Source organism: Plutella xylostella, chromosome 16 (genome assembly GCF_932276165.1).
Source record: "Plutella xylostella chromosome 16, ilPluXylo3.1, whole genome shotgun sequence".
In the NCBI taxonomy this organism is placed as follows: Eukaryota; Metazoa; Arthropoda; class Insecta; order Lepidoptera; family Plutellidae; genus Plutella; species Plutella xylostella.
In genome coordinates, this window is record NC_063996.1 from 1,659,252 (window position 1) to 1,947,609 (window position 288,358).

At 38.5% G+C, this 288,358-nt stretch overlaps 13 protein-coding genes and 2 long non-coding RNA genes across 22 annotated transcripts; 9 read left to right on the plus strand and 6 right to left on the minus strand.

Moving 5' to 3' along the window:
- The first annotated feature begins 424 nt into the window (after positions 1–424).
- LOC119693848 (calcium/calmodulin-dependent protein kinase kinase 1) lies at positions 425–182,360 on the plus strand. Its single transcript, XM_038118667.2, has 12 exons — positions 425–652; positions 51,316–51,383; positions 157,481–157,546; positions 160,108–160,291; positions 165,732–165,785; positions 166,159–166,335; positions 168,318–168,465; positions 174,516–174,700; positions 176,381–176,593; positions 177,018–177,185; positions 178,773–178,939; positions 179,276–182,360. Exons 1-12 carry the CDS (start codon positions 626–628, stop codon positions 179,526–179,528), a joined length of 1,710 nt encoding a protein of 569 aa, XP_037974595.2. The 5' UTR covers positions 425–625; the 3' UTR covers positions 179,529–182,360.
- Positions 60,253–101,996, plus strand: LOC119693849. Its single transcript, XR_005254675.2, has 2 exons — positions 60,253–60,993; positions 101,870–101,996. It is a non-coding gene; the product is annotated as an uncharacterized LOC119693849 (long non-coding RNA).
- LOC105387676 lies at positions 117,233–120,465 on the plus strand. Its single transcript, XR_005254531.2, has 3 exons — positions 117,233–117,613; positions 117,698–117,839; positions 117,951–120,465. It is a non-coding gene; the product is annotated as an uncharacterized LOC105387676 (long non-coding RNA).
- LOC119693980 (tigger transposable element-derived protein 6-like) lies at positions 138,655–141,199 on the plus strand. Its single transcript, XM_038119156.2, has 2 exons — positions 138,655–138,882; positions 139,126–141,199. Exon 2 carries the CDS (start codon positions 139,126–139,128, stop codon positions 140,995–140,997), a length of 1,872 nt encoding a protein of 623 aa, XP_037975084.2. The 5' UTR covers positions 138,655–138,882; the 3' UTR covers positions 140,998–141,199.
- A 1,056-nt stretch (positions 182,361–183,416) lies between the features above and the next one.
- On the minus strand, positions 183,417–187,651 carry LOC119693866 (putative uncharacterized protein DDB_G0282133). 2 transcript variants are annotated; one of them, XM_048626322.1, is made up of 2 exons: positions 186,796–187,651; positions 183,417–186,278 (listed from the first exon to the last, which is right to left on the minus strand). In XM_048626322.1, exon 2 carries the CDS (start codon positions 185,053–185,055, stop codon positions 183,598–183,600), a length of 1,458 nt encoding a protein of 485 aa, XP_048482279.1. In that variant the 5' UTR covers positions 185,056–186,278; positions 186,796–187,651; the 3' UTR covers positions 183,417–183,597. The 2 variants fall into 2 exon arrangements, with proteins under 2 accessions (XP_048482279.1, XP_048482280.1); XM_048626323.1 differs by having other exon boundaries at positions 185,420–186,278.
- Positions 187,652–188,352: 701 nt separating this feature from the next.
- Positions 188,353–202,140, minus strand: LOC119693865 (phenoloxidase subunit 1). 2 transcript variants are annotated; one of them, XM_048626321.1, is made up of 15 exons: positions 201,988–202,140; positions 200,735–200,852; positions 196,670–196,862; positions 196,161–196,263; positions 195,650–195,770; positions 195,094–195,171; positions 193,765–193,892; positions 192,676–192,804; positions 192,200–192,323; positions 191,684–191,848; positions 191,032–191,160; positions 190,547–190,722; positions 190,074–190,219; positions 189,479–189,714; positions 188,918–189,202 (listed from the first exon to the last, which is right to left on the minus strand). In XM_048626321.1, the coding sequence occupies exons 2-15, from the start codon at positions 200,840–200,842 to the stop codon at positions 188,990–188,992; spliced, it is 2,049 nt and encodes a 682-aa protein (XP_048482278.1). In that variant the 5' UTR covers positions 200,843–200,852; positions 201,988–202,140; the 3' UTR covers positions 188,918–188,989. The 2 variants fall into 2 exon arrangements, with proteins under 2 accessions (XP_048482277.1, XP_048482278.1); XM_048626320.1 differs by lacking the exon at positions 193,765–193,892 and having other exon boundaries at positions 188,353–189,202; positions 194,966–195,171.
- A 1,703-nt stretch (positions 202,141–203,843) lies between these two features.
- Positions 203,844–205,902, minus strand: LOC119693867 (dynein light chain 2, cytoplasmic). Of its 2 annotated transcripts, none has more exons than XM_038118727.2 (3): positions 205,748–205,902; positions 204,802–204,922; positions 203,844–204,534 (listed from the first exon to the last, which is right to left on the minus strand). In XM_038118727.2, the coding sequence occupies exons 2-3, from the start codon at positions 204,907–204,909 to the stop codon at positions 204,373–204,375; spliced, it is 270 nt and encodes an 89-aa protein (XP_037974655.1). In that variant the 5' UTR covers positions 204,910–204,922; positions 205,748–205,902; the 3' UTR covers positions 203,844–204,372. The 2 variants fall into 2 exon arrangements, with proteins under 2 accessions (XP_037974655.1, XP_048482167.1); XM_048626210.1 differs by lacking the exon at positions 205,748–205,902 and adding an exon at positions 205,394–205,470.
- Positions 205,903–206,283: 381 nt separating this feature from the next.
- LOC105395166 (serine/arginine-rich splicing factor 1B) lies at positions 206,284–217,781 on the plus strand. 2 transcript variants are annotated; one of them, XM_048626209.1, is made up of 6 exons: positions 206,284–206,596; positions 209,176–209,398; positions 213,162–213,299; positions 213,696–213,787; positions 214,250–214,353; positions 216,188–217,781. In XM_048626209.1, the coding sequence occupies exons 1-5, from the start codon at positions 206,415–206,417 to the stop codon at positions 214,347–214,349; spliced, it is 735 nt and encodes a 244-aa protein (XP_048482166.1). In that variant the 5' UTR covers positions 206,284–206,414; the 3' UTR covers positions 214,350–214,353; positions 216,188–217,781. The 2 variants fall into 2 exon arrangements, with proteins under 2 accessions (XP_048482166.1, XP_048482165.1); XM_048626208.1 differs by having other exon boundaries at positions 206,285–206,596; positions 216,546–217,781.
- Positions 217,782–217,840: 59 nt separating this feature from the next.
- Positions 217,841–221,981, minus strand: LOC105395650 (2-methoxy-6-polyprenyl-1,4-benzoquinol methylase, mitochondrial). The gene is made up of 7 exons (XM_048626207.1): positions 221,759–221,981; positions 220,920–221,069; positions 220,400–220,529; positions 219,396–219,531; positions 219,104–219,192; positions 218,584–218,695; positions 217,841–218,073 (listed from the first exon to the last, which is right to left on the minus strand). The coding sequence occupies exons 1-7, from the start codon at positions 221,922–221,924 to the stop codon at positions 217,972–217,974; spliced, it is 885 nt and encodes a 294-aa protein (XP_048482164.1). The 5' UTR covers positions 221,925–221,981; the 3' UTR covers positions 217,841–217,971.
- Positions 221,982–223,253: 1,272 nt separating this feature from the next.
- LOC105395651 (poxin) lies at positions 223,254–233,273 on the plus strand. 4 transcript variants are annotated; one of them, XM_048626475.1, is made up of 5 exons: positions 223,254–223,331; positions 230,249–230,401; positions 230,744–230,857; positions 232,220–232,411; positions 232,734–233,273. In XM_048626475.1, the coding sequence occupies exons 2-5, from the start codon at positions 230,258–230,260 to the stop codon at positions 233,004–233,006; spliced, it is 723 nt and encodes a 240-aa protein (XP_048482432.1). In that variant the 5' UTR covers positions 223,254–223,331; positions 230,249–230,257; the 3' UTR covers positions 233,007–233,273. The 4 variants fall into 4 exon arrangements, with proteins under 4 accessions (XP_048482432.1, XP_048482429.1, XP_048482430.1 ...); XM_048626472.1 differs by lacking the exon at positions 223,254–223,331 and adding an exon at positions 225,204–225,276; XM_048626473.1 differs by lacking the exon at positions 223,254–223,331 and adding an exon at positions 229,595–229,673.
- Positions 233,274–233,736: 463 nt separating this feature from the next.
- On the minus strand, positions 233,737–239,543 carry LOC119693509. The gene is made up of 2 exons (XM_048626325.1): positions 234,492–239,543; positions 233,737–234,441 (listed from the first exon to the last, which is right to left on the minus strand). Exons 1-2 carry the CDS (start codon positions 239,375–239,377, stop codon positions 234,147–234,149), a joined length of 5,181 nt encoding a protein of 1,726 aa, XP_048482282.1. The 5' UTR covers positions 239,378–239,543; the 3' UTR covers positions 233,737–234,146.
- A 635-nt stretch (positions 239,544–240,178) lies between these two features.
- On the minus strand, positions 240,179–244,554 carry LOC105395161 (peroxisome assembly protein 12). The gene is made up of 8 exons (XM_048626350.1): positions 244,365–244,554; positions 243,937–244,045; positions 243,447–243,649; positions 243,048–243,154; positions 242,610–242,702; positions 241,796–241,940; positions 240,681–240,766; positions 240,179–240,363 (listed from the first exon to the last, which is right to left on the minus strand). The coding sequence occupies exons 1-8, from the start codon at positions 244,482–244,484 to the stop codon at positions 240,252–240,254; spliced, it is 975 nt and encodes a 324-aa protein (XP_048482307.1). The 5' UTR covers positions 244,485–244,554; the 3' UTR covers positions 240,179–240,251.
- A 3,105-nt stretch (positions 244,555–247,659) lies between these two features.
- On the plus strand, positions 247,660–257,629 carry LOC105395159. The gene is made up of 11 exons (XM_048626363.1): positions 247,660–247,987; positions 250,225–250,287; positions 250,786–250,952; positions 251,301–251,418; positions 252,162–252,283; positions 252,785–252,996; positions 253,786–253,918; positions 254,676–254,801; positions 255,924–256,095; positions 256,519–256,605; positions 256,891–257,629. The coding sequence occupies exons 1-11, from the start codon at positions 247,823–247,825 to the stop codon at positions 256,981–256,983; spliced, it is 1,458 nt and encodes a 485-aa protein (XP_048482320.1). The 5' UTR covers positions 247,660–247,822; the 3' UTR covers positions 256,984–257,629.
- Positions 257,630–264,822: 7,193 nt separating this feature from the next.
- LOC105395158 (O-acyltransferase like protein) lies at positions 264,823–273,800 on the plus strand. Its single transcript, XM_048626520.1, has 12 exons — positions 264,823–264,947; positions 267,928–268,067; positions 268,415–268,724; positions 268,887–268,998; positions 269,370–269,457; positions 269,538–269,713; positions 270,038–270,223; positions 270,673–270,852; positions 271,067–271,232; positions 272,066–272,243; positions 273,032–273,174; positions 273,499–273,800. Exons 1-12 carry the CDS (start codon positions 264,893–264,895, stop codon positions 273,604–273,606), a joined length of 1,842 nt encoding a protein of 613 aa, XP_048482477.1. The 5' UTR covers positions 264,823–264,892; the 3' UTR covers positions 273,607–273,800.
- A 1,956-nt stretch (positions 273,801–275,756) lies between these two features.
- Positions 275,757–282,220, plus strand: LOC105395163 (fructose-bisphosphate aldolase). Its single transcript, XM_048626507.1, has 7 exons — positions 275,757–275,875; positions 276,331–276,419; positions 280,117–280,291; positions 280,627–280,830; positions 281,338–281,453; positions 281,623–281,722; positions 281,999–282,220. The coding sequence occupies exons 1-7, from the start codon at positions 275,764–275,766 to the stop codon at positions 282,217–282,219; spliced, it is 1,017 nt and encodes a 338-aa protein (XP_048482464.1). The 5' UTR covers positions 275,757–275,763; the 3' UTR covers position 282,220.
- Positions 282,221–288,358: the final 6,138 nt, after the last annotated feature.

The following is a 288,358-nucleotide window of genomic DNA, read 5'->3' on the forward strand; positions in this document are numbered from 1 at the left end:
AATAGTACAATCGGCGGCCTTATTACTAAAAGTAATCTCTTCCAGACAACCACATAGATAGGAAGACAATATGAAAAAGGGTCAGTTTTATTATTACGACGAGCCAGCCACATGTTCCAGCTAGGATTCGTTGAGTGTTACTAAACATGAGCTACAATCACTTGTATTCTATCTTTTACCTATTACCTATACAAAGCACTATGGGAGCGACGATGCAATCACTCAATCTCACACATCTGCGTCACGTCTCACCATACACGTCACCGTTTTTTCAATATCGGCGTAAAGACGAAAGAAACGGAATCGCTTCCGATATCAAATTAAAAGTCTCACACTTTCAAGGTGACACATTTCCGTAGTCCGTAATAGAACCCTCCGTTGCCATGGCAACCGGCCGGCGCGCGCACTCAGTCTCCCACCAACCCCCGGAGGGACCGTCGCGTCTCGCGTTCGAAAACCAAACAGAGTTGTAAACATTCCATTTTCAAAATTGAAATTCTTGCCACGTGACTGGCCAGCTTTTACGCGCGCGGTTTTCGTTTTTCTTTCTTTTTCATAGCAAAGAGTTTGTGATTGTTCAGTTTGTTGGTTATGTTATGGTGACAGCTGCCAGCCAGTCCCACAGATGGCAGAGGACGGACGCGGCGGTACGGTACGTGGTTTTGTTATCAATTTACGGAATTATTTACTACATAAATGTGCCCATAGCTGTAGTATGGCTCCTTATTACTACTAAAAGTCCCTATTTACAACTTAAAGTTATTAAATTTACACAGATAGTGCCACTATAACGGTTGTGGTTGTATGTTAGCAAAAGTTATTATTTATTCACGATATAATCGGAATCTCTACTAACACGTTTTCAGCGAAACGTTTAGCGGTGCGGCTGTAATTTCAGTTATTAAATTACGATGCCTGTATTGAAACAAAATGTTTTGTGAAAAGCTCGGGTTCCTAACTAGGTCGTTTAGGGTTCCATATGTTGAATGCCGCTAATGTGATTTACTTTGTGCCGAAATTCTTTCTAGGGTGAAAACTTACTGGACCTATGGCCCTGAGTCGAAACAGAGCAAACAAAGTTATAGCGAAAATATATATATAAATAATTATTATATCCTTGGCGATCCTAATGCAACCAGTCGTGTCTGATAGTAAAAGCTTCATCAACACCTTTTCTAAAAATCCATTCTTGGCGGGAGACCATTAACACAATGTACATTATATTGGACAAGCAGCATTAGGTTTATCTTTCAAAACTGACATAATTCATATGGATCTGACAGATTTTTGACAGATAACCGATGCTATAGTGGTCACTCTAGATTGTATATTTCCATAGCCGCACTATCCACAACTCAATGTCGTCGTATTACACACGCGTAGTTTGTAGTGCCAGATCCTCTAGTACGGGTTTTGCTATTTATAAAAACGAAAAACGACCGAATGGCGTAGTGGTTAGTGACCCTGACTACTGAGCCGATGGTCCCGGGTTCGATTCCCGGCTGGGGCAGATATTTGTTTAAACACAGATATTTGTTCTCGGGTCTTGGATGTGCCCGTAAAATAGCAATAGGCCCGCCCCCTATTACATGGGACTAACATAACACTCTGGCGAAAAGTGGGTGCAGCAATGCACCTCTGCCTACCCCGCAAGGGAGTACATTAGTACAAGGCGTGAGTGCGTGTGTTAAAAACGAAAAAAAAATACGTTTTCTCCTGTCATCTGAATTCATTATCTGTCAAAGTTTCATCATAGTTTCCTCTAGAAGCGCCACTTTGTTTGTGAGAAAACGTAAACTTTTATAGTTTTCGACAAACTATCAAATCTGACGAGCTGTAGTGGCGAGTTGGTGCCCCAGTATTTTTAGTCTGCGGAACCAGACACGACAAACGAAGTATTGACTTGATGGCAATGATAACAGTAAATATGGCTGCCAAAGTCCTTGATAAGGTTCAGTATCAGCTGTTATCGATACTCCCGTACGTTCCTTTTAACTGTATGTATGTATAACTAAGGAAAACGCTGAAATATGGTGGTCGTTTATATGAGCGGTGGTAGCTCAGTTCTTTGGAATTTAAGCACAATGTATGCTATCGCTTTTAGGGTGAAATAAAACATCGTTATCAAAGGTTGGCTGGTAGAAATTGCGTTTCATTAATAAGTCCGCAAATTATTAGCTATTTTTTTAAATGTTTCCATGTAAAAATTGTTTTTTGTCGGCAATATAAAGTGTAAGTAAATTAACGGACTCTAGCTACTTACACTAAGTTCTTTTAAACTTACGACGTCAGTGCATTCACTAGCTCAACTCGATACTCTCAGTATTCGAGAAAGCTTTCGAAAGCTTCGGGAGCTTTCTAAGATTTCTACTGAAGAAACAAAGCGTCAACTGTTTACGTACCATGATGTCATTTGAAATGAAAAAGTTCCACCTGCCTGTCAAATAAATGTTTCTTTCTTTCTTTCTTTCTTTCCATTGACGTTCCATATGTCACTGGAACTTTTTCAATGCCTGTGTGTGTATTTTTGTATCAGTCCCTTTATTTTGTAACTGCCAGCAAATTACAACATGGTACGTAAATAGTTGAAGCTTCGTGTCTTCAGCACAAATCTTAGAAAGCTCCCGAAGCTTTCGAAAGCTTTCTCGAATACTGAGAATATCGAGTTGAGCTATTGGTAGTTCAGTTTTGCGAATTTTGACATTCTTATTTCATATACATTCGGGCTTAGATAATATTACATGTTTCACAGTTCACACGTAGGTTTCGACTTAGTATACCCTTCTAGTAACACCCTGTATACATAGTTATGGAATCGATGGTATAATATTACAGTAGAGCGATCCGGAAAAAACGCAGCACATTCTATTCGATAGTCTATTCGAAAGTGCTGTCAACCTGTCAACAACAAAATGGCGGTGTATAGATTTGCGAAAGTTTGACAGCTATCATTCCATAGGTCATTGTCAGAATAATATTATGTACTCTGTGGTCATTCTTTTCGAAACTCATTCGAAAGGTAAAAAGTGTTCGAAAGTGCTGTCAAGTTGACAATAGTCGCACTCGCATTCGATTCTATTCGTTAGCTCGAATTTTCGTGATACGGGTACAGGAGTATTTCCAGAACGTTCGATTTAACTCGACCTGGTTCGTCTGGACAGTTCGCCCACAGTACTATATGTACTATCGGGGAAATCCATGCTGGCCCGATTTCAAAAGAATATCGCTTACGCACCCCGTCGTAACAGCCCCGCCCCTTCCATACGTGTGAACCAATGGCGTGTAAGGAACAGGTGTTTAGAGCCATGAAGTATAGAGCCATGCTGTTACCAACAGGACCTCGTAACAATAAAGGCCTCCTTTGTACATATATATTTCATCTTTTTAATCTGTCAATAAAGTGGTTTTTTGATTTTGTCTTTGTTACCTCATTGGTCATTGGTCGAGCAAGTGTATGTGTGGGTGCGGCTGGTAGCAGGCTGCAAGCGGTTCTAACCTTTCAGGTAGGCAACCGGGCGATTCCCCGATAGTACATACGTATTCATATACTCGGTCGTACATCGCTCGGTGAGTTCGTTGCTAATTGCTTTGTTTCCATGTGGACAGGTCTATCACAGACCACAGACCCACATGGATCTCATTGAGTTACTTCAACATCTATCACGATAGAAGTCGTTTAAAGAATTATAATACTACTAGCTGTTCCCCCGCGCTTTGCTTCGCCTTAAAAAGTTTTCCCGTGGGAATTCCGGGATAAAAAGTAGCCTATTTTTTTCCCAGGGTCAAGACCATATGTACACCAAATTTCATTCACATCCGTTCAGTAGTTTTGGCGTGAAAGAGTAACAGATAGACAGACAGACAGACACAGCTACCTTCGCATTTATAATATTAGTTCGGATTAGTAAGGATAAGCGGTTTCTATCAGTCAAACTACAAAATACGTTTTAAAAAGAGTTTCATCTCGTGAACTGGGCCGCCTGATGACCCATTTTAAATTTCCAGATACAATTATCTTCCAATTTTAACTTTTGCATACTAAAATGTATTTTTGCATGATGACCTAAAAGCTTTCGCTAAATAAAATCATGTATGTAAGTCAATGACAAAGGAATAAAGAGAGGACATTGGTGTTATCGTACGTAAAAAAGGACAACAGTAGTTTTGTCTATTGCCTAAAATTACAACATTGCGACCGGTCGCCATGTTGATTGACATCCAAACACAAGGAACTTCAGCTGTCAAACAATTTGTTTGTTTACATTTTTCAAGAAAAAAGCCGCCATTTTAATTGAAACCAAAGTTTAGGTAGGCGCATTTTTTTCGTGGTTATGCCATGTCCTCTCTTTATTCCTTTGTCAATGATGTAAGTACTCCTCTATTATGATTCACATTCTATTCTGTACGGGGATGATAAGCTCTCTATAGAACCTTTCGTGTATATCCACATAAGGTCTGAACACCTTCTGAAGCTTGGACCATGACCCAGCACGCTGGTCCACTGCGGGTTAGTGTTTTCACACAATTTATAGATGTGCAGGTTTCCTCACGATGTTCTCCTTCGCCGTAAGAGCACGTGGTATAAAACATAAATACCCTATTTCTAATATAAAAAGTGCTACATGGAATTTATTGGTACATGCCAGATTTTTATCCCACAAACTCTCGAATGATAAACAAGATCGTATACGTCACATTGGGGTCACTCTCACAATCGACGAACGAACGAACGAGAATTGTCACGCAATCGGCACTCTTATAGTCGTCTAAATATAAAAGGCCCGTTTGGACAGCTACACAATTTTTCTATTTACTCTTGATTTCTTTGATGAAATACATAAAAAGACACATAATCTGGCTTATTATTTATGGGCCGAACGAAAAAAGAACTTTTAAAGCCCCAAAAGTTACTTATTGTTTAGATTTTTTATGATTTACTTTTGACACCAGCTGTCATCCCAGACATTTTGGAGCTGTCCAAACGGGCCTATTATATTTCGACGACTATAGTCTTAGTACCTATAATGAGACAGAGCCGTGGTTCGCACAGCGCTCTGAAGCTTCTGAAAAAACAAAACTGCAGCCAATCAAGAGCTTATCTCGTTGTATAAAGCTGCGTACAGACCGGCCAAACGAACGCCAACGAACGGGTTTCGTTGCTGCAATCTGTCCTGTATTAGGTATGTATGATAAATATCCATCGTTGGGCGTTCGTTGGGCGTTCGTTGGGCTGGTTTGTACGCAGTTTTAAACGTGCCCATTGCACGACAGCTCTCGTTCGTTTGTTTTTCGCCAGTATAGAGTAACCCTCCAGCACCACTCTATCATGTAAAGGTCACAAGTCACTATGCCCCTGACTTACTCATAAACACTTCGGTTTAGATCCCAAGATATAACACGATCTTTATAGTACCACCTTGTTTGTTCTTCCACTCTCCTGCTCTTTACAATGTTCTAATGAGTAATTATTTTTCCAACCCTGAGAATAATAACTGGGCTGAGCGAAGCTGCGATGGTATGGTTAATCAAAATATACTGTAATAACAAATAAATAATCCTAACTAATATTATAAATAAAAAAAAAAGAAAGTAACTGTGTCTGTCTGTTACTCTTTCACGCCAAAACTACTGAAAATTGGTATACATACGGTCTAGACCCTGGGAAAGAACATAGGCTACTTTTTATCCCGGAATTCCCACGGGAAAACTTTTTAAGCGAAGCTCGCGGGAACACCTAGTGATTATAATAATCACAGGAGCAATGAAAAAGTTCCAACTGCCATTGCCATTGACATTCCATATGTCACTGAAACTTTTTCATTGCTCTTGGGTGTATCATGGAAGTAATAAGTACTAACGCTAACGTACAGTACTTATCACTTTCATGGGGTGTAGTAAGGCAGCGTTCCCACTACGCCGGACCGGCAGATCTGCCGCGCCGGTAAATCTGCCGGAAGAGCTAGTGGCTGTAAAATTTATATGAAGCTATTCACATTATCCCGGGTCCGGCATTTCTGCCGAGCCCGGCATTTCTACCGAACGTTTTGTCACTACGAATTGCCGGTAGAACGACCGGGCCCGGAGTAATGTGAACGAGTTTGTGCCGGTATCTGTCCCCCGCTCGCCCCGCTCGTGCTCCCCTCGCCCCTGGATGTAAAATGAAAAGAATGGAAAATCTTTCCCGTAAAATAGGGTGTACCCAATGTTTTCTTTTATTTTGCCTTCTATTAAGATACCACCACAACACAACAATTTCGTCGTCCATTGTGCGCGCAGGTCCAAATTCAACTGAGGACTGTCTGAATTTCTTCCGGGATCCGATGTAATGTGAACACTCTGTCCGGTGTCCGGTTTTCGGCAGATCTGCCGGTCCGGCGTAGTGGGAACGCTGCCTAAGTGAAATATGGTCAAATTTTACAGTGGTTTTATAAAAAGAAAATCTAGTGTGCTTTATTTTAAAAACGAGAATAAGGCAGCGTTCCCACTACGCCGGACCGGCAGATCTGCCGCGCCGGTAAATCTGCCGGAAGAGCTAGTGGCTGTACAATTTATATGAAGCTATTCACATTATCCCGGGTCCGGCATTTTTGCCGAGCCCGGCATTTCTACCGAACGTTTTGTCACTACGAATTGCCGGTAGAACGACCGGGCCCGGAGTAATGTGAACGAGTTTGTGCCGGTATCTGTCCCCCGCTCGCCCCGCTCGTGCTCCCCTCGCCCCTGGATGTAAAATGAAAAGAATGGAAAATCTTTCCCGTAAAATAGGGTGTACCCAATGTTTTCTTTTATTTTGCCTTCTATTAAGATACCACCACAACACAACAATTTCGTCGTCCATTATGCGCGCAGGTCCAAATTCAACTGAGGACTGTCTGAATTTCTTCCGGTATCCGATGTAATGTGAACACTCTGTCCGGTGTCCGGTTTTCGGCAGATCTGCCGGTCCGGCGTAGTGGGAACGCTGCCGGCAGCGTTCCCACTACGCCGGACCGGCAGATCAGCCGCGCCGGTAAATCTGCCGGAAGAGCTAGTGGCTGTACAATTTATATGAAGCTATTCACATTATCCCGGGTCCGGCATTTTTGCCGAGCCCGGCATTTCTACCGAACGTTTTGTCACTACGAATTGCCGGTAGAACGACCGGGCCCGGAGTAATGTGAACGAGTTTGACTCACTTTAGAACTTTGATTCGTCTCTTCTAAGTTCACCCATTAATGTTTCAAATGTTCCAAGTGAAAATCTTTCCCGCAAAATAGGGTGTACCCAATGTTTTCTTTTATTATGCCTTCTATTAAGATACCACCACAACAATTTCGTCGTCCATTGTGCGCGCAGGTCCAAATTCAACTGAGGACTGTCTGAATTTCTTCCGGGATCCGATGTAATGTGAACACTCTGTCCGGTGTCCGGTTTTCGGCAGATCTGCCGGTCCGGCGTAGTGGGAACGCTGCCTAACAGCAGGAGGCAAGGCCCAGCCTTGATATATCGCTTTTGAGTCTATAATTGATTACCCGGCGGCGGCTATGGGCAGGGTATGGGTAAACATATCCACTGGGAATATTAAAGCGGGTAATCTGATACTGAAAATCTAAATATAACTTTATATGCCTAAATGTTGAAATGGTTTTTAAGTGAAAATACGTACTAGAACGAGATTATTCAGTTTCAGTTTCAGTTTTCAATGTATTTATTAATAATAAAAAACACAGTACAATTATTAATGACAACAAAACCAGTTTATGGGTTTTTCTGTGAATTCAGACTTCTTTCTTAATAAACTAATTAATATTCTATTTAAAGAAACTTAGCAAGCACTAAGTTTCTTCATCAAGTTAAATTTATTGTTAAGCAACAATAAATTTAACTTGATACTTGTTTAAACATCAGACAATAGGTATCTAGATTTTACTTAACAAATGTTTTTTTATCAATCTTGAGAATTTAATCTTGCCTTATTTGTTTCATCCCTTATTTCAGTAGGTACATCATTTAATAATTTAGATATTGGCTACTTATAGATTTTTTATTAACTCTATAATACTTATCCGGCCACCAAACACAGAAATATTTCTAGTAAGAGGTTAAAAATATATTGACAATGGTAGCGTTAAAAAAAACAAACTTTAGATGCTTCATATCCGGTTATCCGGTTGTTTCGCGAACAGCTAGTAATCATTACTCGATAAACGGAAGCTTGCGTAATGATGCCATCTGCGATATTGAAGTACTTTTAACAGCGCATTAGAATATATAAACAACAAAAAAATAAAAAAACTATGTAATGTAAAAAAAGTTTAAAAATTGGTTTTGCTGTCGGCATGTTGTGGATGGACCTTTTTTATTGCTCGCAAGTGTATTAAGTGCCTGAGTTCAACCCTGAACACAACCTTGACTATGAAGCAACGATGAAAGTGAAAACAAATAGCGTGAAAACTGAACATTACTGAAGAAAATTCTATACAGTGAGCTGCACGAACACTAACTTTTACAGTACAAAATTGTAACGGCCTTCTAGGTCAATGAACATGAAATCGTTACCTTATGTACTATAGTATACTGTATGTTTTCGGTTACTCGTATGGACTGAATAACTGAATATTATTAATAGTACTTAGTACTTACTCAAATCACCCCAATTTTTTTTACCCAGTATCATAACTGAGATCAATGGCCACGTCGGCATCACAACCTTACACGTCCCCACTGCCGAGGCTCCTTCCAATGACCAGGTTTTAGGTTTAGTCCACCAAGCTGACCTAGTGCGGGTTGGTGGAGCAAGCTTATGCTGAGAGAGTTGTCGGGTAAGTGGGCCCACTTATGAAATTTCGCAAGTTGATTGAAGAATTAAATAAACGTTCTAAAAACTGTAATTAGCATGACGGACCTAGCAGTTACAGAAGAAACCTTTAGCATGATATGTACCTTTACCCATTTCTGCGAATAAGGGTAGTGAAACACGGACGTTGGACGTTGTTTGTAAAAAAATGTCGTTCATCAGAAAATCTTATATTTGGAAGATAAATAAAAAACGGTGGTGACACACGGACAGACGAATAGGAGCATAGGATTCGATACTATTTTCGAATCTACACGAAGGGTCGCTTTTACCAAACGCTAAACGTATTTAAATCAAATTTTAAATACATTTTGTACTAACTGACAGACGTATGACAGGCTACTAAATACCTACGTTTAGCGTTTGGTGAAATTCCACCTTACATGGAAAAAACAAATGCCACTTTTGGAACTAACAAATTTGCCTTACATTTTGACAGTGACATTTGACGATACGCAACGTAAACGGAGGTTTCGAATCCTGTGCTCGGATCTATAGTATAACGGTTCCTTTTTTCCCTTTGAGGTACAGAACCTAAAAATTCATTAAAATAAAAGTCAAATGAATTAATACAGATGTATACAGTTTGTTGTTTTTCGGACCCGACAATTTTTAAGGGTGGATTCTACGAGTAATTTCATCGAGAAAAAACCCCCATATGTGGGGTCAAATCTCAATATTCTAGAAATGGCGGCCATTTTAAAGTTGCTTTGAACTTTTTTTATTTAACTTTTAAGCAGTTGTGCATATTTTTATTGGATATTTTATTTCATGTTCGTAAGGCATTTAAATCTCGGGATATGATTTTCTATAAAGAAGAAGAAAATCTAATTTAACTTACTTAGACCCCCACATATGGGGTTTTTTCTCGATGTAATTACTCGTAGAATCCACCCTTAAAGTTTGTCGGGTCCGAAAAACAACACACTGTAGTGTCAGGTATAGTCCGCCCTCAGTTACACAGTGATTATGTATTCTGGTGTCCTACATTTCCTATATTTCCATTAATCGATGTTCACGCCAGTTTCAGATTTCATTTCACTGCATCCGGGCTAGTGGCGACACTATAAATAACTTTGGAAAGCTGTATAAACCGGTTTACATTATTCGACATAACAAGTAGGTACGTTTCTGGAAAGAAAATTATTAATATGTAGAATTCACTAACACATAAACTCTACCTAACTAGGTTATTTATCAACCGATTTTTAGGTAATCTTCATGTACCATGTAATTATTTATTTATTTATTTGATACTTTATTGCACAAATATGAAATATAAGTGTACAAAAGGTGGACTTAATGCTAAAAGCATTTTCTACCAGCCAACCTACAGGAGGTACAGAAAAACTAGTAGAAAGGTGCAACAAAAAAACATGTATGTATAATTTAAGAAAATTATTGGGATCCATTGTTGCAGCATATCAAATAGCAATATAAGTATATATTCGATTCAGCTACCCTCACTTCTAGACAATAACTTCGACAGGTGTCTTATGTATAGTTACTTCATTGTGGAAGTGAATAAATAACTATAAAATTTAATTTTAAAAAATATTAATAAAAATAATAAACAATATAATTTAATTATGGACTAAGCTCCACCGTGATTCCAACTGAAAATATCCAATTACATTGCCCTTTAGGTGTAGGCAGATTCGAAAGTTCATGAGCAACGGGTGAACGACCCTATCAATATGTATGAACAACTCTGTTTGATGCCATATTGAGTGTTACAGACATTATTGAAAATAGGTTCAATCGCTCACATTCTAGAACAGATTTCAATATCGTGAAAATAGATTTCTTATTTGAAAACAATATCGAGTTACACCTTCTGGAAATCTGGCCTTCGGGGGCGGGCTTAAAGTCAAAAGTCTTTTATCTATCGTACAAATATAAGGTTTTCTGATGAACGACAATTTTTTTAAAAACCCTTATTCGAACGGAGAGTCCGTTCGAATAAGGGTCTCTTTTTGTTTTTGGAGAAGAACGGAGACAAGAAACTCCTGAGCCATCTTTTCAAATGATATACAATAATTATAAGCATAATAATACTATAAAGTGTTTACAGCATAGCAGAGCTATACAGGGTGGCCCAAAGAGTGACGTCCAAAGGAAAATATTTTATTCCTTAGGTCAAGCGGTAGCCAAATCATCCCCATGTATGTTCAGCAATTTTTAGTAGTTTAGGAGTTATGATTTGTTTAACTAATTTTCTACGAAAATCGACCTCAGTGGATGAAACAAATCATAACTCCTAAACTACTAAAAATTGCTGAACATTCATGGGGGTGATTTGGCTACCCCTTGACCTAAGGAATCAAATATTTTCCTTTGGACGTCACTCTTTGGGCCACCCTGTATAACTGCCTATTAATAACAACCATGCAATAACTCTAAGTAATCGTCAATTTTATAATAGGCTCTTTTTATTTTTTTGTGCAAAAGAAACCTCTTGACAAATAACACCCCTTTACTACTGTGCTCTTATTTGGAATTAGTTCGGCTAGTACATTTGTGACTTTGTCCTTAGATTAAACTTAGGGCTTATTTTTCAATAGCCAGATTAAAGTTATCTGGGGAATAATTCTGATACTGTCGCGTCTGAATATTTGTATTAGACAGTGACAGCAACAATTTTATTCGACAGAATAACATTTATCTGACTATGGAAAAATCAGCTCTTAAAACATAAAATTTTAAACTGTTCAGCATATAAAAGTACATTTAACAGCGCATCAGAATATGACTTACTTGTAAGTATTTTATTAACCGACTTCAAAAGTAAAAAAAATATAGCATTTCGTATTTCATTCTGATGCGCTGTTAAATGTACTTTTATATGCTGAAAAGTTTGGCTGCACCCGACGTTATGTATTATACATATAACATATATACAATACAGGTTCAGAATGCCGAAGGCCATAACACATCGAATATTCACTGAATGCATTTCACAACCTGGACGGAAATTCAAATCATTTCGTAGATATATTGTGCCAGATCCGATAACAGGACCGGAATTCTGAATAACACTAGTACAGTCAGTAAAAGAGAATTCAGTTTTAAATTCTCGTTAATAAGTAAAAGTCATTAAATTCACAGTGACAAACTGTCATTTTCCTTTTAGACTACAAACATACACTACGAGAGGTTTTTGAGGGTCCGTTAAAAACAAATTTCACTAGAACTAACTAAAGTGTTCACAAGTTGATCGGAAGTCAATGCTTTGATTACCGCTTTTTACTAAGTTTTGTTTAAAAAAATGTCCATGTTGACAATTTATAAAATCAGGTTCAAATCAGAGTAAAAATCGCGTTTAAATGAACGTTTCTTATAATTTTGTGGGAAATACCTAACGTCTAAAACTTCCACGTTTCATCATCGGCCAATTTTGTAAGAATAAAAGTTCAGAATGATTACTTGACTAGTTAAGGAAATAGGTCACTGCGGCTTGAAGTTGATTAAAGGAACACCCTGTTTAATCCTCCGTCTGCGCCGATACGATATCTATAATAATATGACTTAAGTAATTGAATATAACTAGGTACCTACCTAACCATCATACTGGTGGCGTGCCTTATCTATGTTATTGAGCCAACTCTGCACCAAACATTAGCTTAGCGTGAGAGAATATATTATCTATACTAATACAATTGCGATCAATGAAAACGTACGGTCATGTGCAGAAAAACCTGACCCCCCTCTCATAGTAACAATGTTTCTGAGAGGGGTCAGGTTTTTCTGCCCTGTACCACACAAAAAATGCCGACATAAAATGGCCCCAATTTTTTCAAACATTTCATTTAAATGTTTTCACATTTTTTTTTGATTGGGTAATATTCTGATGAAAAATGTACTTCACTTTTGCAGATTGATGCATTTAGCTTTTGGTGCTATGTGACTGGTTTTTTTTTCATTGCTCGTGAGTGTATACTTAATATTATAGAAGAAAAAGATTTTTATTTTGGGTATGTGTATGTTGTATAATAAATATAGTATTTTTACACGGTGGTTTCATTCATGTCTTTCTTATGATTAAATGATTTTGTAGCATTGACCATGAGTAGGTATGAACATAATTATTTAACAAATATTCGATATTACGTTAAATATAACCAAAACAGAAAAAATAATCTGCAAAGAAACCCATAAAATTTTCGTCACGTTCGCCATAAATCTCTTATAACTAATCTCATACGTAAACAGTCATAAAATCTGGGTGTCATGCCTGAAAAGAAATTACGACAAAATGGTGCGTCGTAAAAATACAAAAGCTCTGAAATCATACTTTGGGATCTATTATAATAATAATAATAATAATATGTGGGGACATCTCACACACGGCCATCTGACCCCAAGCTAGGCAGAACCTGTGTTATGGGTATCGGACAGCTGATATATCTACACAAATACATAGATAGATAGATATTAAATATAAATATCAACACCCAAGACCCGAGTACAAATATTTGTCTTTTTAAACAAATATCTGCCCCAGCCGGGAATCGAACCCGGGACCTTCGGCATAGCAGTCAGGGTCACTGACCACTACGCCATTCGACCGTCTTTATTATCTTTTTACCGTGCCCGGGACAAGCACTAGAACTAGGCTAGGTAGAGATTGTCACCGTGGTGAAGAGATTGACTAGTCAGATCAGTGTCAGTCGCCGACTAGAGTTCGCGGCAGTATTGGAGTCTCATAGACGCAGCAACAAAATTTACCCACTACTAGGTGGGCATGTTATACGCACAAATCTGCCCGACAGATCTGGGCGGGTAGAACTGCTCGTGTATGTATGTTAAAGACACATCTGATACGCAAATATTGGCCTTTTTGTAGGCTGTTTGGCTAGCTATTGCTTTTATCTATTAATTATAATTGAAATTTCCTTTTGTGCTAACTATTTTGATCCAACATAACGTGACCGAGTTACAAATGGTCATTTTATTTTCGTTCATTTAATACGCAGAGGGTACAGTAGAAACGTTTATTTGTTCATTAGAAATAGGGTAAATAGACGTATTAAAGACGTTAAAGTACACAGAAAATTGAACTTCAGTAGCGCGGATAATGACGGTAAATGGAATCCCCAACATTGCATGGATAGAAACTAAAAGGATTTTGTTGCTTCTGGAAAAGTATATACGATTTTACCTCACAAAACTACTTTTTGGTAATTTTTGGTTTTTGGTAATAAATAAAAGTGATAGAACTCTTAAAATTGTATAATAATTAAAATTGTTTGAATAATGTACATAATTATGTACATTATTCAAAAAATTTTAAGAGTTCTATCACTTTTATTTATTTATTAAAATACTTTATTGCACAATAATATGTAAATAAGCGAACTTATTGCTAACAGTATTCTCTTCCAGCTAACCTTGGGTGTTGTGGAGAAAGTTATAGGTAGTGCGATAGACTGAGAGGATAAAGATCATTTGTTAAAATACCTATAAACACTTGAATATACTTACTTGTATATAATACATGTATAATAAATTTAATATGTGATGTTTTTCAGTGTAAAAATAAACTTTACTTATATTATTATTTTTACACTCATATTTTTCGTTAGGTTCAACATTGTTATACGTTAAACCGACGCCGCCCTGTCGACTTCGTTATTTTATTATTGCGCTGCCGCTGGGAACCCAGACTAACAATCAAAGTTGACGCCAATCCTAAAAGTAGTCTCAGATCCTATATTTATTTAAGTTTTATTCATTGCATCAAGTGTTGCGGACGACAGAGGGCGCTCTGAACATAGACGTTGGCTCCGTGTAATTGATTGTTTTTAAATACATAAACGGAAAAAAGTCACAGCAACAGCGTTCCACGACAGACAATACATTGTGAAATATCCGTGCTACTGTTATCCAGACCGAAGATTGTGCAGAAGTTGCTTTTATCGTCAAATTGTCACGGCAGCTGGCCGGAGGACGAAGACAGGTGGAATCGGGAATCGGTGGAAGTGGCTTGTATTGGTTTTTTGTTGCGCCTACATCAGGAATACACAGAATCTCCGCATCTCAGTGTTATACCAGTGAAATAGTGTGATAAAAGTGGATAATATAATCAACTCATTATCATTACATATTGTGGGTTGGATAACTATCTTCAAGTATCGCCTACCTCCAACCACTGATTAAGTATCGACGCAATCCAGTTCGGTTAAGAACCTTATTTTCGTTGTTTCGAGAGAAGCTCCTGTGGTGTAACGGCTAAGACCTCTCCTCCGTAACCAACTGTACATTATTTACAGTGATCAAATCACGCCGCGGACAAAACTTTTTTATTTTTTATTTTTATTTTTTTACTATTTTATTTTATGTGTTGACGAAACCAGCTGTGGTGAATTAGTATTTGTATCGAAGATTAAATTGTTTATAGTTTGTAAAAATGTTTGCAATTTAAACTAGGCACAATCTTTTAATCTTTCTTTTGACGACAATATTTTATAGATAGTAGATAGAAAGATAGACATTTTAATATACAATATATTTTTAATTTTACTGTTTTTGACATAATAATATAAGCAATTAACATTTTGATTTGTTTTACGACTCTTGACATGTAATTTTTTTTATTTTTATTATTATTTTTATTTTTATTTTATATACTTAAGTTGAATAATGTGATGATGATGCATTAATGGGATGACTGAATCTCGGGCCGTTTGCCCGCATTGCCCCGGTTCCTCAAGGCAGTTTGTTGTCCCACGGGGTTTAAATGTCCACATTAGTCGGGTACATAGGGGCGCGCTCCCCCACCGGTCTCAGGCGACTGCGCAAGATGGGATCGACGATGGCCCGCCACAAAGTCCACAATCAGCGCTGGGCAATCTTTCTCAATTACGTAGAAATGTTCGCGTGTTGAAACATGTCCCGAAAGGTGCGAGAAGTTTGGCGGCGAGTAAATTATCTCAATTAATTGAGAGATGTGTGCAGTCGAATGATACCGGTGATTGGTACGCCCTGCTTAGTTTTTCTTATACCTGCTTGAGAGTCCCATGCCCTGGCGATAAAAGTCGATCCCTGACCTCAAAAGTAAAGGCCAATATTTTGGCTAGCGATTTGGGCGACTCGCTTTTACAAAATGTGGCACCGTCGAATGTAGTGGTTGGCCGCCGCGCACTTTACAGAGCTGTGGAAACCAAGGTCCATGATGGGGATCTAAGCGGTGCGGTAAGAATCCTCTTGTCTGACTGCTCCATTGCGGAGAACAACGAGGAGACTTTAGAGGCTTTACGCCTCAAGCACCCGGCGCCTGGACGTCCTTTGAATTTCCCGCCTGAGCCTGCCTCGTCTGATGAATACCTGGTGGTGGAGGTGGGTGATGTTGCGCGTGCTATTGGCTCATTTAATAATGGCTCTGCGGCGGGGCTAGACGGTATTCGGCCCGAACTGCTGAAGGAGTTGACGTCGTCAGGCGCTGGAGACAACGGTGCCACTCTGCTGCAATCTATTTGCAATCTGTCAAATTTCCTGCTCAGAGGTTTGGTCAACAGGGAAGTTTGCCCGTTTTTATATGGCGCTTCCCTGTGTGCTTTAAAAAAGAAGGACGGCGGCATCCGACCCATCGCGGTGGGCAGTGTACTCCGGCGTTTAGTCGCCAAGCTGGGGTGTGCCGCAGTGAGAGACGTTATGTCCCAGCGTTTGCAGCCTCATCAGTTGGGTTTTGGCGTACCCTTGGGCTGTGAGGCTGCTATACACGCGACGCGGTCTTTCGCGTTTTCCCGCGATGGTTCGGATGACGTGATCATCAAGGTTGACCTCAGGAACGCCTTTAACACGGTTGAGAGGGACATAATTTTGGCGCGGGTTAGAGATCATACCCCAGCGCTGTACCCTTTTCTCCATCAGTGCTATTCGAAACCAAGTAATTTATTCTATGGTGATAGCCTGGTGGAGTCAAGGGTGGGTGTTCAACAGGGCGATCCTTTAGGCCCTTTGATCTTTAGCCTGGCCACCCAAGATGTTGTGGCTCACTTGCGCTCTCCTCTCAACGTGTGGTATCTAGATGATGGTACCTTGGGGGGCAGCCCAGAGGTAGTTTTGGCTGACATTGAGACCCTGAAACAGGGTCTCAGTAACTTGGGACTGTGCTTAAACACACAGAAATGCGAGCTGTTTCCATGTTCGGGGCAGCTGCCTAGCGATACCCGCATGCGAGTGGAAGCCGCGGTCCCGGGGGTGAATTTGTTAGTCAAATCGGACTTCACTCTTCTGGGTGCTCCCATCTTTGCTGAGGGTGTTCCTGGGGCCATCCTTTCCAAACTCAGGAATTTGACAGACACTAAGCCCCACCTCAAGCAGCTCTCTGCGCATGTGGCTCTAACCATTTTGCGCAGCTGTTTGTCCATCCCAAGGCTGACATATACTCTTCGTACTGCGCCGGTCTGGCTGTGCGGAGAGGAGTCCTTGAGGTATGACAACATGCTCAGAGAGTTGCTTGAGAGTGTTCTCAACGTGGGGATGTCAGACCTCCAGTGGTCTCAGGCGGCACTACCTATCAGACATGGGGGTTTGGGCATTCGTCGCCTTCAGGACATCGAGCTGCCGGCTTTTCTGGCCTCGGCGAGCGGGGTGTTGGAGTTAGTCACTCGTATCTTACAAGTCAATGGTGATGACTTTAGCATTCCGTTCGCTGAAGAGGCCTTGAGTCTCTGGCGTGCTCGTTGTCCTGGCTGTGATGATCCCGACTTTCCCGAGCGACAGCGCGCTTGGGATGAGGAGATCTGCCGAGTATCCCTCGATGGCCTCCTAGGGCATAGCTCGGGGGCTGAGCGTGCGCGTCTGCTGGCTGTATCCCGCCCTGAGTCCGGGCTGTGGCTTCACGCTTTGCCATCGCCGCACTTAGGGACTTTGTTAGATGACAATTCCTTGCGTGTGGCGGTGGCACTTCGTCTGGGCTGTGACGTATGTCAGCCGCATCGCTGTGTTTGTGGTGCAAACGTTGACGTGCAGGGGCGCCATGGGCTTCATTGTGTCCGAAGTGCAGGCAGAATCTCACGGCATCACGCAATAAATGATATCGTTCGGAGGGCTCTCATTTCTGCTGACATTCCGGCGGTTCTTGAGCCGCCGGGGTTGAGTCGCAGTGATGGGAGGCGTCCGGACGGTCTCACCTTGATACCGTGGGAGAAAGGTCGGTGCCTGCTCTGGGACGCCACATGCGTCTGCACTTTTGCCCCGTCCCACGTGGGGCACACTGCTGGCACGGTGGGTGCGGCTGCCGAGGCGGCTGCACGACAGAAGTGCGTCAAATACGGCCAGTTGATTGCGGGTGGCTATATTTTTGTGCCTCTTGCCATTGAGACCACTGGGGTTTGGGGGGAACAGGGGAGGCAGTTCGTCAGGGAGATTGGGCGACGCTTGAGGAGCCGCGGTTTTGACTACCGCTCTGGGGCGTACCTGGCACAGAGGATCTCCCTTGCCGTGCAGCGCGGCAACGCAGCTAGCATTATGGGGACTTTTGGGTCAGGTGCGTCCTGGGGTGGTTTATTTAGCTAAGTAAGTTGTGTTTTGTTTGTTTGTTTGTTTTATTTTTTTTTTTTTGTATTTTATTTTTGACGAAGCTAGATTTTATGGATTTTATGTTTAATGAATTTTGTATTTTATTTAATAAATGATTTGAGTGTACGTGAGTTTTATTCATAATAATTAAAAGACATAGAAAAACATAATTAGATATTATACAAATAGCCCGCCCCAGGACGCACCCGACCCAAAGGTTCCCATCACGCTGGCAGCATTACCGCGCTGCACTGCGAGGGAGATCCTCTGCATCAAGTACGCCCCAGAGCGCTTGTCATGTCCTTTAAGTTTTATATGTCTATAGTTTTAATAAACCACAGTCAACTTAACAATTTTATATATTAAAAGTACATATGAGCAATTATAAGGGAGTAATAGTAAAGTTGGTTTTTGTTAGAATCTTTACATTTTACAACGAAATAAAAAAGTAGTTTTTATATAATAAACGAAGCTATTTTGAATTTTGTACATGTCAAAGAGTTAATTAGTTAAGTATGAGAGCTTTGTTAAACATATAACAAAGCTCTCGTATACACGCATGAAAGAAACTACAAAATACCATACGTTTTCTACGTAGCGGTAAGAAATTTTACACCATTTGTTTACGATATTTATACTTTACAAAGAAAATTCTTTTTCTTCGTCATTCTCAAAGAGACTGTGCGCCACACCACAAAGCAGGGCCAGATAACATTGACCTTCAACCTCTCTACAACACAATCAATGATAAACCTTCTCCGTTTGTGATAGCAATCGTTTTGTGTGAGCAACAAAGGCCAAGTTTAAGTGGTTGTGTACCGTTTGAGTAGCCGAGATATGACTTGGCTGATTGTCTGTCTAATTTGAACGTTTGTGAAATATAAATTAAGTTCACAATTCAGGAGCGACGAATTGTTTATGCAATTTGCTCGTCTTTGTCAATAGAAATGATGTTTTCTTTGAAATCCTTTGCACAGTTTAATATGTCATGTTGTGTGGTTTTCGACAGCAAATTATGGGTCGTATATTAATATTCCTTGGATTGAGATGCCTGATTCAATATTGACGTATCACTTATATTCAGTACCAATAAGGGCTCAATTTCTATACGGTACTTGTGATAGTTGCATGCCGTATCGCCTTGAAATGAGTCATTGCATACAGGAAATTTTCTAGATGTGCAGGTTTACTCACGATGTTTTCCTTAGCTGTACACTTTTCTTTCTGTAGATACGTTGTTAAACGCTCATATATATAAATAATTACTTATGATACACACATATAAATACAAGTATTACCTTTGTAATAATACCTACATAGTGAGAACATGAATTGTATAGTAGGTATTAAAGCTTTAAATTAAAGCTCTCGTCATTAAAATACAAACATAATAACGGTGGTAGCAAGTGCACAAAGTGCTACGCTGCGTAGCGCTACGCCGTAGTACATTGCTACGGAAATTGTAGCGCTACGATCTTATTAGAATTCAACGCGTCATCTTACAAAGAAAGCGTTCGTTTGAATGGTTTTATCAGTTCGGAATCGCTTATTAGACAATATTGTTCCATATACTACTACTAGGTACACAAAACTATATTTTTTCATATTATGAACTTAATAATATTGCACCCCAACCCAACCCAACCGATTCACAGTTTTTTGGTTGTAGTTACTTTGTCTTCAAAATATGTATTCTTTCTTTCTATTAACCTTATTTCTATTACCTATCTTATCTATTTTATGATTTCTTTGCATTTCCGTCACCATCAATAGCATGACTGCGGCAGAGTTGAAAAGGTACTATCCGTCTGACCCTTTTCAAAACAAAAGCCGTTGTACCGTTGTAGGTAATATAAGTGCAAAGTCCTCGCCCCTTCTTCTTTCTCTTTCTTTCTCTAACCAATCAGAGATAAAAGATTTTTTTATTATTTTGGAGTTGCTTTTTGGTATTTTTGAAACAATTGAAACTCGCACCGCATTAAACAAACCTCGCTTGGTGCAGTAAGACGCAATTTGTGTTAAAATGGTGTTTACAGTACGAACAAAACTAGATACGAATAGCCGGAGTCGCATTGTGGCTTTACATGAAGAAGGATTAAATTTTAGTGAAATAAGTCGACTAACAGGAATCTCGGTAAGCATGTTTTTGTTTATTTTAATAACTTAATAAGAATCATGTATTCTAGACTGCGTTTTTAAGTACTATACTACCAATGTAAATGGTTAGTGCGCTATTCCGACTGGCAATTGGCTGTTATTTTTATTTAATCAATAGTCAAATCCACGTTATTTTAATTATTTAATTTTATTGTTTATATTTATTCCGCAATCGAAATTCTCACGAAATAATATTTGAAGAAGAGCAAAGCATGTAAACTTGTTTAATAGTCACTTTAACTTATTCATAAATACATTATACATAAACAATTAAAAACATAAAACAATTTAATAGCCTATAATAAATTAAATCGTACACACATATTATTATGCTCCTGAAAGTCTAAAATCTTTACAACAATGATCAACTTTGACCCTAGTGTCAACAAAAGCTTAAAACTTGACACGTAACATAAATTAACATCACATTTCCAGAGAAAATCAGTGCGTCTGTGGGTGAAACGCCACAAAACCGACGGTGACCTGAACGACCGGCCGCGGCCGGGGAAGCCCCGACTCATCACAGCTGACCAACTACAACGCATGCGGGAGGCTTACCACCAGCAGCCCTACACCCCCACCAGGACTTTCGCCGAGGAATACCAGTGCACCACGGCGACCATACGCAACGCCCTACACCGCGGTCGAGTCCACCACGTGAAGCTAGCTAAAACACCCACACTGAGCAAAAAAGACAAAACACAACGAGTTTCCTTCGCCCGCGCGTACCGAGATTTCGACTTTTCGCACGCAATATTTTCGGACGAGAAAGCGTTCACGAGTAACCTGCAAGGCTACAACCACTTATGGCGTGTGGAGAAGACTCGTAATGATCCACATGACGTGTCACCGGCGGGTACAGTCGTCGTCAGCATGTGGGCGTGGATGAGCGCGGCTGGGCCTGGGGAGCTGGTGATGATACCCCGTAGGACCACCTCACAGACGTATGCGGAGTTGCTGGAAGAGGTTATGGTGCCCACTGTACGTGTGGTCTACCCGGAGAGGGATGTAAGTGAAATCGTTTTCATTCAGACCAATACGAGGGTGCACAGATCGCAGACAGTCAGCAATTGGATCGCTAAACAGCCAGGACTAAAAACCCTGCCCTGGCCATCCCGGTCCCCAGACCTAAACCCCATGGAGAACTTATGGGGTTCAATGGTGCAGGAATGGGATCATACAGTCGGGAAGACCGCGGCGGCGCTAGTCTCGCATGTGAATGGGGTGTGGGAGTCGTTCCGTGGGACGCCCCTTTGTGAAAACTTGGTCAGTTCGATGCGCAGGCGCTGCGACACTGTCATTGACGCTGGTGGAGCCATGATAGCGTACTGAATAAAGTGACAGTGAGATAAGTTGAATTTAAGACGCATACTTCATAGTTAGTTTTTAAGTATAAAACTGTAATATTTTTTAGTATAAAACTAAACAATAAAATTATATTAATTAATAAATAAATATGCGATTTATACAAACTTCTTCTTCTTATCGTGTCGACGACAAACCAACAAAGTCGCTAAATAATACATGCCCAGAACTGGGCCACTGATACTGCACCGCTGGTAGCGGTCATGAGCTCTTCCCGCGTACAGGTGTAGGGACACGCGGGGCATGAAGTGAGGTGCACCATAGTTTGTGGCGCTTCACACAAGCAGTTCAGATTTTGTGCATCCGTGAATCCCCACCTAGCCATATTGTCCTTACTACGACCGACCTGTGTTCGAAGTCGGTTTAAAGACTTCCAGGTCTCCCAAGGCAATTTATGTCCAGGTGGGAGGTTCTCTGACGGCTATACAAACTATGTCAAAAAGACCTCCTCTTATTTTACCTGGCTCAAGGGTTCTGTTGGCAACACCAACACAAAGTTTATATTTTTAATATGTTATTTTGCTGTCTGGCACACTCACTCTTTCTCTACCCACCTACCGACGGTCCGACGTGTGTGTATATTGTTATCATCTAATAATTAATAAAGTGCAGTTTATATTTAATCAGCGTATTCAGTCCCATACAGGTTCCCATAATGCTGGCTGCATTTACCTCTCTGTATAACCAGAGAGACTCTTTGAGCCAGATACGATCCCGAGCGTCGGTCTTGGCCTCGCTCTCTGAGGCGTCGGCTGAGGCTCGACAAAAACTGTTTTGCCTCAAAATAATTATCTTGAATTGAAACATTAGTGCCGGGAACAATTACCAGAAGTGGACAAAGTCGACCAGATGTGACTTTCTTTAAACTAATGGAACAAAGCATTACGTTCGTCTAATTGTACATTATTACTATTGTAAAATGTGCTATAAAGTTTAAATAAACAAAAGACTGTTGAACTATCCGTCCGGTAAATGCTTCTAGAGTATTTTTTTTCTTCTAGGGTAAATCTTCAAATCTCGTTCCCTAACTTTACTATTAAAAAGTTACATTTCAACTCATTAAAAGAAGTTTTATTAACCTTTGCAGATACTCACTTTGGATCGTTATTATGATCATTACAAGTTGAACAATAATTGATGAGCAAAAATACAAAAAACAGTGACTATTGGTACTTACCCATTTCTTCATATTTTTTCAACTTTCGACAAAAACACTGCAATGGTTGCATTTGTTTTTATGCCGGTAAATAGATTGACCATTTTGAATTATTTGTGTATAAAATTTATAGACGTGAGATATTTTTTTGATATTGCAGCAGATACACGGAATTATAACACATATTTTTCAGTAGAGGGTAAAAAAAACAAGGTTACAATACATACCAAAATCCAAATGAGTGACCAGGAATTGACCAAAGCACATACCTAAATGAAATTTAGTTAAATAAGACAAGGGCTTTTGTGCTTACAAAAAACATATTTGAAAAGGGTCACACGCAACGTAAATCCATACTTACTACAAAAATAATCCTTAAAATATAACGGCCGCTTAAATAAAAGCAACACATGTTTGTGATTCTAAGAAATGTTTTAACGAGTGACCGTTAAAACAATTATTGTTAAAACTACCTGGTTTTCAAAAAAATTACTCACCATTTTTCGAATACAAAAGCTTTCTAGATAGTGCAAAGGGCAATCAGTGAGTACCCAAGTTTTTGTTTCGATCGTCGATCGAAATCGAAAGGTTTTAAAATAATACAAAATAAAAATATATGTGTACGAATTTATGTAGCTTCAATAGTAGATCGGGGTTAAACCGCCTTTCTGAACGGGCGTAAAATTTTACACATTTAAAAAATGCGATGTAGGAATGTTTGATCAAACATTGACAAAAGCCCATATACAGGGTGTCACACTGTATGTAGGTATTAATAAAATAACGGAAGAACAAATATTCACAAAGGACAGGGTTGGTGAAAAAGAGGATTTTGTTTTGAAATAGTCAGCTCTAGCATTGCCCAACAATACATAATTCCAATGCAATAATTTTGAACCAAAATTGTTAACCCCCTTTTAGCTTAAGGCCTAGTTTCACCATAGTATGTTAGATAATTAAACCCCTGTTACACTATAACAAGGGATTTGTTGTTGACTTTTGATACATCTGTCGAGAATTTATTACGGATGGCTTAGAATTTTATTTTAGATGACACTTACAATGTATTAGGGCTATTAATGATCTAACAGAGTATGATGAAACTAGGCCTAAAGCCCATAACAACTACACGCCACTTCGCAGTCACTATTCTAAAGATATGAAGAACAAAACACAATACTCCCGTCACATAATGAGGAAGCGAGCAACTGGGACATCACGTCCCTGATGAGAGAACGAGATAGCAGGTGACAATGACATGCGAGTGAATGAGACAGACGTCTGTTTGATAATGATAAGTTTTTGTTCATTATGGGAGTGAAAAATTATTGTGATTAAGGCTGTGCGCTCATTGTGGTTTTATTGGAGCACGAAAATTATATTTGACGCAGAAATAATATTTTTTTCTAAATTTATATTATATTCATGCGCATTGTTTTTGAATAGTCATGGGCAAATTAGGTATATGAATAACTGACTTAAGGTGAACGCAGCGATCACCTCCACCCAAAAAATTGCAGGTGTCATTGTCGCAGGCAAATTGTATGATCTCGCCGTTTACATACGGCGTCGTCATTTTACAAACGCTCGCTGTTTTGTAATATGCCGAAGGCAAAATGTATATTGCCGTGTCATTTTATAATATGCCACAACATTCAATTGATAATTCATACGCCGTTTACAAAATGCCGCGGCAAATTGAAGAATTTAGTTCTGGTTCTTACCACACGCGGCGCTGTTGATCACAACAACAGAAATGGCGTCAAGTTGTGGTTCTGTGACTCAAAACAATATTGAAAACAGTGCAAATATTACGTGTGTAGAGAAAATTTCACCAAATAATTGTGACTTTAAAGATATTTATTACACTGAATTAAAAAAGTTTTACGATTCTCTAACGTGAGCAGTAAAAAAGCCGTGGACAAATGACGAAATTTTTGAGGTTATCCAGCACCTAAAAACTGCTAGGGTAGCCTAGATTCCGGTGCACGGAGGACTCCTGCAGAATATTATTGGTCAAAAAAATTGCAGTGTTATAAATCTTATTGTTCTGTATAAAGTTACTATGTTGGTTATTTAAATGGTGTTTTTATTACTTAAATATTTAATTTACTTACTTAGGAACCTACTTTAAGAAAACCAAAGTATAAGGTCTTACTTGAAATCTTGCAATAAAGTCTGATTTTGTTTTTTTTTCTAAACTGTGTTTTATTTATTGATTTATTCAGGTAATCAACAGCATATTACAGTAAATTGAAACCTAATACATGTTTTAAATTGTATAGCCAATAATAGACTACCCCATTTATTATATAAACAAAAGATAAGTACTGAGTACTGAGTCTGAGACTTATCATCGGAGAAAATCGGAAGGAGCGGCGCATATACAGATAAACAGTGAAGAGGATTTACTTAAGTTAAAAAGACAAGACTGACTAGCTCTCGATCACCTGCGCTATATATTTTGTGCTTTAGTTATTACGAGTATTATTATTATAAGTGTATTAATGCATGTTTCATGTTATATTAAGCGAATGTTTCTCTCCACTCATCTCACTACTACACTACAAACAATAGTACACACACAATACACATTAACCCCTACCTCAAAACTCGACTCATACAACACACTTTTTCACGTAACTCTGCCGGAAATTTGCCAAAAATCATTACATAATTCGATTTGTAATCCATTATTGAAATGTTTGCCTTGTAGGACAGCCACAAACACGTCCCTGAACATAACAAACATGTGGCGTCATTCTAAAAGTTCATCTTTTTGTCTATAAATTAAAATTCAATAATCAAGATTTAATAAAAGACATTGATCAGATATCTTTATCTAATGCCCATGAGACAGAGGCAGATAATTGCCATAAGTTGGTTATGTCTTCAAGTCTGAAAATTATCACCCAAAATATTAGAAGCATAGGACACGTTACAAACTTCTCTGATTTTCTGGTCCTCCTTGAACGGTTAAAAGTAGATTGTGACATCCTCATCTTAACAGAATGTTGGTTATCATGCTGCCCTAATATACCACAGTTGGAAAATTATTCTACAATGTCAACAAGCGCAAATCATTACCAAAATGATGGCGTTGTGGTCTATTTTAAAAATGGTATGAATTTGGTTGTCGAAGAGGCCATTAGCTCAACATGTAACTGTTTAATTTTGATATCTAATGAAGTGGTTTTTATTGCGATTTATCGACATCACGCGTTTGATAAAAATATAGGTACTAAACAAGATAATTTACAGACGTTTCTAGATTTTCTCGACAACCTCTTGCAAAAATACAGTCACTATAAGAATGTGGTCCTCATCGGTGACATAAATATAAATATCCTACCCGGGTGTGATGATCAAAATAGTCAGAAATACCAGAACCTACTAGCTTTCTATGGCCTCCATTCGTGTCATACTTTTGTCACACGTGAAGAAAGTAACTCTTGTCTTGATCATGTTTTTCTAAAATCTAAGATTTCCTCTTCTACTATCGTTATCAAAAGTACTGTTACTGACCATAGATCAGTCCTCCTTGATTTAAATCTTAAAAAACAATTTAACCCAATATCTAAATCAACTCTTAAAGTGGATTATGATGCTGTTAGAGAGTCTCTCGAATCATATAATTTTAAGTCAATCTTAGAAATTGAGGACCCCAATGAAGGATTAAATAAACTAGTTGATTTGCTTCAAAATGTAATCAAAGATAATTCTACCATAGTAAAGATCCCGTCCCGTAAAAGAATTGGAAAAGCCTGGATGACTGAAGGATTATTAAGATGCCAAAAAAACAAGGACAATTTACATGCAAAATTTAAAATGAATCCAAACAATAATATAATAAAAACAACCTATCTTAGATACAAATCCTATTATTTTAACTTAGTCAAGCAAAAGAAAAGACAGTACGAAAAGGAACAAATAGAATCAGCGGGAGGAAATCCAAAGCTATTATGGAAGGCAATTAAATCTATAACATCTTCAGGCAAAAAAGACAATCACAGTACACAGCTGATTGACAGTGAGAATGCAGATCGATCAATTAACCACATCAACGAGCACTTTGTAGATGTTGGTAAAAATCTCGCGGAAAAAGTCCTGTCAAACTCTTCTGTAGCCAACAACCAGGATGAAATAGCATTGGCCAGCTGTGACCTTTCCCAACCTGTATTGCCCTTAGATAACACATCTAATACATTCGTTTTGCTAGACACTGACGAAGATGAGATACGGACTCTAATTAATGGTCTTAAGACTGAGTGTTCAACTGGATGGGACTCTATATCTACCAAGTTCCTGAAGAAGTTCAAACACATCCTTATACCTGTCTTAGTCCATCTATTTAACCAGTGTTTTAGATTAGGTGTTTTTCCCACTGTGCTGAAAAAAGGTGTCGTTGTGCCAATCTACAAGGGTGGTAACAGAGACAGTGTCAACAATTATAGACCAATATCAATTCTGACAGCTTTATCAAAAGTCTTAGAAAAGGCATTGAATAACAGGCTAACTGGTTTCCTTGAAAAGTATCATAAACTATCCGAAAATCAATACGGTTTTAGACGCGGAAAATCAACGTCAAAAGCAGTACTTGAACTGACTTCGTATATCTCAGGGAAACTAGATGATCATAAAAAACCGATTGCAATCTTCCTGGATCTTGCCAAGGCATTTGACACTGTCTCTGTGCCACTACTTGTGGATAAGCTAAACAACTCTGGTATACGAGGGATTCCTCTGAAACTTTTCTCTGATTATCTCTCATGTAGAACCCAGTGTGTCAAGATCGGTCAGCATGTAAGTAGAGATTTACCGATTTGTTATGGAGTACCACAGGGAAGTATTCTTGGTCCGACGTTGTTTCTCGTCTATTTAAACGAATTATGTTCTCTGGAAATGGGTGGTAGACTAATTGCTTACGCAGATGATACCGCATTATTATTTGCAGGGGATACATGGCAAGACACTTTTGAATCTGCACAGTTAGGGTTAAATAAGGTTTCGCACTGGCTATCTAAAAATGTCCTTACCGTAAATGCCAGCAAAACTAAATATATTACCTTTTCAATAAGAAACTCTACACAACCGGAGTTACTGCATCAACTAATTATCCATGCTCCAAATTGTTCCACTAATGGTACATGTCCCTGTGCTAGTTTGGAAAGATGTTCTATAATCAAATATCTGGGAGTCATTATAGATCACAATCTCTCTTACAGGTCACACATTGAACACCTATGCGGAAGAATTAGGAAGCTGATTTATATTATTAAAAACTTGAGGCAAATTATGAATATTGACTCACTGATAAAAGTATATTATGCCCTCGGGGAGAGTGTGCTTACTTATTGCATAACGTCCTGGGGTGGAACTCATAAGACTCTCTTCCTCAATTTGGAAATTTCACAAAGGGCGTTATTGAAAGTCATAGATCATAAACCTTATCGTTTTCCTACCGCACTCCTTTATGATTCCCTCAAAGTTTTGACAGTAAGAAAACTATTTCTTTTGGAAACAATTCGGCTTCAACATGAAATCACACCTTTTGACAAAAATATAACGCTGAAACGTAGATCTGATATTGTATGTGATCAAAAAAAGTTTAATACTAAATTCAGTGAGTGTTTCTTCCCCTTTCTCGGTCCTTTTATATATAATCATGTAAACAAGCATCTCAAAATGTATGAATTAAACAATTTTGAGTGCAAACATAAGGTTAAGATATGGCTACTAACGAAGGATTACGACTTCATTGAGTCGTCTTTAAAACCAGTGTGCTAAGAATATAAAATATTTCATTGTATATTTTCAATACTCTATGCAGGTGCAGGCATCATTATACACACACACACACACACACACTCACACACACACTCACATACACCACACACACACACACACACACACACACACCACACACACACACACACACACACACTCACACACGCACACACACACATTCATATAGTCTGTTTTTCTTTTTCTTTTTCTGTATGATTTACTTTTTAAATCTACGTTAAATTTAAATTTAAGTAACTTATTAAACTAGGTAATTTGTTTTAGCTACCTAAGTCACCAGTTAAGGGTTGAGAAATCACTACTTATCCTAAAACTACAGGGCTATGCCCTTTATTAGGGAGTAGGGTCTCATCATTGTTTTGTGTGCAATAACGTGTAGCTACTAAATTAAGTAACATAATTAGAAAACTGTATGTACACACTGATTTGAAAATAAATTTTATTTATTTATTTATTTATTTATTTATTTATTTATTTATTTATTTATTTATTTATTTATTTATTTATTTATTTATTTATTTATTTATTTATTTATTTATTTATTTATTTATTTATTTATTTATTTATCATGGTCACCCTAAAACTGCAACTAACGTCGAAATCAGAACGATTGAACGAGTTATCAATATGCCTTCGGCATATTACAAAACAGCGAGCGTTTGTAAAATGACGACGCCGTATGTAAACGGCGAGATCATACAATTTGCCTGCGACATCATCACCACTTCAATACTCGTGAATTATCAATGCTGAAATATATTTTTTTTTGTTTTGGTTTTTTTTTTCAAGAAATTTCAATTTACTGAGAGCACGAGTCGTGGCGTACCACAATCGACCACCCGTCCTTTTTTGTTTATATTTGCCTATATATCATTGTGTTTTCATATTATATTTTACATACATTTTGACAAATATACATTCCATACTTACAAGGAAAAAATCGAATGTCGTTAATTTTAATCCGAAACCCTTCTTTTCGATCTTCAAAGTCAAAAAGAAGTAATAGCTGCGTTTACGTTAAATATTGTATCACAAGTCACGTGACCAAAAAAAAAGCGCACAGGCCCTAAAGTTCGGTGTTATAAAATATATATAATACATACGTTATAAACCTGTGCTACGAAAGTAAATATGAAATAGTCGTACATAATATAGTAAATATGAAAAGCAAATCCTTTCAGCTTATTATTATTCCGACTGCCAGCCAGTTAAAATTGGTATGCGAAGAGGTTCTCAGGCTTGTAAAGGGAAAATGTGCCATCAAATTCAATTCTCTTTTATCCATAAGAATTCATGAGAAAACTATTTAAATGCATTAGTATTCTGCGGTTATTGATTTCACTTAATTTTTTATCATGATTCAGGTATAATAATTATTTTTCTATTAATATTACTGTAAACTGATAATAATACAAAATATTTTACCATTGTAAAAAGAGACAATGTGAGAAAAAAATATACCTACAGAGAAACAATCGAAAATTGCTAAGAAAAAATAGGTATATATTATTATGATAATTAAGAAACCATTTTGGTAGACTAGCATTTAGTAACTACATTACCATTAGTTGAGCACGACTTAACTAAATTGGATAGAACTTAATTGCATTACAATCAGCGTTGAGTACATTTTCGGTTTCAGTTAGCGGAGGTACGTCGATTAAGTTGTTTGTTCCTTGCTGTGTGTTCCTTTTCGCAACATCCTGTATAGGTATAAAGTATAGCATGAAATTGATAAATTATATTTGACTCACTGTGGAATATTTAGGCTCTGTGTCGCATGCTGGCATGACGCCTAGGTTTTATACGCAGAAAAGGTATTCATGGGTTTTGAATCGTAAAATCTTTCTTTCTATAATAAGTCTATCCTGATTAGAATAAACCAGCAAATAATAATTTATTTATAATATTAATATATGTATTATTATATATTATAGGTATATATTTATTAATAACTATGTAGGTTTGAAGTATTATTATATTATAATATGCAGTTTATAAATATCTCTTGTGTTCACACGTTACCCATTTTCTTATTGTTTATTTCCTATCTATGTGGATGTCTGGAAGAGATTACTTTTAGTAATAAGGCCGCCGATTGTACTATTTTTTTTCTATGTTTGTGAAACTGTTTGTGTTTGGTTTTTTGAAGTCGGTTTTTTTTTTATTATTATTATTTTATTTTATAGTTTTTAGTTTATTTGCAATAATTTTCAATCAAAAGTAAGGTGCAAATTATACCAAAAAACCTACTAATCAATACGAATCATTCAAGTCTAAACACGAAGTACTTGCTATATACCGTTGAGGAGTTCCCCTGACTGCCTTCCGTTTCCATCATCAGATCAGCTTATTTTTTTGTTATAAGAACTATATTTACGTTCTTAATTTCATTAGAATCGGTTAATATGTGCCCAAAATGAAAATTCAGACCCTGTTTTTACCCCTTTACCCATCCTTGGGGGTGAGATAAAATTCTGAAAAAAAATGGGATTACCTGGGAGCTCAACCCAAAACAACAAAAACAGAATTTTTTAAAATCGGTTCATAAACGGCGGAGTAATCGGTGAACATACATAAAAAAAAGATCCCGACGAATTGAGAACCTCCTCCTTTTTTTGAAGTCGGTTAAAGAGTACGTAGGTGGTCTGAAAAGTTTCCGACCTCAACGTGAAGATGGTAGCACACATCAATTAAAGTCAGGGAATGTAATTGTGCATCTTTTCACAGCAACACTTCAAAGTTTCAGCCATTTTTGACGCGCGGTTTTTATTTTATAGTCGTTTGAGTGAGCCAATGTGAGCATTTCTGTGAAAATTTAAAAAATCGAGTATCGAGCTGTCTTAAAATATTTGTTTTTTGAAAGGGAATGCCCCTACGCAAATCAAAGATGAGTTAGATTCTGTGTACGGGGACTCCTCACCGTCATTTACCACAGTAAAATTTTGGGCAGCCGAATTTAAAGGTGGCCGTAAGAGCTTCGGAGATGATGAACGTTCGGGACGTCCAAAAACTGCAACTACTGACGATAACATCGCTAAAGTTCACCAAATGGTGTTAGACGACCGCCGAATTAAAGTGAGAGAGATAGCAGAGGCAATGAAAATGTCCAGAGAACGTGTTTGTCACATATTAAATCAAGATTTAGGCATGAGAAGGCTGTCCGCGCGTTGGCTGCCGCGTTTGCTAACGTCAGACCAACGACGTGTTCGAATGAACATTTCCAATGCTCTGTTGTCGCAGTTTAGGCGCAATAAATCCTAGTTTTGGCGCCGCCTAATTACTATATGAGAGACTATGTAGAAGAATAAAAATAAATTTTAAGAAAAAAAATCTTGTATCTATGTTAGGTCGGAAACTTTTCAGACCACCCACGTATTATTTCTTATTTTATCTTATATTAAGATTACTTTATAATCTTCATTTTCTAAGCTCTGAAGCACATTTCTTTGTGAGATGGTCTTGCCGGACCGGAAGTACAGTATTTATTCTCTTTTCTCATTAAGATCAACTTCCCCTGTGAAAAGACTTTTTTATATAGCATGTGATTGTTTTGCTCCTCCCCCTCCCTAACCCCTGCGTTGTTATCTCGCCCCTCTGATGGTGCATTCTGGAACTCTGCCTGAAACTGTTACTTTTATTCTAAACCCACTAATGAAAGACGAGTGTTGTAAGTTTGGCGAGAGTGCCTTTATCATATTTTTTGGAGCGATTCTACACAAAATGGAGTGGAACCAAAGCTTAGTAGATCGTCCAAAACTAGGCATTGATAGGTATAAACATCTTACAAAAAGCGTCACAACACTCTTTCGCGAATTTCTAAAAATCGTCGGCTTAGTGTATAACTTTTGCAACACTCTGTATATTAAAACAAATGAAACTAAAATTCTAACCATATAATGTCCTCCTAGCCGGATTTCGACCACGGCGGCCAATCTCATGTGAGATCAGCCATCTACGCAGGAGTAGATTATAGTGCCCAAGTGTGTGCGCAGTACACAGGAGCACTCTCTGTTCCATCACTCTCATAGCCCAATGGGACGGATTGACCGACACGACTGGAGAGAGCTAGGCGCAGGACAGACTGCTTTACATGCCCATCCGACAGCATGGATCGTTTCACTATTTCGGACATCAGGTGATCAGCCTTCTATGTCCTAACCAAACTTAGAACCACAATTTAGAAATACAAATTGATGGACCCACCCGGGAATCGAACCCGGGACCTCTGGGTCATGAAGCGAAGCTTCTACCACTAGAACCATATAAAACACAAATAGCACATTGCTTTACATATAGGAGAGTTGATAAATGGGAAACACATGGCGTGAGCCGTGTCCAATTCCGAATGTATCCTAACATGATACTTGGCAATATCCCAGTCCACTACAGCCGCTTTCAAGCACTCGCCTTTCAACACTACACTAACAGTGCGACAAACTTATCTGTTCCGGTGAGAGCGAACTAAATTGATCCATATCTCATTATTTACTAATGAATTATATATATATTGATATGATTACATGGGCTTATTGAAACCACAAGAGCGAATTACCACTACTGGCAAACTTAAAATCTTATAGAATGAAGAAATATTACACATTTACGTGAGCTGTCACCGGAACAGATAAGTTTGTGGCACTGTACTGGGGTCCGCGCCACCACTGATGTCTTGCGGCAAAATTGGGAACTAACCTGCCCTATCATACTGTCTGATATCTAGTTCTATGAGTGGGGTTAATATAAAGTCGAGAGCAAGAAAGCTATTTGTTATGAAGATGAATATTAAATAAATTATACCCCAATTTTTTGGGGGTGATTAATGATTTTATCCTTTTAAATGTTATTAGGTATATACCTATTATACCTATGCAGGCCTCCCTCCCGGTCAGATTCGGTGGTCTTGGGGTAAGGAGCCTGGAGGGCACGGCTCTCACGGCATTTCTGGCCTGTTCGCACGGGGTTAAGACTCTCGTCACTCAAATTCTCTCCCAACATGGTGACGGGTTTCACATCCCTTTTGCGACAGAGGCCCTACAGTCCTGGTGTTCGTTTTGCTCACCTCCAAACCATCCAGACAGACCGGATTCACAAAGGAGCTGGGACGACATCAACTGTAAGAGAGTCCTGGAGACGCTCGAAAGCAGCGTCACCGGTGCGGACCTGGCACGGGTGAAAGCCGCCGCTAAGCCAGAATCTGGGGCATGGCTGCACGCCCTCCCGTCCCCGGCGCTAGGTACCCTGCTAGATAACGACACCCTGCGAATAGCGGTGGCTTTAAGGCTGGGATGCCATGTTGGCGAACCGCACAAATGCATTTGTGGAGCATGGGTCGAAGCAAACGGCCACCACGGCCTGAGTTGCGGTAGATGTGCCGGCAGATTCCCCCGACACCACGCTCTCAATGACCTGATCCGAAGGGCGCTGATTTCCGCAAACATCCCGTGCGTGCTGGAGCCGCCGGGTCTGAGCCGCACGGACGGCAAGCGCCCAGTCGGCTTAACGTTGGTGCCCTGGGAGCGTGGTAAATGTCTTCTATGGGACGCGACTTGCGTCAGCACATTTGCCGCATCTCATGTTGGTGGCACTCAACGCATTGCTGCGTCTGCTGCCGAAAGTGCTGCGACCGCTAAGCACTCAAAATATAGCTTGCTAGCGAAAAACTACAAATTTGTTCCATTTGCCGTTGAAACATCAGGAGTATGGGGCTTTGAGGCAAAACAGTTTTTGTTAAGCCTCAGCCGACGCCTCAGAGAGCGAGGCCAAGACCGACGCTCGGGATCGTACCTGGCTCAAAGAGTATCTCTGGCTATACAGCGAGGTAATGCAGCCAGCATTATGGGAACCTTTGAGCCAGGTACGATAAGAGGAGGTCTCTTTGATTAAATGTAGGTTAAGCAGTAGTCTAATAGTCTTATTTAGGTACTTTCATAATAACAAATGAATTGTATTAGGTATTATGGTTTATTTGTAATTAGAATAATATTATAAATAGTATATACCTATTTATTTTATTTTATTTAACTCTTTATTGTACAAATATTACAAATAAAAGTACATTAGTAAATACTAAATATTTTTATACATTAAAAAAAAATATTTTTCTTGTGATTTACTAAAACAATTGAGCAAGGATCGCAGTAGATCAGAAACGAAACGACAAAAGTTCTTAAGTTTGCAATAAATTGAGGTAAGAATTTAAACTCCTTTTGGCAGAGATCCAACGCCCGATGTTTTCAGCAGCTCATGAAAAACTGCTGTGAAAACGATCCACGTGCCTCTTGAAGTTTGTATTTACATATTTGCAAGTTGGAAGTCTATATGAATGGACGATCAACTCTGTCTATTCTACTCCATAAAAGACAGTCGCAAATACATTCATCGACCTTAATTCAAGAGAGGCGGATGCAGGTACTCGTAATTACACCCCCATAGAGAATAGAATAGAATACCGATTGTATAATCTACTTTGCCGCATGTCTTAGACACTAAAGATAACCGATGATCGTCGAGATGCTATCAATAACTAGACGATTCGCAAAGGCAGAATAATGTCATCTAATTATGCGAATCGATTCAATTGAACGCTCCAATAAGCTGTGTTATGATAATAATAGTACAGGCTATTAAGCACTCTAGTCTAGCCACTCAGTGAAACTGAAACTTGCTAACATTTATTACCATGTTTAAAGAACGTTTGCAAAAAGTTTGCAATGCGACGACACATCTTTTTTTGAGTCATTCGTCAAGTCGCGCGCCTTAGACTCGTAACTTTAAAACGACGTCACTAAAACAATGACGTTTTAACCCTTTAAACCGGTGTTTGCAACAAAAACTTTAAGGACATAGCTATGACAGGTAAAATTCGCACGGGATGAGAGAGATTGCAAACTTGGGTATCATGCGTCATAGGTCACATCCCCTTTTGCCTCATTCCGCACTTCCAATTAACATAGGCTTTATTGTATCTTTATCCCGATATTAAAGCATCTTCTTTAATGGCGACTCTCTAGTCGGTACCTTCTTATGCTAATCAGCCAGGGAGACAATATTTAACTATATTTTTTAGTTTCAATTCGTTTGCATCTGACCGTACTTTACATGGGCTCGCGAGTTGACGATGTAAAAAAACAGAAGATGCCAACTCGCGTGGCGCGCGACTCTAAGGCGCGCGACTTGACGAAAGACTCTTTTTTTTTTTAATTTTTGACAGACCAGTCGAAACCAGTTTTACTTGGAGTACTTCTGTTAAAGGTAAACCTCCACCTACAATGATTTCAAAAGGAAGGATACGCCCGTGAGAACGTTTTGTCAAAAGAAAATGGCACCCGCGCGCTGGCCCTAATTTCATACAAATTATGACAGATTTATGAGGTTTTAGGGCCAACGCGAGGGTGTCATTTTCTAGAGTGGTTGGGCCTGTCCTTACGCTAGTAATATAATTATAAGTCAATGTCCACCTATCGGTATCGTAGGTACGCAACGGACGCATCGCATTCACTATACCTTGTATGAACATTTACACAAGTTTGTCAACTTCATCGGCATTTCCAACACCGTTTCTTCATACATGTATAACAATCCTTTTGGGCCGATACACATTATGTCGATAGGTGGACGATTACCTTTAAGCACCTTTTAAGTACAAATCTGAATATTTAAACCACCTTTTCAGAATAAAATTAAGTTACAGTAGGTTTACAAAGCGACGACCGAATGGCGTAGTGGTTAGTGACCCTGACTACTGAGTCAATGGTCCCGGGTTCGATTCCCGGCTGGGGCAGATATTTGTTTAAACACAGATATTTGTTCTCGGGTCTTGGATGTGCCCGTAAAATGGCAATAGGCCCGCCCCCTATTACATTGGGACTAACATAACACTCTGGCGAAAAGTGGGTGCAGCAATGCACCTCTGCCTACCCCGCAAGGGAGTACATTAGTACAAGGCGTGGGTGCGTATTTTTTATTATTTTTACAAAGCGACAAAATGATAACTACTCGAATAAGAAGTGGCGGCCAAAGATCATGTCAACTCAGCGGCTGGTCTAGGAGAGACGAATTGCCTTATTTGGACTTCTGCCAGCTGACGGTTTGCATGTTGTCGATATTGTGTATGAAAACAAAGGGTTGTTTTAAGACCTCTGTACAGTGGGTGCCAGCTAGTGGCATTTTAGCTCTCAAAAACTGTAACTTGGTTCTTATAGGGTAGAATTTCTTTAAGTAAATAGTTTATATATAGTTTGCGGCCAAACAGTGGGGCTACCACCACACAACATTAGCGATTAACAATCTAGCATCATCTCTCACTTGTTGTTATAACGAACAACTTTTACTCTAAATATTGTATTTAGTAATAAAAATTAATACTTTACAGATTCGTATCATTATTACAATATAGAGGTACAACTAAATTAAAACCAGATATTAATCTCTTTGAAATGCGCATTGCTCGTCACGAGATATCGCATGCTTTGTGATTATAAATTACATTATAAAATATGTTTTGGGGAAAATGTGTTGCGTTAAGTACCTATAAATATTAAGACGTCAATTGGAGTGTAATATTTATTATAGCTGTTCCCGCGAGTTTTCCCGTGGGAATTCCGGGATAAAAAGTAGCCTATGTTCTTTCTCAGGGTCTAGAGTCTAGACCATATGTATACCATATTTCGTTCAAATCCGTTCAGTAGTTTTGGCGTGAAAGAGTAACAGACAGACAGACAGACAGACAGACACAGTTACTTTCGCATTTATAATATTAGTTAGGAAGTTAGGATATAATTAAATGTGACTTGCAACTTTACCACCATGAATTTTGAAATTTCGTTTGTACTTCATTGCAATAGCCTGTATAAAGTTGCTCTAAATAATACTACAAGAGTTTTTACAAAATTAATTTGACCTAGTTTCGGGTTAGTGTTACACTTAGATTGCAATATTCTATTCTATTCTAAAACAAATTTAATACATTCATGTTCAATGAAAAAGTTCCACCTACTATTGACGTTCCATACGTCACTAGCACGTGTTCATTGCTCATGAGTGTATCACTAACACCTACATACAAAGTCAAAGTATTCATCGTATACATTGACAAAAGAATAAAGAGGACTTGGCATAAAAATCGGTACTTAAAAATATATCGTCGTCTCTTTTTAACTTATTGGTGTTATCGTACGTAAAAAAGGACAACAGTAGTTTTGTCTTTGCCTAAAATTACAACATTGCGATCGGTCGCCATGTTGATTGACCAAGATTGACATCCAAACACAAGGTACTTCAGCTGTCAAACAATTTGTTTGTTAACATTTTTCAAGAAAAAAGCCGCCATTTTAATTGACACCAAAGTTTAGGTAAGCGCATTTTTTTCGTTGATATGGCATGTCCTCTCTTTATTCTTTTGTCAATGATCGTATAAATATATTTTTTTCTGATAAACGTCAATTTTTACATACTAATCTACTACTATTACATACTTACAAGCTTCCTAACCAGCGTTGCCAGAATGTTACAAAAGTAACATTTTACGTTACTTTTGACCCTCTTGTGTTACCTCCATGTTACACGACTCAATATGTTATATTTGTGTTACTTTTTAGATTTTCCAGGAAAAAAAATTATGAATGAAACGCCTCCAAGAATGATACATTTTTTTGTTCGTTACGTTGGCTTGTACTTGATTTTGTGAATTGACTAACGGTGTGAAAATCTTTCAACTTCGTCGTGCCGCATATTCACCCGCTCGCGTGAGTCGAGTGTATTTCGCAATCTTCCATCCCGGTTTCTTGGCGTGCGAACAAGTGAGTCGAGTGAGGTACACTCTAAGTTCTGTCTGACTAGCAGCGAATCGATCATTCGGTACTTTTTTCAAAGTACCTATGTATCTTGACTGTATTTGGCAACACTGTTCCTAACATTCCTGCACTAGATGTTAATCAGTGTAAGGTTGATGTAGTGGAGGCCGTGACCGTGCCCTTGGCTCCAAATTTAGACCCCCTGCCCCCGCCAGGGTCAGTGTTGATCGACCTCCCTAAGGTCAGTTTGCTCTCAACACACTCACGAGCAATGAAAAAGTTCCACTTTCAAAATGTCGTCTCTAAATGAACCCATTTTTTAAAACATTAAGGGCCTTACCACAAAAAATTAGGCAGTATTTAACGGGTGTTTAGTGCTGTCAAACGCCTACAAAATCTGTCAAATTTCGTTTTAAACACATGTTTAATGAGGCGTTTGTTAAAAAGAAAAAAAAGTTCCTTTTTGGAGAAATAGATGGCATTGTCTAGGGTTGTTCCAACTGTCAAACCCTCAGAACACACTCAGATCACATGTTATTCTGTGATGCTAACGAAATGTGAAAGTGACGTACAGTGTGACAAATTTATCTTTTCCGGTGAGAGCGAACTAAATTGATCCATATCTCATTACTTACTAATGAATTATATGTTTTAAAAGATTAAATGGGTTTATTAACACCGCAAGAGCGAATTAACAATACGAGCAAACTTAAAATCTTATAGAATTAAGAAATATTAGACATTTACGTGAGCTGTCACCGGAACAGATAAGTTTGTGGCACTCTAGGTAGGTAGTATTGTAGTATTATTTTCTCTATGATGATAATATATCATGTTATGTAACAATGGTTAATTCACATTACCGCGAATGATTTAACTTACTTACGTGAATGAAAATCACTTGGTATGAAATGATCCGAACACAACCATGATTCTTTTCGCAGTTTCCAATCAATTTTTCGCACATTTATCCGAGTCGCCTTAATCCATTGTTGCGCCTGGCTTCCATCATTTGGAAATTTATGATGTCCTTTATTTTTACAAGTTGCGACGGCACACATTCTCATCTTGTCTTGTAAGTATTTCTTTGGGATCTTATTTAGGATCATACAATAAATAAAAATAGAAAATCAGTTCTCGCACGCAGCACCCGTTCAAACGGCGCGGGTAGAACTATTCACAGAATACTTAGCACTATCCCAAGCCACATGCAGTCTGAGCCTCGGAAGGATGGCTCGCGCTACCATACCACCCGACATTTAATCACAACTAGTGAGTTCTTATTCTGAGTTTAGTACTCTTTGCTCTCTATGTAATTTTTGACAGTTGGTACACTGCGTTTTCACGCCATCTATCGGCATACCCAAAAGCTCAACTGACAGCTGTCAAGGAAAACGGCTCATAGTGTTTGTAGTTTTTTGTGGTAGTGCAGTAAATATTTTGATCAAAATATTAACGTTTTTATGGCACGTGAGTGTATTAATGCCTATTCAGACTAGCGCGTTATTTTTGTACCGCTGTTGGTTGACCTGATGGCGTAGCGGTTAAAAGCTCTGCCTCTTGCGCCGATGGATCCGGATTTGAGATCTGGCCGGGGCCAATGTTTGTTTGTTCCCGGCCCCATGATGTAAAATTGGTTATATACCCTATCCCTCGCATGCCCAGCGAGGAGATATGCTGGAAACCTTCGCCGAGCCTTCCTCCAAGGCTCTGTAGGTCCTGTAATGGCCATTTACCCGTCAGTGCATCATAAAATTAAAGGTTATCCGTTGAGGTGGTACCAGGGCTGGGGTATTATATGTATATATTTTGCTGGGGATTTTAGTGTGGAATGACCTCCGGCTAGGTAGGTGACGTTGACGACTAAACTTGCGAAAGGTGGCTGGTTATGATTGGATGCGGAAAGCTAAAGATCGCATCTAGTGGCGTGCTTTGGGAGAGGCCTACGTTCAGCAGTGGACTGCTATAGCCAGACGATGATGATCATATTTTGCTGACTGTACCATACTAAAGGGACGTACCATACGTAGCTTTTTAAAGCGTCGTTCGTACTTCCGAGCTTTGAAAAGCTACGTTAAAGCAATCGAAACTCATGAATAACGAACAAAGGCGTATATTTATGGCCATTGGCCAAGGCCGGGTAGAACCTTGCACTTACGATAAGATTGCACAACTAGGTATTATCGCTTTTCCTCCGTGCAGTAAAAAAGTTGCAATGGGTAAAATATGGAACCTTTATTTTCTTTAAGGGTGAGGCCGCATCGTCTCAACGGAAGGTATATACAAAATATAATATGTAATATGGAAACGACGACGCTGCTACGACGACGAACTCATTCAAAATAAGAGCATCATCATAAAGTTTTTTGAAGGCACTTGTTCCTCGTGCAAAGATAGCATTGTCGTAGTCTATTACTTTTTATACACTACACAGTTTCTTTATTCGTGACGAAATCAACTAGTCTCTCAGCAGTTATTTGTTTATACCGTCGTCGACTTAGAAGGTTACTCCAGCTAAAGTAAAACAGAGTTTCTTTGAAGGGTGAATGGTGTAGTGGTAAGTGACCCTGACTGCTATGCCGAAGGTCCCGGGTTCGATTCCCGGCTGGGGCAGATATTTATTTAAAGACAGATATTTGTACTCGGGTCTTGGGTGTTGATATTTATATTTAGTATGTATCTATCTATGTATTTGTGTAAATATATCAGCTGTCTGACACCCATAACACAGGTTCTGCGTAGCTTGGGGTCGGATGGCCGTGTGTGAGATGTCCCCACATATTTATTTATCTGGGGGCACGGCAGTGCCCCCACCAAGTCAAGCAAAAAAGCGGCACGGCCGTACCGTCCTTTTCTCGAAGCAATTCAGGCCATTTTCTACCCCTGTAACTTCGTTGTGGATAAAACTAGAAGACTGAATTTTCACTAAACATGCAGGCATGATTGACTTGGTCATCGCACTAAATAATTTAATTAACACGTGTTTCTATGCGATGGCCGAGTCAATATATTTATATAAAACATTAAAGATTTTTAAGATTGAGATGCGTGCGTGGATAAGACTTGGTATTACATGGATCTCACAACTTTTTACCGTAGAACAACTGAGTTACGAGACTTGGTTTTTTTGACAAGTATTGTTTTTGATGGGATTTATTTTATTTCTCTTGGTATTAACAAAGTCTATTCTCCTCCTGAAAAGACTGTCGCAAACTAATTGCATCTGTCATTTTCCAATTAGACCTCAAACTGCTACGATTTTCGAGGGTAACCAAAGGTAATTTAAGTAACTAAGAACCTCATATTATTATAAGCCTAAATGGCTCGTAGTACCCGTGTTGGGATCCATTGTCGCATTACAAATTTATATTATAAGTCCATATATAAGTCGATATTTGTACCAATTATGTTATTTATGTAAATAGCGATTCAACTACCACTAGTTCCCTGAGCCCTTAGAATAAATTTTCATCGTGACCGTGAAGTAAAATTCATCGAGTAATTTGGTATGAAAATATGAACAGCGCCCCTGGCGGTTGGTAGCAGAACGAAATTTTTCCTACAAAATTCATCGAGTAATTTTGCTTCACGTTCACGATGAAATTTTATGCTACGGGCTCTGTACAAACATCATGGTTTTCGAGGAGTATCTTATAAATTTAATGAATGTATTTTTTCTTATGGAAATGAAAAATAACTGTTTCATTTATTGGCAAGCAAGAGTGACCCCCGGGGGCGGGCGGCCCTTGCCCGACTCTTTCAGTTTATAGTTCTGTTTGCTGTCTCGTGTTTATTTAGCTAATTTCCTTTATTGTTCTTGGTTTGTGGAGTTTGTTAAAACGTATAACACTTTATTCTATGTTTTTGAATGTGTACAGAAAGGAATTTCACTTTTAATGCTACCAAGTTACTGTTATAAATTATACATATTATTATACAGGTTGTGGAAAAGTGGTATAAGTAGTAAGCTGAAATTCAGAACGAAGTTAGTTCTACGACTTTTTAAAACAACTCAGTTTTAAATATATTTTATTTCACTACTCCCTATAGTAAAAAGTTACGCGAATGTATATTTATATGATAGGTAAAAAATAATATAATATGAAGAATCTAAAGAAAATTTATAAATAAAACAGTACATTTTAACTACTATTTTTAATCTGTGCTTCCGGTCACTGAAAAGTGAATCCCTCGACATACAATAGCCCTCATAGATCATGGGAAGTGGCTGTTTCATTGTCCAGTCTATTCCGTGCTATGGCCCTCGCGCCCGCTAATAGGATTCATTTATCATTTGCTTGCAGACAGCTTTAGACCGTTCCAGATGTAGATCTACGAAGCGGTAAGAACTTCCATTCTTTAGGATTTATTTTCTACTGTTATAAATTTAATGTATGTAAGTGCGTCTAAATACGTTTATATTATTACAAAGTATTTTGGACTTTTAACTTAAACCTCGGAAAATCCTAGCCTAAATATAGTGAACACAAAATATGTGAATACTGTTTTCAGCATAACGTGGGATGCCTAATGCCTGGAAAACTAAAGACAAAATAAATATATAAACTAACGTGGGATGCCCTCCTGTCGGCTGAACCAACGACCCTAGCCAGTATGTACATTAGGAAAACCGAGGACAGAGTGTTGTGTCGTTCGTTGGATGTGGCCTTTATCCAGCACGTCTAGAAAAGGTTTGATAGTTTGTCGAAAAAAAAATGATTTTACGTTTGCCTGCATACAACGTGGCGAATACTACTAGTGGAAATTATAATGAAAATTTGATTGAAAATGATGGATAGTGTAGAAGAAAAGCTAAACTTTTAGGTTTTTGTAAATTTGGAAGCCCGTAGAGGCTCTGTAGTGGATACTTACAGGCTGGTGATGATGATCATCTTCTATAGGTCCAATCTCAATCATTCGTCAGTCTATGGTATAATATTAACGTCCGATGCATACTACATAGGTTTACAAATTGATCTGCATTCTGAGCTTATACCTTGTTGAAGCATTGGTCTATTCACTGACTAATAGAGTGGTACTATCCGCCATTGAATAATTGCACTTCACTAATGTACTAACTGCATCTAGTGTCGTGCTATGGGAAAGGCCTACGTCCAGCTGTAGACTGGTATTTATAGGCCGAAGAAGAAGAAGAAGTGTACTTACCAATCCTATTCCTAACTAGCCTAACAAATATTATAAATGCGAAAGTAACTGTGTCTGTCTGTCTGTCTGTCTGTCTGTTACTCTTTCACGCTAAAACTACTGAACGGATTTGAATGAAAATTGGTATAGGTACATACGGTCCAGACCCTGGGAAAGAACATAGGTTACTGTTTATCCCGGAATTCCCACGGGAAAACTTTTGAAGGCGAAGCGAAGCGCGCGGGAACAGCTAGTGTTCCATATACACTCGCAAGCAATGAAAATGTTCAACTGATAATAGCACCAAATGAAAATGCGGATAAAAGATAAAGTGTACAGGATTCACTTACAACATAATAATAAATAATCGGCGGCCTTACTACTAGAAGTAATCTCTTCCAGACAACCACACCGATAGGAAAGTATAGTACCTACTACTACTGATATATATATAAAAAAATGTAATCGCTATTTTCCAAATTAAATACCTATTCACTAAGTATATTAAATTTTTCCCAGCAGCGGGATACATAATAAAAAAAACTATATGAGAATTTTAGAGCAATTCCCACCGGCATTAGTCACATGACCCTTAAACATATCGATACGTACCCAACTTTCTACTGGAACGCACAAGTGGTTTGTAACTACTAGCCCAACTATATGTCTTATAAAGTTTCACTTAGGCCCGGGTCTCCTATTTACTCCGTAGGTCGCGTCCAGCGTCACGCCGTAGGCCGCGTCACGATACTCACTACGTCTACGCGCCAACGTCGGCGTGTGAGGGAGACCGCATCAGTACATTTCTATAGTGAGCATCGTGACGCGGCCTACGGCGCGGCGTGACGCTGGACGCGATCTACGGCGTAAATAGGAGACCCGGGCCTTATGCCTTTGTTCGTCCTCCACCCTACGGGCTTCAAAGTAGGTATAGATAAATTACATGCATAGATGCCCTAACATTATATCGAAAATTTTAAGTGGCAGCTACTAACTTTTACCCTTGACGCAAAAAGAGGGGTGCGGGTAGGGGAGTGGTATTAGTTTAACGTTAAGTTAAGTTAATGTTAAGTTTTCTTTGTAAAATGTTTTAATGAATAAAGATTTTTAATATATATATTTTTTTAACGTTCTTCCAGTGTGTTTGTGTATCTGTGTGTGGTAGATTTTCGTTTAGTTTCTTTTCGCATTTACTATTTTATTAAATTTGTTTAAGCCGTTCAAAAGCTATGCGACTTTTAGTGAATGTCGGGAGTTTTTAAACTTGGGTAGGTTATTGAGAGAAAAATAACCAAACAAAGTAAAGCCAAAGTAAACTTGATCTAAAGTTATTTACCTACTTAGGAGTTTGCTAGTTGTAAGAGCAAAAGTCAGTATTAAGAAGGCACAAAATGTAATAAAATGCGTGTTTTTATTTTTTGCGTTTCATTGAAAAAAAAACGACAAGGGATGTCTTTTCAACCCTAAATCTACCTAAGCCTAAACCCTAAGTAACTACCTTCTTTTTTCTATTCTTATTGTACTTATATCTTTTTTATTTAGGATTCCAATTAATTGATGTCAGTCTCTCGTTGGCAAGGGTATGTTGGTAGATGAGAATGAGAATTGGGACACGAAAGAATTGTACATGAAAAATTATTAACCTCCTTCATAAACAAATTCAAAACTCATCTCTCTGTATCGTCGCCCGAATTGTCTCTTAAAACGGCAATCCGGCGACGGCAAACAACGAATTGAAAACTGCTGCACTTTGACTTTCTTTTCGTACGATTTTGACCTTTAAAATGCACGTGGCAGCTGAATTCCAGTCGAGTTTCGCTTGCAGTGTATGTGCTAATGGAATGTATGTTGGGTCGGCCTTTGTGTTGGCCACGGTGTTTGCTATTTCGACGATTTATAGCTCAATTGAAGTGATTTCTGTGTACCGTAGCGCGGTGTGATTCTTTCATTTAAAACTGAAACAAAAATAGCGTTAAAGCTGCAAGTTAAATGTCATCATCATCAGCCTATATCAGTCCACTGCTGGACGTAGGCCGCTCCAAAAGCACGCCACTGGATGCGATCTTTAGCTTTCCGCATCCAATCATAACCAGCCACCTTTCGCAAGTCGTCATCCCATCTAGCCGGAGGGCGTCCCACACTACGTTTGCCTAGTCACGGCCTCCACTCCTGAACACGTTTACCCCATCGGTCATCGGTTCTTCGACAGATTTTATTCATAACTATTTGTCCCAGTAAGCTTCGCTTCGCATTGAAGGAAATTCTTCCGGCCTAAACATTCAGTCCCGTCTCCGTTTTTAAGGGTTTTCCCGGAAATTATTCCATTCATTCTTGCCGTAAAGCTATCTATAGCTATATAGTAAAAGAACGGTTGCTGCAATCAACAATCCAACAACCCGATAGAAGTTTATATAAATTAGGAAATATAATACATACATACCTACATGCCAATGAACTACAGCGTAGTTTGTTGTTGCATTTGTGGATTGCAGAAACCGGTTCTGTTCTATCCTATTATAAGTGTAGGTACTTATAATAGGATAGAATAGAACTTAGTTTATTAAGTAGTTTATTAGTTAAGTTATATTATGAGTGAGAGCTTATAACTGCCAATAAACTGCTTTGCAGTTTGGCGGTGTATTGTCATTAAATTTTTTTGTGTTTTCTTATGAATAAATAAACTTATCTATCTATCTATCTATCTATAAAAATGATAAGCGTTCACCAAAAAAAAAAAAAAAAAGCGTTCACCATCTTCGGACTTGACACCAACATTCTCTGACGGACTGACATGACCGGCTCCTAAATAACTTGTGTTCTACGACTTATGGAAATTCGTGAAAAAAGTAATACTTTTACCCATTTCTGAGAAAAAGGGTGGTAAGAGACACACGGACGGACAAGGACAACAGAGTGATCCTATAAGGGTTCCTTTTTTTCCTTTTGAGGCACGGATCCCTAAAAAACAGCTTCCCGCGCAAAAGTCACGTTACTACCAAAACCCTAATATCTACCTATACAGGATGTTGCAAAAAGGGTATACTAAGCCGAAAGGGGGTGACTCACGGAGTCATTCTGAACAACTTTTGTTCTACGAGTTTTGGAAATACGCGAAAAAAATATACGTTCTCCATAGTAAAAGGTCACGTGACCAACAAAGTTTCTATGGAAAAGGAATTTTTATTTTCGTGAATTTACAAAACTTGTAGAACAAAAGTTGTTCAGAATGATCATTTCGGCTTAGTATACCCTTTTTGCAACACCCTGTAGATAGCGTACAGCTGACAAAACTGAGCAACCCTTTGCCCCCATTTACCCAATTTACAAGTTTGGTTGTAGTACGGAAGTAACGTTAATATAATATTATATTAAGTTAGGAAACTGCTTAGCATAGGAAAAAGTTAAGTGAAAATGGAAAATAATGTACAGAAAATTTGTAACCTTTATAAATTATTATTTTGATCATATATTTTTTATTTATCGCTCGATAAAAACTTTGGTAAGTCAGTATGAAATAGTATGTATAAATACTTCCAGATAAGCATATTTATTAAAAACACGTTAAAAATACGTATTTAATTAATTTAAAATTACAAAGTTTATAAGATCCACAAAAATTACTTCCAGATAGTTAAAATAATAAGATTGAATTTAAAACTGGTCTCATTTACTGAGGGTCTCATTATAAAGAATATTTAACTAGCAAGAAACAGTTTTTATTTTATTTCTTTACTCAAAATGTCACAGAAACACAGAAACTCTAACACTAGCAAAAAGCCAAGAAGCTGAGCGCTCTGTTTTTCCTCAACTTGAGCTGAGGATGCTCACTTTAATCTCACAAGTTGCTGGTTTTGCGTCAACGCTCGTCTGCAACTTTGTGTGTGTGTGAGTACACAGAATCCAACATATTCTGTGTACTCTGTGTCTAAGGTTCTGTACGTGTTGATGCTGAGTCTCTGAATGATCGTATCCGGAACGTAGTAATCCGGCAGAGAACTAAAGTCACCGACATAGCTCACCGAGTTAGTAAGCTTAAGTGGCAGTGGGCTGGTCACATCTGTCGAAGAACCGATGACCGATGGGGTAAACGTGTTCTGGAGAGGAGGCCGCGACTAGGCAATGATCGTAGTGTGCGACGCCCTCCGGCTAGATGGGGTGACGACTTGCGAAAGGTGGCTGGTTATGATAGGATGCGGAAAGCTAAAGATCGCATCCAGTGCAGGCTTGCTTTGGGAGAGCCCTACGAGATGCCAGCAGTGGACTGCTATATGCTGATGATGATGCTGAGTATCAAAATCTTAACGTTTTGTTAATAGAGACAGAACAAATACGATCGCGAGCAATGAAAAAGTTACACCCACAGAATACCGACACCTAATGGGCCCAATGTTTTACACATTTTAATTTAAAAACTGACTCCTTTATTCATAAAAAAGTTACAGAACGTTTTAGCTAATGAACTGTTTTGTCCCTCTCTGTCAAAGAACAATTTACATTTTCGTTTGTTCGTAACATTCTGATGCGCTGTTAATAAATGTACTGCAATATTGCAAACGGCGTCATTAAGCTAGCCTTTACAGTTTAGGAGTAGTATAGTAAAAATTGCGGTCTTATCACTAAAAGTGTTTTTTTAAAGACAATCTTACTTTGTATTATTATACAAGGTGTTGCAAAAAGGGTATACTAAGCCGAAAGGGGGTGACTCAGGGGGCTATTCTGAACAACTTTTGCTCTACAAGTTTTGGAAAATCACGAAAATAAAAAATCCTTTTCCATAGAAACTTTATCGGTAACGTGACTTTTTTCTATGGACGAATATTTTTTTTCGCAACCTGTAGATATTTATTTTCTTATTCCACCAAGGAACCCTAAGCTGCATCTGCAGTGTTTCAGGACACACGTAGTGAAAGCAACACCTTGTGAAACTGTATCGTGTTACATCTACCATCCTATCCTAATCCTAACTAATATTATAAATGCGAAAGTAACTGTGTCTGTCTGTCTTTCTGACTGTCTGTCTGTCTGTTACTCTTTCACGCCAAAACTACTGAACGGATTTAAATGAAATTTGGTACATATAGGGTTTAGACCCTGAGAAAGAACATAGGCTACTTTTTATCCCGGAATTGCCACGGGTTTTTTTTTTAAGGCGAAGTGAAGCTCGCGGGAACAGCTAGTAATTTTATAAAGAAGAAAGATTTTATTGTTTAATATTTTTTTAAGTATTGAATTGGTTCTGAACCTATTGACCCGATTACAAACAAATACCTTTATGAGAACTGTAATGAGTTAAATATATCAGATTGTAGAGATTTAGATAGAATTCAAATATACCTATCTAATTTAAAAAAAAAAGCTCGATATTGCACGATATCGATAGTACGGGTCGGATTATCAACAAGATGAGGAACTCAAGGAACCTTCCAGAGGTCGCTCGAAGGAGGAAGCTAAATAGTTAAAAATCAGTTAAATACATTACGTCATAAGTACATATATATAAAAAAAAACATTTATCCGCAATCTTTTTAAAAATGTAAAAAAATTCCTAGTTGTATTTCTTCATCATAGTAAAACAAGAGTCCAAATCGAAAACAAGACAATCTTTCCTCTCAGTACATAATATACTTCGGTCTTACTTTCGTTGTAGCCAGACCAAGCCAATAACTCCCAAAGGACATTCTCTGTGATTTTATTCGACTGCGTAAGTACAATGCTACAAAATGTTTCAATAGCCGTGGCGAAAAACAGAACTGATGCCGCCACCTTATACAAATACTCTACTAGATAACCTAGTATTATATACTTACTATGGTAGATATTAGTATAAGAAATAAGGCCGCCTCTTTGTACAGTTTTTTATTTTTCTAAGTTGTTTTATTTTAGTATTTTTTCTGTTTTCATAAAAATAAAGAGGATTGTATTGTAATACTATAAGTTCAGTCTTTGTAGAATTCAAACAAGTGCGTTCATTTCTTCGGCATTGTCGAAGCCTCCATACATATATTATGACAATCCGTTTGGCCCGGTACGTACGGTACCGATAGGTGAACGCTAACCTTAACTGTCAAACATAGACAGACTGCCGTCTGACTGAAGGTAGATAGGTATAGTGCCTGTAGTTTATGCCCAAGTCGTCGGGAATTACAGGTCACTATAATTATATTAAGTAGTTTAGAAAACGGGTTACGTGTCAAACATAGACACTAGCGCCTCTCAAACGTTCGTGTAAAACAGCGTCGCTCTGTATTTACTAGAATTCACTACGTAATGTCTTTGTGGAGGAATCTGCTGACAATATGGCTGGAAATTCAGTTAACGAACGTTGAACATGATGAATAAATCGCTCTCGTGACGTCGATATGAAATTTACAAAGGATTCGTTAAATTTTCGTGTTTTTGGTAAAGTGACCCAATTTTTTTGAAACATTTAATTTAAACTAGCTGTTCCCGCGCGCTTCGCTTCGCCTTAAAAAGGTTTTTCCCGTGAGAATTCCGGGATAAAAAGTAGCCTATGTTCTTTCCCAGGGTCTAGACCGTATGTATACCAAATTTCATCCAAATCCGTTCAGTAGTTTTGGCGTGAAAGAGTAACAGACAGACAGACAGACAGACAGACACAGTTACTTTCGCATTTATAATATTAGTTAGGATTAGGATTAGGATTAGGATTTTAAGACAGTATTTACATACATACCTATTAGGTTAATAATATTCTGATGCGCTATTTGTACTTCTATATATTATTACAGACAGAGTCATTTAGCTAGTTTCTTTTTCCGTATAGAAGTTTGGTGCATGGAAGTATTAAGTACTACTACTTATTACTTCCATGGTTTGGTGCTATTACATACTATTATATTAGCAGTTGTTTGAAAGTGGCTTCGTATAAGTACCGATATATGTATTTTTACACCGCCGTTATTAATTATTCCTTGTTTCCGTTATTTTATAAGGTTACCTTAATCCTACTAGACAATCGAAAGAAAGTGTATTAATCAAACCGAAGATAAACAATTTTTATGGCAAACATACTAAAGAATACCTAACACCGACTATATTTAATAACCTACCACCTAATTTATTAAAACTAAGGTGTTCTAAAAAAACTATAAAAAATAAAATAAAATATCATTTATTACAAGATTAAGCTACCTGCAATGAGTTTTATAAGTACATTAAATGCATATCTTCATTAAGTACATCTATGTAATCTTTAATAATAACTTGTAATAGCATAAGTTACTACTCGTAAATTTGCACTAGTAATAGATACCTATTAGTTGTGTAACTTACCTTATTTGCTTATATAAATGCGAGTCTTTGTCTCCCGCTAAACTGAACTGCAGTTTGGGTGTATTATGTCATTTTGTAAGTTATACTATAGTCAATAAATAAACGTTTAAAAAAAAACCTAAAAGAGGATATGGCCGCCTGCTGTGCATTGTATCTAGTCTATTAGTACCTACCTATGTTTTGTATCTGATTTAAATTATTGTTAAAAAAGTCATTAAATTAATGTTTTATTGTTCCAGGTGGGTGTGCTACCGGCTGGAGGCGCCATGCGGCGGGCGCGGCCCCCCAGGCTTGGAGAAATACCTAGGTATTATATTAATCATCCCAAAAACTCTTAAAAATAGCCTGGAAACCATTCATTATAATCATCATCAGCCTATAGCAGTCCACTGCTGGACGTAGGCCTCTCCCAAAGCACGCCACTGGATGCGATCTTTAGCTTTCACTGCTATAGGCTGATGATGTGAGCGTTGTTGTGGCGTTAAGGATAAGATCTAGTCTTTTCTTTCGAGATACCGTGGGTAAGATTCTAAGATTTGAATCTTAGAATGTACACCACAGAGAAAACATTAGAAAATATGCATTGCATTTTCTTTTTGATAAACATCACAATATTATTAGGTATATTTTATGTGAATAGATAAGTCTACGTTAGCATCATAGATCTACCACGTTAGCATAAATTGTCATCTGTTTATTTAGTCAATAAACTTGGCTGGATGAAACCTCGCAATCCTTTTGTTTACCTCCTCACAGTGTTTCAATATTTGTGATTACTCATCATCAGATAAATACAATAAAACAAGAGAAGGCAATAAATATTGCGATAGCGCACAGAATACTCTTTGAAAAATACTCATCTATTTATCAAATAAAAAAGTTGAAAAACGAGTTATTGCTTTGCTTGCTTGTTATTGTTTAGCTAAACACGTAAATCCTTCGGACCTTACCATCCAAAAACTGATTAAATGATGTTAAGAGGCAGTAAAACGTGTAATATTTTAAATTTAGTTCTTAACATCCGTTAATAAACGTGTATTTTAATGGTGTTAGAATATGAGTGCATATTTTTGATTCACTAAAAACGCAGATCAAGTTGCCAAAAAAGGTATGCACGGAAAAAGTTGCAAACTGCACTTACAGTAAAATTTAAATATTAGCTTCCCAGCTGAGCTGCAAAAACCACCAAATGAACTTTTAATTAGTTCTCCAGCTGTTCAACTGTTCAACTCGCACTATGAATGTACTCATGGGAGCATTTCTGAAGCGGAGACCATTTTGAAATTGCAAAACAGTATTCCGCTATAGTATACATATAGATCGGTGGTAGCTCAACCGGGTTAAGCGCTCGCCTCTCACGCCAGAGAGGCGGGTTCGAATCCCGGCGCTGACATGTAGGTAAGAATCAGTTCTTTGGAATTAAAGCACAATGCACACCACTGCTCCTACGACGAAAGAAAACATCATTTGGAAACCTCTTGATTATAAAGAGCGTTATTTGAAATGAATTTACACATCTGTTTTATTTGTACTCTGGTCTTGGGTGTTGATATTTATATCCTAACTAATATTATAAATGCGAAAGTAACTGTGTCTGTCTGTCTGTCTGTCTGTCTGTCTGTCTGTCTGTCTGTTACTCTTTCACGCCAAAACTACTGAACGGATTTGAATGAAATTTGGTATACATACGGTCCAGACCCTGGGAAAGAACATAGGCTACTTTTTATCCCGGAATTCCCACGGGAAAACTTTTTAAGGCGAAGCGAAGCGCGCGGGAACAACTAGTTTAATATGTATCTATCTATGTATTTGTCTAGATATATTAGCTGTCCGGTACCCATAACACAGGGTCTGCCTAGCTTGGGGTCGGATGGCCGTATGTTAAGATGTCCCCACATATTATTATTATTATTTTGATTCTGATTTTTATTATAGATAGATAGATATTCTTTATTAGTATACACAAAAAAAAAAATACATTTCTATACACAAAAACATTGACAAATAATAAAAATAAAAAAACGTAATCTAACACATTATTATTATTATTATTATTTTTATTTAATTGTTTGATTTCTGTTTTTGTTTTGACAAACCATTGACGAAGCACCGTGGTTATAGTAACTATGATTGTTTCATAATGTGAATGTATGTAAATAAGTGCCAATTTCTCCATAGTCGGTTATCAAACCGACAGGGATTGATTTATAATTTAAACGTCATCTCCATATAAAATTCATGACAGATGTGTCAAAAGTCAACCACTACTCCCTAATCGACTATGGAGAAATAAAATTGGAACTAAATATGTGTTTTATATAATTAACACTAACATTATGTACTGGAAAAAAATATTCTTGTTCCTATTTACTCTGCCATTCGTACTCGTATTTAGCCGGTCGTACGGGAAACGTTTAAATTTCCACGAAAATAACTTTGCTTTTCAGTAAGCACAAGTAACTCTTACACGTGGTAATATTAACGGCATAAACTCCAAGTATTCTAACAAATATGTATTAAACTTTTAACGGGTAAACTTTAGACATGCCTACAGTCCTACCTTGTATCAACTCGTTTCCGAAATGACTATTAAAGTTAAGGGGGTGACAAAGGATAAACCAATTTAAATATATTTTTGGTGGCGCTAGTTAGCCCTACTACAAGGACGGAAGGAAGGAGACCCGTGCCCCAACAGTGGGGATGTGATGGGTTGTGATGATGATGATGAGTTAGCCCTAGTGACACCCTTAATAGGTAGACCTAACTTTTTTAAATTTTCTTCTCAGGTCTTGATATTGCCCGAAAGATTAATAATGATAATGGGTAATAGCCTCGTCCTCTCTATTAACCCGTAACTTTAAAAAACATCGACGTCCAAAAATGAGTGTAGCAATGCATCTTTGCCTACCGCGCAAGGGTTTACAATAGTCGTACCCCTTAAGACTTAAAATAAACCCCTCTAAGTAACCATTGTCACCCTGAGTCTGCTTTGCCACATACAGGGTGTCCCAAAAGTCAACGTCATCCCTTAAAGGGTTGATAGGTCAGCTCATGAGAGGCCAGAATATCACAATATGACCTTAGTAAAAACTCGATAATTTTCGAGATATTGACACTTTTATAAATTTGCTGAAAATCGACACCTTGGATCAGTTTTTTGCGTGCCGCCGGTACAAAAATCAATATTGTTAGAATTTGTTTGGTGTTGCATCACCCTGTATAGCCCTGCTATTGATCGCAGTCAAAAAAAATATCGAGTAATGCTGTATGTTCAAAAAAAACACGGTTTTCAAAGTCATAAAAGGTAATCGTATTTTTTTATAAACAACTTTGACTCTACATACTGTAAAAAAAATATACCACGCAAACCTGGCACCTTATTTGAAAAGATTGCTTATTTAATGCAGTTTCCAAAATGGTATGAAACGTTGCTATAGTTTCAATTAAAAAAAAAGTTATTGCTATTTTAGTACGAAACGACCTCGATGTAAAATTGTTTGAAGGAAATTTATCTGACTGAATTTATTAAGGGTAAGTCATGTTGGAACGAGTAAAAGTAAAATAGGTGGTGAAACTATCTCGAAAATTATCGAGTTTTTACTAAGGTCATATTGTGATATTCTGGTCTCTCATGAGCTGACCTATCAGCCCTTTAAGGGATGACGTTGACTTTTGGGACACCCTGTATAGTAAGTGTTATGGGGTATTTTTCATTATCATCGGCTTTATGCAAATTCTTTATTAAAATCATCGATTAACTTTTAAAAGTCTTTCGTAAACCGGTGCTAAGTAATTTCCGAGTGGAAGTGAACACATTTGCTGCTAAATTGGATTTCCGCAAGTGTGTCGGAACGTATAGTCAGCGAAAGAGATACTTGTGCCACCCTAGCACAAACAGATTGATTCTGAGACTCACCGGTGGAAGATAGATGAATCAAATAATATTTTACCGATACAGACAAACAATCTCTACAGGTTGTTGCTAAAAGGGTATACTAAGCCAAAACCTATGTGTGCACTATGCAGCATGTTATTTATCTTAGCCCGAAAATGAAATAAGAATTTTAAAATTCGCGAAAAAAAAAAACTTCCATGGTAATTTTGTTGGTTGTGTTTGCGCTGGGGTGGCCAATGTAATTCTTTAGCCGACTGTACCTACCCTTTTGTGCCCTAAATAGAGACGCGATAAAATTCTTTATTAAGGAGCAAATCGAATTCAAGTAATTTTGCACCTTCGTTAGAATCACGGCTATTGAATCTCGCTGCTTTCTACAAATTGAAAATTTGCGAACTCGAAGAGTTTCAGGCACTTGAGTATATAATAATATTATGTATGTATTTGTCGAGCCTTAAATATGTGGATACTTTGTTGCTCTATGCAATGAAAAATATAAGAGCAGAAATAGTAAAATAATGTTCTATCATTTATATTTGCATTACATTTTTCAATATGAACAAAATATTAAATTTATACGTTTTTAGTTGGTAATAAACTCTCGTAGCCGTTTCTCCATACATTTATGACATTTCGTTTGGTGCGATAGGGTGCTTACATAGAGAATCGGGTTCTCTGTATCTACCTGTACCGGTAACCTGATTATGCAAAAGCGCTCACTCACGGAGCATTTCCCGGATTTTTAGGAGCGCTTTCGCATAATCAGGTTACCGGTACAGGTAGATACAGGGAACCCGATTCTCTATGTAAGCACCCTTACGTATTCGATACCGATAGTTGGACGCTTACCATAAAGGCTCTATTTCGTTGTATCGTGGCAACATTGGTAGGTCGTGAGAGTTACATTACCGATACCACTCTAACTGATTAAGATTAATCGTAAGAAGGCACGAAGAAACGATTCTTGGTTTAGTTTTGCAATTTATAAGGTAGGTATAATGCAATGAACTACATAATAAGTGTCTATACAGGATGTTCCAGACGCCTGCCGAGCGTGCTGATAATGTCGAGGATACCATGTTGCGTCTTTAGCAGGAATTCTGAAATACTGGATAAAAATATAGGCTACTAGCTGTTCCCGCGAGCTTCGCTTCGCCTTAAAAAGTTTTCCCGTGGGAATTCCAGGATAAAAAGTAGCCTATGTTCTTTCCCAGGGTCTAGACCGTATGTATACAAAATTTCATTCAAATCCGTTCAGTAGTTTTGGCGTGAAAGAGTAACAGACAGACAGACAGACAGACAGACAGACAGACAGACACAGTTACTTTCGCATTTATAATATTAGTAAGGAAGTAAGGATGTTAATAAAATTTGTCAATCATAATAAATTTAACATAATATTATTTATTAAAGAGAGCACACTATCAATTACAATAAGTTTAGTGTATTTATTAAAGGAGCACTTTTAAACAACTAGCGTCGTCAACTTAATTTAAACCAATCAGGATAAACGATGAATGATGGCACGACGAGTACTTGACGTGGGTACCATTTGGGAACCGGCCGGTGGCTTCCATAAGAGAAATTTCAGACCAAAGTCGTCAGTCCATCGGGCAGGAGGGCGTCCCACGCTGCGTTTGCCTGTTCGTGGTCTCCACTCGTCTACCCCAACGGTTATCGGTTCTTCGACAGATATGACCAGCCCACTGCGACTTCAGCTTGCATATTTTGACAGCTATGTCGGTAACCTTAGTCCTACGCTACATTACGCGCTTCAAAAAGCCGGATCTTAGAAGCTTAGAGCTTAGAAGCACGCCCTCTCGCACCAATTGACATACGCGCGAGTTTGAATGGGCTTTCACGCGCTTATAAATACGCTAATCTGAAACTGTTAGGAGCCTATCCAAGCAATTGTTTCATGAAAATCTATTCATCCGTAATCATTGAGGAACTCCCGAGATTGCGTTGTTCTATGTCCGTAGTGCGACAAATTTGTCACCATATTCCTTTTTTTACTTCGACTATTATAGTTAAGTATAATAAATTGAGAAGCCGTCTTACGTAATGTATTAGATGTAATTTTATTGTACATAAGGGCAGGACCCATATGGCGCTTGTGTGTGGGTGTCGCGTTTGTATCAATTTACTGGATTATTGCTCAACTTTGCACAATTTAACGCAACGTCGTCACGACGCCATCGCCGTTGCCACACTCTAGCTTGCGAAAAACTAAGTTTTGGAGCGAGTTACAACTCTATCTTGTCGCATTAAACGTAAACGTAGTTTTTTTTCTAAGCTAGAGTAATCCTATATGACTATACCATAATACACTAGCAACCGAAAATGCCGAAAAAGGTAAGTTTTCCCGCAAAATTACACGCTATAGGCGGGAACTAATAGACGTAACTTGTACGTTCACGAGACAGAAGGAAGTTTAATAAAAAAATCTGTGCTGGGGAAGTATTTTTTTCTCTCACGTACCTCATCTGTTGTGTTTCTGATGACTAGGCTTAACTTGGGTACAGGAAGGATATGTGGGCACTCCGAAGTGGACTTTATGGCTACCATAGATTAACAATATAAGAATAAGATGGTATTTCACATAGAAAAACAAAGCAAAACTGTTCACATTTTGTTTTCTGTCAAACCGCTTTAAGTTCAACCTACGATTACGACCATTGAATAAATGAATAAAGTTACAAATCTTCTAACCGTCTGTCTGTCTGTCTGTCTGTCTGTCTGTCTGTCTGTCTGTCTGTCTGTCTGTTACGCTTTCACGCCAAAACTACTGAACGGATTTGAATGAAATTTGGTATACATACGGTCTAGACCCTGAGAAAGAACATAGGCTACTTTTTATCCCGGAATTCCCACGGGAAAACTTTTTAAGGCGAAGCGAAGCGCGCGGGAACAGCTAGTTCTAAATAAGAACTAGCTAAGTGGTAGAAGTGGGGTATTATTTGTCGAGACATTTCTTTTACACCGAGACTCCATGTAGTTCGTAATAGAATATCGTTGATACCTACTTACATAAATATTTGTGATCAAAGTCAGATTATTGCTCAATAATGTCAGGTAGGTTCTACCTATTCTGGCCTAATCTCGTATTGCAAAGTAACGTTTGTATGGGTATATTGATATTGATCTCCCATCGAGTTCACTTATAAAATTCCATCCTGTATAGGATAGAAAAGTGTGAATCTGGAGTTTCCGCTTACAGCTAAAGTTTTCCAATACCTCAAGATCGGTGTAACTGCGAAGTTTTGCCGTTTTTATTTATTAGTAGTGGATCCCTAGCGATGTTTCAGCTGTAGTAATACCCTATAGTATATATAATATGTGGTTTATACCCTATTCTAAGGGGCGGTGGTAGCTCAGTCGGGTAAGCGCCCGCTTCTCACGCAAGAGATGCGGGTTCGATCCCGGCGCTGGCATGTACCAATGAGTTATTTTAACTTAAGTACAATGTATACCATCGCTCTTACGGTGAAGGAAAACATCGTGAGGAAACCTGCATATCTAGATTTAGCACATCTAGATATGTGAACCCACCAACCCGCAGTGGACCAGCGTGGTGGGAAATGGTCCAAGCTTAGGAAGGAAGTTTAGACCTTGGGGATATGCACAAAGGTTCCATTCGAGAGAGCCAGGTGCAGGTACTGACACCCCCACAGAGAATAGAATAGAATAGAATAGAATACCCTATTCTGACTTACTAGAAGGTTCCTAAGGTAATCGTGAGATTAGGAATTCTTACATAAATGATTATTGTATGGCTATTTCATATTTGCAAAGTTCGCGTGGTCTAAGTCTACCTACCTACGCAAAGATAGTAAGTATGTCGATAAAAGGTGGATACCATCTGAATCTGACCTTTCTAGAAAGTTCCTGAAACACTTATTTTATCTTTGTCAAATATTACCACACCAATATAACTAAGTAGTTAACCGACTTCGAAAAATGGAGGAGAATCTCAATCTGCCTGTATTTTGTTTTTTTTTTTTATGACGAGATTCATATCTTCATCATCAGTCTTGTTGTCGACAAGAACCCAAAATAAGCGCACACTGCCCTAGGGCCCTATCGCGATGTCAAAACGAAGTTATTTGTGTCAAATTCAACACATTTTGAATCCGAAAATGATTGTCAAAACAAGTTCGCGATAGGTCCACTGACTCCACCTACTATCTCAAATATTCAGGTCATTGATTTAATAGACATAACTTATTTATACCCGTCGCGCATATGAAATTACTGAGGTTATCAGCTGCTGGCCAGGTTATCGCGAAGTCAATTGGTATATTTCGCATATACAGGGTGTTGCAAAAATGACTATACTAAGCCGAAAAGGAGTCCTGAAAAACTTTTGTTTGACGGTCGAATGGCGTAGTGGTTAGTGGCCCTGACTGCTATGCCGAAGGTCCCGGGTTCGATTCCCGGCTGGGGCAGATATTTGTTTAAAGTCAGATATTTGTACTCGGGTCTTGGGTGTTGATATTTATATTTAGTATCTATCTATCTATGTATTTGTGTATATATTATATATCAGCTGTCCGACACCCATAACACAGGTTCTGCCTAGCTTAGGGTCGGATGGCCGTGTGTGAGATGTCCCCACATATTTATTTATTATTATTATTATTTATTTATTTTGTCCTTTGAAACCTCTCATTGAACCTTTGAAAATTCTCATTTTTTTCTTTTTCAAAAAGAAATTTTGTTGGTCACGTACTTTTTAATATGGAGAATGAATGATTTTTCTCGAGAATTTGAAAACTGGAACAACAAAATTTGCTTAGAATTACCCCCTGAGCAACCTCTTTCGGCTTAGTATACCACTTATGCAACACCATGTGTATGGCAATACTGTTGATAAAGTTAATTAAAAAGTAGATTATTTGGTATGTTTATAAATTCGTTTCGTCGTAAAGTCATGCGCGCGCAGCACCGCTCGAAACAACTGTTTATAGTGGCAAAGAGTATCGGAGAGTTAGTGCTGCAGATGTGACACACCATCTGTGCCAAAATCAGACGATATCTGCTGATTCTGTTGAACTTCGAACGTTTGTGAACTAGTTTTAACAGTCACAAAGTAACGTTTTTTTATACGAGAACCACGTTAAATCTGTACATAGCAATAGCCTTCAGTCAAACCAAAAAAATATATTGTACAACATACGAGAACATATAATAGGTAGGTATTTTGTAACGGTTTTACCTCATTTACATTATTTTTTAAATGTTGTTTAGTGTGTTGAATAGTGTAGTAAAATAATTATACAGCCAATGGCTATAAAAATAAATTGGTTAACCTACGAAATATACCTACATTCATAATATGGAATTGAATTAATCACCCAATTAAAATGCAATTATAATGTTCTGGAATGTCCATTTTATCACTTATCCTAAACTCCATTGTTTAGCTAAACGACATTATTAGAATGATGTTAATAATACGTAGTTTCAAATGGTGTGTGTTTTTGATACTTGGTAATTACTAAGCACCTAAGTATTTATCAAAAAAACACTTGAAAGGAATGTCTCACCCGCGTTAAGATAATACGTTCAAAAACAAGTTATTCTTTGGCGGCCCATTCACGCTAGCTGACCCGGCACCCGGCAGCCAGCTCTGTGTACGGTAGAAACGCATGGCGTCTTAACCGGGACAGACGCTTACCTCATTTTCATTTAATTTACTTTTTATTTCGTCCGCAACTTTTCAAACACGCCCAAGAAAAAACGCGGCAATAAAACTTTAAATTTCCGAACGTTTCTCCTGGCTCTACAGAGGGGAATCCTTGTCATATCAATTTAAAAAATAACTTTAAGGTGCTTCTTTGTCCGCCTTCTTACGTGTTTACTAAATTTAAACTTTTCTAGTTAATCCTAATTAGTGGATTACGATATAATTGTGGTTTCAAGTGATATTTTTGGTAGTGTGTCAGTAGTTTTTGTACAAAATGAATGGTGTTGTGGTGGATTCTGAACGTGTGAAGGAAACGGCGGGAACTCTTGAGAGGTGAGTGGTCTTCTGTGTAGTTTCGTATAGCAAACAGGTTGTTTAAATATTTATTAACTAATTTAGAAATGAATGAATATTGAAATAGCCTTTAAATTTTATGCAATTTCTATGATTAAACTTTTAAAGTTGAGTAGGCAGGTAGTTTATTTTTACTTTATTTAATTATTATTATAAATTATTCTTTATTGCACATAAAACATAAATACAAATGCAAATTTAAGGCTAGTAGCATTCTCTACCAGTTAACCTTTGGTGATGTGAGAAAGTGATTGTTAGTTCGATAGGCTGAGACAATAAACGTATAATCAAAATCGAGACACATAGATATACCTCCATATCCATAATAACTATAAATCATTAAAATTTGGTGAAATGGTGCTGAGGTCTGGGGCCCTATCGCGTAGAGAAGTTACATTTACGAAGTAGGTAATTATTCGATACAATTTGAATAGGTAAATCGTTGTCATAACACGTTTGCGATAGGTTAACTGGTAGAGAATGCTATTAGCATTAAGTCCACCTGAATGTACGGTGGCCTGCGCCTAAAAGTATACAGGCGGAGTTTTTAAAATAGCTCCCTGATGAGGAAGGGACCAGCTACATCTGTTATAAATCCGGGGACGTGTTGCGAGTGATGTGTGTAGCAGTGGTGTTTATGTGGATGTGCTTGAGCAGCACGTGAGCTTGAGATCGCTATTTTAAAAACTCCGCCTGTATACTTTTAGGCTCAGGCCACCGTACATATACTTTTGTAATTTTTGCAATAAAAGTATAAATAAATAGGAAGCCTCCGTAACAACATATCATCCCAGCAGTGCTCCCTGAATAGGAGGTATATGGCAAAGAAAATATCACAGTACTCAAACTGACGAAATTAAACGATTAGTAGAGACGTTTAATCCCTCTAACTAAGCTGGAACAAGGAATGTCATAAAGTTTATTTTACAGTTAAGTTAAAAGAGGAGTTAAAAGAAGTATAAATTAAAGGGGCCATTCTGAACAAGCTTTTTTCTACTACTTTTAGGATTAAATAAGTTCGTAAGTATAAACAAAGTTGACATTGAAATATATCCATGGACCGCTCGATACTAAGTCGAAACTTTCACCGAAACACGAATACTATTTATGTACTTATTGACACGCAACCGCGCCGATTATATCTTAATATCATTTTAATGGTACATGTTTATCGATTAGAATTCTTGTTCAAAACATACAGAAGCATACTTTCGCATATTAAGTAACAGTTTTTCACTAGAGGAATTGACCTAACCTAACCATGAACTTGAGTCATACTCAAAGACAATCCAGCCTATCATACAGAGCTACGTCCTAGTACCTACTGCTTAACTCAATGTTCTCGGGTGTGAAACTTACAGTAATAGTTAGTTTTACACCCGAGAAGTTAACTGCTAGGTTAAGCATAACTTAAGGATGGTATGCAGCGGAATTGTCGCTTAGCAACTGGGCCTAACTCATAGTAACCAAACTTAATATAATAATAATAATAATATGTGGGGACATCTCACACACGGCCATCCAACCCCAAGCTAGGCCGAACCTGTGTTATGGGTGTCGGACAGCTGATATATTTACACAAATATATAGATAGATAGATACTAATTATAAATATCAACAGCCAAGACCCGAGAACAAATATCTGTGTTTAAACAAATATCTGCCCCAGCCGGGAATCGAACCCGGGACCTTCGGCTCAGCAGTCAGGGTCACTAACCACTACGCCATTCGGCCGTCTGGAAATCAAGTTATCGTTACGTTAAAACTTTAACGTATAGTTCTGTTTCGTGTTAGTGCATTAATATCACACACCTACCTATATTTACTTCTACCTACATAAAGTAACTTTAACACGTTACATTAATTACCGAGGTTCAAATAGGTATGAACCTCGGTAATTAAAGAAAAAAATCCTTATTTTAAAAAGTTTTTAAACGTGAACCTATGAAGTAAGTTTTTCAATCAATTTACAAACTTTGAATGAACAAAAGAGTTCCACAGCTTTCTCTGTAAAAGTCTTGCTTTCAAACTTCAAGTAAAAGAGAATATTATTATTTCAAGAAAGGCGAAGACCACTCAAACCCCGCAAGTGAAAGTGAAAAAAGTCAATTATGAAAGCTTCGTTGACACGCACGTGTCAAGTAAAAGCTCGGAAAGCTCTCTCCAGTGTCGCGTAAAAAGCTTACAGATCTAATTGTAGCTGACATTTTCTGGTTTAAATTATTACTTAGTTTACGTTTTTTTATACAGGATGTTGCAATAAGGGTATGAATTTTTGAAACTCGTAAAACAAAAGTTTTTTAGAATAACCCCTTTTCGGCTTAGTATACCCTTTTTGCTACGTATTGGATTCATGAGCTACACCACATGTCAGAATTTTTTATTAACCTACATACAAGGTGTTAAATAAAAAAGATTATAAGAAGCAGAAACTGGTCAAGTGGTCATTCCGAATAAAAAACGGAAATCTGACACAGATTTGACCTTCAAAAGTTACCACATGAGTCTCTAGTTACAAAGCTTATTTATACTTTTCATTACAGAATTCCCATGAAAAATCCCTTTTAGCCGAAGCTTATTGGGAAAAGCTGTTATTTTGAATAATATTTTCATTTGCCCAGGATTTATTTATGTTGCGTTTTATGCGTATTACAAAAATAATACGCATAAATATTATTACATAACATATATAACAACGTTGCGGCTTGACAGTGTATTCAATTTATTATGATAAGGAATGGGGATATGTACTAACTTTTTGAAACGTATATATTATTATTTTGCTTGTACTTACTTTAGGGCACTGGCGACTCATTAAAAACAAAATGTTTGGCTTTTTCCTTGTTTTTTATACAACTTGAACTTTTACCCGACTGCCGAAGGAGGAGGGTAATGTTTGTCGATTGTATGTTTGTATGTATGTATGTATGTATGTATGTACCTATGTATGTTTGTCTGTTTCTTTGTTTCCTCCTGTAGCCTAAACGGCTTGATAGATTTTAATGTATGAGGTATCGTTAGAAGCGTATTGATTGCGCGATGGTTATAGGCTATGTGACGTTACATTAAAATGTACATAGCGCCCTCTAGAGGACATAAAGTGATGATCGAATAAATAGGTAATATTTTTCCAACTATGCCGTGTGGGGTATCAAATGAAAGGAATCTTGATTAGCACATTACAAAAATATGGATATTGTAGGTAAATATTTAAATCACAACACCAAAATTATTGAAATAAAAAATGTTCATAAACTAAAACTACTGACATAAAATTTCATAAAATAAAAACAACTAAAAAGTTATTAATAAAAAAATATAATTATAAACAAACAAAAAACCCGACTGCACGCTAAAAAGATGAAAACAAGCCCCAATGTTAATGGAAAGTATCGCAGGCGGGGACCGGACGGTATATAAGTACAAAAGTTACGAATTTAAGGTTCAAATAGTTATACTTAAATTAAAGTTTAAATTATTGGTTTTAGTTTTACATAAGTACCTAGTTAAGTAAAATTTATTACTAACCAACAGTTTCCATATAAAGCTCAGGTTCATATAATTTTGGATAACTTGTTCTGAAAACGATTTTCTGATTCAAAATGTATTGAATTTGACACTAATAACTTTGTAAATGTAACTTCATTTTGACTTTGCGATAACGCCTCAGACTAATAACCTAATTTCTGATGGAATCCCTCAGAAACTGTACAGTTGCAATAATACTGCTGCTAGAATCAAAAAATGGCGCTATTTTAAAATTTATTTACCACATTTTTGTTGTTGTTTTGCATAATTTCTGCAATCAAGGTTAAATCAACTGAATGTGACCTCCTTTCAATTGTTTACAAATAATAGTAATGAGTAATGACGTTCGAATATTGTAAATAGCATAATCTGTCTTTTATTTGCTTAACTGTGCGAAGTATGGGTATTTTTATTGTATATGTCGCAGGCAACTGGTTTAATCTCCTGTTTGATTGAACCACTAGCCCGTTCATTGGATGGCGCTATTCAGTTGTATGACTAAAGGACAACTCGTCAAGTCGTTGATTGTAACGTTCGACGTCTTGACTGAACGTCATTCAGCGAAGTCGTTGAATGGGATATAGTATAGCAACTTTGTAATGTCTGGTTAGGGTGAACATCACCAGACAAGAGTCAACAAAAAGACTATGTTACAAAGCTCTTATCTCACAAATTAACTAAACAATAACAATAAACGTACCTTCATATTGTTGTTCATAATTATCCAGTTTCGCCACTTTTTTTCTTTGAAACTATCCACTATTTAATCACAAATAACGCACTTTAAAGCTAATTTATTTGCAAAAAACTAACAATATAGGTGCTTTTTGTGTCAGCTGTTAGCTGTTAGACGCCATATTTGTTTTATTCACCACCTGACTGATTTTAAGTCAGCTAACTAGTTGGACGTTTTGTGACGCTTGTACAATCAACGTTCGGCCTAGTCATACAACTGAACAGCGCCATCCAATGAACGGGCTAGTGGTTCAATCAAACAGGAGATTAAACCAGTTGCCTGCGACATATACATTGAACGATAATTGTCTGTTTGATACTTCGATACAGTCATTATTTAAATTTTAATTATTAACTGCCAGTTTCTATATCTCTATCTATCCATAACTGGTAGTTACTTTCATACGATTTTGACATAATCAAAAGTAACAATCTGTCAAAATCGTATGAAAGTAACTACCAGTTATAGATAGATAGAGTTATAGAAACTGGCAGTTAACAGTGTGAAAACTATAATATACTAACGATATTGGCGCGACTATTTTTCAAAATATCATAGTTGTGCCTCCTAAAATATTTGTACTCTACCAACTGCATTGCATGTTCGTATTGTACCTAATAATACATTCCCGGACACACACAATAAGATACAAAAAAAGGTTCTACTCACAATATGCTCACAAGAAACGACCCCAATTTTTTCAAAGATTTTAACATAAAATTGGAACAAAATATTATTGTTTTTAGTTGGTAATATCCAGATGCTCTGTTAAATGTACTTACTTAATTTTTTCAGAAGACGTCATTAAGCTAGCCTTTTCCGTTTAGAAGTAATTTGGTGCTTTTCTCGATGGAACCTTTTCGTGTAGTAATTTTATTTCCAAAATGCCGCAGAGCTCTGGAGGGTTACTCTATACTAATGAAAAACGAACGAACGAGAGCTGTGTCATATTGGGCAAGTTTAATACAACGAGATAGAGTCATGAAACTTAATTTTTCGTCATATAGAGTGACCCCCTCAGTTATTTAACGGCTGCGTTGCCGTTCCAGGACACACGTTTCAAAATACGCTTACATTTCCAGGAATATGAAAGCGTAAAATTGAAATTTTAGGCATTTTTGTTCTTCAACAGATTTTGGTTACGTGCATTTATTTTTCATCCTCCCGTAAATTGAAATCTGCATATAAAGTTACGAAGAATGCAAACAAGCTGAAAAGCGGTGACTGAAGTCATGTCGTTCTACAACTTAGGAAATTCTCAAAAAAAGATTGTCATTCTCGTTGCAAATTGGCCAGAATTATCTCCTCAGTTACATAAGTTTTTGCAACAGCCTATACTTCTCTCTCCCATCCTTCTATAGTCCACTCTAGTAGGCCTCTCCTAACGATCGCCACCCCAAACGGTCACCCGCCATCTGCATCCAGCGGCTTCCCGCTACCTTCCGCAGATCATCAGACCAACGGGTTGGGGGGCGATCGACACGCCGCCGTTTGCCGACACGGGGTCTCCACTCCAGAACATTTCTACTCTTATACCTACTAATTAATTATTTAACAATATTCCAATCCATTTTTTAACACAGACCTTTTCACGCTATGATACAATACAATAGAAGAGAACAAAGCAATTTTCTAGTATCGGTTTTCATTTTCGAATTGGAATGAAATCGTCCGGGACGTACACGGGTTTTAATTAATCCAACCGAGCTATGTCTATGTCGTTTTTGAACGAAATCTAATCTAGTTTCTGTCTTACAACTTGTAGTGGTATCATCATCATCATCAGCCTATAGCAGTCCACTGCTGGACGTAGGCCTCTCCCAAATCACGCCACTGGATGCGATCTTTAGCTTTCCGCAGTAATGGTATGTCAAGAGTATAACTACAGCCGGTACTAAAGGTAAGAGTCCATCTATTGGCATCGTACGCAGCGGACGCATCGCATTCAGTATTATTTGTATAGAGACTCAATGATTTATTTGGAATTTAAGTACAATGTATAGCATCGTTCTTACGGTGAAGGAAAGCATCGTGAGGAAACCTGCACATCTGGATTCTAGGATATTCCTACTCACTCAAAAACGGCGATACAGCTCGCGACCTATCACGTGAGTATAAAATATGTACAGCGAAAATCGGAAAAACTAGCAAGCGAGTCACCTCTGGCTACCCCTTAGAGTGCTTAGAGGATTACAGTCGTGCGCATATCTTGTATATCTTGTAAACAATGTTATTGAAGTATACTATACATGAAGAATAAGGTATTAATATAATGAAAATAGTTCTATAACAATTAGGTATTAATATAATGAAAATAATTATATACCTACATTTATCTATCTATAATGTCGATCCATTTACCGTAACACGTTAAATTAATTAAAGAAAATCTAACACCTACCTACTTTAGAAAACCTAAGAGCGCTAAAATGTCTGCATTGTAAAAGCTTCCTTCAAAACTTTCAAAAGGAACTTTATTGCAAAGTGCCACTTCTTTAGAGACTCTTAGTAGATGCAATTTTAACATTGTTGAAATGGATCTCAAAGTCTCTGATGTTAAAGCAATTTGGATGAGATTCTAAAGCTGTATTGTTGAAGACTGAATATAAAGCTGTGTCCACGGCATGGAGCTTTAATAAGGGTGAGACGGTCCACCAGAACGGAGCGGACTAGCGGAGCAATGAAAAAGTTCCACTGGTCACAAAGTTTTTTTTTTAATATTTAATTTTGTATTTGATCAAAATATTTACCTAAATACATTTGAATATTGCATATGGGGCGTCATTAAGCTAGTCTTTTCCATTCAGAAGTAATATGATGCTATTTTCCCTGGAACGTTTTCATTGCTCGTGAGAGTGTTTTTTTCATACAAAAATCGTACACTAGAGTGTTAATTTAGAGATTATAATATTATATTTTTAATACTTTTATAATTATACAGTATGATGCAAAAAAATAAACATAAATGTGTGCAAGGAGAAAGAAGCACTGTAAATTTTTCATACATTTAAATAAACAAACCAAGTGGAATAAATCTTGAAAGAATTTCTCACCAGCGGGAAAACACTGCATTATTTATCGAATTGTACCTATTTGTGAATAAATTCGTTCCGCAGACAAAAGGAGCGAAGGAAATTTCGAATAAATTAAATTTATGTTTTCTAATGTTTACTTCCCTCTGCTATTTGGAATATTTTACATTTCTAAATTATCTTCAAAGATGCACGATGCAATCCTAACTTAATATAATAAATGCGAAAGTAACTGTGTATGTCTGTCTGTCTGTTACACTTTCATGCCAAAACTACTGAACGAACTTGAATGAAATTTGGTATACATGTGATCTAGACCCGAAGTAAGAACATAGGCTACTTTTTATCCCGTAATTCCCACAAGAAAACTTTTTAAGGCGAAGCGAAGCTCGCGGGAACACCTAGTTCTACAAACTACTACTAACATTGCATAGGAACTAGCGGTTCCTATGCGGTGTATTATGATAATTCGATCAGTGATCAACACAAAAACGAGTCATTGTACCCAACATCTTTTATTAACATTGCCCACAGACCTGTATTTGAGTAGACAACGCAAGTGCATGTACTTCGCGTGTAAAAAGGGAGTGAAATTATCTTCCTTTAGCGAAGTGTCATTAGGGACGTTCCTAAACTATAGTGCCACAATCTTATCTGTTCCGGTGGTCAAAATGTGCAACTAACGAGACGTCATTGTCAAACATCATTTCATACTCTGTGCGTTATTTGAGTTGTCAATTTCTGCGAAGAGGCTGTCGCTACGTTATTTAATTTGTTTTGTGATTTTCTGGGTGAAATAATGCAATAAGCGCTGTAATGTGATGCAAGAAAAGTAGTACTATATATATTGGCTTTTATGCAGGAAGAATAACATATTCAGGCGCCTTTAATTCCGTTTGAAAAATTGGAAGAACGAGTTGCAGCGGCTACAGGTTAGTGTTGCCAAATATGACGAATAATTTTACCCATATACTCCATGTAATTTTATTAAATATTTTCCCGAGAACGGAGAGGCCCGTGCCCCAGCAGTGGGGACGGGATGGGTCGTGAATAGTCGTGATACTCGTGATGAAAAGTATATAATCTTTATTTTTCTTTGATTACAGGTGTGAGGACATGACATGATACTTTAAATCTTATGCAGTATACCAAGAATTTCTCGCACCTGCAGCGATTTTAGACGAAATAATGATGATTTATGACATGTCATTGTTTTCCCAACCTATCAAGACTTGGCTGAAAGAAATTGCTTTTTGGCAATTAGCCTTTGGAAGGAGACCCGTGCCCTAGCAGTGGGGACGTGATGCGTCGTGATGATGATGATGATGAATTAACCTTTGCACACTGTCTGAATTTCTTTTAATTGTATGCTCTTGTTTCTATTTACTTTAAAAATGTTAAATAAAGTGTTCAAAAATAATAATTAATAGTTTTTTTTAAGTCGTATCTCGTTATTCCCACGACCCACATATATTACCTATACCATTGTAATCTAGATTTAATCTCCTATATCAGAACATAATCAGAACTAATTTTATTTCTGTTCGCCGTGGACAAATTTTCTATACAACAAATGTCGTTTGATATATTATATCCTCTTTCATTTACTATCGACCCTATATTTTGTTTTATCTATACTTATGAATGTACCTAATTATAACAATAGGTAATAGCAGAAATGCATTGTCGTTTAAACCAGAAATAGGCAAAATTTAATCGATGGCATCACTGGATTCGATCACAGCGAAGTCGCCACCGGAACAGATAAGATTGTGGCACTATAAATCGTTCAAGTGACGTCACTGACGTGACAGTAGGTATAAAAATAATGGCACGCTTGGTTTCTATACAAGGAATGAGACAAGCGTTGTCTATTCAAATACAGGTCTGTGACATTGCCTAAAACGAATCATGAAAAAAGTTGGTATAAATAAATAATAATATTATCATTTAACTTTCATCAGTGTACTGAGACACTAATGAAAGTTAACCCTGAACACTTTATTAGAGATCACTTTAAAGCCTTATGCCGCAGCCCCTTTGCCTATTTCTTTTTTATTATCTCAACCCTTTTCATTGAAATAAAACTAAAAGCCTACCTTTAAAAATAACTTGGTACGGTTACAAGTCTTCAAAGCAAAGGCTACCTTCTTAAATCGGCCGGGTTATTCTGAAAGGTATTTCTGAAGAAGTGAAGTGTTCTTAATTTAGCGCCTAAATATAAACCTGTGTTTACAAATTCGATACCGCTTTGACCGTGACTGTTTTGTTTATTCCCATGTTGTTGGGTTTAAGATTGATGGCTTAGGATTTAAAATGTGTGCCTAGGTCAAGATTCTTCAATTACGTATATCTTGTGTGTAACTATTTTTTTTTATTGGACTACATAGGTACATACCTACTTCTCTTAATTTAACTTCTCTTAGCTTGGCGATCAATTTATTTTTCAGTTGCACGTAGGTAGGTTCGGTCTAAAATAGACATACCACTAAAAAAACAAGACAATAAACCTATTTTTTGTACCTTTTCAATCTAACAAACCGCCAATGTTTGAATTCATAAAAGGCAGTTTGTGAGTTTGACAAAGCACAAAAGTCCGAGCCACGAAGCCTATTACATACCTACATACTCTACCACATGTCTACAAAAACACCCAGAATGCCTTTCGCCTATAGACCACGTTGTTGTTAATGACGGCAATCGTAAAAACCAATTAGCAGTGTTGGGGAGGGGTAAGGGAGGGGTATGGGAGGGGTAAGGGGGGTAGGGGGGGGAAGCCATGCGGCGCCGGATCACGACCGTCGCTTGTTGGACAAATTGGTGAATTTCCGTACATGGTCAAGGTTGCTGGTGGTGCGGGGTACAGGAGTATAGCCTTAGATTTAATCATAGTAGAGGTATAAAAATATAAAGTGATAAAAATACGAACAATGATGTCGATTCTGTTCAATTCGTTGTTTACAGTTTGATTCTTTGAGTGTTTTCCGTATCGCATTTTTCACTGGCGTAAATTAAATTTTGTTTGTCTTTAGAATCAACATCAATATGGTTTGCCACATATAAAAACAAAGCAAAAAAATGTTGGCAAGCAGCAGTTTCAGCCACCGAAAAGCTGAAAGTTGTGACTTTTTTTGTCTATGGCTCTCAGGAGGTTAAGTTCAACTTAATGTAGCCGTTGAATAAAGTCACAAATCTTCTAACCAAACCGAATTATTTCCAAATAAGAGATCAGTGGTAGAAGTAGGGTGTTGTTTGCCGAAAAAACACACACACACACGCACTCACGCCTTGTACTAATGTACTCCCTTGCGGGGTAGGCAGAGGTGCATTGCTGCACCCACTTTTCGCCAGAGTGTTATGTTAGTCCCAATGTAATAGGGGGCGGGCCTATTGCCATTTTACGGGCACATCCAAGACCCGAGAACAAATATCTGTGTTTAAACAAATATCTGCCCCAGCCGGGAATCGAACCCGGGACCATCGGCTCAGTAGTCAGGGTCACTAACCACTACGCCATTCGGTCGTCCGAATTCGGTTTGCCGAGATGTTTCTTTTTCACTGACACTCCATCTTGTTCGTAATATAAGATAAAGATAAAGATAAAATACTCTTTATTGTACACAAACAGAAACAGTTTCTGAAAAGAGAAGGAATAGTACAATCGGCGGCCTTATTACCAAAAGTAATCTCTTCCAGACAACCACATAGATAGGAAATAGACAATATGAAGATGGGTAACTTGTGAATACAAGTAATGTATCGTTGTGTACAAGCTATACACAGTTGCGTACGATGGGATTTACCAGGCGTAGGGTTTTCCATGACCTTACGCCACATAAAATTATTAAACAACGTGTTCATAATTATTTGTAGGTATTGTGGAATTGTTATGGCATGTGACATTTTTTTAAATCTCAATCAGTTACAAAGTTTACTGTAGGTAAGGTATTTGTTATATTTTCACCGTACATAATCATTTTACATTATCCTAATCCTAACTAATATTATAAATGCGAAAGTAACTGTGTCTGTCTGTCTGTCTGCTACTCTTTCACGCCCAAACTACTGAACGGATTTGAATGAAATTTGGTATACATATGTTCTAGGCCCTGGGAAAGAACATAGGCTACTTTTTATCCCGGAATTTCCTCGGGAAAACTTTTCAATGTGAAGCGAACATCTAACACCAGTGTATAATATTTTTTTGTGATATCGGGAGTCATACTTCTTTACTTTGTTTTAGTGGGTGTCGAAAGGTACGCGTAGCTTTAATACATCTGTCACTGCTAAGCAGTTTAGTATCAAATTACTGACAATTATATGTTTTCCTCTGACCAATGAACGTAGAAATGTTCTTGTATATGTTACTGTAAAAGCCCGAACAACGGTAAATCCTAGGATTTACCAGTAAATCTTAGGATTTACCAACATGAGTTGGTAAGGATGTAAGGAATGTAAGGATTTGTGAAAATGGCTAATTTTTTTCGGGCTTTTACCATTAGAATTTGGTAAATGCTAGGTTTTACCACTGACACCTAGTAAAAGTTGGTTTTGGGAATAAAACAAGGATTAATTATTACCTATTCATTTATTTCAATCAAAAACTTAAATAATTTTTAGATTATTGGAAAATAACTTTATTTTCACTCATTCACTGAACGATATTTTAAACACGGAAACCGGAAGTAAAATAATTTTCTCGTATTATTATTGTTGACGTCGAGTAAAGTAGATTGCAATAATAAATATTTCTTAAGTTCGGTTAGTTATACTCGTAAGTTATCATCATCATCACGACTCATTACGTCCCCACTGCTGGGGCACGGGTCTCCTTCCAATGAAAGAAGGGTTTCGATCTAGTCCACCACGCTGGCCTAGTGCGGGTTGGTGGACCCCAACACAAGCAAGCTTGTGCTGAGCGAGTTGTCGGGTAAGTGGGCAACCCGACTGTCAGACGTTTTCAAGCCGCCCGAAGGCCTCTGACTAGGCTTAACGACTGCTGCCGAAGCAGCAACCGGGACCCACGGCTTAACGTGCCGTCCGAAGCACGAAAGCATCCAGAAAAGAACCACTTGAAATCGGTCACCCATCCAATGGCTGACCATGCTGGTTGTTGCTAAACCTTAGTGATCAGTTACGATCACTGAAGCCCGCTCGACTACGGACGCTTTGTTCGACTACGGAGGTTATAAGTTATAACCTGGCTTTTTCAACATTTACCGTGCCTTAATGTAAATCCTAAGATTTACCAAGTGAATAGTGGTAAAAGTGCGAATCGCAAAATCTTTCGGGCTTTTACCATTAAGAGTTGGTAAATCTTAGGTTTTACGCGTAAATCTTAGGATTTACCGTTGTTCGGGCTTTTACAGTAACATATACATAACTTCTACAACTAAGCTATTATTTTGAATTACACTCACGTGCAATGAAAAAGTTCCACGTTTTTTATTACTTGTGAGTGTAGTTCGGGTAGAAGATATGTGACTTTATTCATGGCTGTCATTAGGTTGCACTAAAACGCTTTGATAGTGAACAAAATGCGGGCAAAAGTGAACAAAAGACAAAACGTCTTTGTTTTTACCCGACTACGGCGAAGCGAAAAGGATGGTTATGATTTTGACCGGTATGTATGTATACATGTATGTATGTATACGATGTGACGCACCATATTGAGTATATATCGTTAATCTAAGTTATTAGGTCAGTCAGGACTGTCAGGAAAGCTCCTTTCCACGCAATAGTTTTTAAAAACACGCGGATACTCAATAATTATGCATACTTCTCCACAGAATTATTATTTATTTAATGCTCATGATAGTTTGTATTACATATAGTATAAATAAAGTTGTATCATTAATTACATTTGTCATTCCCTTAATTATTATGTAATAAAAACCGGTTGAACATAGGAAAATAACAACTTTTTGCGGTGCGATTAAGAATCAAACTTTTTTCTTTTTTCTTTAAACGTGATAGTTTTTTTTCTTTAACACGTGTAGGCTAAAATTATTGTTTTACATAATTCAAGTATGTAGGTTTAGCTTATCAAATAGGTTAAACTTACATAATTATATTGAACTAGCTGTTCCCGCGCGCTTCGCTTCGCCTTAAAAAGTTTTCCCGTGGGAATTCCGGGATAAAAAGTAGCCTATCTCCTTTCCGAGGGTCTAGACCGTATGTATACCAAATTTCATTCAAATCCGTTCAGTAGTTTTGGCGTGAAAGAGTAACAGACAGACACAGTTACTATCGCATTTATAATATTATATAATATATTATTATAATAGTTAGGATTGGATTAAGTTATATAGTATAATAAGCAGTCGTATTGTATTAAAAGCTTGAATGAATAAATGAATTCTATTACATTCTATAATGATAGTTGTAGCGACTATTCTTTTTTATTGTCCCTTACAAAGTCTAGCCCAAGAACACGGAGAGAAGAGGATTAGGTGTTTAGTTATTTACTTAGCATGTACGTTATAACCAGTCGGACGTGTTTCAGGGAACGTTCGCAGCAATTTACATAAACCATTCGCCCGGCTGAGCAAACAGGAGGGTTACACTACAGTGTGTTGTTTTCCGGACCCGACAAACTTTAAGGGTGGATTCTACGAGTAATTTCATCGAGAAAAAACCCCCATATGTGGGGGTCTAAGTAACTTAAATGAGATTAGCTTTAATCCGCAAAAAGTCAATAAAAATATCCACTAAACTATCCAATAAAAATAACCACAACTGCTTAAAAGTTACATAAAAAAAAGTTCTTTAGCAACTTTAAAATAGCCGCCATTTCTAGGATATTGAGATTTGACCCTACATAATGGGGTTTTTTTTTCTCGATGAAATTACTCGTAGAATCCACCCTTAAAGTTTGTCGGGTCCGAAAAACAACACACTCTATACTGACGAAAAACGAACGAACGAAAGCTGTCGTGCAATCGCCACAGCTGATAATAATAAATAATAATAATAATAATATGTGGGGACATCTCACACACGGCCATCCAACCCCAAGCTAGGTAGAACCTGTGTTATGGGTGTCGGACAGCTGATATATCTACACAAATACATAGATAGATAGATACTAAATATAAATATCAACACCCAAGACCCGAGAACAAATATCTGTGTTTAAACAAATATCTGCCCCAGCCGGGAATCGAACCCGGGACCTTCGGCTCAGTAGTCAGGGTCACTAACCACTACGCCATTCGGTTCGTCAAAATACATTGATAAATATGTTGATACAACGAGATAGAGTCTGCAGCTCTGAAACTTAGTTTTTCGTCATGTGGAGTGACCCCCAACGGCCGCGGTACCCCGAGGCTTGAGACACGGCACACATTATTATACATGGTACACATTATACATACGTAAAGGTACATACCAAAATGGAAAATACGTTTTGTTTTTCTTTGATTACCCTTGTTCCATTGCGTAAGTCAGCAAACTGTTGACCGACGACGCGACGTGGTTTTAATTATGAAATTCGTAATATTGTAGCTTAAATTTATCCTCTTGTTTGCTAGAATTTCTCATTTGAGACACAATTTAATAGTGCATTGTGAATGATGTGGTGCGGTCGGAACTGTGGTGTTTACAGTCGAGTAAGATAGAATAGATAGAATATTCTTTATTTGTACACACACACATAAAATAAACTTACAAAACTTAAATACTAACAAATATGTACAAAAATGGCGGTCTTATCGCTTAAAGCGATTTTTTCAAGACAACCTTAGGGTGGAAGGATATTTTGTTTATAGAGGGGTCAAGTGTACTAAAGAATTATAAAGGAAAAATTCAAATAATGATTTAGTTATTATATTATAAGTCCCTACAAACTAAATCTATAAACTTACATGTAATTATACTTATATACCTAAAATAAGGATATACATATATTTTATAATAGACTACATAGACCTACATAAATATAATAATCAGATTTAATAGGATATATACGTACCTAAGTCTGAAATAATATAATAAGAGCTCCAAAAACAAGACAACATATGCAGTTAAAGTAAGCATACGTAGTGGAGTGCAAAAGAAAGGTTACAATACTACACTCACGTGCAAAGAAACTTACAAAATGCAGATATACCAAATGGTCCCATTTTTTAAAAACATTTAATCGGAAATTGGATTTAAATATTTACGTTTTTAGTTGCTAATATTCTGATGCACCGTTGAAAAATGTACTTAAATATTTCAGAATGCGTCATTAAGTTAGTTTTTTTTCGTATAGAAGTACAGTGCCACAAACTTATCTGTTCCGGTGAGAGCTAACGTAAATGGCTAATATTTCTTCATTCTTTAAGATGTTAAGTTTTCCCGTAATGGTAATTTACTTTTGCGGTTTTAATAAACCCATCTAATCTATATCAATATATAATTTATTAGTAAATAATGAGATATGGACAAATTTAGTTAACTGTCACCGGAACAGATAAGTTTGTCGCACTCTAAAATGGTGATTTTCTCAATGGAACTTTTTCATTTCCCGTGAGTATATAATGATCATCTGCAATCTGAATATAACGACGATTTTATATACACTTTGCAAGTTGTTAAATATAATGTAAAAATAACTGCCCAATACACGGATTATAACCCAAATAAATGAATATATTTAACTAATGATGAACCTGCTGCAGCTTACTAAGGCTTAGCTTGGATTTTAGAATTAAAACGTTCTGTTTATTCTAAAGGGCTTATTGTATTTAAAGGGTGATACATTTTACTTTACACACTGGTTAGTGAAAAACTAGTCAACCTGATTAATCCTTACCGACGTAGCCGAATGCAGGAAATTTAGCTTGTAACGTAACATCATCATCAGCCCATAATCATCCACTGCTGGACATAGGCCTCTCCCAAGGAGCGCCACAACACTCGGTCCTCGGCCTTCCTCATCCAACCACTACCCGCCACCCGCCTAAGGTCGTCAGTCCAGCGGGCAGGAGGGCGTCCCACGCTGCGTTTGCCTGTTCGTGGTCTCCACTCGAGAACTCGTCTACCCCAACGGTTATCGGTTATTCGGCAGATATGACCAGCCCACTGCCACTTCAGCTTGCATATTTTGACAGCTATGTCGGTAACCTTAGTCCTCTGACGGATAACCTCACGTAACTGTAACGTAACATTCTGTTCTATTCTATTCTCTGTTAGGGGGTTAGTACCTGCACCTGGGTCTCTCGAATGGAACCGTTGTGCATATCCCCAAGGTCTAAACTGCCTTCCTAAGCTCGGACCATTTCCCACCACGCTGGTCCACTGCGGGTTGGTGGGTTCACATATCTAGATGTGCTAAATCTAGATATGCAGGTTTCTTCACGATGTTTTCCTTCACCGTAAGAGCGATGGTAGGCATAGAACCCATTGGTAAATGTCAGCGCCGGGATTCGAACCCGTATCTGACTGAGCTACCTCCGCTCCGTTGTAACGTAACATTAAAATGTATATTTTATTTATTTAAGTTAGTAAATACATATGTTTATACTCAAAGCCCTCGTCATATTGGCACCGTCCATATTTGCTCACGGATGGTACCTAGTATTTGATTAGCAAAGAGGCAACCCAGGCGTGCGTTTTACTAGGAATTCATAAAACTAACCGTACCATATAAATTTTAATGTTTTAATATAACGTTTATTTTGGTTGTACATTTTGCTTCATTAATAAATCTTAACTAAGTATATAATATATCCTTACTAATATTATAAATGCGAAAGTAACTGTGTCTGTCTGTCTGTCGGTCTGTTACTCTTTCACGCCAAAACTAATAAACGGATTTGAATGAAATTTGGTATACATACGGTCTAGACCGTGGGAAAGAACATAGGGCTACTTTTTATCCCGGAATTCCCACGGGGAAACTTTTTAAGGCAAAGCGAAGCGCGCGGGAACAGTTAGTGAAAAATAAATTGAGAGAAGACTATGAACAGGCAAACGTACAGTTCGGTCCAAACAACTTGATACTTCCTGAAATTGGCCGCGATTACACTTTTGTGCTTTGTCTAAATAATCAACTGTCAATCTTTGAAACAATTACAGTGCCACAAACTTATCTGTTCCGGTGACAGCTGACGTAAATGTGTAATATTTCTTCATTCTATAAGATTTTAAGTTTTCCAGCAGTGGTAATTTGCTCTTGTGGTTTCAGTAAACCCATCTAATCTATATCAATATGTAACTCATTAGTAAATAATGAGATTATGGATCAATTTAGTTCGCTCTCACTGGAACAGATAAGTTTGTCGCACTGTAATAGGCGGTTTTTTAGTTTGACACAGTACAAAAGTGCATTTGCCGCCAACTTCAGAACTATCAAGTTCTTTGAACCAAACCAGTTAGACCGACGACCTTAGACTAGCTGGTAGTATGAGGCTATATGAGGGAAGCAGATGAAAACTGGGAGAGTGCTACGTCCAGCAGTGAGCCATTACAGGCTTATGATCACGACCCATCACGTCACCACTGCTGGGGCACGGGTCTCCATCCAATGAAAACACACACACACGCACTTAACATAACATAAACATTTCTTTATTGCAACACAAATAGTACAATCTAATGTAGCCCTGGTTCCTAAACTAGGGTAACCTGTGTGTCAGGAACCAGTTCCTTCCATTTGGTGGATAATTCACATTGAGTTACAGTAGGTATAAACATTAAAAAATAAAATGACTTAACGTTATGTAGTTACTTATCAAAAATCTATAAACATATCACTTATTTATAAGAAATTCGAATGGCAGGTAGTAGTAAAATAAAATGGAACAGTTTCTTAAACAGTATGTGGTACAGTCAGGGCAAAAATTGCAATAGTTAAATATTCAACTGCTTATAGTGATAACTAGATAAACAAAATATATTAATTTGGTTAGTAAGAATAAAAGTGAATAGGTATACTTAACTAAGTGAAAAGTGCACTGAATATTTTAATTAGGTATAGATATAAATTTTGATTAAAATAAAAATACGAGCCATGTAGGTATTGTGTGTGAGATATGTGACGATCTGTTTAAACGATTTTAAACTTGTTAACTTTTTAAAGAATTGCAGCCAAATAATGCCTTTTGTTATTTATTTTATTACTTTTAAGAGATCTTCTGTAGTGTCGTAGTCGAACTTATTTAGCCACTCAATTATTTTGGTTTTAATTTGATAATTACTTAATTTCTTGGTTTTATATTTTAAATTTAGTTTATTATAGATGCGAGGTGAGGTGTAGGCATAGTGTCGTCTAGCAAAGACACTCTTGTAGTTTGGTACGGGGCAGTTATCTATTCGTTTAGTATTCAACGGTAGTGAAGGTACAGTTACGCGATGGTATCTCCTTAAACTCTGATATATAAATAGTTTACGCACACTGAGTACCTTGCACATGTCATATACCTTGGTAGTGGGATGCCTAAATGGTAAGAATAACATGACCTTCAGGACTACTCTTTGTGCTCTTTCCACTTCCAATAAATGAGTTTTGCACGCTCCACCCCAAGAACAAATACAATATGTAATAATGGACTGACCGAGAGCCTTATATGTCTCCAAGAGTAACTTGATTGACGCAACAAAGCGAAGTGTCTTAAAAACAAAAATAAGTTTTCGTAATCTTTTCGCAACGGCTTTTATATGTGGAACCCATTTTAGCCTGTCATCTATAATTACGCCCAGGTATTTGATCTCATTAACGCGGCTAAGCTTAGAGCATTGGCACTTATTTGGATCGCTTAGGTTAGTCGAGTTACAAGGGTAAGAGTGAATTGTTAAGCTGAAGTTATTAGGTGGCTTAGATGCGTTGGTTTTGCTGAAACATAAGTATTTTGTCTTCGAAGTGTTTAGAGAAAGAAGACTGTCTTCTAACCACGATGTTACCCTACGCAAACCATTTTCAGTGGTTTGTTGAAGACTTTCCCAGGATGGGCCATTAAATAACAGTACTGTATCATCCGCAAACATAGTAATTTCAGCACCTGAGATATCCAGTTCAGCTAGCTGATTTATATAAGCTAAAAAGAGAGTCGGTCCTAACGTGCTACCTTGTGGCACTCCGTAGGAACAAAATTCTTCATCACTCGAAGTGCCACCAAGGTGGACAAATTGTCTACGTTGATAGAGATAACTCCTGAACCAATCTTGTACTGGGCCTCTTAAACCAAGAGTTTCCAGACGTTTGAGCAGAATCGGTATTGATACAGTATCAAAAGCCTTTTGGAGATCTAGAAAGACACCGGTGCATTTCTTGCCTTTATCCAGGTGCTTTGTTATTTCAGTTGTTAATTTTAAGACTGCATCTTCAGTAGAACGACCTGATCTAAACCCATATTGGTTGGTTGATAGATATTTATTATCTTCTAAGTACAAAATTAGCCGTTTGTTTACTATCGTTTCTAAAATTTTAGATAAAGTTGATAGAAGTGATATGGGTCTATAGTTGCCAGGAGATAGTTTGTCACCAGCCTTAAAAATTGGAATAACTACGGCGAGTTTAAAATTTTCAGGGAATTTACCGTTGGCTAAGCTCAGATTACATAAATGTGCAATGGGACTCGCTAGTACATGGACGAGTGTTTTAATGAGCTGTGATGATATTTTATCCCATCCAGTGGAATTTTTAGATTTCATTGATGATATCACCCTTCGTACTTCATCTGGATCAGTAGGTGAGAAAAACATAGAGGTTTGAGGTGGATTAATTAAGGTAGTTTTATTGGCTAGTGAACTTTCATTTTTATTGATTTTATTAAGTGTTTCAGTCGCAAGGTCATGGCCGATTGAGGTAAAGTACTGATTTACGGTATTAAGAGAGTCTTTTTCTGTGGCTTTAATTGAAAGCAATTCAGTGGAGCAAGTTTTATCTTTGGCTAAATTACAAAGTTCTTTAACAATTTTCCAAGTTTCTTTTGAATTTCCGGTATTTTTTTCAAGTTCCTTTTGGTAGTATTTGCGCTTCAAGGTTTTTATTATTTTATTGCATGTATTCCTGTATATTAAATATTGTGTTTTAAGTTCTTCATTAGATTTGTTTTTCTTAATTTTTAAGTGTAATTTATCCCTTTTACGAATAGATTTTATTATCCCTATAGTTATCCATGGTTTTAAAGGTTTTTTTCTGTTAGCAATTTTTGTACAGGTGATATTTGAGTTTACGCTATTTTGAATGTTTGATATCAACGAATTCGCTACTTCATCAACAGAAGTATTATTATAGTAGTCAGTCCAGTTAATAGCTTTAAGTGATTCTTCAATATTTTTTATGTTCAATTTTATTTTTTCATGTCTAATGTCCGGTTTTTTATAGTTACTACTGTTTAAATGAAGAAGTACAGGACAATGATCTGTAATCTCATCAAAAACTACAGTTTTAGCTTGTTTGTTGGTTCGAAGCATAAAATGATCGAGACAGGCCTTGAGTCTGGTGGGCCTATTTATACCTTGTCTTAATCCATGGGAAGCCAACATAGTGACATAATCTTCGGCATGTCCTGACAAATTTTCCGGTAAAATATCGAAGTTGAGATCACCTGTTAAAATTATATTAGACGTTTTTATTTTATAAAGCATAGAATCTAGGGAATCAATGAATTGTGATTTACATGCTGAATTTTTAAACTGGGAAGGTCTGTATAAACCAACAATTGTTGTATCATTATTTAAGTTAAGTACTAAGCAGTTGCCATTAGAAACAACTGGCTCATGGATATTATAATTACTAATTCTATCATTTATATAGATAATGACACCATCATTTTGATTATAAGATTTGGTGGTACTGAACGATTTAAAATTATTTATATTAGGGATTACTGAATCTTGGTCGACCCAACATTCAGTTAAAACCACAACATCTAAAACTAAGTCCAGCTTTGACATAAAAACAAGAAGTGAATCAAGGTTTTGATTGATACTTCGTATATTGGCACATAGAACATGCATTGTGGAAGCCAAAGATGCAGAATCTGTAGAAAGTAGTGATTTGATTGAATATGGGTCATCACAACGAATACACTCTACGTTTCCAGCGCATTCAATCTCGGTAGAAATATTAATTGTCAGTGGATTGAATTTTAATAAATTTTAGAAACGGTGCTAAGCATTTGGAACCTTGAAAAACATGGACCGATACAGAAGCTGAGTGTCAATGAATATTTACGAAATCGATTTAAGAAAGAATTGAAAGGCATTAAGTTATAACTACATACATTACTCGTATTGTTTGGTTTGGTTTTGAGTTTGCAATCGTTAGTGATTAATGTTAGTGCGTAAGGGGGTAAGTGTGTGAAGAAATAGGTATCAAAATCTTGTAAAAGAAAATTTAACCTATGCGATAGACAACTACTATTTAATACTAGTCACTTTTCCTGTGTCCTTAAATTTTCAAGATCAGTCTCATTGTTCAGACGAACAGCAGCCTGGCCGTCAGTCTTACGGATATAGATATTCCCGTTGCTTGTCCAACAGTATTTGTATTCATTTGTTCGAGCAAACTCTCTAGCCAGGAAGTGTAACCGTTTCATCTTGAATGATAGATTTTCTGAGATGTGTATCGGTACTGCAGGTCCATCAACACTTATTTGTGTCGTTTTAATTAAGTCTCTTTTTTCTTGCTTATATTTCTTGACAGAGCTGATTATCTTTTCTTTTTTGAGAACTGTAGTTAGTTCAACAATAATCGGCGAGTTTTTTGAGTTTCTTTTCTTTGTGCGAAACAGTTCTTTGATTTCAGATTTATCAATTGGGGTATTTAAAACTGATCCAATATTTTGTACGATTTTGATTAAGTCATCTTTGTTTTCGGTTTCTTTCTGAGGTATGTTTCTCACTTCTAAGCTAGATGATCTTATTCCACGCTCAACATTGTCAAGTCGGTCCTCTAGCGCCTTTATATACAGTCGGTCCTTCCTTTGTTGCTGTTCACAATTTTCTAACTTCATCCTCATTTCCTCATACATATTGGAAATGAATTCAATTGACGTTTTAATATCTTTATTCTGGATACTTATTTCTTTTATACTATCCTTGAATGTTGTCTCTAAAGATTTAAGTTTCTTTTCCTGATTTGCCATCATACTTCTCATTTCTTCCATAAATGTTTTCATTTCCACTTCTTGCACATCGCCCCGTGTCCGTTTAATTGGTCCAGTATTGCCTGCACGAGATGATCCCTCACCAAGCAGTGACAGGTCGGGCGCTGAGTCGGACATAGCCGGTGGCGTGCGGTTTAGCGGCATGTTGAGTTGTTGCGCTGACTGTACTTTGGGTAATGTAAAAAAACACAGGTAGTGAGTAGATGAGACAGGTCACAATATTCTGGCAGCGATCGACGATTGGGAACAAATCCGCTTTCCGTCCACTGTATCGTGACCTCTGAGTCAGAAGACGGCTAGTTGGTAGTAATACAACTCACACTATACGTTCGATGTTGTAGGTGATTCTACTGGATCGCGCGCTTGTAGTGACTTCTTCTGGTTTTATGCACTCCTGGTAGTTTGACGATTTTAACTGATTTTAATTTAATTTGTTTATTTAATTTAAGTAAGTATTTAATATTATTTTGTAACCGAAAACACGTCTGTACTCCTCAGAGATCCGGGGGAAGGGGCACTCACGCCTTGTACTAATGTACTCCCTTGCGGGGTAGGCAGAGGTGCATTGCTGCACCCACTTTTCGCCAGAGTGTTATGTTAGTCCCAATGTAATAGGGGGCGGGCCTATTGCCATTTTACGGGCACATCCAAGACCCAAGAACAAATATCCAATGAAGGAAGGGTTTTATGCCTAGTCCACCACGCTGGCCTAGTGCGGGTTGGTGGACCCCAACACAAGCAAGCTTGTGGTGAGAGAGTTAATTGTCGGGTAAGTGGGCAACTCCCGACCAAACTCTGATAAGGCTAAAATACTGTATAAAATTGTCAACTTTGGTTTAAGTGCTAGATTAAATTCCAATAGATAAGCTTAATTAAGTGTGTGTAATAATGAGGGTGACATGGTCACTTGTGTACCAAGCCCATTTAAATTAATAAAAATAAAAAAAAGTGGGCAACCCGAGTGTCAAATGTTTTCAAGCTGCCCGAAGGCCTCTGACTAGGTCTAACGACTGCTGCCGAAGCAGCAACCGGGACCCACGGCTTAAGTGCCGGAAGCATCCAGAAAAGAACCACTTGAAATTGGTCGGTCACCCATCCAATGGCTGACCGTGAACGGGCTTATGATGATTACTATTAATGTCACACTATAATGAGTAAAGAGCTCAGAACTCCGTTCAAACGTAATTTGTCTCATACATATTCAGATCACAAACTCTGTTTTGTTCGCTTTTACGGCTGTTTTATGAGTTTTATGACAGTGATTGTAATTAAATACAAGTTAATACACATTTGTAGCTGTTCCCCGCGTAATGGCCGACGGATTGACGCCTTAGTCGGTTTTACCGTGGTTTTATCACTTGTTTTACAAGTAGGTACAATATGTTGGTATGTACTCTACAATATGTTGTATCTATTGGTTTATTTTAACCGTTTAGTACGGAATTCGCCAGGCCGTTTAGTTCCAAAAACTTAAAATCTTAAAATTAACATAATGCACTATTGAAAACAGTTAGACTATCTACAATATTTCCTAACAAACATAAACATTTCATCAAAATATGTTCAGCTATTCAATTGACAACATTTCAAATAAAATGCTCACTGATTTTATTTTATTTTCGACGAGATATCACAAATTTAGATGACCCGTATTTTTTTATTTTTTCATATTTCTATGTTTTAATATATTTTTTTAATTTCAAAGTTCAAAATATTTATAGTATGAGTGACGTCACGTCGAGGCTTTGGATAAAAATATTTTCGTTGCCTGCCTAACCTAAAAAAAAAAAGTTGGATGACATTAACTTGACATGAACAAGGACCAATCAACTTCAACTTCAACTTTATTTTGTGGCAAGGACCAATCACGAACTTCCGTCATTGACAAGGACACATAAAAGTGACAGACATTTGAGTGATGTTTGTCATTGTCATTGTCAAAGTGACATAAGGTGAAGTGCGGTAATTGCAACTAAAAATATTGAAGTCGTAACTTCATCATCTGATAATTCTTTATATATAAGGAAATAGTATTACTGTAAAATCATGCCAAAGACAAAATTTTATGTAGATTTTATTCTACTATCATTACAAAGAAAAACTCTGAAGAATAAAGAGGTATTGCCAAAAGTTCCGGCAAAGGCAGAAATAGTTGCAATTACCCCTCCTGGCGGGTAATTGCAACTAATCGTTTTATCTCCATATTTTTCTATGTGTGGTGTATATTGTGTATTTGAAACACAAAGACTAAGAGAATATTCATAGGATTGTGACACTTATCTCCTTGTAACTACGACCAATTTCGCATGAAACTACTGTTTAGCCGTGGGTCTGGTAATTGCAACTAATTTCTCAAAAATAGTGATGGGAACTTTATCGTAATTTTATCGACAGTCATGTAGTGTCTGCCATCGACAAGCCAAGAAGACCATGGTAGCAGAATAAAACTCGGGGATAAAAATTAATAGCTATATTTTTATAAATCAACATTAAATATTTTACTTATGTTTAATCAAACAGCCTTTTTACAATTTTTTTGGAAAGTTTTCGGAATTTACCGCAGGCAGGATGCCGGGTGGAATTTTGCAGGTTTTCTAAAAAAAATGTATGCTTAACAGATATGTTTAAAATTTGGAATTAAGCCTTTTATTCTTATTTGTGTGTTATATTATTAGTGATTGTATCGATATATTCATGTTCACTGCCCCATCACTGGCTTTTTCCAATTTCATACAAAAATTGGCAGCTAATTGTAACCATCCTAAAAACTGCAAAATAGTTGCATTTACCAGACTTTGCATTTTTTGTCTAACTACACAGAAAACTCGGAAAACAATCGTGTTAGAATAAAACAAATACATACAAAATGACTTACCGTTATTAGTTTTTACTTTTTTTTGGAAAAACCTTGCGAGGAACCACTAAAAACTATTTTATAAAATAAAAATGCACACCATGTCCATCCGACTCCAGCAGACTCAAAATGGCCGATGACAAAAAGCTTTATAACTCCCACAATTCTTGAGCTATCAGCGCCATCCACATTTTTGGGTAGAACTTTTATGATGTAAAATTGATTTTAGTCTGTCGTTTTACAATGAAGTAACTCTAGAGGGAGTTATTGAAGTTAGTTGCAATTACCGGATAGTTGCAATTACCGCACTTCACCTTAACATGTTTTTTTTTTTTGTTCATGTTTTAGAAGTAAAAGCGCGTTTAATTATTATGCCACATCGTGATGTCACGAATGATAATTTAGATTTTTATGTTTTTCTCTGAAATAAATCAATAGAAAAATTGGAAACATTTTTTTTTGTGAATATTAGAGCCATATCTCTAAATGGTTTTCGAATTTCAACTGTATAAAATTTTGAAATGTTGTCAATTGTCATTGAACTCTTTGTATTTGCATAACAAAAGTCAACATTCAACTCTCTATATTTCCCCAAAGTCAAAGTCGAATTCGAAACCTCAAGTCTTGGCATTGTCTCACGAGATTCACTGTTTCTGTATTCATGAGATCTTCCTCAGTGAATGCTCAAAACTAGTTTCGACAGATCGTATTACATCGCATTATCTTGTATCTTTCTTGTTATACTTATACATTCGCGGCAATAATAGAGGTCGAGTGACAATAGAACCAAAAAACTCCAAAACGCCGTCTACAATATTGAAATATATTTAACAGCGCATCTAAATATTACCTACCAAGTAAACACAAAAATTATGTGTCAATATTTCAAATTGATAAAAGTTAAAAAAAAATCAACAAGTACCTAAGTGGGACTTTTTCATTGCTCGCGAGTGTAGGTACCTATAGTTAAAGCAACTTATACAGAGTGTTGTAAAAAGGGTTTACTAAGCCGGAAATTACATATATCTAAGCCCGAAAATGAAATCCGAATTTCAAAATTCGCAAAAAAATTTCAAAACATTATGCATAGTAAAAAAGTCACGTGATCAACATACAACAACCGTATAGTGCCACAAACTTATCTGTTCCGGTGACAGCCCACGTAAATGTGTAATATTTCTTCATTCTATAAGATTTAAAGTTTGCCAGTAGTGGTAATTCGCTCTTGTGGTTTCTATAAACCCATCTAATCTTTTTAATAATATACAATTCATTAGTAAATAATGAGATATGGATCAATTTAGTTCGCTCTCACCGGAACAGATAAGTTTGTCACACGGTATATAGGGTTGACGTAAACGTGTAAAATTTAGTATCCTACTGACCCGCACTGATCCCGCGTGGTGTACAAGCCTACATAACATATTTTCCTTCATTGTAAGGAGACCCGGACATACATACGAGTACACACATGCTACATAAGCCACATCCGGGCACACCAACGAAGCCTAAATCTCCATTGGCAGTCGCCGTAGCCGAATCGGCTTGGAAGACATCATCATCAGCATAATCATCAAGGAGACCCGTGTTGCAGCGGTAGGGACGGAGACGTGATGGGTTGTGAATAGTCGTGATGATGATGAATTAAATTAGAAATATATTATTGTTACGACCATGCGCTCGTAAAAATAATAATAATATACGTTATGAACCTAGTTTTTTAACAAAGAAATAAATTGCAAAATCACATCAAGACGAGCATAATCATAAACTATAATTTAATGTGATGTCTGACAGCGCCGAGCGGAGAAGGGTAATCAAATGACAAATCATAGTGGCAAATGACATAGTCACACATGACTACTAATTCTATGAGATGCGGGTTGCGTAACTATCATTACTTAGTAATTTACTTTAATCCTGTTTACATTTCAGATGTATAATGTCATTGGTAGTCTTACGTTAGATAAATGTACGTATTACCTACTTATGAATGAATACAATGATTGGATGCGAATAGCTAAACATCGCATCCAGTGGCGTGCTTTGGGAGAGGCCTACGTCCAGCTGTGGACTGCTATAGGCTAATGATGTTGATGATGAATACAATAGTATCAAGACTTTATAATCATTTCATAAAACTATTGTTTTTGACAGCTTTTTGTCACTATAGGTAGGTACAAAATGATAAGCACAAAAGTATCGTAGTGACATGTCAAAAATACCTGAAAAAATATTCCAAGAAACCGATATTACTTGCCTTACAGTAAATTATGTAAATATTAAACATGGAATCTGTTACAGAACGAATTGATTCGAGTTGATTCAATAAAGTAGAAATGTTTACAAAATTCATACGAATGTTTTAAAAACATGTTTTAATAATTTAGCAGCCTATATATTATGTATAGAGATACCGCTATAGCATATTTAAATAATTGTAGTTTTTAATGACGTGTATAAATTCTTATTTTAATATTATTTTATGTAACCAGTAAAGCCATACGATAAATAAATAATAGCTTATATCTCATTGCCACAGGAAATACACTCACGGGCAATGAAAAAGTTCCATTCACAAAATCGCCAATTTACACCGAAACGGAAAAAACTAACTTAATGACGCCTTCTCAGAATATTACCAACTAACCACATAAATATTTTGTTAAAATTTAAAAGTAAAAAAAAATCACGCCATTTGGTGTCTGCATTTTGTAAGTGTAACTGTTTCTTTGCCCGTGAGTGTAAAGTAAATTGGAAGTTAGCTTAAGATTATCAAGTTCACATCACATATAACCACACATGTCGGAATGTGTGAATGCATTACGTAGTACGCAACACGTGTGTGGCGTGGAGATACCAATATTGGCCCAGATGCATGGCGTGAGAACATTAACACACTCACGAGCTATGAAATACGGTTGTCTGGAAGAGATAGCTTTTAGCTATAAGACCGCCATTTGTGCATCACTGTTATTTAAGTTAGTTTTAAGTTTTTTTTTATGGTGTGCAAATAAAGATTATTGTATTGTATTGTGTTGTATTGAAATAATTCCAGTGACATAGCACCAAATTTAAATATTTTTTTATTTTTTTTTTTTTAATTAAAATTTCTGCAATATTGAAGTACGTTTAACAGCGAATGGGATGTTTCTAAAAACATAAATATTCATTTATTTTAATTGTTCAATAAAATTGACGATTTTTGGGATATTTAGACCAAAAATAGTGAAACAAAGTTTGACGCTTTCTAGAAAGATATTTGATTATTCAGCGATTAATATTCTTATACATATTTTGTTTTAGGAGGTATACCTCCATATGCTCATTGTGTAGGTACTTCTTGTTACTACTTACTATATAGGCCGGCATTTTTTTCTTTCATTATTGACATTTGGTGTCGGCATTTTGTGAATGGAACTTATTAATTGCCCGCGACTGTGTTTTAAAAGCTTTTCTACTGACAACTAAACTTATCATAATTTTACGAGTATTATAATAATAATAATGTCCTCCTAGCCGAATTTCGACCACGGCGGCCAATCTCAATTGAGATCAGCCATCTACGCAGGAGTAGATTATAGTGCCCAAGTGTGTGCGCAGTACACAGGAGCACTCTCTGTTCCATCACTCTAATAGCCCAATGGGACGGATTGACCGACACGACTGGAGAGAGCTAGGCGCAGGACCGACTGCTTTACATGCCCATCCGACAGCATGGATCGTTTCACTGTTCACTTCAGACATCAGGTGATCAGCCTTCTATGTCCTAACCAAACTTAGAACCACAATTTAGAAACACAAATTGATGGTCCCACCCGGGAATCGAACCCGGGACCTCTGGGTCATGAAGCGAAGCTTCTACCACTAGACCACAGAGGCAGTTACAGTAGTGGAGCAGTACGAGTATTATGAATACATTAGCACAATAAGTTCTAATGAACATTATTATCCTAACCAGTTTCATTCCATTCGTAACTCGATCATAAAATAGGTTTAACTTGTTGGTGCGGTTTTACTGAGTTATCAGTTTATAGAGTCAATATTAATTATAGGTTAACCATAAAACCTACACATACATCTATATATAAGAGCGGTGATAGCTAAGTCGGTTAAGCGCCCGCTTATCACGCCAGAGATGCGGGTTCGATTCTCGGCGCTGACATGTATCAATGTTTTTATACCATCGCTTTTACGGTGAAGGAAAACGTTGTGAGGAAACCTGCACATCTACATAGATACTAGATGTGTGCCCTAAGTCCATTGTACTAATACAAAAACGGCGATACGGCTCGCGACCTATCACGTGAGTACAAATGTACAGCGAAAAGCGGGTGAACCCCTTCGGGGATTACAGTCGTGAGCATATGTATATGTCGCAGGCATCTGGTTTAATCTCCTGTTTGATTGAACCGCTAGCCCGTTCATTGGATGACGCTATTCAGTTGTATGACTAGGCCGAACGTTGATTGTACAAGCGTCACAAAACGTCCAACTAGGTAGCGGACTTAAAATCAGTCAGGTGGTGAATAAAACAAATATGGCGTCTAACAGCGAACAGCTGACACAAAAAGCACTTGTATTGTAATTTTTTGCAAATAAATTAGCTTTAAAGTGCGTTATTTATGTTAAAATAGTGTGACAACATGGATTTACCTATTATTTCACCGCCGGCGGATAGTTTCAAAGAAAAAAATGTGCTGAAACTGGATAATTATGAACAACAATATCAAGGTACGTTTATTGTTATTGTTTAGTTAATTTGTGAAATGAGAGCTTTGTAACATAGTCTTTTTGTTGACTCTTGTCTGGTCATGTTCATCCTAACCAGACATTACAAAGTTGCTATAATATATCCCATTTAACGACTTCGCTGAATAACGTTCAGTCAAGACGTTGGACGTTACAGTCAACCACTTGACGAGTTGTTCATTAGTCATTCAACTGAGTAGCGTTTTCTAATGAACGGGCTAGCGGTTCAATCAAACAGGAGATTAAACCAGATGACTGCGACATATATAAATTGATCACATGGGATTGGCGGCTGACGCTGAACGACTTGATTGTGTCGTCGTCAGAGACAACCTCATTTCGTAGTCGGCCAATTGGTACCTTTAGCTTACAGTAAGAAATTAAATGATAAATTGCAGGATATATTCACACAAATCACATCACACTAATATTTATACGTCTGTTCCCGTTATTCGACTCGAATGCTGCAAAAGCTCAACATGTCATTGACCTTTAAAGTTGCGTGTTGGTCAGTTCAACTCCCGTAATAGTTTCATGTTTGTTTGGCAAAGTTCTTTGACAAAATTACTGCGTGTTGAGGTAAACTTTAGCGATATAAAGAAAGTTAGTGTGCCAAATGGAGTATAGGTGTAGCACAGGGGGTAAGCACAGTAAACCTTAGAGTATGTCTTAATAAGTCAATGACCCCGGATCACCGTGTATTTCACCGCAGACATTTAGCTTTCTCTTTGAGAGCTTTGTGCCTGACATAACGGGATGCTACATCAATTGACTTTACTCATTAATAACATAATAACCCTCGCTTGATCTATACAATAAAACGGTTCTAAAGTTGATCATTTTAAACTTAAAGCTTTACCAAGTTTTTATTGTGTTTTGGATTGGTGGTCCGGCTAAACCTGCCCATTCCATTATAGCTTTTAAAACTAAGGTCTAAAGGCGCGAAATTCCGCGAATTGATTGTTATTTCTCGAGATGTATTTAAATTTCAGGGTGCCATCGTCTGTTTAGGCGCTCCGCTCGCTGCACGAGAGTCGAGGCGGCGTCTTTTTCTATATCGACGGTGGAAAGGCAGAATGTTTTATCCGCCACTTTTGGCGAATATGAGTTATATACACCGTTGGAATCGCCTGATTTTTCTCTTTCGAATGGTGCGGGTCTCGTTTCGATCTGAGCACTTTTTTGGCGCTTAAGACATCAGTGATTTTGGAAATCTTAATACTTTTTTCTTGTATTAAGAGCCACTTTTTTAGTCATTTGTATGTTCAAACATACATGATCAATAATAAAGTTATATAAAACATTTTACCCTTACTAAAACAGTAAAACACTGTGACTTAATTCATTTTAGATGAATGTGAATTTGTATCATTAGTTACTTAAGCGACCTACCTGATTGCGAAATAAAACATAATGGATATAAAACTAAATGCCTTCTTGTCAAAAATAACAAAAAAGCACTTAATATATTTTACGTAATTGTAATTTAAGCCTCACTGGCACTTAAACCATTTTATCGGCCAGTCTTACTCGCGGCCTTTGGCGGTTAATACAACTTTACCTAAATCTGGTTAATGGTACAATTGGCATTTAAGCGGTGTTTTGCGATTTGTAGATAATTGATATAAGTGATATAAAACAATTCAAAAGAATCGCAATGACGTGGTTTATGGTGTTTAAGCTGTTATATTATTATTATATTCAGAAGGATATTGCGTGAAAACGCCAATATATAAATAGGACCGGTTGGAAAGGTGTCGCTTCAGTACCCCGCCGGGACGTTCATTGTGAGAAGACGTGCGTCTATGCGACAGTTCAGATTCGTTCGCCAGTATAAAACTATAAATATTTTTTATTATATCACCAGATAACTACATTAAATTATAATATCTAGGTATTATATTACGGTTCTAAATAATAGTGTTGCTATAATTAATATTTATTGAGTTATTAATAAAAATATGCACTTGGATCCTTTCCTCTAAATTGCTGTATATATGCAAGTAGGGAATTTTAACGTTTCTCTAAAAGGATCAAACCAAATATTTATTTTTTATAAAATATTTTTTCTATGACAATATGGTTCTTAATGTAAAATATTTTTAATGTATTAACATGACATTACTTTTTATACAAAATAAAAATTATATATAAAAAATAAAATTATTCTTAAATAATTAAGCTACATCGAAATCTAGTCAGAAACAACATTTCTTATCTATATAAAAATCTAACCGAAAATGTGTTCCCAAGCGCAAAACTCTGGATGAACTTAACCGATTTTGATAATTGTTAGGTAATTATACTAATAGAAGGCCACGTTTTAAGTGAGTGACCAAGAGTACCACGACCTGTTTGTATCCCATACTTTTCAGAATAAAGTATTTTAACGAACTTTGCCACTCTTCAGCGATCGTATGGTCCGTATCAATTCGTCTTATTTGGGGGTTGGATATTTAAATTTCTGTCAAGATGCAGGATAGTCATAAATCTCATCATTAATCATCATCACGACCCATTACATCCCCACTGCTGGGGCACGGGTCTCCTTCCAATGAAGGAATGGTTTAGGCCTAGTCTACCACGCTGGCCTAGCGCGGGTTGGTGGGCTCGAACACAAGCAATCTTGTGCTGAGAGAGTTGTCGGGTAAGTGGGCAACCCAACTGTCAGACGTTTTCAAGCCGCCCGAAGGCCTCTGACTAGCCTTAGCGACCTGCCGATTTTATTAATCATAATGATTACGATTATGCATCAAGATACAAGATGATATTGGTATATTTGCATCTGCATCCAACTCCTCAGGTGGTGGTTAGGATCATTAAAAACTTCGGCAATGTGGCCATACCATCTTGAAAGTCAATCTTCCATAGTAACAAGGAGATATCCTGGGTTTTGTTGCAATATTCTTCAAGATGCTTTGTATAGATCCTTCATGTTTTCTATGGCAGCCGATGGTTGTGGTCTCATTTCTGGACATAGAGTCACCCCTAGCAGTGTTTGTCTTTTTAAATTTCGTTTGATATTAAGTTCACAAAGAAAATAATCGTACGCAAGTGCTTCTTAAGAATGGTCGTCTAGTTCGACGTTAAGTTTTCCTTGATGGTTGATCATATCCCATGTTTCTTTAGACATACCATTCATTCTTTAAGTGTTCCTTGTGCCTTATTATTTCTTCGCAAATTTTTAGTAACACGTCTTTGATGCCAGACCTTTGATCTTTGAATGAGACCTCGTCCAGACTTAGTAGATGGTATTTGTTGTCGATCTGGATACTAAGTTATCTTCTAACTTGTGGGTCCTGCAGCTTATTTACACGACACGACACCTTTGGCAGATCTTGTGGTCTGCTCCTAAACTCCCACTATCTTCAAGCAGATTTTTCCATCGACTAAGTGGTGATCACTATTGACATCACCAACCCTCTTATTCCTAACATGTAGAAGTGTCTCCATTTTCGACTAATCGTCGGTCGATTTGGTTCTCGGTCCGGCTGTCGGGTGAGACCTAACTCACATTGTGATAGTTCTTTGGGGTTACCACCACTAAACATTACCAATCCTAAAGCATCGTCGCTTGCTTATCAAATCTAGCGTATCTTGTATGAATCTGACAGATAGTTTAAAGCGAGCGACGCTGCTTATGAATTGATAATTGCTAATGTGTCTTGCCTACACTAACATAGGTGCCGATACATGGACGCTGACCAAGGAAACTGTGCACCGAATCAGAGTTGCACAGAGAGCTATGGAGCGATCCATGTTGAGCATTTTGCTTACAGACCGTATTCCCAGCGTGGTAATTTGCCAAAAGACAAAAGTCTTCGACGTCGGTATGCAGGTCACTGAACTGAAATGGGAGTCGGCAGGACACTTGGCTGGACGGAAGGTGGACAAAGGCGGTGACAGAATGGTGGCATAGAGACGGACGAAGAAATGTCGGTTGAATTATTATTATTAATTGATGAATAAGTAAACCTGATCACTTGGATCTCAATCTTAAAGTGATTTCGCGGTGAACAATATGTTAATAAAGTTTATAATAAAATAATGCTTCGAGAAAAGGATGGCACTGCCGTGCCCCCAGATATTATGAAATTTTAGTTTTCAATCTAGCTGACCCTTCTTACCTTATATACCTTCCCTGGACTTCCACAAATATTTCTAGACCAAAATCGGTTTAACCGTTCTCGAGTTCTGAGGTCCAAATTATAAGTTCATTTATTCTTTAAGTCATTCATCTTAGATATAAATTGCCTTAGTTTGGCGGTTAATTCATTCTTATGTAATGTTTAAAGTAACATAAATTATTATAAAACATTATGCTGGTGTGATGGTTAAATCTCCTTGGTCTTTAAATTGTTTTTACTTGTATTTTATTAAAATGTTAATGTCGTTTAAGCCAATTTTACCTGACTGAGATTTCAGATGCCTATGTCTTATGTCCCTTATTACAGTAAATAGAATATGTACATTCATTTTATATACAGAATTACATAGAAAACTATTTAAATTTAACGTATTTTAATTTTCAAAGCCATAGCTAGAATAATTACAGAGATATGATTTTTTTTCGAAAATTTTAAACTTTAAATCGCTCTGGTGAACATTTTATGTCATGGCGCTTCAAACATTCTGCCTTTCCACCGTCGATATTATGTCTTCGGACTTCATGTAGAGTTATAAAAACCTATTTAGTTCTATGTTCAGTTCTATGGGTCATAGAACCATCGACATTTTATCTTGTTTGATGTTGTTTCTGTGTAGCTGAATTAATATTAATTTATTTCGTCTTTCTTTTTATTACCAGACTGGCGTCTACGTCTCGCTAATCTGTTGACCAGTAGATGTGAGTGGGCGGACTTCATAGAGACAAATGATGGTGTTAGCCTTACATAAACACATAAATTTGGAATTCATTAACCTTTGTGCCGCCTACCATGTTGGCTCGAGTGGGGTTTTAAATAGGTACCAAACTTAGGAAAAAAATGTGTATTTAGCTTACTGACAGTTTCACAGGTGAGGTTATCTAATAAGGGCCCTAACCATAGAATAATGAGTACTATTACTACTGTACTTGTTATTCTATGCCCTAACTTAGCATAAATTCAAGTACCTATGTAAATATAAAGGATGCTAAGCACATTTATTAAAACGCGTTTGACAGCATCTTGATAATTATTGTGTCTTGTTGATAGTAGGTATTCGGGCTATTGTCCTGTGCAGCGGGCACCGGATTCGATACTATTTTCGAATCTACACGAAGGGTCACTTTTACCAAACGCTAAACGTATTTAAATCAAATTTTAAATACATTTTGTACTAACTGACAGACGTATGACAGGCTACTAAATACGTTTAGCGTTTGGTGCAATACGACCTAACAAATGGAAAAAAAACAAATGTGACCTTTGGAACTAACTTTGCCTTACATTTTGACAGTAACAGTTGACGATAGGCAACGTAAACGGAGGTTTCGAATCCTGTGCTCGCGACTCTGAAAACGATTGATAAACAGTTTACTCAAAATAGTTGCTCAGAAAGTGAGGGCGAACAAGATAAGTTCACATTACCCGCATTTCATCTCGGAATTTTCACTGGAAACGCGTGCTACGAGAATTTTTTTTCATGACATAGGGGCATGTTTATCTTTGTAACTATACATTACGTAGGTACTTGTGATTTTCATATTGTTTAGAGTGATTATACCTATTACACTCGCGAGCAATGAAAAAGTTACACCCACATAATACCAACACCAAAAGGCTAAAATTTTTTTAACCACTTAATTGAAAAATTTTACACAATATTTAAGCTTTTAATAATATGTATTTCTATCTGCTGTTGCATGCAATATTGCAGAGGGCGTCATTAAGCTAGCCTTTTCCGTTTAGTTTGGTGCTATTTGACTGGTACATTTTCATTGCCCGCGAGTGTAATTGATGTAACATACGACACGCCAAGACTTCACTCGTATGCAACAGGCTTTGATTAAATCAAAGGTGACAGGAACAGAATCTGATGGAAAGGTTCAGCTGCAAAAATGTTGAGATGGTGGAATAAACGGAAATAAATCTGCGATAAAATTTTACGATTTCACGCCGAGATGCGGCGGAGCGGGACCTAACGACGTCTTGATAGCCAGAATGTAAATACATACATAGTATGAAATATTGTTTATTGATTAGATAGGTAGCTGATGAAAAAGAGGTGTAATAAGTTTTGATTGAGATTTTGTGTTGTGTTGAAGTTAAACAACACATGGCACGGTGACCCATCCAATGGGATTTCAAGCGGTTGTTTTCTGGGTGTTTCTGTGTTTCGGACGGTATTATTAAGTGATTTTCTTATCTTATTTTAAAATTATATACAATCACAAGTTCAGTATTAATCTAATTATTAATTAAGTAAGTACTTACTTAAATTTATGTCTAAATTTACAAAACCTCTTGATATAGGCATCACGTAACCTACTAGACATTCCAGAAGTGAAAATATTTCGTAAAAGGTTCGCAAGATTAAATTTTTCGACGGAGGAATTTAATAGAGTAAATTTTTATATGTGACACAGTTTAAGGTAAGATTTAGGATTTTGCGATAAAAAAAAACAGATAAGTACCTAGTTTAGGTAACTTAGGTATATTATTACGAAAAGTAATGGGTAAAATGCCGTTGCAAAGTTACATTAAAATATATATATATTATATATATAAATTATATATTATATATATATATATATATTATAAAATATAAATATTCACAATTCATCACATCACAGCAATTCATCATTTAATTTCTTACTGTAAGCTAAAGGTACTAATTGGCCGCTGACGTCATAATATTGATTGCAGCAGGCTCCGAAACTACACGTGTCGTTGAGCGTCACGTAGCTAGCCGCCAACCGGATCCCATAGAAAGAAACCATTGGTAACGTTACGACAATTACGACCCGTGTCGTCGTCTGTGCAGCGATTATAAGATTCGAAACCTCCGTTTACGTTGCGTATCGTCAACTGTCACTGTAAAAATGTAAGGCAAATTTGTTAGTTCCAAAAGCGACATTTGTTTTTTCCATGTTAGGTGGAATTTCACCAAACGCTAAACGTATTTAGTAGCCTGTCATACGTCTGTCAGTTAGTACAAAATTTATTTAAAATTTGATTTAAATACTATTTTAAATATTATACGTTTAGTGTTTGGTAAAAGACCACCCTTAGTGTAGTTTTGAAAATAGTATCGAATCCTGTGATCGCACCTCTGATGGCAGTTGTCAACTTAATAACCGATACCCTGAACTAAAGGTGAAAACTTAAAAAAGCACGAGAAGTAGTCACCTACCAGCATGAATAATTCACGTAGGTTCGGTCCTGGCTCTGGCGAATATTCCCTGAATACTGATGGAGGCTCAGGGTCGAGGTTCGATATGATCCGCGTTGAGCCTGGGTAAGTTTTTTCTGCGAATTCTCCGTTAGAATGTGTTCCCTCATAGGTCTTGTACGTAAAAGTTTAAACTTTACTCTCGACTGTAATACAACAACAATACTGTGCAATATATTTATTGTGCAATAAGTTTTTAATCCAAATGACGTTTGCGTAATCTTCAATATTAACCAAGCACAATTGATAATATTGCGCAATATAATTGATCGCCTAGGGGCCGCCTAAATCGCTGTAAATAAATATCTAAATAGTAAATAAGTAACACAACCAGCTTTCTTGCATGTGACATCAAAAATATTTAAACAAAACATAGCAGTTACAGGTACAACATCTAGAAAGAAAGAAAGAAGAAAATTTATTTATTTCTAACACACACAGAAACAACAGAATACATCTGCATTATATAGGTTAATTAGGTATAATATTAAGTGACTTAGGTTTACTATTCTTTTCCTTTTTTTTAATTCTTTTTTTGTACACCTTATTACCTATTTTTCCTGTACCTCCTGCGGGTTGACTGGCAGAAAATGCTTTTAGCGTTAAGTCCACCCTTTGTACTTTTATTGTAATATTTGTACAATAAAGAGTTAAATAATAATAATAACATCTGTCCGATACCCATATTACATGCTCTGCCTAGCTGGGGGTGGGATGGCCGTATGTAAAATGTCCACACATAGGTATTTTTATTATTATTATAGGTATATTTCAACATACAACATATTAATACATGATTATACCTTTTACGTGCGTAACCAGAAATCTTTCCGGTGTTTTTTATGGCGGTGCTCGTACTCCATTAAAAAATAATTTATTTAAAAGCGTAGGTATATTCCCCAAAGAGGCTTTTCGCCCACACGCAAGCCTGATAATTCAATATACGATAGTCAAATAGAATTAACTGTGTAACTTCTGCGGGGAAGTAAATAATATTTTATGTTAATTCCTTAACCCCGATGGAAATGAGGAAATTGTACCAAATTACTCCTAAACGGAAAAGGTGACCCGTCTGCAATATGTAAGTACTTGATGTACTGCTTTAGATCCTTACTAATATTATAAATGCGAAAGTAACTGTGTATGTCTGTCTGTCTGTCTGTCTGTTACTCTTTCACGCCGAAACTACTGAACGGATTTGAATGAAATTTGGTATACATACAGTCTAGACCCTGGGAAAGAACATAGGCTACTTTTTATCCCGGAATTCCCACGGGAAAACTTTTTAAGGCGAAGCGAAGCGCGCGGGGACAGCTAGTTGTAAATAATTATGTTTTTGAACTCTCAATCTCTGTCTCGCATGGTGTGTGAACTGTGAACTCTCAAACTGGTTCGCCCCTCGGGTAAAACATAGCTTGGATCTAAACTACTTATATAAATTTAAAGATCTTTTATTTTAATTGCTTAAATAACCCTACTGTGCTTTTGATAAATACTTTTATATTGATTCGATTTGACTTACTGGCCCTGTAGCACAGGGCGCGGTTAAGACGTGACAAGAGTTCTCCGTCGCGCTCGGTCTTGAGGCTGCGCGATGTGAGTGAGCGCGATGCAAAACTCTTGTCACGTCTTAAATGCGACCCGTACTAGCCCTTCTGTACCACTTAATTTTGCCACACCCTGTATCTGCACCACTCAGCACCACTACTAGAACCGGGTAACTGTCTGAAGTTCCATGAAATAATAATTAAAGTGTGGCAAAGGCGGAGGATTAGACGTAGATTGGTGTAGCCGCAGGCTGCAGGGTTTGAGCTAGTAGGTACCACCCGAGCGACCCTGAGAAACATAATTATTTATTGCCATAACTAGCCGTTTCCGCGAGCTTTGTTTTGCCTTAAAAATATTTACCGTAGGAATTCTGCGATACCAAAAAAGCGATAAAAAGTAGCCTATGTGTTAATCCAGGGTTTCGGCTAACTAATTAACAAATTTCAATAAAATCGGTTCAGCCGTTTTGACGTGAAAAAGTAATAAACATACTCATACACATACTCACAAACTTTCGCCTTTATAATATTAGTAGGATACACGAACAAGCCATTAAAAATCTTCCACTTACAAAATGCTGACACCAAATATCCCCGTTTTTTTAAAACATTAAAGTAATAAAATTTGTTATTTTAACAAAATATTTAGTAATGGTGACATGCACCAAAGTGTTAAATCTTAATTAAATGTTAAGTCTAGATTTAAGAAACGTCAGTTCACATAAATTTATGGTATACATAGAGATTTAACACTAAATTAATTGCAAGTGGCCGTAAATGATAAAACTTGTATGCGTGTAGGTCTAATCCGATGGGCCGAGTGAAAATAAAACCATTCTTTAATATTAAGTCGGTTGTTTGAATCTCTTTGAAGTTAAAAATACTGATATTTACTTAAGAATTACGATTAGGCTGCAAAAAATATAAAAAAATACATGAACTTTTAATTTTAATGGAATAATCTTTATTGCCTTTAGAACTAAAAATATGTCCGAAATTGTTAATGTTTTTTGCTCGGTATGTAAGATAAAAGAAAGAGAGAAAGGTTCTGAATCTAGGCAATACATATCTTTATAATTTGTACCTATGTATCATCCTAGAAGTAAAAAAATGAGACCTTCAATTTATTCACAAGACAATTATAACTAATGACTGCTATAATATTTTGAACACATAATTAAGTAAGTAACGGTTTCTATAAGTAGGTAGGGTCCTATTTTTATCAAAAACATCAGTAGGTATGTAGGCACTTGTTTAAAAACCATGCAATTAAAAAAAACGTAATGTAGACAAATTGCGTTAAGCTGCGTACAGACCGGCCAAACGAACACCAACGAACGGGTTTCGTTGACTTTCGTTGCTGCAATCTGCCCTGTATTATGTATGATAAAATATCCATCGTCGGGCGTTCGTTGGGCCGGTCTGTACGCAGCTTTACTTTTACTTTGTAAAATGTCAGAAGAATAAAGTGGCACAGAATTAGTGACGTTAATTCGTTATTCCCGTCGCGGCTCGTCCAACCCTTCTCACGATCCGTGACGCCGTGTCTCTGCGGCCAGCACTGAACAGATTCCAAATTCAAATGTAAAAAAGATAAGATTTTCTTTTCTAAATTTGAATTTTTAACAGCTTTTTGGTGTGAGCAATTAGAATTCTAAATTTGGTTTATCGTTAAGTTATTTTTAATAACTGTATTGTGCTGTCAAGTTTGATATAAGTAGGTATGATTGCGTCATCAAGTATGGTTGTTTCTAGGATATGTGATGATAAAGTTCGGTTGATATAGGTACCTATTTTATACGATGATTCATTTTTCCAATTATTATAATCTCACAATATTTAAAGAAACTAAACCCAACCATATTTCCTTTATTTTTATACATAGTAGGTATATTAAAAAAATATGTAGGTAACATGACTTTTTTTTGTTTCAGGTAATAAACTATGAACAATCCATGTACAAGTTTCTATAAGTGGTCTCGCGAGAACACAAAACTAATGCCGACGCGGATAACAAAACCAGCAACCGTATTCTACAGAGTGTTGCAAAAATGGTATAGACGCTTACAGTCGTCGAAATATAAGCGGCTCGTTTGTACAGCTACAACATGTATTGGGTGACAGCTGTTGTCAAATCTAATTCATAAAAAATCTAAGCAATAAGTAACTTTTGGTGCTTGAAAAGTTCTTTTTTAACTTGGCCTTTGAATAATAAGCCAGATTATGTGTCTTTTTATGTATTTCATTAAGTAAATCAAGAGTAAATAGCAAATTTGTGTAGCTGTCCAAACGGGCATATTATGTTTCGACGATTGTAGAAGTAAACGCCTCATTGTGACCTATTAAATTAAAATGGCATCTCAATTCATAGACAATGAGGTCGATATCAACCGGGGAATACCCGTAACAGGAGACGAGCAATTAGTCATTGTTTGCAAACAGGTCCTTCCTGGTACATTGTTAGTGGATCATTGGAGAGTTCCCGCCAGAGGCACTGGGGGCTCTTTCTGACTTAAAGACAACATAAACCTTTTAAAAAAACGGCGCTATTAGTTGGCCTTACACTTCACCTTAAGTGCCAATTTCTCCATAGTCGGTTATCTAACCAACAGGGATTGATTTATTAATTATACGTCATGTCCATATAAAATTCATGACAGATGTGTCAAAAGTCAACCACTACTCCCTGGTTACGCTCTAACCGACTATGGAGAAATTGACACTAAGTCAGATTCATCTTAGGCCCTGACTGACTAATATGCACCTAACATATTGGTATACAAGGAACATTGATACGTCACTCGAAGATAATCTAGGCACGCCCCAGATGCCGCTGCACGGGTTCGTTATCGACGTAAATAAACGTCACTATAACGCGATGCGCGTGTGAATCGTGTGATTGATCGTAAGCTCATAAACCAAGTTAATAGACGTCGATAAAGAGCACGTGTAGCGGCAGCCGGATCCCCAACCCCGAATAGACAGAACCAGTCAAAAATCGTCCGAGATCATAATAAAATTAAACAAATATTTAAACTCAAATTTTCCATTGAATAACAATAAATAAAATATAGCTGAATAATCATGATACTGCTTACACAGTAAGGGAATTTAGCCTAGCTGACTTTACACTACGGAAAGATTTAATAAAGACAGTGATCCGTGAAATTTGACCTTTTAGGCATTGTTTACTTGCTATAAAGATCAACTTAGTACTGAACCTAAAATAACAAAGTTGTTAAAATAAAATGGTTTTATTGGTAAAATTGTGTTTGGAAAATACATTAACTTAGTTCAATATTATTTCTAGGCATAGGTATTGGGATCTATCTGTCGTGAATAGGTTGATGTAATATACTTACCTACAGTGTTTGAATAAAATGAAAAACTGTGTGACCTACAGAGACTTATACGATCATAAAAACCAATCCCAACCTACAAAAGGATTTAGTAATTAAGTTATTTCATAAGTACGTACCTATTTTTAAGAACTTTTATAAGTTTAAAAATCGCTGTAGTCAAATCAGACATCATCATAATTATTAGCTAGACATAATAATAATACAATAATACTTGTATCGTAGTATTTTGGGTACTTTCATCGACTTACCCAACTTTTATTAAGACTACAAGTGCACTAAAGCCGTGTGAAGGCGCCTAATGCCCAACTTCAAAGCCTACTTAATCCTATCATAAGATGAAGACAGAGTAGTAGTAATACAGTGGAAGAGGTTCTACATAAATACAGTGGGGTCACTACCACCACCGAACGTTAGCAATTATTAATAGGATTGTTAATTGCTAATCCATCGGAGGTAATATGGTAGCACTATGTTTAAAAAAAAAACGATTTTGTTTTTCAAAAAGTGAAAGGACAATAATCTGTGGCAATGTTTTTATTTACTTGACGGTCGAATGGCGTAGTGGTTATAGTGGCCCTGATTGCTACGCCGAAGGTCCCGGGTTCGATTCCCGGCTGGGGCAGATATTGGTTTAAAGACAGATATTTGCACTCGGGTCTTGGGTGTTGATATTTATATTTAATTTGTATCTATCTATGTATTTGTGTAGATATATCAGCTTTCCAATACCCATAACATAGGCTCTGCCTAGCTTGGGGTCGGATGGCCGTGTGTGAGATCTCCCCACATATTATTTAATTTTTGGCGCGTGTTAGCTTTAATCCATTCGAAGGAGAGCAGTCATACAATCACACGCACTCACGCACTCACGCCTTGTACTAATGTACTCCCTTGCGGGGTAGGCAGAGATGCATTGCTGCACCCACTTTTCGCCAGAGTGTTATGTTAGTCCCAATGTAATAGGGGGCGGGCCTATTGCCATTTTACGGGCACATCCAAGACCCGAGAACAAATATCTGTGTTTAAACAAATATCTGCCCCAGCCGGGAATCGAACTCGGGACCATCGGCTCAGTAGTCAGGGTCACTAACCACTACGCCATTCGGTCGTCATACAATCAATACGGTTAGATAGAGTCGTATCGTGTTGTATTAAACGTACCGGAACATCGATTATTAGTAAGCTAGAGTGACCACATGTAGTATACAGGATGTTTCGAAGGCTGCATACGAAGCTGAAAGGGGGTGACTGAGAAAGTAATACTAAACAAATTTAGTTCTACGACATTTGTAAAAAATTGTTCCCCATAGTTAAACAGTCACATGACCTACAAAGTTTCTATGGAAAAGAAACAGTTTTATTGCGAATTTCCAATACAGTGTAAACTCTATGTAACGTCACTCGATTTAACGACAAATTCTCTAAAACGTCGAAATCAATTGGTTTTGGTTTCACACACACTCTCAATAACGACAACAATTGAGTAATAATCAGTAGGTACCTTTTTTAGTTAAAACTGCGCAGCTGTGTACGTTTTTTTGTCGCTTTATTATCCTAGCCTTCAATAAACTCGACTGTGGGCATTCCGCATACCGAATTTTCTAAGAAATTCGTTCTTTTGTTTAAAAATTGGGATTGCTTGCACGTGTAGACTGATCTTGCTTGACCATGACTAATAAATAGAGATCATGGATTGTCTAACGTTATCATATTCTTAGTTGCTCACAATCTTTCAAACTGTAAACATGGCTAAGTAAAACAAAATCAATGTGTATTGACGAAAAAGTTTTACTGATATACGCGCAAACGGGAGAGAAGATTAGTGAGAAGATCAATGTGATAATTTTTTAAAGAGAGAAGATCAATGTGATAATTTTTAATTTGTTGTTATTTCATGTATGTAATATATAATTATTATTTTATTTTTTGACTGTGACATTGAAACTTAATTAATTTTCGTATTAATATTCTATTTTATTTTGACATTAATTGTGACTATTTCTGAATCTAATTATTTAATTTAAAGTTTGGTATACTTATGTATCACTTTTACTGTTATATTTAATATTGACATGTAATGAATAATTATCAATAAACAAATCTAAATTTAAATCTAGTGATGTCGGCAAACGCTTTGGATTTAGTCGTTCTACCGTGTCCACAATATGGAAAACCAGACTCTCTATTTAACGGCAACTCTCTATAACGCCATAAAATGCACAGTCCCTTCAGTGTCGTCATATAGAGTTTACACTGTATTTGTAAAAAAAATATTCAGAAAGACTTAGTCACGCTCTTTTGGCTAAGGGCCTGTTTCAAAATGTCTGGATTGGCTACCTCTGGGATAAATATATATGATATAGATAATAATATATGCTGTCACTGTCTATGATGATGATGAAATCCTCTTATCCCTCATCAGGGACATAGGGCTCGAAGAAAGGATTTCCACTTCTCCCGATCCTGCGCGGCCGCTTCCAGGTCGTCCCAGCCGAGACCAGTTGATGCAGCCTCCTTTTCAACTGACCGCCTCCAGGTGGTACGGGGGCGACCCGGCCTTCTCTTCCCCTTCGCTTGCCATTTCAACCCTTGTTTGGACAGGTGATTGTCTGGTCTCCGCAGCACATGCCCAATCCAGCGCCATTTCCTGAGTAGGATCTCCTTGTCAATGGGTGTCTGGTCAGTCATATCCCACAGTCTTGCGTTAGATATGGTTCGTGGCCAGTAGATCCCCAGTATGCGCCTCAGACATTTGTTCACGAACACCTGAAGTCTACTGGTTACTTCATTCTTAACGAGCCATGTCTCGCACCCGTACAGGAGGACCGACTTGACATTGGAGTTAAAAACTCTGATCTTGGTACGCCGAGTGATGATGCGAGACGTCCAAACAGGCTTCAGTTGCGCATATGCAGCTCGGGCTTTGTTGATGCGTGCTTCTACATCCGCCTCCGCTCCGCCCAGTGGGTCCACGACGCTCCCCAGGTAGGTAAAACGCTGCACTTGTTCGACAACGTCGCCGTTCACATATATGGGGGCTGAATCGGAGGTATTTAGGCGCATATCTTTGGTCTTGCTACAGTTGATGCGCAGGCCTTCCTCAGCAGCAACGTTTGCGAGGTCATCGGTCTTGGACTGAAGATCGTCACGAGATGTCGCGAGTAAGCAGAGATCGTCGGCGAAGTCTATGTCTTCGAGGGTCTTATCCTGCAACCATTGTAGTCCCCTCTCTTCTTTACTACTCACTCTGCGCATCACGTCATCCAAGACTACAAGAAAGAGAAGCGGGGACAGCAAACAGCCCTGTTTGACTCCGGCAGTGACTGTTATCGGTTCTGTTATTTGGCCTTTGTGCATCACTCGGCAAGAGGAACCCTCATAAAGGCATTTGATTATTTGTATAACCTTGGCCGGTTTACCTCTTCGCCTAAGGATTCGCCAAATGCTAGACCATTTCACCCGATCGAAAGCTTTTTCGAAGTCTACGAACAGAGTATAGAGTTCTTTCCGCATTTCATTGCACTGCTCCAGAATCACTCGCAGTACGTTGATCTGGTCGGTGCAAGATCGCCCCGCTCTGAATCCACTCTGTTCGTCCCTCAGCGTGTAGTCAACTGCGCTTCTCATTCTGTCTAGCAGGACTTTGCTCAGAATCTTGGAGCACACCGGCAACAGGTTGATTCCTCGCCAGTTGGAGCATTGGGACAGGTCCCCTTTCTTCGGTAGCTTAATTATAATGCCCTCCTTCCAGCTGTCAGGTATTTGGCCCGTTTCCCAGACCGCTGTCATCAGGGGCAACAATACATCAGCTGTTACGTCCGCGTTTGCCTTTAATGCTTCCACTGGGATGCCATCATTTCCAGGAGCTTTACCACACTTTAGGCCATTGATGGCACGTGCAATTTCAGCCTTATCCGGAGGATCAACTTTGATGTCTAGAACATTACATTCTAGGTCGACATCGCTGTCAGCCTCTGCTGCGGCTTCATTGTCCAGAGTGTGGAAGACCTCGTTGAAGTGCTCATGCCATCTGCGCAATTGTTCTTCCAGCGTAGTGAGCACCTTTCCTGCTTTGTCTACTACTGGCCGCGTTGTCGGTGGTTTATTGCAAAGCTCTCTTCCGGCACGGTACAGCTCTCTGGTGTGTCCTGCGTGCGCCGCCAGTTCCGCTCTTCGGGCTATCGATGCAGCTCTCACTCGATTGTCCCTCTTAGCACTGCGCTTTATGTCGCTTTCACATACAAAATATTCGTAGGCAAGGATCTCTTTGATGTTCTGGTCGTTTTCCGCATTAAGTTTCTCTTTGATGGATTTTCGGTGTAATATTTTATTCCATGTTTCAGCGGATATCCATTCCTTCTTCTGCGGGTTACTGTGGCCTAAGAACATTTCGCAGCAATTGAGCAGTACACCTTTAACAGCGCTCCACTGTTCCTCCACTGAAGCTTCTTCAACCCTCTGCGTGTGGTACTGGTTGTGTAATTCCACACTAAATTCATGCTTCCTGTCAGGATTCTGGAGTTTGGAAACATCGAAACGCCGAGATAATGTGGTTGTCTTACTCTGCACCTTTGCTATCTTCAGGCGGATTTTTGCCACTATGAGATGGTGGTCACTGTTCACGTCTGCTCCTCTTCGGTTACGGACATCTAATAAAGAGTGTCGCCATTTCCTACTTATCATGACGTGATCTATTTGATTTTCAGTACGTCTATCAGGAGAGACCCAGGATACCTTATGGCAGTCTTTATGTGGAAATATCGATCCTCCAATCACCAAATCAAATTCACAGCAGAAGTCTACGAGCATGTTGCCATTTTCCGTTCGTGTTCCTAACGCATGCTTCCCTACCCACGACTCTATGTTGTGATTGTCGTCCCCAATCTGCGCGTTATAGTCGCCCATGCAAATCACAATATCGCCTTTCGGAATAGTTCGCAATGCTTGCGAGAGTTGATCATAGAACGCTTCCTTCTTGTCCAGTTTCGCTGCGTTAGTAGGCGCGTAACATTGTACTACTGTGATATTTCTCACTTTGGACTTGAAGCGTGCTGTGATTATTCTGTCCGACACCGGTTTCCAGCCAAGCAGACTGTTTCGGGCATTTCTGGTGAGCAGGATACCAACACCGTATTCGTGTTTCTCTTCCTGTCCCGAGTATAGCAGGGTATAATCTTCAATTTTTTGTTCCCCAAAGTCTTTCCATCTCGTTTCAGAAATGCCAAGTATCTCTAACTGGTAGTCCCGCATATATTTGACAACTTGGTGTCCTCTACTTTCTTCGCGCATCGTGCGAACATTCCAACATCCAATCAGAGTCCTTAATTTCATGCCAAAAGTCGTTTGTTGAAAATCGGTCCGTGTATTCCTTCTTTGAGTTTCAATAATTTTAAATTTCAGATATACAGGTAATTAGCCCATAGTATCCTAGACGGCTAGCAGGGCTGCTGCTTCAAAGCGTGCCGTCACACTCGGTTTGTTCTCGAAGTACCTTCTTCTATCGTCCTTTCTGGAGGCATTTAGACCTCCAAGGCCGCCGAGAGCCTCTTCCAGCCGAAGCCAGGTGTATGGTTATACCGCCACTGCTCTGTCGTCAGAGCCTCGTCTGTTGTCCAGCAGGGAGCACCACGGCGCGGTGCCTGCCACGCCGCCGCCATCCGGCGCGTGCAGGTGAGGTTGACAGTTGGGTCGGATAAGATTTTGTATTCCGTTCTCCCCTTACTCCCCAAGGAAGTCACTGTCTATAATTATGTTTTACATCCCACAGTTATCCATTATCCAGGCATTGTGAAACAGGCCGTTAGTATAACACTTTTACAGCATGATGTATACAGAGACCACTATAACCAGGTTACGCATGGAACATAACTTGGTTATAGTCTGTGCTCTACACTCCAGGGAAAATACAGTTGTTATACAGCGTGTTTGTTGGAAAGGGAGTTACAGGATGTATGGCTGACGTCTGTATACAGAGTGATGTTTTATCAGTGACGATCAAGAAAACAATTGTGTACTTGGCATACGAAGCAACTTTCAGGTGGACTTTCACCAAATATTAAAAAATAGCTACGTCTGTCAGTACAATGTAGTTAGTACAAAATATATTTTAAATTTGATTTAAATCCCTAAAATTTTTAATACATTTAGCGTTTGGTAAAGGTTCCCTTAATTATGGAACCAAGTTAAACCTATGTTTAAGTCATTCATACCTACCACCTGACTTGGTAAGGACTCTGGTAGTGCCTATAGTAAAAAGTAAAACCGGTGACGTATCAGACAAGTCAAATTACAGGCCTATTTCCCTAGCTACCATAGTAGCTAAAGTGCTTGATAGTGTGCTGAATTCGTATTTGAATAAGAGTATAAAACTGCACGATGCCCAGTTCGGATTCCGGGCTGGGTTATCTACAGAATCTGCTATTCTCAGTGTGAAGCACACTATCAGGTACTACACTGACAGACGGACACCAGTATACGGATGTTTTATGGACCTTTCAAAGGCTTTTGACCTTGTCTCATACGACATCCTATGGCGGAAGCTGGAGGAAGTGGGTCTGCCACCGGAGTTGATATCTCTCTTTAGGTACTGGTACCTCAATCAAGAGAATCGAGTCAGGTGGTTAGGTAAATTTTCAGAGCCGTGTAGGCCTGAGTGTGGGGTGAGACAGGGGGGGTTGAGCTCTCCCATACTTTTTAGTTTATATATAAACGCGCTGATAGAGGGGCTCAGCAGCATGCATATTGGCTGCTATATCGATGGTGTGTGTATGAACAACTTCAGCTACGCTGATGATATGGTGCTGCTGGCCCCCTCTGTCAGTGCACTCAACGAGCTGCTTGCAGTGTGTGAGTCCTACGCAAAATCTCATGGACTTAACTACAATACCAAAAAGACGGAATTTATGGTTTTTAAGTCAGGTACCAAGGTCCCAACTTTTGTTCCGCCCATCAGGCTCAACGGTGTTGCTCTTAGAAGAGCTCATCAGTTTAAATATCTTGGGCACGTGTTGACCGAGGACCTGAATGATGACGCGGACATGGAGAGGGAACGCAGAGCATTATCAGTCAGGGCGAATATGCTGGCCCGCAGATTTTCCCGATGTACACCTGCAGTCAAAATTGCGCTTTTTAAAGCATACTGCACTTCTTTGTACTCGGGAAGTTTGTGGGTAAGATATACCCAAAAGGCGTATAATGCTCTGCGTATCCAATTCAATAATGCATTTAGGGCACTGTTGCGGCTACCCCGCTTCTGCAGTGCCTCAGCAATGTTCGCCGAGGCACGCACAGACGGCTTCAATGCAATCTGGCGCAAGAAGTCGGCCTCTCTTTTGGGCAGAGTGCGGGGGAGCGGTAACAGTATCCTAAGTGCTATAGCAGAAAGAAATGACAGTCCACTTGTCTGGCAACTAGTCATAAGAACAAAATCTGTTTTAGTTATTAAGTAGTGTTAAGTAGATATTAGAATTTAAGTTTTGTAAATGTGTGTTTTTATATGGACAAATTGTCTGAAATAAATAAATTATTATTATTATTATTATTATAAAGCAGATATTTCTAAAAAAAAACAAAAAAAACTGCTGGTAATAAAAAAACGGTATGGAATAATTTGTGATTTGAAAGTTGGCACCATAATTTTCTCCAGTATGTCCACTATACATACGTTATTACTATGACCTACGTATTATATTTTTCTCATTTAGATTAAAGAGGCGGATTCAATAGCCCCTGCGGAAATTTTTGGTGGGTTATGTGCGACGCGGCCCGCTACGGGCTGGTCCCAGCTGCGATCCAGGGCATTTAATGCCAAGAAATAAAATAAAATCGCAAAAACCATAGACTTTTTCGAAAGTTCATGAAAAATATTCTAGTATTCAATTATAACCTGGAACACACCAAAGTTTTTTTCTTTTTTATTTATATCGCGTTTGAAATTGACAATGGATAACAGAATCCCTTGTTTTCCAATCCAGTGTTTTGAATTCAGATGTTTCCATAATACCGCGCAAGAACGCTGCTCAGATAATTTCATCTATGTAAATACGATTGCTATTCAAATGAGTCGAATTTATTTCTATTTTCCTACCGAATTACAGACATTACGGGGAAATGAAACACACACACACACACACATTTGGAAAACTGTCGTAATACCTAATTGATTCATCGTTAGTGCAACCTAGTGATTTTACTACAAATTATGTTGCAGTAAATAATGTTATATTCACCCTAGTTGCTGCATTATCAATCGAAAATGTAATGTTCTTTTTTTTTGTCGCTCTATGCAAAAGTTATAATTATAATCTATAAACAGTGCTTAACAACGTTAGCTTTACAACAAGTTTAAATTTGCAACAAGTTTAATATTTTTATCAATCCACAAGCAGCGTCGCTTGCCTGTCAAACATCTGTCAGATCCATACAAAGTACAGTGCCACAAACTTATCTGTTCCGGTGAGAGCGAACTAAATTGATCCATATCTCATTATTTAGTAATGATTTATATATTGATATAGATTAGATGGGTTTATTGAAACCACAAGTGCGAATTACCACTACTGGCAAACTTAAAATCTTATAGAATGAAGAAATATTACACATTTACGTTAGCTGTCACCGGAACAGATAAGTTTGTGGCACTGTAAGTAATGAGATATGGATCATAATTGACATAATTGACAAGCGAGCGACGATACTTTAAGGATTGTTGCTGATGCTAATGTTCGGTGGTGCTAAACCCACTGTACACGAGAGACTAGCGTAGTTGCATACTTTATAACTAAAGTGCCGGTTACACGGTGCTCATTTGCAAGTCAACTGCAATCCTGTGTTACATAATTCACATCTGCAATGTATGCGCTCGTTCTACGTGAAAATCTGTCCGAGTAATTTGGATGCGTTGATGTAAAAGTTCGCCGTTTCGTGTTTGCTGAAATATAATTATTTTTGACAGTCTACCAATAATTAAAACATTAAGCTCCAAGTTCTCCATAGTCGGTTACATCGTTACCAGGACAATGTTGATCAATTATACGTCATCTCCATAATATTAAATTCTTGACAGATGTGTCCAAAGTCAAGCCATAATCCCTGGTTATGTTCTCTAACCCACTATGGCGAAATTGTTGTTGGCACTATCACCGGGTGCAATTTTCTTAAGAGTTTTGTCTGTTATCATGCTCAGTAATATAAAGGTGATATCATGAAGACACAAGTCCGTGGGTATCGGATCTTATAGACAAATATTTATCAAATTTGGCCCTGGACTAACGCATGGGCAACTTTTTTGGACCGGTATACCTGCGAGATTAGACGGTCGAATGGCGTAGTGGTTAGTGGCCCTGACTGCTATGCCGAAGGTCCCGGGTTCGATTCCCGGCTGGGGCAGATATTTGTTTAAAGACAGATATTTGTACTCGGGTCTTGGGTGTTGATATTTATATTTAATATCTATCTATCTATGTATTTGTGTAGATATATCAGCTGTCCGATACCCATAACACAGGCTCTGCCTAGCTTGGGGTCGGATGGCCGTGTGTGAGATGTCCCCACATATTATTATTATTATTGAATTTCTGATTTTATTCAGCTCGGTTGTTAGACGGTATTAATAATACACACGGGCCTAAGCCAAGTGCGCATCATGTTGGGAAGTTGTTGATGGTAAAGATGGATTGTTATGTTGGGTTGGGTCATTTTGTAAGAATTTCCGGACTATTCTGCATGTGTTTAATATGGCTGCTTTTTGTAATGTAATGTAGGTGTATGCGGGTAGTTGCAAAGATCTCAGAGATTGATGTAGCTGTTTTGGTATGACCCCTGTAGTTGATAATACAATCGGTATTATCGACGCCGATTCTAAGCGCCACATTCTAGTCACTTCATCCCTGAGATCCGTGTATTTTGCGAGTTTTTCTGAAATTGTGCTCTGTAGGTTGTGTGTATTTGGTATTGCTATATCTATGATCTGGGCAGTTTTTAGTTGTTTGTGTATAATTGTGATGTCGGGTCTATTGAAGTGAGTAGTGCGGTCTGTCAAGATTGCCCTATCGAAATACAGCTTGTGAGTGTTATTTTCGAGGACAACTTCTGGAGCATATTTGTAGTATGGTACAGGTGGTTGTGGTAGAAGACTGTATTTGATTGCTAATTTTTGGTGGATTATATTCGCAACTTGATCGTGGCGATGTTTGTAATCAGTTTGTACTATGGATTTGCATGCGCCTGTTATATGTTGAATGGTTTCGGGTGCAGAGTTACATTTACGGCATTTATCGTTCTGTGAGCCTGGTAATTTCATTATGTGCTTTTGATAATTCTTCGTTTCTATAACTTGATCCTGTATAGCTACCATGAACCCTTCGGTCTCCGGGAAGAGTTCCCCGCGACGGAGCCACTCGTGCGACGCTAGCTTGTCGACGTTGGGTTGGCTCAAGTCGTGGGGATGTCGTCCGTGCAGAGACTTTTGTGTCCACTCACTTATTTTCACTGCTTCTTCTGTCTGTTTTTCATTCGTTTGGGGGTTGTGGTCTTGTAGGTTTAGCGGAGTGAGTTTGTTATCTGTGTGTACTATTGCATTATGGATCTCAGATGTTTTAGCTTTTTCATGAAAGTAGTGTCTAAGCGTTTGAATTTGTTTATTATGGAGGTTTAAAATATCTATTAATCCTCGGCCCCCTTCACCACGGGGTAGGGTTTGGCGTTGAACGCATGCTCTTGGATGATGCTTCCTAGATTTGGTCATAGATGTATTAATGATCCGCTGGAGGTTTTTTAATTCAGTTTTGGACCAGTTTATGATACCGAAGGAGTACGTCAAGATAGGTATTGCATAGGTGTTGATGGCTTTGATGGTATTTGTGGCATTGAGTTGGGTTTTTAAAATTGAGTTTAATATGTGTTTGAATTGTGTGATGAGTCTTGTTTTTGTTTCCTTAGTCTGTATTTGCTTACTTTGGTTGTATCCTAAATATTTATAGCTCTCTCCTTCTTTCAGATGTTCAACATGGTTACCATCTATTGTTTCATATTCGTGCTCAAAAGTCTTACCTGCTTTAACTGAGTTAGTTCTGCATTTATCTATTCCAAAGTCCATTTTTATATCCTTTGACAGCCTATCCGTGGTTTTCGCTAGTAAATTGAGGTCGGTTTGGGTGTTTGCATAAAGTTTTATATCATCCATGTAGAGAAGGTGGTTTAGTTTGAAGTCAGAGTTGTCAGATTTTTGGATTCTAAAACCAGTGTTTGTGTTATTTAGCGTATTCGACAGTGGATTTAATGCTAAGCAAAACCATAGAGGACTTAGTGCGTCGCCTTGAAAAATGCCTCTTTGTATTTTAATTGTATCTGTTTCTTTGTCACTAAGTTTGAGCTTTGTTGACCATTGGTTCATAATGAAATTTAGAAATGTTATTATATGCGGATGAATTTTATACAATGTTAATACCTTTAGTAACCAACTGTGAGGGACGGAATCATACGCTTTTTTGTAATCTATATACATTGTGAACAGATCCTTTTTATTTTTTTGAACTAGTTTTAAAATTACTGCATCTATTGTGAGTTGTTCCTTGCATCCGTGACTGTATTTCCTGCATCCCTTTTGTTGTTCAGCTAGTATGTTATGGTTTTCAGAGTGTAAGTATATGATCCGTGTGAGACAAGATGTAAGTATTTTATAAATGGTTTGCAGACATGTTATTGGCCTATATTTTGCGGGGTTTTTCATATCTTCTGTATCTTTAGGTAACATATATGTTATTCCTTGGGTGATGTATTCTGGTAACAATAGCGGGTTCTTAATAAAATCGTTGATAAAATTAAATAGGAACGGGTGACTGTGCGTAAACTTTTTATACCAGTAGTTATGGATATGGTCAGATCCAGGGGCTTTCCAATTATGTAAACATTTTAATACATCTTGAAATATTTCTATAGATATATTTTCAAATTCCATCTGTGGGATTTCTGAAATTTTAATTTCTTCTTCCTTTATCCACTCAGCATCCTTGTTGTGCTCAACTGAGTTCTCCCATATTTTTGACCAAAAATTGTGTAATTCGTGTGTTGGAGGCATGTCTGGGTTAGAATTTGTGTTATTTGTGTTATTGTTTGTGGTAGAGTTTTGAAGATTGCGATAAAATTGTTTCTGATTATTTGTGAATTGAATGTTTTGTGTTTTACGTAGTGTGCATGAATTGTATCTTTTGAGACGGTTGGAAGCGACTGTTAATTTTTGTTTCAGTGTATCAAGGAAGTGTGCTAATTGTGTGTTCGGGTCTTCATGTACTGAGTGTGTTTGGTATTGCTTTAGTATTTCTTCTACTTTCAATACTAGTTTTCTGTTCCTATTTCCAGCAATATAATGTGTTAGTCTACTTATCTTAGCTCTTAAATCAGAAATTTTACGTTCAAGCCTAATTTGCCATTTGGGTTACCTTTTGCTGTTTTGAGTGTTTGATGAATCAAGGGATAGTGTTAGTTTACTACCATTAAGTTTAGCAGCTGTCCAGGCAGCACTATATAAAACAGCCTGAAATAAATTATATTGTGTATTTTGTTTAATGTTTTTGGGTAGGATTTGTTTGTCAATGTATTCTATTATTTTAGCTAGTTTTTTTGAAGGTTTTTGTCGTGGTATGTATGGTCGCTCTGTTGGGTCTGTGTTAAGAAAATAGATTATAGCTGATTGAAATGTTTCTTCAATTTCTCGATTAATTTCTGGAATAATATCTGGGGCAGATGGTGAGTTCGAGTTCGTTAAGCAGTCATGTTGGATGTCGTTAAGAAAATTTGTTTCATTTGTTTCTTCTGTTGTATTATGTGCGGTTGTGCTATTTATGGTAGAGAGTAATTCATCGTCAACTTCTTGTCTTATTTGATCAATCCTTTCTTGCGTGACGAGTTGGTTATTTATAATTACTCTTCTTTGGTCAGCTATTCTTTGCTCAGATAAATGATTTAGTTGTGGGAACCTATTAATGAAAGCTTGATGCAGTTGTGGCCGGTAGGCAGTTGAGTTAGTTTCGAGGTCGGTCATCCTGAAATATTCTCGGATGATAAATTCATTATATTCGGGAGTCCATCGTATACGTTGAGTTTGAGTTGGAGTTTGAGTGTTTGTCGGTTGAGAAGTATGTAATTGTGTACTAGCGTGATGTGGTGCTGCTTGTGTGGGAATGTTTCCTAGTTCTGTAGCGACCTCATTTCTAATTTGTTCTATGGTTTCTGCAGGAAGGAGTATGTTTCTTATAATAGCACGCCGTTGGTCACCTACTCTTTGCCTTGATACTTGCATGTTAGGGAATTTTTCAAGGAATTTTGTGTGAAGGGGTGGCAGATATACGCTCAGGTCCGTTTCTACAAAGGTTAGTTGGAAATAAGTGCGCAGAATGAATTCGTTCATTTCAGTGGTCCATTTTCTACGCTTAGATGGTTTGCCAGTGGTGGGCTCAGATTCACAGACTGGGGTAGTCTCCTGGGCAACATCCACTGGCAATATGCTAAAAGATGAAGATGTAGAGAGTGAAGGGGAAGCCCGGTATGATGGGTCCGAAGATGTCGACGAGAGTGTGTATGGCTCTAATTCCGGGTCAAATTGTTCGGCTGTAACATATTGTTCGGCGGGAGCCCGCCTGCTCAGCTCCGCGTCGCCAATGGTTCGCATGCTGTCACATCCAGCACTGGCTCCAGATGCACCCCGGCGACCCCCGGGAATTAATAATAATAATAATAATAATAATAAAAACGTTTATTCCGTGCCATCGCACACACACAGAAAAAAAAAAAGAAAACATAGTGAAAAACAGTAATAAATGAACACAAAGACCTTATGACTAAACAAAAGAAATAAATGAGAGGATATGTGTGCGTTGTCTGGCACCGAAACGGACGGCGGCTCAGCTAAGGCGGTAGAAGATAATATATTAGTATATTACCTACTACCGCGCTGATTTTCAGCCGCTTCCCTTTATGATGCCACTGACTATAAATAAAAACTAAAAACTAAAAACTAAAACTATGGCAAGTGCACGGCCGGCAGCTGTGAACCAAGGTCACCCGGGGTACTTCACACGCATAAGCGGTTCGTGTTTTCAGCGGCCCCGAGTGCCTCACGCGGCTGTAAAAGGCTTTCAGTGCCTACGCTGCCGCCGTGCTGCGCCCACACTGTGCCATAAACTGTAAATAAATATATGATTGTGATTTAAAACGTAATTAGAAATATCATGTAGTGAATCTGTAGGCGAGTGGTATATTTTTGTGTAATGAATAATTCAATTTTACGATGGATATTGGGAATGAAGTCATAGACTAAAGGTATGTAATTACTAAATAAATTCGTTACTTACATACATGGCATTGTGGTTTTACTTTGTTACCTTGATTTTATGTTTCTTTCAGAAGGTATTCATATTGAAGGTAGCTGTGAACATTAGCTGTGTTGCAAAAAATGGGATGATTTTGGAGATAAGAAAATATGTACAATAATGGAAGATTATATTATGCCGCGGGAGTCCATTTGTGTGTTGCGAAGAAAACTAGTGTAAGTACCTATTATTTATTTATTTATTTACTATACCCGTAGATGGGTCGACTGTTGTTTTGTTAGCAGAATTGTTTTTAACTTAGACTTAAACGATTTTACGGTTTTCAGGTCGCGCAATCCAGGATCCAATTTATTCCAACAGTGTGTGGAGTTAAAAGAGAAGCTTCCCGCAAACGATGCTGATTTATGCTGAGGGGTTAGAAGCAGGTAGGAGGATGCCCTGGTTCGGTGAGAGTTGAGGTCACGTGACCACCGTAGTTTATTAAACAGATATTCGGGCAGCCGTTTCTGTATAATTCCAAATAGAAGGCAGGCAAAGTGAAGGTGCCGACGGCTTGCCAATTTCAATAACTTTGATCTTATGAGGTACGGAGTAACGTGACTACGAGCAGGGATGGTGTAGCAGTATCGGGCACAAGCGTTTTGCACTCGCTGTAAAAGACGCTGTGTTTTACCATAGATGCAAGGACCGTATACTGTGTCAGCATAATTTAATTTAGATAAAACTAAACTTTCACATAACTGCTCACGAATCTCAGTTTTTATGTAGGGTCTTATACGATAAAGAATTTTTAATCTATAAAAGCAGTTTGACACTAAATTTAAAACATGTTTCTCGAAGCGCAGGTTAGAGTCAAAGTAAATGCCGAGGTTTTTAGCTTCACTTACCATTTGGATTGACTCGCCAGCTACCTTTATATCGGGGTTATTGGCTTTTATTTTTGAAACTTGTTGTTTTGATCCTATTATAAGAAACTGTGATTTGGTGGGATTCAGTAAGAGCGAATTACTTTTAGACCATGCTACTATTTGGTTTAAATCCTCATTTATTAATGTTACTTTATCTGCAGTGCCATCTGGGACACATGATAGGTATATCTGTAGGTCGTCTGCATAGATATGATATTTACAGTTTTTTATGCAGTCTACTATATCACAGGCGTACAGAATAAATAGAATAGGTCCAAGTATAGACCCTTGTGGGACTCCTCTGGTCACTTGACTAGCTGAGGAAATTTTCGTTTCGCCATTAATATTGGTAAGTTTTACAATTTGTGATCGTTGGCTGAGATAGCTATAGAACCACCTTACTGTATCGGCTTCAAATCCATAGTAGGTCAGTTTGGCCAGTAGGCGAGGGACGCTAATAGTATCGAAGGCACGCGAGAAGTCTAATAGCGTTAAAATAGTGCCCTGACCTTTATCTTGCGAACAGAGTATATCATCGACTACATCGAGGAGAGCCGTTGTTGTACTGCGAAACTTCCTAAACCCGGACTGGACAGTAGGGAGAATGTTATTGCATTCAATATATTGGCTCATCTGATCGCATACAACTTTTTCTAATATTTTAGACAGGCAAGCTAGTATACTTATCGGCCTTAATTCATTAACAGTAGAGGGACACGATGTCTTAGGTATAGGTTTTATGATGGCAGTTTTCCATAGTTGCGGGAATGTATAGTTCATTAGTGAGTAATTTATAATATACGTTATGACGTCCAGCGTTCGCGGAAGAGTGAGGCAAAGCATTTTAAGAGATATACGATCGATGCCTTGTGCGTTAGATTTTAATATATTAATGAATTTTTGTACTGTTTTGCTATCTACAGGTTTAATTTGGAATTTGGAATCACCAAATCTGTTACTTTCAAAATATGCTAAGTCAGCAAAATTTAGTTCCTCCTTCGAAGGCAAATTTAAAAAGTGTGTATTTATGGCGTCCGGATCATTAAATTGTGGTGGTAGGTCAGTCGACTTATGACTTCGCAGTACTGTTTTTTTTAAATTTTTCCACAGTGTCGCCGAGTTTTTACTATTATTATTAATGTAAAACTCATAGTAGGCGCGTTTTTCCTTGTCTAATGTAGAAATAACCAATTTTTTTAAGTCAAGGTAGTAATTTTTATTAACTTCAGACCTAGTTAATTTATATTTTTTGAAGGCTTCGTTTCGCAAATACATCATATATTTTATATTCTCGGTGATCCACGGGTATCCGGGATCCCTGATACATATATTTTTTTCTGGCGCATGAAGATCAAATAATTGTAGAATCAAGTTATTGAAAGCGTCCACCATACTATTTATGTCATCACATTGCATTATACTTTCCCAATCTAAGTTATTTAGGTCATTGTTGAAGTAGTTCCAAAGTATATCGCTTAGCGGTCGAATGGTCATAAATTTAGGAGTGAACTTTGGTTTCTTTATGTTTAACGTTGCTGTGATAAATGCATGTCTACCTAGTGCCGGTATATAATCTACGTTAGTGTGGCCAATTGTACTATCTGTGCAAACGACATCTATCAGCGTCTCACAGTGGTCGTTGGCAAAGTGAGTAGGTTGCTGAACTGTTTGAGTTAACCCAACGCTATGTAAGAAGTCCTTAAATAAAGCCGTTTTGTTATTGTTGGTCAATAAGTCTATATTAAAGTCCCCCATGAGTAACAGCTGGTCATATCCTGAGAATGACGTGACCGAGTCCGTCAACGCATCAAAGAACGTGTTAATGTCCAACCATTCTGGCCTGTATGCTGTACCGATAAGTAATTTGATGGAGTTGACAGTGCAGCTGAGCCACATCTGCTCCACGGTAGGCGATACGGGGTGCTTCCGGATACGCGTGTTAATACCATTTTTTATGTAGAAGCCTATGCCGCCGCCGCGGCCCCGCAGGGCGGGCGGGCGCGGCACGTGGCGCAGCTTGTACCCTGGCACCACCGGGGCACGCTCGTCCATATTCTGTTTAAGCCACGTCTCATTAATTCCGACTATGTCCGCTCCGTAACGTTGCATAGTTGTTATAAATTCGTCATGTCCAGTAGATAAGGATCCCGCGTTAAAAATTCCAACGGTAAATAATTTTTGTTTCTTCATTTTTCTACATATTTATTTAAAAGAATTTTTAATGATGTATGAATGCTTAGTACAATTATAGTGTAGTACTTGAGTGTATTAATCTTAGTGTATAGGTATAAGTAGGTGTGTGTAGTAGGGTATGTGTATATAGTAGTGTAGATAAATAAAACTGAGCGTATACAAGTGGGTATCAGAAGAGATGCCGCTATCAAACCACAGCCGGCAACCGAGCGGGTCGGTTCCAGACAACAACGTGCATTAAACATGTACTTATAACTATCATTATAAGATAACAGGTGGCGACCGCAACTGAAAGCCGATTCACAACAGAAATAAGAGCAAAGTAATATTAACTTGAACAAGACAACATGACTCTTATAGTTAGGACATGAGGCTTCAATATTGTGTAAATTATAACACGAAAAATTTAGCAATATAGTGCTCGACAGTAGACACATTAGAATAGCATATAATGTACAGATAATGCAACAATATGACACTTTGTATGCATAGGTATAGGTAGCAAGGCTTATAGTATTATCGTCAGGTTTACATTGGTGAGGTTGTCGTCGCGGCACTTGGTGCAATACCAAACACACGAGTAATGTCATTAGAGGTGCGTATCCACTGTCGTGGAGTGTCCTGGGCCTGTCGCGCGTAAATACGACCTTTTTTGGTCCATAGAAATCTCCACGACTGCCTGCGCCCGATTTCCCGAACCTGATAGAATAACTGGCGGTTGATTTTGGTCAGTCGTTCATTAACAAAGAAGGGGCGCGGCGCAGAGGACTGGCCGAGGTCGGCCGAAGTGGCTCCGCGGCGGACGCGCGCGGCGGTAATCAGGTCGTCCTTGAGCGCGCGGCGCGATAGCCGCACCACGAGCGGCCGCGGCCGGCCCGCCCCCGCGCCCGCGCCCTTCCCGTCCTCGCCCGGCGCCCGGCTCCATCCCTTCCTTGCACCGACCCTCTCCGCACTCACCACGTCTGACTCATTCAAATTGAGCCCCAGTTTGGCAGCCACAGACAGGATCAGGTGCGTAGGGTTTTCCCCGTTCTCTTCATTGAGATTAGTGATCTCAACATCATTTTCCAGTAGCTCCTGATCTTTCTCATTCAGTTCTACTCGTAAGTCCGCTATGATAGATTCGAGACGCGACCCCGTTCCGTCAGTGAGCCGCTGCTCCAGCAGGTCCACACGAGAGTCCAGAGCGTTCAGACGATTATTTGTCTCAGTGAAAGAGTTCTTAAGCTCTTTCACTTCAGTGCGGAACATCTGAATCTCCTCTCGAGCGGCAGTTAGTTCCTGACGAAATAGCCTTATCTCCAGTCCAAGCTCCACCTTAAATTCTTCGGTGGTGTCGTTTGCCGTGGAATTGAGCCGGTCCTCAGCCACGACCAGCTCGGGCAGCCCGGGGCTACTCACTCCTGTTTCTGAGACGGGGGCGACGGCAATGGTCTCCTCGACTACCTGGGCGCATGCAGGGCAAAGCCAAGTAGCAGGCCTAGCTTCCATATCACCCTTCAAACAGTACGGGTGATATATAATTGCACATTTGGCACATTTAGCGCACTTTGCTATATCGCCCCGCGGGACAATTTTTTTGCAGCCTCCGCATTTCGTCATTGTACGTACCTACAGAATAACTAGATGCGCGCACGGCAGACAGTTAGTTAGCTAGTACGAGCGTATCACGCAAGATGGCACCGCAGAATACTTATACAGAGCGTCACCAGATGGCACTGCAAAGGGTTTTTATGTGAGAATGTATGTATAATTTTGCACTGGTAGGGTAAACTCACTATAATTAGCAAATGTAATACCCGCAAATTGTATCTAATGGTAGATTCACTGAGCACTTTCAGGTCGATTTCTCACGTTAATACACCACTTTGCACAGAGATAACAATTAATGTATGTTATTATCACTTATTTTACTGTTTATTAAACTTTTTACTATTGAACTACTTGTTTTTATATATTTAATAGCACGAAGTTAATGATGTGCACCTTGTGTACAACATGTCAGTGACGTCTTATTATTATTAGGTATTTATTTGTTAAGCAGACTCCTTAGCATGAATTTTCATCGTGAACGTGACGTAAAATTACTCGATGAATTTTGTAGGGAATTTTTTGTTCTGCTACCGACTGCTTGGAGCGCAGTTCATATTTTCATACAAAATTACTCGATAAACTCTACTTCACGTTCACGATGAAAATTCATGCTAAGGGGTCTGAAGTAAAGCTTGCCCGAAACAGCTACTAAAATATTATATCTTACCTCTTGCATTTAAGCTTTTATAAAATGCTTCTTTGTAAATTATGCAACAAAGATTAACGACGTCGAAGTTAATAAGCTGATCTTATCAAGCTATCTAATTATTATTCATTCAGATAAAAGATCTAATTTCCACTTCTAAATTAAATTAGTTATGCATGGAATTTCTATATCTCACATTTTTCATTATAAAGATACCCTTAGCAAAGTTATGAAATCCCGAAAATTACTTCAAAATTTTGCGTAAGGGTGCTTTTCCACCAAATAATTATGTGGTATGATGGGATGATGTGAAAAAAAACAGTTCTCAGCATTGCTATGCTATAATTTACACTCACGAGCAATGAAAAAGTTCCAGTTACTAGGAAAAACTATGGCGCTGTTTTGTAGCGAATCGAATGTTGAACCGAATATGACGCTTTTTTTTATATCGAGGTTATGACAAATTGCCATGCAATAAGTCTTGCAATTTTCAATTTATATGTCAGGTTGACCGATGCAGCTTGCTTTTTTTTTATCAGTCAGTCAGCGATGTAGCCGGAAAAATAATTATTATAACGAATAGTTACTTTTCAGTTCCGCCAACCACATTTTTAGGGTTCCGTAGCCAAAATGGCAAAAACGGAACCCTTATAGTTTCGTCATGTCCGTCTGTCCGTCTGTCCGTCTGTCCGTCTGTCACAGCCGATTTACTCGGAAACTATAAGTACTACAGTGATGAAATTTGATGGGAATATGTGTTGTATGAACCGCTACAAAAATATGACACTAAATAGTAAAAAAAAGAATTGGGGGTGGGGCCCCCCATACATGTAACTGAGGGATGAAATTTTTTTTTTCGATGTACATACCCGTGTGGGGTATCAATAGAAAGGTCTTTTAAAATGATATAAAGTTTTCTAAAAAACATTTTTCTTAAAGTGAACGGTTTTTGAGATATCAGCTCTCAAAGTCGTAAAAAGTATGTCCCCCCCCCTCTATTTTTATAACTACGGGGTATAAAATTCTAAAAAAAATAGAGGTGATGCATGCTAATTAACTCTTTCAACGATTTTTAGTTTGATCAAAGTATCTCTTATAGTTTTTGAGATAGGTTGATTTAAGCTACGGAACCCTTTGTGCGCGAGCCCGACTCGCACTTGGCCGGTTTTTAATTAAAACTTTAGTAACTAGGTAGCTACTTTTAGTTTTGTACGGCAAAATAGAGGTAGCATAAAATTTGTCCCTGTAACCATAATTAAGTCAAACTGAATATGTCACTTTTACAGCTACAACTTTTCATCGTTATTAATTCAAATTTTTATATACAGAATGCAGCATGTGAGCTGATATTGAATGCCTACTTATTAAACATGATTTCATTTTTTGGCAAAAAAAAATTGATTTTTCACACTGTTGCTAAAGTAACTCTAACGAGCCTATCTATACGAATATGACCCGTAAAACCATGTTCGATGTAAAGTCACGTTCACACTAACCGCAAATTATGACAAGTGTGTAGTGAGCCTTACCCGATGAGGCGATTGTGGCCGCCTGTGTCAGCCGCTGTCAACCGCCCCGATGCGTGCCCCGCCACAACATTTACTACAAGTGACATGCACACACAAACACACATCACGTATATTTGTGTTTTGTGCACAAATAGAGATATCTATGTATCTCAATAGTGTCGCTATAAATAAAACGTTCTGGTCCGGGGCAGGGGTCAATCTACAGGGTGTTGTAAAAAGGGTATACTAAACCAAAAGGGGTGAAGAAATCGTTGAACAAAAGTTGTTCAGAATGATTCCTTGAATCTTCGGCCTAGTACTTTGGCTTAGTATACATTTTTTGCAAAACTCTGTAAGTACATGTCGAAAGACTAAGTTTCAGAGCTTCAGGCTCTGTCTCGTTGTATTAAACGTGCCGATTGCACGACAGCTCTCGTTCGTTTGTTTTCGTCAGCAAAGAGTAACCCGTACGCGTACACCAGTCAGCGATTTGGGATATGCTGAAATATTTTCACGTTCCGAATAAAATACCTACGAAACCTTATTAAGGAAGCCTACAATGGCTACACTTGCCAAGTAATCCACGAGGGGAAGCTGAGCGAACCAATAAGCCACAATATTGGCGTCAAGCAGGGCTGCATGTTATCCCCACTCTTCATCATGATTACCGAAGTAATTTTGGATATGATGGAGCAGAATGGCAAAGGAGGTTTGGATTGGTCCGATGGAACATCTCTGGAGTATCTCGCTTTTGCGGACGATCTTTGTCTTTTCTCCGAAAATAGCGCTGATATTCAAAGGAAACTCAATGACCTCGTCCATTTGGGTAACCGAGTGGGCATGCATGTCAACAGAGAAAAGACAAAGTCAATGCGAGTAATGACTGCGGACCGTACTCCATTTAAAATCAACGGCCAACCCATGTAAGATGTTGACACCTTCACCTACCTGGGAAGCAAAATCACACCAAATGGTGGAACTGACGAGGATATCGGCAACCGCATTAACAAAGCCCGTGGAGCTTTTGCCATGTTAAGCCCAGTGTGGAGGTCTTCCGCATTCCGTCTCCAAACCAAGATCCGCCTGTTCAACGCGTGCGTAAAGACCGTTCTCATCTACGGTTGCGAAACTTGGAAGAAAACGGTTCAAACCACGAACAAGCTACAGGTTTTCGTAAACAGATGCTTACGCAATATCCTTGGGATCCGTTGGTTCGACTTTGTCTCCAACGAGGAACTTTGGCGCAGAACACATCAAAAACCTGTAGCAGAAACCGTAAAAGAACGCAAATGGTGATGGATAGGACACGTTCTCAGGCGTACTGAAGACGTCCCAAAGGAAGCGCTGACATGGCACCCCGAGGGCGGTAAACAAAGACTCGGCAGACCGCGAGAGACATGGCAGCGCTCTGTGAAAAAGGAAATGGGCCAGGCGGGGATGTCTTGGGCGGATGTCTCTGAGCTGGCCCAAGATCGTAAAGAATGGCGGCGCTTCACTTCGGCCCTTTGCTCCCCAGCAGAGATTGGGAATAAGTCAAGTCAAGTCAAGAGTAACCCCCCAGGTGTCGCCAACTATTTACTAAATAAACAACCCTGGGGAGGTCAGCGCGACGCGTGACTGTCTCCGATAAAATATCAGGGGTTGCGAAACTTTGGTATAGTCAATAAAAGAGAAAATGACCCACTCCCTGCGCAATCTATTTAGGTATAGGTAACTCTAATTTGAAAAATCTCAATTGTGGAAATGATATTACTAATAATCCACATTATTCATTTCATCTATCATCGAGCAGTGAGTGGATCTTCACTGGGTGTGGGTTATCGTTTTTTTGACTGTACATTCTTAATTTAGGTGAAACTGCTGACTTTTTCTAAAAAGATATTTTTGGACGTGATTTTTTTATTTTTCGTGTATTTGAAGCTAGATTGAAACTAGCAATAAAACACAATAAGTAATTCACAATAGACACAGAATTTGCAATAGTACCTATTTATGCGAAATTTTGAAAAATATGAACTGGCACAGCGGTCATCTAAGCTCAAACGAGATATAGTTGAGACTATTTTTGATTGACCTAGGTCACTTAGATCATAAGACTGATATGTATGGCTTGCATGTGCAATAGCCTTAATTACATGTTACCCATAACAACTTACATAATACACCTACGCTACACAAGTTATAAAATTTAATAAGTACACTAAAGCAATATCTAGCTTGATATCAAGATAATAATTCAAGACATAATTATACATAATCGGTGTGCATAATCACAAAATACATAATTTGTCTTATAATATCAGTGCCTATAATTATTTTAAGCACCCTAGACCATTATTAATGTGGTTATACGTTTGGCCTTTGACGCACCTTGGCTTTGTGTGTAAACAATGAAGTTAAATAAATTAGATCATGAACGATATTAATGGGGAAGTCTTGGAATCATAGTAGGTATGTGTTTTAATATTAATCTTGTATCTATGAGTGCTATATAGTTGGTTTGACAGTCCCGTATTCGATCCCCAGCTTGGGGACACAAATCATACCTAACTAAAGATACACATTTATTTACAATGGGGATATACATACAATATAAACTTACGTTCGTCACTGAACTAAGATAGATAAATCGAATTTAAAAATATTTTCGAAACTTGAAACTGCAATGGAACTTGTACTAACTCCCTTGCGGGGTAAGCAGAGGTGCATTGCTGCACCCACTTTTCGCCAGTGTTATGTTAGTCCCAATGTAATAGGGGGCGGGCCTATTGCCATTTTTTACGGGCACATCCAAGACCCGAGAGCAAATATCTGTGTTTAAACCAATATCTGCCCCGGCCGGGAATCGAACCCGGGACCTTCGGCTCAGTAGTCAGCGTTGCTAACCGCTGCGCCATCCGGTCGTCGTGGAAATATAAAATTCAATAACTCACAGTCCTGAAATCTGTTTGAAGCGTAAAACAAAAAACAAGATAATCCCCAGAATTTTCAATTACTTTTACTAAATTCCAAATGGCTACATTGTTTCTCATCGTTCGTTTCGTGTCTCTTAAATTATTTCGTCAGCCGTAAAATATGTTTCTTTAAAGAACTTAAAGAACGGCACGTTAAGCCGTGGGTCCCGGTTGCTGTTTCGGCAGCAGTCGTAAAGCCTAGTCAGACGCCTTCTGGCAGCTTGAAAACATCTGGCAGTCGGTCAACCCTGTAAAAAATAAACTGATTTAATATTTATCGACTACGGGCGTAGCCAAAAAGTCGGTTATGATTTATGTGTTTGACCTGTATGGTTGGTTATACCTGGTTGGTTGTTCCCTCGTAACTTCAAAACTGAGTACAGTGCTCCAAAATTCATAGTGCGCATAGAAATCTTTGACAGATCGGTTGTTTTCGATTATGTGACACATGATATTGACTCCAATTTCTTTCGTACAAGGTGCAAAATGCAAGTGTTTTTTAAGGCTCTTACGATTTAATGATTCGGGTGTGAAGATCTGCATGTGCATTATTAATTTTGGACAAGTGTACTTACCTATAACAATTTGACAAAGTCAGTGTGAGAGACGCTTTTAGTATTTTTTACTTTCCACGTCCAGCTGTAGTCATGGGGTCACTCTATATGACGAAAAACTAAGTTTCAGAGCGCTGCTACGCGAGCCACGACTCTATCTTATAGTGTTAAAAGTGCCGATTGCATGATAGCTCTAGTTTGTTCGTTTTCCGCCATTATACAGTAACCTTCCAGGAAGGCACTCTACACGTAGTGTACGTATCATAAAAGAGAAAGGTTCCCAACAGGACAGGTGTCTATCAGATGCCAGCTTTATTGTAATGGCGGCAATTCTTCTCCCGACTGGTGATTTTATCAGTGAGCAACCAGAAGGCATGGTATCTAATATCCTGCTAGCCTAGCACGGGGCGCAAGACGTGACAAAAGTTCTCCGTCACGCTCGCTCTCGAGGCCGCGCGATGTGAGTGAGCGCATGATCGCATCCAGTGGCGTGCTTTGGGAGATGCCTACCTACGTCCAGCAGTGGACGGGTTTAGGCTGATGCTCATGATAAATTCTAGAATCTCGCTCGAAACACAACAAAGGGAAACAAGAAAAGGTCATCTATTAAGTTACAACGTTGAGAAACGTTTCATGCCTTCAGTTAGTTGTTGAACAAAACAACTGTTGTCCGAGTCTAATTGATGAAACCCGAGCCGTGGGTCTTATTCTGGGTATTTCAGCGATTGCAAATCGATACTCAATAGTTGCAACTTAAGGACACATAAATTTATGAGAAATAATATATTCATAGATCAGACTCTTATTTTCAGTGTATTGGCGACAAACGCTAGAGCTGGACAAGCGTTTATCGATCGCCATAGTGAAAGGATCAGCCGGTGAAATCATTTGTAAGTTGCCGACTGTTCAGAGCCTGTAACACGAATTTATAAATTTACAAAAACTAAAAAAATACTTTTTCTTTTGTCACCTGCATAGTGCATACGTTATCTATGAAAGTTTATTTTCTCATATAAGCCTACATTTTTTATGCCAGAAAACGTTTATAGTTTTCTACAAACTATCAAACCTATCAATCCCGTTTTTATCACCGTTTTATTGACACCATAACTTAGTTGAGTCTTTCAGTGAGTCTGCTCATAACGCCAGCGCATTTGCCAAACAATTATATAAATCGCTTTGGAATCGCTGTGATTTCCAGAATACGGTTTCAAGATTGAGTTTCCAACCTCACAACTAGATGACACTAACTTACTTCAGAAGTAAACATTTGCTCTTAATATTATACCAACTTCGTTTGTTTTAAGTTATAATAACCTAAAACATTCAAGGTGTAAGTTACTAGCTCCTTAAAAATAACCATTCGCAAACTGAGCATAATGTTCTTACTTTTCATCCAAAAATGATGCTACAAACATAGATATGTATGCTGCAAATTCACCATCTCAGAGGGCACGCCAAATAAAAATAAACAGAAAATGGGTCAATAAGTAGGTACTTTATCAATGGCCGACCAAATCACGTAGTGGTTAGTGACCCTGACTACTGAGTCGATGGTCCCGGGTTCGATTCCCGGCTGGGGCAGATATTTGTTTAAACACAGATATTTGTTCTCAGGTCTTGGATGTGCCCGTAAAATGGCAATAGGCCCGCCCCCTATTACATTGGGACTAACATAACACTCTGGCGAAAAGTGGGTGCAGCAATGCACCTCTGCCTACCCCGCAAGGGAGTACATTAGTACAAGGCGTGAGTGCGTGTTTTTTTTTTTTTGTATCAATGTGTTTATCATTCTTTTGATAACGGTCAAAGGATATTTTTGCTTTTGATGATTTCTAAAAGCTTACAAAAGTGATTTTCCTGTTTTGTGGTAGGTAAATATTTATTACAATAATACTAAAGTAGGTACTACCATATCAGCATTATTATAATAGCTTGTTAAAGTGTTTGGGCACCATTTTTCATTTAATTTCTTCCTTTTACATAATACCTATGTATTTATACAGGGTGTTGCAAAAAGGGTATACTAAGCCGAAAGGGAGTAACTCAGGGGGTCATTCTGAACATTTGTTCTACGAGTTTTGGAAATTCGCAAAAAAATACTCGTTCTCCATAGTTAAAAGTAGCAAACCCTTTTTGCAACACCCTGTATAATAGTTATAATATAATATCGAAAAGTGTGGTAACAAAATCCCAGCGGTGGCTTTCCAACTTGGTTCTAAACGATCTAAGTTTTGGACTCCTAACACATCCATTTTACAGTTTACTGAAGTAAATAAATCAATATTTTATTGTGCTAGTGCTTTACCTTAAATTTATAAGTACATATAAAGGTAATTAAAAACTAATACACAAATTGTTACAAGGAAGATTTTTATTTGTGTCGTGTCTCCATTGTAAATATCTTGTAATTCTTCCAAAGTATTCAAAGTAACTCTAAATAATAATCATATATTTATTTCACTAAAATCATATTACATCGAATTCTTATAGGTAGTTTACAATCATCAGTTATAAATTAATAATAGAAATTCGTTTGATACCTAAACTAGGCAAAGCCTGTAATATAGGCATCAACGCCACCAGACAAACTTGTGGGTGGATTTCAACAAGTCCTAAAAAATCTTCATTTCCGTGGACTTTTTTATCTTAAGGTTTTTTATATTAGAAAAACGCTTTTATTAAAGTTTTTGTTAATGTTAGTGTTCTTACTAAATGGGTAGCAGATAAGTTAAAAACTTAACGAGATACGGGTGATTAAAAATTTCGTGCCACGGCGATGAAACATGCGTTCACGGCAATGAAACAAGCGTCCACGGCAATGAAACAAAGGCCCACGGCAATGAAACAAACTTCCACGGCAATGAAAGAACTGTATACAATGTAAATGAAAGAATCAATCCACTGCAATTTTTTAAAAAGACTGTGAGGGAAACGCAAACTTAGACAGGTATGTATGGCAGAAATATTTTGATAGATATTGGAACGAAAGAAAGAACGACAGTATGTATAAAAAATAAGAATATAGTACCTATGGAATTCTCTAAGTAGCATTGTGGGGTCCGTATTGCGAAGTATAAAACAAAATGTTTCATTTCACACTAATAACGTTCACAAACCTTGATCATAAACCTTACCTATAACATCTATATTTTCATAAGGTATAATATCCAATTTGTATACTGTTCATTTTATGTAAAATTCATAAAATATACTATAATATGACATAATCTGTGCAGAATTACACAACACCGGCTAAACACCTAGCACCAAAATATAAAGATAGGTGCGGTTAGGTGCACATGTTGGTCAGCTAAGCGTCCCCCTACATAGCGCCAATAATAATAACGCAGTTAAAACTCCTTGCACCAAAACCTAAACATAGAGCGTCTCCCCATGTAGCCCCGCTTCGCTTTTGATGAACATGTGCACTTAACCGCTCCTCCTCGTTTTTCTCGTCATCGCACCTATCTTTAGGTTGTGGTGCTAGAGGTTTTGATGGTGTTGTGTAATTTAACACAGATTATGTGATATGATAGAATATTTTATCAACTTTATGCTAAATCATAGTATATTTTAATTGGTATAATAATATGAAATGTACATGTTATCATCATCAGCCTATAATCATCCAATGCTGGACATAGGCCTCTCCCAAGGAGCGCCACAACACTCGGTCCTCGGTCTTCCGAATCCAGCCACTACCGGCTACCTGCCTAAGCTTGCATATTTTGACAGCTATGTTGGTAACCTTAGTCCTCTGACGTATAACCTCTTTTCTGATAGGTACCATCCATTAGAGAAACCCCAAGCATAGCTCTCTCCATAGCACGCTGAGTGACTTTAAATCGGTGGACCAGTCCCACCATCATTGTCCACGTCTCTGCACCATATTTCATAACTGGCAGGGCGCAATGGTTGAAGACTGTTGGATGCGCCTTTCAGCCTCCTTGTCGAAGTTACTTCTGCCATAGAATAACAAATACCTACAAGTGCTAGTCTCGTTATTCTATGCTTCTGCCTAGCCGAATAGTCTGCCTCCGGTAGTCATATTATTGCACAACTTTATAGTTGTCTCACGAACGATCACCGGCTCCGGTTTTATGTGAACATTCTACATGACTTTTGTCTTGCCCAAGTTCATACGGAGGCCTACACGTTGCAAAGAGCATTAAGGTCACTTAGCATCCAGCTGAGTTCCTGCAGAGATGTATGTTCTATTATATTCTATTCTACTATCTGTGGGAGGTGTAAGTACCTGCACCTGGCTCTCTCGAATGGGACCTTTGTGCAATGTGAATATTCTATTCCAAGATCTAAGCTGCCTTTCTAAGCTTGGACCATTTCCCACCACGCTGGTCCACAGGGGGTTGGTGGGTTCACATATTATCTAGATGTGCTAAATCAATAGGTAGATATGCAGGATTCATCACGATGTTTTCCTTCACCGTAAGAGCGATGGTATACATCATCATCATCATCATCAGCCAATAATCATCCACTGCTGGACATAGGACTCTCCCAAGGAGCGCCACAACACTCGGTCCTCGGCCTTCCTCATCCAACCACTACCCGCCACCCGCCTAAGGTCGTCAGTCCAGCGGGCAGGAGGGCGTCCCACGCTGCGTTTGCCTGTTCGTGGTCTCCACTCGGGAACTCGTCTACCCCAACGGTTATCGGTTCTTCGGCAGATATGACCAGCCCACTGCCACTTCAGCTTGCATATTTTGACAGATATGTCGGTAACCTTAGTCCTCTGACGGATAACCTCATTTCTGATACGATCCATCAGAGAAACCCCAAGCATAGCTCTCTCCATAGCACGCTGAGCGACTTTAAATCGGTGGACCAGTCCTACCGTCAGTGTCCACGTCTCTGCACTATATATATTGATGGTATACATTGTATTTGAATTCAAAGGAACACATTGGTACATGTCAGCGCCGGAATTCGCACCCGCATCACTGGCGTGGGAAGCGGGCGCTTACCCGACTGAGCTACCACCGATCTTATTTATACATAGCGTTCATTATAATTTATGTTCTGATTGTTATTATTAATGTAATCCTTACTAATATTATAAATGCGAAAGTAACTGTGTCTGTCTGTCTGTCTGTCTGTCTGTCTGTCTGTCTGTCTGTTACTCTTTCACGCCAAAACTACTGAACGGATTTGAATGAAATTTGGTATACATACAGTCTAGACCTTGGGAAAGAACATAGGCTACTTTTTATCCCGGAATTCCCACGGGAAAACTTTAAGGCGAAGCGAAGCGCGCGGGAACAGCTAGTATTATATATTTCGTTTTTATACATCGCGATACGCACCCGTTTTAACGCACTGTAAAAAGAGGTAATTTGACTAGTCTTGTAGGTAATATGTCAGTGATCGGTATTACCTGTATTACAGGTAAAATATGGTAAAGATAATATTATTATGTTACTTTGCCTAATCATCCATACCACGGCGATGAAAACATAAGTCACGGAAATGAATAACCTGGCCACGGAAATGAATAACCTAACCACGGCAATGAATACAAATTATTTTACAAGACATGGCAATGAAATTTTTTTCAGCTACATAAATTGCTTATTATTTGCATTTATCGAACTCCTACATCTGACCCCAATATATTCCTGGAGAAACTTAATACCATTTTATTCGAAATAAATAACAAATATAAACGGACAACTAACATTGTTTTGATCGGTGACTTCAACATTAACACTCTACAGCCGGGAATAGTAACAAAGAAGCTGCAAGATCTCTGTAATAACAATAACTTACAAATTCATATAGATGTTCCTACTCGGAAGGAGTCTTGTATAGACCACATTTTGAGTAACATTAAGGAAGCACGAGCAGAAGTACTACCACTACAACTATCAGACCACGACACTGCACAGCTACTCAGCTTACCGGTACTGAAAACGCATTATAATAAACCAAAATCATACTATAGATACAAAAAAGACTACTGCGCAGACAACGTTCGGAAGTTTAAAGAATGCCTAAACTGTCTTTCATGGACTGAAATATACAAAGAATCAGACTTAAATTTGGCATTTCACAACTTCCATGAGTCCTTATGTCTATATTACAATTTATGTTTCCCATCAATTAGGCAAAAAGTTACTAACGACATCCATGACAAGCAAAAGTGGATAAGTAGAGGGCTAAAAATAAGTTGCAAAACAAAAAGATCACTAAGGTACAAATACTATGCAAACAAAACAATAGCCAACAGAACGAAATACTTATCATATGCTGCCCTCCTAAAAAATGCATACATAACTCTAAACAACAGAGTAATAGACGCATTTTTCCTGAAATAAAAATGACATATTATGTATCTAGCCTATCTGAAACCTAGTTAAACATTGTGAGATATGGCGTTTCGACTTTCTCCGTGTTCGGCATCATAAGGGTCACAGTGACAGTTAAATAAAGTCAATTTTTCTCTCCACCTTTAGTTTGCAAGGTGCGGGTGCCTATATAAATAGAGTGAGTCGCCCGCGCGCCTCAGTTGTAATATCACCATGCAGAAATGACTAGGTTTCAGATAGGCTAGATACATAATATGTCATTTTTATTTCAGGAAAAATGCGTCTATTATGTAGTCTGAGCCTATCTGAAACCTAGTTAAACATTGTGAGATGTGTTTATTATCGCATGGTGGAGAGAAAACCAACTGTGACCCATAAGCTACTGATGAGTGTATCAGTAGATAAATATTTGAATCTATAAATTTATAATGCATAGATTTCTAGGTAATAGATATACTAAAAAGAAAGGTATAAGTATACATAAGACTTAAGTACTTCCTTATTATTCCTGACTTGTCAGAAAGTTATGGAAGGTATATACCTATAAATATAGGTAGGTATTTATACATATGGATACACACAGTGCCTCTTCGAAAGCAATACTTATAAGTAATTATTGATCAAAATCTTGTTATTGTCAAGGAAATATTTTTAACATACACTAGCCGAATGGATGGAACCAGTGAAATACTTTGCAACAATATTTAAAAGCTGTAAAATGTAGAATATCGATCCAGGCCGCTGGGGCTCAGGTCAGCACATGCTGACGAGGGTATGTAATTCTGGACTGACCTCAATGCAGCAGCCGACCGTGGAGCCTCGAGGACCTGCTCAGTCAGCCCTGTATGACGACACGGCCTGCAACACCTGGCGCGGCATCTAGTCCTTGGAACGAGGAGTGGTGCTTGAAGGGAAGATAATTTTACTAAATATCTCAGCCTCATCAGCTACTGGAAAAGATTAGATGAAGGCTGTGACACTGGCGGATAACTAAGTATTCAGTTTTTCAAAACATGATGCAGGTCACTACATTCACAGTCTAATTTTGTATTCTAACTAACTCGGCGGTTAACGAGTTCCTGTGCAGTCCTACTAGGAAGGAAAGTTATTTTATAAGCCTTTGCACCGATTTTGTGGGCTACTATCATTCTGTATCATCATGTGTGAATATTATGAGCTCTGGCAGCATTCCTTGGTAGATGACATCAATTAATAAAGATTGATTAATACAACAATAACAATTATAATAGTTGATAAATGAAACCCGGCTAACATGTCTTAACTGATCATTAACTTTAAGTAAATGATCAGTCATGCCACCAGGATAAGTAAAATGTTCAGTACTTCATATGAAAAACATTAACAAGGTCACCTTTAGGTATGTTCGTCAACACTAAGGGCAGGTCTCGGCCAAAACCTTAAGGCTTCGCCTTGTTGCAACTTCAAAGGTACGTAGGTAGGTACCTACTTACATTGTTGTAGGTTCGATTTTGAAACCATTAAGTCAACCTAGATAAAACAAAATAAAATAGCTCGATTAAATAAAGATGGTACGTAAAGATGTTAGTTGTACCTGATCAGACCTGATGCAACGACAGCCAACATAGACTCTCTAATCTGTGGAAGCAACAATCATGGTGGCGGGAACATGGACAGTTGGACGAGCCCCCTCGAGCCTGACTTATCAATCAGTACTGACAGTTCGCCAACAGCAGATAGCTTGCGGCTATCTATAGGTAAACTTAGGTAGTTAGCTATACCCAAGAAAAAGTCCTTGGACATCGATATGACAGTGGAACGGCGAATAACTGTGACACTCTTTAAAACAAAAAGGCTTGTTGTTGTCCAGCTAAGGAAGGTTACCTACTTCAGCGACCTGGTATTGCATTCTGAAAGAACTGCGAAGAGAATATTATGACTAATAATTATTACTTATTTAGAAAGTTTTCAGCAAACTCTAATAAATCAAGCAGCTACCATGTCACCGCTGCCCGGTTATAACTCTGTACTAGCTTAGTAGATATATATACCAGTTTTAGCCTTCAGCTAGAGGCCAGAGAGCTCCTAAATGAGATGCGAGTACGAGCATGACACAAGTAATTTTTTACTTGGTAACTAGTTACGTAACTAACTGAAAGATCCATAAAACAGTTGAGGATTACTCAAAATGGAATTGTGAAAACGGCACGTCTGCATCTTAACCAGTCAGTCTAAGTAGTTTCAGCAGATACAGTGTTGAAAAATAGTAATGAAACGTTTGCGCCAGAATCGAATTAAAAATACATTTTCATTAGAGAAGCCGTTTAGGCATGAATAGGTACTTTCACCCTTTGGATTGTGCTCCAAATGATGACCTTCGAAATTCATAGAAATTTAATGACGACTGCCATTGTTTATTATCTAGCCCCGTACATTGAGTAGGGCTGCGGCTACAAGTGATGTGATACACAGTACACAGTAGGTATATGCATGTTCCCAGAATAGTGGAAGTTATAATTTTACCAAAAGGTAGTCGTCTCGTGCAAGAGCACCGTTACTCGATTTATTCGATACACAACTAGTAGACAGCTGCTGCGTAGGAGGTTCACGCATTTTTCAACAAAGAGCTCGGATACACACTCACAATCCACTGGGACATAAGGAAGACAGCTAATATGGTGCCACTCAGAAACCGCGATGACACTCCGATCATGATCACCCGACAGTAGGATCATAATAAATTCGGTAACTTGTGAAGCGGTATGGTATAGCAACAGCGACTTTCACGAAATCAGGAATTAGCTCAGTGCTTTTAGGTTGGACACTCGCCGGTGGGATTCACTTTGCTCACAGCCGAGAAAAGAAAAGACTCAAAGCTGGAATCTGCCGATGTGTAATGACACTTAAGATAGTGTCTGGGGGGTCACTTTATATGACGAAAAACGAACTTTCAGTGCACTGCGGCGCGAGCCGCTCTATCTGTTTGTATGTATTAAACGTGCCGATTGCACGACAGCTCTCGTTCGTTCGTTTCTCATCAGTATAGAGTAACGCTCCTGTAGGTACTTACCGTGCGTCACCATTCCCATGAGCAGTCCAATGATCTTAAGGCAGTTTAGAACGAAAGCTGCATTAGACAGTTTCTTCAGCAGAGACATCGAAATAAAAAATTGATTGCACAACTATCCCCAGGAGCAGTCTACAGGTCACTTTGGGCAGTTCAGAAGAAAGCTGCTTTAATAATATAATACCCTACGAGTACCTCAGCGGAGGCATCAAATTGAAGAACTATAACACTTTTAGAAGCGGTGCACGTTACCCGATTTGTCGTCATCCATGCCGATGCGGCTACGACGACTGCAGATGGTTACTCAGGCTTCCTTGGTGTGCCCTTGTATGGCTAACATGACCAACCTTGGCAGTAATCGTTCGTCTGCATATGCCAAAATCACTGATGAATAGCGCACGTTACTCGATACCTTCTAAATAAGTCACTCATAATGATGGCTGATGATGATGATGACCGTGCTAGCAATAGTGCAGGCGGTTCCGCTGAGCATAAAATCTCTTCCCAGACAGGGGGCGTTTGGATCTGGCAACCAGAACAGGAGTGCCAGGTGTGCGCAGCGATGCAGGTGGGACAACACAGCCGCCAGGGCAGGAGTGCATAGCTGGGTCTATGCAGCGATGCAGGTAGCACAAACCGGTGGCCAGGGCCAGGACCGGGTGTACGCTGCGATGCAGGTGGCACAAAACGGTGGCCAGGGCCAGGACCTGGTGTACAGCCGCCAGGGCTGGAGTGCATGGCTGGGTCTATGCAGCGATGCAGGTACCACAAACCGGTGGCCAGGGCCAGGACCGGGTGTACGCTGCGATGCAGGTGGCACGAGACGGCGGCCAGCGCAGGAGCACAGGTCCGGGTGTATGCTGCGATGCAGGTGGCACGAACCGGTGGCCAGGGCAGGAGCGCCGGGCCGGGTGTACGCTGCGATGCAGGTGGCACGAGACGGCGGCCAGCGCGGGAGCACAGGGCCGGGTGCAGGTTACACGAAACTTCAATTTCACCGAATCGGCCTGCCTACCCTTCAGCGGGTAGGTACCGGCGGATCACATTACTTGCCGCACATGCCACAATGTCCCAACATACTGAAACTCGGAGCCACGTGCTTCCTGTAAAAAATCCTATGACGGTCCTGGAAAGCTCCTGTTTGTAAAGCCTTACATAAGCTATAATCAAGTGCATTATTGTAATAGCAAAGTTTTTATCAACTGTTTTCTAAAAATATTAGAAATTGAGGGTAGAAAAATATATTTTTATTATTTTTTCCTGTATAAAATTAACATATGCTTTACTTAAAGCGGTCATTAATGTAGGGGAGAGTAGGGTAATGGGAGTCAGCGGGCAATGGGAGTCACCCACACCACCACGAAACCAAACATGAGACCGACGCGTAAACAGCTTCCTCACCCCCCGCTTCGGGCCCCCGCGCAGCCACGAACGGCTCGTGCCAGTCCGCGCTCGCGCCACTGAGAGACGACCGTGTTTTGTTTTTGCGCTCCGCTGATGTAATTTTTCGTAAATGCAAATTAGAAGGTAAGTACCAAATATCTTGCAGTATGCGGTTATGACATTTACACTTACTTAGTTAGACGTTTCAAATTGTGATGTGCAGTTCAGATTATATCAGTGTATTAAAGTTTTTTTTTATTTTTATTTTTTACTCATTAGTGTAGTTGTGGGTAATGAGAGTCAGGTGACTCCCATTACCCACAACTGATTACTATTGCCCGCAACTGTGCGTTGCTGTTGAATCATGTTTTTATTATTTATTTCTAGATGCCGAAAGTACGCGTCAGGACAACTGAAAAGGCTTCCTGGTCTCCTGATAGCCTAAATAAAGCTATACGACTCATTGATGGCGGTTCTTCTATAAGAAATGCTGCTAAAGTAATGGGAATCCCTTTTTCAAGCCTTCAGAAGAGGATAAAAAAAGGTTCTACCTTAGCACCACATCTAGGACGATTCACTGTCTTTAGTCGTGAGCAAGAAGCCGAGCTAGCAAACTTGGTGAAGAAAATGGCAAATATTTTCTACGGTTGTACTGCTAATCAAATCAGAAGAGTCGCTTTCGAATATGCTGAAAAATTAAATGTGAAGCATAATTTTAATCAAGCTTCAAAAATGGCTGGACGCGATTGGTTGCATGCTTTTATGGCTAGAAATAACATTTCTATTAGAAAACCGGAAGCGACCAGCATAAACAGAATCACGGCCTTTAATAAAACAGAGGTAAGTCTGTTCTTTGAGCTACTTGGGCAGCTGATGGAAAAACACAAATTCGTCCAAAAAAATATTTATAATTGCGATGAAACCGGTATTTCAACGGTTCAAACACCGGGAAAAATTTTAGCTGCAAAAGGACAGAAGAGAGTAGGATCTATTACCAGTTGGGAGAGAGGAAAAAACATCACCTTGTTGTGTGCTATGAGCAGTGCTGGGGGGTACATTCCACCTATGTTTATCTTCCCTAGAAAAAGGATGACTCCACTACTTGAGAAGGATGGTCCAGCAGGCGCGCTTTACAAATGTTCAGACAACGGATGGATCAACGAACATCTCTTTCTTGAATGGTTGGCGCATTTTAAACAGCACGCTAAACCGTCTGCAGATGAACCCATCCTTTTAATACTAGACAACCATGCTAGTCACATTTCTCTTTCCGTCTACGAATATTGCAAGTCCAATCACATTCATATGTTGTCTCTTCCACCACACACGTCTCATAGAATGCAGCCTCTTGACGTTTCTTTTTTTGGCCCTCTCAAAATGGCGTACAAAAAAGAATGTGACTTGTTTTTGAAAAGCCATCTAGCAGAAAAGATAACCCCTTACGACGTAGCGTCCTTGGTGAGGAAAGCATTTAATAATGTTGCTTCTATTAGTAAAGGAGAATCGGGGTTTAGATCAACTGGAATATTTCCACTAAATCCGGAGGTATTCACAGAAGAAGATTTTCTCGCTGCAGAAACTCTCCAATCTGAGACCGTTGTAATCGAAGACTGCAATGAATCTCTCGCAGCTGCCTGTGTGATTCCCAGTACATCAAAAGAAGACTCGCCAGTTCCGAGCACGTCAACACAAATTGTTTCACTAGATCTTATGATGTCTAACCAAGAAGTCCCACTTGATTCTGAATCAGATGTTGTACCACAAGTTCCTGGCACGTCTAATCAATCTAGTGTATTGCATGATTTAATAAAAATGCCCGAGAAAGCATCTGTTATTAAAACAAGACAGGGCCGAAAGAAGCAACACGCTACAATTTTAACTTCAACGCCACAAAAAGAAAATCTGTTAGAAAAGGAAATTAATAAAATGAAGAAAAAAGGAGGTAAAGAAAAAGAGAAAACATGGAAAGGTAAAGGACAAGGAAAAAAGACTAAAGTACAGAAGAAGGGTCCTGAAAAGGCAAAGCGCCAAGTATTACAAGAACAGAACGAAACTTCTGTATCAGATGTTGGCACTGACGACTTATGCCAGGACGATGAGGATGATGACGCAGAAGATGCTGGGAACAGATGCCTAGTATGCGACGAATTCGGAAGAAACAACGAGATGTGGTACAGGTGTACCTCGTGTGGACTATGGGCTCACGCGGAGTGCACTGGATGGGAGTCAGCTGAAGGTTATGTTTGCGACGTATGCTAGATTTTATTTGACTCCAATTGCCCCCAGGGTGATCACCATTACCCCTACGTTGGTGTAATGGGAGTCAAATCTGTTTTTTTTTTTAACTCTTATAATTTCCAAAGTTGACTGCCAAAGTGACTGAAATTGATTTCTAATGATAGTTTAATAAGCAAATTATGATAGTACGCAGTTATAATAAATACTTTCTTTTTAATTAAAATTTTATTTGAGTTCTCGCTTAAGTGACCCCCATTACCCTCTTTTACCCTAAGTATCTAGCTCAAGCGCCACTAGTAGGACCGGAATATGTGATCAATCATCACCACGACTATTGAATCGGACCCTACTGCGTGGGATAAAAACCCCAAGCGCCGGAGCATTATGACCAGTGGCTGAGCTTTTAAAAGCAGTAAATAATAGCATTTTACTCACGGCTTATCAACTCAAACCTTCGTTGCGAAATCCTCAGCAATGGCTGCGTGCGCAGCAGCCGGCAGGTCCCGCTCCCCGACGCCACGTGTCGCGGCGGCCGCGCCCCGCGCCGCCTGGTCCGCATCACGCTACAGCTCCCGGCAGCGAGGACTCCGCAAATTCAATATTATATTTTTCCCCGTCGGAGCGAAGCCGACGAGAACCGTGGCTACATTGAGCCATTTTGCCGAAGTGTTCACTTCAAAAATCAAAAACCAACTGAGGCGCGCGGGCGACTCACTCTATTTATATAGGCACCCGCACCTTGCAAACTAAAGGTGGAGAGAAAAATTGACTTTATTTAACTGTCACTGTGACCCTTATGATGCCGAACACGGAGAAAGTCGAAACGCCATATCTCACAATGTTTAACTAGGTTTCAGATAGGCTCAGACTACATAATATAAAATTTATTAACAATAGCAAGAATAAATGTAGAGCTACATGGACTGTAATACAAGACCAAATATCCAATGCAAATCAACAAGATAATATAACATCAATTAAAACAAACAATAGTATTATAACAGACCCTGTAGATATAGCAACAGCTTTCAATAACAATTTCATTAACACAACGAACACCCCACTATCAAATGATACGGAAGCCATCGTGAGTAATAAAAATACTATTACAAACACTCTTTATCTTAGTCCTATGTCGGAGCATGAGGTTAAAAGGGAAATAATGAGCTTAAATAACACGGGTTCTGAAGGTTACGATGGAATAAGCACAAGGATAATCAAGGAAAGCATAGAACAACTAATAGCTATACTAACACATTTAATTAACCTCTCATTTTATACTGGAATATTCCCTGAAGTGTTAAAACTATCAATCGTAAGGCCTATCCACAAAAAGGGTAACAAAGAGGACATCGACAACTATCGCCAGATTACACTTATACCTATATTATCCAAAGTCCTTGAAAAATGTATGTACAAGAGATTAATAGATTTCTGTATTAAATTCAATGTTATCAGTGGCGACCAGTACAGCTTCCAAAGACGAAAGTCCACGTCCTTGGCCATATACAATCTTACTAACCAAATTCTTAGTAATCTCAATAGAAACCGTCTGACTACTGGCCTGTTCCTTGACTTATCAAGGGCATTTGATTTCGTTTCTCACAAAATTCTATTGGGAAAACTGGAAAAAATGGGAATTAGAGGCATTGCTCACAAATGGCTATCAACATACCTGACAGAGCGACGACAACATGTGGTAATAAAAAAAATTGAAATCGAGGAAGAGAGGTCATATTCATCCGAACCTAGAATAAATAAATTCGGTGTACCCCAGGGCAGTATACTAGGGCCCATCTTGTTTTTACTTTATATCAATGATATCACCCAAGTTACAAGACACAAATGTATCTTATTCGCTGACGATATTTCAATTATTGTGTCATCTGATAAATCCAATATGACATCCGATACATCTAATAATTCCACTATAAATGACCATGAAATTCAAATTAATAATACAATTAAAGATATTATACATTGGCTACAAATGAATAATTTATTAATTAATTTGGACAAATGTAATTATATACAATTCCATAAATCAAAACATTCACAATATAATTTTCAATTAAATATTGACAGATTCAAAGAAGTATCGAATACTAAGTTTCTAGGTGTTATCTTAGACCAGGACTTAAACTGGAAACTGCACCTAGATAACCTATGCAATAGAGTGAATAGATTTGCCTACGCACTAAATAAAATAAAAACAGTTACTAACAAGAAAACCGCTGTCATATCCTATCGTGCCTACGTGGAATCTATACTAAGATACGGGATCGTAATGTGGGGTAATAGTACGGACATCAAAAGAGTATTTGTTGCGCAAAAAAAATGTATCAGGGCTATATGTGGAGTCCATACCGATGAGTCATGCAAACCTCTGTTTGGGAGACTTGGCTTGCTACCACTACCATCACTTTACATATTTGAAATGAGTGTCTTTGTAATGCAACATAAATTCTTGTTCTTGAATGCTTACGATGTGAGAAATAGAGCCCAAAGAAATCCGCACAGACTAGTGTATAACGATGTACCTAAATCGGCTAAATATAGCAAAAGTTGTATTATTATGTGTGTCAAAATATTCAATAAGCTGCCGAATGAACTCAAATCCCTAAATATTAATATGTTCAAGAACAAATTGTATAAATGGCTAACAGAAAACAATTTCTATAGCCTACAAGAATTTTTAGAGTAGTTAATAATGTAAATATTAGTTTGTAAGTACCTACTCTAGAAATAATGATTTGCATGCTAATATAATTTGGCTAAACATGAGCACTTTTCGATAATATTGACATCTATGTAATACCATGTTTTACGCAAATAAAGTATTCTATTCTATTCTATTCTATTCTATTCTATTCCTTTTAATACAATATTTAGTGCTACACATAGATAACTATTTCACTTAACCGGAAAAAAATATTAGAAAATTATAACTTGGTTTTTTAGTACCGATTTCATTGATGCCACGCAATTTTTGGCTGCGGGAAATTCACCCTTGTACAAATTGTTATCTCGAGTCGTTTTTCTGTACCTTTTGTATAATTATGAAAATAACAAAGAATCTAATGTGTAAAAGCTATTCTCATCGAACACAACTTTATTGACAAATACCACAACTCGGCTGCAGTGTCTCAGACACTTCACCGCTGCACTATAATTGTATTTGCCGCGATCTTAGAATAACAATATACGGATAAGATGGAGTGTCAGTGCAAATTATTGTGCTCTTTATTATTAAGTTCTGTATCGGTGAAAACTGATAATTGGCTTTTAGCTTTGTAAGTTTTGCTTAAATGTAAAATAAAAAAACATCCATCGCGACAAATAATCTTCTTCTACAACTGAACCCTTATATTGAATTAGTTCTGACAGAATATTTGAAACTCTATTCATTGGTGTAATGTTTGTCATTAGGTTGAACTTAAAACGGTTTGACAGTAAAGAAAATGCGGACAGTTTTTGCTTTGTTTTTTTATATGAAACACCATTGTTCGTATATTGTTAATCTAAGGCCGCGATCAACTTCCTATATCACGTTAAATAACCTATCATTTTCTGTATCAAATTAAATACCCTATCATTTTATACGGCCGAGGCGTGGTCGGATCGTTCTAGGCTATTAATAATCTAGCTTTAGGACATAGGTAATATGGGGGAAGCTTAGAATTGCTAATATGTGCGTTTAAGACGACGTCAAAGAGCGCACGGGATTGTTTATAATCGGGAGAGATGAATTTCCCTGATGGTACATTTATAGCCGAGAAAAGAGTGTTATAATGCTCCTTGGTTCACTTGTTTCATTATGCTGAGTTGTGTTGCATACAGTCGCTAATCCTTCTTATGTGTGCTTGTATTCTATCCTTGAGTGAAATGAGACACCGTATAACTTTCGACCATTCGCTTATATTCGTACTTTTCGCACTTTCACAATTTTTAACAACAATCGCAAAATCCAAGAATCAATCCATCTCCAGTCCATAGACCAAATTCCCCAAACGTCACTTGTTTTTTTTTAAAACCTCCGTTACATTTTGTAGTTAAAATTCAATTCTTATTCCAACAATGTTAATGAACCTAACAATCGTCCATCCTGACAACGTGTGCGACCCCGCGCACGACGCCGGTGCGTAACCTAACAATCGGCTGGGAACATTGGTCCATGGCACAGAGCTTACAATCATCAAACCAGAAATAAACTATGTTTTATAAACTACAATTTAGAAACAGTTAACATCAACAATATGTTTTATAATCATTAACTTTAACAATAATATAGCTAAGTTTACTAATATTATATTTAAACAAAATGTAATCACAATGCTTTTTTTAAAGTAAATTTAAACATAATTAAATGAATTAAAGTTTATAAAAACTGAATGTTCAAGAGTAACCCAACTTGGAAGAAACAATAAATGCATTTAACAATAACAAATGAATGGGAATGTTCTTCGGTTAACACAAATTATACAAAACAATCCAACTTAATAATATATACCCAACATTTATCATTAACTAAGGAGTATAGGAAACGAACTTTCTCAGTAACCTAACTTACAACCATATTCATAATTTACCGAAACCTTATCAGTAATATAGAGTATAGGAATCTAACTTTATCAGTAACCTATCTTACAAACATTTTCATAATGTATTAAACTTTATCACTAATATAAATAGTATATGAATCTAATTTTATCAGTAATCTAACTTACAAACATATTCATAATGTACCGAACTTTATCAGTAATATATAAAGTATAGGAACCGAACTTTATCAGTAACCTTACTTACAAACATATTCATAATGTATTGAACTTTATCACTAATATATAGTATGTAAATCTAACCTTATCAGTAACCAACTTACAAACATATTCATCATGTACCAAACATAATCAGTAACATAGATTTTAGGAACCGAACTTTATCAGTAACCTAACTAACAAACATATACATAATGTACCGAACTTTATCAGTAGCCTAACTCACAAACATATTCCTTATGTATCGAACTTTATCAGTACTATAAAGTATAGGAACCGAACTTTATCAGTAACCCAACTCACAATCATCTTCCTAATGTACCGAACTTTATCAGTACTGAGTATAGGAACCGAACTTTATCAGTAACCCAACTCACAATCATCTTCCTAACGTACCGAACTTTATCAGTACTGAGTATAGGAACCGAACTTTATCAGTAACCCAACTCACAATCATCTTCCTAATGTACCGAACTTTATCAGTACTGAGTATAGGAACCGAACTTTATCAGTAACCCAACTCACAATCATCTGCCTAATGTACCGAACTTTATCAGTACTGAGTATAGGAACCGAACTTTATCAGTAACCCAACTCACAATCATCTTCCTAATGTACCGAACTTTATCAGTACTGAGTATAGGAACCGAACTTTATCAGTAACCCAACTCACAATCATCTGCCTAATGTACCGAACTTTATCAGTACTGAGTATAGGAACCGAACTTTATCAGTAACCCAACTCACAATCATCTTACTAATGTACCGAACTTTATCAGTACTGAGTATAGGAACCGAACTTTATCAGTAACCCAACTCGTAATCATCTTCCTAATGTACCGAACTTTATCAGTACTGAGTATAGGTACCGAACTTTATCAGTAACCCAACTCACAAACATATAATCTGAAATAAATGGATTATTATCATTATTATCATAAACAATGTACTGAACTTTATCAGTAACCAATCTGAAATAAATGGATTATTATTATTATCATCATAAACAATGTACTGAACTTTATCAGTAACCAAACTCATAAACATATTATACAATCTTTAGCAAGCAGTCTTTCAATAATAAAGCCAAAATTGTTTTTACAAAATTACAATGTTTTGGGTGCTGAAAATGCCAGGCAAAGGAGCTACTTCTCTTCCTAAGACTCTTGCAACCCTAAATAGATCTATGTACGGCGATAAGAGCTTCTAGTTCTGTCCCTCATCGTCAGAACAAGTCCTTGTGCATAAGTTGCTGTTTTTCTGCCTTTGTCGCCCTATTAGTTTTGTGTTAATTAGGGTTTTCTTTTTATTTGTATGTGATGTAGTCTTAGTTTAGAACTAGACATTTTCCACCAGCACACCGAATGATGGGATAGGTTGTGTATTACTCATGCCGAAATCGAGTGTACTACGAGAAATTTGTCCAAGAAGGGACCTGTGTATAGGTTATTATTGTTACCTTCCATTTATTTCTGAAACTGAATAATTTAAATGATAATTTGGTATGGAGAGCGAGATCTCCTGGCACAGGTATTTTTATGCTTAATAGGAGGTCTTTACCTTGTATTAGTTATAAGTGAAAAGTTTTTGAAATAAACAATTTTTTTTTTTCAATTAAAATTTTCTTATACAAGTTCTGCTCATACGTTCGGAGCATACTCGACTACGCCTCACAAGTGTGGAATCCTAGGTACCATGAATGTATAAACTGGGTTAACAAATACAAAAGATTTTTAGAATACCTACCCTCCAGGACCGGTATAGCTGTTCCCAGCTAATGATGACAGCTGCAAGCGTCATCACCTCCTCCATTATCCAACCGTAATATAGCTGACATCATATTTTTCATTATTATTATTCACGGCTTAGTAGACAGCCCTACGTGGCCCCTTTTTTTAAATTAACTTTGTCATTCCGATCACACATATTTTTATTTTATTTTTAATAATACTTATTTTACGTGACTCTGACTATAAAGCCATGGTCATTCCTATCACTAGCACTAGCTGTTGCCTATGATCATCGCTTCGCCTTAAAAATTAAAAAAATTTCCCGTGGACGACTCCCGAACTACCCACCCAACAACTTGTCATGGTGGTATTAAACTACTTACTTGAGAATTGACAAATACTTCACTAAAAATGATTTACCAGACTTCATACGGCAAAGACTTGTATGGCAAATGGCAATGGCAAAATACTCATTTCAATTAATAATCTATGTGTTTCGCATGTAGCCAACTAACGCAATACCAAATAACTTTGCATTCACTAAGGTTGGCATGTGAATTTTCAAGCGTCTAACTTAAACGGTGCTATGCGATATCCCATAATATGACCGGTACAATTCTGATCAATAACTTTGCTCTAAATCGCGTCACGCGGAAATTTTATATTTATGCATTGAATAAAACATTTGACTCTGACCTTGACACCCCCTATTCCCCCTTAGGGGTTGAATATCCCAAAAACCCGTCTTAGTGAGCACCTAAGTTACAAAATGGACCCCATGCAGCACCAGACTCCCAGCACTTGTAGCTTCTAAGTTTTCGTAAAGACTCAGTGTGCACGTCACATTATAGATTATCATTTATTTCCAATAGGCTGATTAGTGATCATTTTGCTTCTCATAAAACTGGTTACTTTAGTTCTTTTTCTTTTTAAGTTTTTATTTTATAATGTCGTTCTCTCCTTTTGTATGTAGGTATTGTTCATAAATAGCGGTTGTTCATAACTCTTACGATTAGATTTAGTTTATTATAGGTATAGTTAAACCTCCCTGTACCATTTAACTAGTCTACCTAGAGTAACAGTAGAGTGGAAACTTGAGTAACATAATTTACTTTTGCATCGTTACCTATATTAAAATTTAGTTAAGTTTTCTCAGTATTATAAAATAAAATATTAGATATAGATTTGGTATATAACTCTGTAATGTAGAAAATATGTAACTTTTTATGTTATTATTTGTTTATAATTATAATTAAATTCTTAAAATGTAAAAGTCTAATTCGGAATTTGTTAATTAAATTTACTGGTTTTGAGTGAACTATGCACCATGTATTTATTAAGTTATAAGTTAAGTTGCAATTGTTTCAGAATGTACATTTACCTACCTATGGTAAAAATATTACATACATAATGTAACTATTATCATATGTTTAAAACAATTGTATTTTTATTTTTATTTTCTTCAAGAATTTGCACATTTATTGTTTTAAACTAATTTAATGTTTTATTTGGTTACTAGAGTACCTAACTGTTTAAGTTTAGCTAATTTCATTCCATTTTACAATATTTGGAGAAGTTACTGCTATGTATATTATAGCACAATATGAATATCTTAGGTAAATAGCTACTAGCTAGCTAATTACACTTTTCCACATGTGGTTGTAAGTGTAAGGGTCGCATTCTAGAACCCATATAAAAGATCTTTAGACTCTCAAGGGTAAATGTAGCATCAGAAATTCGCTAGTGCTGAGACTGGTTCTAGAATTCGATTCTTAGTTATTATTCATAAGCGTTTCATGACCCCAGATGTGACACACACTAACACTATACACTATTAGCTGTACTTTAATAAATTCAATCAGATAATAAAACTAGTTGAAAAAATATACTGATTTAAGTTAAATTGTTCACCAAAGCAACTGTAAGGTATCTATTTGCATCACAATATTTTCCCTACTGAATGTAACAAACTTTGAATAGTTTTTTTTTTATGTTGTGTTTGAAATGTGATTAGTTAAGGTCAAGGTCAGGGAAAACTATAGATCGCATCCAGTGTTATGCTTTGGGAGAAAAGCCTACGTCCAGCAGTAAAGAGCTATGCTGATGATGAGATTCAACATTAGTATTTTGTAAGCATTTGAGTTTCATCAATATCTATTAATAGACGTAGGATAAGGGAATACGAAACATCTAATTAATTGTAACTTCATTCACAATTTGACCTATCTAGTAGTTTACATTTACCCCATTACCCTTTAATTTTTAATTTCATCTGTAACTGTAGTTTTACTATTATTGGCTTTACTAAGTCAATCATCAGTTGTGAACCCAACCCTGTTGCATTAAGTGCACTCATAACTGGCTTAGGATACGGTGAAAAAAACCGGTGCCCCCTTACTTTACAGTCATAACAAGTCTCTAAAAGATAAGTTAAAACAGATCCAAAGTTGAGCTTTGAATAACATCACAATAGTTTTGATTGTTGTTAACATGTCCATCTTGTAACATATAAAAATATAAAGTATGTCATAATTACAAAAGAGCAGGGCCGCCTGTCCTGTAGGGCTGGAATCCCCACTGCTCATCAAGAATTGCAACAACAGGTCTAGATGAAAACAGCGCAAAACCAAATCATCCAATCTAAGTGCCTGTTTACCAAGTCAGTGTATGATACAGTTAGCAGCACTCTCTCTCTCTGAACACCACATTGATTGAGGAGAGACAACCTCTCACAAAAACAAACCTCAATTGACCAATCAAGTCTTCTTTTCTGCCAAGCACCTCTTCCAAGATCTGGCCATAATTTGTTCATACGGAACACACTTAAAAGTTTTCCTTGCCACTCTGGTCTAGTCAAGAAAATAGAGTTAAGACCTTCATACCAAATCTTAGCCAGACCTTGAAGCTTTTGCAGTGCAAAGTGAATGGTAGTGTTGTAAAGCTATCCCTTAAACATTCAAAAATATCTCTTTATCGAGACAAGACCAACCTCTTTACCTCAAACCAGTCCTTTGCTATCTCCAGCTTTCCTCTGCTCCAGCTGTCCTCTGCTACGGCTGTCCTCTCTCCGCTCCGGCTGTCCTCTCTCTGCTCTGGCTGTCCTCTCTCCGCTCCGGCTGTCCTCTCTCCGCTCCGGCTGTCCTCTCTCCGCTCCGGCTGTCCTCTCTCCGCTCCGGCTGTCCTCTCTCCGCTCCGGCTGTCCTCTCTCCGCTCCGGCTGTCCTCTCTCCGCTCTGGCTGTCCTCTCTCCGCTCCGGCTGTCCTCTCTCCGCTCCGGCTGTCCTCTCTCCGCTCCGGCTGTCCTCTCTCCGCTCCGGCTGTCCTCTCTCCGCTCCGGCTGTCCTCTCTCCACTCTGGCTGTCCTCTCTCCGCGGCTGTCCTCTCTCCGCTCCGGCTGTCCTCTCTTCGCTCCGGCTGTCCTCTCTCCGCTCCGGCTGTCCTCTCTCCGCTCCGGCTGTCCTCTCTCCGCTCCGGCTGTCCTCTCTTCGCCCCGGCTGTCCTCTCTTCGCCCCGGCTGTCCTCTCTCCGTTCCAGCCTCCAGCTGCCTTCTGCTCCTCTGCAGCCTCCGTCTGCTCCGCTCCAGCCTCCAGCTGCCTTCTGCAGCCACCGTCTGCTCCGTTCCAGTCTCCAGCTGCCTTCTGCTCCGCAGCAGCCACCGTCTGCTCTGCTCCAGCCTCCAGCTGCCTTCTGCTCCTCTGCAGCCTCCGTTTGCTCCGCTCCAGCCTCCAGCTGCCTTCTGCAGCCACCGTCTGCTCCGTTCCAGTCTCCAGCTGCCTTCTGCTCCGCAGCAGCCATCGTCTGCTCTGCTCCAGCCTCCAGCTGCCTTCTGCTCCTCTGCAGCCTCCGTTTGCTCCGCTCCAGCCTCCAGCTGCCTTCTGCTCCTCTGCAGCCTCCGTCTGCTCCGCTCCAGCCTCCAGCTGCCTTCTGCTCCTCTGCAGCCTCCGTCTGCTCCGCTCCGGCTGCCTTCTGTTCAAGCACAGACCCTGGCCCGGGCCTCATCCTCCATGGCACCCTGGACTCGGTGATCTCGGCCTTGGGCACCTTGGGCCCTTCTTCTTCTTTTCAAACCATGGTCCTGGGACCATCTTGGTCCCCAATGTGGTGTCTCTGAAACTCGCACACAAAAAAACATGGTTTGAATCGGCACCAGACATGTACCACCTCTTAGGCAGTATTAACTACTCTGTGTATAAGTTTTGGGACCAAATATCAATATGTCACTTGTTTCCAAAGGGATGCTTTATGGGTCGCGTAACTAACTATATTCATATAGACTAACAGTCATGTCTAGAAAACTGATTGTACTTGCATTCATAATTAAACACAATTTTTCCTCATTTTCTAACTATTTGAGGTTATGAAAACTTTGGCATTTAAGTTTAACTTCACTCGTGGGTAAAATATCCATTGTTAATTGAAGCTATTAAGTATACTATTGTATTCCACATAAAATCGTAGTATTCACAAGATTAATAAAGTCATTATTAAGATTCTTACTACAAAAATGCACGCGGAAACTTACCACTCCTGAAATGTTGCATACAGTCGCTAATCCTTCTTATGTGTGCTTGTATGTGTGAAATGAGACACCGTATAACTTTCGACCATTCGCTTATATTCGTACTTTTCGCACTTTCACAATTTTTAACAACAATCGCAAAATCCAAGAATCAATCCATCTCCAGTCCATAGACCAAATTCCCCAAACGTCACTTGTTTTTTTTTAAAACCTCCGTTACATTTTGTAGTTAAAATTCAATTCTTATTCCAACAATGTTAATGAACCTAACAGTTGAGAGCCTTTTTAATTACCACAGTACTTGCCTAATGTAGACACAAAAAAAAATACCTACGTATACGTTTTTTTTTTTTGATTGATCAATTAAGCTTTTTACTTCAATATTGCAGACGGCGTCATTAAGCTTGCTTTTTCCGTTTAAGGCCCGGGTCTCCTATTTACGCCATAGGTCGCGTCCAGCATCAAGCCGTAGGCCGCGTCACGATGCTCACTATAGAAATGTATTGATGCGGTCTCCCTCACACGCCGACGTTGGCGCGTAGATGTAGAGAGAATCGTGACGCGGCATACGGCGAGACGCTGGACGCGATCTACGGCGCGTAATAGGAGACCCGGGCCTAAGATAAGCGTTTTGTTTATGATAATAATTTGGAGCCTTTGTCTCCCGAACTGTTTCATTTCTCAGCAGTGTATAATGTTAGCAACAGGTATTTTAGGAAAGCCGGTGATTACACACATACAATGGCTTATAGGTATGCCACATCCTCATATACATAATAATATCCAAGGAACTATCACCGTAGTTCCCCACAGAGCAGAGTAAATACCGTTATTAATCTGTTCTGCATTGCATATAAGAGGCATTTATAACAAGCACATGTGTACAGTACTAGTAAGTAGTTAATTAGGTAAAATCGGTTCGGAAATATAAGGATTTCTTCATTCTGGAGTCGGTTTTCTTGTTGCGTAATCTAAGATTATTAAATAGATAAAATGCATGCATAAATCCATAATGCTCATGAGTGTATTGTATTATAAGGGCTAGTCAGAGATCTAGCTTTGTAATAACGTGATAGGCTGCAATCCGTATCGCCAATTTGGAATGAGATTTATTTATTTATTTATTTGAGATGATGCTCTTAGCACATAGCTAAGGATTGAACCCACGACCTCAAGAATGAGAGGACGAGACCTTATTAGTTACGCCACCGCGGCTGACTAATAGATAATGATAGGTCTAAAAGCGCCTGTCGGTGATTTAAATATCCAATCTAAATGTTAATTGTGTACAACAGGTGACAAAGGAGCCATTGATTTTAGTCACAATGTCATTAATACCTTCGGGTCCTCATTATGCCCTAGTAACGTCGTTACGGGATTATCACGTACCGTGTTACCACATCATTATTATTTTCATGCCAGTATGGTAAGGTCGCTAAATAAAGTGCTTATACAGGGTGTCGGGATTAAACTACAGTACGGTGTTTCCGCCAGAAACGGCATTTTTTGCGATTTTATTTTTGTAAACTTCTACATTCTATGTAGGTACGAGTTATTGGGAGCTAACTAGTTCAATCCATGTACCCCAGCATACCTGAAGGAGCGTTTTAGGATGCGTTGCTCTACCCACAGCTGTACCCTTCGATCATCGCAGAATCTCAGGCTGAATATTCCAGAACACAAAACCAAATTTTACAGTGAATCTTTTACTGTCCAGGCTGTATTGTTGTGGAATGATTTACCCACCAATATCAGACTTGCGCCATCGCTTGCATCTTTTAAAACCTTGCTGAACAAGCACTATCTCAATAAATTATCCTTACCAGCGTAATATATTTATATATATAATAGTATGTATTTATTTAAGTATATAAGTATGATGTATGTAGTTTATTTATATTACCTATTACTAGGTATAGATTAGGTATATACATTTGTAATTTTCTCCTTGTTATATGTTCTGTTTGTAATTTTTTGCACTTTCCCCTTTTCTTGTATAGTTTCTCTCCTCCGAGGTAGTCTGGAAGAAATTACTCTTAGTAATAAGGCCGCCATTTGTACCGTCTATATTGTACATTTCCTTGTGTAATTTATGTTTGTGTGTGCAATAAAGAATTATCTATCTTATCTATCTATCTAGGTTAAAAAATTATTGTTTTTTTTATTGGCGGCACTAGTTGGCCTTATAATATTATTTGTGTAGAAAATGTAATTCTCGCCACCCACTGGTTCTAAAACTTCAGTCATCTCCACGGAAACGCGAGTTAAATCCAATTTGTCTCCAAAGGCGGAAGATAGAGGCTACAAGTTTGTGACAACCACGTTCTAATCTAATAGATACTGAACAGAGTACAAAAATATCAGTGGTCGTCTTGTCAGGTCAATACTGTACCCCTAACTGGGGTAAATATTATACAAGAAACAAAACAATACAATTGACTTTATTTGCACAACAGTTCTCTTCATTGATAACATTTTGATTGTAAATTTATTGCAAATATGTTAGCTAATAAACTATCATCATCATCATCAGCCAACAATCATCCACTGCTGGAAATAGGCCTCTCCCAAGGAGCGCCACAACACTCGGTCCTCGGCCAATAAACTATAAAAACACTAAAATAAATAATGAAATTGAAAACCGACTTTAAATACCAGCTTGATTACGGGCGCGAAGTGGTAGGTTTTTTAATTTATTTAATTTTGAATATTAATATAATATATTATGGGAACGGTGGTAAATTCATATGGGGCCTTTGCCCAGCAGTGGGACACCACAAACGCTGCATAAAAAAATATGGTTTAGTATTCCGGGCATATTTTCCTGCCTTCCAGTTGGGCACTGATAAATCGTCACCCTGAATAACGAGTGGCGATGTTTACTTGCAAGGGACTGGCGACTGGAACTTTATTTAAGTTCAGCAAGAGTCTGCAAAATCGATTAACCGACTGGGGTAGTGACGTCATCGTGTCCGATAGATACCTTCATAGAAGTATATTATTTATAATAGACATCACATCAAGAGATGCCGTATTCTACTACAACAAATTCGCAACCGTTACACCAAAATTTGACCAACATCCTTGACACGGGACTTGACTAATGGTTTTGAGTACTGATAAAAAAAAAGGCCCTAAATCAGTCTTCAGTGAACAGTTTGCATACTGGGGACGCACGCATCCTTATAATCGTATACTACACTCACGGGCAATGAAATCGTTCCACTCACAAAATGCCGACACCAAAAGACCCAATTTTTTTCTAATATTCCATTTAAAATTAGAACAAAATATGATTGTGTTTAGTAGGTAATATCCTGATGCTCCGTTAAATGTACTTCAATGTTGCAGAAGGCGTCATAAAGCTAGCTTTTTCCGTTTAGGAGAAAATGTGTGTTTTTCTGAGTGCAACCTTTTCATTGCCCGTGAGTGTATAACCCACATTTGCACATGGGAACACAGCCAGATGAAAATGGGGTTAGCGTACCAAAGAATACCTCAGTTAGGTAAGCATCCATAATAGAATACTGTATTATTTTGCATATAAAGGCGGGTCTACACTCTTCACCCCTTACGTTCACACTCTGCTAAACACCTGAACCTCTATAAATTAACCCTTCAAACGCTAAGGTGGCTATGACACAGCACGAGAAGTGGGACTTTACATAATAGCACCTGGTCTATTTTTTTTAGACTTACACTTCTTTTTAACACCCGACGAAAAAAGGGGTTTTATAAGTTTGACGTGTCTGTGTGTGTATCTATCTGTGATAGCTCTCAATCAGCTTAACCGATTTTAGTTTTTTAGGGTCGTAGGTTATATTATCTCATAGCCATGTTTCATGAAAATTGGTTCAACACTTTAAAAGTTCTGCGAATTTTTGGTTTTCAATATCGGGGGTTTTAACGTTGGTCAGGTTATTAATTCTAAGCCGTGGCTTAGCCACTGCTTAGCGTGCATTCATTTCATATTTTTTTTATTTATTTATCGTATGGCTTTCACAGGTTACATAAAAAATATTAAAATAAGAATTTACACAGGTCACTAAAAACTACAATTATTTAAATATGCAGTAGCTCTGCTGGTGAGGTTGGTGAAGTCATCGGCAGGTCCGGTATATTTTGTGATGGGACACTGGAAAACGATGTGGTCTTTGGTCTGCTTTGGGTGTCCGCATCCGCAAGCTGCTGACTCGATTTCATAAAGTCCATCACTTAAACAGTCAAATAATCTTAGCTTCTGGAATATAAATTACAAAGTATTTTACAGTAGCTCATTATAATTCTGCACGAAGATTCATCAAAGGAAAATTATAACATTGTTTATGTTTAGCAAATAAGAACAATCTACCCCTGTAAGTCAATTATCTTAAGAACAGTATCGGTAACATTCTCTGTACTAACAGAGCACCTTTAAATTTTAATTTCTTTAGTTACAAGTTCCTTTTGGCAAACCGTTTCGTTGTACATTATGTTTCAATTATACTGAAGCCACAGCTTCGCTTTAATTACAAACGCTTGAAATAATATAGACAAAATATAGGTATTATAAAATTATGAATAATATGACTTAAACCAAACAAAAACGGTTTACTTATGAGTTTGGATTAAAGTTTATTTCTATGGGAGTATCTATAGAAATGCGTAGTTTGACGAATGTATCGTCGCGATATCCTAACCTGTGGAGACAGCTTAAGCTACCTATATAGCTAGTGTTTGACACCTGGATAAAAGCTTCAACATGTAAGTTCAGTCTCGTTACATCACAAGATTCTCTGAGCCTATAGCTACCGGAAGTAAATCTAACATTCTCTTAGCTATTGTCCCATACATAACCATAAATGCTGGTGCCCCTACAGCCACGGGCGCGCCCTGCCCCACTTTGATGTTTGCGCAGTCTAATCGTGTGAGGAAACTAGCATTAGGTATGTTTATGTTTTATGCTCACCCTACTCGCAAAGAGCTGGAAAACAAACGGTCTGGGAAAGCGATGAAATACGCCCTTTTGCGTGAATTTTCAGCTGAAATAACGTGAAGGAAGGTTGGTTTTTGTGATCATCAGCTCTGGTGCTAATGCTTTTTTTAAGTACAGCTAGATGTGTTATTGTAAATAATGTATACAGGGTGTTTTTAGTGAAAGAGGGTGGTTCTAAACAACGTTTGTTGAAAGACTATAGGAATCTCTCTGGGAGTCACCATCATTGCGGTGGCTTACTATGTTATATTCAATTTATATTAGTCGATGAAATAGCCAAACCAGCGAGGGTCAGATATCTGCATAGCAGCCTGTATTGTCGCCTCCTGCCCGCAGGACTGACGACCTTAGGCGGGTAGCCGGTAGTGGTTGGATGAGGAAGGCCGAGGGCCGAGTGTTTTGGCGCTCCTTGGGAGAGGCCTATGTCCAGCAGTGGATGAATATTGGCTGATGATGTGATGAGATATACCTAATACTCACAATCACTAATTGTTTGTCCTCAGGCATTCTGCAGTGGACGTCACGAGCAATGGCAGCGATAAGAGATGGCCGATCGAGGAGAATAACAGGTAGGTACTAGGTATTTAATGTAATGTATACTAGCTGTTCCCGTGAGCTTCGCTTCCCCTTAAAAAGTTTTCCCGTGGGAATTCCGCACTAAAAAGCTACCTTTGTGTTAATGCAGGGTGTCAGCCAACTCCATACCAAATTTCGTTAAAATTGGTTCAGCCGCTTTGACGTGAAGAGGTAACAAACATACACACAAAATTTCGTCTTTATACCATTAGTAGGATTACCTTGTGACGAGCAATAAAAAAGTTCCACTCACAAAATGCGGACACTAAGGCCCAGTTTTTGATCCGTGGTAATCTTTAACCATTAGTCAAGTCACGTGTCAAGCATGACATCTGCATACGAATTTCGTTGGTTTTTAACTAATGGTAGGCATTTTTGACCAATGGGTGAGTTAACTAGGGATCAAAAAACTGGCCCTAAGTGGCCTAAATTTTTAAAATGCATGTAGATAATTACAATTTGAACACAATATTTACCCTTTTTCTTCGGTAATATTCTGACGCGATGTTAATAAAATGTACTGCAATATTGACGACCGAATGGCGTAGTGGTTAGTGACCCTGACTACTGAGCCGATGGTCCCGGGTTCGATTCCCGGCTGGGGCAGATATTTGTTTAAACACAGATATTTGTTCTCGGGTCTTGGATGTGCCCGTAAAATGGCAATAGGCCCGCCCCCTATTACATTGGGACTAACATAACACTCTGGCGAAAAGTGGGTGCAGCAATGCACCTCTGCCTACCCCGCAAGGGAGTACATTAGGACAAAGCGTGAGTGCGTGTTTTTTTTTTCAATATTGCAGACGGAAGCTACTTATTAAGCTACTCCGTTACTTACCGTTTAGGAGTAATTCGGTTCGGTGTTATTGTCACTGGAACTTTTTCATTGCTCGTGAGTGTATAATAATTATTCCATTCACGCTAGGCTATATATGTATATATATATACATATATATAGCCTTATATTTATATTATATATAATACGTGTTAATCCAGGGTGTAATATATATATATATATATATTTATAATTTTTTATATATATATATTTAAATGTAAATAGTTGACACCCTGGATTAACACGTAGGCTACTTTTAATCCCAGAATTCTCACAGAAAAGACTCCGAATCTCGCTGAAAAAGCTAGTAATTTCAATATAACCCAACCAACAACGTAAACGACCCCCGACATTCATCACTAAAAGTCGCATTTTTTAACAGCTGAGTACCTATTTTGATAAAATATTTCTAAGAACCATCGGAGTAACATTACCTCTACCCATAAAATCTAATCGAAAATATTTTCAGCCGTTCGGGAGCTACGCTACCACAGACTTTACACACAGACATGTTAAACTTATAACAGTACTCTTTGTCCGTCGGGGTTCAAAAGTAAGTTTCAAAACTTAGGCAAGTACTTACTAACAAGATCGATACACCTAGATCCGTCCAGTGTGAGCTGGCCATGTCTGAACTCGATAAATAACTAAGTCTCAATCCGCAAAGTGCTACCGACGATGGATCCAACATTCAAACTTTCAAGATACAGGAGGGTTACTCTATACTGACGAAAACGAGCGAACGAGAGCTGTCGTGCAATCGCCACGTTTAATACAACGAGATACAGACGTGGGTCGCGCAGCAGCGCTCCGAAACTTAGTTTTTCGTCACATAGAGTGACCCCCCTTCAGTTGTAAATAAGTTAAATGAAACCCTTTTGTGCTACGGAATTGAATTTCAGTAGCAAACTACATATTTTATAATATTTACTAGCAGTTGCACGCCTACTGCGGTAGTAAAAAATGTATAAGGAATTGCATAAGTAAATCCATAATAATATTTATCATACTTACCAACTTTTGCGTTTACATTATTAATAGTAGAGTGTATGCATCATCATCCTCAATAGCATCATTGCGAGTTTGAAAAACCTACATCATTGTGCTACTTTCTTCTCCATGTGGCGTCATAATTTGTCTAAAAATATTATGATGAAGTTCAAGATAGCTCCAGTGAAACATCGTCGGTTGATGATGATGACTTAATATTAAACAACTATGCGCCGTATAAAAAGAGATGAAAAATACTTATTAATATTACTGAGCAACCAGGCTCGCTTTCCGCATTATGCCACAGCAACCGGCAATTAAGCGTGAATAATAAAAACTGTTGAATTAATTAAAACCGACTTGGCTTCCCCGCAAGCCGGGAGTAATCTTTGTATACCGCAGATTTTGCTACAAATTTTTAATACAGGCAAGCGTGGGACGGCCTTCTTGCCGCTTGACCTACAGAGTGGCTGTAGAGATGTTTATGATCCCAATAGCCGACTCGGAAGTGAATTTGGTAGTTTGACATTTCTAAAAAAAACAATCACGAGCTATGAAAAAGTGCCACCTGTATCGTGAGGGTACAATCACTCCTCTGACACAACCAAAAACCCATTCAAACCAATCTTTATCTTCTCACCCAATCATCAACCCTCTCTCCCAACAACCACTCCTTGCGTGACTACACGCGTCTCTCTCAGTCACTACATCCATCTCTCTCTCTCGCAGACTATCAGCACCCACCGGCGACCGCTCGAACCTGCTGCGCTCGCACGCGGCGAAGTCTGCGGAGTGCTCGCACGGCTCCCCGCGCCCCCGCCGCCTGCCCCGCGAGTCCCGGCGGGTGTCGCTGGCGCAGGCGCCCGGGTACGTGCAGCTCAACCAGTACAGGCTGCTCGAGCCTATTGGACAGGTAAGCTGGCATTCTATTCTATTCTATTATCTGTGGGATGTAAGGTTTAAGTACCTGCACCCCTCCCATTTTATTACTAGTCTAAGATCAAAAGATTCAAAGACATTAAGAGAGAATAGTCGAGGCACACCACCGCCTGCACCTACTATGCGGATGACACCGAGGACGCTATCGGCAACCTCGCTAAAACGGCAATAACAGCGCCAAAGAAACGCATCCTCGAGTACAATCTAAAAATGGCAGTTAAGAATCGAGACGAAGAGGTCATTGCACTTTCTGGGGAAATGTTAAGAAGGCAAAACGGGGCGGAATAAATCATAAAATATAATTTTGGTTAAGAGCGCAAAATATAGGTCAAATTGGGAAAATAATTTATATAACTAACCTATTGATTATTATATCATAACTAACAATTAAAATAAGTTATCTTTAAGAACAGAGTCACACACTAACATCAGGCAAAACATGACCTATAACGACTGAGGGGCCGAGCCATTGCCAGGTGTCTACTAAGTTCTCCGAAGACAGCTGGCATTGGCCCTGTCCTTGTTAAGTTTGTTGCCATTACTAATGTAAGTGTGACTCTGAAAACCATTAATTTAAAAAAAAAGGAAAAAAAAAAAATCTTGTAAAATGAGATACACGGCTGGGGGTTTTTAGTCGGTTAACGCCCGACACTACCTGGGTCCTCTTCCCAGGTGTCCATGTGGATTTTCCCCCAGCAGTGGAAAAAAAAAAGGGAAAAAAGAAAAAAAAAAAAAAAAAAGAACAATATATATATAAAAGATAGAATATATATACCTATATATAAATGAAACTTCCTTACCGAGTAGAAAGTAGATAAAAGAATTAAAAACTATCTCATAAAAATTACCACTCTTCAAAAGGCACGGACATAAAGTCTGTGGAGTGATAACAATTTCTTAGAAAAAAAAAAAAAAAAAAAGATCAAAAGATTTAATAAAAACTATATAGCGGGAGAATACGTAAAAACATATATCTACTAATTTCAGAAAATTATTTCAGTACGCCAAAAACCAAAAAACCTATTTGTAGTCTTAGATAGCTTGATTAGCTTTTGGAACATGGCAGCCGATTTGTTGGGACAGTTCAGTCTGTTGAACAATACCTGTAACATATTTCGGTATTCCACCGAGTATGGAAAACAATTTCTAATCTGAAATCCAAAGTTCGCAGTCTTCCGCACAGTTGTCTGTAGTCACAGTCACCCACACAGTAGGCTGTAGTGCCACGATTCTGCCCACTGTGTGGGTAGTGGGCAGAATCGTGGCCCAACCGTGAGCTTCAATGAGTCGTGAAAGTGCTCGGATATTAACCGACTTTCAGTTGATTGCATCCTTCGGAATACAACGAGAAGCTGTCATTGTTATTTTGGTAGCGATCTACAAAATATTTACTTAGTAGGTGCTGCAATAAGTTGCTTGAATAAAAAAGTGGGGTTACTTCCTAAGCAATACATAATACAACCTACATAATTAATAACAATATAGATATTAAACAAAATTAAACTGTCCTCATTGTCTTTCGCACTACCTATCACTTTCTCCACAACGCCCAAGGTTAACTGGAAGAGAATGCTTTTAGCATTAAGTTCGCCTATGTACAAAATTAATTTATGTGCAATAAAGAATTTAATAATAATAATAATAATTATGCACTCAAATCTTGTAACTGTAAATTTACATAGGTGACAATAATGCATAAATGCACTACTTTAGTAAAGTTTTTAATGTACTCACTACTCACGTGATACTTAATTTATTTAAAAAATCATTCATATTTCAGACAGTCTGTTTTCAACCTACAACAAAGTAAAATGAAACCAAACCTCAAAAACCCCGTAAAATTTATATCCTCTCTATATTCTTGTAACAAAGCTCTCCGTACAATTCCTTTGTGAATTAATAAAAAGATTACGAAAGAGATGTAGCAGTTCCATTCCTAGCTACATAATGTATGGAATAGTGTTCCCAAAAGTTTCCTTTGAGTGTCTATTTCCGGAAATGAGGGCCATCTGAAGATCACAGGCCATGGGGCGCGTGGCGACCGACTATTGTTGAATTTTCCACTGTGTAACCTAAAGTGTGACATTTGGAATGAGTGGGGTCACTCTACATGACGAAAAACTAAGTTTCGGAGCGAGCGAGCCACGACTCTATCTGGTTGTATGAAACGTTCCGATTGGCCGACAGCTCTCGTTCGAAAGTTTTATGTCAGTATATAGAGTAACCCTTCAGATCGTGATAAAGGTAACGTTGGAAACCAATAAAATTCATACTCTACAAATTTCTATGGACATGAACAACATATCGAATATCAACAAGTGTCTAAATTATTCGAAATCGCAGCACTGTGTCTGAATATTGCTATAATAATCGGAAATGTGTTAAGTACCTACGTAATTCTTGACTTACGGAAGGATTCATCATCATCAGGTATGACTACTGCACGACAGTGCGACGCCACGTGGTTGGTTATAATATATTCTGGCATTGCCATAGTAAAGAATTGACTCATTGAACTTAATCTTATATTAATTTGTTAATCAATAAAATTATTTATGAGTTATATGTTCAGTGAATAAATTAATTAACTCATGAAAGTTCCCTTCATGAAAGTTATCTATTTCCATCTAACCGTGTGCACACTTTGCAACAAATAAGAGAACAAGTATCTAATAATAAATGAAACATCCCACTCACAAACCCAAAACAATAATACAAGTTATATTATTTTCCAACAATGCCCTTATCTGAAGTGGAACCTTCTTCAGGTAACTTGGAGGTTTTCACCAAGTACCTACCTGTTGGAGTGAGCCCTTACGGTCTTAATAACGTTTCACTTATACAGGGTGCCCAGTTGAAACTTAATATAACTAATTACGCCGAATAAAGAATTGGTATTCTTAGCCGTGGTGATTATTTTACGGGTAATGATCGGTGTTAAAAAAAATACTTAACCAAAGATTAACCGGGACGAGGTTAATCAAGAATAACCAACGTTAAAAACCCTCGACTGAATGTCTACACCAAAAGTCGCATAACTTTTGAACGGCTAAGGCGATTAGAACACACGGGGTACCTATGACCTAAAAAGCAACTCGGATATTGTTTCTGCCGCAGCAGTTTGAAAGACACAGATACACGGATGCCTTAAACTTAAAACATCCTTATTTTTCATCGGGGGCAAAGAGTAGTTTTCACTTTTATACCTCGCAATCCAAACTGGCCCACTCTCGCCCACAAGCAAGCAATTTTCTGAGTGAACTATTACAATATAATTCTACCTCGTACAATTTTCACAAGAATCTCTCCCGTCCCGACTAAATCCTGAACACAGTGCGGCGAAAATGAGAAACTTTGTTTTAACTTTAAGCCAAAATTAGACGCTTCGACGTTCTAGCAAGCGAAAACAAGCTTAGGGACTTAGTTTGGAGCATCGTGAAAATTACAAACACCTCAATGCTACACACACCTGGCGCTCGGTATTGGTACAGTCGGCGTAAGAGATAAGTCATAAATTGTGTATGTGAATTTCACGAATGTGAAGTTTGATCCTAAGGGACAGAACATAAAACGTGAATACTATAATTGCTTTCAGTTTTTACGTGTGACTATGAACAGCAATGAACAGAATGCAATGAATCTTACGAAGTAACTGAAAAACGGTAAATCCATAACTTCATACTCAGTAAAATACCTATATTTTTATGTCTTTGAATTTGGATATCATTTAGATCTGTGTTGTCAAACTATCGACACCACTTTAAAATAAAAGTTCCGATAGCAGTTGACAATTAAATTAAACGCATTGCATTGAGTATTCTTTGTATAGACATTAAGGCGAATGTACGGTGGCCTGCGCCTAAAAGTATACAGGCGGAGTTTTTAAAATAGCGATCCCTGATGATGAAGGGACCAGCTACATCTGTTATAAATCCGGGGACGTGTTGTGTGTGATGTGTGTAGCAGTGGTGTTTATGTGGATGTGCTTGAGCAGCATGTGAGCTTGAGATCGCTATTTTAAAATCTCCGCCTGTATACTTTTAGGCGCAGGCCACCGTACATAATATATTAATTATAAAAAAATATGAAAATCCGTTTGGTCCGATACGTACGATACCGATAGGTGGCTGCTTACCTTTATGAAGACAACAGTAGGTATTTCCCCTATTACGAAACCCCACAAGCTTACTCCACATGCACCGATTCCCGAAATCCGATAAATACAGCAATATCAATAAATAAAACTGAGTACTCTAGCTAGCAGCTAACCCACTACATAACATACGGCTAATGGCTACCGACTCTCATGTAATATTAGCTCAGGGGTGGCGTAGTGCAGCCTAGGGAGGCTTTGATATCGATAACTAGGTAGGTATATCGATAACGATATGCAATAAGTAAATTGACAAGTGGAATCATTTAGATTTATGTCAGACATTGATGTTGATTCTGAAGGCCTTTAATTTTTATAATTTTATTTCAAACAAAAAATCACAGGGGATGAGGTTTACGAAAACTCTCAGAGTTGAATTATAAACAAATAATTTAAGCTTTTCACAGGACTAAAATTTGAATTAGAACCTTCAGAACTAATATCACTGTGATACGTACGTGACACAGACAAAACACATCATTGGTTATTTACCTTTTAAAAATGCGGTTTTACTTACAATCAGTTGCTATACACTGAGAAACAAAATATCGATACGTCGACAGCAGGGCTACTTACTAGAACATCCCTATACTGCAGCCTTGAGTTTTGCAGATGCATGCTTTCAGTGAACTCTTGGTTAGATTCAATTATGTATGAATGTAGACTATTGTACCTACATCCTACAGTGCTTTGTTCTCTACAAGAGAGAGCACTTCTTTAAATAATGAGCACTGAACATTATATGGGTGTTACTTTGAATAGGTTTTTGCGAGTTCTTCGTTGCTGCCATGATTAAATTTCCTCAGTATGACGTCATGTACTAGATTCTGGGAAGTCGTTACCAAAATGAGAAACTGGAGTGACAATGATTATTGGCCATTGGTCATTGATAGCCTTCTCGTTACAGAAATAATTAATAATTACCTATGTTTCTCGTACGGCGTACCTATACCTATTACTACTCGCACTGTGCAGAATGTTCATACATTGCGGTGGAGACAAAATTACAACGCATATACTTTACCTACATCACAAATTACATAGCTACCATTTCCTACATGCTGCGATGTTACTTCCAAACTTCACAACGTACAAACTTTCATATTTTATAAGGATTTCAGGTTTTTTTACGAGTTCCCGCCACATTTAACTTCGTACGCCATCTTTGTTTTTCGTCTGCCGTATATTCTGTTTTTACCCCAGTTTACTGCCAGGTTTATGAGGGAAGTTTCTGTTTAACTGAATTTGTTTTTCCTTACAGGGTTCTTACGGCATCGTTAAGTTAGCCTATAATGAAGAGGATGACACACATTATGTAAGTATTCAATTATTTTTACTGCATGTTTCACAGTGGTTATTTTTAGGATTAAATCTGAGTACTAAAGACAGAGAAAATTCGATTTTATCAAGCTGCTAACTTTTATGTAAGTGTGATGACAATAATTGTTATTGTTAAAGTATAAAAAATTTGTAAGTATTCTTAAAATGTACTCATGTCTAACAACATAACACTGGCGGTGGAAATTGGGTTCAGTAATGTATCCTGTCGATGTATTAAATTGTAAAGGTACTTACAATCAGATGCACTACCTTCATAAGTGGAAACCGTGACTGTGGAAGACTATATAGGTATTGTCTGGCTTTACCAATACTACCACCAACTTCTAACCTTCTTCCACCTTCCGCAGGCAATGAAGATCCTATCAAAACGCAAGCTCATGCGGCGCTGCGGGCTGTTCGGCCGGGCTCCCCCCCCGCGCGCCGGCGTCACGCCCTCACCCCCGCCGGACCCCCTGCAGCGGGTGTACCGCGAGATCGCAGTGCTGAAGAAACTAGACCACCCGAATGTTGTGAAGTTGGTTGAGGTAATCGGAAATGGGGGGTGTTGGGAATAAGGAGATAGTCGTGGCTTGGCGGCATCAGCGCTAAAATACCTTACCTACCTCAACAAACATTGAAAGTACCAAGTACTTGGGGATTTTCAGGAACTGCTACTTCGCATATAAGATTTAGGCAGCTAAAGCATTTATCAACTACGATACACCCTGGACAGTCAGCTGATGACAGCTAATCTGACTGGCTAATCGTGTCACCGCGGTGACAAACCCTAGTTCAACTCTAGTGCTACTAACTCCTTTCGTGTACCACGCACCAATAGGGAATATGCAAGTGGTTCAAATAAAGGTCAAATATTATTTATAATAAACTTTGTTGTTTCATAACTACGACTCCATCATTATTTTTGATTATAATTTATTTTTGAGCAAGTAAATGAAGTTGAAAAGTACAAAAAAACTTCGGTAAATTCTAACTTCCGAGAAACGTCACCCATTTTCTTAGGGCGGATGTGACGTCATAATTCTTTATATATCAATCTCAGAATAATAACTTCTTTGCGTTTGCGTATAGTTAAATAAATGTCAAGTGTAAACAAAGAAATGTTAATGTCACCGAGTATTTGTGATGCTCGTTGTGATCAGATACGATGGATCACATAAAAATTCTTCCAATACGAGTAGATCCTAGCCTCCTATAACCTCTCCACTTCTTGTTTGATATGCTTGTTTGTTTGCAAAGTTTAGGACTTTTTATATTTTTTGTTGGTAGTGTATGGGCTGCCACTAGTTGTTCTATTGTAATGAGGCGTAAACAGCCATTCGCTAGTCAACGAGCCACTCAAATATGCTCCATATTGCAACACAATAAAATTAAATTTGTATTGTAAGTATTATGACATGAACATGACACAAGTTGCTCTTTCTACGTTTAGGTTATAATGGCAGTCGTTAGTATATTTCAAAAGTTGTTATTTTTTTCTAAATTAAGTTATGGAAGAATTCTCGTAATCAGAAGAACTGGACACATTAAATTTATTACGCAGTATGAACGAGTAAACTGTGGCCAGCTGCGGAAAAGGACAGCAAAGACTATTGAAAAGTCGAGAGCCGTGTGCCCAAATATTAGGGAATATGCATATATTTTTATACTCTTATTCGATAGTTTAGATAAGGGGGTTTAGACCTTTGAGATATGCACAATGGTTCCATTCAAGAGAGCCAGGTGCAGGTTCTTACACCCCCACAGATAATAGAATAGAATGACCCACTAACCCTAGTCTCTCTTACTGAGAACCAAAGTTACAGTAAGTACTTACATACAATACAAATATTACTTTATATTCATATTGCCATAATAGCGTAATATTGTGTACAAAGGTCCTCTGGTTTGCGCGCTCCCATTTCAAAAGAGCTACTAGCAGCTATTTACGAGCTCCCATTACAAAACAGCCACTGGTCACACTTTATTACCATTACAAAACAGCCACTGATCACACTTTATACACTTCCTTTTTCGTTTGTTACCATGACAACATTGGTTTGTTGAAAATACAAAAGTACTCTGTGATTACTTGATTAGGTAAAAAATCTATGCCGACTGACGGGACTCATTATTCTGAGCCGTGAAATTAAACGATTATGACGTCACGACAGCCCGCCATCCTGACGGGAATTTCAAAGTGGTCGTGATGGTTGTAATTTTTTAACTTTCTTTAAAATACCTTAAATTACTTATTTTGCCGTTGAATTTTTTTTTACTATAATAAAGTGATGTAAAACTATCCAATAAAAGTATAAAAAAAAATTACGCATATTCCCTATTCGCTAAAACAAAAGAAGACGAAAACCTAATATATCAAGGGGGTCACTCTCTAAGACGAAAAACTAAGTTTAAGAGCGCTGCTGCGAGAGACATCTCTCGTCCTTTAATTTTTCGACAGTATAGACTAACCCTCCATGTTCCAAACACTACAACTTCTGCAGCCAGCATAACCAGACCTCCTCCCCAGGTGCTAGACGACCCGGCAGAGGACCAGCTGTACCTGGTGTTCCAGCTGTTGGAGGGCGGGCCGGTGGTGGAGGTGCCCAGCGACTCGCCGCTCAGTGAGGACCTGGCGAGGCGGTACTTCCGGGACGCGCTGCTGGGCGTTGAGTACTGTGAGTTCCTTTTAGATACAGTATACGAGTACTTTATATATATATCAGTATACAGATACAGTATTCCCCTTTATGTATCGCTTTTAGTGATAAGACTGCCTTTTTTGTACCTATGTGTTTGTATTTAAGCTTTGTATCTATTCTTGTGTACAAATAAGGAATATTCTATCTACCTATGTATCTATAATTTATTTTGTACACCAAAAAAGAATAATAAAATTAACAAATTGTAACTTGATTAGGGTAGAAAACGCGGTCTTATCACTAAAAGCGATCTCTGCTAGACAACCTTTGGATGAAGCCTCCATCATGGAGGCCATGGAGGTTCCATCATGGAGGGAATAACATCAGATTAAGAGTGGGTTGGCCTTTTGTAAGCTATGTAAAATAAACACTTGGAAAATGACCAATTATCTTATATTAATCTCAGATACTAAATTGACAGATTCTGAACGGTTCATTAACAGTCGATTGTCCCGCCATTAAGTGAGGTATCGTTTTAATGGCGGGACAAGCGACTGTTGATGAACTGTTCAGAATCTGTCAATATAAGTAGTATCTGAGATTAAAAAACAGACTTTACCTCTAAAGGTTGTTGAAAAAAGAGCAGTCATTTGTGATGCGAATACTGAAAAGTTCAGATAAGTAGATCATTAACAAAAGGTCGGTAAATACCGTATTCGCTTCAACAGTTCCGCATACACACGTTAACAAGAACACTGCAAACTTATGACTTATAGTTCAAGTTTAAAAACTTAAAAAGAATTGCTATGCAAATGCAAAAGTTATCTGCACATTTTTATCAATAACTCGACAAAGAACTTTGCTCTAGCATTTAAGTAATTTTCTTTAAATTGATTCAATTGCAATTTGGTACGGCTACCCTTTGATGTCTTACTTTACCTCTGCAAACCGTGCACGATAATAAATGGTTTATTCTATTTAATTTAATTTTCCTACCTATTCTTGAAATAAAAATTCAGTTTAATTTAAAAGTTGGAACTACATAGTGGAAGTTTCATCCAGTTAAAAATAACTATGAGAAAAAGTTTGAGATGATTAAGTTGAAGACGTGGAAAAGTTTAGTAAAAAGAAAGCTTCAGGTAGAAAATATAACCTCCATTTTCTCATAACCGGTGAAATAGGTTGAGTTAATGGTTCTATCATTCTATCATTATTAACTGGACCTGTCTCGGGGCCCTATTGCATACATACATACATATACATACATAATATGCTGAGGCCTGTCTCCCAGAGGGGTAGGCAGGCAGAAAGGGTTCCCCTCATCTCGCCTAATCTTTATTGCCCTAAACTCGTTTCGCATAACTCGAAAGGTCTAAACTTTTTTGGTAGAATCATCACTTTGCCAAGTCTTACGTGGCATAAGACTCGTTTCGTCTAAAACTCTTTTGGTACAAACTTGAAACACCTAAGTCTCGTTTTCTCAAATTGTTCGTATAGGTATAATCTTGTTTCTCCTAATATTATCTTAATAAATACTATATAAAGTATGTTGTAAATGTACAAATTTTGGTATTTTTCTCCTACATCCCGAAAATCACGATATTGAATGATCAAAATATCGAAAGTGAATGACCATCATAATGATTACAAACGCCATTAAACCCCATGGGATCGAAACCTAAAGATAAGTGCGACGACGAGCAAAGCGAGGAGGAGCGTATTAGGTGCACATTATCGTCAAAAGCAAAGCGGAGCGCAGCGAAGCGGAGCGGAGCGTTTTCCACATAGCGGCCACAATACAAGGCACCAGTTTGCGCTATGTAGGGAGACGCTCCATCAAAGTTAAAGCTAACGAATATTATTACTTTGTATAACCTATGCCATAGCATTATTAGGCTATTCAAGATTTGGCCATATCATTATTAGGCTAAATAAGATTATGCGAAATAACTTTTTACTAAAAGAGATTTATGCCATACGATTTTCGGCGAAACGAGACTTTGACCAAACGTTACTATGCAATATGAGATTAGGCAAATAAATCTTAGGCCAAAAAAGGTAGAACCAGGCAGAAACTATGGACCCCACGTGCCACGATCCTGACATAATACTTCTTAACCCTAATGTTACAATAATAACAATAAATGCACCAAAAATCCCTTAGTAATTTGGATAATTAAGTATAACTACTTTTTTTTTATTCGTAATTATTTGATTTTACGACTTCTATCATGTACTTACAATAATATTGTACTGCAAAATGTACCAGATGTTTGTAATTTCCACTGAACTTTATCTTTGTTTGTTTGTTGGTGTGAAAGTGCTATTTCGGTACAATCGGTGCCAAAGGTGACGAGTTATCTGTTTGAACTCGTGTGTCACTCGTTGTTATCTTGGAACTCATAACAAAACAATTTGGCTTGCAGGTGGTAGCTATTAACATCTGTTTGGTTTTCCTTGTTCTTTTCTTAGAAGTTTATTGGTTTAAAGTTCATAAATGTATTCGCTTATACGCCTAAGTTTCGTTAGATTTATGAAATGGTAGGTACCTACAATTTGGTGTTTTAAACATGAGCGCCCATTTATAGATTACAACATTTTAGTTGTATGGTTCTAGATATAATTTCTTATGGACCGTAAGATTTTATCAGGAATCATGCGGTTAGGCAGACTAGCATGGTGTGTGACTTACCTTCGTAGAAGCCTATGTCCTGCTGATAACATTAAAAAAACTATATCAGCGATAATCATGATCATAACTATACCTTCTATTACCTACCCCAACATACCTACATTGTAACAAAAAAACTCACCTGTTTTAATTACCTACCTATCCAAAAACTTCGATACTTAATACATGACTTTATGATTTTGATGTTTACAAAAATGACTATGGCATGTTATTTTAAAACGGTTTTTACATAAATTAGGAACATAAATATACAAACGTAATTATATTTTTTTCTCGAGATTCGTCTAGACACGCCTAATCTTAGGTCACGCGACCTCTATGTAAGTGACTGACATGACACCAGCTGAGGTCTTTGTGAGTGGGTTATTGTTGAGGAAAACGTGTTTTTGAACTTTATCTATAGAGTAAACTTAGATTAAAGATATAGGAATAAGATGGCATGTCACGTACAAACAAAACGCAAAAAATATGCGCATTTTGTTTACTGTCAAACCGTTTTAAGTTCAACCTTATGACAACCATTGTACCATAGACATTAATATACTAGCGTAAAGTATAGAAGTAGATTGCATTGTACCAATGAATAAAGTCACAAATCTGAACTAATTCAAAATAGAACTCAGTGATAGAAGTGGGGTCTGATTTTTAAGACGTTTCTTTTGCACTGACACTCCGTCGATTTAGAGAGTGACCCTTGACAACCACTCTGGCTCAATGACAAAGGAATAAAGAGAGGACCTGGCATAAAAATCGGAACTTAAAAATATATCGTCGTCTCTTTTTAACTTATTGGTGTTATCGTACGTAAAAAAGGACAACAGTAGTTTTGTCTTTGCCTAAAATTACAACATTGCGACCGGTTGCCATGTTGATTGACATCCAAACACAAGGTACTTCAGCTGTCAAACAATTTGTTTGTTTACATTTTTCAAGAAAAAAGCCGCCATTTTAATTGAAACCAAAGTTTAGGTAAGCGCATTTTTTTCGTGGATATGCCATGTCCTCTCTTTATTCCTTTGTCAATGCTCTGGCTTGACAACCCTAGTCTTGCTCTTCTGTAGCATCGTAGCCTTAAAAGGTGTTTCCGTTTAAACTCCAGGCTAAAAGTTACCTACTTAATGTTAACTCTGGGTGTAGCTTGAAGCTACCTACATACTAAATATCACCAACATCCAACCAGGCCACCAGCCGTCCATTTTTACAAACTATAGGATAAATTCTAGAAGAGCTCTTGTTTGATCGGGATATAAAAAACTTTGTGGCTACAATTTTTACAACCCCATCTGCATCCTGATTAAACTTCCAAAGTCCTGGAGGGTTATTCTATACTGACGCAAAACAAACGAACGAGAGCTGTCGTGCAATCGGCACGTTTAATACAACGAAATAGAGACGTGAGTCGCGCAGCAGCGCTCTCTAACTTAGTTTTTCGTCATATAGAGTGAACCCGTGGACCGAGTAGTAAAAGTTGTAACTCCAGGCAACGTGACTTGGCCTACAAATAAGCACTCTAATATTTTATTTATTCCCACCCACTCTCAGACTCTCAGGTGATGTAATCCTGGCTATGTATTCTAAGCCCCTGTTTCACAATGTCTGGTTAGTCGCTACCTGTCGGATAAAATACACGCTGTCACTGTCTAAAAAAATATAACAGAGAGTGACAGCATGTATTTTATCCGTCAGGTAGCCACTAACCAGACATTGTGAAACAGGCCCTAAGGGCGTCTCCAAAACCAGGCGTGACAAGTTTGACTGAAAATATTTACCTACTTAACTAAATCAAATCATAATTGAATTCCAAATCGACATTGATTTTAATAATTAGGTAAGTGTTGGTTGAGAACCGACTGTAGTCTCTGCTAAGTAATCATATTTAGCTAATTAAATTTCCCTCTACCAATCTTTGTCTGTCAAGACTTCAAGAGCCGTAGCCAAACTTGATTTGATTTAGGCTTTCTATCCCAGTAGGCAAACTGTTCGCGCGTAACACTGGAAAAAAATTACATTTAGTAGCGTACATTTAGCGCTAAACTCTGAGATTAAAAATAAAGGTACACACAAGATGGTATGTCACATACATATACAAAGCAGAAAAATGTCCCCATTTTGTTTACTGTCAAACCGTTTTAAGTTCAACCTAATGACAACTATAATATTGTGCCAATGAATAAGGTTAATGGTAGAGGTGGAGTGTTATTAGTGGAAACGGTGATTTTGCACTGACACTTCATCTTTTTCGTATATTGTTAATCCAAGGCTAAACTAGCACACTGTAAACATTTGCTGTACTACCACAAAAAACTTTCAACACTGTTTAGCAAGTGTTTAAAACAAAATTTGATACATTTTGTAGGCGTTTGACAGCGCTAAACACCTGTTAAATACCGTCTAAGTTTTTGTGGTAAGGCCCTTGGTTTCCTTCACCGATACGCCCCGCCCTCGCCGCTAACTCAGTCGGCTGCAAACGGTTTGCCTATTGAAGACACAGCTATAACTTATTGTTCTAAAGTTCAGTCAACGTCACGGGACCGTCTATACAACCGAACTTAATCCTTGATCCCACTAACTTAGAGTTAAGTAGATATATCCAGTTCCAAACTATTTAGCTCCAAACTTCGTCTATCAAATTTGGGTACGAAATTATTATCCGAAAAGTCGTTTTGATGTCAGGCTATTGCATTAAAAGGCAATCAACTGTGTTTAATGTGTTTACCCGAGGAGGGTTAGGTTGAACTAAATTACTATATTAAACCGAAACATATACGTATGTAATACTATGTAATGTGGGTACGGTGGCCTGCGCCTAAAAGTATACAGGCGAAGTTTTTAAAATAGCGATCTCAAGCTCACATGCTGCTCAAGCACATCCACATAAACACCACTGCTACACACATCACACACAACACGTCCCCGGATTTATAACAGATGTAGCCGGTCCCTTTATCATCAAGGATCGCTATTTTAAAAACTCCGCCTGTATACTTATAGGCGCAGGCCACCGTACATAATATACGTGTTAATCTACTTGCATGCATACGAGATAAGTACCCTACCTACAAACGTGGGTCCTACAGCGGTGTAGAAACGTACTTAATAGTTCTAATCTGGTTTATCCACCCTAAATCCTGTCTAAGAGAATTTCATACCTATATTTATACCTGCTTATATAAACATTCTTACAAATTGTGCTTAGAAACTACTCTACAGACAGAGTAAGAATGTACGGTGTCGAAAACCATAAAATTGTCCGTTTTATTGCATACAAAGCGGCATCTCTAGCGGAAATTATCATGAAACTTTTGTCAGATAATCTATGCAGATTATTTCAGATGATAGGAGAGCACCAAAACTTTTTTTCGTTGTCGTAAATTGCAACCTCTCTCAATTCCAGTGCACTACCAAGGCATAGCGCACCGGGACATCAAGCCAGCGAACCTACTCCTCGGCGAGGACCGAGTGCAGGTGGCCGACCTGGGCGCAGCCGGGGACCTGGCGGGGCGGCTGAGCGGCGCAGTGGGCACGCCAGCATTCAGGGCACCGGAGGCGGCGGCGTCCGCGGACCGATATGACGGCGAGGTGAGTGGGTGAGCGGGGCGCGAGCTGTGGCCTGATAGGTGTGGAGTGTAATGAAAGTGTAAATAGTGGGTGATAAATGAGTGATTAAAGAATCCATGAAAACAAGTATTAAATGAGTGTTCAGCTCTTTGAGTCACCAATGATTCGGCGTTAGATTTTATTATCTTTGGAGAACCGTACTGGCAAAGGGCTTGGACTTTTCCGCCCCCCATTCTTATGTATACTTAGACAAGTTAATGTACAGTAATTATACCTAAACACCGAACGTGCTAATGGGAAATGAGTTATAGTGTTTCGTGTAACAACTGATTTTCAATTATAATTGAACCTATTACCTAGCTAGCAGATTTTAACAATAATGCCTAAAGCTACGAGTAGGTACATTATTTAAAATCAATGGAGCCGGGACGATCTATCAGTGTTCATGTCAGCAGAGCACTAATTCTTGTCATCATAAATTGTCGCACGCAACCATCGCAGCCTAATGTGGACCCACAAATCACTAAGTATATTATACTGCCTAACTAATGATAGCATAGCTGATTCATTTCACCATGTTGAACATACCGTGATGACGTAATAATAGTCAGTTATTTGTCGCCTGAAAGTAATATAATGGACAAATTAACCACCTGTGGAGTACTTCGCTTTGTTTCTTGAACCTAAATTATTCACTTTTTAATTCCAATAAATGCTATTTGAACCAAAGAATCGTTGACTTTTTCGAAAGCGTTGGCTTTTTTATCAACACTGGATTCAATGGTAAAAAAAACTATAAATAACATGACATTTTTTTTCCGGAGAAGCTTATTAGTTTTCCGAGAATTTTGTATTCCATTACGCTCGTATGCATCCAATCCTCCGTTCTAGTACTTACGTGCATGTGCAGCTTTAATACTCACCCAATAGTGATGGGAGAAGATAATTGGATAAGTTAGATCAGAGCTGAAATATTCACTTTGACTTGAGCTAGCTTCGCTTCGTGGATGTTAGGGTAATGGTAATACTTGTTAGTAGTTTGGAGTTAGAAGTCGTGTAGTTAGAGATGCAAGGCACGAACAAGATACCTGCCTAATGATTGGGTCAGCGCTAAACTTTGTCCTACCTACGTTCGGGAAACGCCACAAGGGAAATGTGGCGTGCTAAAATGTGGCGTCCAATGCCAGAGTTAGTGCCGTGTTATAAAGTCTCTAGATAGTTGACTAGGTGTAATTGATCCCGTTTTCAAATCCCGCGTGGGACCATCATTTACATACCTTATCTAATAGCTATATTTGTATCTAGATCTGATATTCATACCGGGTGACCACGTAAGCCTCTTTACTTGTTTGCGAATCACGAATATTGTCGACTCTAGTAGATAAGTAATTCCATAGTCTGTTCATTGGAGTTTGTATGCGTTTTATTAGTTTCAAACGTTACAAACAAGGCGCTGATCGAGATGTCATACAAATTGCTATCGAATTATCGACTAGAGTTGACAATATTCGTGATTGGCACAACGATAGTTGACTTGCGAGTTTCGCAACTAAAGCCGCCACCACAAAGATACGCTGTCGCCGCTACACGTCTTATCAAGTAGAATAAGAACGTTCAGTTTAATAGAACTTAGTTAAGTATACCATGCAGCGTTGTGATAGGCAGAATCATCACCAACAATCTTCCCCCCACTCCTTCCAGGCAGCAGACATGTGGTCTCTCGGCGTGACCCTCTTCTCCATGGTCACCGGCCGGGTGCCCTGGCACGGCTCCTCCTCCGCGGAGCTGCAGCGCCGGATCCAGGCGGAGCCGCTGGCGTTCCCCCCGCGCCCGCTGTCGCCGCAGCTGAAGCACCTGTTCACGAGGTTGCTGGATAAGGATCCTGTTAGCAGGATCACGCTGCAGGAGGTTAAGGTGAGGGTTTTTTTGTGGGCTACCTATACGCCACGTGGCGTTGTAAGCATTTTCTACTGGAAGTAATAAACTAAAGCTTTTTTTAATTTTCATAAGATAAATTATTGTGTGAAGGCGATTTACGAGAGATAAGCTACCTAGCATCAAAGGGATATCTTGGCCTCGCTTGAACATAGCTAATCTGAGCTGGTTTGCCTCTAAAACATTACTCTATGGAATTGAACCCTCAATTGCACTTCTCCTCAACTACTTAGGTACGTCCTTTGTATCCCCCCGCGCTGTTGCGAGTTGATATTAACCATATTCACTATCTTCCACTTCCATTTACCAGAATAGGTTAATCTATGTAGGTATATAGAAAATCTCCATTATCCAGTATAGGTTACTCCATATATACATAATACCTTCCACTCCTTCTCCCCAGGAGCACGAGTGGGTGACCCGCGGAGGGCTGGACCCTCTCCCCTCGGAGCAGGAGAACTGCCGGCTCGTGGAGGTGACGGAGGAGGACCTGGCGCGCGTCGTCACCTCCATCCCCAACCTGTCCACGCTCATACTCATCAAGACCATGCTCAAGAAGCACAGCTTTCAGGTTAGTGGGGATTGGAGCCTTCTGGGGATTTTTAATAAATACTTGGTGTCTATTCTATTTTGCGTATTCCGATAAGTTTTCCTGTTCGGGGCTCCCTCGAATGTATATTCAGCTATTCATTGTCCTACTGCCCTGTTGCTTTTCCGCGTAGTCTAGGTTTACAGACACCTCGGATATTTTATTTTTGTGAGCTAATCCCGGTAGCAGAATTATGTAAACAACGGGATGAGGTACTTAAACATGTTCAATTGAAGAGATTGTAACGAGCCGTTACAAACCAACCGTCCAACACACCTACCCTCACACTGCAGCCACAAGAGCGCCCGGCGTGTGCGAGACGAGGCGGGGCACCACACAGACGACTCCGGAGAATACAAGGGGCGCGGGGCGACCCGCCCATAAATAGCCGCCGGACCGCCGCTAGAGCACCATTCGCCACCTCCTGCTCCGACGAGTGATCATTCCGTTCCCGAGATCCCTCCCCGCACCCATATCTATTCAAGTAATCTATTCACGCACACTAATCTCACAACACCGGCCTCCCCGCGAGGTAGGTTGCCCAACAGATCGAGGTTTCCCGGATATACGGATGCCTGGGGTGCCTAGTTTAAAGCATCCGTATACCGGACTATACCCGACACGGTGGGCTGCCTAATTAGCGGACCGAGGTTCCCCGGATACGTGCATGGATGCCTGGGCTGCCTAGTTTAAAGCATCCGTGTAAGTACCGAACTATACAAACACTGAATACACACCGGCCTTCAGCCACATTCTTGTCGACACAAATACACTCCACAAACCCTGGAACAAATCCACACGCGCCACCGGTATTCGCCCGACCTCCTGTACCCTGTATTCCTTCCCCTTATTAAGATAGAAACATCCGCGTAGGCCCCTTCAGAGCCCGACCAATATAAATATCAATAACCGTGATAAGTATTTGTGCATTTGTGTAGTGTGTTAATATTAAGTACATAAGCTGTAAGTACCCTAGACATATAAGTTAACCTGGTTGTAAATAAAGCGGGTCCAGTGCCGCCTGAATTATGTTACACTAATTAATCGGTATTATTAATTCTCACCCCGTACACCTACCAAGGTTATTTCCCTCCAGGGGCCTCAGGATCAAGATCAGGATAGTTAGGACCGCTTCACGGTCATTGTAGATCCCCCAGGCGACCAGGCACTCCTTCAGAGGCCGGCGTCAAGCTGAGCTAGTCTAAGACCGCTTCCCGGTACATATTAATTGAGAGTTATTAGGTAGGTACCAGCCCTAAGCACTAGGGACGTTAGTCATAAGGGTAAGTATCACATTACAATATAGCACCCAACCCCTACTCTCGGGGGAGGCCAGGCAGGTCGATTCGCCCAGGGGTCGCTCCCCGGTGATCCAGACCAGCTCCTGCCGAGCTGCTACATTACATTAAAAATTACAAACTTGTGTGAAACTCAAATTCACTTCCATAAAGTTATATTTCCCCAGTGATACGCTGAACTACTGAAAGTTCATAAATCAACTCATATCACCTGAACCCAATTCATCCCCCAAATCGATCTACTCTAAACCATCCCTCACTCTCATTCCAGAACCCGTTCCTCCGGAGCCGCGAGGGCAGCACGGCGCGGCGCGAGTCTCAAGACAGCGGGGACTCCCGGGACCAGGATACGGAGGAAGTGAAGGAGCGCAAGCCGCGGCCCGGACTGGCCCGGTCAGGGCGGTCGCTGTCTGCGCCGGGGAACTATCTTACTGATAGGTGAGGATGTAGATGTAATCCCTTGATGTCTTTATTGCTTTTTCGGCTTATATACTTTAGAGAAGTATAGAGGTATACTTGGTGTGTAAAATATGATAGTGTTTCTAGGGAGAGGCTTATGTTCAGTACATTGGAGGATGGTGAATATTAACTATACTCCATAAGGTCTAAGTCTAGCAGAATAGCTCCTGCATTTACTGCTTTGAATGATGGACAATAGACGGAGGTTCTCTTTCTACATTTAATATTTCAACTCTTTACCATACTGACCTCATTATTTTTACGCTGCTCATAACTCTCAAAAACCCTTACGAGGTATTATTCTTCAAATTTCAGGCAACCATCCTTCGATATCGGGCTCGAATCAGTGCAGGAAAGCCGAGACCAGAGTCAAGACCTTACCTCAAAAGACGACGAGAGAACGCAGAACAGCAGTTCATGCGACAAGAAGAGCGAGCGAGATACCACGTGCGAGCGGGAAAGAAATAAGACTTGTGTCAAACTGTGTGACAGAGAAAGAGCGACTGCAGACAAGAAGTGCGAGAAGGATAGCGCTAGTGGACCGACGCGTGCGTCGTCCGCGCGGTGATACGACAAAATGGCGGCTCGCAAGATGGCCGCCACTTCCTTGTTGTTCTGTTGTCGTGCGCCCGCGCATAGAACTAGGGTATAGGCTCGTAACAACTTGGGAACTTTTGTTGTTCAGATTATACTAAAGTGGAAATGATTATTGGAAAGCGAGAGATACTGAGTAGGTATTGTGTAATGAAGTGACTTACGAGACATTTATCTATTTTATTCTCAATTCTGAAAATATGGGTACTTACACACAGTTATGTAAATCCCAAATTTAATAAGGACAAGAATAGTCTTTAGCGTAAAAAACATAGCCTAAAAATGATACTGCGTTTCAAGGACAGAGTCATCATCAGACGTTAAAAATATAAGTAGGTAGTTAGTCTATTACTAAATATTATAACTAAGACCTACCTTTTCAAAATCTTTTATATACTTGCTTATTATTAATAATATCTATACATCATTATTATACTTACCTAAGTATCAACTTACTGATTTAATCGGCATTTTCTAATTAATCTTAGCACTATGCACAGCATGTTCATAATAAAGGTAGGGAATTGTAAGTAAATTTATATATATTTTTGTATAACGGGAAAGGAAGAGGATAAAGGAAATATTAAAAAAAATACCTAAGTTATATAGAAGAGAAAAAAATTAATAATTCAATCTACTTACCTATATATTTTTATTTAATAGCGTTATTTGTCTCTTGATTGTGTGAGGCTTGTAAGACTTGTATGTAGGTAATTAATTTAATTTTTAAATGTTTTCTTTAATATTTTCAAGAAAAAACTAATCTTTTTTAATATTTGCGAGTATACTTAGCTAACATATTTTATTGAATGTAACTTGGGTAAGTTTTCAAGTTTTTTCTAAAGTATAAAATACTTTTTTAAGGCGACGAGGCGATTTGACAAACTAAGTCACAAATGGAGTGCCCCTCCCCGCGCCCTCACACACTCCGACAGGGCCGATTATTTTTAGTTATCCTATAAGAATTTGCACAAACATTGCATTTATTATACAGGAAAGATTAGTTCAATATACTTACTAACAATATCAGCCAAAACATTTATAGATTTATGTTGTTTTTCTTTCGATTTATAAGTTTCTGTCATCAAGCCATTTGCAGATGAATTAATCACTCTGTTTTTTTTAAATCATATACTATGAATACCTATCATATTTTATAATATACTGTATGTACATTATTTTTATAATAAGTATAACTACCTTAATATTAGATTTCTTAATCAGCTAACTTGCACCATAAACTCTTTAGCCACTAAGATTTGCTCAATCCATGTTCTAATTTGTAAATAAATTAATAGCTTTAAATATATAAAAAATCTAATACTTATCTACACTTTATAGGCCCTAATGCATTTTAAACAAAGTATATAGGTACTTCAGTACGTTTTTACTAGTTTTTATTAATTTGTACATAGTTGGTAAATAACAATTTCATGGAAAATTCTGAAGGAAAATTTTACTTTATTGCCATAAAGGTAAATTATGTTACTTATTTATATGTCCTAAAATCCTGATACCTGCTGATTCTGAAAGTAGGCGTTGACCCTTAGGCATTTTTTTGTAAATAACTACAATTTAGTATATCTTAGTAGGTAAATAAGAAGGTATTATTACTCTTTTCATTCCAAATCATAATTATTTTCTTTTGCGAGATCCATTTTTATAAATCGATAATATAGTCTTAGGTCCGTAGACAGGTAGGTACTATAAATATTTTAAAATGTACTTACTGTTATTAAACAAATGACCAATATTCAATTTAAAATCATTCGAATCAATTTGTGACGAAAAATACCCATAGGGTTCTTTCTGTACTTAATTGATATTGTAACGTCTAAATAATCTTAATTTCTGTCATCTGTTTCTGATACAGGAGCAACTTTTTTTGCGAGAAAACATGAACATTCGTATAGTTTTAAACAAACCATGAGACGCATCGTCGTTGACGTACAGCTGGGTTACCACCACCGAACATTAGCAATCGACAATCCTTAGAGCTGTCTAGCTGTGGAATTCGAATTACTTACCTAAATTGTAGAGCTATGGATCTGACAGATAATTAGGTCTTTACCAATATAAGTGATGGTCCTTAAGGATTATTGATTGCTAAAATTTCAGTGGTACGGTTGCCAAAACTTTCTAGACCAAGCTGTTCTATCATTCACACTCTTTAAAACACTATTGTATAGGACAGAAGTCATCATCACGACCCATCACGTCCCCACTGCTGGGGCACGGGTCTCCTTCCAATGACAGAAGGTAGGACAGAAGTAGATACCTAAATGATTATTGTTTGTAATTTCTTAATATCCGGCTTTTGTCAGATACGAGGAAGATTATGAGGCCCAGTTTCTCACTTGAGATAAGCATGGGATTAATTCAATGACCACTAATGGGTCGATTACACCTAACGAGTACAGTGGCGAGTCAGTGTCCTCGGCCGCGCACTCGGTCATTTGCTAGCCGTTCATTGGTCGAGGATCGCCACGGTACTCGTAAAGTGTAATCGACCCATAAGGCGCAGCGCTGGAATGTGTCCAGCAGATTTCAGGTAATCAGGTGTGAAACTGTCAGTTAGGCTTGTAAGGTTAAGTAACTAATGCATTTAATTTATTGAGTACAGGGTCCCATATGTACCAACACCAACCTTTAGGTATTATAAAAATATACCTACTCGCGAGCAACGAAAAAGTTCCAGTGAGAAAAGCACCAACTTCTAAACAGAAAATGTTGGCTTAATGACACCGCCGCCGTCTGCAATATTGAAGGACATTTTTAACAGCGCTTCAGAATACTACCAACTGAATATGTGAATATTTTGAACAAATTCATTTGAAAGTTAAAAAAAATGTGGAAAAAAAAATAGGTGTCAACATTTTGTATGTGGAACGTGTTCATTGCTTGCCAGTGTATCTAAGTACTTTTCTCATTCATCATGTTTTGCAAGCTAATGGTCCAAATATTTAAAATGCCTTTAAATGTTGTGATAGAGAGATAGCGTGGGTGGTATTATTGCTTATAATGAATCCTTAAAATTAAATTTATAATAATATTTCTTCAAATCAATCATTTTTAATTATCTGTTTAAATACTGTATGTAATACCTGTATGTATATCGTATGTATGTGAATACATACGATATATCAAAGACGGTAGTCTTTGATATATCGTATGTATTCACAAAAAAAATTACAGAATGTTTGTTTAAAAGAAGTTTAAGTACAAATCCTTTGTATTTTTTGTGAATATGGGGTAGTAACTACTTTATAGTTAATTTATGTAAAAAAAATACTTAAACCTTATAAAGGTCATAAAAGAAACCATTTTATTTTGTTGCCTGTATAATTTTAGTCAATTTTTTAAGTAAAATCGGTACTTAGATTAATCTAATATTACGAAATAAAACATTTTAATATTATAGTAATACAATTCCTGAATGGGTACTTACATATTAAATTTTACTGTCCAGGCTTTAATGCTATAAATTTTAAAATCTTCAAATATTATAGTGTAAATAAATTTTATTATAATTCCTTATTCGTTTTTCTTAATCCATTAGGTACAAATTGTGCAAGATAGTATGGATTCAACGAAAGGGGGTGACGCAGGGTCCTAGTATTGAGAAACATTCATGCTGATTTATGCTCCTGCATAGAAAATTTGTTGTTTAAGGGCTGATTTTTCCATAGTCAGATAAGTGTTATCTGAGGAATAATTCTGATGCTGTCGTGTCTGAATGTTTGTATTAGACAAAGAAATCAACCATTTTTTTCGTCAGATATCATTTATATTCTGACTATTAAAAACCAGCCCTAAGTGACTTATAAGTATGGGAAGTCGCTTTTTAACCAATTTCCCGAAGTCGTAGAACAGAAGTTATTCAGTTCCCCTGAATCAGAACTACTTTATTTCGTTTGATTCATACTTCCAGGGATACCCTGACCTTTATAGAATACTTATTATCTACTGTATTAACCCATTAAAAAAGTTGGAACATCCCAATTTCAGTAGGTACGATACACATAAGGCTACTGTGCATATCATCAGCCGTTATTAACAAGAAGCATCTGGTTGTTATTATTTAGACTCTGCCCATTATTGGGGATAAGCACCTGACTCTGTCCAGCCCCGACATAGTTCACATTCTGAGGATTGCTCATAATCGGTATTTGATTATTTGCCACATTACCACTAACTCCCTGCAATGGCACCAGTTGATAATTTTGATTGTTAAACGTTACTATATTGTTATTAAATCCAGGTTGCATCGTGTTTGTTGGTTGGCCATTAACAAATTGGTTTTGTGTGTTGGGAACGTAATAATTGTTTGACTGTACGTTAGGAGAATTGAAATTATTACTAGGCACGTTTACTAGCTGAAACAGTTGACCATTATTTGAAACACTATTGCTTTGACCATTGTTAACTACTGGAGGTGCAAATGATTGATAGTTTTGATTTTGTGGATAGTTAGTCGCAGCATAATTATTATTGTTATTTGGATAGAAGATACCATTATTAACTATTTGAGCATTATTATTAGGAAAAGTGATTTGGTTATAGCCGTTATTTGGCATTTGAATGTTCGTGTACCCTTGATTATTATTATTGCCAGTATTTTGTAGAAATCCCATAACTGGGACTGCCTGAATTTGATTGGATCCGAAAGATATTGGAACAGTCTGTACATTGTTAATTTTAGTGTTATATCCTGGATTATTGTTGATCACATTGGTTTGAGATGTAGGTAGACTGTTTACATACCCAGAGTTAAGATTACCCGGATATGGATTGTTTGATATATCAGTTGGTGTATCACTAGGAAATTTTATCGCATCAGGGTTTCCTTGTCCTAAATTGGTAAGTAGAACACCATTGTTTTGATTATAGTTTGCTCCATTAGTATTGAGCATAAAGTTATTAGCTGGAACATTTAGATTATTATTTTGAATAGTTGCTACAGGTGTTAGAATATAGTCAGTATTGTATCCAAACCTACTATTTAGACCAGGTTTCGTAATATTCACAGATGTATTGTTAGCAACTTCATCAATTAAATCTTTCACGTTCTCACCTTTTGACGTTAATTCAATATTGCTTTGGTTTTTTGTCGTTTCTTGAATGGTTGAGGGTTTGTATTCAATGTCTTTTGGCTTCATGATTGCATAATTTTCGGTACTTTCAACAGGAATTGTATTTATCTGATCAATATTAGTTTGTTTATTATGTTTTAATCCTCCAACTGGAATTGTAGTGGCATCAGCCAACGTAGAAGTATATAGATTAGCAACAGTTGTGGTAGTACTTATTGGTTCAGTAGTTGGATCTGGAAAATCTTCAGGAAACGTCGATATTATTCTTCCCATATTCACATTAGATGTGCTGGTATCAGGCTTCTTTGTTGATTCATATTGAAATGATATACGATCATTTATTTCATCAAGTGGTTGGTCTTTATGGAGGCCAAAATATCGTCGATGTGGCTTGTTAGCCATCGCCATTGAAAATAAAACACTAATTACCAATACCTGAAATAATTAAGCTTTATGAACTTAAACTTTATATTTGGAACAACTTTAGTAAACCTAGTTTTAAAAAGGGACAAAACTTACAACTTTTCTTAATTTCATTGCACAAACTACTACGCATACACAACTATGTATCACGGTTAATATTCTTTTATAAACAGTAACTCTTAGGTACTAGTATGCTCTAACGACTGAACTTGTTTGATACTCAAACAGCCAGATCAAGTTGGGGAAATCCACTAAACGGTGTACTCATTAGGTGTTAAGTTGTATTCAATTACCTAGTTTATAATAACTATTATGTACTCCGTTGGGCATCCAAAAGAAAAACAATAGGTATAACAGCAGTACAAAATATATTAAAGAGAGAGATAAACAACACGATTTTAAACATCATGCAATCAAAAGTAAAAGCAGAGCATCTGAAGACAACCACCTGGAGTAACACAATCACTTTATATTCATATAAAATATAAACAGGTGTTCCTCAAGGAATCATCTTGTCGCCTACTTTTTCACTGTCTAACTGGGACACAGAAAATGTAATCTCCTGCTGGGTCCTTGTAGACGGAGCGACAACGGCCCCAGTAGTCGCGCCCGACTACCACCAGCTCGTAGTCAACAGTGAGTGGCTGCTGTAGCCCCGTGGAAGACGCTGTACGCTTGTCGAACCCAAGTCCAAACCGACCAAGAATCAGAGGCTCATATTTTTCATATTTCACGTATTTAAGGCCGTGGCTCTCTTTCTTCTCATCGTATTTGTCCTCATGACCTGTTACCTCAACTTTCCGGTAAATTGGCTCGTATTTGGGTTCTTCGTACTTATGACTTTCATGTTCATGTTTGCCCTCGTATTTCTTCTCACCTTCGTACATGTAGTAGCCTTCGCTTATGGGTTTGTTTTCTTCCTTGGGCTCAACATGTTTCATTTCAGATTTCTTCTCCATTTCTTCACTTTTAGGTTTGCTTTCTTCCTTAGGGCGTTCTTCATACATCATTTCTTCTTTTTTGGGTTTCATTTCCTCCTTAGGGCTTTCAACTTTAGTTTGCATTTCGTACTTGTAGCTGCCTCCGTTGTTATGGTGTTGTTGGTATCCCCACCTGGTCACCTGAGCCTTATCCCCCTCGTATCGCTCATAAGGGGAGGGGATCCTCCGAGCCACTGCGGTGCTCACCACCAGCCATGGGAGAAGCAACTGGGGATGAGGAAAAAGATAATTTTATTTAAAAATCGTGTTGAAATTTACGTGAACGTGTACGGATTAAGCAAATACTTTAAGACCGAAACATTTACAACTGGTTCAATTATTTTGCGTTAGTTATGTTGTAGTATGATACATTCAACTGATCATGGAGGGTAATGGAGATAAAATTCCATCCTATGGGTGTTAAAAAAATAGTTATAGTAAGCCGAAAGACGCGACACAGGGGCGACATTCTACATGGTGTTACAAAAGTGGTTACCTCTGTAACACCTGTACATACTACTTTAAATAAAGGACCACCAATGAATTATCTAGAGAATTATACTTTTAGCGAAAGAAGAAAACATTATACATAAGACTTGGAAGAGATGATCCCCCTTGGAAAAAAGGATTTTAATTTCAAATTAACTTATAACATACTACTACCTACTTTTAATTTAAAACATATAACGACAGTTTTACCTAGTATCATCATTATTTTGCAAAAATAAATGATTTAAAAACTTACTGTGAACAAGAACTTCATGATTGCAATGTACAGGATGTTGTATAATCGCTGCCTAATCTGGCACTGCTCGTCTGAAAACTAATCGCGTGTCTATGTACCTTCTTATACGGCGATTATATTTCATATATAGCATTATTATTACACCTATCCTTATTTAATTAATTACTTAAGTACGTATTTATAATTGCGGGCGAATTTGGTAGTTTTTCTCTAGTTTTATTAGTTTAATGTAATGGGCTTTGAAACCTTCGACTTGATACCTACTGCAAATATAAATACCTTTAATACATAACGAATGCTTTTGTACATTATAATAAGTAATAATTAATTATTAAAATAATAATTTCCAGATAATGCAATTCACAGCGTAAAATTTTCTCCTTTAAACAATTGAACATATTGGTGTGCATACTGTTCCATAATATACCTAATATGACCTTTATGTAGACGCTCTTGAAGTGCCAAATCAAAATTTTCATGCACCATTTAACAGATCAATTACTGACTAGGTACAAATTAATGCTATTCAAGAGCGCACGCTTGAGTTACTAACTATTTTACTACAGTTTCTTCAATTAAAAGGTGTCGGACACATACACACTCACGCCCCTGCTGTATACCTCCCTTGCGGGGTAGGCAGATATTCATTGACGCACTTTCCAATGACCAATGCTGCCGACCTGTTAATTTCCTTCTATCAGGCACAACTAACCTCATCTCATCATAACGACGTCCCCACTGATGGAGCACGGATTTTCAATGAAGGAAGGGTTTTAGGCCTAGTCCACCACGCTGGCATAGTGCGGATTAATGGATCAGTACAGCACAATTTTGTCTATGGTACAACCAAGACCTGAGAAGACTTCTTGCTGCTCCAATTCACACGCTAGCCGAGCTAAAAGGGGACATTTACAAAGTTGCATGATCGAGGGAATCATTAACAGGTTTCCCCTTTAATAGAATACCTAAAGCAACAGTCTGGGGTAAAGATAGCATACTGACAGACAATGGGAACTAAAAAGGGTCAGTTCTCTTTGCCTTCGACTGTATCTAGTCTTCGCACACTGAATAAACTATTTTTTTACTGTTGCGATACCTAATTGAACAAACTTCAACAAACCCAGCCCCTGTGCATGACGCCAGCCGTTCAACAGATTTCTAATTGCTCGAAGGTGTAAATCAGAAGATAATTGCTCGAGATGAATTATGAGCATGAGCATGTAACGTTTTGAAACGAATTATTTTTTATGAGAGGAATACATATAGGTATAGGTAGGATTAATAATTTAGAAACAATTGAGGGTTTGGTTAGGTACCTAGCCCATAGACCTAGGTATACTACCTATTTAGTAAAGCAGATGACTTTTTTTTTTAATTATTTAGGTACGTAATGAAAGTGTGTGTGTTACAAATAGGTGCCTAGTTTTCCTATAACAGCATGTTTATGTTTAGTACTTAGGTAACTTATATTTATGGGATTTCATAATTATATGGCCGTATAGGCTGTTGTTTAGGTAATCAGTTATGACGATAAATCGTTTATAAATAAAATAAAAATTGGTGAAAGGCTTTAGTTTATTCAGTCTTTTAAATTGTAATATTTACATAGTAGATATTTACAGAGTTACAGCTAAGAATTCTTAAGTTAGACCCTTTTTATTTACTTTAATAACTAACATGCAATAGTATAGGTTTTAATTTTATTAGAAGTGAATATTAAATTATGTAAAGTAAAATATTAAATGACATAATCAAATCCGTGTATCATAGCCAAAAGTCGATATTTCAGGTACCAACACCTTCCTCGGATATTTTAGTAAATAATTAAGTACACAGTTTAAATAGAGAGAGGGAACATTTAAAAAATAACATTGAGGTGGACGCAGGCACCTGAAACTATAATAATTTTAAGCAAATCATGGTTCATACTTAATTTTATGACGTTACAGGATTTTTAATTCAGGAAACGAAAAATCTCATATACCTTTGACCGGCACTAATCTTATTCGATGTCGTTAAACATGAATTCCAAGATTATAATGATTATAGTGCCTAAATAATAATGGTAGGTTTCTCTCTCATTTTGAAGGTAAAATCTACAGGAGTACTACAAATTTACAGTCAGCTTTCATTGTGTGTTTAAGTTTAGCTAGAGCTCTCGTAACGTATGAACCATGTCTCCATCTCTTCCACTCTACCGCTGCTGGCGCTGCCTGACCGCATCAGTAAACCTGATGCTGCAGTTCTGCACGGTCATGTTGGGCGTCAAGAAGTCTCCCAAACTGCCGGTAGATGGCGCTGGTCTATCGAATGGGAATCCCATGGGCTTGCGGTCCGGGTAGCGGCGGTCCCGGATACCGCAGTAGGAGGCCGCGTCGTTGCAGGTGCCCACCGTGTCTTGCTCCACCTGGAAGGGTTGAGGGGGTTAGAGATGGGGTTCTGGTTTAGATGGCCAATCAGGCCTTTGCGTCAGCTGTAAATTTGCCGTTTCTGCTGTAGTTTGCTAGGCCGGTGTTTGGCTGGCATTTGGTCAGACTTAATAACTAAAGAGTCGGTATTGGAACAAGGCAAACCTTGGACAATATCAGTAGATAGATACTACTATCTGCTGCAACATTCAAAGGCCTTAATTTAACTCTATACAATATTCAACCAATCAGCTCTCCCAAAAGCCAAAACTTACCCGATCCTCATTCCAGTTGGTAATCATGCAGAAGAGCACACAGTTCCATCCCTGCTGAGTCCCCTTCGGTATCAGCATGTGGTGAGGCCAGCCGCAGCCACAGAAGTCGAAGTCTGCTGACTGAGCCGAGCCAGCGTCTCCGGGGCGTTGGGACTCGTCCCGGAATGTGCGCTCGTAGGGGATGGTGACTGAGGAGTCGATGCTGCGACGGCGGATGGTGTTGCTGCCGGGGCGTACTGCGGAGGATAGGGGGTTTAAGAAGCGTAAAAAGCAGAATCTGAGGCTGTTAATCTTAATTAAAGCTGGATTACCTACATCTGTTGTGTCTGATTACAGTACATCTGTTTAGTGTTCTTTATGCCTGTTCCATCCACTTCAAGACCAAAGGTAACAAATTTGAACGTAATTGAGGTAGGTAGTTAGGTACAGTGCAGACTGTTTTATGTCCAATGAAGAACATGATTTATTTCACTTTCCGGAAATCTGGTGACGCGGTTAGGTACTCAGTACTTCGGTACTCAGGCTTTGTATCTAACCTGTTTTAAACCACTATGCAATAAATCCATAAATTCACATTAGTACAGCTGGTACTCACATCCCTGAGTAAACTTGTCCAGCTCGATCATGAGTCGCCTCTGCTCCTCGAAGTTGAGTGCGTTGCCGGCCTGGTCGGTGGTGGGCGCCAGGAATATGCGGACGGTACCCATGGCTGCTTGGCCAGTTGTGTTGTCACACTCGATGCTGAGGGGAGGGAGGGAAATGTGGGTCAGATTGTGATATTGAATATGCTATGGAATATTAAGAAATTTATATTATGGAAGCCGTCTCCATTAGTAGCTTAGATTTCACTAACCCGCATTCCTTTTTATGGAAACGCGCGCTACGTATGTTAAAATGTAAATATTTTCAGAAGATCGTCGTTCAATGATTTTTGGTACGCCCTAATCTACCAGGACGTCTACCCTTGCTGTGCGAAGTTTTGGAACGCCGTCTACGTTTCGGAACTATCCGTACTATATCGATTTAAGAAACTTTCCGAAACAGGACTTCCGACCCCGTGACACTCACGTGTACTCAAACTCATCATGCTGCAGATGAGTAAACCGCGCCAGCACGGCGCCGCGCGGCATGAAGTCCAGCCCGCGCGCCAGGTTCACGGAACTCTGCTCCCACTGCGTCGAGAACTGGTTCGGAGTGCGGCCCGAGATGGCGATGGAGGAGACGCGGATGCCTGGGAAGTCCAGCTGTGGAGAGAATGTAAGGTCAGGATTGGTGGACAAAAAACTGTAAAGGGAGGAATTTTATAAGTTGTGTTTCAGTTGCCAGATCAATGTTAAGAGTTAATCCTGAGCTATGTAATTGTATATGTATTGGGTACATTAGCCTGTCTAAGTATTGGTCATGGATGAACGGCACCATCACGAGATTTTACCTAAGCAATCACATTAGAAGTAGAAATACTTTCAATCCGCAGGTTCCAATCTGCGTCACAAGGTTTGTTCTTTCAAACATTACGTCTTTATTATTATTAATTAGTCTTCTATAGTTCTTACTCTCTCCCTGGTGTAGGCAGGTAGTGTGGCCTTGTATCTCTGGAAGATGTCGTCGACGTACGCGTGCCAGCGGTAGAAGATCGGGTCCCTCATGGCCGTGGCCGGGTCTCCCATCACGCCGAATTGTTCCTGGAAAAAGGAGAATCATGTGAGAACTACCTTTAAAGGGAATGCAACCAGCCTGAAAACTAATTATTTACTTACAGTATCCAAGATTCTCATGTAGGTACCTTACTTACATCAGAATCATTCACTCAAGAACCAAGTAGTTTATATTCAGGTTCTTGAGTGTAACAAAGGATTGTAACGTGATTATAGATGACCTATTTACTTTCTGGAACATAGCGAGGTACTTAGACGAGCTCGCTCGCAGTTTAAGTGCATAAGACATCAATCTTATGTAAAATAATGCTTCTATCATAATCGTAGCTTGCATCAAGATAAAAATCATTGGTAACTTTCTTCAGACCATTTTCAGGGTTTTCGCCCACAACTACAAGGTTAATTTATTTGAATGCAATGTATACATTGTACCTATTTAAATTCCAAAGAACTCGTCGGTACGTGTCAGTGCCAGGATTCGAACCCGCATCTAGTGAGAAACTGGCGCTTACCAGCTACCACCGCTCCTATCCTACTTCAAATTCCTTACCAAGTGCCGGTGGTCGGGGTCATGAGCGTAGGAGATGAACACGTGCCCCATGTTGTGCAGGTCCCCGTAGTAGGCGCGGTTGCGGCTGATGATGGACGACTCCATGAGGTTGGCGAGCACATCGATGCCAGTCTCCTCGTCGAGGCGTTGGGTGCGGCCGTTGGGCTGAGGGAGACAGGGAAAGTGTGAGAGGGAAGGACGATATCGAAGTTTTGAGAGAGACAGGGGTGGTGTGCGAGAGGGATCACATTATCGTACCACAGAGTATGTTTAAAGTATATGATACTCTGATATCTACACAAGAAGCTACACGACACGTAGACCTAAGAAGAGGCAAGAAGGTCAACTGGTATATTACTGGATACCTGTGATGGATTTGGCCGCCGATGCTAATAAGGCTATATTCATTATAGATAGTGTTGCCTTGGAGTAAACCCTTGAACATATGAATTTAAAAGGACATCCACATTGTCTACATCACGAGACAGACGACAAGAACCATTTTCAAATCCTCACCAGAACAATAGTGCCGCTGTCAATGGCCTGGATGAAGCGGTCCCTCCAGGTCTCCATCTCGGAGACGTCGGAGCGGATTTGGTCCACAGGGCGGTCCAGGTCGCGGATTGTGGTGCCGGAGAACCTGACAGCATGAAGACAATTTGGTTTAACGAAATAAATAATCACGACTGGATGTAGACTAAGGAAGCTTATAGTTTCTCTAGCCAGAGCAAGATATCTAGACATCGGGTCATCCGTTATCATCATTGGTCATCCATTATTACATACTCAGCTTCTGCCGATGGTTTACTATAAATGAATATTGCCATTGCAATAGTTTCTCTTCAGATGAGAAGAGGAAGAACGAATGATGTAAAGAAAAGTCTTACATACAAAATAAATATGGGTAGACCATGATATTCAGAATACCTAAAACAGATTTTGATACTAAACTCTCTTGAATCAAAATTACAGTTCAAATATATTTTCCATACCTAGGAGGCCAGGCCCTGCTGGCGACCTGCGAGTCCATCTTGGGGAAGTACCCCTCGGCGATGGGCCCGCGGAAGTCGTTGTAGCGCGTCACGAAGCCCAGGTTGTTGCACAGACGCTCTGCATTGTATCTGCGGAAAAATAGACGTGCTTATAAAAATACCATGCGAAGTATAACAAAATCATATCCAACGATTAAAAATATAGACCATCGGCTAAGTTTCCTTTCAGGCCACTGAAATTGGCAATCCTCTAACTACGTGTCACCATATTATCAGAACGTGTATTTTGCTAAACCAACTGTGATAAAACGTCTAAATATACGTTATGTTTGCTCTTCTTTTCTTAGATCGTACCCCTACCTAAGTAGTTGAAACGTATTCAATACAACTTTTTCAATAACTTCTTTAACAATAACGAACCCGTATGGCGGCCGCTGGCATTCTTTTGCTTCTGTTGCCACCTTTGTTAATACCCTAACTATGTACTTCTTTAAAACCCTAGAAACTCTGGATCTTTCTCTGTAACACAACAAGCCTAGAATCCCTACAACCGTCACCTGGCGATGATCTGCTGGTGCATGTAGTACAGCAGCTCACCGCGCCTGTCCTTGTCCACCACGGCGCGGTCGGCCGCCTCGAAGGGGTACACCAGGTGCCAGTGCCAGTGGTGCAGGTTGATGCCGATGTCTTCACGCAAGCATAGACTAATACGACGAAAGTAATCATCGGCGTCACTATACCTATCGTGATTTGCCATATAGGGCTGTTATTGGTGGAACGTGTATTATACGAGTTTATCGACGTCGATAACGAACCCGTGTAGATACCTCCGAGCATTATGTCACAGAACTGTTGCCGCTACACGGGTTCTTAATCGACGTAGATCAAAATCACTAGGTATATCGTGATTCGCCATAAAGCGCTGTAATTGGTTTAACGCGCATTAAACGAGTTTATCGACATCGATAACGAACCCATGTACCCAACCCAGGCATTCCTGTGCTTTCGTTTCGACTTTATAACCCCTGGAAAGTCTGGAACTTCCTCTGGAATATTTAGGTCTAGAATATACTCCCAAAGAATCCTGACCTGGCGATGATCTGCTGGTGCATGTAGTACAGCAGCTCGCCGCGCCTGTCCTTGTCCACCACGGCGCGGTCGGCCGCCTCGAAGGGGTACACCAGGTGCCAGTGCCAGTGGTGCAGGTTGATGCCGATGTCTTCGCGCAAACCCGTCTGTGCCATATGTCACCTCTAACGGCTGTAGCTACACGGGTTCTTTATCAACATATATAAACGTTACTATATCGCGATTGGTCATAAATACCACGCTGGGATTGATAGAAAGCGGATCGAATAAGTTTATCGACGTCCATAACAAAACCGTGCCACATATCACCTACGTAACTGCTGCCGCTACACGGGTTCGTTATCGACGTAGATAAATAAGAGTATATCGTGATTCGCCATAAAGCGCTGATTGGTAGAACGTGCATAAAATGAGTTTATCGATGTCTATAACGAACCTATGTGGTGGTAGCTATATCGCGATTCATCATAAATACAGCGCTGCGATTGGAGGAACTTGTATTAAGCGACTTTATCGACGTCGATTACGAACCCATGTGGCGATCGCTGGAATTCTTGTGCTTTCGTTTCGACTTTATAAAACCTAGAAAGTCTGCAACAGAACAAGCCTAGAATCCCTACAACCCTGACCTGGCGATGATCTGCTGGTGCATGTAGTACAGCAGCTCGCCGCGCCTGTCCTTGTCCACCACAGCGCGGTCGGCCGCCTCGAAGGGGTACACCAGGTGCCAGTGCCAGTGGTGCAGGTTGATGCCGATGTCTTCGCGGAAGTACGCGATCCTAACTGCTGCCGCTACACGGGTTTTTTATCGGCATAGATAAACGTCGCTATATCACGATTCGCCATAAAAAAGCGCTGTGATTAGAGGAACGTGCATTAAACAAGTTTATCGACGTCGATAACGAACCGGTGTAGTGGCCGCAGCCATTCTCTTGCTTGCGTTTCCACTTTTGTTTCGTTTTGTTATCGACTTAGATAAATGTCACTATATCGCGATTCGCAATAAATACAGCGCTGTGATTAAAGGAACGTGCTTTAAACAAGTTTATCGACGTCGATAACGCACCCATGTAGTGGTCGCTGGCATTCTTTTGTTTTTCTTGTGCTTCTGTTTCGATTTTTGTTTACTCACTAACTACTTCTTTTAAACCCTAGTAAGTCTGGAACTTTCTCTGGAGCCTAGAATCCCTACAGCCCTGACCTGGCGATGATCTGCTGGTGCATGTAGTACAGCAGCTCGCCGCGCCTGTCCTTGTCCACCACGGCGCGGTCGGCCGCCTCGAAGGGGTACACCAGGTGCCAGTGCCAGTGGTGCAGGTTGATGCCGATGTCTTCGCGGAAGTACGCGATGCGTTGTTCCGGTTCAGCGTCGGAGGCCGTGTAGTTGACCGGGATTAGGACTGGCATCTGGGTGAGGGAGAGAGAGAGATTAGTGGCTGAGAGAGGTGGCATGTTGGGATTCTTGAGAGCTGGGGTTGAGACGCGAGTAATTTTATTGTTTCAGCTATGAGCCCTGAATACTTGTCACGATAATTAGATGGCTACATAGGATTTAGCGCTGGTTCACCCAAATATATTATGTAGTTTAGTATTTTGTTCGAAAAAGACACAATTCTCACACCTCTCCCCACTGCATGTAAGTACTATGAATGTAATGAGGTCCCACAGAAGTAGGTATCACCACCTGCATCACCATCGTCAACTCAATAATCGTCCACTCCTAGGCATCAGAAAATCTGTACGTCTGAACGTAAGTAAGTACGAAGGACGTCTGTAGTGGTAAAGTAAGCCAATATAGAAAGAGGGCTTTTGTTCCATTTCGGCTTACTAACACCCTGTTTATTAATAACCAGGTAAGTAACTATACTTATGTAAAAATGCATACCCTATCCCCAGCGGGCGCGGTGGTGGAGGTCTCGCGCGCGCGGCGGAACACCTTGGGGTCCATGAACTTGTCGGGGAACGTCTCCACCAGCGTCGGCGGCGACAGGCCCTTCGTGTCTGGTCTGGAAGTTTAAGTATAAAATACCTATATTATTATCATGGTTTTAGTTTTTACTAGAATACAGATCATTTGACATGCTACTCGTTTAGTTTGAAGTTGGTTATAGTTTATCTTATCTTGGGTGCTGTTGGTTATTTATAAATACTAGTCATCAGTCCAGCGAGCTTGAGAGCTTCCCACGATACATTTGCCTGTTAGTGGTCTCTAAAAAATATCTACCACATCAAGTTTCCGGCTGATAGGTTAGGATAGTTAAATATAACGACAAAAGTAGATAATTACTAAATTAATGATGCCGTAATAGACAATAGCGTTTTAAAACATTCCAGCCGCACCGATTGCCCGCAGCGCCTAGGGGTCTCCCATTGGTCAAGTTACGTGATTGGCCTACCTGTGCAGCATGGCGACTGACAGACAGTAGTTGAACATGTAGGGGTTGATGCGGAGCTGGCAGTAGCTGCAGACGGACTGCAGGTCCTCCACGTCACGCATTCCTGGAGACAGGAAACACAGGCTTGAGAACAGCATTTGAGAGGTTATATTGCGGTGTAGGGAATAAAAGATGGCATCGAATAAAACTAAAAACTAACTGTTGGTGTTATAGTTAGCAGGTAAGAGAGCTACTGAGGTCGATACTGGACAAGATCAGCTTTTAAATATTTTGTATTTTGGTAGGTAATTCAGTTACTACAAACCTAAATGGAACACCAGAATACCTATACTATCATAACTAAAGCACATCATTATATTAGGATACAAAACAAATAAGGCTGTTATCCCATCCTACTGGCTGAAAATTTATCTGTGCTCAATCAAAACGTGGTTTATTGATCAATTGGACCTTCATTGATAGAAGAGTAGTAAGGACCCCAACAAAGCTCCTTAATCACCCCAACATACCCATAAAAATATCAATCAGCTTGGCAGCCATCCGTCTGTGTTTCGGCACAAACAGCGAGAACTGGTTGTGGTACGGCAGCTGCTGCGGCAGGCTGAGGTCCGGCAGCGCGATGTTGCGGACAGGGACCATGCGGCCCGCGTCCGTGCCGAACCGGTCGGCCAGCTGGTTGCCCACCTTCTTGTACTTTTCTGGCTGGAAAGGTGATTTGAAGCTCAGAATAATAATATGTTGCAAAATATCTTGTTCTTTTTTTCGAATTTTTAGTAGAGGATAACTGTTTTATGTGAATTTTTTTTGCTAGTTTTTTTATAAAAAAAAAAAAAAAAAACACGCACTCACGCCTTGTACTACAGTACTCCCTTGCGGGGTAGGCAGAGGTGCATTGCTGCACCCACTTTTCGCCAGAGTGTTATGTTAGTCCCAATGTAATAGGGGGCGGGCCTATTGCCATTTTACGGGCACATCCAAGACCCGAGAACAAATATCTGTGTTTAAACAAATATCTGCCCCAGCCGGGAATCGAACCCGGGACCATCGGCTCAGTAGTCAGGTCACTAACCACTACGCCATACGGTCGTAGTTTTTTTATGTTTTTTAACAACCTATCTAAATTCGATCGTCTTTAAAATTTCAGAGACACAACAGCAATTTAAATTAACCCAGGATTCGAACCTTTTTTGGGTTAGTGTGAACCAGACGTAAATTTCTTCCAAACTGTTTGGGAGACGAGACATTGACCTAAGGTTAGACTTGAATATTTGAATAATTTCAAATATTCATTCGCGTCATGTTACTCGTATGTTGGCCATTAAAATTTGTATTTTCATTTCAGTCCAATGTCAAACGAAAATAAGTTTATTTTACTACGACCCCACATCACGCAATGCAGTCATGCGGCCCAAGTGACCTAGCGTCCTAGATGTAACCCAGTGTTTGCATAGAACCTAAAACTAGCTTAGGTTAACTATGTATCTAGTATTTTACTGAAAAAATAAACTCCACGTAGTTATGCCCTGCGAGTTTTGTCGGACAAAGGGCTTTTACTATGGCGACTAGACAATAACTTTTTCTTAGCCTACCTATCTAGTTCATAAAAATCTGTTCAGCCTTTAAATTTTCCTGTTGATTTTCAGGGGTTCTCTTCTTCCGTAGCTAACCAACAGTAGTCACCTTTTAGAAACTGCCTCGCTTATTGTATAATAACATACGTTTAACGAACCTTATAGCTACATACTTTACCGAAAGAAAATGAGCCAAAATATCGATCAAGCCCTCAACTCGCGAAGGTCACAGACACCAGGCTATTAGGCAAAGGAGCTGATAACATCAGGAGGCGTGAAACTTTCAGTAGAATCGTGCGTCGGTATTTAACCAACAACATTTTCACGTAAACTTTAATAATTAGGTGTGTGCGTGGCGCTATAAACTTTTATTTTTAATTTCTGGTTATTTACGGAGGTGTAGGATTGTTATGAATAGCTTAACTACCTAGCTACTCTCTCAAAAGTCCATAATATGAAGTTCATGTAAGTATAAATTGAATACCTAGGTAAGTATACGTATACCTAGTAATACCTACTGGTGTACAATCATACAAGTTTTCTTGATCTTTCAGGAAACTATTAACTAAGCTTTTTATTTTATGTAGTAGGTATCTAGAGGAATTCAGCTTCGGAGGGCGCCCAGCTGCCTAAGTTTCCATGGGTATCCATCCAAGAACAGCAGGGCGATCACGAAAAATATAGAATCGAATGCGAGTGCGACTAGTGTCAACTTGACAGCACTTTCGAACACTTTTTACCTATCGAATTGACAGTTGTCGCACTCGCATTCGATTCTAGATACGTTAGCTCTGTTTTTCGTGATCGCCTTGCTGGCCTACCCCTACGGTTCAAAATTTTCTACTTTCCGATGAAAGCCTGAAGCGCGGGGCCGTCCCGCAAAGCAAAAAGCGAAAAAATTGGAGAGGGAAGAGAAAGACACCGACGAAGCCATAGACGACCGAATGGCGTAGTGGTTAGTGACCTGACTACTGAGCCGATGGTCCCGGGTTCGATTCCCGGCTGGGGCAGATATTTGTTTAAACACAGATATTTGTTCTCGGGTCTTGGATGTGCCCGAAAAATGGCAATAGGCCCGCCCCCTATTACATTGGGACTAACATAACACTCTGGCGAAAAGTGGGTGCAGTAATGCACCTCTGCCTACCCCGCAAGGGAGTACATTAGTACAAGGCGTGAGTGCGTGTTTTTTTTTTTTTTTTGGAAGAGAAATAGAAAAAGGAGAAGGAAGAAGAAAAGGGAGAAAGAAGGAGAGCAGGAGAGTACAACAAAGAGCTTAAAATAAATACGAAAGAACCAGTATTATTCTGCATAGTGTCTTTAAGGTTACCGTACTCAAATAATAATCGTAACGTCGTATTATATTATTCGCGGCGCCCTTGTCTAGCCAGTCAATCGCCCCGCCCGTGTTTCAAACTCAAGCTCTTTTGCGATGAGCCGAACACCGTTGCGATGCGCGCTGCCGCGCCATTGCCGAACCAAGCCGAGCGACGCCGAGCCGAGCCGAAGCGAACCGCCCCCACCGCTTCCCCCGCCGCACCTGACCTGTCGCGGCGTGTCACTGTATTGTCACTGTATTGTGACGAAAAGGTGGGACATTTTCAAGGTTTATTGTACCAATCTAACATTGAAACCCTTGTCAGATACTCGGTGGGAAAGTCATGTCGAGAGTGTCAAGACCGTAAGATTTCAACTGGGCAACGTTTGTAGTGCTTTGGAAAAAATAGCTGAGACTACTAGTGATCCTGCTGTTAGGTCTGAGGCTTTGTCTCTTGTAGAGCACTCCCTAAAATCTCTCGAATTTGTGTTAGGGCTTGTTCTTTGGTATGACTTATTGCAAGCTGTCAATCGCGTTAGCAAGACGTTACAAGCGGTCGATTCAACTCTAGATACGACATTGCAGCATCTGCAGGGCCTTAAGTCTTTCATTCAAGATTATCGAGAAAACGGTTTTAAAAAGGCGCTCACAACCGCGAGGGAACTTGTAGAATCTTTAGGCTGCGAGTCAGAGTTCAAAGTGCCTCGAATCAGGAGGCCTAAACCTCAACTTGGGCAAAAGCGTACCAGAGAACCTAATCGGTCGGAGGAAGTTAGTCATCAAGAGTTGCAGGATGAAGCAGAGGAGAAATTTAGGATAGGATATTTTCTACCTATTCTTGACGTTGCCTTAACTAGTATGTCATCGAGATTCGAAGAGATAGAATTCTACGCGAGTAAATTTGGGTTTCTTTTTAACCCGTCCAAGCTATCTGATCAGGAAGATGAGAAACTGGAAGAGTTTTGCAAAAATTTAGCAATCTATTTGAAAGATGGAGATTCAGAGGACATTGATGAAACAGATTTCGTTGCAGATATGAAATCATTTAAGTATGTAGTGCCATCTAGCGTCACCACTGCACTAGGTGCACTGAGGTACTTGGGCCCCATTCGAGAATCATATCCTAATCTAACAATAGCATTAAGAATAATGCTCACAATCCCGATGACTGTTGCGTCAGGGGAGCGGAGCTTCTCTAAGCTAAAAATTATCAAAAATTACCTGCGCTCGACGATGAGCCAGGCCCGGCTTAATGATCTGGCTATGATTTCTATTGAACGGGAGGTAGCTCATTCTTTGAGAATGGATGAGCTAATTTCAAATTTTGCGTATGCCAAAGCGCGCAGAGCTCCATTCTTGTGAACTATTTTGCAATAAATTGATTTCCTATACAGCCACGTCTTTCATTCTATCAACGAACAAATCCTTTCCCAACAAATGCAGGAAAACGCACTTTTTGTATACCTCAGACCCGCGCAGAGATTATATGTACAGGCCCCGCGCCCCCTTTTGCCCCCGGCCCCGCAAAGTCTCGCGACGGCCCTGTTCAGCCGTTATTATCAATCCTCAAGTTGTAGTCATCTTCTACGCAACAAATTTTAATGTAAAATTGGAAACATAGTTAGTTAGTAGAATAGATCAGGGTCCATAGGAATGGTGCATTGTACTAGGCATGCAGGACTTACGTAGAAGTTGTCCGGGATCTGGAAGACGGTCTTGTCGTCGCCCTTCTGCATGAAGCAGGGCTCCGTGGGGCGGTCGAAGAACAGCAGCAAGTTGTTTTTGTCCGCCATCTTGGATTAGCTGTCAAAATTTATGTGTAACGTCATTAATTCGTAAAATAAGTTGGTAGGTACAGAAGGGTTACTCTAGCAAGACAAATAACGGAAGAACGAAAGCGACGATTGATTGATTTGCAACGACAACATGGAATCATCTTTTTTCAAAAGCTAAAGTGTCCCCCAGGGTAAGTAGGTATAAGTACTTAAGTACATAGAACTGCCTCTGTGGTCTAGTGGTAGAAGCTTTGCTTCATGACCCAGAGGTCCCGGGTTCGATTCCCGGGTGGGACCATCAATTTGTGTTTCTAAATTGTGGTTCTAAGTTTGGTTAGGACATAGAAGGCTGATCACCTGTTGTCCGAAACAGTGAAACGATCCATGCTGTCGGATGGGCATGTAAAGCAGTCGGTCCTGCGCCTAGCTCTCTCCAGTCGTGTCGGTCAATCCGTCCCATTGGGCTATGAGAGTGATGGAACAGAGAGTGCTCCTGTGTACTGCGCACACACTTGGGCACTATAATCTACTCCTGCGTAGATGGCTGATCTCAATTGAGATTGGCCGCCGTGGTCGTAATTCGGCTAGGAGGACATAGATATATATCCTCCTAGCCGTATTCGGCCATGGCGACTGCGTTCAAACTCCGTGTTTTATAGTTGCTGAGGGTTCCGCTGGTGTGCCCTCAAGTGACTTATATAGCCAATCTTGGCTTGGAACGTTCGTGCACACTGGGCACACGTTAAGACACCGTTTACATAATTATAGTTTATGGCCGCTGGTGGTCGGGCCTTTAACTCGTCCCGTTTCGTATCGAGATCGAGTATCCTCTTGTCTTCAAAGTCGTTTGTCTTGACTTGGATTATTTGTCTCCACAGTGGACGATTTTGTGCCTGACTTTCCCATTGAGAGGTTTCGATATTGCACCTCTTCATGTGCCTCTTTTGGACATCTTTGTACCTAAGTATAAGTGGGTAGCGCTAAGGTATAATATCGTTGTGTTTCTAAGCAGTAACTCACCAATTCCCCTTATTTTTAACCTTGGAATGTCAAGATCGGTTACCAAAAACCAATAACCATTACTTAACTTCCAATAAGTACTTACTCAAATAAAAAAGTATTTCAATGCTAAATATAAAATGCCAATAGGCAATAACACTCACCGTTTGGGCTTAAAATACCACGAACACTGTAAACTATTGACCTAACTAAATTTAATTAGGTTTTAGGAGCCCTAAATTGGGACTTTTCCTTGTTTCTTTTTTTGTTGTTAGCCGTGAGGACACGGCTGAACTGTGTTTTCTGATTGGATTCCTCCATTATTTATACGCTACCAGTCTTACCCTGTCGGGTGCAAAACCCGTGTGCAAGACCAGTTGATAAAGCGATGCGATGTGAACTGCTGGTCGTGGCTACGCAATCTACGCATGCGGTTTTATGGCAGATAATGTGATTAGAATGTAAAAAAACTGTAGGTAGATATACTTAGTTACTTTGTAACGAAATCGCATGATTAGTTATCTCAATAGGTACCTACCTACAAGCATTGTCGATATACCTCAAACACCTTTGGCCACCATGGATATAGCTATCTATGTAGGAAGAGCGGTGGCGGTAGTTATAGGTAAGTACATATATGTCAAGATCAATCATATAAATATTTTGTAAGTACCTATACATCTAGCTAGAACCCATCAACCCGCTGTGAACCATGCAGCTTGGTGGGAAATTGCATAAGATTAGGAAGAGAGTAACTATAGAATCGAACGTTTCGGAAAGCATAGGCCACCCGCGCACTAGGCAGCCTGGCTGCGCAGCCAGAGTTGCGGCAGCCAGTAAAACATAATATGCTGTGCTACCACAAAAAAACTTTAAACACTGTTTAACAAGTATTTAAAACGAAATTTGACAGATTTTGTAGGCGTTTGACAGCGCTAAACACTTGTTAAATACTGTCTAAGTTTTTGTGGTAAGGCCCATGATGTTGTATAGGAGCCCGCGCACTAGGCAGCCACGAATACCCATATATTTTACTGGCTGCGCAGCCAAGCTGCCTAGTGCGCGGGTTTCGGCTTTTCCCCGATAATGGCCGCCGCGTTGGTATAGGTATACAGGGGCAGACCCAGAAGATGCTGGATGACCTAGACGCCTTGTATAGGACCTGGAAAGTGGAGGCCATTGACAGGAATAGGTGAAACCCCAGGGAGAACCCTTTGTCCAGTAGTAGTGAAACACAATAAAGTTAACTTTGCCACCCCTTTAGTAGTTAGGGAAGTAGGTATAGTTAATAGGTACTAGGTAGGTAAGTAGAACGCAACTACAAATTCACTATTATCTTGTTCGTCGCCGGATACGGTGTGGAGGACATGATGAATATGATGATGATGAAGTACCCATTAAGCCATAGGTGAGAAATCTTGTCCAAGGAACGAGATTGGAAAGAAGTAGATCTAGATTCTAGACCGATTGGTCATTAGGTATACTTACCGGCAGAATGTACTCATCACTATCGATTAGTCTAGTATGGTTCTTCTGGCACCAAGAGCAGCTCTTCGTTTAGCCTCAACTAGATGATGTTGGTGTTTTGTAGCCAGTGCAACCGCAAGTTCAAGCCTAGGGTTCGTAATTGAATTTCGACAGTCATATTGCGCGAATTGAGTTTAGTTAGAGATTCATCTTTGGATTGTTAAATTCAATATAGTTACCTAACAGGGAATTTATTGTAAACGACACCACTAAACCACACCACTGTTGTGGTGTCGTTCACAATATTTTTTTGGTATGGATCCATCGCGCCCATTGTATGTAAAAATCCTTGGGAGCGCGATGGATAGTTTTGTACAAGACCTGGCTAATATTATCAATTTGCAGCCATAGCTAACTTAATTAACGACGACCTACATAACCCCCTCAAGTCCTACCTAACGTTATGTTACTACTGCAAACTCAGCAAGATCTACCTGTAGTGTTAAATACATCGTTAATAGGCATCCTATTGAGGTCAAAACAAAACAAAGCGTACGGTTTGTAAGAAAGTTTAATAATTAGAAGTATTGAAAATATCTCCAGTGAATGTATTAACAAAGAAATTAAAAAAACAATAAATTTAGTTAGGTACTAACATATATGACTATTACTCTATGCTAGGTAATAAGTCTAGGAATTAACTAAAATTTCTTTTAATATAAATATACACTAGAAGTGAATGTTTACCACGAGTCAATATTGAATCTTAACATATATCAGCTAACACATATTACATACATCAAAGGTGCCGGGGAATCAGTGAGTGAACCACGACGCGCCAGGCGCCGCAAGCTAGAGGACTATCTGTACAGAGCAATCACACCTCATTCACTCACCCACTGATGTGGACCCAAGCTCCCCAGCCACTCGCTAACATCAACATAAACTAAGGCTACCTAACGGTAGGAATGTAGTATCCACATATGAGACGAGTCGCTGGAGAGAAGAAGTCCCATTTGCTTCTTGACAAATACTGCGTCCGCTAACAACAAAAAATTTAGAGCGAGAGAGTGCGATGGAGTCTAACCACTCTTGAAGAGAAGGATGGCGACTTGGCCGAGGTAGAAATAAATGAAGTGGCGGGTCTCGTGCGTCACGTAGGAGCCGAAGTTGCGGCCCACGATGCAGTGCCAGGTGGGGTTGTACTTCTTGTCAAACTCCTTCTTGATGAAGGCCGCTATGTCCTGAAAAGAAAATGTTTATTTTTATTATTTTGAAGCATAGGTACATAGGTTTAGAAAAGAGTTAATTATGTTTTTTTTATTATTATGAATCATACTGCAAAGGGGAATAATTTTGACCACAGAAAGGGAAACCACAAGAATCTTATCAGAATTTGTATGTACCTAATATTTTACATTAGAACAAGTAAAATATTCACTTGACTTCTATACAGCTGTACCTCACTTGTGAATATTGTGCTGAAGCTTGAATGTAAGTGGAAATGTTACCTTCTCAATGTTGAATTTCTCGAGGGCCTGCGTAGCGCAGTCCACAGCATCCTGCTGCATCTCCTCGCTCATGTCAGCATTCTTGATCACTGCCTTGCGGTCGCACATCTTGTCTAGTTTTCTGTGGACAAACCAAAACAACTCATAAGTTTTCAGTATTAGTAGATATGGAGGTAGACACAAACTACCGCCAGATTGATATCCTCTTGGTATGTAGGGTAGTTATAATTTTACCGCGTTTTGCAAGACAGAGCATTCAATACAACAGTTATCGAATCAAGTCATTGCTTGGTCCACTTCACATAAGGTTATCTATCTGCCATCTATCAATAACGTCAATCATTGTGCATCGAAGCTATGAATTTCCCGATAGGCACCCACGGTATCCCGCGTATAGCAGAATCATTGATTTGTTTACGTTTCTATCTGTCTATAAATAGATTTAAAGGTCAGCCTCTTTCCAGGATTCCCGACGCGCGCCCTTTAAATTTTAAATCTGAATATTGCGTGAAACACACCGTCACTGCTTCAGTACAGGCTACACAAAGAAAACGTAACCCATTTAAAATTAAGCACATCATTTTACACTAACTTGGCTTCAGAAGGCTTTCGCGTGCAAATTCTAACAGAGGCACTGGCGGCAAGACCCGTCATCAAACACCGATAGATAGAAAAACATGTAAGCAAGGGAAAATGGGTGGAACAAAAGACCAGAAAGATAACACTAATCCATCATTGCAGAGGTTATCGCTATAGAAACCTGCCAGTATAATCAATAGAAAGAAATTTGATGTTCAACTTGTAACTTGATGAAATGTCCGACGGTGGGCCAACACATTATTGCACCCCATTTTGCAGATAAAATAAAAACTATATAATCCACACTGTAGAAACATGTCCTAAATACACGATAACAAAGAAGTAGATTATAAATAACAATACTCACGTTTTTCTACGAGAAGAGAACAAATTATCACGAAAAGATTTTGATACCGGAGATTCTGCCTACTTTCTAGAGGATTCTTTCACAGGCTTCTTTCAGCTAAAGTCCGCAAATTTACCATAGACGGCGGCGTTCCGAATTTAAAAAGTATTCGATAAATAAAATTATGCACTTCGTTCTTTATAAGTAAAAACATCAAAATGAGGTTTAGAATACCTACAAATAATGTCATTTAATGCAAATATAATAAAAAACATTAAGTTGTCTAGACCTAGATTCAAGACTGGCAAACAAATAATCTGAAAGAAAGGCCTTGTTTAGCATAATAAATGTTTATTTTACCAATCTGGCAATAAAAGTCCACTGTTGTACATTAAGGTTTCCCGTGTTTACAACAATAATCATTAATTTATGTATGAGCTTTAACTAATACTTTGCCAAAAAATCGCTATCGACCCTTGGAAACCTAAGTTTTGCTTTTTAAAAATATTAATTATGAACGAACCCAAACCATAAACAAAAGTGTCAAAAGTTGTTGTGTTTCCGATTCCGTCGCGGCGCGGCTAGCGGTCGCCATCTTGAAATGTCAAACTGAAACGCCGCCGGGAGAAATTTGTACGAGTTTTTAATTAAAATTGAGAGAATATTACTTCATAGATAATTAATCAACATGTCTGGTGGAGGAAGTGGTAGTAACAGAAATGAGTGCAGAATATACGTTGGTAATCTACCCCCCGACATAAGAACAAAGGATATCCAAGACTTATTCTACAAATTCGGCAAAGTCACATTTGTCGATCTGAAAAACAGAAAAGGCCCACCATTTGCTTTCGTCGAGTTCGAGGATCCAAGGTACGCTCTCCTCTATTTAACTTTAGTTGGCAGCCGTCACTAACTCCTAACTAAGCATTATTGTTACTTAAACTGGAGAAGCATAGAAATACTAGGTACCTCCATCCATAGCTCTGTTGCCCAAATTATTAACACTGGTATTTTGTTTGGTATGGGTATCTGTCAACATTAACTTTATACCCAAGATGAATTTGTATTGTTGGAAAGTTGGGGGTACCAATTCTGGTTCTTATATCCCTTTATTCATAGGGGTACCCCCTATAGAACCCCCTTAAGAACTTTGTAGGGGACCATGATTACATTTTAAAGGGTTGAATCTATTAAATGTGTGTATTGGTGTGTCCCGCACACCCTTTCCTTCACACTGACCGTTTTCTGTGATAAGACACCCAACAAACTATCAATATTTTGTATTCACTTAAATTTATATTGTTAATTACTATTTGCACTTACTAAATTATCTGATACTAGCTGTCCCCGCGCGCTTCGCTTCGCCTTAAAAAGTTTTCCCGTGGGAATTCCGGGATAAAAAGTAGCCTATGTTCTTTCCCAGGGTCTAGACCGTATGTATACCAAATTTCATTCAAATCCGTTCAGTAGTTTTGGCGTGAAAGAGTAACAGACAGACAGACAGACACAGTTGCTTTCGCATTTATAATATTAGTTAGGATAGCTGTTCCCGCGCGCTTGGCTTCGCCTTAAAAAGTTTTCCCGTGGGAATTCCGGGATAAAAAGTAGCCTATGTTCTTTCCCAGGGTCTAGACCGTATGTATACCAAATTTCATTCAAATCCGTTCAGTAGTTTTTGCGTGAAAGAGTAACAGACAGACAGACACAGTTACTTTCACATTTATAATATTAGTTAGGATTCTATTTTAGATAACACTTACATTTTCTTAAATAAGTACAGTAACAGTCCTGATAAGAGACAATGTGCTTTATAAATTATCAACCAGATTTAAATCATTGTGACAGTAATTAAGAAAGGTTAACGGCCCTAAAACATGATTTGATTTTTCAATTGAAACATAAGAATTTTAGTAGTAATTATGTAATGAGGATGAAAGGAGCCTCCTTAGGGTACAAATCACCATTTCCCTATTTCCGGCACACCCTTGCAGTCAGTGACAAATGGCTGATCTATCCTTTCTCCATGGTGACAAACCCTAGTCTAGCTATTATATTTGTCACAAACACAAAAGAAGATTGAAAAACATCTTGGCTATTATCTTGTGACATCCAATGCACACTGCATGCTGTACCTATTACTAGGCCAGGGCACCTGACAGTATGCATTTGTCTAGACCTCTCGCTAGCTGATCCTTAACTGGTTGAATCCAGTAAAATAAGACACAATGGAAAATCAATGGTTTTCAGCTGATATCACAACTACAGGACAACACTGAGCCACAATACACTTCCCATTAATAAATTCTATAGAAATAAAAACCTGGAATAAAATAGAAATCTCCCTACTGTACAAACATATTGTAATAGTATTGTTTCCTGTAATATCAAAGCAACATGTATGAAGCATAAGCAAGCAATTCTTAACACTAAGCAAATAATAATGTATAGCACACAAAATTCAAGTACCTAATTGTTGACTTCTCAAGTCGATCAGACACTTTTTCCAGCAATAACTCAATGGATTCGGGGTCCATCATAGTTGTAACCGTCATCCCGTCAAAGCAAAATTAGCAGAAGCAACAATAAAAATATTCACTAAAGTTTTTATCAACCACACACAATGACACGTTAGAATCACTAGTGGCACACTGTTAATATTTACCGTGGTGGTGGTAAAATGCGTCCTGATGTTACTAGAGCCGGCGGTTGACTGAGGATTTGCCCCACTGTCCCACTGGCCTACTTCACCACTGGTGGGGATGGTATCTACACACTCTTGGCACCAACCTTTAGGAAGTCACTCTTGATCTCAAATGGCCCATGGTCACGGCCACAAAGACCCAGCACCAAGGTTCAGTTGGGACTTCTAATTATAGGCACTTAAACGTTTTCGATTGTTGTGCTTTTTGATCGGTTCTAATTTTAGCGTTTAGCCCCAATAGTGATTGATTTGATAGATAATAATTTCAAGAACATGGTAAAATTTGAAAAACTATTTATCATCGTCACAACATTACGGCATCAACACTACAATGCAGTTTACTGCTGGAGCAGGTTGAATCTGTGGTGCAGCCACTACCTTACCGTCTTTGGTCTATCTATATTCATTAGATTAAGTTCGCATTGCCTATTTTTAAAAACCTTATTTTACCCCTACCTCCCCATTTGTATGTAGGTACTTTAGCTATGAATATCTGGGTTTAGGTAGGTACTATGATGATCTCTTCTGACCGTGTTTGCTCAACTTAAAGTGCGCTCCAGGCTCTCGCAAAACTGCACGAGACTAGCAAATACGATAGTGAAGCTCTCTCGCCAGTAGTTTTAATAGTAAATAGTTTTGTCGAGACCCGAGACAAAGCCTCTAGTAGAGAGTACGGGGTGTCCTCTTTAGTGGCTAAACCATAGTTCTGCAACTTTTGAATCTGCAATCCATACATTTCACCCCTCAGAGACGCGGACGACGCGGTGCGCGCCCGTGACGGCTACGACTATGACGGCTACCGTCTCCGCGTGGAGTTCCCCCGCGGCGGGGGCGGCGGCGGGCGCGGGGGGCGCGGCGGCGGCGGCGAGCGGTTCGCGAGGGGCGCGGGAAGAGGACCACCGGCCAGGAGGTCGGAGTACCGGGTGATGGTGACTGGGCTGCCACCGTCGGGGTCGTGGCAGGATCTTAAGGTGAGTGAGGCTTGAATTTTCATCAGCCTGTGTGGATTTCATGGATCCAGCCTACCTCAAGGTTGTTGGTTCAGCGGGGTGCGAAGCACCCCACGCTCCATATTGCTTTTTTTTTTTTTCTTTTTTTTTCATATTTTGTTTGCCAACTTGCGATCGGTTTAATATAACCATAAGCAGTTCATTTCATTGTTTATTTGGCTTTGCAGGCATACCCTCCCATTGTCAGGTTGCCTTCTTAATGTATTATAGGTCTATGTTATCCCAGATATTTTTTCTTTTTAGTCTTCTGGTGGGTACATTACTGGTAAGGTCAGTGGCCAGTTTGTTTGGGTGATTTACAATCCTGTCTCGGTAGGTTCTTGTAAGTTTTGCAACCTCCTCTCACGGTAGGCATTTTCAAATATTCATGCACCTCATCCATTCTGGTGAACCAGGGTGCATTTACTATGGCTTTGAGTACTCCGTTTTGAAATCTTTGTAGGATTTCAATATTTGTTTGGCTTGCTGTTCCCCACAGTTGAATACCGTAGGTCCACACGGGTTTCAGGACTGTTTTGTAAATCAACAATTTATTTTCGAGTGATAGTCTAGATTTCCTACCCATAAGCCACTCCAGTGATCGGTATCTCTGATTTAGCTCGTCTCTTTTCTTCTGAATATGGCATTTCCAAGTTTGTTTCCTGTCTAAGTGGAAGCCCAGGTACTTTACAGTAGATTGATGGGGGAGCACTTCGTTTCCAAGTTTCACTGGAGGGCAGTCTTGTTTCCTCAAGGTAAATGTGACATGATTCGACTTAGTTGCGCTAGCCTTTATTCGCCAATCTTTCATCCATTCATTAACTTTATCTAAATGGCTCTGTAAAATTTCAGATGCCAAATTGTTATTTTCATCCGAAGCAAGAACAGCGGTATCGTCTGCAAAGGTAGCGGTCATCACATTGTCTGATTCAGGCACATCAGCAGTATAGAGTAGGTACAGCGACGGTCCCAGCACTGAGCCTTGAGGAACTCCTGCATTGATCTCGTAGAACTCTGAGACTGAGTCATTAATCTTGACATAAAATATGCGATGTTCTAAGTATGATGACTTGAGTAGTAGGTACAAGTTGTGGGGCAGTGACTTTTTCAACTTGTACAGCAGGCCATTATGCCAAACCTTGTCAAAGGCTTGTTGAACATCCAAAAATACTCCTGAGCAGTACTTCTTACATTCCAGAGCTTCCCTAATGTGTTCGCAGACCCTGTGTACTTGTTCAACAGTCGCATGGTTTTTTCTAAACCCAAACTGGTGGTCAGGGATAGTACTGGCGTCTTTAAGGCTTTGATTTAATCGAGCACTGATAATTTTTTCTAGTACTTTTGATAGCACTGGTAGCAAGCTGATTGGCCGGTACGAGGAAGTCAGGTGCGGAGGCTTCCCAGGTTTAGGTACCATTTTTATCTGGGAAACTTTCCATACACGAGGAAAGTATGACATTCTCAATATAGCATTGAACAGTGTGGTTATGAATACTATTGCCTTTTTAGGAAGTTGTTTTAGTATCTCTGCTGTTATAAGATCAAATCCTGGTGCCTTTTTTAGTTCCAGTAGTTTTATTGTATTCCGGACCTCTGTCGGTGTGCAGTGTTGTAAGGGCAGACTGAGTTGTAGGTCAGATTCAAGAAACTTTCTAACTTCTTCATCTAATGTCTCTGTTCCCATGCTGCTGTTCGGTTGGAACACATCACTTAGGAATAAGCCATAGGCTTCAGCTCTTTCGGGGTCCGTTTTTGCCCACGTGCCACGATCCGTTTTTAGGGGATGTTGAGCCAGTTGTGGTTTGTTTCTTGATTTGACAGTTTGCCACAGGGAGTTTTCAACTTTTGCTGGAGTTTTGGCTGTCAAGTTTTCTAAGCGCTGTTGCAATGTTTCATTTTCTATTTCCACAAGAAACCTTTTGAGGCTTGCAGCTGACTTGTTGTATTCCCGTTTATCTGCTGGATGCCGGCTATTCTGCCAAATGCGTCGAAGTCTACGTTTTTCTAAAACTTTCTGCTTTACAATAAACGGAAGATTGGAGTGTGCTTTATTATTAGATGATTCCTTCTGGGATGGAGTACTTGCCCATGCTGCTCTTTGAATGGATGTTATGATATGTTCGGTGGCAGTATCTATATCATCTTCACTTTTCAGACAAAGTTTGAGATTTAAGTTATCATTAAGATGTCTCCTGAAGTTTTCCCAATCTGTGTGATTGTTGCACAGGTACGGATTGACGGGACGTTCAATAATGGTATAGCTCAGAGTCGCTATGACTGGTGTATGATCCGAGGATTAGTCATGGCAGCTTTCTACTGACAGAAAGTGAGTCTGCACGCCTTTGTAGATGAAGAAGTCCAACAGATCTGGGAGTTTTTGTGGGTCAGTGGGCCAGTATGTTGGTTCACAAGTTGTCAGGGCGTTAAGCTTGTGGTAGTCCATGCTCCTTTTTAAGTTACGTCCTCGTGTTGTGGTGAGGCGTGATCCCCATTGTATATTGCTTCCTAAGAATCTTTCTATCATGAATAATGTACCTTTTTTGGTAATTCAGATAAATATACATCTAAATAGACTATCGAGGACATCTAGGTTTACCATTAGGCCGATGCAGTGATGTCCACAGCAGCATCCATCCACATTAATAGCCCTCTTCAAAATGGCTAACCACGCATGACGCTAGATCAGTCTTCCAAGAACATATTTATAATTTCATAGAACAAGTAGCCTTCTTCAAAATGGCTAACCACCATGATATAAACACGCATGACACTAGATCAGTCTTCCAAGGACACGTATAATTTCATAGACCTTAGGCTAATGTAAGCTATTAATAAAGTTAGCCCTAAACGATTTATGTCTAAGTGCACAGGTTATTAAGAAGCTATTACACCGTCCATGTATCATTTCCTACTTGTCTACTCGCTGCCAAAACGATCCCTAATAGGCAATTAAATAATTATTGATGATTTCTACCCGCGTTATTTAATTCTGATGGCGATGTATAGGTAGGGAAGGCATTGTACAGTACCGTTTTATAATCGATAAATGTTATCTAGGTCACTTGGCGTTTACATTGCGCCTCGAATACCAATGAATACCCTTTGATCATCTATTATGTACTGTATAATAATTGTAGGTGTATAGGTACAGACTGTGATTTCAGATCGAAGTTTTTATTTATAGATAAACGTTCTTTTCAATCCATAAACCATGTCCTTACTTCTAATACCAATTCTAAAAACACGGCACACTTTTCTAAACCATAGAACAAATGTCTATTCAGACATGGCCATATTTACTATCGTTGTTAGTAGCGGAAGTATTCGCATCCCACACACAATGTTGTCATAATATCTACACCTACTCTAATATTATAAATAGAAAAAGTGGAGGCTCCGAAACTAACTGATCATTTTAAGAAAAAAAAACATAATATAGGTAATGCTACATAATCCCTGCGTGCTAGAAGCTACTATTTTATCTCGGTATTCACTCTACAAAAGGCATTAGAGGCCTCCACAAAATCTAGAACCTTTTCTCTATACCCTCCTTACATGTCCCACAAAGCAAAGGCTCATGCACAAATCCACACACTCTCTCCTCAGTGCCAAATAAATAGAATATATGTAGGTAATACTATCCTTCTTTGATTAAACTAAACACTCAAATATAAATTTTCTACCTTGGAAATTACGCAATAGGTGGCGTTATCAGTAGTAACAATAACCATCCATTACTCCACAGGATCACATGCGTGAGGCCGGTGACGTGTGCTTCGCCGACACGTTCAAGGACGGCTCCGGGGTGGTGGAGTTCCTGCGGCACGAGGACATGAAGTACGCCGTCAAGAAGCTGGACGACTCGAGGTTCCGTAGCCACGAGGTACGTTGGGCAGGGGCGTCTTATAAAATCCTCATAGTGTCTATTCGTACTGGAGGAGTCAAATAGCATTATGAAATGTATAATGACGATAGATACCAATAGAGAAACCAACAAAAAGACGACTTTCTAATCAAACTTAGAAAGTCGACTGTTATGCAGAGGGTTACTCATATTTATCCTGGGTTCCTGTGTGATCCCTAATTCTTAATACATAATACTGGCGAAAAATGGTCGTACCTGCATACGTGGCAGTAATAATCAAATTTAGGGGGGCAAATGACCTGGCTAAGGAAATTATATGTGGTGCCACCTACGCTAAAGCTCTCTAAAAGCTCTTTGGGAGTGATTGGTCGCCTATGCAATAGCTAATGGAAATATTGTTATGGTTGTCTACAGGGAGAAGTAACATACATCCGTGTGAAAGAGGACTACGGCGGCGGCAGCGGCGACCGCTACGGCGGGGGTGGCGGCGACCGCGACCGTGACAGGTCGGTATCTACTTTCTATAACCTGGCTTTCTATAAGATAAACATCACTATATCGCGAATCGCCATAAATATGGCGCTGTAATTGGTGATAACGATCCCGTGCAGCGGCCGCTGGTGGCAACAGCAGCCAATGACATACACAATCACACACACAATATTCGACGGCGTGAAATCTTGTGAATTCCCGCGGGATGTATGGCATCTGCTGCTTTCTGCAGACACCCGGATCCTGTAGTAGTAGTAGAGCAGATTTCCATACAATACCATGCCTCCGCCGGGTTCTTTTAACTGCGCAGTAGCTCAACTTAGCAGGAGGTAGTCAGTTCAGTACAGTAAAAAAATATATGTATATACCTACCTACTGTCCGTATACAGCTGACCCCAGCTGAACTGGGAAGAGGGCAGGAGAAAGAAGAAGGTGTCCGTAAAGTTCTTTGTACTAATAAAACCTATTCCCCCCAGGTCTCGTTCCTACTCCCCGCGGCGGCGCGGCTCGCCCACCTACTCGCCCGTGCGGCGCTCCTACAGCCGCTCGCGCTCGCGGGAGCACCACGCCTATTGACCACGTGAGTACTACACTGCACATTGTACTGTACATGGCAAAATATAGCGAGAGCCTTGTGACAGCTGAGCTGTGTCCAATCCATAAATTTTATTATTAATTTGTTCGTTTTCAATGGAAAATAAATTTTATTTACCAGGATCTGACAATCAAACGTCATAAGACTCGTGCTATATTTTACAATACATAGCACAAAATAGTGGACACAAAATAGTGTAGATTCAGAAATTAATCTGCATACACATAGACACTGCGCACGGATACGATATCTCCGACCAAGATAGCAGTGATAGCTCGAGTGCTACGAAAAGGCATTCCACCGAGAGTAGGCATGAAAAGTAAAGAATATATGATTGTCTTCTGTGTCTATCTAATTTGTCGACTAGAGCTTGACTGCGTCGAGCGGACATCCTAAGCGTTGTAGAGGAGCTATTTTGACGGTTACAATATGGAAAAACAAAAGAAAACAGCTCTGTGACTGGCATCGGCTAAGTTTGTCCATTCAACGCAGCGTCAGGAAAAGAATACATTTATCGACCACGGAATATGAGGAGTCCTAAAGTGTATTTCAGTCACGCTAAACTTCCGTACTAGCGAATAAAATAATCAGTCTACAGTTTTTCAAAATAAAATTTTGTGCTCATCCTCCACCCCCAATAGGGCAGGTTCAGAGCGAGCTATTGATGTTTGATGCCAACGAAGACGTTAATTTTGTCGAACGCATGTAATATCGCCTGAGTCACGCAGAATTACAGATCACTTATTGAAGAAATAAGGGTTAGCGACACATTTGATCGTAGAAAACGGAAGTTTAGACGAGTCTTGTGACAGAATGAAAGAAGCACTTGGCCGGCGCGGAGGCACTTGGCAAGCATATTGAGTCAATATTATTGACTTGTCACTTTACATCCTAGAATAATTGGAATATTTTTGTCGTGTGGTAATAAACGGCTTAAGAGAATTCCGTGGCGATAAATGTGGTCCATCTGCAAGGATTACTCACAAAGACTGTTAAGATTTTAACGTAGTGTATGCCTAACCCAACTATCTTGTGATAATGGTAGCTTAAATCAATTATTAGCGGTCGTTCACTTTAAAACTGTGAAATCATGTTTTTAACTGGCAGTCGTTGTCGGTTGCTTTCTAAGCTATTCCACTTCTATACTGTGTATTCAGTACGCGCAATGGATAACCCTGTCAAGTCTTTTATTTACTCTAATGTAAAATTATATTTTCAAAGATACATCGTGTTATTGCCAGCTATCTCGCATACCTGCATTCAGCATCAAAATAATGAGTTATTAAACATATTAAATACACCGAGAATTCAAGATCCATTGTGCGTATTGCACAGGAGTTACATACCTATCGAATTTCATTTTTATAAAATGCCCAATTTTAATACTTTTTTGTCACTGGTTTATGTAGTTTCATTTTGTGGAATATACCATATTCCTCACATGACATGCTATAAGGATTTTTTAAAGTAACTCTGACCAAAAATCTTTGTCGCTCAAATGTTTTTGGTCGGTGTAAAACTACATTACTATTCTATGCATCTCCCAAAAATAAAATGTGTAGCAATGATTTACCACTGTATTTTATCATTACACTGTGTTTTTGTTTGGCTAATCATTGCTACAACTATAATAATAAGTGCAAAATTTATCTGCTTGTGTCCCATTAAATGTGTAACCCCACTTTAAAAAATAACGTCCAGTTTTAAATAACTTCTATATTTTATTGAAACATAACAATTGCTATAAATTCATCCTTATTATTTTGTAACTTCTAAAAACTTTGTCAATCATAATAATAATCGAAATTTTTGTATTTAGATGTGCTCCGAAATGACGGGATCTAAAGGATTAAATAAAAAAGGATCATGAAACCTTCAGGGTTCGATCCCCGCACAGCCCACTGGACTGGACGGATTGTCACGGACTTAACGTAACGGATTTAACATTTTCATTTTGGGTTCGATTCCCAGAGCACAAAGGATAAAAGGATGGATTTATTCAAGGACTGGACTGGTAAGATACGGATGGACCCCCAACGCGGCCGGGTTCGATTCCCGGTCGCTCCCTTGACGTAGCGAAGGATCGGAAGGACTCTGAAGTGGATTCTCTGGATGGATAGTGTGGAGACAGGGCGGATGCCGACGGATAAGCTAACTGAGGATGGTTTGATCGACAGCTGACGGCGGCGCGGCGGCGGCGGCGGCGGCGGAGTAGCGAGCGCCCCCGGGGTCAAGGAAGGTTCTAGATCTACCCTCCGATAATGCCCTAACTTTTTAACGTTGCCTTGTTTCTCCTATTTTTACGACGCCTTTTTCCAGGCGTCGCTTACGTAAGGTTGTTCTTTTCTAATGCATTTTCAGAGCAATACCTATAGTGATCGTGTTCGTGAGTTTTGAACGATATCTTAGAACGTTTCTGACCCCGTATTGTAAGTGATAAGTAGTGTAGCGAGCGCCCGGCAGGGGGCGCCGCGGTCGACCTGGTTCACGCTCGTGATGCGTCGATATAATTAAATGTATTTTCTTTTGTTTCATCCACTGACACTGTTGGGCGGTCGGATGTCTTGGCGCCGTGAGAGTCAGGCTCGGTAGGATCGTCGCTGGATAAGGATACGGATAAAGGATAGACCGGACAGCCGCCTGTCCGTAGCGGACGGAACCCGGGACGGACCGCCTCTAGACGATCACGGACCCAAGGGTATGCTTTTTGAAATTATTGCCAAAATAATATTGTTGAGTGCACGCTCTCGAGCCGAGACATTAATGTTTGTTTGAGACCCTCTTTTACTGACACCGACGTGGCTTCTCGATGTCTCCTCGTCGTAGGGCTTCGCTCGGCCCACAGCTCAGTACACTTTGCCTTACTTCAGCGAACGCACGCCTTTGGCGTTAAATAGTTGGCGACGATGTTAGTCAATCATGTTGCGTATAAAAAGCAATAAATAAAGTGTAGTTTGCTAGCGGGCCGCACCTCGGCGTAGGTGCTAGCGCATTGTAATCAAGTCTTGATAGCAATGCGTGGTGCCTACGCGTTGAGGTACTAGATCTAGACCTAACATGTACTGTGGAGCATGCTTTAAGCTTTCTCTAGACCGCGCATACTCACTAGTTCGAAGACTGAATCCGACAAGTTTATATTTCCATATTTTTATATCCTTTGACGTATCGCGGACTGTAACTACGAAAGGACAATGTAAAGTTTTAAATGTATTATCACTGTTTGTGAATATTCTTGTACTGTTGTGTAATGAACTCAATATTAAATCACAAAGTTGTAGCCTAGAACAGATGGAGCTGTTGACATTGATATCATAGTTGTAATGTGTGACGATTTAATGTAATTTAGTGAAACTGGATGTGCATTCCAAAGACCAACAGTTTGATGGACTACAATAAATTCTTTTAAATTAGAATTTCTGTTTTATTTACACCAAAACCCTACAAAAATATGCTTGTAACTGAAAAATAGTAATACTTTGTAAAACAATTTATTTAATCTTATTATAAACATCCATTACATAACAATAGATAAATAGGTAACTAAATTATAAATTAGTTCATGATGATATAAGTAGGTCTTCATCAGGAGTCTTCTAACTGGGGTTATATCTTGAATCCGGAGTGGATGGCGACAACCCCAAATGTGAGGTTCTCATAAGTCACTTGGCGGAACCCTGCTTCTTCAATCATTGATTTGAACTTTTCCTGGAAATTATAAATTAATAGGTACTTTATGTAAGCTAAATGATGCAGCATTGCCGTAGTCCTAGATCTAATCTAGATCTTCAAGAATTCAATCAGGTATGCCATTGCTCAGTGTAGAAATGCCATTTCCTTTTTGCAACATTCGTTTTATGAAAGTGGCGCTGCTTTGTTGTAAGCACTTTATCGCTTACAGAAACCACAATTTAGGGCGTCTTGCACAACAAAGTTAATCAAAATTAAATAGTTTGCCTCTTGCTCTGACATTATACTGTCAGAGCAAGAGGTCATAGATATATAGATATAAATATGTTTAACTTTGTTATGCAAGTCACCCTTAAATTCTGCAAATCTACCCTTTGTTTTTTTTTCACAGACAAGCTAGGTACTTATAAATCGTGCGAATAAAGAAACAATTTTAAAGACAGATTAACTCACGCTATCCCTCTTAATAGGTATCAATTTCTTTTCTTTTTCGCACGTATAACAATAACTTCCGATTAAACCACTCACCTGGTTGGGGAACTGTCGTATGCTCTCGACGAGGTACTGGTACGGCTTCCACTGCCCCGCGAGCAGCTGCCCCAGCACTGGGATCACTTGGAACGAGTACTGGTCGTATAACCTGAGGGGAATAGGAGGAAAAAAATATGTAATAGAACACTCGCGGGGAAAATCGACTGTAGATGAACCGTTTAGAATCTGTCAATTTAGTATCTGAGATTAAAAAACAGACTATACATGCATCAACCGGTGACGGTAGGATTTTCAGGCCATATCCAAAGACAGTGTCGCCACCTAGCCATTTAGCGGAAACTTCAGCCTCCTATATCAATTCACCCACGGGTAAAGAAACAATATGAAAATGGTAGACTTTCTCATGCAATTTTCCCCTATTCGTAGGACTCCCAATACTCCTTCCTACTCCCTCTTCTGTAACGGCCGCTATTTTCATATTATTTCTTTACCTGCTTTCTACTCTTGCCGTCCTCTCGGTTCCACCAAGCTACTATTATGTAAGAAGACTACTGACCACTGCATTTGCTGGTTGGGCAGCTGGCTGAACTCCAGACACATGAAGCGGCCTCCCGGGGCTAGCACGCGGTACGCTTCCTCTAATACCTGTAGGTATAATCAGTAAGTTAACTAATTGATAGTTGGATCCCAGTCATATTTCATCAGTGCTGGACTTAGGTATGATAGGATATAATTTTGGGTTGACAGAATGATCAACTCGCTTTAAACGAGTTTATCGCCTGAGCCTGAGGGCGCTTCAAAGTAAGCACTGGCGACATACGAATGCTAAAGATGATTTTAGGTCTCACCTTATCAACATGCGTGCAGTTCCGTATCCCGAAGGCGATGGTATATGCGGAGTAGGAGTCGTCGGGCAGGGCGAGGCTCTCCGCGTCGCCGCACATCCACTGGATGTCAGCGCCTGACTCCGCCGTGTAGCCTAGCCTGGATGTGAATGTGGCATTAACCTGTCATGAGCAATAGGATGGTAGGAGGGAGTATCGAGATACGCTTGTTTGTTACGCGGAAAATGTTATCACAATACACTGAAAGGTTGTCTGTAAGAGATCGCTCTCAGAGATAAGCCCGCCTATTGTACATTAGTCTTGTCTATAAATATGTTTTGTGTACGTCTTATTTATGTGGTGTACAACAAAGCAATATTCTATTCTATGAAAGCAGCTAAGTAGTTGTAGGTATATACCTAGACCTAGTTGTACCTAGTAAGAGGAGAATAAAAAAAAGATGTCCATATTTAATTATTGAATCAATAAAAGAACAATCTATAAACTATATCTGGCAAGAAAACTACCAATCAATTAGAAATCAAACCAACAATGAAATGGCCATAAACTGATACCACTGACACTGACCTATTAAATAATTTGAACACAAACAAACATGCAACAAGGTTGAGGATAGATTGTTGGCACAGATAGGACATAATGGTGTGTTAGTGCCGTATTCATGGCATCTCAGCGTTACTAAAACGATGTTGAATAAGGTAGGGAGCCTTTTCGAGTGACGTATCACCGGTTAATGATATAAGCTCTGGGCAGTCAGCGAATGACCCTAATCTGACTAGCCAAGCCATTGTTTAGCCAAGGTGACAAATCCTAGTCTAGCTTTTATGTTTCAAACATCAGAAGAATAAGCATTTGGTACATTGCTGCTAACCAACTCATGTTTCTACCATAAACTGACTTCTAATTATCAATGCACTAAGAACTCACTATAGCTTTGGTAACGCTGAGTTTTCATGAATACAACACCCTGTATATTGTATAATGTTGGCATGTGTCAGGTGTCTCACCTCTGGGCCCTGGCCTTGCCCACATCCAGCATGGCTTGGTTGATGTCACAGACGGTCACTTGGCTGCGCTTGTTCGCGGGTGCTGGACCGAGATTCTTCAGGTAGTTGAGGTATCTGAATGTTATGTCTCCTGGAATATTGAGTTAGTTTTAATTATTGAGGTATGTGGAATAGATACATAATGTATGTATTAGTCTTATTATATTTATAAAATATCCTTTTGAACATATTATTTAAAAACTTCAAATTAGATATTTGTATGTACGCTATCAGCATCTTTACTTCTGTGTTATTTTAAGGTCATCAATGTTTTCTAATGTCCATGGGGGTGTAAGTACCAGTACCTGGCTCTATAGAATGGAACATTTGTGCATATAACCCATTTATAGTAAGTATTTTTTTTACCTTTATGGTTCTTTAACAAATTGAAGGAGTGAGAGGACCTACCTCTATTACCAGTTAACTAGTCAACATTTAAGTTACTAAAATAAATAACAGAGAAAAGTGGCAAACAGTATACCTGTGCCCCCAGCAACATCAAGCAGCTTGGTCCCGTGCAGCGGTGCCAGTCTCTGCATGAAGATGTCCTTCCACACTCGGTGGATACCCAGTGACATGGCATCATTCATCAGGTCATACTTCCCAGCCACTGTCTCAAACACTTCATGTACTGCAACATAGGAGATTTAAGGGTATAGATACATGTTCAAAGATTTAAGCTAGTGCAGTCAGCAAATGTGGTAAAAAGTTATTCCGGCATTAAAAAGTTTCATATTAAAATACAGGGGTTCTAGATTTTTCACAAACTGTTAGCACTTGTGGATCTATTCTCCTTGGTTGACTGTACAAGGGTGATAGTAATTTAACATACAGTGCCACAAACTTATCTGTTCCGGTGACAGCTCGCGTAAATGTGTAATATTTCTTCATTCCATAACTTTTTATGTTTGCCAGTAGTGGTAATTCGCTCTTGCAGTTTTATGGAACTCATCTAATCTTTATCAATATCTAATTCATTAGTAAGTAATCAGATATAAATCAATTTAGTTCGCTCTCACCAGAACAGATAAGTTTGTGACACTGTAAATATCAACCAGCCAATCAATTCTACTGCTGGACATGGCCCCTACCAGGGAATGCCACAATACTCCATGACTCTGCCCTTGACCTTCTTCATTGAACCATTTACCGGCTATTCGGTAGTGGTCCTCCTCTATGGCGATATTACACAAGAATTTATTTATAGGTTATGTTATGATTTACATAAAATTCCAACCACTATTTATTGCCAAACATCCTACCGTCCACATTTAACCTGGTTATCTCAATAATAACTATGATATTATGTAGTAAAATAACCTTTCTTCCACTTCTCATGTTCATCGACTGTTTGGAAGCCGAAATGCGTTTGTTTGGCCTTGTTGTCGTCATGACTGGCGGTGTCGGCGTGGACAGCGCGCACTTGGCGAGCCCTGGTGCTCCTGCCTGAACTCAGCAGCCTGTATATTGGCCTTCGTAAAGCCATTTCGTAAAATTCAGTCGGAAAATTTGCGTAGAAGTAGAATTTGAACTTGAAGAAAATACACAAATGTCAAGATGACATATAAATGACAGTCAGCTGTTTATCATATTGTCATTGGCGCGTTTAGATTTTGGAAATAATACACCTTTTATTATAATACGCATGCAAACTCCTGCAAAGCTACGTTGAGAATAAAATAAATATACAGTTTAAATTTTACTATTTATTTTGGGTATATAATTTCTTTTTTGTTATTCGCGATTGATCTAAATCTAAACTAAACGCAACAATATGGAGCTTTCCTTGAAGCGGAAACGGAAGTGGCAGATTTATCTACAAGCTTTTCCATTCTTGCGGTCCGCGACCCATAGAGCTATCCTCAGGAGCTATCCCATTTTCGTATTTGCCAAAACGACCATGTCATTGTGTGGTCAGTATATTCGCCAAAATTATCTCACAATAATAAATACTTACGGCAAAAATGTATTGCCTATTTGCTTAGCATGATCGCCAAATACAGCAAATATTAAAATAAATAACAAATACGAATAGCCAAGTGGGATGCCAGCATTAGGAGGAGGTAAACACGATCAAATTTTGCTATTTCTGTGCCAAAGAGAAGACAGAGCTTGTACCTACCTACAAGGACTTATCTACCTACTTACACGATGTAAAAATCACTAACTACGAAGTAAAGTCCCGTGCATAGACAATAATTATGAGATAAGTAAGTACTTGATAATAATAATGGTAGTAGGTACTTACCTACAGCTGTTGTTAGTTAGTCTGGGGTGAGGCATTCCAAAATCAACCCATATTGGTAATAAATAAAGTTCAACGTTTGTCCGCCACAGACGATAGCTCTAGTCTAGTTGGACAACAGTTGGACCTACCTCGAATAGCCCCTTCTCCCACTACGCGACTCTCAAGCGACGCGACTGCGACGCAACCCATGATCGCGTATAAAAAGGGGTCTTCGACGCGATCTTCGTTGACTTGTCAAATATTTATATTATGCGACCAATGGTTGCGTAGTGGGAGAAGGGGCTTTAGTTAGGATTAGGACCTCTGGCTATGCAAAGATATTGATTAAGTAAGTACTTTTTAGCTCTAAACCACAGAGGTTATTTACTATGAGTTGGTACGTAGCGGTTAAGTACATTGGTTTATATTAATTTCATTATCCATTATCGATAATGCATCTAGTAGGCTATATAATTTTTTTAACGGTTTTTTACCCAATTTCAAAGTTTCCGTGGTGGAAAATTTTGGAATACGTAGGTACTTTATGATGTTATTGCCATCTTTTTCACTCCTCAATGATCAAATTATTTATATAGCACGAGTTAAGAGGATCGGTCGAGTTATTTTCTTATTACTTAGCTTAGTAGTTAGGTGAAAAGTGATCAAGTAAGTATAACTATTTTGAATTTCTTATAAGGTCAACCGGGGCCATTGCGCCACAATACTTTGACTTTCTTATTCATTTGATCATAACAAACAGACTATACGCCCTATTAAGCTATAACTTGTGATACCTATTAGGAAATTTTATCTAGTTTCATATTTTGATGCAATTTTGTAGAATTTTAAATATCTTCTACGTGTAAACGACGTTTATACAAAAAATGGCATTTTTAGGCGCAATAACCCCTAGTGGGGCTAATGCCTCTTTCACTAGTTTTGTGTGCTTGGAAGAGGTTTTTACAAGTTTAAGTAGATATAATTTATAGAATTACTATTAACGTAGCTAATTATTAGCTTGTAAACTAAATACTGCGCTTAGTTAAGGAGAATCAGTTGATCAAAAATTTTTGGGGCTATGGCGCCTACGTAGCCTAATTTCTTGTAGTGGCATTTACCCCATCCAAGATTCCAGGGGTGCTCAACATTTTATTTATGAAAACTTTATTGGACTTAAAAAAGTATAAATACTTACGTGACAAATTAAAATACAGTATAAAAGCATACAAGGGCATATTTTTTAGAATTTGCAATCAAACCACAACTTTAAATTAGTAAGTATACCATTTTTAGAGTCTGACGGAATTTTAATTATTACAAAACTATTTATAGTATTAATAAAAAGTGGGATCATTCTGTTAATATGACTATTTTTTATTTATTATACGATTATTTTCTATATACCGTGTTAACAACATTATTTATAATGTCGACACCAAATGACGCCAATTTTTTAAAATATTTAGTTTTTTATATATTAAAATTATTTACGTTTTAGTTGGATTACCAATCTAAGAATGTAAATTCTGATACGCCGTTAAATGTTCTTCAATATTGCAGAAGGCGTCATTAACCTAGTATTTTTCGTTTAGGAGTAATTTGGTGCTAATGTCACTGGAACTTTTTCATTGCTCGTGAGTGTATTAAATACATTTATCATAACATAAAATGTTGAGAACCTCTGAAAATGGGGCTATTGCGCCGCAATAGAGGCAATAACCCCATCAGCCCAGAGGCCTTTACCCCAAAATAAAAGCTAAACCAACAATTTTGTAATAACATATTGTGTCCGAATCTTACGTTATTTCAAGAAAATAATCAAAACAATATGTAAAGCAACAAAACAATAACAGTATTTACAGTTAGGAAACATAGATTCTTTTAAACAAACACACATTTGGAACGATTCAAAAAAACGTGTCAGGAAACCTGAGGAGGCCGAAAGAGGTGAAAAAATTAAAATGGCAGATTTGTTAAGAAAATTTACCTTGACATCTATTGGTCAGAGGTAAAAGTTTCAGTTACAAAGATAGATAGCAGATGACTCCAGTAGTTCTAAAGTATGTGGTTCGGAAGATAAATGGATTCGAGGCATTAGCCCCGTAGGCGACTTGGCCCCGGTTGACCTTAAGTTACTTATCATAAATAAAAATGACGTAGGTAGTAAGGTACCTAGTGCAAGTAAGTACCTAAGTACTTATATAGGTACTAAGTATAGTTATGTAAGTATAACAAGTGTTTAAAATAAAACAAAAAGGACGTCGTTTATATACTATACTTAAGCCTTTTGTCACCAGTATTATCCTAACTTCAGTTAGTTAAGTAAAAAATAACTAAAATAAAAATGTGAATCTCGCAAAAGATTTATTTTGAAGCTGATAAAATTATTTGGAACAGTATTCCGTTATATACCTAACTATGTGTAGGAGGTACCTACATATATGTATATAAATGTGACACGTATTTATGATTTTCATCAGTTATTAAAAGTTATAGCGAACGTTATCACATCTCGATAAAATAAATTCCTATACATATAGGAATACATATGAAAATGTGTAGTTTCACTAAGCTACTTTTAATCATTAATCTAGTGGTGTTCTTAAAAACTGTAAGTACCTAGGTACCTACCATATAGTTATTATACATTTCTAGTTATACCTAGTAACTTAGCCTATCAACATAATAATCATGAAAATGAATAAAAAGTATTTCTCCCCGGTTTTTTTTTTTAGACTGCTTACAGGCTGTGTGTTTTGTTTGTTAAATAGACGGACTATACTATACCTGGCTAGGTAGGTAAGTAGATACCTACTTGTAATGTTCCATCGATGCCGAAACATTAACTATTTCGCAAATAATGAATTTAAACTACGACTGGATGTTCCGAGGGATTTGTTGCGCTTTGGAAGGGTTTTCCCGTGGGATTTTTGGAAAAGTTGTCTATTAAATCATTCAGGGTGTCGGCTAACTTCGTGCCAAGCTTCGTTGTACCGATTTCGGATCACAGAATAATCAAGATAATTATTCTGAGTGTAGGTGAGCCTTAATATTGATATCGGCGAGTTGAGGGCAGAGGATAATATCCACGTAAGCGAGCAGCGCGTGGGCACTTTTCACTTTTTTGTGAGCAGCCGTGGTGAGCAGACGGTCAGATGGAGGGAGTGATCGGTGCCGTGGGAGCTTGAGGACCAGGCGCGTGGAGCCGAGGCGGAACACCGTGTGCGAAGCTAAGTCACCTTTCTACTCGTATTTACTTTTTGTCTCTCGTATATGATTGAGAAGTTATACCTACACTTTATTTCTTGAAGGACGCTAACCCACGGCTGCAATTCCCATCACACTGGTATAGGGATTAGATAGGTACACTAAAGGTCTTCTACCTCGCTCATTCAGTATTTAGCTAGCTAGAGAAAAACCTACACATTACACATTCCCTTATTTTAGCTTTGGTTCAACTTATTTTAGTTTAGAATAGGGACTTCTGGATAGATACAAATAGGCAGAAGCGGGCTGGTGATGATGATGATGATGATTATCAAATAACTAAAACCTGACAATACCTAGATCTCACTTCAAAAATAATAAATTCTTATCAAATAAAAAATATACACCTACCTTCAAATTTGTTCTATGGTTCTTTGTTCAAATTATTGATTTTTCATTAATCTCTAATCTTTAATCTCACGGAATTCTGACAGTTATCCATTTTTGACATGTCAGAGATCACAAACCTTTTTGGCTGGGTACTTTTTTCAATACGAGTCTTTACATCAGTTGTATCCGGACAATTATTTATATTACATTTTTAAATATTTAGAATGAATCTTTACGTTAGGCGCAAAAGAACCACGAGGACGCTTCTTTCTGGGAGAGAGAAAGTCTGACTCTTGTGCTCTGTCAGATGGGGCCGCTTCCTGGGAAGGGCCAGGTTGTGGCTCCATAACGTTTATAAAAATCAACAAACTATCACAACGCGAAAGGTCAACGATAAGAAACCGGCCAAGTGCCAGTTGGACTCGCGCACTGAGGGTTCCGTACAAGTCTACTTACCTGAGATATTTTTCCTCTTAATTTCATCATTATGTACATCTATATGAAATATTAGCTTGATATCTTTAACCGTTTCTGAGAAAAAGGGTGGTGACAGACAGACGGACAACAATAAGGGTTCCTTTTTTCCTTTTCAGGTACGGAACTCTAAAAAAGAATAGTAACAATCGGATCAATCGTTTCCGAGATATTCGTGGACAAACATACATACCAACAAACATATAAACATACGTATACCATATTTTTTTTCATATTTGTTTATTAGGCTTAATAGATTGTCATAATGTTAATATGGTGCAGTTCCAATAATCTTACATAGGTACCTATATACCGAACATATTATGTACTTACCGAATTGAGAATCTTTTATTTGAAATCGATTAAAAAGGTTTGTTATCCCTGAATTTAGTAGCAAGTGATGCCATGCTAAAGAATAAAATAAAGTAATTAAAATTAATTCGATACAATGGTCGTGAGTCGTGATTTTACTTAATATTATAAATGCGAAAGTTTGTGAGTATGTATGTATGTATGTGTGTGTATGTATGTATGTATGTGTGTACCTTTGTTACTTCTTCACGTCAAAACAACTGAACCGATTTTAATGAAATTTGGAATGGAGTTAGCTGACACCCTGGATTAACACATAATAGCGATAAAAAAGATAAGCGTGGGAATTCCGCCGGGAAAACTAATTAAGTTGAAGCGAAGCTCGTGGCAACAGCTAGTATTGAAATATTTGTTATTTTTATATTACCTATTTCACTTGAGCAAGTAATATATATTTAGATTTATGTTTTTCTATGAAAACATTAAAAAAAATAATGTCCTGAAATGGATCCAAATTTTACCTTTTTTCGGTGAAGAGCTTTTTTAGTGGTATCACTAATGAAATGTCAGAATTCCGCGGAATTAAAAATTAGGGTATAGGTAAATAAATACTTCTATAGAATCTATGCTATAGTAATTATTCAAAGAATAAAGTAGATACATACTTAAATAAACTTTTCAAAGATGATTTATTGTAGTATCTATATGGCAGAGAAGATTATTTGACTTTGAGTTTAAAAACAAGTAACAGCGCAGGGAAAGAATTGATTGACGGAGAAATTTACTCTAATAAGTGTCAAGATATCACAAATAAGGGTCCTAGATACTTAAACTAAATCATTTCTGGTCCTATATTGCTCAATAAATACAAATGGCTTGAAGGTAGATCAGATTCCTGTCCAATTTGCATATTTTCAGAAAGTTATGTAAATTCTTACCCATAGAAGTGTTTGTTTCCTTGTTAAATCAATAAATTCTAATGTAAATAAAGATAGCACGGATATAGTAGGAATAAAGTTAGCTAGGATATATTTATTACAACTATTTACAATATATTTGAATAAGTTTATATAATATTCACTATTTCATAACAATTATCCTATATTCCAATAAGATCAAAGAATATTCACTATTTCATATTATATATTTAATCTTTTAAAATAATACCTAAATCACTTCCCACTTGGCTACAAAATTAGAGTCATATTATTATATTTTCAAATACTTATCTATTATGAAATTCATGATTTAATAAAGTTACTATACTGTAAATTATTGAACTATTCTAGTTTCAGTTAATTTATGATTATAAATATGATTGTCCCTTTAGCTTTGACAACATGTATTCATGTTGATTTATTTACATGAAATAAATATAAAACATGTAAATATATAAGGTTAGGAGCAAGGGAAGTGATTAATAAGTTGGTCGGAGGAATGTCCAAGTCAATGGTTGTGTTCCACGAGGGCTCCGATTGAATATTTGCTATTATTTATCTATTTTAGAGTCTTATATATTGATTCAATCGGGTGTAGTGATCAAGGCCTACAAAGCGTATGGAGGGGCTTCCCTTATTAACCAACACCAAAAAACATTATTATCTATATTATTATCTTTATGTACTTTGATTACTTACCTGTAAATATGTATTTATCGTACAAATAAAAGTTATACATCAAAGTTGTAGTATATAGGTCAATAATTATAGGCAGGTAGGAAGTATGTAATCAGTTCTAGGTCATAGTTTTATTTAATTCACTATCTTTCGTTTATTGGGTTACAACACAACGTAGGGTTTCCCTGGATGTTTCATGGCCAATTCAAAGCAGTATTTGTTTCACTTTTATTTCACTCAAGTAAGTTTTGTTGTAGTTTCAAATATCTTCTTAGTAAATCCAATAGGTAGGAGTTAAGTAGGCAGGCGGTAGGGCGAAACGTTACATACTTCACTATTCTATTATTATAGGTGCTTACTCATAGTGTTACGGTTGTTGGTTTCATTCCCATTTGAAAAGATGACGCAGATATATTTACAAAGAGTCACTGATCACGATTTATCTAGGTAGGTAAGTAAAGCTAGGTGTACATTAAACTCATAATATATGGTCACAAAAATATTCTAAATTTCAAATAGATAATATTACATCAATGTAGCTATGAATGGTCTGCGCCGAGGATATGATATAAATTTATGTAAACCCAGCTTAAGATAAATTTTATTATGAACTCACATCAGTAGTTTTATCATAAACTAGGTACCTAGTGGATTTAGTTTAATTCTGTGATCTGCTTTATCCATATTTACTAACTAACAGGTGTTAGGTATCAAGTTTTTTGAAAATCATATATTTTTTGGCTTAAGTATAAGAACGAATTCTATGAACTACTTAGAATGTGACTAATCGCTAAATGATAGATAAGATTGTGGTACCTCCTAGAGGTAAATAAACTTTGGAAAGATATTGTGTCTACCTGTATCTAAGACTGAAAAGATAAAATGATTTAAATTATAATTTTATCAGCAAGCAGGTACATTTTAGTTGCACACAGGGCCAACGCAGTCGTGTTGCGAAGTGTTTGTGTTTAACAAGTTTTAGTGTTTTGGCTAGGTATTATTTTATAAGGTCAGTAGGTATTTGAGTAAGTACCTCGTTATTTGTTATTATCTGTAAGTAGGTATATTTACGAACTGACCAGAACAAGCTTGGCCTGCCTATATAGTAAAGTTAGATTAGTACCTATACGTGTATGAGTCTATGGTTAGACACAGGGCATACGACTTAGATCTCAGCCTTCCTCATCCATCATCCAGTAACAGCCTAACGGCCTGTTTCACAATGTCTGGATGGCTACCCTGTGGGATCGTCTGAGGCCACCTTATGTGTGTAATCACAATCACATCAGACGCATAAGGCAGCAAACCTCGTTATGAAAAACAATCTCTTTTCCAATGTTAAGTAGTTTTAGGGCCTGCTAACTATAAGTACTTAATGATTTCTTTTGGGGGCTCTATCTACCTCTAGGTGAAGAAGGTATTATCATTATCTTGTTTATTTACTTATCCTAAAACGTAGATAGATAAGCACATACTGCTGAACGAACATGCTATTTACAACTTCCTTCCTCTCTGAATGTAAGATTCAAACCACTGAATTTAATTCGCTTAGGTACAATATAGCGAATGGTTTCTTCTTCACAGAAAACTATAATGGCCCAGCGCACAGTTCTGAACGACAACTACAAAGGCTTGGTGGAGTCTGTCTCCATCCCGGCGGTGGTGGAAGAGCGAGATGGCAAGAAGTTTGCGCGCTCCGGCTCCGTCGTGCCTATACATTGCTGCACGCCGGATGAGGTGAGAGAGAGATGGATGTAGGTTTCCGAGATCGAGTGTAGAGGTCTTGAGCCAGCTTAAAGATATCTACCCAAGACACATCCCCACCTAGCCCATTTCACGGTCCAGCGGGGTCCCTCTCTAAGACGAAAATCGACGTTACGGAGCTCGGGGTGCTGCTGCGCGAGCCTCGACTCCTCGACTCTATCTCGTGGTATTAAACGTGCTGAATACAGGACAGCTCTCGTTCATTTTTTTTCCTCAGTAAAGAGTAAACCTCCAGAACTTTCTCCACTTATGATAGGTACCCAGTTACAAGTTAATATACTTAACTACTTATAGACAATATCTTTCACATTCCAGATCTCAGCCTACGCCCCAAAGACGCACCACTACTGCGACGTGTTCACAGAGGAGGTGCTGGCGCCGCTGGAGGAGCTCGCCTTCGTGAGGCTCGACCAGAACACTGCCGAGAAGGTAGGAGGGGGGAAGGGGGTGAGAGATAACTGACCCTTGCGGGCGGGTCCTAGCCTTGGACGATTGAGAGAGGTCAGCGTTTGTTTGCCTCAGACAGGGTCATCACTGACATATAGTCGTTTGCAATAGAATCCAACAATCATGTAAACAAACCAAATTGTCACGATTACTCCGTAATCACATACATTTGACGATCAATTATGAACATAGTCTGATTTCAACGAACGCACCATTGTTTTCACATTATCTTCAACACGATTTAACTTGTATTTATAAGTTAAATTTGTTAAAACATTTGCAACGTAAAAATTTCGAAGTATTTGACAAGCTGTCATCTTAGTTTTTTGCTCATCGAACTCTATAAGTCATTGAAAAGTTAGTGTTGTTCGTAATCTGAAGTTATCTTTTAATTTTAATTTAATAAATTATTTTAATTTAATATTATTTGAATACAATAAAAAATAATTTTCAAGAGCTTAATATAATTAACCAAAACGAAAAAAGGAAGAGGAAGAAATGAAAAAGCTCGACGGCATTTTAGACACGGCAAGCGATGACACAGTGGTTCCATTTATAATTACGGTCACCGGCGACACTTCTGATAGTGATGATGAAGAAGACGAAGATTTAAATTTGTTTTAATAAACACTTTTTTTTATATATAATCAGTTTTATTTTATAGTCTATGGCTTATATATTTAATCTAATTAGAACACTATGACATCACTATGGGCATAAACAATACGCTGTCAATGTCAGTCCGCCATACTTGTTTACATGATTGTTGGATTCTATTGCAAACGACTATAGAAGAATCTATTTTGTCACTAATAGGTACTCATGTCTATGCAGGGTAGGTACCTACCTAAGTATAACATGCACAACAATGCACATAGAGAAAATAATAGGTAATACTTAGCACATGCGGCTGATGCAGAATCTATTATGCTACTTATCTGTATCTATGATCACTATGGTCAGCATTATGTTCACAAAAAGACTCTGCCGAGCTTCCGAGAATCGCGGGTTTGTGGACCCCCCGTATCATTTGTAAACCTACTGGCTAGTAGGTACTTAGCTACTGATACCAATCTGAATGGCTTTCTGAATCATTTCACGACGTTGACAAGTTTGGCTAGGTCCATGTTTGATATCGATACGACACGTCACCATTATCATAAACCAAAAATACTTACTCAACTGCAGGACAGACAGAACATTAAAACATTGTTGACTGTGACTTACCATCTCCTATAACTCTCCACTGTAGGCCTCTCACTCCACTAGAAGTAATCAGACATGACTGCGATTGTATACCTAAATTAGGCTAGGATTAGTAATCAAAATCCTCAAATGTACCAGGTATTCATAAACCGCAAGAAGCGCATCCTGCTGACCTCGAGCGACGGGGCGCTGGCGCAGTGGCGGTGCGCCCCCACCTTCGAGTCCAGCAACCAGTACATCGCGGGGGCGCCAATAGTCAACAAGGAGGGGGCGCTCATTAGTGTTGTGACCGCGAGAGTGGGCAACCATTATGCTGTCTCTAGTTTTGAGGTGAGGAAATATAAGCAATCAATCAAATCATAACTACATAGTTAGTATTATGAATTTTGAATGACGAAGTAGATTGAACTCAGTTTCTTTATGCAATGTTTATAGCAGATAAATTGTTTATCAAAAAAAGAAAAATAAATTTAAAAATACTCCCCTTTCCAAACGAAGCCTAATTTCTGTATAAACTGCCATCTAAATAGTTAAATACCTACGCAGCTGTTGCATTGCACAATTTTTTTAATTCAAAATCATGACATAAATTAGAATAAGTATAAGCAACATGTTGACATAACTTAGTAACAATTTAAAATTAAACCCACAGGGCGACGGCGGATACTTCGAAACGCCGCAACCGTGGAAGATTCTAGACTCTTCCACCGGTCTGATCTATGGCGACCGGGTGTTCCCCACTCACGAGGCGCTCAAAGACTTCATAGCAACATTAGGCCCCGCGGCACTGGGCCCGGACCGCCCCCCCACTCCGGTCCTGGTCAGGGGCGCCAACCCACGCGTCGCGTTTATAACGAAAGAAGGGCGGGAAATAGCTCACAACTACTTGCAAGGGGTTATTTCGAAGGGGGTTGAGTATTTGTGAGGTTCGGTTTTGAATATTTTATAAATAATATTGGACCAAAATATAGGCAGCTAATGCTAAAGAAATAAGAAAATGAAAATGGCGACCTTTACATTTAAGTACACACATAGGGAATATGATTAATTTAAGATAAATATTGTATCTTATCTACCTACTCATGCATTTAGTTTTATAACTACATATTAATAATCAGTTTGTTTTGTATGATACATTATAGGTACCTATAGAATAAAGATTTATAAATAAATAACAACAATTTTACAAAAATAGTCTTTATTTTAACAATTGCTTACCTATATACGTATTTTAACAAGTCTGTGCCCATCACGCTATCAAAGGATGGCAGAATATTCATTCTTGTTCTTTGATCTAGCTAGCTTTATTTGATGTAAAGTTTGTATGATTCTTTCATTTAATTTATTTATTTTTAAGTTATAATTAATTTTACTTTTAAGTTAATTAATTTTATTTTAAATTAATTTTAATCATATTGAGTACCTACTTGAATTTGCACAGCTTTATTATTATATTCTATTGGAGGAGCGCTGATGCCTGATGTACAGGTCTCTGGCCTAGTTCAGGCACAGATGTAATTTGTAATTAGATAAGCTTTTTTGGAATAAAAATTATTTATTTATTTATTTATTTATTTGTTTAAAATAGATTAGTGTTACGTAAATAAGGTTGAGTTTCGCTTGTATAGGTGCAGGTTTTGAGGAAAAGACGTCTCTAAGCAACGATGATTTATTTGCAACTAACTGACCAACTTCATACACACTGAATTTGATGATACAAAATAAGTAGATGAGTAATATAGCCGCACGGAGCGTTTTCAAATTTAAACAAGAAAGCTAGGCACAAATAGATGAGTAGGTAAATAGTTTAAATCACAATAAGTATAAGATATAACAATCAACATGCCGCCCACCAAAACCTTACATAAAGGTTTTACCAAATCTGTCTTAATCCTATTTACTTTGGAAGCAATTAATTAAAATTTCTGCAAAGTAAGCACACAATAAATTTAACTGGTGATAAAACTAAATAACGATTGACCATGCTTTTATGTAATATTACTTAAAACTATCATGCATACCACTAATCATTTAAAAGTTCATCAAATTAACAGTCCACGTAATCTCACTCACAGTTCACTGGCAGTTCGCACAATTTCGTAACGGATCGCACTATCACCTTTCCACGACACTTGACACTATAGACTCGGCACGCGCCGTCCTGGCCGGGATGCTTCTGCACGACGCGGGCCAGGGCCCACTTGGCCGGGGGCAGGCTCTCCTCCTTCAGGAGCACGATGTCACCGACTTCGTATTCTGTGCTGCGTCTTTGCCATTTCGGACGATTTTGGAGCCGGGTCAAATATTCTGCTTGCCATCGATGCCAGAAATGTTGCACTAATCTTTGTGTCAATTGCCATCTGTAAAACTTATGGATGCAATAAAAGATTGAGTATTGAGTATTGAGTATCTTGTTAATCGGTTCAAGTTGGTATCACATAAATCAGGTTCTGGTACGTTTATGGGAGCTTCGCCGATCAAGAAGTGGCCAGGCGTTAACACTTCAATATTGTCTACATCCACGGTATCAATGGGACACAGGGGCCGGGAGTTCAGACAAGCTTCAATTTGACATAGTGTTGTCGACATATCTTCGAAGGTAAGATTGTGATTTAAGGTTCTTTTCAGGTGGTATTTGACAGACTTCACCCCTGCTTCCCACAAACCACCGAAATTAGGGCTATAGGGTGGTATAAAATGCCACTGGGTACCTTCTTCAATGAGCATATCTTTCACATGATCTGGCATTTCTAAATTGGCTTCCTTCCATAGTTTTGTCAATTCCTTGTTGGCTGCCACAAAATTCGTGCCATGGTCGCTCCACAAATGACTGCATTTTCCTCTTCTTGCCACGTATCGCCTGTATGCACCGAGGAATGCGTCTGCAGTTAGGTCTCCCACGAGTTCCAAGTGGATCGCCTTTGTGCTCATACAAATAAATATGCAAATATATGCCTTGAAACATTTCGTGCCTCTTCCTTTCGCCATTGACACATTGAGCGGTCCAGCAAAGTCTACGCCAGCGTGCAAAAACGGTCTCGTTGGGGTCACTCTGGCCCTTGGCAGATCGCCCATTATTTGCGTTCTTTGAGCAGCTCTTTCCTTGGCGCACGCTAAGCATTTGTGAATATGTAACTTTACTATGCTCTTTACTCTTATGATCCAATAACGGGCTCTCAGATAAGCCATCATCAGTTGAATGCCTCCATGCATGGTCTTAATATGAGCATCGGCCACGAGTAAAGGAACCAGTGTGTTCTTGTGTCCCAAGATAATCGGGTGTTTTGTGTTCTCTGGTATATCTGCATTCCTGAGTCTACCGCCCACCCTGAGGAGATTTTCAGTATCCAAGTATGGAGTGAGTGATCGTAATGCGCTCGTGGTGTGCACTGGTTTATTCTCCTTCAATGCATCTATTTCCCTTGTAAACTCTATTTTCTGTACTGTACTTATTATCTTTCGTAATGTTTCTTCCAACTCTTCAGTGGTAAAAGATTTTTCTGTATCGTTGTGTCTTTTGAAATTTAGAAATCTTCTGGCATATGTCACGACTCTTATCAGTTCTTGCAGAGTGTCATATTCTTCAAAGTTTGGTATAACGTCCATTTCTTGTGTTGCATGTATCTTTCTCTGTTCTTCTGTTTGAGTTTTCGGTCTAGTGAATTGTATCTCTTTCTTCCGTAGCCACACTGGACCCTTCCACCATAATGTGTTGGACACTAGTTCTGTTAGCATTAATCCTCTACTAGCTACATCAGCTGGATTGTTTTCTGATGTAACGTGATGCCATCTCTGGTTACCAGTGTTGTCTAGGATCTCAACAACGCGATTACTCACAAAGACATTCCAACGCGCAGGATCACCAAATAGCCATGATAATACAATTTCAGAATCAGTCCAGGCAAATATACGGCTACTGGGTATTCTGGTGGCCTCTTGAACTTGCTTTAACAATCTAGACAGCAGCACGGCACCACACAGTTCCAATCTTGGAAGTGACACTGGTTTGACTGGTGCCACTCGACTTTTTGCTGCTATGATACTGGTCTCATAGTTGCCTTCAGCGGTTTCGACTCTCATGTACGCTACAGCAGCATACGCCTTATTGGACGCATCACAGAAGCCGTGAACTGTTGTGTTTTCTGCTACGGCTTCACAGGTATGTTGCCATCTCTCAATTTCAACTTCCTTGACATACTCTAAACTTTCTCTAATCATTAACCATTCTCTTTTTCTTTCAGGTTCCACTTCTTCGTCCCAGGAGACTCCATCGCGCCACAGTTTCTGCATTACTATTTTTACAGGTATGATAGCAGGTGCAAGGAAACCCAACGGATCGAATAGTCTGTGAGCTTCAGCAAGGATTTTTCTTTTTGTTATTGTTTCAGGAGGAGGAAGCAGATGCAGCTGATAGGTAAGTACATCTTTGATTCGATTCCAGGTCAACCCGAGCGCCTTTATTGTTCCTTCTGTCTTGATATCTATATTTGTTTCAGAATTTATTTGTTGTGGTCTCAGTTGATTCAGTAATTCTTCACTATTTGACGACCATTTCTTAAGAATGAAACCTGCTCTTTGTAATATTTCTGTTATAGTGATTGCTGCGTGAAGAGCTTCTTCTACATTGTCTCTCCCAGATATAAGATCGTCAACAAAGAAGTCTTCCTTAATTGTTTTAGCTTCCGCGGGAAAATCTTTACCTTCATCTTCAGCTATTTGCATTAAGGTTCTGACAGCAAGGAACGGTGCTGATGATGTTCCGAATGTCACTCGTAACAACCTGTAGTCCTTGGCCTCATCTAATGAGTTTGATCTCCACAGTATCCTTTGATAATCAGCGTCTTCTTCAGTTACCTTAACTTCTCGGTACATCTTTTGTACATCGGCAACCAGACATATGGGTTTCATTCTCCATCTTATGATGAGGTTTCTCAGATCTTCTTGTAAAGGTGGTCCTACGAGTAAATCATCATTGAGTGACACATTGTTTGTGCCCTTGCAACTTGCATCGAACACAATTCTCGTCTTTGAGGTATCCTTTTCTGCCTTTACCACGGCGTGATGTGGCAAATATACAGCAGGTTTATCCATATCCCTTTGTGGTACTTCTTCCATATGGTTCAGTTCTATGTATTCTTCCATAACTTTTCTGTATTCTTGGTGTAGCTCTGAATTTCTCTCGAACCTTCTTTCCATCTGTTGTAGTCTTTTGAGAGCTATGTTTCTTGTTTCACCTTGTGTAGCTCTTGGCTCTTTGTACTTCATGGGTAATTTCACTATGTATCTTCCTTCTTTGTCTCTTGAGTGGGTTGTTCTATATATCTCTTCACATAATCTCTCGTCTGCTGTGAGTGTGCGCTGTTTATTTTCATCTAATTCCCACATAGATTTGAGCATGTCATCCATATCCACATCAAGGCAATGTAGTGAAATTAGTTGTTCATTTTCTTTCTGTACATCTACATTTCCAAACAAGATCCATCCCAGGCTTGTGTTTTGTGCAATTGGGGAGCCTGGTGGGCCTTTGATTACATCATTCTTTAATATCTTGGCATAGACTTCGACTCCCAGCAACATGTCGATTCTTCCTGGTTTATTGAAGCTGGGGTCAGCCAGTGTTATTCCTTCTAAGTGTTTCCACGTTTCACATGGTATTGGTTTGTTTGGTAGTTGTGACGTTACACTTGTAGCCATGACGTATGCTCTCACGTTGATGTTGAAATTATTTTCAGTTCTTGATCGTAGCTCTATTTGTACGGCATGGTTGATTTGCGTAGTAGTTGAACCAACACCCTTTACAGTTCCTTGAACTTGTGTTCTTTTTGGTTTGAGTAGTTGAGTTGCTCTTTCACTTATTAGCGTTGCTTGAGACCCTTGGTCTATCAGTGCTCGTAGTACAGTAGTCTGGCCTGCCTCATTTCTCACTGGCACAAGTGCTGTTGCCAGTAGTGCTGTAGATTTTTTGCTCACGAAATGAGAAGAGATTGCGACTTCATGCTCTTTGTCTTCTAAAATGTTATCTTCATCCTCCACATCAGTGTACAAGGCTGCCTCTGTTGCATTTATCTGTTCTTTATTACCAGTGACATCTTGTTTAACTCGTTCGTGTAGAAGTGAATGATGGCGTTTCCGGCATATTCGACATGAGGTTTGCAGCTTGCAGTAGAATACAGGGTGTCCCGGTAGCAGACAGTTGTAGCACAATCCTTTGTCTCTAACAAATTCACTTCTGTTCGTGGGTGTCAGCTTAGCAAACTCTCTGCAGTGTGAAAGCGTGTGATTCTCTTTATTACAGAATACGCATATTTTATCTTCTGTGCTTGCCACGTGGAATGTGCGTTCTTTAATCGGCTTTGGAATTGCCACGGTGAGCTCTAAAGTATGAATTCTGCCTTCGAGAAACGTCAAGAACTCCTTGAATGTTGGTAGTTCATCTAAGCTTGCTGATGATGATGATGAGCTGACATGCTCTTCCCACTCCTTATGAGTTTCAGTATCCAGCTTCTGTGTAGATATGAATAACAAAACTGGATCCCATGTGCTTGTTGTTATATTCAAATTCTTCAACCCGCTCAAACATTCTCTTGTTATATCTAAGAAGACCTTCAGTTGAGTTGGGGACTGTGCTTGTACTTTCCTCTGCATGAATAAACGTTTTAAGATTGTGTTGACTATAAGTCGCTTGTGACTGTAGCGCTTTTTTAATGTTTCCAAAGCAGGTGCGTAGTTACTCTCTGTGACTTGGTAGTACTTCAATGTAGCACTGGCTTCACCAGTCAGGCATGCCTTTAAATAATGTAACTTTTGAACACTACTTAACGCCGTATTGTTATGTATGAGCGAATAGAATGTGTCCTCGAACGATTGCCAGTCTTCGTAATTACCGGAGAACTTAGGTAAATCAATCCTCGGTAGCCTCACGTCCACTGATGCTCCTGCTCCTTGAATTCTAGAATGTTCGCTTGTCATTGAAATGTTCGATGTTTCCGTACTTGTCAATATGTTAATCAAGTCTTGCATGTCCGATTTTAGTGATAGGTAATTATCTTCACACTCGCTGTAGCTTTCATTCATAAAGTACGGTAAACATGCCCGTTCTTCCCTTTTGGTAGCTTTTAACAATGATGTGTGCGTGTTTTTAAATGTATCCCAGTACTCGTCTATACATTGTATTCGTACTTTTAAATAACCAAGTGTTAATCTGGCCTTAGGTGCTTTCTTGAAGTTTGTTTGTGCCTTCTGAATTAAAATCGCAGTGTCCTCTTGTTGATCAATGAGTTCCTCCATTGATGTCATGATAAATCACGAAAATTACACAGCCGATTTGTAGAAATAACACAAATGTTCAAAGTTTTCAAAGTAGGTCCGTCTGGACTCACGTACACAAATTGTTAAATGTTCACAATTAATATTGTCCGCATTAAATTAACACTTTTAATAACTTTGTCACAAAATGTTCACTTTTATTTATAGCACAAAAAACGTAGCCGGCCGGAGGTTCTTTTGTTCTCGGGCGTTATCTATTTCTTCGATTGCGTGTAAACAACTTTGTATCAGGCTCGATTATGGACCAATTTGTTACGTAAATAAGGTTGAGTTTCGCTTGTATAGGTGCAGGTTTTGAGGAAAAGACGTCTCTAAGCAACGATGATTTATTTGCAACTAACTGACCAACTTCATACACACTGAATTTGATGATACAAAATAAGTAGATGAGTAATATAGCCGCACGGAGCGTTTTCAAATTTAAACAAGAAAGCTAGGCACAAATAGATGAGTAGGTAAATAGTTTAAATCACAATAAGTATAAGATATAACAATCAACAATTAGAATATAACAAAATTCTACATAAAAATAGTCTTACATAACTAACAGTCTTAATTACCATTGATACATCAGAGCATGAGCCTTTAGAACATACTTTACAGTTGATCAAAATATACATAAAATCATCAAAAGTATCAACTGTCAAGTACCTGTTTTCTCATTGCTCATGAACTATACGTATCTTTTGCCCAAATAAATAATAATATTTATAACTTATAATACCGTTGTACATGTACACACTAAAGGTCTAATGTCTATTTTTCTCACCGTTTGATCAGAGAAACTCTCATCTTCACACCCGCTTTCATCTTCCTACAGCCTTGTCCCTATTCCCTCCGTGTGTCATTGTAGGTATAACCTCACAAGTGAGTCCTCGGCGGCCGGCAGGCGAGTCACCGGGCACTCGCCCGCTTGTCGCACGTGCCGCGATATGCACATGTAGCAGAATATGTAGCTGTGGAGGGAGGATTTATATTTATAATTGCCACAAAAACGTTCAATGATGTTTCAAGTGCTTTTGACAACGTTAAACAACTGTTTTACGTGTGACTGTGTGTGACTAGTTTTTGTGGTAAGACCCAAAGCCTCTTGAGCATGAGTGACGTGAATGATTATTAGGCATCTTATTATTAGAACTCTCGATAAATCATGTAATAATAATGCCACCGAAACAAAAAATATGAAACTAACCTATGATTTGGCAAGATACGATGCAACAAATACATTGTAATAAGTTCGTAACGTTGTAAATAAATAGATACATATATTTACCCAGATACAGGTAGCACAGTGGGTATCCTCCAGGCTTGCAGGCACACAGGACACCGGTTTAAATATCGGCTGCACCGCTCGTCACGCTGAAACAAATATACAATAGAGTTAGCAGACTTTTACATACTTACATCTTATTTCAGTGTTTTATGTTATTGACTATGCTACTATGGATTTCTTGTTCGAAATAAACAAATATATTATTATTATTATGCAATTTCTCTCACTTTCTCCACTCTCCACATCAATAAAGGTTAACTGATGAAAAAATTCTGAAAACACTCCTATAAATAATGGTAAATAAGTTTTTTCATTTTCATGCAATTAGCTTTCAGGTAAGTAATTTTTGTACTCATAATTCTTTTGTCCAATAAATATAATATAATAATCCTACCTCAGATGGGTCAGGCACTGGCAGCGCGCCCCCGCCGCGCGCGCCGCGGCTCTCCCACCACTTGAGAAACTGTACTAGGAAGGCTCCATACTCTGCGCTCCGAAGTAATAGGGCGCCTATAGTGGGGAATGACAGGAGTTCCGCCCTGTGTGTCTATCACGGGCTAACGTGGCAATACGCTAGCGTTGGAATAGACTAGTTTATCACCGACACGCTAAGAAGAAGACTTACCTTAGGTGGATTAGTCACTGACTGCGCGCCCTCTAGTCCTATAGCCCTATAGTCGGAAACGATAGGAGTTCCGCCGCTCCCCTGTAGCACAGGGCGCTATTAAGACGTGATAAGAGTTCTCCGTCGCGCTCGCTCTTGAGGCAGTGCGATGTGAGTGAGCGCGATTCAAAACTTTTGTCACGTCTTAAATGCGCTCCGTGCTAGCCCTGCAGAAGGGCAGCAACAAGAATGAGGCAGAATCAAGCAAATCACGCAGCCTCAAGAACGAGCGCGACTGAGAATTTTTGTTACGTCATAATAGCGCGGTGCTAGCTCTGGATCAACGATACTCTAAGAAGGCTTACCTCAGGTGGGTCGGGCACTGGCAGCGTCATCTATAGCTTTCCGCATCCAATCATAACCAGCCACCTTTTGCAAGTCGTCATCCCATCTAGCCGGAGGGCGTCCCACACTACGTTTGACCTGGAATAGACACTCTAAGAAGACCTACCTCAGGTGGGTCAGGCACCGGCAGCGCACCCCCGCCCCGCGCGCCGCGGCTCTCCCACCAGCGCAGGAACTGCACCAGGAAGGCGCCATACTCCGCGCCCCGCAGCAGCAGAGCGCCTATAGTGGGGAATGACAGGAGTTCCGCCCTGGAACAGAAAAGGAATAGGATAATGACAAGGGGGCACCCGACCGACAACCGGTGATCGATGTTTACATAAGTAAGTAGGAAGCAAAATCGGCTCCATTATCCTTCCTAACTAATATTATAAATGCGAAAGTAACTGTGTCTGTCTGTCTGTTACTCTTTCACGCCAAAACTACTGAACTGATTTGAATGAAATTTGGTATACATACTGTCTAGACCCTGGGAAAGAACATAGGCTAATTTTTATCCCGGAATTCCCACGGGAAAACTTTTTAAGGCGAAGCGAAGCGCGCGGGAACAGCTAGTCTGTCCTATAAAAAGTCGATCGTCTGCAGACAACCTAAGCTTTTTGATAGAGAGGAGAAGATTTAAACATTTTGACCCAGTAATTACGTAAGTACTTATTTCAGGAGCATGTCATCTACACCCTATACATACATAGAATTTAGATGTTTGTTACTCGTTATTCTATTTATTATTATTTTATTGCACAATATGCTAATGTAACTCCTTCACATACGAACGGATTTTTATTATTTTCAGTATACAGGAAAACAGGAAGCAACCACACTTTATCACATAGGCTTTTTATCGACGAATTCCCCCAGGCGAACCCTTTTCCCGCGCTCGTTTGCTACAGTTAGTATAAAGCTAAAGTATGCATACATACATGCTACTCAGATCGCCGGAGTCCTCCCGCTGCGTGGGCGCGTCGCGCAGCCGCAGCCCCAGCCAGCGCAGCGCCAGCGTCGCGCTCACAGACCTAGAGAGAACACACGTTATTGTACAGAGGGAATAGTGAAAATAGTAGAATCCACACTTGGTCCGACTGCTTACTGCTTAGTCCGCCTGATCGGACCAAGTGACCTTTTTTTTCGTATTGGTTCAAATCATCGGACGATTAGGAAACATGAGTCCACTTTCCACCTGGCTCTCTCGAATGGAAGCTTTGTGCATATACCCATCACCAAGGTCTAAACTGCATTATTTGTACTGTACTTAAATTCCAAAGAACTCATGTACATGTTAGCACCGGGATTCGAACCCGTATCTCTGCCGTCAATTTTGTAAGTGGAACTTTTTCATTGCCAGTGAGTGTAATACCAACCTGCCACTCATATACAGGCACATCTGCGCGAGTCGCGAAAGCTCAAATACCAGATGTGCGATGGAGTACACCCTGACGGCCGCGCGCCGTAGGCTGTCTGACTTGCTCTGTGGATACAATTTAGTTTGAGAATCTTTACTGGGGATATAAAATATTAATAAATTGGACTTAAATTCTTAACATCAATATAAATAATTGAACTACGGAATTTAGTACGATAAATTAAATATGGTGATAAACAAACGTGAAAGCTTTTTAGGACAAGGCCAAAATTAAGTTCATGGAAGTGGCTGAAATAGATAAGAACACTTTCGAACAGTCAAACTAGAGAAGGTATAGGAAAACTAGTAATATGGTGTGCCAAAAAGAAAGAAATCAATATGAAATTAACATATGTACCTTCCCAAGTAACCCATCTTCATTCCTTTCCCTCCACCTCTGCACAATATCCCCAGCTTTATCCCACAGATACGGAGCGAGAGTGAGCAGCAGCAGAGAACTTCTCTCAAGTGATGGAGGCAGGCGCGTGCCGGATGAGAACTCCAGCTGTGATGATGTGGGGGTCCGGATCAGGCCGTAGAAACTTTCCGAGAATGATGCAGCTGTGGATAAGGTTGTAGGGTTAATATTATAGGAAATTTCAGTGATTTTCCATAAATGATTTAGATGATTATGGATAAAAATATATTGGAAATTTATTGGGTTCATTGTTATTGCCAAAATAACATCCTAAAACCACTTTTTCGGGCACAACCAGCAACCATAACCTATACTGGGATTTTCTAACATTTATAATTTCAATTGTGTTTGTAACAAACATTTAAAACAAAGATTTGAACAAAATTTAAAGGAGATAATTCAAAAATTGTTAAGTGTTTATAGTACTCACCATAATGTTTGAGGTAGTGGTACTGCAGGCAGGCATCCAGCGCCAGGTACAGCTCGTCGTACCATCTCTCCGACCACCCACACTTGTCAGGGTATGCTGCTGCTAGGTACTGAAAACATTTATGTTACTTTCATGATTTAAAAATGTAGTAGGCAATTACTTACTTTCTGAAATTTAGTTCATCACTTGAATAATAGGTACTTACACTACGTACTTAAACTTATCTGTCTAGTTTATTTTTTGTGATTATATGAGTATACCTACTTCTGGAGCGCAAAATCTTTCAATCTTTTGTAAAATCCAGTATCCCTCAGCTATTGTTTACATCCGAAACATAACCTCAAACTGAATCATTGTTGATTCCTACGCCAAGTTTTACCACGGAAGTCGGACTTGAACATCATCATACGATTAATAAGCATACTAACCTCGACGACTTTACGTAGACCAGGCTTCACAGTAGACCCCAGGGCTTCTTGGGCAGTCACCTGGAATACTGACGGGGTCCCTTGAAGAGTCCTCGTCAAATGGGCAGCGTAGACCGCCATGATTTATAATAATTGTAGCCAGTCTAAACAGGATTTTATTTTATATGTTAGATGTTAGATCGGAGACTTTATTTAGGTATTTGAATTCAGAGATTTCAGGGTACGAAGTCGAAGATTAGTAAATTCGCCATTGTTTTGACATTTTGACATTATTATTATGAATGACAAATGAATGAAAACTGTCAAAATGAATGACGTCAAGTTAGAGTTACTCTGTGGTGCTGACAGTAAATACGTCTAAAAATGCACGCACGGTGCACAGCAAGGGCCTGCTCAGAGACTCAAGAGAATGCGTAGCTGGGGCTAGAATCTCATATCACCAGTGGCGGATTAAGAGTATCGGGGGCCCTAAGCACAGAGCCTGTGTAGGCCCTCTATTGCTTAAATGGAAAATATGGAAGGAATGGAATGGAAGGTAGAAATTATAAATAGAAAGTTCATCAAAATAGAAAGTGTAGTAGTTAGGTACCTATAATATAACCTAATTTTTGTCAAAATCGTAGGCGTGAAAACAATGTTTCTCAATGAGGAACTATTTCCTATGCCGGTATAGGTATTTTAAATGTTTAATTTTGAAAAAGTTTAGCGGCTAATCAAAAAAAAAAGCGATAAAAAATGGCTGTTAAATAGAAAAAAAATCATTTACTTGTAAAACAACTCAAAGATTTCAGAGAAAAACTGAAATGACTGGCAAAATTATCTATTATACAAGGTGATTGCTAAGTCGACGTATTATTCCTTTAAATGGGTTATAGACGGAGGCATTTCCAGTCGATTGAACCCCATAATGCATTATCCGAAAGTCAACCATTTCCGAGTTATTTAAGTTTTAGTTTTTTTTTTAGGATTTTGCCAATATTTGTGTTTAAAAGCAAAATATTTAATATTTTATAACTTTTTAGTGGTGTTTTTAAAGTCGGTTTTTTTTTATTATTTTTAATTATTATTTTATTTTACTTATTGTTTTTAGTTTATTTGCAATATTTGTCAATCAAAATTAAGATGCATATGATACCAATAAGTCCTACTAGTCAATACGAATCATTCAATTCATTCAAGCCTAAACACGAGGTAGTTGCTATATACCGTTGAGGAGTTCCCTTGACTGCCTTCCGATTCCATCATCAGGTCAGCTCAAGGTCACTATCATATTTATTTTGTTATAAGAACTATATTTACTTTTTAAATTTCATTAGAATCGGTTAATAGGTACCCAAAATGGAAATTCATACCCTGTTTTTACCCCTAGGGGGTGGACTAAAAATTCTGAAAAAAATGGGACCACCCCTGAGCTCAACCCAATACATCAAAAAAAGAATTTTTAAAATCGGTCCATAAATGGCGGAGTAATCGGTGAACATACATAAAAAAAACATACATACAGACGCATTGAGAACCTCCTCCTTTTTTCGAAGTCGGTTAAAAAAGACATATTCCAATCTAAAATCGATTTAGGCGTGGCCAAAACTAGGGAATGCAATCTCGATCTCGCGAGATCTCGGCCTTTCTGAGTGAGATTAATCTCGGGGTGAAAAAAGGCGAGATCTCGCGAGATTGACGATATTGAAATCGAGCATAAAAACGTCCTCTTCGAAGCGATTAGTTTTAATTGAATACTAAAATATTTTTTATTGTTTTTAGAAGAGATTAAAGAAGACTGTTTCATTTTGTATATTTATTATTTGATAGATTTTTTTGTTTACTTATTGAATTATAAGTAATAATTTACACATAAAAAACAAGCTTAAAGATATTACATAATGCTCGCAGTTGCGATGGCGGCCGAATAGTTCATTCTGCGTTATAATACATTATATGTGTATGTATATTGGCAACTCATGTAGGTATCTATTTGAAAGTGAGTTTTACATATTATGATTTAATTACTTAATATTCATAGCAAGCAACAACGATATTAGAGCAAATACGTACTTCAAAGTTTATTAAAAAAATAAAATTTCAGACGAAGTTTATTCGTCAAACAATGTTCGATGAAAAAATTAAAATAAATGTTTCTCTTACAATGCCTTTTTATTTTTCTAATTGCTATAATATAGTCATTATTTGAAAAAAACACACAAAACTACCAATTTCGTCAATTTTGAAATCTCGCGAGATTGTATTCATGATCTCGCGAGATCTCGCTTGAGCCCCAATCTCGCGAGATTTGCATTCCCTAGCCAAAACTACTGCATAGGCGGCCAAATCTCAGTAGGGAAACGAACAAGCATTGTTCCAATTTTAATGTAAAAAGTCTTATAACTGGACTTTGTAGAGCTCGATAGCTTCGTAGAGTTGAATATTGCGCATTTAATGATTATTAATTGCTTGGCTAAGGTGTCACTAATGCAAAACAATAAAATAGTACTAAAAAATTGTTAGTTTTTTTAATTAAATATTAACTATGCTATTTTATACATAAATTTTGTCAAAAACCTAAAAAAACTTTTAAAATTAAATAACTCAGAAATGGTTGACTTTCGGATAATGCATTATGGACTTCAATAAACTGGAAATGCCTTCGTCTATAATATAACCCATTTGAAGGAATACATCGACTTACCAATCACCCTGTATAATATAAATATTACTGTGGCTTGAACACTCGAGTAGGTATGTACGCGCAGGCCGGGCCGGGCCTGCGTAGGCAAAATTTCAAATAAGTCGAAAAATGCGCGAGCCACGCTGAGGTTGGAGTGTGATACAGTTTTACCAGCCACACGCACGGTGTTCCGTGTACAAGCCGGCCTGCGCAGGCAAAACTAAGGTGATACCTGTGCGTGAGGTAGGCCCTTTAATGAGCAAACTTCGTGATTAGGCACATCGGACATATTGTGGATAAATAAAATGTAGGTATAAAATGTATCGGCCGCAGGTATGGGGGCCCCTGGAGGCCCGGGGCCCCAAGCACGTGCTTGTTGTGCTTATACGTTAATCCGCCACTGCATATCATAGGACTGGATTCCATCGAACCCCAAGAGCACCATCGTATTTTCATTATAACATTTTCATTATGTTTTCATTGTGTTAAGTAAATAAATAACTTATCTATCTATCTAATAACTTGATGAGGGCGAGTACGTTAATATTCTGAGATGCTAACTAACTTTCGCGTTCAGAAACCAATTTGTCAACCTTTTGGTCAGCTGCCTTCTGTCATTTTTCTGTCAGCACAGCGTCAATGTCAACCACCTGTCAATCTAACAAGTCATTGTATTTTTTTCCAAAAAAAAGGAAGGACATCATGAGTGCTGGAGTTTTCCATATGCTGTGACGAGCGTGCGCGTGTGTGCTAAGGTCCCAAGGTTCCAAGTGGTTGTTGGTTTTAAGTGCTTGCGATGGGGAGCCACAACAGTCATGAGAAGGCGGCCAGCGAGCCAGCTGGGCCGGGCAGCGGGACCAGCACTCCCAGGCGAGGGTCAGCCAGGAGTGGGTCAGTAGCTGGCGTCACGGCGGCGGAGCCTCAGCAGACCTCGCTCGTACCCATAGAAAAACTCGGCAAGGTATGACAAGTCCCAGTTTTTTTAAAGGTGCTAGCATGCAATACAACAGATGTTAAACTAGGTGCAAAATAACGAACCACTCTTTACTAGAACTTGTTTGAATAAATGTAAGGTTATTAAGTCATCTTGGGAAAAGCTAATTATAGGTTTTCAGGTGGGAAAATATAATAGTTATCATTTCTGATCTGAGCATTGTTTGTTTTGGAACTCTTGCCGTCTCCGAGTGCCAAGCTATAAGTACTATTCAATCAATTATAATCTATGTTATAAAAAAATATATGTATCTCATACAGCCTGGATATAAAAGTGTTTAACTCCATGGCTAGGTTTAGATAATGTACTTAACCTTAAATTTAATCATAAAGATATAAGTAAATTAAACTAAAATTTATGATGATCTTTGCCTACATGATAATCAGTTAGTATTTAATAAAAGTATATTTAAATTTTTGCAAGAGACATAGTTGTAAAGGCTAAATTGAGCGGATTAACAAAATACAAACAAACTAATTAAGAAGATTGCACTACAATAATGAGTGGATCTGCAAGTTGTATGTTTGTTTGTAAACAATGACATAACACTTTAATTACTTATTATATTTTAGAGTTTCAGTAAGTATAAAAAGTAATTTGGTAAGTATTACATATTATCTTTTCACTAAAATCCTTTAAGTAAGATTAGATTTTACTTTTACAATTTATATGAAAAATATCAACAAAATGTACCCTGTAATCAGTGCTAGGCTATCAAAGCAAAGGCACTTTTTGCTCATTATTTTATTAGTAAATATTTCAGTGAACCAAAAGAAAGTTCTTAATTATATTTTTTTATCTAATCTTCACATAATACACCTTATTTCATACAAAAAAACTGAAGTATGTTTAAACAAGTCACTAATTGCATGAGTCACTGTTTGATCAATGTGTGACCTTATCTATGAGATAGCGTCAGCCATCACACATCCAGTAATAGTCATGTGATGGCCTCCACAAGGCAATGTATGGACACTCATACACTGAGCATACAAATGATTGGTTCTGTACAAGGAACCTATTGTTATTGAGGCACTAGCGTTGGGTATGGTCAAGAAATTGTTTGTTTGTTTATGTAGACATTAAGAGGTAGCATGGCAGTAATAAAGTATAAGAACAGCAAACTTACTACTTCATTTTATAATTCAGACTTTAATTCTAGGTAGCTTAGAAGGTACCTACTTAACTTGTAGTTTAGGACTAAACCTGGGAAATACATGATATACCTACCTCGCTAACAAAGCTGTGTACTTTTCCTATTGTGATCATAGTGTGAATTGAGAAGAAGTAAAGTGAACAGTGATTGCAATATTTGGATTCGTAAGCTGTTACTTTAAAAACTGAATTAACTCAGATAGTTAGTCCATATTATGTATGTAAATAGGTATGTAGTTAAATAAATGCTAATGGAACAATCATGCACTTATCTAACTCTATGCAAATTGCAATTATCTGTCTGGTATTCCATTTTTATGGAAAGATTTCACAGAACTCAAAATAAAAACAGAATTTTCAGTTTATCTGCAAAATCTTATCCCTTATCTTATGATAAAATGAACCTAAAGTCTTTTCCACAAAGAAAGAGATTGATCCAATCCATTATGTATTATATTATCAATCACTTAAAATATAATGCCTTATCAATTTACGACTTATCTAAAGGAAATTCATTCAATAAAAGTACACAGTGTGTTGTTGTTTTTCTAAAACTCAGTGTTAAAAAATAAGCATTTTAAACAAAGTTATTTAGTTACATATTAGTTTTAAAAAATATGGTCATAGTAATACTTATAAATAATGGATCTGTGGTTAAAAAAAATAGAGCATTATCACTTAATAGTTCCATGTATTGGCAATAAGAATATCAAGATTGGACCAAGTACTACTAAACTTACTTGCAAGGTCTTGTTATTTATCAAAATTTAAAATATTCTACTTGATTAAATATCCTGCCACCAAAAGGTTGTCTGAAAAAAATAACACTTTTAATGCATACCTAATAATAAGACCACCTATTAAACCTATATGGTTCATTAAATTATATTATTGTGTTCTATTTTTGTCTACAAATAAAGAATACGTATCTTCCTACATTCCTGAGATAGACTACCTCTTACATCCAAAAGTTGTAATAAATATAGTACCTATAATGAAACTATAAATGTATATGATATATTTAAAACAATCCAATGATATATTTTCAGTTGCTGGCGCAAAGATCACAAAAGGAAGATGGCGTCAATGGAGTCACAGAGAATTCGTTCACAGTAAGTTGCTATTGTTATTTAAATACCTAGTTACCTACACAGTGTAGAAAACGAAACTTTGCATAATTTTTAAAGCAGATGGTTTAAGTAAGTACCCACTTAAAAACTAAAGAAAGAGTTTTAGAAAGTTTTAAAATGTTTTAGATTTAGCTTGTGCTAGAATCTATTCTCGACAACATTGATTCTACTACTTACAGAATAGAATAGAATATCTTAGTTTGTAATGTATCTAATATCTTATAAGTTTCCTAGATTTCTGAAAACTATTAAACCTGTACTATAGTTTGTATATAAATTATAGTATGAGCCCACATACGTCTATTATACCTACTAGATTCCCCAAGAAAATGATAAATTTTTGGTTTCAAGTTAAATCCAACTTTATTTAATAGGGCTCACGCTTTATTTTAGAAAGTATAAGCATGCGGTAGGTACTTTCATGACAACTCTATGAATGTTTTCTCAATTAACCTCCCCACGCCTTGCCTACCCACCCAGAAGTACGTGTTCCCCGCGTACCCGGAGCTGGCGCGGCACTTCTTCAGCCACATCCACCAGGGAGGCAAGTGCAAGAACAAGCACATGTCTGTCAGCGCGTTCAGACAGCAGTGCGAGAAGGTGCTAGCACTGTTGGACGATGCGGCCATCATTGAGACTTACGTCAGGTTGGTACTGCCGTTTTTGCTTCCAGTGCTGCCAATTAGTGGTTTTAGCGCTGTGTGTAGCGAATTTAGAGCGTTTAATATCGATGAATGCACGATTTAGGTTACACTAGTGGATTGCGCTCCGCAACAGGCTGATGCCTGCAAAGGAAAATTATCCTTAGGGTGGTTCCGACTGTTTTTTGCCATAGTATATGCTTTCTATAGACTGTAAAACTAGGTAAACTTTATCTTCATCTTCTTCATCAGCTTATACCAGTCCATTACCAGACGTAGGCCTCGTCCAAACCTCCCCATCAGAAATATAAAACCCCACAAACACATAATTAACTTCCTATTCCCCGTCTCCAGAATGTTCAGCGGCGGCTCAGAAGAGGGCGTCTCTAGGGAACAACTGCGGGGCCTCCTGCACGCCAGCTACCAGCTCAGCATGGACCACTCGCCGGACGGGCCGCAGACCTGCCTTATGGTACAGTACTCACCTGTTAGCAGCTGTTTGCAATACAATAACAAACCGGCGAGATTGCCACTAAAATAGCGTCGCTTTTGAAAATGTACTTGACTACTTCCCATAGGGGCCGTTAGATTTTATTTCAGGTTACCTTCATTGTTTAAACAATTCACAGTTTTTTATTGTTAAGCATCAAAGGATAAAAGGGCTTTGATTTCTGACTTCACACCAAATTCAAATTCAAATGGTTTCAAATTCAAATTCAAATGGTTTAATCGACGTAAAATTTTACAATTATTTGTCGATAGTCATCTACCACCATTTCACAAAGGCCCCGTCATTGAGAAGGAAAGAAATGGCGAAAGAAACTCCTCGAGCATCTTTTCAACTTTTTCCTTATATATCTATTACAATTTTTACTTATATCTAGTACCTACAATTTTACTTAAGTACATATATCCATTTCATTTTTTTTTCAATAGCCTTAGCTGAGGTGGACAAGACCACGCGTTTTTGTCGTTTAAATAATCATTTATACTATAGTAAGCTTTACTACATAATGTAGCTTTAACATAATTCTTAAATTTTTGCTCAGTAAGGTTTATTGCTTCATTTGATAATTTATTATAACACCCTCACAGATGTAGAAGTATCGCACTAATAGACTTGGACCCTGACTGAAACTCGGTATATCAATGCACCTTTACCAACCTCTAAAGGAAATAACAAACATACTAAGCTCTTCCCAAATCCCCTAACAGATCAACAAGACGCTCTCAGCCGTAGTGGACGCGTGCTTCAACAAGAAGGACTCTCATAGTGTCAACTTCGTGGTCCGCTGGTTGGATGAGCATACGCATCGCATTATCTTTCCTTTACATAGGTGAGGTTTTATAGTAATTCAACTTGAACAATATTGTAATGTGCTTCTGACAAGATACTCTCCGGATTTTAGAAAATACTGCAATACAATGCGCGATGTAGAAAGTTAGTCTGAAACGGTTCATTCACGGTCGATTCACCCAAATACTGTTAGCTCCAGAATGTTTCACCCAACGAACGTTGCGTCTACGTATTCTACGTACAAATTTATGGACAAAACGTTCGTTGGGCGAAATATTCTGTAGGTTAACAGTTCATAGAATGTAGATGGATATCCCCGTAGAAAGCTGGCTACTGGTTGCCATCAGTGCTATACTGCGTGCAACCTATCCTACTTGGATAAGCCGCTGACTAAATCGGTGCTGTTATCCAGTTTATTTGTGCATTATTCTGGGGCGAATAGCCCTTGGATTAGGATACATGCTTGCCAGAAACGGCTTAACAATAGTCTTTTACAGATACCTAATAATTTCTGCCACTTACCATCACTTTAACCTTCCAGATACTGCGTCCACATGCTATCCACCCGCCACCGCGATATCTCCACTCACCTAGAGTCGTCCAGCTCGGGGGTCGAACTGGCGACCCCAGTCCTCGAGCGAGGGGCGTGGGGCGCGGGGGCGGGGGGCGCACTCTGCCCGTCAGCCAGTTGGCTGCTGGCCGCCGCGTTGCCGCCCCTATATAGCCGCCCCCATAAGGCGCCTGATCCACAAGGTGAGTGTTTTATGTTTGGTTCATTCGTTCGTTTGTGTTGCTAGTCCAAAACTTTATCGGAATGTAGAAGAGTTAAATTTACATCGTAGGTATTATTATATGGACAAAATGATGAAATGTACGTCGTTATATTTGTCTAGAAACGTCTAGCCTCAGAGCCAATGGATGTACATAATTATAATAGGGCCAAAATGGCGGACGCTTAGATCCAACATTCAAAATGGTAAACACTTATGGCAGTTTCAAAATGGCGCCCGCTAGATACAGGTTAATTAATCCTCACAGACGACAGATACCGTTGTCTGCATTAACCTGGACCCCAAACCGCCCAACAGTCGTCCTTCATCTTTCTACTTTGACTTTAACTTTAACTTTGACTTCAGCGGCTGGCAGCTTCTCGACGGCGTGGCTGGCGCGCCTCGTCTGTGCAGTTCCCTCGCACTGGGTGCCGCTCTACTCCTCGCATCAACATGACTCTAGATTACATTTTATATTATGTTGATTGTTGTTGCGAGATTTAGTAACTTTCTAGCCTCGCAGAGCCATGATAACTCTCGCAAACCAAAATGGCAGACGCTCATATCCAAAATGGCGGAAGCGTACGACGACAGTTCAAATAGTACAAACAAAATGGCGGACGTTAGATTACATACACACAGAAAACAGCTACTACGGCTGTCTGCATTATATTACAGGAAGACCTGGACCCCTAATCTCTGAACAAGAGTTTCCGAATTTATACTAAGCAGCACCCAAAAATGGTCCTTCATTTTTAAATTTTCTCTCCAGCGGCGGGCAGCTTCTCGACGGCGTGGCTGGCGCGGCTCGTCTGCGCGGTGCCCTCGCACTGGGTGCCGCTCTACTCCTCGCATGAACACGGACTAGGAGCTAATAGGTTCCTGCATCATACTACTGGATATAGGTATATTTTTATTTAATTATTTACTTTTGTATACAAAAGGTGGACTTAATGCTAAAAGCATTTTCTACCAACCAACCTACAGTTTTTATTGTGGATGTAATGCTATCCGACCGACATAGCCGCTAAATAAATCTGGAACTCTAGAAGGTGATCATATCTGCCGAAAGAATCTTGTCATTAAGGGTGGACTGGAGTTTTCGAGTAGATACCCCATACTGCAAGAGCATCTGGTCAGCTGGACCGATGACCTTAGAAAGCTAGTAGCTAGCAAGATATATAAGCTGTCGAGATTGCTGTATTCATCATTTTTAGCTTAGGGTCCTAGCTATGGGATCCTACGATAACTCTAATACTGTACGTCTAGTACAGGTTTGATAGTTTTTCGAAAACTATAAAAGTTTCAGTTTTCCCGCATATAAAGTGGCGCATCTGGCGGAAACTATGATGCAAATTTTGACAGAATAATGTATGCAGGTGATAGTAGAAAACCAAAACTTTTTTCGTAAACGTAAATTGCAAAACCCGTACTAGAGGCCCAGTGTTCATATTATACATACTCATTCCCCCTTATTCATAGAAAAGTTACAGAACGTTTTAGCTATAACACTGTTTGAGGGACACCTATCTGTCAAAGAACAATTTGGTTTTAACAATTCAATAGCTAAAATGTCCTATAATTTCTATGAATAAGGGGGATTACTTCTACACCATCAAAAAGGACACAAAAAACTAAATTAAACTCGTGTATCTATCACAGAGGAGCAACAGTGGTGCTGCTGCAAGCGGGCCCGCTGGTGGCGGTGCTGGCGGCGCCCAGCGAGTGGCGCGAGACGCACCAGTACTGGGGCAGCCCCGACTGTGTCCTGCTGCAGCTGTACCCCACGTGAGTAGTGTGTCCAGTGTTGTCCAGTGTTGGCCAGTGTTGGCGAGTGGCGCGAGACGCACCAGTACTGGGGCAGCCCCGACTGTGTGTTGTTGCAGCTGTACCCCACGTGAGTAGTGTGTCCAGTGTTGTCCAGTGTTGGCGAGTGGCGCGAGACGCACCAGTACTGGGGCAGCCCCGACTGTGTCCGGCTGCAGCTGTACCCCACGTGAGTAGTGTCTATCAGTGCGTCCCTCGTGAATACACCAATGTACCTTAAGTCGCGTACACACCGGGCCAACGAACGCCAACGAATGTTTTTCGTTGGCCTTCGTTTCTGCAATCTGCCCTGTGTTGTGTATGTTAATATCAATCGTTGGGATAACCGTTGGCGTTCGTTGGGCGTTCGTTGGCCCGGTGTGTACGCAGCTTTATAAGGAGCTCAGTGTTCCCAAGTATACACCATTGTGCCCCAGTGCGCCTCATTGTGCCCCAGTGTCTACGCTAGTCTAGCTAGCGGCCCCATATGAGCACTGAGTGTGCCCCAGTGTGATACAATGTGTTCCGGTTTACCCCAGTGTATACCTACCAATGTGCGCCAGCGTTCATCAGTCTAAGCCACTAATACTACGATTGACTGTGCTCACATAGCCTTGATTGGTGTGCATGTTTATTACACTGCCGGGCAATGAAAAAGTTCCACTCACAAAATTCCGACAGCAAACGACCCCAATTTTTTCAAAGATTCAATTTTAAATTGGAACAAAATATTACCGATTTTAGTTGATAATATCCTAATGCTCTGATAAATGTATTTAGCTAGCCTTTTCCGTTTAGAAGTAATTTAGTGCTTTTCTGAGTGGAACCTTTTCATTGCCCGGCAGTGTAGTTTATGGTAAGAACTTACCCTAATTAAAATCGACTCTAAAGTTACATCTGTATAACATTGATTTACACAATACCATTTTTGTTGAAAAGACCAATGTATTTTCGTTTATCTTATTACTTATATTACACTCACGAGCAATAATAACACGCATGATTTAGTGCCGAAATTTTGTATGTACGATTTCCCCAATTTTTTAAAACAATTTATGTCGAATAGCTTATTATAAGTAAATATATCCTTCCCTCCCCCCACAGATTCTCCATAATAGAGCGTGGCGGCAAGATGCTGTACCTGAACACGTCTATCCGCGGGTACCCGAAGGGGCTGCGCGCCGGCAGCGACCCGCGGGCCCCCAAACTGTGTGTGAATGAGGACTTCGATCAGCTGACGTATCTGAATACGCCGTATCCGCTTGATGCTATTGAGGTGAGGGTGGTGTTAGTTTTTTTTGATAACATCCATAGGCATGGCCTATAACATAGGATATCAACGACAACATACATATAGTAAGTAGTATAAAAATGTGTAGCTGGATTCCTAGTTGTATCATTATCATCGGCCAATAAACGTCCACTGCAGGATATAGGTCTATTTCAAGGAGCGCTAAAGACTCTGTCCTCGGATATCCTTGTCCAACCAATTAACTCTTAGCTTTCAACTTTGTATCCCTATAATTTGAGCAAAATGAAGACTTTTTGCGTAATAAGTTTACGCAAACGTTTACGTAACGAATAATAGGAGTAAAAATGGGACCACCGTCTTGACGCATTCCGCCTCACACCCCACGCTCAAGGGGTCTTTAAAAGTCATCTTAAGTGAATTGAACTGTATTGGATATTATATTCACAGGTGTGGGGTTGTGGCGACCATTCCTCCCGGGAAACGCAGTTGGAGATAAAGAAATGGCAGGTCAAGGAGGCAGAGCGACAACGACACGTTAGTATTCATTATTATTATTGCTTTATCAGATTAGATTAGATTAGATTAGATCGCAAGGAGCGCCACAACGCTCGGTCATTTTCTTCCTCATCCATCCACTGCTGGCTACCTGTCTAAGGTCATTCGGCGGACTAGAGGCCGTCCCACGTTACGTTTTCCTGGTCTCCTGCCTAGAACTTAGCGGGAGTAATGGGTTTTTCCGTAGATATAATCAGTCCACTTCTACTTCAGCTTGCAAATATTATTGTTAATTAATTAATATTATCTCTTCCTTATTTCCAGATAAAAATATCTGCAGCTGATTGGATAGAACACCCTGACAGATACCTATTAGAGATGGCGGGCCGGCCTCAGTACAATAACTCGGCGAAGTAATACATTGCCGCACCACTACGAACGCGCTCTGGGAACCCTACGCCAAAACCCGCAATGGTTAGACTACATGGCTATATTAGGTGCACAAAAGCAGCCTCTTAGAGTGACGTATCACGCACGATGCTAATCTGACTGGCCAATCCTTTCACATCGGTGGCCCTATTGTATGTAGCTCCGACACGATAAGAGAATAATGGCTTTACTATAATATATAGTCCTTAAAACATAGGATGAGTTATCTGACACCCGTCATTGCGAAGATCCATGAAGGTTCATAATTATCTGTATTCGTTCTAGAAGTTTTATACTAATTTGCGTTTATTTGCGCGTAAAAAGTAAATGCATTTTGTCTTAAGTAGAGCTCATTTCACTTTGGACTACAACCTTGTGATGCATCAGAAAGTAATTTGCTAGCATTTAAAATTGAAAGCTACGGTGCTGCCACCTATAATTAGCATTCTATGGTTAAATTGGCACAAAGTTTTTGTAAGTAAATAAAGTATTTGGCTGTCAGATTTTCATTGGATAGATTGTAATAACAGTTTTATGTATTATTTTTACTGGATTGTCAACTGTTTCACATGACAAATGAGCTTTGTATGGCTTTTTTTAATAAATGTCCTGAGTGCGAGGTTTTGTCTCCCGACCGAAGCCGATTATTTAAATCCCAATCAATGACTATATAATAACTATTATTTTGCTGACATATTTTGATTTAATTTTATGTAAATAATTAAACTAAATTTTGAAATATTTGCGCTAAACGGCTTACAATTTTAATATCATAATTTTTATAGTTGTAAATATAATTGATTTATTTTCATCTGTTAATTTTCTTGTATTCTTGTATGTTTTTTTTACGTTTTGTGGCGTGTTGTATCGGTTGTTCAACAAAATGATGTAATATTTATGGAACCTTTTCTGATGTCATGTTTTATTTATGAAGTGATTGAACTGCCTCTGTGGTCTAGTGGTAGAAGCTTCGCTTCATGACCCAGAGGTCCCGGGTTCGATTCCCGGGTGGGACCATCAATTTGTGTTTCTAAATTGTGGTTCTAAGTTTGGTTAGGACATAGAAGGCTGATCACCTGATGTCCGAAACAGTGAAACGATCCATGCTGTCGGATGGGCATGTAAAGCAGTCGGTCCTGCGCCTAGCTCTCTCCAGTCGTGTCGGTCAATCCGTCCCATTGGGCTATGAGAGTGATGGAACAGAGAGTGCTCCTGTGTACTGCGCACACACTTGGGCACTATAATCCACTCCTGCGTAGATGGCTGATCTCAATTGAGATTGGCCGCCGTGGTCGAAATTCGGCTAGGAGGACATTATTATGAAGTGATTGGAATAGAATTGAACTAAAAGTAACTTACAAAAAACTGTATTGTACTTAAAATCTTTTGTTTTTTATATTTTGAATCGAATCTTGAGATCATAAACAACCAGTTTTTTTTTTTTTTTAAATTTCGTATTTAAATTGTATGAGCTGCGACAAATCGGTGGTTTATTTCTTCTAAAATTGGACCTGAATATAAAAAAGGATTAATTAGATAGTGTTAAGTAGCTAATAAGCTTTTAAGTTAAAGTCCGCTTGGTTTTTATAGACTTGTCACGGTCTCATATATGCCAAATTATGTATATTTTATGAAGGAACTTATGCAAAAGACGTTTAGACTTGTACTTAGAAAAAAATGCTTTGTAGTAAAAATATTATATTTATACAAGTTTTAGCTTTAGTACTATGTATTTAGGTAACTAAATAAACTTTAACTGTTGCTCAAAGTGTAATTCCATGAGCCTTATTGATATTGTATATAATTATTCATTACTGTATTGTATTTTAGATCGCTTTGTTCCTAATAAGGCCATAGTGTGTGAGTCAATATATTGTAAAGTATTATTGCTATTGAGGAAAGAAAACCAGTAAATATTTAAAATGGCGCTATCATAATAAATATTAGTACCCATTACGATGCAATATCTGTTGAAATGAAACTGCCAGAAATCGGCGAGCACAATGATTTTCTTAGTAAATAAGTTCAACACATAATATTTGTAATATAGTCCACTACACATTGCTATGCACATAATAGTATTATAAGCATAAATGTTAAGAAGGCAGTGTACGAAACTGTACTGAAATGTAAGGAAGTTATCAGACAAAATACAAAAATATTTAATTCAGTAACATATTCATAGTACACATTTCACATCTGTGTTGGTTAGCGTAAATTGTGAAGTCCATCTAAACAGTCATTAAAACAAAAAGCCGAAGGGCAAGCAAGGCAATCGAATTATTGTAATTTCTCTTGACCAATGTTAAACACATTCATAGCTGCACATTTCACATCGATGATGTTGGTAATTGCTTATGTACGAAAGAACCTACTGATGCGATCTTCGTTGCTTTTTAATATTGTGATGATTGTGTAGGTACTAAATTACTAAATACAGTAATTTATTAAATGATTTTGTCCAATATCGTCAGAATGATGATGATTATACACTATATTTTTGACCGTCACCGGGTGCTAAGACGATGCCTTTTATTATTGTTGTTAGAATGTTGTGTTGAATTGGAAATAAACTATTTTGGGTAGCAAACGATTCGATATTTCATTTTCAGATCTATCCCCCAGTTGAGTAAGATGAGAAAGAAGACTCTGTTTAGCGTGTCTTGCACCACCCCTTAAACTGAGACTTAGGGTGACTTGCTCCAGACATTTAAACAAAATTAAATCTATTGCTCTCTTGCTTTGACAGTGTACTGCCTGAGCAGGACAGCAATAGATTTACCCCCTTATTCATAGAAAAGTTACAAGACGTTTTAACTAATAAACTGTTTTGTCCCTCTCTGTCAAAGAACAAATTGTTCTTTGTCGGAGAGGGACAAAACAGCTTATTAGTTAAAACGTTCTGTAAATTCTCTATGAATAAGGGGGTTTGTTTCGTTTAACTGTTTAGTACAAGTCAACTCATTTTTACACCTTTATTTCAGCACCCAAATTAATATCATCGCTACGCTAAGGCTCAATCATCAATAAAGGTCTAAGAAACTCCACAACACTCTCGGCTTTTCTTAGAACCACAAAATGCGTATGTTTGCAAAAAAACCTCAATACCACACAATGTGCGTCACCCCACTGTCAGAATCGACGCAAGGTGAAGGATTTACCGCGGGTCAAATCCATTGTGAATGGATTCTCCAAATTATTGAGTAGAAATATTATAACTAGTTAGTATCTGTTAGGTCACTTTTGAGATCATAATATTTGAAAAAAAGAAACATCGTGTTTACATGGGATAGCTATATTAAGTACTTACTTATAATAATAATTAGGCCGTGCGACTGTAGTTTCGATACCTAAAACGCCTTAAAGTTGATAATTTTATTTATAAATAATAAGTAGGGAACTGAACTTCAAAAAATGCATGCAGCGAGCGTCAAGCCTGCTTGATCCTAACAACAATGTGCCCTCAAGTGTCCATGATCAGTTTTCAGGCAGACTTGATTGTGGGTAAAGGTCCTCAAGTAAACTATAGGCACTCATAAACCTACTTTGATAAATAGTTATTGTATCTAGAAGATTCGTTTATTATGTAATAGGTAGTTGTAGCGTTAAATTTAAAGTGCAAGTTTTGCTTCGGCAATACAATAGAACACGACAAACAATGTTGTGTAGAGTGTATGGATTTTCCTCAGTTTGGCGGAACAAATAAATCACGGGTTTAGCCGTGAACCTTCGGCTCTTGTCAGACCCACGGACAAACATCATCATTAGTGCCTGTCTGAGTTTACTCAGTTACAAACACCGGAAGGTTCAGATATTATACCTACCTACCTAGTTATACCCATCCTATATCTTTAAGAAAGAAAACAATGGTTACTTACTTGGGACCAAGGAACATAGTACTTCCCTAAGGACAAACTTGGGACCGACGACCTTAGACAGGTATCCAGTAGGTAACTAGGATTGTCTGGATGAGGAAGGCCGAGGACAGAGTGTTGTGTCTCTCCTTGGCATAGTTATATCAGCCGTGGACCAATACGCACTGATGTTGATGAATCATTAGCTCTTAAAGATCAATATAAATGTATGTTGCATCTTGATCACGTGGCCAATAAGAAGCCCTTGAACTTCAAGGCAGGCTATCCCCGTTTTTTTGTGTCTGTACTTTTCCAATGACGTCTTTCGTCTCGTGTGTGCAGGTCTTACTCCCAGCGAGGTACCTATAGTGGATGAGCTAAGTTTAATCATGCAGTTCAAATATACCTCTTACGATGTACGAATTAAGTACAGTAGAGTCCGAAGATCCGATTGCATTATAGGTACTGACTGTACCTGCATCTCTTTAGTCATTAATGGATCTGTGCTTTGTGTACTATTTATACATTTATACGGCATTATTTGCACCATCGCATCTTGTTTGCTGTGAGTCAGGATGGTGGCTCCGGAAGTAGAGTTAGCAGAACAGAGGTTTGTCAGAAGCGTCGTAACTGGCGTCTTTTTTTGCTGACTCTACATTTTCAAAGTTATGTGTCATGCTTTTATTCAATCTCTTTGATATAATGATATCAGGTCCAGTGCGGTGTGAGAGTTATTTACTATCCATTCACACGTATCTCACACCTTAAGTTTATTTTGGTAACGAAACAATTACTTACCTACCTATGTAGTCATCTCTATTCTGGGCTTTCCCCATTCAGCTTTATAGCTTCCTTCCTAAGGTCACCAGACTCATCGGTCCTCTGGTCGTAGAGGATTTTAAAAGCTACTGGATGAAGAAGTCCTAGTTAATCTAGCCTTTTTGTTGACTGACACTTTCACTGTTCAGTTCAGTTTCAATAAGTATTAAACATAAAACACACAGTTATTACTCCGCCTAGTTGAAGATACTACCTAAGTTAAGTAAGTTTGCACTATATTATTATCAGGATATTTGGTCCCATCCCAGCCCGGTTGTATGGCAAAATATACTACACAGATTGGAATTCGAGATAGCATGTGTAGGTACATTATCTATAAGGGCTGATTACAAAGGTAATTTAACACCATAAGGTCCTGTACCTAGCACTTCATTATAGTCGCATCTACAGCAATGTTTTTACCAAAAACTAATCTTAAAAAAATAAAAATTTTCGCCAACCACCCGTAAGGTAACGGGTCCATATTCCGAGGTAAATAACAACATTTGAAAGTAAGTAAGAAAAATAAGCATTTGTAACCATCAATATTGATGTGAAATATTGTCTTCTGTAAGAATATACGTTAAATTTTATATTTCTTAACACAGATTCATTGATAACACATTAATTATACTTAAAAAAATATAATTTATTACACATGTCGATTTGCCCTTATACCGAGGTAGGATTATGGTTTCTTCCATATACCGAGGTAGCCTGTTCCATATTCCGAGTTAGTCCTGTCAGTGGCTCCATGAGTGTGGCCATGAACATAAGGAAATTACAATCTAAAATATCGATGTACATTTTTAACCCTAAAGTACTCCAAATAAATTTAATTATTCTAAATAGTAGTTGAAAATAATGAAAAGAATTAAATACTCTCCATTTATATTGGTTTTCGTGATAATTTCTATTATTTATGTAACATTTTCATAATTCATTATTGCAACTGGTAACATTGGCTAGAAAAAATATTCATAATGCTTCTATGATGTTCTATGGACTTTTCCAAGCGATTAAAAAAAAATAGAGTAGAGATGGGGTAAATTGATGAAATAGTGACAGTAATCGAATATAATCGATTATTGAACTCGAATGATTTAAACATTTTTTACTATAGTTTTTATCTAAGTAAGGTCTAAAATTTTTCCACGATATTTTATGTTCTTACTTAAATGTTTAAAAGTTGATGATACGTAATAAAAGTAGATGTGTAAGGGATGAGGAAAAGTATCGAATACTTACAAAAGCCAAATACCTTATCAGTACTAATTTCCGATGAGTACCTAATGTATTTACCATAAACGAATATGATTATAATAAAAGTATCTACCCAGGAATCGATCCAGCATCGATTATTTTTTCATTCAAGCATAGGTCGGAAGCAAGGAACATTGCACTAGGTACATCTCTATGGCGCATGCGCGCTGGACTGGAGGCGCGCCGGCGCCATGTTCAATTTTCCGCCGAAAAGTTTGCCGCTATTCTTTGAAAGTATTTTTGTTAAGTCTTTACATTAGAAAACAAACATCTTTTATTAAATTATTATGTTTGTATTTGCAATATGCAATTGGAAAATCGATAAGGTAAGCTTGTGTGCGAATTATTTTAGGAAATTACGTAAAATGGAAATATTTTTATATTTTTATCAGTAATTTGGCATCAGTTTAGTTACTAACCTAGGTTTTTGTTCTAGCGTTTTCGTTTCTAAACTCACTAAGTTTTGTGAAAATGGGTACCAACTTATAAGGATAAGCTTAATTCTGTCAACTATCCATACAATTTACCTACTTACTTTATTTTTCAGTGACAACAACAAGAAAATGAAAAAATCAACCAGACCCCTAAACCAAACATGAAATGCAGTATACAGGACATTCATTTATCTGGGAATTCTGGGATAACAATATTACAACGGCCATCAGACCTCGAAGTAGAAGGATAATGGAAATAAAATACAGAAATGAAATTAGGCAATTGTGTATATAAGTGTTATAAAAACTCCACGGTCGTGTGTGTTATTTTATTCACCCAAATAAAGTTTTACGTCTACAAATTTCTTTCTTTCTTCTTTTATAAAGAGTAATAAGTAGGTAATATCTAGTAGTAGTTTCGTAAAGTCAGGCATATCTATCCACACCCCTTTTATATTTAGGAAGAAAGTCGCTAATTCATCTTGATTTTATGGTTTGATGACGGCATCGGATGACACTGCGAAGGTGTGATGTAGTCATATTCCGATTTCCGAGGTACCTACCTATGTAAAATGTCATACTCCATGTTAGGGGTTCAGCAAGTATTTTAATAATCCATATTCCGAGTTATCAAATTATCGATTTAGAAACAACATAGATTTGTTACTCAAATCATACATAAAATATTGGTAAAATTATGTATCACTTACGTTAATAGCGATGAAATAACACTGTTTTTTATCATTTCAAATATACATACTAAGTTAAGGTTTTCTATGTAACCATGATTTTTGGGTCAACAATTATCGTGTCATATTAAGATTCCTAGAGGATATTTTGTACCGCCGAATTAGGTTATAAGCTTGTCACGTTCATCATTATTATTATGTAATCAAGCATATACTTCAAATGTTATTATTTGTAAAGTTATAAGCTAAAAATCATGACATAGTATTTTTCCTTATACCGAGGGTAACTCGGAGTTAGGAACAACGTATAAAAATCAGGCCCTTATACCGAGGTATTTTGTTTTTGAGTTTAAAGGGGTTAAATTAGTTTAAAAAGAGTTAAAATTTAAATTTAATGTAAGTATAAGAATATAATAAACTAAATATAAACTATTTACAAAGTTGAACGTCGTATAAATATTAAAAAACACAATTATTAAATATGGATGCCCTTACGTAAGCCGGGTCGCGTTTGTATGAAAAACATGGCGGCGTCGCCCTCACGGCACATTACATGAGTTTTTAGTAATTTTAGGCAATTTTAAACATATTTACTACATCAAGTAGTTTCAGTTAAAGATAATGAACGATTAAATGTAATTTTAGAGTATCCAAACCTATTAAAATGAGTAATAATCATGAAAATAAATATAACTCGAAATAAGGACGCCATTTTGAATACCGCGATATATGGACCCGTTACCTTACACTTAAGCCCTAACTTACAAACTTGCAACCTATATAACACCGCGCACTGGCGCCTGTCGGCTTGTTTGGTTCCGTCCTCTCGGGAGGCACCATGTTGCTACTCCTGCTGCTGCCTACCGTCGCCGGGTATGGTTTGAGCATCACCGGTAACCAGCATTTCATACGGGGGTGGTTTTGTGGTGGTGGCTCGGTGTGGTGGAGTGATTTATACGGCAGTGAAGACGAGTGACTGTCGGCTCTGTTTATAAACGGAAGTGTAAATGTATTAAGTACTGTGAAGATGTAGCATGTCGAATCAACTTACATACCTTTAAGGGGGAAGGGTGGGCAGAAAGAAAGGTTGTCTGTCTTTCAGCTACGGTTAACATGTGATGTAAATGTGTAGGTACCTAACTTTATAATGGTGGTGGTTCAAAAGGATGATTCTAGAGATCTGATGGGGTATGTACAATACATTTATCTACTATTTGTATTTATACTTATATTGAATTAGAACTAAAGTTAATTTGAATAAGTAATTTGACGAAGAATGGTGATACTCCGAAGCTTCGGTAAAACTAAACTGCAGCTCCGTCCCATTGGGTTCTGAAAACGAAGGAATAGAGATTGCATGCTCTTTTGTTTATTCATGTAGTCCCATCAGATTTATGAGGTAATCTCATGAGATTTGGCCGCCGTGTTCGTAGTAAGTAGTAATTAGACTAGTATGACGTCTGCTCCGCTTACTAAATGAAAAATTACATAAACAATGGTCTATCCTTTTTCCTGTGATAGAGTAACCAATATCCATCCATACTTACCTCTAGGTAAGTAGAAGTACAAACTTTCATGTTAAGAGTATTACTTAGACGGATTATACCATTGAACTAATATTACTAGGTAATATTACCTATATTATATTACTAAGTAAGTACAACAAAGTAAAGAGCTTACGCTATAGGTATTATTGTCTAGGCTAGACACTCCTAGGTACTCGGGTTAAAAGGCTAATAATAATGCGAGGTTAGGGGTCGTAAATAATTTATTTTGTCAACTACAGAAAATTATACACTGTAGAGATCATTAAGATTAAACACCCACCATTGTTATTTACATATTTACAATGTAAGGAATAAGCTATGACTTCATTTTATTTGTCAACAAACATGTTTTTGCTTTTCTTGAGAATGGGCATTATATTAACTGTAAGTTACAAAAACCAATTTCTTATGTAGGTACCTCACGATACTAACAATGGATATGCTTACAGATATAATTATAAAAGCGACCTACTAAGTATAAGTAACTAGTTTTAAGTCTTTTTTTGAAAATATGGCTCAGGAGTTTCTTGCCTCCGTTCTTCTCCTTAGACAGAAAGAGCCCCCCCTTATCCGAACGGAGAGTAATTTGTAAAAATTGACGTTCATCAGAAAATTTTATATTTGTACGATGAATAAAAAATTTTGACTTTGACTTTGACTTATAACAAAAGTAAATATCTTTGCAGAATGTTTTCTAAATCAAATCTTATGGTCCCTTCCCACTTACCTATAACTATCTATTATGTCATCATGACCATCGTCCACTGCTGGACATAGGCCTCTCCCAAGAAGTGTCGCAACAGGACTCCTCATCCAGAAGCCAGATTCTCATGGCACAAAAACAGTTGTGCGTCCATCATTCAACCGTAAAACTGGACTAATTCCACGAAGGCTTCACAACCCGAAGATGTTGTTGTTGTGATGTTCTGTTCGATGGTGTTGGGTGATGACAAAATTTTAATGTATTCTGGTATTCAGTGACAAACTTGCATCATCTATCTTATCAGTAGGTACCTATTATAATAATAGTCTTGCAAAAAATCGTTCTCTTTAGTTTTCGCCCGGGCGGAATTTATTATAATAAAACAGCTTCTACATTTGCTATAATTTTAGTTAAGAACCATTTATAAAAGTCGTGATTAAAAAAATATTTTTCTGGTTATGGTTTTCGTAAGTTGGTACCAATTTTTATCACGAGGCAACGTCTGCGGTTTCATCCAAATATAATTAGGTAGGTAGGTACGTTGGTTGGGAAAACCACTAAATTTAAATCCGGAGGTCCGGAAAAGATAACGTTGGTAATTTTAATTATTTAAGTATTTATTTATTATTATGATGTTTAGAAATAAGAAGTAAGTATTAGAATTAATAAGTATTAAAATGTATTGTGGTCGTGATAGTTTCTTTGAGTTGTTATTTTGTATGTGATTGACATAAGTATTTCTTCTTCAGCTGAAGCGCCGGGCATAGAGCCCGACGCTCGTAATAATGTCTGTCTTCAACAGTATTTATTTTATGAAAAACTAAATCTTAATTATCAGATAGATAGATAGTTAGGTTTCAAGGCAATAGCTTTTTAAGTGGGTATGGTCAGTTTTTTCATTACAGTATTCTCCTCAAATGAAAGGAAAATGTTATTGAGCATAGTTGTAACATTTAATTCTATACTTAGAGCTCATTTTAATAATTATTTTTATATTGCAACGTGTGTGGCTCAGATATAGGTCCATTATTACTATCCTTGTCACTACTAGACCTTATTTCTTACATGATAGGTGTGATAATAGTGGAGCAAGACCTATCGGTATTAGCGGATGACTTGAATCGACGTGCTATTATTATGAATTTTAATATGTGTCATAATAGGTGATACTATAGCTCCCCTGTGTCATTTCCTTATGGATTATATTGATGACCAGAGCTATTCATGCATACTTGCTTATCAATAGGTTCTTACTATAACATATATCAATATTTTTAGCTTGGCAGTGAAATATTTATCAATTTTGTTATAGCAATAAACTAACCATGAAATCTCAATAAATAAAGTTTTGTATGCAAAATTATTAGGCGCTTGCGATTGAAACGCGTTGGATCGTCTGGTGTTGGACTCGGCTTAATATACAGAATGTTGCATATAAGTGGTATAATAAGCTGAACACGGGGCTCAATCTGAACAACTTTTGCGATACGACTATTGGAAATTCTTGAAAAAAAATTGCTTCTCCATAGAAACATTGATACTCCCTTTCGATTTAGTATGCCACTCTGGAAAAATCCTATAAGTATACAAATACCGAGACCTAATTCTCTTCCCCCTCTCCAGATGAGCAGTACTACAAGTTGCCGCCACTGTTCTCTCTGGACGACTACCAGCCGTGTCTGGCGAGCGCCGGCGGGCAGTACTGCCTCGGCTCCTTCCATCTCACTGCAGAGGGAGACAACCAGGTGTATGATGTACTGCTGGTGAGTATTCTGATGGTTTTAATCGACGACAGGACAGGATGAGGGGTGCTGTTAGTTTAATGCGTCTGTGTATCTGCTTGTGGTAGCTACGCTACGGCTGAACCAATTTTCGATATTTTATTTGGATCATAGGTAACAAACTAACAACCCAGAGTACCGTTCAAGTTTGAATATCGGGGGTTTTTAACGTTGGTTAAGATAGGTTATTACAAGCTGCCCATCGCCATCAAGTGACACGGGTAGTCTATCCCGCATGCCTGAATCCCTATTCCACTAGGAAAGCAATATCGAATCTCACAACTACCGTACTTCATTCCACATCATCCCCAAATTCCTGCCGTTTCCAGGAGCTCACAAATGACCTCAAGAACTTCAACCACACTCTCCTCCACCGTGGCTACTGCCTCACCACCCGCTGCCTCGACATCGAGGGCTCCCTACCCCAACGCTTCACTGCCTGTGTGGACCGCACGCTCAGCCAGGAGTATGGACTACGAGCCACGCTCGACCGCCTGGATTACTGCAAGACTGGGGATAAACCGCGGACCAGGCCGATAGATAATGTGGACTGGATATTTGCAGCTGTTGCCATTGTCGTTCTGGTTTTGAATGGGATTGGAACGCTGTATGATACGTTTAGGAATCAGGATGAGAAACGTAAGTATGATTTTCAGTCAATTAGGTACTTCTGAAATGGGTTTGGAGTTATTATCGGGAAGCAAGTACTTACATACATTATGTATACTTAGGTTTTACTTATGTGGACTAGCGATAAAGATAAACTTTTGTCTATAGATGTGTTCTTGTATTGTGTTGCAGCCAACAGATTCCTTATAATCTGGTCGTTTTATTCAAACTGGAATCGGCTGACTGCAAACTACGAGGATGGCGACGATCGGCTTTCGAACCTCAACCCCATACAGGGAGTCAAGTAAGGAAACCATTTAAATCCATCTTCTAAATTAAAGTTGTAAAGGAACTAAGGGCCTTACCACCAAAACTTAGAAAGTATTTAACAGGTGTTTAGCGCTGTTAAACGCCTACAAATACTGTCAAATTTCAATTTAAACACTAGTTAAACAGTGTTTAAAGTTTTTTGTGGTAGCACAGTATAAGTCTAACCTTAAAAAAATCCGCCCCTAATCGCACCGGGCCCAAAGGTCCCCATCACGCTGGTTCCATTACCGTGTAGTATGGTGAGTGAGATTCTTTGAGCCAGGTACGATCCGATGCGGTTGTCAACACACCAAGTTTTAAATAATTTCTGATGTTTTAAATTTCTGATTTTATTACTCTTTTCAGGGCGCTGACTTTGCTTTTGGTTATGATGGCTCACACAACTTTCTCGTACTACACTGGCTATACTTACAATCCTGTATTCTTAGAAACGGTAACTACAAAATCTCATTTTCCTTATGTTTATATTCGAATTCCAGACAGACCTAACTAATGTCCATTGAATATTTTCAGCATGGACGCAATCCACTGAGTTATTTCTTCTACAATGGTTCCGTGATCGTCCAGACATTTGTCATTGTGTCCAGTTTCCTGTTATCCTACAACCTCCTGCTGCATGTGGACAAAAACCCCAAGAAAGTTCTTGGACTTTCCATGCTGCCTCGAAGCTTGATGCATCGATTGTCAAGGTAGGTACAAAATACAGGAATAAATTCCAATCTGTGTATTACTTTTTCGCTAGTATCAAAAGTCTTGGCATAAAAGTAGGTATCAATAAGAGTTGATGTATTCAATTTCTAATTTTGCAGCCTCCCTAAAGAGTTGTTGTATTAAATTTTATAGTCTGAACTTAATAAACCAAGCTTTTGGCATATCTCTCCTCTTTCTATGGAAGTAATACAGATATTATGCCTGCACCTAGTATACTTGCACTAATTTTTTCCATCTCCTTAAGGTTAAACTTTTCAACGCATGAAATCATACTCTACATCATAAACTGCTTTATGTTCCAGAATAGTCCCATTATACCTGTTCGTCCTAGGCCTGGCCTCCACCTGGTGGTCGCACGCCAACGACGGCGCGCTCTGGACGCCGCTGGTGGAGGCCGAGGTGGCTCGCTGCAGACACAAGTTCTGGACCCAGGCTCTGTTTATCAACAACCTGTATGAACCGAACACGTTGTGCCTTATTCAGACGTGGTAAGTAGGAGGTTAACTGAAGAGGATTGTAAATTATAGAGGTTAGGTTTAATTCAGGTTTATGTAAAGATGAGAATTGGAAATGGCAGTAAGAGAAGGCGATTCTGTAAAAAGTTTCATGAAATATGGAGAGTGAGAGAGACGGAACTAAGGTTGCAGACAAACCTCTGCAAACTGAAGTGGTAGTCATCCCTGCTGATAAACTTATAACTGTAAGTAGATTATTTCCTGGTAAACGCCGTGAACCAGTAACTATAGCATATGGAAAGCTCTCCAGACTATGCGTTGTAGTTTTTGGTCTCCAATCTGGTGGTACCTTAGATAGGTAGGCGGTAGTGGTTGGACGAGGAAGGCCGAGTATAGAATGTTTTGTCGCTCCTTGGAAGTTGCGGAACATTGATGATTTAATAGCAGACGTTTGATTAATAAAAAAACTGTTTTTTTTTCAGGTTTTTAGCTGTAGATATGCAGTTGTACGTAGTAGCAGCGGTTCTAACGCTTCTCCTTGGGAGATGGCCGCAATTGGCTCTCAAGTTATTCGGCACCATGTTCTTAGCTTCTGTTGCGGGAATATTTGCCATTTCTTACAAGTGGAGTCTCTTCTCTATCCTGTATTCGATGACTCCTGAGTAAGTTGAGTTTGAAGGAACATTTTGCATTACTAAGAGCCTGTTTCACACTGTCTAAAACATAATTACATAGAGTGACAGCATGTTTTTTATCCCATTATTCAGACATTGTGAAACAGGCCCTAAATATATCTAAAGTGACAACTTAAGAATAATACTTCTATGTTCGTTGGTTAAACAGGACTCTTATTAAAGACTTAATTTATCATTTCAGAGTAATCAGGATGCAGCTGACAAACCAGGATTCCTTCAACTACCTCTACACGGCGCCCTGGGGCAGTCTGCCAGCCTCTCTGATGGGTCTGTTCCTAGCGTTCCTACACTATGACCTGGAGAAACGAGGGTTCAAAGCGAATGAACATAGGGTGAGTTATAACTACGCATTATATATTATATTTTAGCTATTTTTCTGCTGAATATGTTTGTGTATGTGTCGCAGGCAACTGGTTTAATCTCCTGTTTGATTGAACCGCTAGCCCGTTCATTGGATGACGCTACTCAGTTGAATGACTAAAGAACAACTCATCAAGTGGATGACTGTAACGTCCAACGTCTAGACTGAACGTTATTCAGCGAATTCGTTAAATGGGATATAGTATAGCAACTTACAAATGTCTGGTTAGGATGAACATGACCAGACAAGAGTCAACAAAAAGACTATGTAACAAAGCTCTCATCTCACAAATTAAACAAACGTACCTTGATATTGTTGTTCATAATTAATATAATTATCCAGTTTCAGCACATTTTTTTCTTTGAAACTATCCGCCGGCGGTGTAATAATAGGTAAATCCATGTGGTCACACTATTTTAACATAAATAACGCACTTTAAAGCTAATTTATTTGCAAAAAATAACAATACAAGTGCTTTTTTGTGTCAGCTGTTCGCTGTTAGACGCCATATTTGTTTTATTCACCACCTGACTGATTTTAAGTCCGCTAACTAGTTGGACGTTTTGTGACGCTTGTACAATCAACGTTCGGCCTAGTCATACAACTGAATAGCGTCATCCAATGAACGGGCTAGCGGTTCAATCAAACAGGAGATTAAATCAGATGCCTGCGACATATGTATCATCAGAGTCTTAAGTATTCCATACTAGACGTACATAGATATGCCTCTCCCAAAGCACGCCAATGGATTCGATCTATAGCTTTATTTACCAATATACGTAATAATGTATTATTTACTATTATTATTGTTATTTCCAGTGGCTTGTAATGGCTTACCGGTTGTCAGTGCCCTCCATGTTCTTATGGGTGTTCGCTGGGTCACTGTTCCAGCAGTTCACGTCTCCTGTTGCCAAAGCCATTTTCACAGCCCTGGACAGACCAGTCTTTGTGGTATTGGTCTCTACGGCGCTGTTCGGATTCTGTAACAAGATTGATGGTAAGCTCGTTATTAAAAGGCCCATTTACTTTTAATTTTTATCCTTTTTATAATGAACAAAAAGTTGGTGATATTTTATTATGACACAGTTACACTTACTATTACCGTACGTACGTTATCACACTCTCACGCCTTGTACTAATGTACTCCCTTGCGGGGTAGGCAGAGGTGCATTGCTGCACCCACTTTTCGCCAGAGTGTTATGTTAGTCCCAATGTAATAGGGGGCGGGCCTATTGCCATTAAACGGGCACATCCAAGACCTGAGAACAAATATCTGTATTTAAACAAATATCTGCCCCAGCCGGGAATCGAACCCGGGACCTTCGGCTCAGTAGTCAGGACACTAACCACTACGCCATTCGGTCGTCTCGTTATCAGTTTAGAAAGAAAGAAAGAAAGAAAGAAAATACATTTATTTCACACACACACACGGAAACAACACAAAAAATTAATAATAAAACAAATAATAAAAAAAGGCAAAGGAAAATGAGCAAGGGTGTTGCTTCCCGGTGCAGAAACGGGTTCTAGCTCAGCTTGGTGCTATGATAAACCATAGCGCTGGTTTTCAGCTAGAACCCTGGGTGAAGTCACGGTTAAGTACTTTAAGTACTTACATTATTTTTTTATTTTCACCAATGCAACTAATTTTAAAGCTCTTACGAATCTGAGTACTTCCGCTTACCAATCTGAAATCTGTTACACAGGCACGTATTTCCTATACACTTTAGAAGAACAAACCCAACCGAAAATCGAAATTTGAGTAAACAGCATTTGTTTTCCCTCCAGAACTGTGGTGGAAGTTCCTCTCCTGGCGAGGGTTCATGATCCTGGGCCGCATGTCGCTGTCGGTGCTGCTGTTCCACTGGAGCTACAACCTGTCCATCATGGGGGGCCGGCTGATCGCCGCTCAGGCTTCGGTTCTGGAGATCGTGAGTAGCTTCATTGTATTTTTAACCTTGAAGGAAAAAGAAGCGTCGTGTATCTGTCGGTGATAGCGTAGCTCCCAAACGGCTGAACCGATTTTTGTTTTGTATTTTAGGGTATATGTCTTGTTGTATTTTGTAGGGTCTATGTTTTATAAAAAATGGTTAATTCGTTTAAAAGTTATGCGACTTTTTGTGTTGAATGTCGGGGGTTATTAAGATTTGTCCCGGCCTGGCCACATGTTAGCCCTAGATCTCTCTGAGAAGTCTTCTTAGGAAGGAAGTTTTGGCTTTAATATTAAAATTGAGTCCTATTTACAACAATTACAGGGTGGAGATTGGATGGCAGTGATCTTCCTCACCTATGTGACGGCCGTGCCAGCGACTCTGCTGGTCGAATATCCACTGCAGAGGACTCTACAAGCTGTATTCGGATAGATAGAGTTATAAATCCTTCACAATTAACCAACCTATTAACTAAGCCAACCTTATAATTATCAATCATAGAAATAATTATTCCATTACAATACAATACAATAATCTTTATTTACACCAAAACAGAACAACATACACAATAAATCTTAAAAATAAAAACAGCACAAAAAGACGGCCTTATTGCTGCCATTACTGTTATAGAATCCTGTTATCATTGCTATGTGTATAAATTCAAGAACTGAAAAGGATTTTCTCTGGATAACATCTTATTAGTAAGGACGGTGTAGGCTTTATGACTTTGTACCTACGTTTTTTTTTTATAAAATGTAAATACTTACCCCCTTATTCATAGAAAAGTTACAATAGGTTTTAACTAATAAACTGTTTTGTCCCTCTCTGTCAAAGAACATATTGCTCTTTGTCGGAGAGGGACAAAACAGTTTATTAGTTAAAACGTTCTGTAACTTCTCTATGAATAAGGGGGTTAATTTATTAATTGTATTATAGTATTAGTCTGCGTGGAAAATACTTATGATAACTGTAAGTAGTAGTTACTTATACAATTTAAGTCCAGTGTACTCCTAGTTTCCTTTGTATTTGGATAAACATATTTTTATTCCTTTAATTAGTTTAGATAATAGTGTCGATGCCAGCAGCTTACCTTAGTCTATAATTTAAACCTAAACTGTGATAATGTTAATGAAAAAATATGAAAATTTATTAAAGATTTCTATGAAACTTACCCTTTGTTTTCGTTTTGTCATTGCCTCTGTAGCAATAAAATAAAAATACTTAGGTACTATCATTCCACATCTTCTAAATATCAAATGTGCAACACAAAAATATAGTTTAAATATTAACGTCGCATACAAAAATTGTATAGTAGGCCGCAAGAACTCACTACGTATTTCAAAACAAATTTTCATCTCCTACAAACTTTTTATTTGTAAAAATCGTATGAAAGTCTCTCATCCCATACTATAGTAATTGGTATCTAATTAGAGTTATTGAAACTGGCAGTAAAGGTTATCTTCGACTGAGACTTATTTATTTATTATGAATTATGATTATAGGTACTCACAGAGAAGATAAATATTATACAAGCTGAAGTAATTACGATATACTTTGAAATACATAAATATCCATACAAGCTTTTTTTATGAACCATCAATAGTAAAACAATCTATTAGTATTAAGTATTTACCATGAAATTATTATTTCATTACCGTTTAAGAGTCCTAGTAAAGTACGTTCAATAAAAAAAAAAACATAATTATTTCATAAACTTGTTCGCACGTAAATTAGTTTCAAGTCACATGTTAATTAATATCTAGGTATAGATTATGACTGTTAATTATTGAAATGGGTAAACATTTTTCTACAAATGTAAATGGAAACCTATTTACCTAAAGGATTATAATATTTTATGATATTAATAACGATACCGAGAGATCACCCTATATTCTCAGATATACCTAATATTGTTATTCCCTCATAATGTTATCTCTCTATATGTAATTTACATAACATTGAATGACAAATATGTATTGGATGCTGTATGTTACATGTAGTTTTAAGTCTCTGTGAATATTTTCTTGTGAAGTTAAAATAATAGTGTGATTGTTATTTAGGTAGGTATATTTTGTGCAAGTGTTTTCGGAAGGTTTGACTATTATTTTTTTTGTCCATCTAAAAGTAAGTACTAAGTATCTACTTAAATAAGAAACATTTTTTAAAATTTGCATTTTTTCGCAAAATGCTGCCAAGATAGCCTCCTATAGCATTACTCAACGATAATTTAGCCGATCACAACGCTTTATTGAATATAAAAGTTTATTCCATACTCAAGTTCTGTTTTAAAGTAAGCGTCCACGTCCTATCGGTATCGTACCAAACGGATTGTCATAAATGTGTGGAGAAACGGCTTCGGCAGTGCCGATGAAGTGGACGCACTTGTGTGAAATTCTAAACAAAGAACACTGAATGTGATGCTCCGTTGCGTACGATGCCGAAAGAAGGACGCTTACCTTAACTTGACGTTCTCAGTCACAATTTAACTAACTTACGCCAATGACTTACGCATTAACAGTTTACCTACTGGGGCCGCAGCCTTACTTACTTCTACTTACTTCACTCCCCCCCACACCAGGAACCCTGACCATGACGACCCACTTCTCGTACCTCGACCCTCGTCTCCAGCAGGAGCTGAAGAGGACGGCTGAGGAGATTGTCTCTCCGGGAAAGGGCATCCTGGCCTGTGATGAGGGGAACGGTGAGTAGACGGTGGCGGTTATCAGTGAGCGACCGGAAGGAAGTAAGGAATACCGTTAAAAACTTGTTAAAAATCTTAGCTAAGACAAACTTTGAGATAGGAGAAGAAAATTGGTATGTCGACGGCCGTTTGTTGTGAAAAAGGAAGAAAAAATTATTAATCATAAGAAAAGAAAATTACAAAAGGAACACACACCTACTTAAAAGGAAAATAATAAGGGAAAAAAAAAAATTTTGAAGGCGAATTTATCGAATGAACAGTCTAATTCATAAACGACGTAATTCCGTCAAACGCATAAAATAATTATGCGCTTCGCGGTCCTCCAGCCTTCCCTTTTGGGACTAAAATATTAATTAATATCTTTGACGTTTCTGTAATGTGAATATTACCTAATGAAATAGAGGGTGCTCAAAGTTGGTAATTGAGACATGGTTGAACTGTCATTTGTTTTACAGACGCTATCGGTAAACATTTGGAAGGAGTTGGCTTGAAGAATACCGACGAGAATAGGAGGAAATACCGACAGCTCCTCTTCACTACTAAGGTACGATCAATGACAGATACACAGACAAACACACACGCATACAAACACACACACACACACACACATACCTACACACATAATATTGATACAACTCACAAGGGTGCGATTACATCTACATAATGTACCTCAGTTATTGTAGTTGGTCGTTCACTGATATTATAGCACCCCGTATTAAAATGATTATAGGTATCTATTGAGCTCACGAAATACATAATATTATACACTGATAGCCACCTAAAACTCATCTTATATCCAGCAAAACTTTACTTATTTCGATACCCTACCAAAGGTACCCTGTGTTGCAAAAATGGTAGTCTAAGCCAGGTACTAGTTATTATTCTGTGACTAAGCCAAAAGGGCGTGAGTCACCCTGAACAACTATTGTTCAAATTGAACAAATATGAAAAAAAAATGCTTATCCAGAAACTTTGTAGGCCACGAGACGTTTTATTTTATTTATTTATTTATTTTCTATGGATAAACAACAGTAATAGACTATAAGTAACTTAAATTTAACATAACAACTATTTTAAGCCTTAAAAGTTTATCACTAAAACATTTATTTATATTAAAAAGATGAGATACTTAATCTAGAGCTAAAAACAAAATGCTATACCAGTCAAAATCAAACCTAGTAACTACTAAAATTAAAGTTATCTCGCCAAACTATGAGCCATATTATTAATAAGCCTCTTGAATGCTACATTCTTTTTGTTGTAAATGTCTGCTGACAGAAAGTTTTGGTTGTGGGAGTTACAAATTCGGTAGGTAGGCGCGCGGCGACCAGCATTTGTGCGTGTTTTTGGAAGGTAGAATAATTTGCAGATGTTGCGTGGTGTTGCCGAGCGAGGTACCAGATACCTAATGTCGCTTACTAGTTCTGAGCAGTTGTAATGATTGTTGCAGATGTTGTAGAGCAGAAGTTCGTCATTGACGGAGCGTCTTGCTGATAATTTTGGTATATTATAATGCTTCAGAAGATTTTCATACGACATCTTGGAACGAGTGAGTCTGTAGTGTATGGATCTTAACGCCTTTTTTGGATCATTTCTATCTTCTCACTGTATATTTTATAAAGAGGATTCCAGATCACCGAAGCATATTCTAATTGCGAACGAACCAGAGTTTTGTAGAGAACTAACAAAGTATTAGCTTGCCTAAATGACTTGCTAATACGAAGTATGAAACCAAGCATTTGATACGCTTTTTTACAGATATTTGTGATATGTTGATCAAATATTATTTTAGCATGGGGAATTGTGAACTGTTAGTAAGTATACCACTTTTGTAACCCCCTGTATACAGGGTGTTGCAAAAAGGGTATACTAAGCCGAAACTAGCATGTGCAGTATGTTATATAGAAACTTAGTTGGTCACGTGACTTTTTACTATCATGAATGAATATTTTTTTTCGCGAATTTTGAAATTCTGATTTCAGTATCGGGCTTAGATGTACCATGCTGCACATGTAGGTTTCGGTTTAGTATACCCTTTTTGTAACACCCTGTATATTATACCACGATTCACACTTGACCCTTCATTTGTAAGATACGTCGGGTTATGGAAATATGCGCATATTGGGGCCTCCAGGGACGCTTTATTGAAAACTTCCTGCATAAAGAATCCGTAATAGAATCTCCTGAAAAAATGATATTTCTTTACCATTTCTTGTTTACTTGAGGTGGATTGGAATAGGACTTTTGGGACATGGGTTAAACCTATTAGTTGTATTATTATTTACTATTTAATTCAATGGTTCAATATTATGGATTTTTGACATTATAACAATACCAAGGAACCAAAAAAATCAAAGAAAGTAGGTACCAGAAAAACGACCACAAAAATATTAAACGTTTCCGAAAAATAATAAATTCCTAAACGACACCCTTGAGTGAAGATATTACTTTTTAATTATTGTCACGATGGCGATCTCATATCTAGGTCAGGGGGGCCACTCTATATGACGACAAGCGAAGTTTCGGAGGCTGCTGCGCGGGCCGCGACTCTATCTCGTTGTGTGAAACGTGCCGATTGCACGACAGCTCCCGTTCATTTGTTTTTCGTCAGTATAGAGTAACCCTTGAGAGCCTTATCTTTACGGTTTCCGTCAAGAAATAAACTTATTTTCGCCACGGCTCGGCTCATAGAAATATTTTGCTATATTATATAGGTAGGGATACCTATATTTTTAGTGAGTTTAGGGATGGGACCTGACTATAAAAGTTGCTTGTAAGTGTGGGTGCTATCTCGTCACATGTCTTGAAAAAGACAAAAATAAATAGATAGGTAAGAACTGTTAGTTGATTCGGTAAGAAATTCGTAGGCGCATCGCTGAATCTAATAAAATTTAATGTCTCGTATGAAAAAGTAATGAAACCCTGAAATATATCATTGTGCCTCTGTAAGTTCGAGTACTCAGTATGTCAGTTTTTTTAATTGCGATACTAAATATTGCCAGAATTACGATTTCAAGGGTACCGATTCAAATAGGTACCTGACATTAATTAATTAACTAAAGTTAATTATAACATGCACTCACGCCTTGTACTAATGTACTCCCTTGCGGGGTAGGCAGAGGTGCATTGCTGCACCCACTTTTCGCCAGAGTGTTATGTTAGTCCCAATGTAATAGGGGGCGGGCCTATTGCCATTTTACGGGCACATCCAAGACCCGAGAACATTTATTATAAATAAAAAAAATACTTTCGACTATCCCCTCTTGCCTTATACCAATACAAACATTGACCCTTTCACTACAGAATATTCGCTCCTTCATTTAAAAAATAAGCTCACTTCAATCCGGTATGTTTTTTCAGCAATCGCGTTTACCCTTCGACATTTGTGCTAGATAACATTGTTTGTTCGCATTGTTTATTTTGTCGATGTTTTCCTCTGCCTTGTTTGATGTTGTATTAGGCATGTTTGATCTGGCTTCTAAATAAAAACAATATAAATAATCGTGACCTATTTGATTGTGTCCGTAGATATGTATGTAGAATGAAAGCTTTCATGATATATATTTTCAGGTGCTATTTCATTAGATTTTTACGGCCACTTGAATAAACATACCAAGGGCCACTTGCACCAACATATTAAATCTCGATTTAGTGTTAAATCTCGATTTAGTGTTAAATCTCGATTTAGTGTTACATCTCGATTTAGTGTCAAATTTTATATGGATTGACGTTTCTTAAATCGAGATTTGACACTAAATCTAGATTTAAATGTTTGTGCAAGTGGCGCTAAATCTAGAGTGTCAAATCTCGGTTTGAGAAACGTCAATCCATATAAATTTTATGGCATAAATCTAGATTTAACACTAAATTCTGATTTAACATGTTTGTGCAAGTCGGCCTTAATTTCCATAGCATTCATAATTTACTAAAATAATGAACTAGGTGTAGGTACATATATAAATTTCAAATATCCAAGAACATACTTAGTAATTATTGCCCCTATACTGAACACAACAAGAATGCATTAAAGGCATTGCCGACGCCGTTTTGCGGATTTACTCACGCATGCTGGATTGCATACCATTTTCCCGCGTCTTGGATGCATATTCTACGCGTTACAATGAACATCTACTTGTATGAAAAATATAAAAATAATTGAGCTTGTCACACGTGCGGCGAAATCACGCCAGCGTCATAAAATCCGCACGCTGTTTTATAACACCCTAACGTCATCTTTCCAGGGTCTCTCCTCGCACATATCTGCTATCATCCTGCACGATACCACAGTCTACCAGAAGGCGGATGACGGGACTCCATTCCCCGAGCTGCTGCGCCGGAGCGGCATCATCCCCGGGGTCAAGGTGGACAGGGACGTGGTGCCACTGTTCTTGTCTGAGGATGAGGTTACTACGCAAGGTATGGTGGTATTTGAAGTCCCATTATCAGCCTATACCAGTCCACTGCTAGACGTAGGCCTCTCCCAAAGCACGCCACTGAATGCAATCTTAATCTAATGATTTCGGCATTCAATCAAGATACCTTTCACTAGTTATCACCCCATGTAGCCGGAGGAAATCCTACACTATGTTTGCTAGGCCTAGCCTGCTGGTATAGAGAAGCAAAATGTATGACGACATGTTATGCTATGTTATGTTAAGTTACCAAAATATTCTGAGAAACAAAACTTGTACCCTAGTGGAATTCACTAGGGTACAAATTTAGGTTAAATAAACATGCTTTCTTACCACCAGGCCTCGACAACTTGGCACAAACCTGCGCCAAGTTCAAGAAGCTGGGCTGCCAGTTCGCCAAGTGGCGTGCTCCGCTCAAGATCGGGCTCCACACCCCATCACCCCGGGCCATCCGGGACACTGCCACGGTGCTGGCGAGGTATGCCGCTGTATGCCAGAGCGAAGGGTTGGTGCCGATTGTGGAGCCTGATGTGCTGATTGATGGTGAGTTGAGGATTGACTTGGAATAACATGGAGGAGGCCTATACCCTGCAGTGGTTTGTCATAGGCTGATGATGATGAGGATTGGATTGGGTGGGAGTAGAGGGTCCGTTCTTGATTTCGAAAGATGTGGCTGAAAGAGGAGCTTCGGTTAGGTTGTGGGTTAGTTAGACTGATGATTGAGCCTCCAGCTACTATATCACCACCATCCATTTCCATGTCCATACGGACACATTTGCAATAACGATCCAAAAGCAGCGTCACTCACCTGTCAATCATATTATTGATGATGATGATGATGATGATGATTGGTCCGACCGATTTCGGCCATGGCGACCACTTCGACCCCTAGTTCTGCGCCGCCGCGTAGTGGCGAAGCGCATCTTTTATTCTGAACTATCATATTATTATATCAGATGGGTCAGATTTGAAAACCGAAAAGAAATATTATATCTGCCTAAATATTGTCGCTTCATTTAAGTATCTATTTAGATTAACGTTTCCTTCCAGGTAGTCACGGCATCGGAAGGACCCAGAAGGTGACAGAAGTAGTCCTAGCAGCCGTCTACAAAGCACTGAGCGATCATCACGTTTATTTGGAAGGCACTCTGTTGAAACCCAATATGGTACGCTTTATATTATTATTTATTTTATGGTCTTCAATTCTACCATACATACATATACCTTAAAATAAAGAGTCAAACAAACAAAATACAAGGTTACATACATCAATACTCGTATGCGACAAGCCTAGGGTGCCAGAACAATACTATGATTCCATTTTACTTTTTTCAGGTGACTTCCGGCCAAGCCTGCCCGATAAAGAGTAGTCCAGCGGAAGTTGGTCTGGCGACAGTCACTGCCTTCAGGCGGACCATCCCTGCTGCTGTACCGGGTACGTATATAAACACGCACTAGGCTTGTTATAAGTACATAAGAACAGGGGGTTACTCTATACTGACGATAAACGTTATGTTTTTTCCACGGTCCCGGTTGCTGCTTCGGCAGCATTCGTAAATTGTCAGAGGCTTTCGGGCAGCTTGAAAACATCTGAAAGTCGGGTTGCTCACTTACCAGAAAACTCTCCCAGCACAAGCAAAAAGCTCGTTGTAGCTTTTGGATTAAGTATCCTATTCAGCAACCAGTCCTAAATACCAGCTTCCACCACCAGGCATCGTGTTCCTCTCCGGAGGGCAGTCCGAGGAGGATGCAACACTGAACCTGAACGCCATCAACCAGGCCTCCCTCCGCGCCCCCCTCCGTGCCCCCTGGGTCCTGAGCTTCAGCTTCGGCCGCGCGATGCAGCAGTCTGTCTGGAGCGCCTGGGCTGGGAAAGATGCTAATGTACAGAAGGCGCAGATGGAACTGTTGAAGCGGGCTAAGGTATTTTAGACCTGGATTTTGACTGCTTTAGGTTTGATTAGAAAGCATAGTAATTGGCTAAGGCTGCTAATTGGTCATTATTTGCGATCGACTTGTATTGAAGTAACAAGAGGATTTACTATCAAGAACCAAAAATATAGAGTGACATTTTGAATGGAAACGTAAAAAATATGTTATACGACAGAATTTAATTATGTTTAAGTACTTTTAAATAGCCTACCAAGAGTTTTTCAGAACCGATCTTGTGAAGAGGGAAATCATTTTTAGTGTGAGTGTGTAGTCTATTGAAGATAAAATTATGTTTGGTTAACTCTAGTCACGACATTTTTATATTCTCGTTGTGATGAAATTTGCTCACGGCTCACACATAAAATGTATCTATATGTAGGGTTACATGACTTACATGTACCTAGTTACCGGGAAGGGTACCGCATGCAAAGTGGATTTTCCTGAAGAACCTCATGTATAAAAAAAAACACAAAAACACGCACTCACGCCTTGTACTAATGTACTCCCTTGCGGGGTAGGCAGAGGTGCATTGCTGCACCCACTTTTCGCCAGAGTGTATGTTAGTCCCAATGTAATAGGGGGCGGGCCTATTGCCATTTTACGGGCACATCCAAGACCCGAGAACAAATATCTGTGTTTAAACAAATATCTGCCCCGGCCGGGAATCGAACCCGGGACCATCGGCTCAGTAGTCAGGGTCACTAACCACTCCGCCATTCGGTCGTCTAATAACCTCATGTATGTTTCAGGAAAAAGAAATCTAACATTTACCTATAAAGAAGGTGTATCTTTCTTGAGGTTATGTACGAGACATTTTCACAGGTTTATTAATCACACTCCATTACTTACACAAACCTATAATAAATGTATTTTCTTCTAGAATAGAATATTACCTATTTATCATGCCATCATCATTGTAAAGACTTGATAATGATGGGCCATACCTACATAGTTTTTTTGTAAACAATCTCTTTCGAAGGATTACACTCAAGAGAGTCAAGAACAATGTTTTGTATTAAATTTCTGCTAATGTAGTACTAACGTAATTTTTAAATCGTTGATAAATAATCCTATTTGAGACCCAGCTGGCCACAGGAACACATCAAACTTACCATTTCTCCTTTCCACTCAAAGCTCAAACGCTAGAAACACCAGCCCACTCACAAATCCCCAGCGCTCCCGCTCTCTGTGCCTCACGTCATGTTTATGAAATCTGTTTGCAGGCCAACTCCGAGGCGTCGCTAGGGAAATACACGCGCGGTACCGCCACCGCAGCCGCGAGCAGGGGCAACTATACCCGCGACCACCGCTACTGAGGACGGAGACACTATTATAGTGCCACAAACTTATCTGTTCCGGTGACAGCTCAAATAAATCTCTAATATTTCTTAATTCTATAAGATTTTAAGTTTGCTCGTATTGTTATTTCGCTCTTGCGGTGTTAATAAACCCATCTAATGTTTTAAAATATACAATTCATTAGTAAGTAATGAGATTTGGATCTATTTAGTTCGCTGTCACCGGAACAGATAAGTTTGTGGTACTATACACTCGCAAGCAATGAATGAGTTCCAGTGACAATAGCACCAAATTACTCCTAGGAAAAGACTAGGTTAATGACGCCGTCTTCAATATTAAAGAAATTTTAAGTTGAAATTTTGTGAGTGGAACTTTTTCATTGCCTGTGTATAACAATACAGATAAGAAACTTTAAGTTAGCAATGGCAAACGATTAATAATTTTAGTGTTACAAACTTCGAAATTCATCTTATCATAAACCAGCCTTTAGGGTGGCTTGCACCAAACATTGAAATGCCGTCTTGCTCTGGCAGTATACTGTCGAATAGATTTAATTTACACAAACTTTTTCGTGAAAGTTACCCTTATAGTAGATGCTATTGCTAACTAAGCGTAGGTAGGTAAAAATTCGGACAAATAACAAAAACTTCTATCAACGCAAAGGTTATTTACTTTCTAAGGAATTCAATAAAGAATAAAGTGATCCTTTATTGGGAAATTCCTATTTTTCTTTAATACCCTTTTCTCGGAAGAATGTTTTTTTACTGAGGTTTTATTTTTCTTCTCCATTGTCGTGGATAGAGCTCGAGGATCACATTGAAGAACTGAATTTTAGCTGTAGACAGGAATTTTTCTTCATTATTAAAACATCTGAAAACTTTTATAAATAGAACATCTTAGGACTACGAATACACCTTGTAACAGCTAAATATAATACACGCTGAAACAAAATGTACCAACTCATGTAGGTACTAGGTTGTTAAGCCAAGTACATAGGTACTGTTGATGTGGAAGCAAAGGCTGTGGATATTATAATGTGTGTATGTAACTGTGATAATATAGCATTCTGGCGCTCCTTGGGAAAGACCTATGACTACATTATACCCATTAAATTTTCGATGAGAATGATAAGTCATATTGTCCAATATAGATATAGAAATATAGTCATTTTTTATCGTAAAAAGTTCAGATAATTATAATCTTTGTAGCCACATTAATCTTAATTTTTGTTCGACTGCATTTTAATTAAAACACTCGAGATGGTTATAAAAAGTTGGAAATCACTTTTGTACTTACTTTAGTAAGTAAATTTGACAACTTTTTTGTTTGATCGTTAAAACTTGAATTTTTATTTAACATTTCTAAGTACTTTTGTTTTATATCAAAGCACGGCATCATTATTTCCACTTAACTTGGTAATCATTGAAGTAAAGTACCTAATAAGTAGAAAACATAAGTTAAAAAGGTATATTTACGTTAAAATTAATTAATTACAATATACCTATGTACTTACTTTCAAAAATATAGTCTCACTATCACAACCATCGGGGACATGAAAGGAGAATCGTTACATATCAACAACTACCGTACTATCACTGACACATTTGCAATTAACAATCCTTAAGTAGCGTCGCCCGCCTGCCAAACATCTGTCAAATCCATACAAGTGGTCGTTTTCAGGTTTCCGTAGCCGAATTGTCGATTATTAAAACGAATATAATTTCACATAACTTTTACCTTTCAAACTGAAAACTAGAATATGAACCCAAAAGTTTGTTTGTTCGTGATTCATGGACTTTCCACGCGAGTGTAGAAGACCCTATTATGAAAACTTATTATATTTTCGACGGTCAAATGGCATAGTGGTTAGTGGCCCTGACTGCTATGCCGAAGGTCCCGGGTTCGATTCCCGGCTGGGGCAGATATTTGTACTCGGGTCTTGGGTGTTGATATTTCTATATTTAATATGTATCTATCTATGTATTTGTGTAGATATATCAGCTGTCCGATACCCATAACACAGGCTCTGCCTAGCTTGGGGTCATATTATTGTTACATATTATTATATGATATAATAATTTTTTTTTTATTTTTTTTTTTTTGACATATTGTATTTATATACCTTATTAATTAATTATGACATTATATGATTTAATTTTTTTTTTTTTTATATTGACTGCTATTGATTATATCTCGTGACATGTATTGTAAATTATAGCTACACTGCTTTAGATTGTTATTAATTTTCTTTTCTTTTTTTATGCATGGTGTGTGAACTCTCGAATTTTTGTACGCCCCTTGGGTAAAGCATAGCTTGAACCTTCACTATAAATAAGGTCCTGTATTTAAAATGTACTCACCTGTGCTTTTGACAAATAAATTTATTTTGATTTTGATTTGATTTTGATGATACCGTACTGTAGCTACTATGAAAAAACTCATACATTTCATGTCAAGTTCATTGGTAAAACTCAGTTAATACTGTATCCTGTATACATAAAATCAAGTCAAAAAAACAAATCAAATAATTAATTAATAATTCTTAATAAAATCCCTTCAAAATGTATCATTAAACAATTATTATGTGGAAGCAAAACATTTCATCCGAGGTAAAACTAGGCTTACCTTTTCACAAACAGAGGTTCATTCGAAAAGTGTGAACGCTTCGAGAATCGCTCCCGTTCTGTCGCGATAACACCGCCGTGTGTCAAAAGACGCATTGACCTACTTGCGGCTCAGCCATTTCATGAGAATGTAAAGGCGCGTCCAGATATACGTGCGCGAAGTGTGTGTGTAGCCTTAGGTGCAGAAACAGTCAGAAATGAAAAAGTTCCAGTGATTTATCTCTAAATCACTCCTAAATTTAAAAAAAGCTTGATGACGCCGTCTGCAATATTGAAGAACATTTACGTACGCAACTGGATGCTATTCTATTCTATTCTCTGTGGGGGTGTAAGTACCTGCACCTGGCTCTCTCGAATGGCACCTTTGTGCATATCCCCGTGGTCTAAACTGCCTTCCTAAGCTTGGACCATTTCCCACCACGCTGGTCCACTGCGGATTGGTGGGTTCACATATCCAGATGTGCTAAATCTAGATATGCAGGTTTCCTCACGATGTTTTCCTTCACCATAAGAGCGATGGTATACTTAAATTCAAAGAACTCATTGGTATTCGAACCCGTATCTCTGGCGTGAGAAGCGGGCACTTACTCGACTGAGCTACCACCGCTCTTGGATGCTATGTCACTGGAACTTTTTCATTGCTCGCGTGTGTACTTTAGAAAGAAAGAAAGAAAGAAAGAAAGATACATTTATTTTCCGAATCACTTAGCTGGTCCGCTGCCGCGCGCTATCTGAATGCACCTTTATGCTGTTTTCAGTTACGGCAACTCACAGCTACCTGAAAGTTTGGGTTTGTGGATCGAAAACTTTACGTACTTTGCAGTTTTTATGAGGCGCTTTGAGTACAAGTATCCCAGTACCTACGCAGTTTTCCTTAACACGCCAAAACTAAAAAAAAAGATTTAAAAAGAACCTCCTCCTTTTTTAGGTCGGTTAAAAATAGCTCTTCATTATACTACGACTGCTATATACTATACTACACTCTGATGTTACAAACTGAAAACAGTAATTTTTTGTTCAAATTTTTTATTAAATGTTTGAAAAAACGAAATTTTGTGAGTGGAACATTTTCATTGCCCGTGAGTGTTGTTTATCTTTTATTCCGGAATTCTCACAATGAAACCCTTGAGCCACGCACGGACAACCTTATTTAGTACCTACCTGTATATAAAAAAAAAACTCTTTATGTTCTGTATCTCACTTTGAGCACAAACTATACACTCCGTTTCCGACGCAGAAAAAGATCAATCTGACCCTTTTTTTGTGAGACTTAAAAATAGACATTCTGTATAGTACTCAAATACTCAGTCTCACTGCTCAGTCCGACGCACAAAGCAAGTACACCCTGTATAGTGAGTAATATACGAGCGTAGTACGTAACATGAAACGTGTCAACTTTACCTACTTTCAGAGTTACTATTCGGTAAATTGAAATAGTTTTCAAGCGATTGTGAACAGAATGCTTGAGAAAAAAATTGATCGTTCATGACATTGTTAAGTAATACGTATTATTAACTTTGTTTCTCATATACATTTTACTATAAAAAAATCGTAAAAATACAGGTGATCTTCAAATCATATGATGTGGTAGATAGAATAAGTTATAAAATTAAGTTCCACTCAAAAAAAATAAGCCAATAGCAGTACATTCTATTTATTTATTTTATTTATTTATTTTATATTCTATTCTCAACATCCTATTTAACTATAATGCGGCAAGTTACTTGGCGACCCTCCTTGCGGGGTGAAAGAAGTGGCGGGGGCGAGGTAGCACGACATGCTACACACGTAGAAAAGTGTGCCCGGATTAATCTCGCGATAGCTTGTAACTATTTCTGACGTAAGTAAAATTTTATTATATGACTGTTCCCGTAAATGTCATATTTAGCTTAAAATTTATAGTTTGACAGCATTAAAATTTGGATGTTTACCTTCAGAATATCTACTACCAATTTGAATTTATTTATGTAAAAGTGTTTTATTTTATAAATCAATTTCCATGTCACTTTCATGTTCACTCTCTGTTTGAACTTGTTCATCGTCGTCGTCATCCTCATCTTCATCATCGTTTTCATTAACTTCAATTATAAATCTAAGACAAAAACCAATTTATGTTTAATTTACAATAAATTATAAATAAACAATAACATACCTGTCCAATACATCGTCAAATACTCTATCAGATTTATAATATTCGTCTTAATTTTTTATGACAT

What these genes read in the sequence shown, in the direction of transcription:
- LOC105395163 (XM_048626507.1), top strand. Translation starts at nt 275,764, where the DNA reads ATGACGACCCACTTCTCGTACCTCGACCCTCGTCTCCAGCAGGAGCTG. An exon ending in AGCTCCTCTTCACTACTAAG is followed by an intron (nt 276,420 to 280,116) that starts GTACGATCAATG and finishes TCATCTTTCCAG; the next exon opens with GGTCTCTCCTCGCACATATC. An exon ending in GCCTGATGTGCTGATTGATG is followed by an intron (nt 280,831 to 281,337) that starts GTGAGTTGAGGA and finishes GTTTCCTTCCAG; the next exon opens with GTAGTCACGGCATCGGAAGG.
- LOC119693509 (XM_048626325.1), bottom strand. Translation starts at nt 239,377, where the DNA reads ATGACATCAATGGAGGAACTCATTGATCAACAAGAGGACACTGCGATT. An exon ending in AACTTGAACCGATTAACAAG is followed by an intron (nt 234,442 to 234,491) that starts ATACTCAATACT and finishes TAAGTTTTACAG; the next exon opens with ATGGCAATTGACACAAAGAT.
- LOC105395651 (XM_048626472.1), top strand. Translation starts at nt 225,214, where the DNA reads ATGAAAATGTGTAGTTTCACTAAGCTACTTTTAATCATTAATCTAGTG. An exon ending in TAGTGGTGTTCTTAAAAACT is followed by an intron (nt 225,277 to 230,248) that starts GTAAGTACCTAG and finishes TCTTCTTCACAG; the next exon opens with AAAACTATAATGGCCCAGCG. An exon ending in ATTGCTGCACGCCGGATGAG is followed by an intron (nt 230,402 to 230,743) that starts GTGAGAGAGAGA and finishes TTCACATTCCAG; the next exon opens with ATCTCAGCCTACGCCCCAAA.
- LOC105395159 (XM_048626363.1), top strand. Translation starts at nt 247,823, where the DNA reads ATGGGGAGCCACAACAGTCATGAGAAGGCGGCCAGCGAGCCAGCTGGG. An exon ending in ATTATCTTTCCTTTACATAG is followed by an intron (nt 252,284 to 252,784) that starts GTGAGGTTTTAT and finishes TTAACCTTCCAG; the next exon opens with ATACTGCGTCCACATGCTAT. An exon ending in TAAGGCGCCTGATCCACAAG is followed by an intron (nt 252,997 to 253,785) that starts GTGAGTGTTTTA and finishes TTTTCTCTCCAG; the next exon opens with CGGCGGGCAGCTTCTCGACG.
- LOC119693867 (XM_048626210.1), bottom strand. Translation starts at nt 205,455, where the DNA reads ATGACGGGTCTTGCCGCCAGTGCCTCTGTTAGAATTTGCACGCGAAAG. An exon ending in CGAAAGCCTTCTGAAGCCAA is followed by an intron (nt 204,923 to 205,393) that starts GTTAGTGTAAAA and finishes GTTTGTCCACAG; the next exon opens with AAAACTAGACAAGATGTGCG. An exon ending in AGAAATTCAACATTGAGAAG is followed by an intron (nt 204,535 to 204,801) that starts GTAACATTTCCA and finishes TTTTCTTTTCAG; the next exon opens with GACATAGCGGCCTTCATCAA.
- LOC105395158 (XM_048626520.1), top strand. Translation starts at nt 264,893, where the DNA reads ATGTTGCTACTCCTGCTGCTGCCTACCGTCGCCGGGTATGGTTTGAGC. An exon ending in AGGTGTATGATGTACTGCTG is followed by an intron (nt 268,068 to 268,414) that starts GTGAGTATTCTG and finishes TGCCGTTTCCAG; the next exon opens with GAGCTCACAAATGACCTCAA. An exon ending in CTGTATTCGATGACTCCTGA is followed by an intron (nt 270,853 to 271,066) that starts GTAAGTTGAGTT and finishes TTATCATTTCAG; the next exon opens with AGTAATCAGGATGCAGCTGA.
- LOC119693980 (XM_038119156.2), top strand. Translation starts at nt 139,126, where the DNA reads ATGCCGAAAGTACGCGTCAGGACAACTGAAAAGGCTTCCTGGTCTCCT.
- LOC119693848 (XM_038118667.2), top strand. Translation starts at nt 626, where the DNA reads ATGGCAGAGGACGGACGCGGCGGTACG. An exon ending in TGCTCGAGCCTATTGGACAG is followed by an intron (nt 160,292 to 165,731) that starts GTAAGCTGGCAT and finishes TTTTCCTTACAG; the next exon opens with GGTTCTTACGGCATCGTTAA. An exon ending in GCTGCTGGGCGTTGAGTACT is followed by an intron (nt 168,466 to 174,515) that starts GTGAGTTCCTTT and finishes TCTCAATTCCAG; the next exon opens with TGCACTACCAAGGCATAGCG.
- LOC105395650 (XM_048626207.1), bottom strand. Translation starts at nt 221,924, where the DNA reads ATGGCTTTACGAAGGCCAATATACAGGCTGCTGAGTTCAGGCAGGAGC. An exon ending in ACTGCACGCATGTTGATAAG is followed by an intron (nt 219,193 to 219,395) that starts GTGAGACCTAAA and finishes TTATACCTACAG; the next exon opens with GTATTAGAGGAAGCGTACCG. An exon ending in CCCAACCAGCAAATGCAGTG is followed by an intron (nt 218,696 to 219,103) that starts GTCAGTAGTCTT and finishes TATTCCCCTCAG; the next exon opens with GTTATACGACCAGTACTCGT.
- LOC105395166 (XM_048626209.1), top strand. Translation starts at nt 206,415, where the DNA reads ATGTCTGGTGGAGGAAGTGGTAGTAACAGAAATGAGTGCAGAATATAC. An exon ending in GTCGAGTTCGAGGATCCAAG is followed by an intron (nt 206,597 to 209,175) that starts GTACGCTCTCCT and finishes TTCACCCCTCAG; the next exon opens with AGACGCGGACGACGCGGTGC. An exon ending in GGCGACCGCGACCGTGACAG is followed by an intron (nt 213,788 to 214,249) that starts GTCGGTATCTAC and finishes TATTCCCCCCAG; the next exon opens with GTCTCGTTCCTACTCCCCGC.
- LOC119693866 (XM_048626322.1), bottom strand. Translation starts at nt 185,055, where the DNA reads ATGGCGATGGCTAACAAGCCACATCGACGATATTTTGGCCTCCATAAA.
- LOC105395161 (XM_048626350.1), bottom strand. Translation starts at nt 244,484, where the DNA reads ATGGCGGTCTACGCTGCCCATTTGACGAGGACTCTTCAAGGGACCCCG. An exon ending in GTCTACGTAAAGTCGTCGAG is followed by an intron (nt 244,046 to 244,364) that starts GTTAGTATGCTT and finishes AAATGTTTTCAG; the next exon opens with TACCTAGCAGCAGCATACCC. An exon ending in CGGTGCCTGACCCACCTGAG is followed by an intron (nt 240,767 to 241,795) that starts GTAGGTCTTCTT and finishes TATTTGTTTCAG; the next exon opens with CGTGACGAGCGGTGCAGCCG.
- LOC119693865 (XM_048626320.1), bottom strand. Translation starts at nt 200,842, where the DNA reads ATGGCGGACAAAAACAACTTGCTGCTGTTCTTCGACCGCCCCACGGAG. An exon ending in ACAGCGGCACTATTGTTCTG is followed by an intron (nt 191,849 to 192,199) that starts GTGAGGATTTGA and finishes TGTCTCCCTCAG; the next exon opens with CCCAACGGCCGCACCCAACG. An exon ending in CCAACTGGAATGAGGATCGG is followed by an intron (nt 189,203 to 189,478) that starts GTAAGTTTTGGC and finishes CAACCCTTCCAG; the next exon opens with GTGGAGCAAGACACGGTGGG.